Here is a 288,358-nt window from a genome sequence, read left to right as displayed (position 1 = left end):
TCTGTGTTTCTTTAATATTTCAGTGTTTTAACTTCTGGTCTTGGCCCAAAGCTGTAAGTACTAGATACACAAAAAATTTATTAGACTAGTCTTATAATGAACAACTTTTCTGAACATCCAGGAGATTCTGGATTCGTTTAGTGCCAAGCTCTAGACAGCATCTTTGGGGATATTCTCCTTATTTTTATATTTTAAAAATAGCTAAAGTGTCTACCCCAGGCAAAGGAAATTTCTGTGTCTCTTTAACATTAATTTTTCTGTCAGGTCTGGCAAATTTGAGATATTTCTTCTGACAAATTAAAACTTATTTCATAGCCATTTGCATTTACAAAAGAATGAATTTTACTGTTCTGTCACACCTAGGTATTTTATTTTAAAATATCCCTGAGAGATTTTTTTAAATAAAAATGTGTCATCTCGAAGAATATAGTTTTCTTTTTTTGTGAATGTTTTGAACTTCCTTCTTTAAGACTTTTTTTTCTAATCCTGAAAAACAGAAATATACTGTTTTCTTTGATTACTACTGTGTTGATTTTCATTTAAATACTTTTGCTTATGCATCTGCCTGTTTTATTTACTTCCTTATTTGATATTATTCTTCATAGTTGTTATTTTAGAATATGTTTACAAGTCTTTTACTTACGCTTCTATTCTCATTCTAATTTATTATGATAATACCCTCATTATGCCTAAAGATTTTGGCATTTCATTGCCTTCATAATTTTTTTTAGTCAATATTTTTCTTATCTTGTTCTATTTTATTCAATCTTATTCTTCAAAACCTCACTTTCATGTCTTACTGAATTCCACTGCAGCTTTTTTTCTTCTTCCCCTTGACTCTTGCAGACATTTTCTGGTTTGGGTACTTTTTAAATCTCCATATCTTGCATCACATCTATTCTTTTTTCTTAGTCCAAGTCTCATCTCCTAGCTAATGTAGGAAATGTATCACAGAGATTTATAAGGCTTCATGGTAGCTTTGGAATCATCTGTCAAAGATCCTTCTGCTATTTTTCATAACTTGTTGGCATCTGTCATGTCCCAAAGTTGAAGCGACTCAGGTTTGTGGAATTCCTTTGTCAGAATTAAGGTGAAACGACACCAGGGGAGTTCAAACAACAATCAACATTTATTCAACCTAGATAACCTTGCCGAAGTACAAATGAACTTATCAATATAAACCTTGCAACATGTCATTAAGCCACTGTTTGAAAAGAGAAGGGAGGTGTAGAAAAAGAAATGGAAAAAGGAACGTGAAACTGTGTCAGAAGGAGAGCCCTCCCGTTGAGTCACGAGGTTCAGAGTGGACCCCCTTGCTTTCTGGACTCCTTCTCAAAAAGGAGCCCAGGGGCAGCTAGATCCACTCCTAGTCTCAGACTTGGTCAACGGTTTACGTTTAAAAGGATGAGGTGTAGGGACTGTGGAAAAGAGAGAAGAAAAAGAGGGAGGGAGAGAAAGAGAGAAGAAAAGGGTTTCACCAGTCCTGGGTCCAGCGTTGGTCCAGCCAGCCTAGAGATCCAGTTCCAGAGGGTGCGCACTGAGAACTCATTCTCCCTTCTTTTATAATGTGTTAGTCGATGGTCTCAACATGCGCAGTTCACGTTCCCAGGGTTCTCTGGAATCGGTTGGTGAGCTTTGGGTGGGGGTTTATTGTGGAGTTGCCTCTCTTTCCCTGCTGGCATGACTGCTTAAAATAGAAGCACAGTGCCATCCTCCGTGGGGCCTCCTCCTCCAGGCACATATGCTGTGCTCCTTCTCCTGGTCACTTAAGATAAGGAATTGCGGCTTTGGAGAAGTGCCATCCCACCCTCCGTGGGGCCCTCTCCTCCGGCCACATTGTCCTGTTCACAAAACTCCAGCATTTTTACAGAGGCCATTTTCTCCACCAAAGTTTTTTAATGAATGTTTGGGACATTGAGTATAATTTGTCAGACTGCCACAATGTTGGAGTGTTGAGATTTTCTTCAGTTACAAACTATTGTTCATTCAAGTAAAGGATTGCAACAAGAGTTTTCTATTGCTTTTCCCTTCAAATTTCCATTACTACACCTAAGTGAGCAAATTAAATTTTACAGAGGTGATGTCTACTTTGCAATTAAAGTAAGATGAAATTTTTATTCAAATTACAAACTTGGAATAAAAGGTGACATTTTGGAATGTGAGGGATTAGTGTCCATCCCTGGCATCTAAATATTTTATTTTCTCTTGTGACCACTAAAGGTTTGTCAAAAATATTTTAGAAAACAACTTTTAGAATTTTTCCATATTCACTGTTTTCTCTTTAAATTCATCTTTGCATCACTCTGTTGATTCATGAGGAAATAATTTTTTTGTGAAATGAAAATATTCCAGTTTCTTAAAATGAAGACGATCTAAACAGACAACCATTGCAGTATAGCTTAACCCCCCACCACCAACTTATATGATATATTATGAACCAGAGCATAATGTGAAAGTCACCAGAGCCCCAGGCTTCTTTCTGGTTGCCAAGGTCCTGATTTCTTTCTTCTCCAAACCAGAAGAGCTGAAATGAGCAGAACCAATCAATTATGAAACATGTGGAACATCAAAGCAAGAAAATAAAAAGATATCACCCAAGAGCTTTTCAGCTTTACTTCACAGAAAAGAAAAATCTCTGAACAAAACAGTTGGCTGATTTTAAATCATGACATGAGATCTAAGCATCTGCCCACATTTCTAGTCTGTACACTGGGAAGCTCTACATTAGCTAGTACACTCTGTACTAGCATTACATTAGATCTAACACCTTACATATACTGAAGAATGTGAACAATAACAATAAAAAGGATATTTCCATCATCTCAAATTCTCAGAATGTGTTATTTTTGTAGACATTAAATGTCACTTCTCTAAAGCCTTCCCTAACTGTTACAACAAACTAAATACAAGTTAAGACTATATTTTGGATCTCTAGTTTAAGAGTGGAGGGAAACTAGTTACAGAAGCCTGGTAACCAGCATGGTGAATCACTGTGCTCTTCTTTTCTTATTTTCTGGAAGTGTTGCAGAAGGAAGGCACAACTGGGTATAGGCAGAAGACTCCACCTCAGGTAACCGCAAGAGGGATGAGAGAGTCTGAGGAGTGTAATAGCATCTCCTCGCTCACTGACATTGTGATATGGGATTCAAAAGGGTTGGTAGCTTGATTTCTAAATATCTATAGGGAGACTTCCTCTGAACTGGTTTGAATGTGATGGTATGGGAGTAAAGTGATAAGGTCCTGGAAACTTTAAAAATTTTATGTTATTTTGTAAAACTGGATTTGTGTGAGTGAATTGTTGACTTGGGAAAAGGGACTGAAAGAGTCTCACTGTGATCTTTGTGCTATAAGAACAGGTGTATAAAGGGACAAATGTACATAAGTTTGGATAAAACTCTATGATAACAAGTAGATAGAAACTGGCAACTGCACAGCATTCTTAGCCCTTTAAGCTTTTCCCAGATTTGTTTTTATGAACATGAGTTCTCATTTAGTCTGTAGGGTAATTTTACAAATACCTACATCAAGATATTCTTGCACGGATATTGTAGTGAAGAGGGAGTCTTCTATACACGCTTCTTGGCCTCAGGTGTTTGCCATTTCCTCAAATGTGAACTAATTGTGTTTTAGTAAATAAAACCAAATTCTCCTGTACACATATATTGTCAAATATACTGTACTATTAAAAAAAAAAAAAAGTCAGGAGTAAAACTTCCAAGAAGTATGCAGTCTTTGCAGCATTTCTGCCTCAGAGAACAGCAGCCTGCTCTGCTAAATACTCTTGTCCCTTGACTTCCCTTGTATTCTTTATGACTGACATTTTTTGAATAAAGCAGGCTTTTTGGTTCTGTCCTTTGAGGAGTTTTATGTCATGCTGGGTAAAATACAATAATAAAAAATGGCCAACAAGATGACAGTTATTATCAGGCTTTCTCTTTAATCTTTATTATAATCTCATTACAATCGTGGAAAATGATACCATTGAAGCACTGATTTCTACTTTTTATTTTGAATGTTCATATCTTTTGGTTAGTTTCCAGTCATCATGAAAATGAATTGTTGAAAAAATGCACAAACAATTCACTCTAAATCTTTACTTAGGACTGGTGGTGCCACTGCTGTTCCGCAAAAAATCTCATGGCCAAAAAATATCACCACACATGGAATTTGAGCTCAAATTTTTAAAGGAATGAACTTCACATTTCTTTATTTTCTTCAAGACAACTTTTATTTTATTTATTATTCTCTGCTTACAAAACTGTTGCTCTTCAAGGAAAAGAAACAAAGATGCTAGAATTGTCTGCTCCTTCATTTCTTTAACAAATGAAACATGCAAGCACAATAAAGTACTGTTCCTCCAAATTAAGTTTATATTTTCAAATTTGCGCAATTTATTTTCATTGGGAGCTGGGAATTCCTTTACAGGAGGATTGAGAAGAAAGGAAGGTAGAGTGTCTTTGTAAATGAGAAGAAAATTTTTCATATTTGCTGTTTTGTGCTTTTTTGAGGACTTTGAGGTTTCTTAGTAGTTGCATACTAGTGCTGACAGTTTCTTGGCTCAGAAAACTCACAAATATGCAATATTTGGTTTTATTCTGGAGTAGGATAGAAAGTTGATAATTTGAGTGTAAAATTTATTCTGAAATTGCATATTTAGAAGACTTTGAGACACTAAATTTTTTTCAATTAAAATTTAAAAAATGAAACATCTGGATTTAGGAATGCTGTTGCATTTTGGTTTCTCAAAACAAGCAAAATACTTTGCTTTATATAATTTCAACATTGTTTGCATTATTCAACATGAATTTCCTGTTACATGTTAATTTTCATAGTCTTTATATTGAGAGCGATTCTGTGTCATACTTCCCAGAATGTGTCTATGCAAATACTTTCCCCTGATGATTCCTGCTATCCAAAGAGAAAAAAAAAATCCATACCTCTTTTGTTCTGCATAGTTATGCAGATTGGCAAAAGGGAAAGAGATGGACAGAGCAAGGAGAGTAGTAAATGTAGTTTTTGCAATGTTTGCTCAGGAATTTTCGTTACTGAAAACAGTAAAAAATATCCTGTTACATGGGTTTGGGGATAAAGCATTAATAAATAAATGAAGGAGCCTTGGGGCAGGATCAATCTATTTCAGATGGACATGGGAAGAAAAATTAAAATAGAAAATAAGAAAGAAACATCCTCTCCTGGAAATTAGCTTGAAAACGTCTTTAAAGAGTTTGCAGTTGACAGAGTAGGTGAGAGACTGTTAAAAACAGGACAATCACGCAAAAATGTCTCCAGAACCTTTCACAAATAATTTTACGTGGCTTCTTGGAAGTCTGGTAGTGAAATTTTAAGGGAACCTCCACGATTTTTAGAATTTTGTTTAAAAAAGCTTTTATATAACCTTGTTTTAAATATTTTTTATCCAGAGAGATCCTGAGATAATCGAAATAGCTTCATGATTACTTTTTAATTGAATAATATCTTCTCACTAACAAACAAACAAAAATGTACAAATTGGAGTGGGATCTTTCATAATGGAATCTAGAGTTAAAAGGGAAAAATAACGTTCTACTTATTCAGCTAAAATGTTCTCAGGTAACGTTAACAGAGTATTAGGACTCTGACTAGAAAAAATGTGATAGCTTTTATTGTTTAAGCATACTTCATTGGAAATCCAGACTGGACTGTTTAGTTGTAAGTATCCTATAACACCTACAGCACTGAAAGAATTTTCCAGAGGGAGTTAGCCTTCATCTCAGTTGCTGTACTGATATTTTTAAATTGTAAACTTCTCTTAAATTATAGAGCTGTGACTTGGAAAACAATATGTATTTCATCTTTTACTTCTTGGTTCTGTGTGATAGACGAAAGCAGCACAAGCCAAAAAATAAAGATCTCTCTTCTTTTTGCTGCTAAGTGAAGAAAACTGACACCTTGAACTGTAGTAAGTGAGCCACTAGCTCATTAAATCAGAAGGCAAACATTTTTCTCACGCTAATATGATGCATTGTGGAAAGATCCTGTCATTTAAGACTTACCTACAATGGGAGCTAATTAAGTAGTCTTCATGATTTATGATGATTAGCATTCACTTTCTTAGAATTTCTAATTGCTCTGTGGAATTAGTTGTGAAAGTTACCAAAACATATGGTTATTTAGAGAATTATAAAGCTGGAACTTTAGATGTAGTCAATATTATTTAAACCCCGTGTTTGTCATGAAAGATGACCTAGCTGTATGTTTTGCTGAGGTAACATTCCCACAAAGTCAGTAAAGCTAAAGCTTGAAGAATTAGCCTAGCAATACTATAGTTTGGGGTGACTGCATAGAACAGCTGACATCATTAAGAAATCATTGTTTGTTTGAGCAAGAATTTTACCAGTGATCTGTTCTCAACCAATATAATCCTAGTATTTTTTTCTTTTCTATATTACATTACATGCCTCCTCACTAGTACACTATATTCTATTTGGTTTTGTTTTTTTTTTTTCTTTCCCCCCCCCCTTTTATTACTCCCTTCTCTGTTATCCTATCCTATCCTCTCTGTTAAGGGATGTTAGGAGTGGCCATCTCGACTGGCTGGTCTGGGCTAGGACCCCTCCTGCCTGGCTGCTGGAGCCCAGTCCAGTGCCCGGGGACCTGGGGTTTCTGCCAAGGATACGGGATGCAACTGCTACTTTCCTGTTTGCCAAGCACCTATCCCAGGGACACACACATGCAGGCGCACACAGGACACTGACACTTCTGGTCACAGAGACTGCCACAGAGGAGGCACTGCCTTCGAAAGCACAGACGTACAGGACTCACATAAAACATAAGCAAAGATAGCAAAATCCCCTCCTCTGTCTGGATCCTGGGACATCGTACCCATTTCATGGGTCTTCTATGGAGAGGTTGCTCCAGCTTGAAGCTTGTCAGTGAACGACACATGCAACAGTGTGCCCTGGCAGCCAAAAGGGCCAACTGTGTCTCAGAGTGCATCAAGCACAGCATAGCTAGCTGGTTGAGGGAGGTGATTGTCCTGCTCTACACTGCCCTGGTGTGGCCCCACCTGGAGTACCATGTGCAGTTTTGGGCACCTCAAAATAAGAAGGACATCAAACTATCAGAGTTGCCCAGAGGAGACCAACCAAGATGGTGAAAGATCTTGAGGGGAAGACTTAGGAGGAGTGGCTGAGGGCACTTGGTTTGTTCAGCTTGGAGAAGAGAAGGCTGAGGGGTGATCTCCTCGCAGTCTACAGGGGGCAGCAGAGGGGGAGGTACTGATCTCTCTCTGGTGACCAGTGATAGGACACGAGGAGATGGAATGAAGCTGCATCAAGGGAAGTTCAGATTGGTCATTAGGAAAAGGTTCTTCATTGAGAAGGTGGTCGGTCGCTGGAACGGGGTCTCCAGGGAAGCGGTCATGGCAGCAAGCCTGTCAGAGTTCAAGGAGCATCTGGACAACGTTCTTAGTCATATGGTTTAGTTTTAGGTAGTCCTGCAAGGAGCCGGGAGTTGGACTCAATGATCCTTATGGGGTCCCTTCCAACTCAAGATATTCTATGATTTTATGCACACCCCCATGCACACCTGGTTTCCCCAAGCAGGGACCAAGGTTCTATATTTGCTAACTTGTCCATTGGCATGTACCTCAGATGTTTCCAGGGCCAAAAAGGTAAGTTATTGGCACAAATGCAACATGAGATGCCTATGGGAGACCACCAAAATACAGTAAGCATCTTCTAACAGGAAAAGATTACTTCAGAAACATTTGGAGACATACTCTAAAAGTCTGTACATTTCATATGAAGGATTTCTTTACATGCCATAAGAAGGATTCCTCCAAATCACACACCCCAGATGTATGTATAATAAAAGAGAAAAAGAAAAAACATCACACTAATATATTTTAAAATACCATCATATCACATTTGTCTTATAATATGCATGAACATCACTGTGTTTTACAATTTCAAGTTCCAATTAACCAAGACCTCTCAGAACCAGAAGTAGGTATTTTTGACAGGTGATATTCCCACATTTCATCACATTACAGTTCTTGTGTGTTGCAAATTAATTAAATTTAAGAGCTGTATCTCGTCTAATGTGTTAATGTCCATTTTCCCCACAATGCCCATGTAATTTGGAAGGAAATTTCCATATGGATGTTTGTGGTATAAAGAAGCAACTGTTTTGGGGGGAAGATGAATTTTGGTTTTAACAGAGGTTGTCAAAACCCTGTGCAGGACCCTAGATCAGCTAAATTTGTTTGTAAATTAAGTGCATTGAGCATTTTAAACAGAATGTGTTTCCTGGTTTATGGGCAATTAATATTGCTTTCTCAAAGACAGAGTACTGAATGCAAGGGATGAAAACTGCACTTCCTGACTTAAAATATGTTTTCTCATTATAAAATTATCTTATGAAGGAAAATCCAATGATATCCAATCTTTAGGCTTTATAATTTCTGCACTAATATATGAATTGTAGACAGATACAGGTACATATAATAATGTTCATGAATATATGCTAAGTTGCATACAACTGCTTTTCATTATGACTGCACTTCTGTTTTCCTAATTAAACTCTTCATTGAGTTCCTATATGCATGATGATATAGGGGAAAACCTGGAAACCATGACCTTCTGACAAAGTACATTTAATTTAATGAGTCACTTACAGGTACACTTTTCAGACTAGCTTCTGGTCCATACAAGCACAGATCCTGTCATTTATTCACAAAAGCTGTTAGCTTCCCTCTTTTCCACTGCTTCTGTGTTTCCCTTAGTCTTCCAGCTGGCAAAAACAAAGGTGGTATGGTGTTTTTATCCAGTAAATAGTGAGCAAATCAGACACTTACTCATGAACCAGTCAAGCAAGGCAGCTTGGATGAGCAGGAACTGCATAGCAAAGCCAACAGTCAAGTAGAGCAGAGCCAGAGTAGCACAGGCAGGCAGTGGTGCCACTGTGGTAGTTACTGTTTCAGGCCAAACCCACAGTAGAGCAGCTCTAGTATAGAACTCATTAATTCATTTCTTTAATCCAGCAAAACCAAAAAGATGCAGTTCTAAAAGCCATTAGTTCATCAGTGAGCTCTGAGCAGAACAGATTTTTTCTAGTATAGTCTGAGACTGTGGCAGATAGATAGTGAACACAGGCTTTTTGCAGTGGCAGTGTCTGAAAGTCCAAGAGCCAAGCACTCTTTCAATACATAATTTATTTTCATTTCATGCCAAATAGAAAAAGTTTAAGAATCTTCAAGAGAAATAAATTAAAATGTGTACTGGGATCACTTCTAAATTTGGCAAGCTACAAGAAGAGAGTCATCCAATACAGAAAACTAGCCAGGGCTCCAGCAGTTCAGATCAGATGATCCTCTCCTGAGAATATTTCCAACACTGCATCATCTGCAATGAGTTTAAAATGAGATGGCTGGCCTCAAAGTGAATACAGAAACTCCAGTTCTTTGTTTAGCAAAGGCCAGATGCTCCCCTCTGCTTTGCAGCACAAAAGTGACTGTGCAGACCAAAACTGGAGCATGGGCTAGGATGTCCTCTCTGTTCAAGCTAGTGGCAGCTCTTGAATATAAAGGTGTCCCCATGGGATAACAGGCACAGGAGAGCCTGGTCCCCTGCCACAATGGACTAACGTGCAGCTGTTCCAGGCTCACCCAAAATTCATCCACAGAACAATGACATGAGATCCACAGGCTCCCAGGCCACCTAGGTTTAAACAAAAATGCTACAGCTTTTATTTTGGGGACCCTAACTCTGAATTCCATAACTAGACCTTGTCTGGGCTCTTTTCCTTGGAAACTGATATACGCTGGCCGTAGCAGATCATGAAGCTGATGTCAGGCTTTCTGTGCTGGGCCATAGCTCATCCATGATCTCCTCCTCATGCTTGCCCTCATCTTCACCCTAAACATCATGTAGGCTGTGGTCACTTTGGACCTGCAGATCGATTCTTGGAAAGTGAAGAAAACAAGGCATGTTAGATTAGCAGAGGACTTTTTCAGTAAATAATTTGTGTTGTAATTGATCTCAGTTATTGATAAAGTAACTGTGAGTTTCCAATCTTTAAAAACAGTCCCAAATCCTGACCCACTCTCCTGCTGTTTCCTGTCACTCTTGCTCACAGCCTAAGGGTCATCATCATTTTAGGCTGAAACAGGATTTTTCTGCCCACTCACCACTGTCAGAATATGTTATGCCAAAATTAGTTTTCCAGATGGGCCTGGTTTGGATGTGAACATAAGATCAAGATATAGCTATGCTGTATCTTGAACAGTCAGTATATGTTACAGCTGCATAATACCCTCAGCATGACCAAGGTAACCAGACCTGGTCATTCTACATGGAAATCTTTCTCTTCTTTTTCAGTAAAGAGATGGATACTAGCTAGAATTTAGCGTGAGTTTCTATGATACATACACATTTCTGCTCAAAACCAACACCACCTATAGGTTGACTGAACTATGTTTTGGATTTGTAATGAAAACGGTGTTGAAAACACATGGATGTTTTAACTATTGCTGAGCAGTGCTTACACAGTGCCAGGGCCTTTTCTGCTTCTCAAACCACCTCACCAGCGAGTAGGCTGGGGGTGCACAAGAAGTTGGGAGGTGATGCAGCTGACTGCAGCTGACCCCCACTAACCAGAGAGATATCCTGTATAATAAGACGTCATGCTCAGCAATAAAAGCTGGGGAAAAGAAAGAGGAAGTGGAGGACATTCAAAATTACTGTGTTTGTCTTCCCAAGTAACCATTATGCGGAATGGAGCCCTGCTTTCCTGGAGACGGCTGAACACCTGCCTGCCGATGGGAACTGGTGAATGAATTCCTTGTTAAGCTTTGCTTGCCTGCACAGCTTTTGCTTCACCTATTAAACTGTCTTCATCTCAACCCACAAGTTGTCTCAGTTTTCCCTTTCTGACTCTCTCCCCACACTGAGAGGGAGTGAGCAGGCAGCTCTCCAGTGCTTTGCTGCCTGCTAAGGTTGACCCATGACACTGTCCCACCATGAACTCATCTAAGCATGTAGCTGCAAAGTAGCTGAAATCTTGTGGTGGCTAATATTCTACAGCTGATTATTAATTTCCTGCACACAGAAGTAAAAGAGAGCAAGGTAAGCCAGATTTAGATATTCAGAAAGTTAATTCCCACAGAAAGGCAGTTATAATATACCAGGTCACTTACTTTCCCACTGAACAAATAGATGCTCTTTCATACATCTCATATCAGCTTTCTTCTCTCAGTTAACAGGAGTGACAACACTGTATGAAATGTTTTTTTATTAATAAAAGTCTCTTACTGAGAAATTGTCTATCATGAGACCTGGTAATATTTCTAAGTGATACACTTCAAAGTGAAAGGTAAATAGAAATTGCCCTCCTGCCACAAGAACATTCATAGAAAGACAAATATACACTGGAAAAAAAAAAGTATATCTTAAGGAAAATACCAGTGTTTTCAGCATTTTACCCTTAAGACAGTCATTGAGACATTTTTAAAATTCTCTTTTTAATGTGAGGAATAAACTAAAAGAAAATGTTTCAAACTAAATGAAATAGTTGGTTTTTTGGTTGGTTTTATTTTTACATGAATCTAGTATAGTAAAGTTTTGGGCATTATCAGAACTGAAAATATGTTCTTTTTTGTTTTTTTTTTTTTTTTTTTTTTTTTAGTTTTGGAATGAACTGTAATTGGAATTTCAATTGCTTGTATAGTCATTGAAGCAAAAACTAGCTCCGTAAATTTTGTTGACATTGTAAAGCTGCACATAAGTGATGGCTACCAGGCAATCCAGTCTTGTTGCTTCCTTCCTATTTTTCTCTGATGTCTTTAAAACAAAGTATTCTAAAAACTTTTTTTTTTCCCCAGGCAATTTTAGTGTTTTGGCTTTCCATTCTAGTTTCCTTCTAACCCTTGTGCAGGTGTCTATCTTGACTTCTTAGTGAATTTTGAGCTATTGGAGATTTTGCAGCGATGCTGCGTTTGTCTATAAAGTAGGAGTAGCCTGATTAGCCACCTTTTCTCGTATCAGAGGTAGTTTTCATCTTTTCTATGGGATTAATGCACTTTCTGTTCTTTGCTGTTCCATAGAGAACTACATTAATTTGCCACGTAACCTCCTAGCCCTTGCAAAATACAGCTTTATATTAATATTACTTTTCAATCACATTTTCTGCTTTACAAATGCTTGAATATTATTTCCACTTAAAATTCATAGAGCAAATTGAAGAATATTTGGGTGCTTCTTTTTGAGCCAGAAGAAAGCCAGAAGCAATATACAAATCTGAGTACACAAAATTCAAGTCAACAGAAGTTGGTAATATAAATATGGTAAAAGATCAGTAAGAGTTTGATTACATCTGATACAGTAAATTCTGCTGACAGCACAAAATTCTGAAAGTGCATTACAGTATTGTAGAAGGCCTAGTAGTGTTTCTACATTGTCTTAAGATTTTACAAATGTATGAAACTTGATATCTTGGGAAAGCAGTTTCTACACTGAGTCACTGACTAGGGTGGAATATTCATGGAAAATATCAGCCAAAACAGTTCAACTGGTTCTCTGAACAAGAGTAAGGAAAAAATAGTTTGTTTTACCATCAGGTTAAAACATGCTGGTGTCTTTTTGTTTTAAAGAGCTGCATGCCCAAAGTTAGAAGTGCAGAATCTGAAATGTCTCAGTGTCTGTGTGAGAAAGCCGTGCCTTCTGTTCTGTCCAGAAAGATCTGCTGGTGTTTGGCTGAATTACAAAGTTTTCTGTGTATGTGTTCACATTTGACCTGGGTCTGAGATCAAGAAGCTTCTTCTCTCATCATGTTACTGAATACCTCTTAGGAACCACATAGGATTAAAATATTTTTTTGAAGAACTGCCTGCTTCAGACTAAGCAGAAAAATAACTGGACCAGAAAAAGGAGGCTGTTACTGCTACAGTCCTACTTCAGTTGTTGCAGAACATGAAACATGCACAAGGAAGGAACTACAAGGAAAGAAAGGAGCTTATCTTGACAGAAACCAATGGATATTTTGCCAACAGATTGCCATTCGTTCTTCCATTCAGTTCCTGAGCTGGGAATATCATTTAAATCAAGTATGTCATACATGTTCACTCATGCAGTCCTGTTCTTTTTCTGGGAACATGTTATACCACTCCTTGGTATTTGAATTGCAAAAATACAGTACATTCACACCTCCAGCTTTAAATATACAATGGAAATTTCTTGGAGGGAGGAGGCAGAAAGGGGAACATGCAAAATCCTGAAAAATATCTTCACATGCCACCTGTTGGGTGCTCAGAACAGGACAGTGTGTCTCTAATCTGCACATCTGATCTTCATCCATAAAATGAAGCTTATAATTTCACAAAATGTTAAGGTTGTCAAATATTTTCACACTTGTAATCATAAGGTCACACCGATGATGAAAGTCACTAATAAGTTTATGAGGAAGCAAAGAACTCCATCTTCAGAGAACACTATGATGTAAGAAAAAACATACCACTCAGTAACTAGCAAGAACAAAACACACCTCCTCCTGCTTATCCTTCCTGTGCACCAGAGAAGAAATGGACCCTATAAGAAAAATAACAGTTTGTCGGGTAACTGTGACATAATGAAAATGCACAGGCGAATTGCTTCTGCGTTCCTCAGACAATTTTAATTCTGGAATTTCCTGACTGTATAATCACTTTTCAATCCTAATAGCATTCTTGGAAAGGAGTTATATGTATTATTTTTCAAAGACTATTAAACTTCTGGAAAACCCTATTTATTTAAGACATAGTTGCTTGAAAATATTTTTTTTAAGTAGCTAGGAAATGAGATATGTCGTGTAAGAATCATAAATCACAATTATTTCTTTCTAGTTTTCTCTAGCTTTCATTCTATGCTTTTTATATTCAAATAGATAGTAATCAACAAGACAACAAGATAAGTAGTTTAGAAAAATTTGAATATTTATCAAAACTTAATGTATTTCTTTATGAGTTCAATGAGGCTAAATGTTAATGAAATTCTTCCTTTCAAATTACATCCATAAAGCTAAGATTAGATAAGACCTTATTATCAAGGGTAAAACACGATTAAATTGCTGGTTTTACATTTACTAATCTGGAATGATGTTGTGGGTCAATGAAAAGGTAGTCAAGATGTTTCTGTTTTTTTAGGCAAAGAAACAACTCATTCAAAGCACAACTACCCTTGCCCACATTTGGATACATAATTTCTTTAAAACCAATTTTTTTTATTTATTGTTATAAATTTAACAGTAGTTTTATAAAAGAAAAAAAAAAGAAGCTTGTATCAAGTGATTTTATATTTCAGATAACCAATAGGAAATAAGAATAGTATGATAACTTATGTTTGATCCTAACTGACCTTTTTGTGAAAGATTAAGATCAGTTTCACATGTTGTTTCAACTATCATAGTTAGTACCATCTTGAGAAAAAAATAGAAGTTCCCCTAGTAATGAACAGAACAGGACTATCACTTCCCCATGAAATATAATATGATGGTATCCAATGGCTTCTTACAAATGTGCATGACCCTGAGAACTATGTGGGTTTAGACTCATGCATTTAACTGCATTCAGGAACTTGGACAGCCATTGTCTGGTAGTTAATTTTAGGGATTTATTTCAAGTCAAATGCAGGTGATGCTGACTGTCATTGGTAACTATAAATTTGGATTGCCATGGTGCCATAATATCTGTAGATATTCTGGCATACAAATGTGTAGAACCATTTGCCATCTGAGTTGCAATTTAAGTGCTGTTATTCTCATTACTTATTTGTGCATGTGTGTACCCCATTTTGCTGGTTTATAGGAAAACTCAGTACAAGCAGACTGCCGGTTAGAAAATTTGGTACTGGAAAGGTAACTTAAAAATATTAAAATATGTTTTCTGTTCTGGAATAAATTTAACAATTAAATTGATTCTTCCCCTATGTTATTTGGGTTATGAAGTCTCTGGGGAAAAAAAAAATTATAACTGTATTTGAACATTTGTTACTTAAAGTGAGTTCCATGTTTATGCTTTGGAACCAAAACCTGACCGTAATTGTAGTACTTGTAAGTTAGGCACCTGAGGCATAATAGCAAGAAAAATGCAATTGACTAGAGATTTGGCATGGACCAATGTTCCTAAGTACTCTGACTATTAGTCAAAGATCATTGCACTGTATCCTTACTTCTGTTAGTACTTGAATTAGCAAATTGATGAAGGTGCTGGTATGTGTAAAGCTCCCTCCAACATCTCACTTCCTGGATTGAAATTTTCTGCATACTAGCATCTATGTTGAGAAAGTAGACATCCAGCTATAGAAAGAATACCAGTTCCAGCTCACAAATTTTGAGTTTATATGAGAGCCTACCAGGCTATGTGTTACTCTAATGATATTGTTCCTCTAAAATCTGTGTTTCCCAAAATAGTGTGAGAAAGAGTTATCCTAATTACATTTCAGAAAGTGTCCAATAAACCACCAATAAAGCACCTAAGAAGAGGAGGGCTTGCACATTCTCTGATGGAAGCAGCCAGCCCCTCCCTCCCAAACTGCTGTAGTGAGAAGCTCACAGACACCCTGTCACTCTGAAACAGAGGACTTCTCCCCAGTACTCAGTTTCTGTCAGTGCAGTCCCAAAACCCCAGTCACTCCCAGCTCTGAGGCCTAACACCAAGTGGCACAGTCCAGGTGGCATTTGGGGACAGATCCGAGAACCCACACGGAGAAGTCTCACTTGGGAATCTTTGCCTTCTCTCTGAGGCCTACTGAGGCCAATATTCCATGCTGCTCAACTGTACTCTAGGATTCTTGTCTCTTTATGGTAGCATATTACCCCAATCCAGGCAACTGTGTAAAATTTCTGTGTGATTATGTGCCTCTTAATAATAATTTTTACAATGCATTCATTGGTTAGGTTAATCCACTCCATTACACACATGGCTTTTTGTCAGCCTTCATTAGTGCAATCTCAGTGAATAATCACATAACTAAGGATGGAATCAGAGTGGGCTAATAAATTACTCAAACTAAGATATTACAGGCTGTATCGAACCTGGGTGTAATGACACTGACATAAGTGGCCCTATGTCAGGGATGAACTTCACCCATCAGTTTGCAGGATGTAGCATAAATTATTATACCTTTGTTTTCGGTTTGTGTGGCAGAGTTTTGGTAGCAGGGGAGGGGCTGCAGGGGTGGCTCCTGTGAGAAGCTGCTAGAAGCTTCCCCAGCTCCAAGTCAAACTCGCCTCTGGCCAAGGCCGAGCCAATCAGTGACCGTGGTAGCACCTCTGGGAGAACAGATTTAAGAAGGGAAACCTGCAGCAGAGAGGGGAGTGGGATGTGAGAGGAACCCCTCTGCAGACACCGAGGTCAGTGAAGAAGGAGGGGGAGGAGGTGCGCCAGAGGAGGGGATGCCCCTGCAGCCCATGGTGAGATGGCAGGCTGTCCCCCTGCAGCCCATGGAGGTGAGCGGGGGAGCAGATGCCCACCTGAAGCCCATGGAGGACCCCATGCCGGAGCAGGTGGGTGCCCCTGAAGATGGCCATGACTCCATGGGAAAGTCCTTGGTGGAGCAGCCTGTGACTGAAGGACTGCAGCCCATGGAAAGAACCCACACTGGAGCAGTTCATGAAGGACTGCAGCCTGTGAGAAGGACTCATGCTGGAGAAGTTTGTGGAGAACTGTCTCCCATGGGATGGAGCGCATGCTGGAGCAGGGGAAGAGTGAGGAGTCCTGCCCCTGAGGAGGAAGGAGCGGCAGAGACAATGTGTGATGAACTGACCCCAACCCCCATTCCCCATCCCCCTGCACCGCTGGGGGGAGGAGGTGGAGAAAATCAGGAGTGGAGTTGAGCCTGGGAAGGAGGGAGAGGTGGGGGGAAGGTGTTTTAAGATTTGGTTTTATTTCTCATTATCCATGTTTTGATTTGATTGGTAGTAAGTCAAATTGACTTTGTTTTTTCCCCAAGTTGAGTCTGGTTTTTTGCTGGTGACCATAATTGGTGAGCTGTCCTCCCTGTCCTTGACTTGACTGTTGAGCTTTTCTTTATATTTTCTCCTCCCCATCGCACCGGGGCGGGGGAAGAGTAAGTGGGAGGCCTCATCGTGCTTCGTAGCCAGTTGGGCTTAAATCACGACATCCTTGCACAGTGCTCTAATGCCTATTAAATGTATAGAAGACTCATAATGGGTTATCTCTCTTGTGCACATCCTGATTGTCTGATCAGAAAAAATAAAATTTATTTCAATTTAATCAAAACATTGCATAAATAAAAATGCCAGTTTGAGACAGAATATATTCTAGCAATATGTAATCATAATTGTTGATACTTCAAATTATAAATGTTTCTTTTAAAACTAATTTTGCTCTACTAAATTAGAATATAGTGAAAGAAAGCATTTTAGATTGCTATTTTTTCTAAATCAGGGTAAAAAATACCTCATACTGCAAGCCGGAATGTATTCACAATTAACACCAGTGTAATTGCTCATGCACATGTGCAGATTCAGGATGTGAAAACAGGCTCTGCTATGAAACAATTGCCTGATTTTAAAATACATGTTTGTGCTTTAACCTTGGAGTTCTCACAATATTTTTTCAGAAACTGTAGTAATGGCAGAGAAGGTTATTGCACTTGATGGCTATTTTTATATTTTTCTTTCAGGCTGTTCAAAAAGATCTCCAGTGAGACCATATCCTGTCTGCACTGGTGGACATTCCAGTATCTCTAGATTGCCACCACTGCACCCCTGGTGCACTATGTGTAAGGCACAGCACTATTCTGCTGCCTCCCATCTACCTTATCTGTACTATTCTACATAGAGACCCTGTCTGGCTCTAGTAACTATTTCCTGTGCATAAAACCTAAATAGAAAAAAAGCCTTTCTGGCTACAGTCCTGTGAAGAACCCATGAGTCACTGTGCCATGTACCAAGCTGATCTTAAAATGTTTGAAATAGAAAGCAGTCATTTCTAGGTCTCTGTATACGGAGGGGTTAAAAGATGGAATTTTGGTCCATGGATGAACACTGGGGGAGAAGTAGATAGCCAAGAAAAATGCAGTCAGCACAGAAAATGGAAGTTTTTTTGCCTGTTGCTTGGAATTCTGACCACGGAGATAAGAAAGCTGAGTGATACTGGGGGAGGACATGCTGCCAGCTGTTGCACGGTACAGCTGTGAGCATGATCGGTGCGTGACTACTGGATTATGACAATATGCCGCGTGTACAAAGCCCATGAGCCAATAGACAGGATGGCTATGGTGCATGCAGCGCACCTGGCTAGCAAGTGCATGTGTCGTAGGCTCCCTATGTTGCAATCGAGGCGTGTTTTGGCACCTGTTGGCCATGTGTGCCAAAACCCCTTCCTCCACAAATGTATAAATACCGGGATTTCCTGAACAGCATTGGGCTGGTGTACGGCAACACCACCGTTGCCTCTGTGGGGATGCCCACGTAAAGCTGGCACCTACAGATTGCTGGGCTGAGCTCGAGGCACAAGACGGCACAAGTATGTAAGGATGGTCCATCTTCCTCATGGTCCTCGGGTCGGTATGTTAGTTTGCTTTACAAGATACCCTTAGCATAACGCACATCTGTAGTTAATAAATGCTTGCTTTTTCCCTTATAGTTAGTGTGTGTGTGTTCGCCTTCTCGGGAATCGTCAAAACCATCCTGAAACAGTCTCATACAAAAAGACACAGTAATGATGAGGACTCATTCAGCTATTTCCAATTTGCTTGTTTATGAAAATATTAGCAACTGAGATGTGCAATAGACAATTTTCTGGCTTGGAGGCCCGCTGGCAAACCATGGCTTGCATCCATAAACCTTCCAAAACAGGGTGGTCGCATCCAAATTGGGTGGCAGAAACATTTCTTAATCTTTACTAATTCCTGAGTTATTCCTGGGTGAGTGTTCATTGGCATGGACCAATATCATGCTGGGAACCATGTTAAAAATCCATCCGACTTGGGGAAGTGCCTAAGTCCCTGCCATGCCATGCACTGGCTTTGTTTACTTTAGCAGTATAGAGGTAGTCCCAACTGGCAATGAATCCAGGTAGAGGGAGTTAATAAAGTCAGTCATTAAATACAATGCCAAGCTGTTTGTTAAATGCTTATTATGGCAGTTGCAAAGTCCTTTGGGGAATTTTAGCAGAGATGGAAAAAAAAATTACACTTTACAATTGTTTTAGGAATTTTAGCTTAACCTCTCTGGTGGGAAACTTAAAGTGGTGCTTCACTTCTGTCCCGATCCAATATCGGGGGGAGTTCTTAAACGATCCCAGGAGCGAGATTAAGACACAAACGAGGTCAGATGCCGTACAACCTTACAAGTTTTATTTCCTATAACAACTGATAATAGCAACAGTACAGAGGGAAGAAAGGAAAAAGAGGCAGACCTAAGCAAGAAAACAGGAAAGATGCAGCAAGACTAGTTACCACCACCACAAAGCCAGCAACATCCCGTTGACTCGGTCTCGGTGCAGGTGATGGGGGTCCAAGTTCCAGGTTCCAGCAGACAGGTGACGATAACAAGTCCCAGTTTCAAGCGCTGATTATCAATCCCTTGCAGTTCCTTTCAGTTCCTTTTTCCAGTCCCTTGCAGTTCCTTTTTCGAGGGATGAGTACACAGTTTTTCCAAAGAGTTCAGCCATTCCCACAGAGACTGCTAGCTTCAGGCAGATAGGGTGATTTCTTCAGGGCCTTCAGCACGTACTCCCCACAGCAACAGGATGCTGAGGCTAGCAAATGGTCAGCAAAGTCGAGACAAATATAGTCCAACACAGTCTCTTAGTCTCTTACAACTTCTTTTAAATTTAGTGTCTCCCTCACAGAAAAAGTACAGTGGGCTGAAAGATGAATACCCTACTCTCCAATTGAATCAATATCTCATTCAGCGTCCTCATCAGTGAATAGCACTTCTGATGTACTGTGAGAGCAGAAAAAAATCATGGTTTTGTAAGTGGGCAATGAAGAAGGAAATTGAGACACTAGAAATGTGTGGAAGTATTTAAATTATTAAAAGCTATTATACATTAAAATCTCAATCATATCTCAGAAAATGCTTGTACATTTAGATATATCAATGGAGTGAATGAAATGAATATTTTCTTTCCTTGGCCTTGTCTCCAGGAGTTTATAATGATTAGTACAAAACTGCAAAATGTAAACATAAATGTTATTCTGCATACTCCTACTGCACTTCTGTTAGATGATTCAGACATAAGAGTAATTATGATAACTCCTTATTATTCAGGCTAAACCACTGTTCAAACTCAATCTTAAACTTGAAGAAAATGTGTAGTTTACACATATTGGGTTAAAAAGAAATCCTAATCACGGATAAAACAGCGGCACCTGCAGAGAAGCAACTGGGATTTACATCTGCTGTCTTAATGAAACCTTATCTTTAAAATATGATTTATTTTCAGAATATACAAATAAGCATGTTCTGGGTTTTAGTTTGTTTGTTTTGGTTTTTTGTTTTGTTGGGTTTTGCTTTTGTTTTGTTTTTGTGAGGATTAATTATGGAATTCTAGCGTGTTCTAAATCATTCTATATTGTGATGAAACACAAGAAACCATCATGAATGTCTGATATAGAATGCATAGATATAGATTCCTACAGAGTTGTAATTTATTCATGAAATGGCTGCAAAATGGTAATATAGGGAGACAAAATGTTCAAGGTCAAATCTCATCACCTCCAAAGACATAAGGTCAAATTTTGACAAGTACTCCATTCAGTTCTACAGAAGAGGATTAAATTTTATTTTGAATGTGATGGGAGCTAGAACCTCTGTTTCTTTTCAGTTCTTACCTTGAGTCACTTAAACATTATGCATGATATTTCTTAAGTGCGCAAGAGCCTCATTCCCTCTCAAAAAAAAAAGGAATTTAGACTTACAAAGATCACCTGAAAACATTACTGTTAAGTCTAAGTACGAAGTTATCTGACTGTGTCCCTATATTTTCTTTTGCAAGTGAATCTGTGCTCATCATACCGTGTTACGAATCAGTCTCACAGGAGACAGAACCAAGCCAGAAGCCATGTAATTGTGCAGTGGCAATAGCAATTGAATAGCAAGGTGCTTGGAACACGCAAAATACCCAAGCACACAGCACTGTGTTAAGTGCAGTTTCACAGGTTTTAGATCAGAGCTTAGTAAATGAACAAATGATGCCTGCAAAGGACCCCTGGAAAGTTCTCATGAAACAGATACAGCCACTGGCAAAAACTGATGCAATTTTAATAACTTTAAACTTACAGTGGGCTGTCCTAGTTTCAGCTGGGATAGAGTTAATTGTTTTCCTAGTAGCTGGTACGTTGCTATGTTTTGAGTTCAGTATGTGAAGAATGTTGATAACGCTGATGTTTTCAGTTGTTGCTAAGTAGTGTTTAGTCTAAAGTCAAGGATTTTTCAGCTTCTCATGCCCAGCCACCGAGAAAGCTGGAGGGGCACAAGAAGATGGCACAGGACACAGCCAGGACAGCTGACCCAAACTGGCCAACGGGGTATTCCATACCATGTGATGTCCCATCCAGTATAGGAACTGGGAAGTGGGGGCAGGGGATCGCCGCTCGGGGACTAGCTGGGTGTTGATAGGGTGGGTGGTGAGCAATTGCACTGCGCATCATTTGTACATTCCAATCCTTTCATTATTGCTGTTGTCATTTTATTAGTGTTATCATTATCATCATTAGTTTCTTCTTTTCTGTTCTATTAAACTGTTTTTATCTCAACCCACAAGTTTTACTTCTTTTCCCGATTTTCTCCCCCATCCCACTGGGTGGGGGGGGAGTGAGTGAGCGGCTGCATGGTGCTTAGTTGCTGGCTGGGGTTAAACCATGACAATACGAAAAATGAGATACTTATGAAATCAGAAGGCAGCAAAATATTACAGGAGATAAAAGGTATGGCTAACATATAATGCATAAAACTTTAACCATCAAAGGCTCTAAACCATTCGCAAATGTACAAAACATATAAAGAAAGCTGGAAGCTCTTCCATAGCTGCAATAATGTTCCATTCCATGACGTGCTAAAAAGAAACCTAGGGACATGAGGCAGACTTTACTGAAAATACAGTACTAGCACTAAGAAAAGATACAAAAATAAAAGTTGATGGAAAATAGAACACAAAAGAGAGACAATAACAATTATGTAGAAAAAAATTGTAGTTCATTGTATGCTTGTGACTAGGTATACTGATCATTTCAGTTGTCTCTGAATTAATTGATGCAATTCTATAAAATATAGAATGACAGCATAAGTGATTTTCACGTGCCTTATGCTAAGGAAGGGTTTCTGAAACAAGTGAGTATTATAGACTGTGATGGAAAACAGAGTTTTCAAAATTAAATTGCTGAGAAATGGTACTTTGGAGGGACTGAAAAAATGAGAACTCAAATTCAGTGAACAGTTCCAACTATAAGCAGAGTGAGAAAATGGATTTTGAAGGTGTCAAAAATATCTCTTCTTTCTTCAAGCTTCTGTTGTGAAACAAATCTAAACCAAAAGTCTATTGGTATTTTTTAAGAGAGTTTTACAAGTGTTAAAAGGTAATTAATTTGATAATAGCAAAATGTTTCAGGTTGAATGAAAATAAATTTTGACAAGGACGGAAGTTCATTGACATGAAAAATACGTTCTGCTGGGACAGAGTTAGTTTTCTTCTTAGTACCTGGTACAGCATATTTTGGATTTAGTGTGGGAATTATATTGATAACACACTGATGTTTTACTTGTTGCTAAGCAGTGCTTATCTTAAGTTGGGGATTTTTCAGTTTCCCGTGGTCTGCCAGCAAGCAGGTGTACAACAAACTGGGAGGCAGCATGGCCAGGACAGCTGACCCGAACTAGCCAAAGGGATATTCCATACCATAGGACATCATGCTCAGCATATAAACTGGGGGGAGTTGGCCAGGAGGGGGAGATCACTTCTCAGGCATCAGTCAGAGGGTGGTGAGCAATTACATTGTGCATCACTTGTTTTTTCTTGGGTCTAATTTCTCTTTTTTTCTTATATTCCTTTTCATTACAATTATTATTGTTGTTATTATATTTGTATTGTTATTGTTTTTTTTTTTTTTTATTTATTAAGCTCTTCTCATCTCAACCCATGAGTTTTACTTTTTTTCCTGGTTCTCCTCCCCATCCCACCGGAAGAGGGGAACAGGGAGCAAGCAGCTGTGTGGTGCCTAGTTGCTGGCTGGCGTTAAACCATGACAATCTGTAATACACTCTGTCTTTGCAAGATCAAACACTACATTCTAGGATTCTTCTTGTGTACAAGTAATGCCTATGACAATAAACTATGAAATGCTATATACCAACTTCCTAAAATAGAGATCAGTCTTCAAATTTACTGTATACCATATTCTCTGTATATTCCTTCCGTTATTGCCATCATATGATCATTAAACAGCATAGGCCAGAATACAAAACTACTTTAGGCACCCAGTCCCCATTTCAAACCAACACAAGTAAAAATCTGGTTCTCTATGTGTAATCCCCATTGAATATATCCTGAATGACTAATAGCATATTTTATTGTTATTGTTAGTGTAGCGCTTGGTTTTTGTCAGTTCTGTATGTTGTTATTTTCTTCTCTGACATTAGAAATTTATTTCATTTTGATTTGCTGTGTCCTTACAGTGCTCCTTGTCAGCAGATTCTCTAACAACTAATTTAAAAAATGTTAATACAGTTGAATGTAGTTGACATAATGCATAAATGTATATATTCATCAGCATTCTTGCCAAATGCAACCTTCCAAAATGTCTCCTCAAGATAGCAGATCTTAATTCCCCTGTTTTCTCCAGATTCTCTCAGGTCATCTATTTCAAAGTAACCCTGGCTTCAGCAAAAGCCTCTAAGTAATTCCTGCTACGTGACACAAGCTGCACATGTATCATAAATTGTCTTTCATGTCCCATATCTTTTTGCCTGTAATTATGAAACCAAGTAAATACATTTGTAGCTTGGACATTTTAACAATCTGCTGACTATTCTGCTATGACTTTTTTCTGTTTAGGGGAAAAATGCCAATTGGCATTTTTTAATTTACCTCCAGCTAAGAAAAATCTTGGAGCCTGAACTCTTTGCCTTTTTTCCCTACTCTTTATATACAGATCAATAAACAAATCCTGTTTTTCTCAGCTTGTTGTTCATGAAACTGAGATCTTTTTGTACACATCAGTGTCTCTGAGATCAGACTCAGTCCATTTCCATGCTGCAAGCTCTGGATACCAATCTTCTTACTTTCTTTCAAGAGCCACAAGTCCCTCAAGATCTCATCTTGTTCCCTGTAGAGATTTTCCAGAGCTTTACTGAGAAATTTTTTGTAAGCCAACATTCCTTTCATGGAGAAAAAAAAAAAAAGGAAAGAATTGTAGGAAGGCAGAATACCTTTTGTAAAACCATCTGATACAGTTGAAAGGGAATGCTTTCAAGAACACAAAGCATTTCTTTAGATCAGAAAGAGGAGCCCAAGCAAGCTTAGGGGGATTGGAGTAGAGGTCAAAACAGATGCATTAGACTTGAGGATTGATTTATGCAAAGTTAAGTGATCTAGTAACAGATACGGAAGAAAATAATTTTTTCAGGTATTCTTACTTTACGACAGAATTTCAATAGTCACTGAATGCCTTGATTACAATAATTTGGGGGGGTAAACTGGAGTAGTCCTCCACCCCACCCCGCCCCACCCCAGTTCTGAGCCACATCAAGAGCATTGGTGTCTTGCTATGATGTTTCAGTGACAGCAGTAGATGTTTTACTGCTTCAAATAAGGCCCCACAGGAAGTTCATAAAGCTGATGTCTGCAGCCTGGTTTGCATGGGATATGAAGGGTGGCATTGTGATCTTAAGATTGAAATGTAAAGCAAGATTAGGCATGGAAAAGATTATGAAAACTTATAGTTTGGAGCACACGCCCCAAGTACCTCTGTCAGGAAATTTTTCAGACAGCTTTTCTTAGCAATTAGTACAGTATTATTTTTCATTGTCTTTTACGTTACCAGTAACAGTCAGGATGTTGCTATTTTCTCTTTTCCTACTAACAATTAATTAGTCTTTGTGCCTGAGCAATCCTTTGACAAGAGAACCATAGTAAGATTGGGAAGTAAGTACTAGCCAAAGGGAAATGAGAAGTGAAGAAATCAGAAATTGGAAGTGGACAGCAGAGCAAATTCAAATTAAAACAGCCTAAAATGACTTTGGAATCAGGGTGTTCAGCACAGAGAAGTTGTAAATGGGCTTATTCTGAGTAAACATCGATGGCTTAGTAACAGCCTCAAGTAAGCAGGTGACACCCTCTAAGATGGAGAAGGGTACTGATATGAGATATCAAATCCTTAAGAAAACAAGAAAACTGAAGGAAGATGACTGACACTCAGTCTTTCCTGCACTTTCCCACCTGTCAGATGATTCAAATCCCACCTGTCAGCAACTGCAATGGGTATGGTGAGTTATCAATACCTAGTACCTGCCAGAGCACGTCTCAGACCATTGTAGTTTGCATTATGGAACAGGGCAATTGATGTGCACTCATCTGCTGTACCTATGATACTGCTTTAAGGTCACTAGCTTCGAGCTAGTGTTAGGACTAGAGTTAAGGTTAGGGGTTAGGGTTTAGGGTTATGGTTTGGGTTAGGAGTTCAGGTTAGCATTAGCACTAGAGTTAGGCTTCAGGTTCGGATTAGGGATTAGGTTGATTGTTAGGGTTAGGGTTATTGTTAACAGTTATTGTTAGCATTGGGTTTATGGGTTAGGGTTAGTGTTCTAGAAAGAATTCAATAAAAAAACTCTAAAAAATTTGAGGATTACATAATCCTAGGATTTTTAGTGGTATAAATATTAACTGGTTTTGTCCCTAAAATGTAGAAACTGACCCTAGCCTAATGCGCACTATGATTTTAACCCTAAACGGGTATGTATACTGGCTTATGAGAGAAAGGAAGAGAGAGACTGGGTCTTTAAATAGCCACAGTGGCAGATAAATATATATAATGCCAGATATGCATATTAATATTAGTAGTATATGGTGTCTATTTTTCTGGGGATGAAGACCTCTATGGACTAAGTATAGTGCAGATTGTGAAGAAATAATTCCTTCTCCTCAAGTAGGGAACAGAACTGCCCTGGCATCCTTTGGCACATATTTCAGCCTAGTTGCTGGAATAAGATTTAAAACAAAAGCTGGAGAGCACAGGCAGCATTTAGCTTTTCACACCAGGTCAAACCGCTTTGCATTACTTTCTGCCTCTCTCCTTGTTTAGAACTGCACTAAGGCTGCAGCTGTAAGCATTTAGTAAGAGGGAATTAAACTATGTTTACCTCATACTGTAAAGTAAAATGCATATGCAGGCCTGTGTTCAGCACCATACACTTGTGTCTATTTTCTGACCTTAAGCACATGTTTACAATTCCCATTGACATGAAGGGATAAACTGCCCTCAAATATCTCAGGAGACACTTTTGTCACCTGACTTTTTCACGCTGTAAATAAAGAAAATGTTGTCAGCTGTGGCTGACTTGGAGAGCTGAATAGCCTGAATAATTTTAGCTTGAGATGGTTAATCATGCAAAACAGTCTAAATAAATACAGAAAACTACAGTCCACATCTAGTCTGAATATAATTAAACTCTGAATCAATAGTCTGAATGATCATGCTCTGAGCACCAAAATTTGGAGCACATTATCTTATTAGGATGTATCTCGTTATGTGTTATTCTAGAACACTTTTGTCAATGAGATGTTTAGCTAAATGAGTTTATCCCTTCTAGTAAAATGAAAACAAATATGCCATATCTTTGGGATTAATTCAGGTCATTCAACATACTAAGGTGTGCTTAGAACTCTTCCCTCTAGTGCATGAAATAAAACTGGAGGTACTTCAGTACCTACCTGTGTGTAGGTATTGTAAAACAATTTTAATACAAACTAGCTAAATCAATTGTTTGCCTGAAAAAAATTTAAAAACCCCCTACATTGTGGTTAAAGTTTTAGCAAGCATACACAAATTAGGCCATGTTTCAAATACTGGTCAAGCAAAACAAAACACTAAGGTTCATTTAGTCTTAAGTTATGTAAAGCTTTGCTCTGGTTCAAATCATGTCTCAAGTGTATTTCCCATTTTTTACTCCCACCCAAATCCTTCTGGCTTTTCAATTTTTTTAGCTTTTTTACAGCAATGTAAAATAACAAATACTTAACTTCTCAAATAATTACATACAAACCATGAAATTTCTCATAGTCTGTTTGCCAGAGTTAAATGAATGAAGGTATAGTAACTTTTCTGCCAGCATACATAATGTAATATCTAAAATAGGATAGTCTCCTTCCTCTGGGCAACTCAGTGAATTTTGTTAAGCCGCCATGAACAGAAATTGTTTTTCAGAAATATGAAATTACAAAGTTAGGCTATCCTTTGCCAGTTCTTTGGCACTTCTTTTTACTTCTTGGTTGTTTTTCTATTACTAATATAGTCTAGATTTTTGAAATAAGCATGAAAGTTAAAAAAAAAAAACAAACAACCAAACAAGTCCATAATTTACTATTACTATCTTTTTGCACATCCTCAGCTATATGTGGAAATTTTCTTTATTATTTATTAAAGAGACTATACAAAACTGACACAGACAATTGTATACTTAGAATTCTTCTCTAGTTGAATTCTTCAAATAGTTTAATGTGGAAAATGAGAGAAGGAAATTGCTTTCTTTGTATCCACCTTTCAAAAATATTTCTCAAAGTGTTTTCAATTTTAAACTTTACCTGGATATGAGCTAAATACATAAACCAAAACTATACCACATATTTTTAATACAATTAGATCTGTAACTAATCTAACATGTGGGTCCCACATGGGGTCACAAGTCCTGCCAGCAAACCTCCTCCACCATGGGTTCCTTCTCCACGGGGTCACAGGTCCTGCCAGGAACCTGCTCCAGCATGGGCTTTTCCCACGGGTTGCAGGTTGGATATCTGCTCCACCGTGGACCTCCATGGGCTGCAGGAGGACAACGTCCATCACCATTGTCTTCACCATGGGCTGCAGGGGAATCTCTGCTCCTCCCCTTCCTTCTTCACTAACCTTGCTGTCTGCAGAGTTGTTCCAGTCACATGTTCTCACTCCTCTCCACCGGCTGCTATTGTGCAGCAGTTATTTCACCTTCTTAAATATGTTATTACAGAGGCACTAACATCGTTGCTGATGGGCTCAGCTTTGGCCAGCAGTGGGTCCATCTTGGAGCTGGCTGACATTGGCTCTATCAGACATAGTGGAAGCTTTTAGCGCTTCTCACAGAAGCCACACCTGTACCCTACCATGCTACCAAAACCTTGCCATGCAAATTCAATACAAAACACTAAACCAAAAGCATATTATTTGTACAGCTCTAATGTTTACCAGGCCTTACAGTTGGCTAAAGAAAGTGATTTCAACTTCATTTACTGACAAAATGTGCCTCTAAAGCATAGGAAATACAGGTTTCTTTTAAAAGCTGTTACATGAATTAAGTTTCACAGGCAAGGGCCTATTTCAGAAATTTAAGGCCACACTCAGCCCCATGATAACTTGCAGAACCCCTTTGAGGTCAACTTAAGCTAAAGCAGAATTAATTTGTTGCAGAATTTTGTCTCAAGAACTTATCAGCTGAAGTGCCTGTGGTAATCTTAGTGTTAGTGATACTGTTAAAGGAAAGAAGCAACTTTCTGACTGTTTGTAAAATGAACTTAAAAAGTTAAATGATCATGGAGAGTAAGGACCAGAGAAAAAGGATTGGTAGACCAGGTTGAACATTAATCACTTAGATCAGCATTTTTAATTCTTAGTTTGACCCTGGAATTGAATCCTAGAAAGTTAGAATGGCTTTATTCTGTTGATGGAGTTATGTTCTTTATTCTTACCCATTGTCCATGGTGCATTACCATATCTCTCAAATTCCCCTGCTTCTGTTTCATGATGTGCAGATTTTGAAAGGAAAAATATTAGCACCTAATTGCTGGCTTTCCAAACTCATGAGGTAAAATCATGTTATTTGCTGTTCTTAGACACATATAAACACATATAGCTGGAATTACATGGCTGTAATTCCTAGTCCTCTGCAGAAATGGAAAGATTAATGGAGTGACTTTGAGATTACCATATTCAAAGATTGCAGTGCAATGAAAGTCCAATGCTTCATAATTTTTCACTGAATGAGTGAACTTCTAGTTCAAGACCAGTAACTGGCTGACTGCAGTCATGAACTGTGGCCCATGAACTTTGTTAATGTGGTTTAGTAGACTATTCAAAACTGGCTCACAAATGGGTGGTGTACTGGTGGAAGCATGATAAGAAAGGGGTACTGCTCTAGGTGCCAGCCAGGAAATAGGGAGGAGGCACTGTATACATACAGAAATGCTCAAGCATTCCAGCTAGCAGAAAAAGCACCCAAAAGTATCGGAGTCACATACAAGGTGGTTAACTAGATCACTACACATAACTCAGTGATGAGACAGGTACCAAGAAGTTAGAAGCTAGACCTTTCGCAAGAAATCTATACCTTCACAGGCTTAGGGAATGTATTTATGCAGAACGACTGATTAAAATTAGGTAATGTGAGAAAATCTTTGTTCACATACCTTCATGAAAGACAAATCAGTGTAAGCTTAATGGAAGAACATTCTAGGAAATATTTCCTATTGAAATGCATGTCTGGTTTTGTACATACAGTTAATTTATTATTGACAGTAAAAACAAAATAAAATCACACCAAGCAGAGTAACAGCCATTTCAGTGTACTTAGGGCTATAATACTAAGTCCCTGAACAGTTCATATTCATGACAAGCAAAACAAAAAACTGAATCAGTTCTTGCCCTCAAATAGCACACCTATAAAATCCTGTCACCCTGAGTGACAAGACCCCAGCTTTGCCCCCTCAGTTGAAGGCAAGGATATGTTCCCATTTGGGTTATCAAAACTGGAATTGTGCATTTTATCAGAAACAAAACAAAACAAAACAAAACACAACCAAAAACCCAAACAAAAACCACCTTCTTTTGTCTCTAATTTGCAGAAGTGCTTCCTTCCAAGGAACTGGAGGTACAATGAAACTCCTTTTTTCTTTTTGGTATTGTATTCTAGATGTTTCTAACCCCTTTAAGAAGGATGAAAATAAAGTTCCTTGAACATCAAAGAAACATTCAGTGGCACAACTGGCTGTTGCTCTCCAAAGCAACTCTAAAAATAGGATTCATACGGATACAAATTAAAGCTGTGATTATTGACATTTTTGCATCAGCCTTTCTATTTTGTTATTACAAAAGGCTATAGATTTCTGTTTTTTTCCATTCCCACTTTACTTCCTCTTTCCTTAGCAAGATTCCCTCTCCAGTAAGTACACATACCTCCAGTCTTCACTTGCCCCAGTCTTTTATACAGCAACCTCCTCTGTACCTGTATGTACAAATGTGTGTTATTTTTATATTTTATATAATTATAAATTCTATAATAAACTTATGTATGTTTATATTCCTTGCATCTTCAGAACTGGACTCCAAGTTTTTCTCTATTTTCTGCTGACTACCAGATTTAACTTGTAGTACACATTGTACTCTCCTCATGGCTGCCACAGAGGCATGAAATCTCTTGAGGGGAGAGGAAGAAGGGGTAGAGGAAAGGGCAGAGTACAGAAGAAGAGATTCTGAGATAGATCTGGTGGGACTTCTGCTTCTCTTCACCGCTAAAGTATGTCCAGTGGTCCCTTTCCTCTCTTTGAAAGTCTACCATACTGTTTGAGAACCTCCTTTAGAAAGCTGGGGTTTAGTTATACTTTTTTTTGTCTCATCACAGTTGCTCATACCATATGAAACTTCCTGGACAAATGCAGCCATTTCATAAAAGCAAGAGCTGGCAAGCAGAAGAAGAAACAAAAGAAGAAACAAAAGAGAGGTCCAAAACTATGCAGAATCTATGAAATGTCTACATCTTTAATATTTTGCTGTACTGTCTTGCGGACTTACCATATTACAGTTTTAATTCAATAAGCTACGAAGCATAAGAAATGCGTTTATCCCCAGACCACGAGAAGTGTATGTATTGGTGACATTAAGAATGTTTTGATCAGTGGTCTTGAGGTCATATTCATTTGGCTCCACCTGTAATGCCTAAAATCAATAAAACTAAATACCACAGTAACATTGGAAGCAGGAGCATTTATTGACCAAAGCACCTCTTTGCTTTATAATCATCTAGAACCCTAGTGAAGGTGAAGAGTACTAAAGTGTCCTAGTTTCAGCTGGGATAGAGTTAATTGTTTTCCTAGTAGCTGGTACGGTGCTATGTTTTGAGTTCAGTATGTGAAGAATGTTGATAACGCTGATGTTTTCAGTTGCTGCTAGTAGCGTTTAGACTAATGTCAAGGATTTTTCAGCTTCTCATGCCCAGCCAGCGAGAAAGCTGGAGGGGCACAAGAAGTTGGCACAGGACACAGCCAGGGCAGGTGACCCAAACTGGCCAACAGGGTATTCCATACCATGTGACATCCCATCCAGTATAGGAACTGGGAAGTGGGGGCGGGGAATCACCTCTCGGGGGACTAGCTGGGTGCCGGTCGGTGGGTGGTGAGCAATTGCACTGCGCATCATTTGTACATTCCAATCCTTTCATTATTGCTGTTGTCATTTTATTAGCGTTATCATTATCATTATTCGTTTCTTCTTTTCTGTTCTATTAAACCGTTCTTATCTCAACCCGTGGGTTTTGCTTCTTTTTCCTGATTCTCTCCCCCATCCCACTGGGTGGGGGGGGAGTGAGTGAGCGGCTGCGTGGTGCTTAGTTGCTGGCTGGGGTTAAACCACGACATAAAGTGAGGAAATTTTTTTTATATAATTATGACAGACCAATGTAAAGGGGAAATGGGAGTAGAGATAAGGTACTTCACAATGTGCTATGGAAAATTATTTTGAAAAAAATTATTTTCAGTTTAAAATGAAAAATTATTTTGCAATAAGATGTACTGCACAAAACAGTTTGACAACGGATCTCTGCAGAAGTTAATTTGCAATGAAAGAATTTGAGGCAGAGCTATAAAAAAAAAAGATTGCACAATTGCTGAAAGAACAATGGAAAAATCACTAGGCAGAGAAAATTGTACAAGCACACAAGGATTTAATCTACTCAAAAGTTAGAGAAATTAGACTTTCATTCTGTAGCTAAAAAAAAAGGAACAGTAGACAGAGATAAGTCATAATATTTTGGAGAAAGTGCAAGAAAAATTTGTATTAACAGTATTTCAGTTAATGTTGATCATAAATTATTTTTAATAAAGAAGACATGTTATTAACCATGTACTCATGTGCATGTTTACTATGTATCTTTGTGAAAAATATGTCTCTTGATGTTTCCTTCTCCAAATATTGACATATATTTGTTATCCCTAATTAAACGATGCTATTTGTATTACTGTTTCATGCATGCTGCTGATACCAAAAGCACAGTTTGTTTCACTTAGAGAACCAGTAAAGAGTGAAAAAGAAGATTCCTTTGAAATTGTTTTCAAATGATGTGACAGTGCTACCTTTTTTTCCTTGTTTTCCAGCTGTATCTTCTTAGTGACTGTGCAGTAGTCCAGAAGAGAACCCTGCAATTCGATTCCTTATAACAACTCTGGAAACAAAGACTTTCTATTGACATGTTACATTTTGATTCAGCTATGAAGAAATCTAATTAAACTAATTCTGTCATATGTATTGTTTCTTTATTCTTTATGTTTTAATTACAAAAATTGCATTTAATTACATTTGTAATTAAAAAAAATGCAAATCTATTTGGTATTTTTTCTTTATGTTTTTACAACACTAATGTTTAAATGATGTAATTTTTATATCAAATAACTCACAAAACATTTGTTGTTGTTGTTGTTTTTAAGCCAATCCTAGACTGTCTTGCAATGTGTACACCTCAACATTAAGCCTATCTGAGTTTGCTGACACTGTACAAAATGTCAACAAAGCAAAGGGGCAAAGACTTTTCAGGCACAGGTCATATTCCTCTTAGGTTAAATAACTTCTCTATTTTGATTAATAAAACTCAGTTTTTCAAGGACAGAGACCTTTTTATGAGCTTAGAAATGTGTTGTATAATCCATACATTTTTGGTCATCTCTGTTTTCTATTCAGTCCTTCAACTGTGTACTACAGTCAGCTTACTTACTCATTAGGAAAAACTGCTTGTTTAAAACTAGGTTTTCTTCATTTGGAATATCAGCATATACTCCTTAATGTATAATTATACATGTTAATTTCCACAAACTCTAAAGACACCTATTTTTTATATTTCTTTTTATTATTAATTCTAAGGGCACGGTACTGTCTTAGAATACTTTTTCTTTTGCATGAAGACTCAGTGAAATCAGTGGAAAAAAGGAAAGGAAACTCTTTAGTATGAACAAGAATCACAAAGCCAAGGTGAAATTAAACAAGTAATTATTGACAGAAACAATGTAATATATACGTATCATTAGTTATTTATTTTAAATATTCTTCCTAGTATTGGAAATAACAAATTAAAAAGTAGGATTTTTTTTTTAAATAGGTATTTTGTTACCTGAAAATTTGGACTATGATTGCATCTTCCCCAAAGGATCTTTTTTTAAAGTATAAATGCAAGAAAATAGAACTGTAGCATAAAAATCCTGACAGAACCTTAAATACAGTGTTGCAACTGTGACAATATTACATGTGCAAAGAACTACCAAAGGCAATAAAAGAAGTCGCTAATATAAATTGTTTTAAAATTGAAGATAGGCAAGTATTTAGAAAAAAAAATATTATGGGGGTAGAAATGCTAAATCAATGTAAGGATGTGCAAGTTACAGAGCTGCTATGATATATACTGCAAAATCTCAATGCAGCTTTCTTTTTCCTTAGAGCAAAATGAAGTTATTACCAGATTCCATGCCAAATCTTACAGATTGTCATGAAAAAGTGATAACAAATTGACATGTAGTATGTCAAGTCGTTGAATGGAGCTTCCACTTTCCTATACAAAATAAAATGCCTTACATTTTATGTTAATATTTTCTGATCTTTTTACAAAGGTGGCTGTTCGATATTTACTTCCTACATCCCTGAACTGCAATACGAGAACTTCTGACGTGGCCAGCAGAAAATGTGTAAGCAATAAGCAATGCTACTTCACCAATCTTGCACATGTTTCTTTGAATATTTGCAAATCTTGAATTTCAATGTTCATATGTAGTGCCTACAGAAAGAAAAATACTCATGGGTAAATTTTGCAGTGCATTCCTTTTAAGAAAATGATGTAGAAATAAATATACCATTAGCTGAAAAAAAAGAAAAAGGAAGTTGTTCCATTATATCTCACAAGAGTGTTGTATATAATATTGAATAATGAACACAAATATGTAAATCATTTTTATTTAAAACAGAAAACTTGTTTGGAAGAGTGCATCAAAATGTAAGTAATTTTGATATTATCCTTTTTTCCCTATGCGATGGGTTGACCCTGGCTGGATGCCAGGTGCCCACCAAAGCCATTCTATCATTCCCCCTCCACAGCTGGACAGGGGAGAGAAAATATAACAAAGAGCTTGTGGGTCGAGATAAGGACAGGAGAGATCACTCACCAATTACCATCACGGGCAAAACAGACTCAGCTTGGGGAAAATTCACTCACTTTATTACAAATCAACCAGAGCAGGGTAATGAGAAATAAAACCAAATCTCAGAACACCTTCCCTCCACCCCTCCCATCTTCCCGGGCACAACTTCACTCCCGGATTCTCTACCAACCCCCGCAGCAGCACAGGGGGACGGGGAATGGGGTTTATGGTCAGTTCATCACACGTTATTTTCTGCCGCTTCATCCTCCTCAGGGGGAGGACTCATCACACTCTTCCTCTGCTCTAGCGTGGGATCCCACCCACAGGAGACAGTCCTCCACGAACTTCTCCAACGTGGGTCCTTCCCACGGGCTGCAGTTCTTCACGAACTGCTCCAGCATGGGTCCTTTCCATGGTGTGCAGTCCTTCAGGAGCACACTGCTCCAGCGTGGGTCCCCCACGGGGTCACAAGTCCTGCCAGAAAACCTGCTCCGTGGGCTCCTCTCTCCACAGATCCGCAGGTCCTGCCAGGAGCCTGCTCCAGCGCGGGGTTCCCATGGGGTCACAGCCTCCTTTGGGAACCCACCTGCTCCGGCGTGGGGTCCTCCACAGGCTGCAGGTGGATATCTGCTTCACCGTGGACCTCCATGGACTGCAGGGGAACAGCCTGCCTCACCATGGTCTTCACCACAGGCCGCAGGGGAATCTCTGCTCTGGCGCCTGGAGCACATCCTCCCCCTCCTTCTTCACTGACCTTGGTGTCCACAGGGTTGTTTCTCTTACATGTTCTCACTCCTTTCTCCAGCTACCATTTTCTGTCTGTCTCAACTTTTTTTTCCTTCTTAAAAATGTTATCACAGAGGCGTTACCGCTATCGCTGATTGGCTCGGCCTTGGCCAGCAGCGGGTCCGTCTTAGAGCCAGCTGGTATTGGCTCTCTCTCGAACACAGGAGAAGCTTCCAGCAGCTTCTTACAGAAGCCACCCCTGTAACCCCCCCGCTACCAAAACCTTGCCACACAAAGCCAATACACCCTAATTTTAACTGTGGGGTTTTTTAATATTGGAATTTTTTCAAATTAGGTTGTTACACAAAGAGAAAACCATGGCTATTAAGATGACAGAGGAATAGAATGTCCTTATACTAAGAACCAGCTACAAAGATTTGACTTGTTTAGTTAGCAAAATAACAACAAAAGATCAAATGCTTACTGTTCATAAACACTTTCAAGGGGAAAAATTCCAAGACTAAAATAAAATCCCATAAGCTAAATAAGAAACAAGTATACATTGCTAGCCAAAGAAAAATTTAAGTTGAAAGTGAAAAGATTTCTTACTATCCGACTAGTAAGGCACAGAACATCATTTTGATGTGAGGAGTGTGGTAGGAAAGGACAGGTGGAAAAGGAGTAGGAGGAAACTACTACTGACAATGTGAGCAATGTGACTGAGGACTGTAATAACCAGGCAGGAATTTCATGCCTTGTCCTGTCTTGTTATGACATGAATATGTTTCTTGAATCACCATTTGCTAGTATGTGTGGATTCAGTGAAGGAGAGCACTTGCCTCTAAAATGACTGATGAAGTGTACAGAAGCTATTTGTCTTGTGGAGGTTGAAGGGAGAGTATTTCCTACTACTGCTTCTTCCAACTTCTCTTCTGTGAATTACCCAGGTTTCTGAGCCAACCTTGAGTCCTTCTGCAGGCATGCAGCCAACCTAAAGGGTTTTCCAGAACAGCAATGCCTCAGAATATAGTACTGGTGGTAAGGAAAATTTTCTACAACCCTCAGTTCTGCAAATAGAAGAATAGTTCCTAGTTACATGCCCTGGCACACATCCATATACCATAAAGCCCTTTTCAGTACAAACCCACACTTGAATCCAGCAGGGTTTTGAAATGCAGAGAATTTTCACTGCATTTGATGGTGATCTGCTTCAGTTTCAAATAAATGAACCAAAACCTGAAACAGTAATCTGACAAGTTAGGCAACATGTCAGATCTGAAACACTATCAACAGGCTGAAAAGTACTTCTGGCTGATGGAGGGTTGGGATAAACCTTATAGGAAATGTTCTTCAAATTTCCTGAATATCTGGATTCTTTCTTACTGGGTCTCATCTGTTAGAATATAACATGAAAACATAGAATCTTGCTGGAGGCAGTTAACAATGATATGCAAAAATCAATGACACTGTGGAGAGCATACTCACATCAGAAAGAATGTATTTCTTCCCTGTTTCATTAAATGAACTCAATAAAAGAAGAAAGGAGGGGATGTAACTCTTCAGACATTTCAGGCATCTTCATTTAAAAAATATGAAGAAAGGGAAATTTCATTCACTAGATTTCTTAGTTGTCTTATACACAATATACCCTCTAGATGACTCTTCAAATCAGCTTCAGCTATTTTTGCAAAATTTGTTTTCATAAGAAATTGACAGGATGGGCTTTGGGTATAAGAAACCATTTTTCAGTGTCTCTGGAGTCACATTACTGGCTGACATGGCTTTATATGACATCAAGATTATCCTGAGACTGCTGAAACTTGCATTTCTTTCCCTGTGAGTTGAATTAAAAACGTCCAACAAATGAGAGAATTATTTCCATGCACCAGTTCCTATATTCACTTTGTAAAGATTATTCTAAGCTCCCCTAATTCAATGAATTCTGGCTAAAAGAATATTTATTATTTCAGGTCTTTTTTGAGGCTCATCTATTTTCTACTGTGATTGTTCATTGCCCTTATAATAAACCAAGTATTCTGTTTGCTACAGATTTACTCTGAATACATAATTTTAAAATGGTAAGGGTAGTATGAGCAAATAAGCAGACCCAAGAGTATATGCTAGTCAAGTAAGCAAATTTCATGGTAATGATTTTTAAAACACATTGAAGGTCTTTCTTCCCTAAAAGTTCTTATCAATATGCTTAGAAGTTCTGGTTATGGATGGGAGTCTCTGTCTTGCAGGTGATGAGTGTATAAAATAATTTCTATAGAAGTAATATGTAGCATATTTTGAAGAAATGACAACAAGCTCATGGTTAAGGTTTTCTGCGAAATATATCAACTGGTATTGCTTGCTTTGTTTTTAATCAGAGTTATGAATGTTTTTATTGACTTTGCTAGTTTTTAAATCTGTTTGTAGACACATCTGTTCCTTTGCAATCTGGTTCGTTGCCTATACTCATATTACCTCCAGACCTTATGTATTTTTCTATAGCATAATTGCAAACAAGACTCTGATGAACTTGGTACAAACAGAAAATGCTTTTCATAGATTTGTGAAAAATGCATTAAATAACATTTGCTAAGAAGAAACTGGAAAAAAGATCCCATGAGCTACTGTTCCACCCTTTATTCTCTCCACATCTATTATTGAGCTCTCAAAACATGCTTGGAAGGAATGGGGGAAAGGGCAATTCAGTTAACATTTCCAGTAGCAAAATTATACTATTGTGTTAACACTATGAGAGGTGATGGTAAGCTTATGTCATGTCCTTCCCTTTTGTCCTGGTTTCAGCTGGGATAGAGTTAATTGTCTTCCTAGTAGCTAGTATAGCACTATGTTTTGGGTTCAGTATGAGAAGAATGTTGATAACACACTGATGTTTCCAGTTGTTGCTAAGTAGTGCTTAGACTAAGTCGAGGATTTTTCAGCTTCTCATGCCCAGCCAGCAAGAAGGCTGAAGGGGCACAAGAAGTTGAGAGAGGACACAGCCGGGACAGCTGACCAAAACTGGCCAAAGGGATATTCCATACCATGTGACATCATACCCAGTATATAAACTGGGGGGAGGTTGGCAGGGGGATGCGGATTGCTGCTTGGGAACTAACTGAGCACCAGTCAGAGTGTGGTGAGCAATTGCATTGTGCATCACTTGTTTTTTATATTCCAATTCTTTGATTATTATTATTATCCTTATTATTTTCTTCCTTTCTGTCCTATTAAACTGTCTTTATCTCAACCCATAAGTTTTACTTTTTTTTTCCCGGCTCTCTCCCCAATCCCACTGGGTCGGGGGGAAGTAAGCCAGCGGCTGCATGGTGTCTGATTGCTGGCTGGGGTTAAATCACAACACCTTTCAGATTTTGTTTTCCTGAGATCAAGTTTTACTTTGATTTATTATTGTGATGGTTGCTGCCGACCCCTTAACCAAACTAGCAGTAGTTTGGTACAGCCTCCAAAGTAGGTAAAGGCCTGAGCTGTAGCCAGACCAAGAACTCATCTAGAAAACCCACAAAGGAGCAGAGTGACACAGTGAGCATCAATGCATATGAGCTTGGAACACAGATCATGTGGTTAACACATGAATAGCAGGTGTTTTTTCTAAGACTCATTTATCAAGGAACAAAGAAAGTTCTGGGTACAAGGAGTCTCACACATACCTCTCCCACTGTATGCAATTTCACTACAAGCCAACCGCTTTATCCCATAAATATGACAGCCTAAGTGAGCCTTCTTGGAGGTCTCCCTGCTAGGCAGTGTAGCTGCATGGCGCCAATGTCCCCTTGAGTTGGGATGCTTCTCAAGGTTGCTCCTTGAGTCAGAGAGACCTTTAACCAATGACCGATCATTGGATGAGCCCAACTTGAGTTCTCCCTGAATTGCAACTGGACTGCATGCCAGGCAAATCCCCCCTTGAGCAGGAATATCTCTCAAGGTTTGAGTTTCCTTACCTTACAGAGAGACCCCTTATTCACAACAGATCCTCGGTAAGTGACTGATAGCATGCCGAGTCAATACTAATGAAATGCATTTAGCTAATTCCATTAGACATAAACTGTTGATCAAGTCTGGGAGTAAGTCTGGATCCAGCCGCACCTAGACTCCTCTCTGAGAAGGAATTTAGAAAGAAAGGAGGTCCATTCTGAGCCTCATGACTCAATGGGAAGTTTTCCTTACCCTTTGTATTAATTACATTAGACATAAAGTGCTGACCAAGTCTGAGAGGAAGTTTGGGCCTAATCACACCTAAGCTCCATCAGTAGTTTAGAAAGCAAGGGGGTCCACTCTGAACCTTGTCACTCAATGGGAGGGTCTCCCTTACCCTTTTGCATCCCTGATCTCTGTGTAAATCATTCTAAATTGATTCTAACTTGATTTTCCTTTGTATCTTTCTTCCATGTAGTAAGTAATAGAGTGAACCTTGCCATATTTCTTTAAGTTGCACTTTTACGAATTTACATTAAAATCACTTTTGCTAATACCTTTGTGTGATCCTTTAAGTGATCTAAATCACTCATCTACAACAATTATATGGCAGACATTAGCTCATTGTTTCATACTTACATCTAACTACAGTCACTGCATCAGCTTTCATAGTATGTTTAAGGACATGTCTTATTTGGAAGATATAAGCACAACATACCTGTTAATGTGCTGCATGATAAGCTATACTCTAACTACCAGCCAGCAGTTCCACTCACAATTTATATATTTGGGGACCACAGTGTCAGTATGGAAATAGCCACTAAACTGGTGACCCAGATCGACATTTTTCACTTGAGCCATCCAGAAACACATTATCACAGTTGATCTTAATTGAGGGCTGGGGGCAGGCTTGTTTGTTTTCTGGAAAAAAAAAGTAGAGTGCATTTCAGTAAAGAATCAGAGAGCTGTTGACATGGTTTGGCCTTAGGGACAGTTTCTCCACCGGCTGCTAACTTCCCTTCAGCATTTCTTCCATCAAAGTCACTGAAGACCTAGGGCTTGTTTTCCCTGGCAACCACAGCATCTGGCAGAGATATGGCATATTTGTCCCTGTTTGGTATACCCTAACAGTTATGCCCAGGGATCTACTAAAGAGTCTTTTCAACTTCATTATCATTAATGTTTTCAGTAGTGGAAGCTCAGGAGGGAACAAGAATGTGGCTATGCTATATAAACAAATTCATGTTTGCCACATGAAAATTTCTCTGGTTTTCTTTCCTTAATGTTTGGCTCTGTTTAATTTCTTTTGTCTGTGCATTATAAATCTGATCTGGGAATAGTAATATGGAGAACATGCAGTTTTTCTTTCAGCTAGTTGAGCTGTTTCTCCTCTAGTTCTTGTAAAAACCCCTAAACTATTCTAAACACACACACAAATGCACTTAAATGCAGGTCTCCTAGAAATACTAGCTTTTTAAAAGATGACATTTCCAGTTACATTTTTGGTAGTAAATAAAATGAACAGGCAACCTTCCTTTGTGCCAAGGCCATCTGGTACAGTACAAATTTTAGCCATTCTAGTAAACTCTTTTACTGTCCCTTCTCTATTGGGAATGATTCTGAATCCATGTTACCTTATGAACTAAGCATTTTCTAATGCCAAGCAGATTGTTAGTTGGCAGGGTTCAAAACTATGCCATGGATGGTAGTAACAACTTAAAGACCATGGATGATTGTGTGACAGTGTTTGGGACCATATCCGGTCTTTATTTACTTTACTAGCGTAAGTATAACCTTCATATCAGGAGGTATATAACCCATATACATATCAGTAAATGTAGACAGGAGGGAAGGGCAAATATAACTCTTTTTATGAGTATGATATGAACAATCAAGACACACAGGTACCAGTTATAGTGAGAATCACAGTTATCACCAGCTTGATGACATGTGCTGTTTGAAAACACTCCCTTAGCTAGTGTTTCTAGTCAGCAGTCACTGTGGGGCTCCTGCTAGCAGGTAAAATTAACATAGCTATGATAAGAGTTGTTCTTAAGTAAGAAAAGTATTATCTCCCTGGTCCTGAAAAATGAGCAAGGGGGGCTGGAAACTATATTAAAGCCATTAACTTTCAGTCAGAATGTTCTGGCTTAGCACGCTACCCTGGTAAAAAATGCAGACAGGTCTTGTCCTTAATAACTACCTTCAATATTTACTCTCCTGTAGGCTGAAATGGAAATAAAGTTGGCTTGAAGTACAAGGTTCTGTAAGTATGTGTAAGCATTGATATATTTGAGTAAAAAGGCACGTATTTACAGCAGATGATCTTTAATCAAGGTTAGTAATTAAAGATCTCTTCCAGGGTTTGCCCACGCAAGTCATCAAAACAAGAAATTCAAATAAACTGTCAATTATATGAGTGCTCTTACATCTTTTTCATAGGGATGACAAAGCATTAATAATGCTGGCATTTTGAATTATAGTTAAATAATATCATTGTTGCAAGGTGTCTTAGAAAAATACTTATATTTTGTTCTTTTCAGAAAAAAACAAGGTGGGAGCAGACTTCATACTTCCATTAAATGTATCTGCCCTTTACTGTTTTGTTTATTTTGTTTTTAATTATAATAGCTGGAGACTAAAAAAAATGAAAACTGAAATTCTGGACACCCAATAAGACATTCAGAAACACATATATGCATGGACGCTTAGGCTAGGATTTGCCTGACTAAATATAGAGGTGTACTTTCCAGCAAGTAACTTTCAGCTCCCTTTATAGTCAAAGAAAAGACACAAACTTTTCTGGGGACTATTTCATCTCATCCCAATTAAATACTTCTAAATTAATTCTAAATCTTCTACTTCAGGGTAGAAAGAAGATGAGTCGTTTATTGATAAGTCTTAATAAAGATACCCCACACTGACTAGCTCACATATAAACATCTTTACTTTGAGCATGTGCATTTGGTCAGATGAATCCTACCCTTGTTATTTTTAAATCTTATCCTTACTGATGTTGAAAGAAACGCCTTGTGGAAAAGTGGAACTGGATTTCTTTTCTTTTTTTGCATACTTGTCTACTAAAATGAGCTTGATGATACAGAAGTCTGAGAGATTTGCCTGGCTATGACATAACTGTGGTGGGTGAAGCTCTTTTGCAAATCTTACAGATACATTAGAGGGAAAGCAAGAATCTGCTGAAATAAGCTAGAAAATATAACCTCTACTGTTGTTTGGGCATTTTTTTTTTTTTACAATAGCTTAAGCTTCATAGTGACTTCAGTGATTTGCATACTGAAAACAGAAAATGGTCAAGAGGAAGCAATTACTTGTTGCATGGGGGAGAGAAAGGGATGGAAAAGTTCCTAGTTTTATCACAGGGTTAATTCACCAATAAACACAGAAACACACAATTGATTCCATGTTTAGTGATGTGCTTCTATTGAACCAGGTAGAGTGCATAGTTAGATTTTATGGTAACATCTAAAGTAGGATGCAATCTGCTAGAAAGCAGCAGAAATGATCAGAAGGCTAAAAAAAATTACTTACAGTGAAAGATTATGAAAGTAGCACTGTTAAGAGAAAAGAAGACTGAGGACTAAACATGCTAATGGTTTTCAAATGCATGAAAGGACATGGCAAAGATATAGGGAAGAAAATTCTCTGCTTCCTGTTCGTTGTGAATCAAACAAGTAGGATTAAACAATAGGATTAAACTAAAAATGTAGTTTAGAGATTAGAATATAATTATATAACGATAGGGATGGTTCAGCACTGCTTTTGGGGGTAAAAGAAGTTCTAACATCAGTATTTAATCTTTTTTAAGTGTGTTTGAAATTTGTTTATTGAGAATGACATAGATAGAGTTGATGATACACTGCAACAGTTAAATGTTCTTTAAGAAACCTGTCCTGGCTTATTTTTCCATTATTTTAATGTACTTCTCTAGAAACTCTATGAAACTGTTGTTTTCTTTTTCTCTTGTGCTCCATTACAGTTTTCATCTGCCTTGTTTTGCCTCAAAATTCAAAGGTAACTCATTTTATTCTTGTTTTAAGGTTAACTTTCATTTTCTTACCCTCACAAAACTGATTGGTAGACTGACTTATTTACAGGTATAATAATATCAAGTAAGTGTTTTAATTGCTCTCCTGCAAAAGTTTCTCTTGGAAATCTGACATAGTTTATGTTCTCTAATACTGCATATCCTTTCCAACTTTCATAAATATTTATAGAGTATTTTAGTTATGAATGTCCTATTTGATTAGGTTTTATGTTTACTCTTCTTCACTTTCTTCATCTTTTTAATCCACCTTGTTATATTGATTGGTTTTACCTGGGCAATTGCAATTTTTTTTTCTCCATTATTAGTAAATCTAAATCAAAACAAACAGCAGTTCAGTATAAGACATTTCTTTCACAAATATAATATATTATTTCTACCAATCTGTAATTACATATAGGCCCTTGAATTTATCAGGAGACTCTTAAAATTCAAAGAAACATTACATTAGAGAAGCATGCCTGCATACAAGAAAAGAGATGCATAAACTAACCTTGGAAATTAAAAACACAAAGCTAACAAGCTCATTGGGTCCTTGCCACAATGAAATCAATAAAAGTTTTGCTCTTGGCTTTATAAAGTCAGAGTTGAATTTACTATATCTTTAGTATATGCTTGAATTTATCAGCTAAATTCACCCTTACATATCTGCACAGCACTTATTTTAAGGCAACAGAATTATATGCCTGCTCAGGCTAGTGATGAAGTCAACATTGCCAGTTTTTAGTTCTTTCATTAGCTCACCATTAACTAACTCTTGCCACTTGCTTACATGTTAATTACTAACCTTCTAGCCAATATTCAAGCATCTGTTAGAAAGATTTTCTCCCTCTGCACCAAAGACATAAAGTTTTCTTTCCCCAATAAATTAATTCTTTCTTAGGTCTAGGACACAATCTGTATAAGGGAGGAGTTGAGTTAAATGTATAAACAAGAATGTCTGTAATGGTAAAAATATCTGTTTAAAGTATGGAAAAAACAAAAAACAAAGATGAATCTAGAGCAGGCACATACGTTAAATCCTCAGATATGTAGAGGAACTTCAAGTGCAAATCATTAGGAAGCTGTGACCAATATGGAATCCTTTCCCCCGGCACCACTGACAAGCAGACGTTAGTTGAGTGCTCAAATTAGTAGCTGCTGCTACCAGGTTTACTGAGTTTTATACACAGAATAAATCAATTTTCCAGGAAGTAAAAGTCCAGCTCCAGGAGCTGGATCTATTTTATCCAAGGACATAATAATAAAAAAAAAAAAAATTATCACTGTAGCAATCAGCCCCTGAATCACCCAGAGATGTAATGACATCTTTAAATTTATATTTAATTAATTCTGAATAGGAAGCTATGTCTTACATAGAAGTTATGGATTTGCTTCAGAAATTATCAGATGGAGTTTCTCACCCTGAATTTTCTATGAAAGCAGAATACATTATCAATAAGGGCGCTTCTGGTTTAAAAACTTGTGATTCAAATCTTGTTTGTTTGCTTGCTTTTAAGAGAAAGGACAAAGCAACATTAGTTAGCAATGCTTAAAGTATTTGGAAAACTTAGCACAAAAAAAAAATTACATGTAAATGCTAATTTACAGTATTGAAATAAATGAATGGAAATAAATTCTTTTTTTTTTGGCAGGGTTTGGTGATTTCTCCCAATGATGAATTACTGTAATTAAAGTAATGTAGAGCTGATTCCCACACAACATCAGTGTAAGCATTAGACTTCAAGGAAGGACACTGGATATTTATGAAATCTAGGCTTAATGCAGCCAATTTACATACACTGTGGACTTCCCATCCTTTTGTTAGTCCTACTGACTATGTTCCCAGCTTCTTTACTAAGTAATTTTGCCTGGTTTTTTATTATAAGTTATTAATGGGGTTTTTTGTTCTTTACATGAAAAAGAAAAAAAAGGGAAAGAAAAAAAAGAACAGATCTGCTGGTCATCTTTGTTGCAACATATGCACGTTCCTGGGGAATAATGTTTGCTGCTTACTTGCTTAGAGAATGTCTGCCTCTGGGATGGACGCTATTCAGGAACAGACACTGTGGCAGAAGACTCCTAGTAGTGCTACCTTCAGTAAAAGTTCCTGAGGAGAAAGACGGGTGGGATCCTAATTTAGAAAGTTAAGAGTTATATTCTTGTCATCTGTTAATTAAAAATGTAGTAGGGATTTTCCTTCCCCTGTTCTTTGAACAAAGTGAATGAATTGGACTATGGGTGATTTTTCTCAGATAATACTTCATTTGTTTGAACCTGATACTGTCGTTTTGCTGTTGGTTTACTAGACAAGAGTTCTGAAGTACTAAAACTATAAACAGTCTGAGTAGAAGACAAAATATCAGGTTTCTCAGGAAAATATAATTTATTTTCTTATGTTATTGTTTGCATATGAGGGAGTCTTTGCAAGACAAGATATGGGGAACTTTAATTGCCTTGGAGTCCTTTGATCAGTATTTCACCACTTAATAAACATAGCCTACAACTCTGATTATGGGCTTAGTGAAAATTGTTATTAAACTGAATTTTTATAAAAAACATTAAGTTTTAAGGAAATTTGTGATGTAATCATAACCTGAAATGAAAACAGTTTCACAAACTAAACAGAAACTTATTCCCCATCAGTCTTGTAGAGCACTAACATCTGGTGAAACTAGAATGACAGTGAAGATCATGATTTCAGAGGAAACCAGCCACAATGAAACCACTGACCTGTAGATTTTCCAGCAGCCACTTTGCTATTTTATTAGTTCTACTGCCTATTAATCTTCCAAGCTTGCTTTTTTTTTTTTTTTTTTTTTAAATACAGTGACATAAGCATCATATGAGGCAGGAAAGATAACAAATTATCTTTATAGCTTTGAATTTTTTGTGCAGTTTCTAATCCTATGCAGTAAAACGTGTTCATGATCTTCAAACAAAACAGGAAGCAAAAAGAAGATATAGAAAGTCTGGGAAACTCTTGCAGCCAAAGAGGAACAAAGCTAATTTGTTTAATTGAGTCAGTGGAATGTGTGTGTCGGAGACAAACTTTTGAACACTTTTTTTTAAAAATCTGTATTCATCTCTTTTATCTCCGTTGTAGATACTGAGCCACAAAAGACATTTTTTTATTATTTCTGTTAAGCTTTTTATTTCAGTTGTCAGAGATTATATTAATTTAAAGACTCCAAAGTTATCAGCTTTTCTGTCAGGTATCTTCCAATGCTTATACCAGTTCTATTTTTTGTTTTTCTTTTCCCTCCAGCTCCACTTGGCTCCTTCAAGAATGCTGTCAGCAGCAGTGAAACTGTATTCAGACGAAATATCTCCAGACATGTCACCCGCAAATGGACCTTACAGTAATTTTTCTATAAATATTAGGCAGGGTCACATGGCTTAACCCCAGGGCCAAAACTGGTCACAATACAAGTGAAGAGCAAAATAATGTGGACATCCTCCTGAATTAGAAAGGAAACTAAAACAATAAGTCAAAACCCTCCAACCTGTCAATTCATTTAATTCAGAGGTAAGCCCAAAACAGTAACTACTTCATATCAAGAGCATTCACTGTTGCTAAAACTTGGTAGAACTTGCTAAAACTCTCCAGTTTGTGTGACAAGCTCTACAACCTTGACCTGGCTTAGTGCTTGGGCATTTGTCCATCGGTTCATCCTTGCCAAAACTGATGATCCTGGTTGGTGGTGACCACATTTCAAAGCCAAGCCTCGCAGTGCAGTTGGACTTGATTTGATTAGGAATGGATCCAGCCAAGTTTTGAACAGTGAAGAAGTACAGACATACAGACTGAGTCTTTGATGTTTTAGTACAATATGTGCACCATGACGGATACTGCTACCGTCCGTAGTCTTCTCTATTTTCCTGGCAAACCATTTCGCACTGAGTGATATCATTTTTCCATGAGGGTTCTCTTAGGTTTTCTTTTGCAGCTATGGTGGGACTAGATTTGTGGTGTACTGTGAGAGACCTTGCTTGTACTTCTCAGAATTTTGAGAAAAAATTTAGTACAGCATCCTTTTGAGCTGAATTTTTTTCTGGATCTGACTGCTTGCTTTTCTCTCCTCTAGTCCACTGCCACATCATAGATTCAGCATTTCTGCAAGTGTTTTCGAGCCTTTGGCTGCTCAGTTGTCAGAGGACGTTGGTCCAGAGTTTGTAAAAAAAAGGGATGGATAATCTAAGGGCAGCTCTTCTTCCATTTGACAAATGGCCTTCGGGGTTGGACTCAGGCATGGCAGCTAAGACATGGCTGAGGCACTTCGTACTCACAGTCAGAGCAGTTGGTTTTGTACTTACACACTAGTAATGCAGGACAGACAACACCAAAGGGTAGGAAGACAGGGCACCAACCTACCCTTGTACATCAAGCAATTTTTCCTACACTGCACTTATCTAAGAGTGACCTCACAGCACTTTTGCTAAAAAACACATCAGTGGGAGGATCCAAACTAAAATGAAGAAATTTGGACGCCTTGTGTAAACAACCTTCTCATCCCTGAGTAATGTGGATATGGTATGGTGTTTAACACACAAATTTTCAGTGCTGTTTCCAAACTCTTCAGAAGTGAAAGTAGTCTACACAGTGGTGCTTACATGTCAGTGTGCATTATTTTCTGTTTGTTAATGCTCACTCATGTAAAATTTAGATGTGTTTGGATTGACAGCCATTAATAAAACATCAATGTACAGCTTCATGGTCATGTCTATCATGCTAAAATGCCCACCTCAGGACACACAAAATGCATTGTGAATGTTTACTGACAAATAGAGAACTCGTGCATTAATTTTGATTTGATAAAGGAGGGCAACACCACATTAAAAATTAAAAAGTAAGGTCATTTGTTTTCTGTTTTAAAGTTTCTGGTATTAAAAGCAGAAGAACTTTATGTTAAAGAGCAAAACTGACCCTTCAGTTTAAGTGACAGGATCATGCAACTTCCACAATCTCAAGGTCTTGAGATGAGCAAGTTAGATGAGTAGCTCTTCTTCTTTCCTCTGGCAGCTGTATGGAGTTTGGTGAATCGTCCCTCCAACCCATGCCAGGTTCATTGCTCAGTGCTGTAATATCCACTGATAGTCTGCAGACCCAGGACAGGGAAGCACAGTGGAGATCGAGGCTGCAGCCAGCAGCTAAGAGCAGCCCCATTCCTTGACTCTGAAGTGCCCCAGATTGCCTTGCTTTACCATGCCCCTAAGCTAGTTACATAGGTGGGCCAGAACTGGAAGCCGTGTGGCTTCCTCAGAGTTTTGTTCTTTAGCTGTGCTCTAGCAAGTAAACAAACCATTTAGTTTGAAGACAGCTTGAAGAATAGTTGTATGTGGATTTTTAATTTGTACTAGGCCAGTGCCTAAACAACCAAAACATTTGGACAAAATATGAGAAAAATGGCATAACTTTTGTTTTCATTTAAGAACTTTTATTATTTTCTTATAAAAGACACAGTGATTTTTCCTTCAGATTTAATTACTGTTTTTCTGAGATAACCATAATAAAATATTTATCACTTAAAGGGATAAATATTGTGATAACGTCTTTATGATGCAGAATTAATTATTCACTTCTGTTGAGGATTCCAATATTAAGATGCACTTGAGCACACTGGTGAAGCTGAAAGAAATCAGTTGCTTTGAATGGAAAGTCCTGGAGCAAGCAAGCTTTCTCCTTTTTCAATAGCAAGAAGCTGAGAATTTGGAAGACAAAGAAGAATGGGAGCTAGAAATATGGTATGCCAGAGCACAGACAGCCTGAAAGTGAGAGTGTGTAAGCAAGGCTGGCAAGCAGCCTTCTGAGTTCGTTTCGTATTTCTGTGAAAATGTGACCTCTTAAATTCAGAGAGAAGAAACTACTTAAAACAGTCCTCAGTGAGAGTCAAGCACTGCTCTTTCCTAAGAGCAAAGGCATAATGACTTATTTTGCAATGTGGTGAATGAAAATTCACAAAAAGATCAGAGGCAAAGATAAGGAGTTTCTCATGCACTCTCACTGACTCTGGGTGATTTCTTCAGGGAGGTATGTGAAGTTGTGTACCTGGATTCTACTTTTGAAGTAAAATACAAGTAAAACTTACAGTCTTTACTGTTATGTATCTCAGGATTCACTGATATAATTAAATCTCTGCAAAACCCATGCAAGATATATGTAACCCACACCTCACCTTCTGTGCTCATTTTGTTATTGCATTCCTTTTCTTTCCAATTACATTGGTCAAAAAGCTCAAGAAAAAAAAAAAACGCTGGTATTTCTTCTGCATTGAAATCTCACTGCTTGAAACACAAAGCTCTATTAGTTCTAACCCACAGTTCGCCCTTTTTTTTTTTTTCTGAGACAACTTTGACATATCACTGCAATAGGTGTATCTACATATGCTTGAGACTATGACTCATTTAAAAGAAATTCCCTTCCAGGTATTGCTATTGGGTTTTTTTTCATTTTAAGAGCCTAAGAATAACTCACACTTCCCCATAGATGCCTGCCAGTGAGCGGCAATTAAGGTAGCCATTGAAAATAACCATAACACTTTTGCTTACAGAGAAGTGCCGTTCACCTATCAGTCTATTGCTTAGCAGTCTTTGACAAGAGGCCATATTTCACTGACATTGCCACAGAGCAGTCAAGAGGTGATTGTAACACATGGGGCATTGCCAAACTAACTACGCTAGGTATGCTAAGGATGCGTCCATGCTAGTCAATTAAATGTGCCTAGGAGTACACTCAGGCATGGGCTCTGACTGAAAAGGAATGTCCAATGACGTTCATTAATAAGCCCTCATTCTCCAGAGTAGGCTGGCTACATGCATTCGGATCGCTCAAGTGTTCTCTGAGTTCTAAAGCACGCCTGGTAATGCTTCACATGACATGGAACAAAATCACACCTAGCAATGTCCTTGTGAGAGACCAAGAGACTGGCAACAATTTTGTCTCAAACAACCAAGCAGGTAGCCGCAAGCAGTTGAAACAGGACGTGCCCTATAGAGGTGAGGTAGTGAACTGTTTTGGGAGGATTTCTAGTGGTTGTGCCTCAAAGAGGCTTTCTGGCGATTGTCTTTCTAGGAGGTTTTGTAGCGTTTGCACTTCGGATGTTTTGTCACAGGTTCGGCGTTTTGCCACAGGCCCTTACCACGGCACTTGTGTAAACAAGTTAAATGGGATAATGGGGCATCAGCAACACCCCCTCCACCCCCCCAAGAACTTTCCAGAAAACCCCACAACACATGCACGAAGGGCTCTCAGACAAGGGTATAAAACGGGGGGGGAGACCAACCCCAAGCTTGCGCCTGTAGCCTGAGGGATCCACCCAGGGTGGTGATACTTAACTCTCCTTTTTTCTCTTTCTTTTCTCTTTTATCTCTTCTCTTTCTCCTACCTTGTTGTTAGGAATATTTTGCTACAGCTGTTAGATGTCAACTTTTTTATTCAAAATATCTGCTCTGCCAAATTTAGCCACACTTGTGTTTTAAGTCAACATCAAATAAAACATATTTCGAGCACTTAGGAGTCATTGTCATGACTCCTGCCCTGAGATTCGCGGAGCAAAACAGGGTGTTGAAATTTTCCTTGTCCCTCCTGAGTCATTGTTGTGACTCCTGTGTGTGGCAACGAGCTATCTAAAAGATCACCTCTCCTGAGCCCACCGAGTAGGATGGGACGGTCCTCACAGACAACTGCATTTCAGTACAGGAAACAGGGCCAAGCATTATTTACTTTACTAGTATACATATAGCCATAAAGACCAGGGCATTAAAACAAGGTGCACAAGCCTAGCCTAAACCCTGTGTGCTTGCTCAGGTGACCAGATGCTTTCAGGTCTTCATAGTTCTGTTGTTCTTTACGCCAAACAGCAGTGAATGTAAAGTTTACAGTGATTTGAACTTTTCATATAGTAGTCCATATGAGGAAAAAAAAGGAGAAAACTCTTATTTTTCAACAAAATATATTTTTTTTATTTCTAGTTTATCTACAGAAACATAAAAATCCATTTGTTAGTGATGATTACTCAGCTTTCTATTCTAGAAAGAAATTGTTTTGTTGTAGTTCATCAACAAGATATATCTACCTTGGTTGGTACTATTGCTTTTGATTAAGATGTCACTGTTCTAGAATAATTATATTAAATGCAAACACTCAACTTCTCTTCACCTCTTACTAAACACATGTTTCAGTAATAACAGTAACGGAAATTGGTGATTGCTTGAAGACACCTCAGCCTCTTGAGAAAAAAGCATTAAAAAGAATCAAAACAAATGGACGAGGTTCTGGTTTATTCCAAATAAGGTACTCATGTCTCATGCGGTATAGTAGATATTGTAATTACATTTTAAATAATGTATTAATTAAATAAATATTACTAAAGTTTGCTTATTAAGCATTAATTGGATTTTTGTTAGTTTTCCCTTTTTGTGTATAGCCTGGAATGATCTTGATGGGCAGAGTTCATTCTCCAATAATTCTGTTTATTTTTCTTTTATAATACCAATTTAGATCACGTTTACCTACACAGAATCTGGATGAAATGACATTGAATAAGTCAAGAGATGGAAAGCCTAAATAGTACTGGAAGAGGATTTTAATTAGGCATTTAAGTCTTGATTGTTTGTTAGCACTTCTTTAGCTCCCATACATGATGAACATTTTGGGGGAAATTATGTAGTAGGGACAGGTACCTCCATCCTTCCATTCAGCACAAAAAATTATACAGGATATACAACCTGTGTTTCCCATCAAATAGGATGACATGGTGTAACATATCTCTAATAAAATATCTGAAGAAATGTCATTTATAAATAAACATTAAATATCTAAATGAAAGTGAACAACTCTTTTGTCCCCTCTTCCACATACCAAAATATCATGTGCAGATCTTTCACAGCCGTGCTCTTGTCCAGAAACTAAAAGTACAAAATTCATAGGCAGAGCTGAAAGTCAATTTTTTATTCACAATAATTTGAAGAACATAAATGATACTTCCACAGATGCTTTGATTTACTAACAGAATTAAATCTTCAAACTTCCATTTCCTGAGATTAAATCATGTAACCTTTTTTATTATCAGCAATTTTAGACAGCTGACACTGTGATTGATCTAGAATTACTCATTTAAGCAAATTTATGCATATATTTGAGTATTCCAGAGATATTTATCCAGACCACATTCTGAAGGTCTTGTAATAGTTTAAACTACACAATAGTTATCTATAGATTCTCCATCCATGCTTCAGAGGTGCCTTGGTTTGAAAGAACAAGAGGTCCATTCAATCATAGCAGGCTGTGAAAAACACAGCATAAGAAGCCAGAAATATACGAAGCTCTTACAATTTATTCATTGTTTACATCCGAACATTTAAATATAAAATTTTACTTTGTATTACAATTTTTTTCATTTTTTTACAACTGAACATTTAAATATAAAAGTTTACTTTGTCTTCCTTTAATTGTATTTTTGGATTATTTTACTCCAGCTGTTAATATGAGTTTCAAGCATGAACCTGGCATATTTAAATAAATATTTATACTTTCTAATAGTTCATATATATAGCTGAGTTAAAGTAAGTATAAAAAAATCCATCTGCTATTGATAAAACATGAAAACCACTAAACGTGGTCAGAGGAATGAGAACTAACTATATAAGTACAATGGGCAAGACTGGAAAAACAGATTTCTGTAGATCTGGCTGCTTTGTTGATGCCAGTGGCTCACAGGGGGTTGGAAAGAGCAGCCTACAGCCAAATGTCTAAACTGTTCTAGATGTGAAAGCCAGAACTCTTTCAGATGTGAGAGCTGGATTCAGACTAGGGTATTCTGTGGGCCAGCACTTCTAAGGAGGTTAGAGTACAGAAGTGCCATTTGCAAATGTCAACCTCTGTCTTCTCATAGGTCACCTCAGCACTTAACATGAGTTCGCTGAGTCCACCATCTAGGAAGGGCATGACTTTTTAGATATCAATATACATCAAATCGGAATGATACAACCTCCCTAACTAACAGGTGGAAATAAAAAACAGTCTTAAACATTAATGTTTGTCAAATCTTATTGTAGTGTAACTTACACAAGAGGATACATTAAAATCAAGGGTATGAATGAAATTGTTAAGAGGATCAGTCTGGGATATGATTTTTTTTATAGTAAAGGAACCAACAGCCATAAAATTTCTAAATTATGCCTTGCCCAGGTTAACCGGCAGGACATAACTTCATAACTTGTGAAATCATTCAAATGAGATTCAGCACATGAAACCAAAGTCTCCTTTGAACTTTCCTTGAAAAAAAGAAGAAACATGAAACTCATAGTTAAACTTCCATTCCTGTTTATTACTGCAAAATGCTAAATTCCTCCCAGTTACAGCTTCTGAGACAATCCTCATCAGAATATTAGAACATACCAGAATATATTAGAATATTTTCTGTTGGAAGTGACAACAATCATCTAGTACAACTGCCTGACCAATTCAGGGCTGACCAAAAGTTAAAACATGTTATTAAGGACATTGTCCAAATGCCTCTTAAACACTGACGAGCTTGGGGCATCGACCACCTTTCTAGGAAGCCTGTTCCAGGGTTTGACCACCCTCTCGGTAAAGAAATGCTTCCTAATGTCAAGTTTGAACCTCCTCTGGTGCAGCTTAGAGCCATTCCCAGGCATCCTGCCACGGGATCCCAGGGAGAAGAGCTCAGCATGTCCCTCTCCACTTCCCCTCCTCAGGAAGCTGTAGAGAGCAATGGGGTTGCCCCTCAGCCTCCTTTTCTCCAAACTAGACAAACCGGAAGTCCTCAGCTGCTCCTCACAGGACACGCCTTCCAGCTCTTCCACCAGCTTGGTTGCCCTCCTCTGGACACATTCAAGTACCTGAACATTGTTTTTAAATTGTGGCGCCCAGAACTGCACACAGTATTCATATTCAAGGTGGGGCTGCACCAATTCTAAATAAAGTGGGATAATCACCTCTTTTGACCGGCTGGTTATGCTGTGTTTGATGCACCCCACGATGCAGAGGTTTGCCCTTCTGGGCTGCCAGGGCACACTGCTGACTCATATTGAGCTTACCATCAACCAGCACCCCCAGATCCCTTTCTGCAGGGCTACTCTCCAGCCACTCCTCTCCCAATTTATACTTGTGCCCAGCATTACTCCATCACAGGTGCACAATCCAGCATTCAGACTTGTTAAATTTCATCCTATTAATCATTGCCCGATGCTCCAATCTGTCTTGATCCCTCTGCAAGGCTTCCTGTCACTCGTGATGGCCACCTGCACCTCCTGGTTTAGTATCATCAGCAAACTTACTAATGGTGCTTTCAACTCCTGCCTCTACATCAGTGATAAAAATATTGAACAGAACTGGCCCTAGAACTGAGCCCTGAGGAACACTGCTGGTGTCTGGCTGCCAGCCAGATGTAGCCCCATTCACTACAACCCTTTGAATTCTGCCCTTCAGCCAGTTCATCACCCAGCACACCATGTACCTGCTCATCTCACAGTTGGACAACTTGTGCAGAAGGATGCTGTGAGGGACAGTATCAAAAGCCTTACAAAAATCCAGAAAACCAACATCCACCACCTTCCCTTCATCCACTAGGTGGGTGACCTTATCCTAGAAGGATATCAAATTAGCTAAACAGGACTTTCCCTTTGTGAACCCATGTTGACTGTGCCTGATGATTGCATTATTCATTAAATGTCTTTCAATAGTACTCAGTATAATCTTCATAATTTTTCCAGGTACTGAGTTTAGACTAACAGGTCTGTAGTTTCTTGGGTCTTCCCTCATTCCCTCCTTGTAAATTGGAATAATGTTGGCTATCTTCCAGTCAGCAGGGACCTCCCCAGACTCCCAAGTCCTTTGGTAGATGATTACAGGGGTCCTGCTGTAACATCTGCTAGCTCAACACCTCATTGGCTAGAATATGTTCCTAAGTATAGCCAGAGTGTTCCAGAAAATAAAAATTTTTTACTAAGAACTGTTTATTAAAAAAAAAAAATCTGTTTCTTTTTTATCTGTTTTTACTCACCCAAAATTTCAGTAATTAATTAAATTAATTACTAACTGCCTTGGGTCCCGTTTAAGTCCTATCTTTTTCTGACCTGTCTCTGTTACAAGATTTTTTGTGTCTCATACCATCTCTGTTGGCCTTGCTTCTTGGGCTTGGATCCACAGAGAGAGAGTGAAAACCAGAATGTGGTTTAAGTAAGTAAGTTATAGATACCTAAGTCAAAAAATGTAATTCAAAATATCTATAATCCTGTAAATATACAAGCTCACTAGGAACCTTGGGGTTTGATATGCAGTTTTGTAAGGTGCTCCTGCTGAGCACTGAGATGCCTCCCCAGGGGAACTTTGGTCTCCCTGGACTTCTGACACACAGGCAGAGGGAGTAGCCAGTGCCCCCTCCCAAGCAGATCTGACAGGAATAGTCAAATATGAGCACTAATAGGTATGTGGCCATTTAGATATAGCTATTTAGAAAAAACAAAGATTTTCACCTTCGAAAATCCCCAAAGATTTTCACCTGAAGGTTTTCACCTTAAAAAACACTACCACAGTAAGTAATTTTGCCTTTTTATCGTAAGAGAGAAAAACACGACTGGGAAGTGGTTTTAATTCCCTCCTTAGACTGAAGTGATATTTATTCACAGCTTCCAGTTTTAGGAGAATGCTTTAAATATCAAGATGGTTTGCAGTGTACCTCTGTCTCTTTTCTTATTAAAGTCAGGCAACTTGTGGACAGACAGAGACCATTTAAATGAGGAATGACCATGAACCTAGTGACTCCTAGGGAATAATAATTTGATAAGCTATTCTTTCTCACACTTCAGGAAGACAAAGATATGTATTTAACTTTACATATGTTTTCAGAAGAAGAAAATCTTCGATAAATGAAGATGACTACTCTTAGATAAACTTAGATGACTATTTTAATAAATGAATGCAATACACAAATACAACTGACATTTTAAAGAATTCTGTGAATGACCTTGTCCATCTTTTTCTTTAGTATGAATTCTTTGAAGAAAAAATGGTAAAATTTACTATTTAAATGCTGTATCAGCAATTTAACTAAGGATCAGTAATATTTTAATTTCCTAATGAATTTTTGCTGTAGAGATAAAATACTGTGGAAAGTTTTCTTCTTCCTGTGCTGTGTGATAAAAGACTTTCATTTTCCTTGTCTAGGGCAAAAACATGCAACGAGGTTTTTTACTTGCAGAATAATTTATAATTGTGAAATCCTGCCACAGCAAGGTGCTTAAGCATCTCTATAATTTAAATTAATTATGGATTTGTAAGGCTATTTTTGTATTTTTCTTGTTCTGGTTGTTGTGGTTTTTTTTTTCCTTAGCAAAAAATGGCTTTTGTCTAACAGTCTGAATCCACTGGCACCTCAAATACAGCAAACAGATACAACATTTGTCATGGATCAAATCATCCTCACTATAATAGCAAAATTTCTCCACACCACACACAGAGTCATCATTCCTACCCATCCTTACTGGTAGTCCTACTTGAACGCCCATCTTCTTGCCAGCAAGAAAGAAAAATAAGCAATACATCACAGGAAATACAGGATGCTTTGGATCTGCAGAAACAATGGTTTCTAAGACACTGTAGAGTTAATGCAGCACATTCTGTCAGCTTTGCCCTCTTTTATATTCATGGGGCTTTACGTCAGAGTAATACTATTGATTGCAATAATATTAGTATATCATAAAGAGGGAGGTGCTTTTTTAGATTTCAGATGTAAGCCAAAATATAGGCACTTTTTAATACATAAAAAAGTTTTGCAGAAAATATTGCTATAAAGATGAAGAAAACAAAGTAGACAAAAGTTAATGATCCCATCACAAGATTAGCCGGTGACAGAATGAGGAAGATAATTTAGCTGTCTTCCCACCCACCAGATTATACATCCAGAGCAAACTGGAAGAGCTAAAAGGCTGAGGAGCAGCCAGGCTGGCTGTGGGTGAGACACGGGTATATTTTTTGCAGCTTTGGGCTGAACATACCTGAAACTGAATTTTAGTAGATAGTGCAGTTCTGATTTGAGCTAAAATCAATGTCATTTTTTCACTGACTATACCATTCTACTGACTATATCAAAATCTAAACGTATAACCCCATGTAACAGCTTTATTCAAGAAAGCCAGCTAGGTAAAAGAAAGAAAGAAAAAAAAAGAAAAAAAAAAAAACAACAGGGAAAAATAAAAGCTTTACATGTTGATTTTCTTCTGGCTAGCATACTCAAGCTAGGCCAGTGTAACTAGTGTTTGTTTTACTGTTGAATTATCTGGTTTCCAGGAAAAAACGTTATTTTTCTATAATATCATAAGGAGCCTATAACCAGAGTCAGCTGAGCTTTGCAGAGAGGGAAGGCAAGCAGGTGTGAAGTGCGGCTTGCTCTTCTAATATTTTTTCTTTAAAGCAGGTGACACTTAAAAATGTATTCTGCACACATCTAGTCCCTAAGAGCAAAGGATGTACTGAATTTCTGTAGAATTTACAAGTCTTGTCAGTGTGACAAAAAGTATGTACTCTAAGGCTTAGAGCTGATGTGCAAGCCTTCAGGAAGACAAATTCTTCACTATTGCTTATTGCTACATATATATCTGGCAGTGAAAAACTTAATCTGTAATTCAGCAAAATTCTTTGAACTGGATGTGTTTGGCATTATAAATATAGTTTTCTAACTAATTTTCTGACTTGTGGCAAAAGGTCTAGTATTTCTTCTTTTTGACTGTGATGCTGACATAAAAAGAGCTGTTTTCTTTACAGTCTTAGTAGAGGTCAACAGCTTCAGAGCAGTGGTCTGCCCTTTATCAAGTCTCAGACAAAAAATATTTTCATAATACATTATCAAGATTTGGGATTTTTTTTACAGACCACAATGTTAATTCCTATCAGCATATGTTTTTTTAGAAATTAGTTGATTATGTTCTCATTGATAGTTGGTATTTACATTTGGCTGTATGATGGCAATTATTGTTTTTTCATGCTTACATGCTAGAAATAATGCTCTAGACTTCGTTAGCTTGTCAAAGTAGTGAGTATCTACTTAAACTAGGAAAGAAGTAGAACCTTATCTATACTTTTAAGTGTATAAGAGTGGTTAGGGGGAAAAAAGGCATCTTTAAAAGTAAATATTTATTACAATCATAGTAACAAAACAGCTGTATAAACCAAACTCTGGTTCCTGGTTGTCACACTTCTGTTGAGGAAAAGAGGATTTTTATGCTCTTTCTGGTTTTCTCCACGTGGAATATTAAGTTTGGAACATTTAGAAGTGTGAATTTTCTTCTTTTTGTCTTAGACAAATTTAAGCAGCTGCTGATGTTACTGAATGCTGTATTTACACTCCTTGATAGAGTGTAAACAAGAGTCTATGATCAGGCAGCTAATTTGCAGCTGGGTCTTTGAAATTTGAGTATCAGAAGAAGAGCTAAAAGCAACTGGTCTATTGACCAGTTGAATAGATTCCATGGATCTCAGATATTTTTTCTTGGTGATTTAAACTAGGACACATACTGCCATGTTCTTGAAATAGAAGTTTTGCACAAAATTAAATCTCTGAAATTAAGCTAAGATTCCTGAAGTGAACTGTGTAAATATTTGGGAAGTAAATTATCATCTATGAATATGTATCAAAAGCATAGTATAGAGGCAATTTGCGTATCATACTGAAATCATGAAAACATTTACTGCAATAGGTTTCATTTGGGTGTGGTGCATTGACCTTGGCTGGCCACCAGGTGCCCACCAAACCTCTTTACCTCTCCTCCATCAACAGGACAGGGGGCAGAAAGTATGACGACAAACTCATGGACTGAGATAAGGACAGGGAGATCAATCACCAACTACTGTCATGGCAAAACAGACTCAACTTGGGGTAATTAATTTCATTTACTGCCAATTAATTGTAAGAAAGGACAGTGAGAAATAAGACCAAAACTAAAAAAACCTTCCCCCCACCCCTCCCTTCTTCCCAGGCTTAACTTCACTCCCAACTCTTTTTCCTCTTCCCCCCAAGTGGCACAGGGGGATCGGGAATAGGGGTTGGAGTCAGTCCATAACACTTTGCTTTTGCTGCTCCTTCCTCCCCACACTCTTCTGCTCCAGCATGGGATCCTTCCCATGGGTTGCAGTCTCACGAACTTCTCCAGCATGAGTCCTTTCCACCACATGCAGTCCTTCAGGAAAAGACTGTTCCAGCGTGGGCCCCCCATGGGCCACAGCTCCTGCCAGAAAACCTGCTCCTGTGTGGGCTCCTCTCCACTGGCTGCAGCTCCTGCCAGGAGCCTGCTCCTGCATGGGCTCTCCACAGGCTGCAGCTTCCTTCAGGGCACATCCACCTGCTCAGGCACGGGGTTCTCCATGAGTGACAGCGTGGATATCTGCTCCACTGTGGTCCTCCATGAGCTGCAGGGGAATTTCTCCTCTGGTGCCTGGAGCAGCTCCTCTCCCTCCTTCTTCATTGACCTTCATGTCTGCAGGGCTGTTCATGTCACATTTCCTCATTCCTCTCTCTCAGTTCTTGCACAGCATTTTTACTCTTTATGTTATCGCAGAGGCACCACCAGCATTGTTGATCAGCTCAGCTTTGGGCAGTGGTAGGTCCTTTTTGGAGCCAGCTGAAACTGATCCTGCCTGATATGGGGGAAGCTTCTGGTGTCTTTTTAGAGAAGCTACCCCTGCAGCCCCCCCACTACCCAAACCTTGCTACATAAATCCAATACAGTGGGAAACACAAGAACGATAACGGACCACCAGAGAGCTAAGTAAAAGGAACGCATTGGTATGCTGGCATCTAGAAGTAGATAAAAAATAAGTAATGCAACAGGAAAGGCAAAGTGTGGCCTAATAAATCATGGAGCATTCCCAGAGGCTGAGACATTCATACTGCCAGGCTGTTGGAAGAATGCATCCACTCTTAATGCAGAGTTTAAGTGGTAGGAAGGAAAAAAACTTAGAGACACACAGAGGCACAGAGGACAGAGGCAGAAACAGAGAAAGAGACAAGGATAGAGACAGGGTGGAGAAGACCTGGTATTTCTTAGGTGTCAAAGGAGAAAGAGATTGTGAGATGTCAATAGACAAGTGGTCTATATGTCATGGGAGAGGTACACTAAGTACAGAGATGTGTGCATTGGTGAGAAGCTATTTGAGTTACATTGCTTGTAAATCCAATAGGAGGATAATGCTCTGAAGCCGGAAAAAAATAGGTTCACTCTCACAGTCAGTGTGAACCTTTGTGGGAACAGTCTATGAGATGAAGTAATGAAAGTAGGAAAGAGTAAAGAGTAACTCTTAAGGGTGAATTACCACACTTCTTGAGAATGAAATGGAACATGACAGATATTCAGTACAGGTTGCCAATGTTGCATTAAAGGGTAAAGAAGTTTGGCAGAAAAAGCCAAATCCTTGCATTCCAGCTTGTACTCAGATATCAGAGGGGCTGGGGGTGGCTAGGTTTAGATTTTGAGTAATGCCCAATTCAACGCTGTAAGTCTGGTCGTATTCAATATATATTGAACTATCATGATTACGGATGACAGGAGTACAGGTTGTTTTGGATTGCCAGTGATAAATGCACTGTCTGCAAAGGACGTGTAAGTACCAACAATACGATAATACAGTCAACTACAAATACGTTAAATTATGGAAAAACTCTAGAGATTTCTAATTGTCTCAGGGAAACACTCAGTATAACAGCGGGTTTGAATCTTATCCAATAGGCGTCCCTGGGTGGGCAAGAGAGGTTCAGCCTGTTGACAGATCCCAGAAGTCAGCAATGTCCTCCTGACTTGTCTATAATGGTATCTTCCTTAACATTCCTCCTCTCTTAAGCCCTTTTATATTTTCTTTTTTTTAGGTGGAGCTTGAGTGACTCTAGTCATACATACCTTTACTTTGATTGGTGTAAAATCTTCATTTCACCCTGGAGGTTTACCTTCCCTTAAGAGGGGGGACACACATATCAATAAGTCACCTCCAGCAATTATTCCACACCCAAGAATAAACATGAAAGTTTAGGAAAAGAAAATTTAAAAACAGATTTCAAAATTATTTTATTTACTAATCATTTTAGTAATAGTGTGTCCAGCTGATGCCTTTGGCCTGTTCCTCTTATTATCAAAATCAATTTTTTTTTTTTTTCTGCAGTTTTTCATTTTCTGCTGGAGAAAAGAACTAGGATCTTCTCAACTGAGGTGCCACAGTTTCTGACACTTTAAACCAGATTCAGGCATCTAAGAAGTCTAAAGATTAAAGAAGTCTAAAGATTAAAGAAGTCTAAAGATTAAAAACTGTTCACAGTTATGGCATATTTGCATTAGTACTGCTGTAGTCTTACCAACAGAGGACTACATGTATTAGCAGATGTATTCCAACACTGCCCCATGCAATAGGTCGCTGCTATTTGTGAACTATTTGACATGCAAAAGAGAAAATGTGGATAATTCATGGCTTGACAGATATTATTTAATCTTCTCACATATCGAGTTCCCTTTGTATCACTGGGTCAGATCTATGCTATATGTGAATGTCCCAACTTACAAAGTAGAAATCTTAGAAGATTATTTATTTCACAAATGAAATGGTTCGCTGACTGAAATAAAAGACACTGACAATGGTCTGCCTATGTAGCTGTTTCACAACAATCACATGTTGCATTTTCCTGGTTCTTAAACTGGGTGTACTGTTCTGCATTTCAGTCTTCTTAAAAATCTGCAAAAAAAGTATTTTGTTTGATTCATATGTCAAAAAAAAAAAAAAAAAGACTAAGAGGACAAAATTACCCTGTAAAGAAACATTTGTTAATGAAAGTCGATACAAGCTGATGCAAAAATGAAAAAGCAGTAGCGTAGTCTTTTAATAAGTCTACAGGCTGCAGAGGCAGATAAGAAGATTCTACACAGATTCCAGAAGTACATCTGGGCACTAGAGCTTCCCAGTATTGAAAGACAGTTCACTTGGTTTTCACCATACTCTTCTATTTGTTTTTGCTAAGATTACTCTAATGAGCTGTCCTTCTTCAGGTTGTTGTATGATAAAGTGGATACATAGCCACTGTGTTTTGGAAATTTCCTTACTATTTATTAGCTGGAAAAATGCACTTCTATTTCTTTTGCAAACATTCACACTTGAAATTAGCTTTTCTTTAATTTTGTAGTTTTCTCTCTGAAAACTTTCCTACCACATCCTAAGGATGTTTGGCTTTGTGTCCTTCAACACTAAATTCCATCTTTGGACTATGTGGCTCTAAAATCAGAGCTTCCTGATTCCTGAAGATGTACCACAGATAATTTAATGGAGAAACATCATTATCTGTGTTACCACTCAGATGTACCATCTCAATCATTACAAGAGGGAGCACTGTTAAAAGAGCATAAATTTATGGTGCTACTGTGTAGCAGGTTGAGGTTTAAGAAATAAAGAAGGTTTTTATCAGTAAAATACAAATAATTACATTCGTTCTATTTTCATAACTGATTTAAAAAAAAAAAAAAACTTTCCTGAACCTTAATCTTTCAACAGTCAAAACAACCAAAATATCGACAGTAATAATGTATGCAATATCCAAATAACATTTTTCCCCTCTCTAAATGCATATCCATGTGCACAATCATTTTGAAGCCATGTTTCTCTTTGTTGTAACTCATTTAAAGACAAAGCAGTTGCATGAAAGACAGATTTTTCACAGTCTGCTCGTCTATTGGATATCACAGTGAACCACTTCTGAACAGCCCTGTTGTCTAATTCCACAGATAAACTTTGTATTTAAGATGGTGAAAACACCTGGAATGGCAATGAGCCTTAGACCTTATGCAGCATCAGATTCCCACAAAGATTATCCTCTGGCATAGCCTGATGAGGGTTTAGGTTTTATGTGAAAGGGAAAAAAAAATCATTTCTAGTCTTTTTTCCATTTATTTGAGATAAAGTTTAAGATTTGAGTGTGTGAAGGTCCTCAGAAGAAGCATTTCTTTAGCAAAGGACATTTAAAAACAAACAAAGAAGTGAAAGAAAACTCCCTGCTATTTTTCTGATGATGCAGCAAAAGAAATCACAATGATATCTTCTTCAGAATGTCAAATGATGCTCCATATCTAATTAAGCCCAAACTACCAGTAATTACACTGATAAATGAACCTGATCCTATCAACAAATACCCAGGAATTCTCATGCTTCTACAGCATTTATTTTTGCTAAAAGTGAAAAAAAAAATGTAAAAAACATAATGAAAATGTTAATTTAGTCATTTTGTCTATGTAAGTACAGGAGTTCTCCTGGAGCTGCAGTTGAGTATATTCTTATGAATGGTATAACAGTGTTACTCAAGAAACCATAAATTTACTATTTCCAAGAATAGATTAGAGAGTAATTATTATTTTGTTTTAAGACCTATTGGTTTTAACAGAAACTTGATCCATATTATGCTAATTATTGTACACATCCATACTGAAGAGACAGCTCCTGCCTTGAGGAACACACAGTCTGAGAAAATAAAAGGCACAAGGGATAAAAAATAGGAAAACATAATTGTTTTCATTTCAAAGATATGAGTAGGAGATACATTTAGGTATAAACTTCATTTTGTAGAAGCATTCTGGATCGCACAGTATAGCTGGTAATGGGCAAACTGCTGAGCAACAACTGTTTCTCTAGGGCTAGGCTGAAATTCGTGATTTACCTAGAGTGATCCACCTTTGCAATGAGTAAGCAAAACAATCTATTTTCTCTTTTGCTAGTGAACTTTTAAAATTTGTGGAGACTAGAGGTATTCTTTTCTCTGTGTTCAAAAAAGGTTTGGTTCTCTCCATGAGAAGTAAGAAATCAGTATACCGCTTTCAAAGTAAATTTTATGATAGGTGAGAACATAGTCCTTTTCCTACAGTCATACATGTTCCATCTGCTAATTTATCTTCCCTAGGCAGGATATATTTTACTGGATTTTTCTTTTTTTATATCTTCTACAGAATCCCAGAGGAGAGGTAAGTTCAATTAAGTAACTGCGAGGAAGGTAATCGCTAACAGAGAAACTGATAGCTTTCTGTATGTCCTCGAGTTGCAACACGAGCCAGAGAGAATTGACCCTTTTTTAGTGACTTGACCATCTTTGCATACCTTTCTTCAATTTTACTTTTCTGAATCTTCTGCCCTTTGAAATTTGCTTGTGCAATATTCCCAGATAGAACCTTTAAAACGCTTCATGAGTAAATATTCACCCATTAACACTCTTCAGAAATGCTCTGAAAAGCAGGAGAGCAGGAACAAGGAGAGAAGCTCTATTGATCTGTGCTGAAGATGAGACGCATGGAAAAAAACCAAAACTGGCATGGCTGAAATATGAGTGTTTTTCATCTATTGTTTTTTTAAGTTTGACCTTTATTTCTAAATGTGAAGCAGTATCAAAAAGTGAAGCATAGTTCCAACAGCGTACAGAAGTCCAGATCAACTAACTGTGTAAATGTGTCTTGGTAAGAGGTCACCCTAATTTAAGACAATACCTTGCAGGGTAGAACCCAAAGGAAAAAAACCTTATTTTCTTGTGATGTATGTAAGAGAGAAGAAATGCTTAAAAGCCTTCCTATGAGCTGAGGCACATGTTCTCAGCATGACCTATACTTTGCCAAGAGGCAAAATAAGGGAAAAACACAGAGCAGAGCTGAGACCATTAGCTAGAGGGGCTAGTGGATTAAGACCTTCAGGGGAACAGCTAACAAAAGCATGTCACACCTCTTGGTGCCCTCAGCCTAAATCAGACTTGTTACCCACTGAGATTTAATATCATGAAATTACAGAATACTGCAGGATGGGGAAAGCATCTGTTGGTCTCACAGCTGCATGCCTAGATGAACAGACTTCAGACTGGTTTAGCTATGCATCAGGAAGGAGTGATTGTAACCTCATTTGTCTATCTTACTAAGTTTTCTCTTCTGCCTTTAATATAAGTATTATTTGTTCACCATTTCATTCATGTTAGTGAGCAGGGGAAATTAGAATTTTGAGCACTAGAAAATTAGATTCTCCAGTGAGGAATGTTAAATCCATTTATGATAAGTGAAGTGGAGAGCCTTGATCTAGTATTTTTTGTAGACAGTCCCTTAAATTGGACATGACCTTTGTTGCTACCAGCCAACTCCTGGCAGACAAGTCACACAAGTTTAAAAACTAATAAAAAAATAAACCATTCTGCACCAATCAGGTCAGGACTGAACATGTGACATTTGAACACAGTATAAATTTGTCTTTTTTCATAATGCAAAGAGTTGTGCTAATTCTTAATGAATACAATGATAAATAACAATCTGGTGACAACGCTACACTGGCAAGAGGTAAAAGACATTTAATATTTGATTTAACAGCTATAAATCATTCCTTCTGCTCTCTCTGCTTGATGTTAGGAACTCAGATTTATTTTCAGCCATCTGTAAAGCAATTTCCAATGTTATGAAACAAGAAATAAAGCTTGTTATTATTTGCATTGATTGCCAGTGAAGGTCTTGGTGGCATCTTGATAGATATTACATATGGAAAAATACCTACCTGATGAACCTAGAATCTAATTAGAATAATGGCAATCATCTGGCATTTTCCTTTTCAAAGGACTCATTTTGATGACATAAAGGGCTCTGGAAAATACTACAGTACTTAAATTTGTACAGCAGGTTTCATCAATGATTAATGAGCATGCATTTACACCCGGGTAGGCAAAGAGGGCATCAGGGACACTTCATTGGAGCTGCTGCACAAAATGAACATAAATTCTAGTATATAAATTTCTAGTATAAACACAGAAAATTCCTCCATTGAGATGTAATTTGCAGGCAGAAGAAAAGACATGCCCAGAGAACATGACATGTGATATGCTTTGTCTTTGACTTCTAAACTGTCCATTTCATATTTCTTACCCTGAATGCAGCCTAGTATACAGAATCATTACATGAATTCCAAATAATTGTGGAGTTGTTTTTAAATTAAATGTGATATATCTGCTGTGTACTACAAGTTTTAGGTCTTCCACATCTAACTGCTTCATTATAGCTGTTTTCTACACTAGGGATGTAGACTAGTCAGTGTGTAGAAGATTTATGTAAAAAAAAAAAATTCTTCTGGGACCTAGTTTTTATTAAGCTTTTGTTAAGTATTCTCCTTTGTCCTTATGGGAGAAATGGTTGCCCTCAGATGAAAGATATACTTTCTTCAAAATAATAAGGTTTTTAGTTAAAAAGCTGGCAATTTAAATTTCTTCTGGTAATTGTTATTATTAAAATAATGATAATATAATAATAATAGAAGTAATAAAAATCCTACATCCAAAATTTAGCTGAGACATCATATTAGTTTTGACATGTACTACAGATTTGCTAATAAAGAGTAAATAAATGAGTATAAAGTAAAAGCAACAGTTTACCTCTTACTACCTGTCCAAATAAACCATAATATACTGTCACTTGCCTACTGACTGAACAGGGGGATAAACATTCCATTGTAAGGGGAATATTTTTATGGGAAACACGTATATAAAGTGTATACAATTTACTTTTCAGTTATGTTCTTGCATTATTAACAAACTATATTTTGTACTCTGCAGGGCCATTGTGTCTGGATAAAGACAACTTTCAACTTATGCCTTGACAATTTCTTGTCAAGATTACATTCTCTGAGAAGTATTTCAGAATGCCAGTCTGGTACAAAAGTACATTTCTAGTCTAGGCAGGCATTGTTCAACGTTAAGTTTGTAAATTATCTTGAGGACTAGATGGTTTGCAGAAAGATATGAAAGGTATCTACCTCTAGGTAAGACTAAACACAACAGACCTTGGTCTTGATACTGGCTTGTTAGGGATTGCAATGAAGAGACATTAATGTCCAATTTTTTTTTACCCAAAACATATGGGAAGATAATTTTGGGAGGCATTCTCCAGGAAAGGAGGTGAACACCTATTTTTCACTTTCAAGGAATTGCTTTCAAGGTAAACCGCAAATTCTACTAACACTTACATACAAAGTATAACTGGCTGTAAAAAAAGTCAGCTTAAGGTGAAGACTGGAATATTTTTCATAGAATGTTTTTATTTTAACCAATTTTCTTCAGCTTTTTAATAAAAAAGTTAAAGCTAAAACTATATCACTTAGATTTTCCCTTCCCTCCTTTTCTTCAGAATTCCTTTTGTAGTGTTTTTCCCTTGTACTGCTAGTATGGGTGGTAACTGGAAGAGAAGAACAAGTTAGGTGAGAAAGGAAACAGAAGAAATATAAAGGGAGGACAAGTCCCATGTTGTTGCAACAGTTGAGTTTTGGCGTAGTGGGTGAGGCCTCTATACAATGAAAATCTCAAGCATCTACCATGTATCCTCTGCAACAGCTCCCAGTGTAGTCAAGGGTCTATGTTTTTTCATATCATAATCTTGCTCCTAATCCTAATGCTGAGCTCATAGTTGGAAACAAATGCCCATGTATCTCATGACACAAACAACAAGAAACTTATTGAAGTAGTATTTGAAAGTTTATTAGAATAATTCTGATGGAAATAAACCAGCAGATTAGGGGAATATTTTCATTGGTCCAACAGAGAGAAACAGCAAGGAGCACCAGATCAACTGTAGCTGGGAGGAATGGGAATGCAGAAGTAGTAAGAAGACTCAAGTAGTAAAGAAGGCTCTTTTAGCATGCATTGTGCCTGATGAGATGTTCCTTCTGAGTATTACTCCTCATGTCATACTATGTTGAGCATTTATAGGGCCTAGATAAATTATTTGTGATCCCTGTTTGGTGTTATTGGTAAGTAGCACCTTGGGGAAATATGGAATAAGAAGTCTAAATGGTAAAAACTAATTTACTCAAAATGGTCATTCCCTTTTAATTAGAGGTCATCATAGAAATCAACAAAGAGGAAGTCTTGGAAATGGGAGTACATATTGTATTAAAGGAATGTATGTATCAAAATGGAATTTGGATTACAGTTATGTTTTCAGCATGGGGTATAGGTTTTTTTTAATACTAATAAAGATGTTACCAGTGAAAGCTCAGGCTGATTAAAGAAGGTGACTTGCTTCATCAGCTTCAGCCTATACCCTTTTCTGTAATGGGTGATGCTGTGAATGAGTGTTCATAGTGTTTGCTGTAAGACTCTGAATTCTTAAAGAAGCAACTTTTTGCAAATGGAACAGGACAAGTGGTTCTTTTTCTTAGGAAATATTTCTAGAACCTCTATGTGCCTTTTTATCGTGTGGTTAGGCATACAGGGAGGCAATAGAAAACCAGAAATTCACTGTCCCTGTGCAGTGTTTATTTGAAGTACTCTAAATAACTCATAATTTTGAGATGCTACAGTTCCTCTTGGGAATAATAAAGTCATCGTAACTCCCTGCACCCAGACATATTAAATATATGTCAGACAATTCCATGTTTAAAATGCCTGTGACCACATTTTTCCATCAATCTGAAAGACTGGGCTATTAGTCTGCATTTGTGACACTACCACATGGCTGAAATTAACCATCTGAGCCCACCCATGCTCAAGTATTTAGCCAATACAAGTTACTGATCTTCAGCTTTTAGCTGCTAATGAGGTGTCCTCCTTGCAAAGCAGGTTACCAAAAAAAGTTTTATCCCTAAGCCCGGCTGTCACAGACTGCATCAGCATAAGGAATGCACAAACCTGGAACTTACTTCCCTTGAGGCAGCACACATTGGAGGGAAAAGGAAAGTGGGCTGAGGAGGCTATATGGTGATACAACATGTATATTTTTTTTGCGTGACAAACCAGAGAACTGCTGAGAAGCAACTGGAATTGTACTATGATTTGGATTAGATGTTTTGAAAGCAACTGTATTTTTCAATTGAGGAAGAGTTGTTCCGCAATTTGAGTGGGGAAAACATGTTTTTTGTAGAGCGTGTCATTTGGGCGTCAGACCAAATTCATTGGATTTGTATGGCTCATCTCACAGGAAAATTCTGAAACATGTTAAAATATTTTATTTCTGTCTTTTAAAGGGCTACAAACTAGAAAGAAAATATTTTGTTTTCTAGGTTTTAACGTAGAAGTTACTACAGAACTGTATATAAACTTAAAATAAAAAAGGAAGAATGGGAAAATGAGTACATTTATGCAATTTACTCACTAAACTTGGAAAAGTGCCAAGGAGGTCCCTGAAGTATGCATTAGTACAAGGTTCAGAATTTTAACAATTTTAACATTAATATCATGAATTCTAATAGTGTTTTAGCTTACATAATGAAAGGTAGGGTGTGGATTACATGTGTTGAGCAGACATTGTTTACCCATTTTAGCAAATAATGGATCTAATTTTATTTGTCACAAAATAATTGCCATGAGAGGCCTTACTTTCATAGAAATGCTGGCTTTGGAAAGAAAGCCTTCTTGGGAGTTTCCATTCCTGGCTGGTTCCTGCTCTTGTGCTGAGGCTTGCTATTCCTGGCAGAATAAGAGCATCATCAAGACACTGATCTGGTTAAATACAAGTTATTTAGTTTTATTTAATTTTTTTGCAACCTCATTTCTAACATAGATCAATTCAGCAATCCCGTTCATATCAAGGTCCCAATAACAGTGATGTTATGTTGGCTGCAACTGTACAGCTATAAAGTTACTGTCTCATAAAAGTGCCTTAACCTATGGATGCTTATATTATATTAAAAAAAACCCAACAACAAAACACCACAAAACTTTGCATACTTTTTAAAAAGTATTAGTTTGCATCTTTTTTTAAGTCAACAATTCTTTTTAATCAGTAGGACTGTAATGTTTCTGCATAATAAGGCTGCCATTTCCCCTCCCCCACATATGATGATTACTTAGACTGAAGAGGCATTGATTGAAGAAATGACTGAAACCAGTCTATCATTTAGTGAACCAAATTATATCTTTGAGTTTTGTATTATAAATTGCAGGACTGTCATTAAATATATAGAGAGAGTATATAATTTAGCCTCCTGAACAAAAATACCTTGTAAAGTCAAGCATTTGAATGCTGAGGGCATAAAAACTTCTTGGATGGGGCACATTTTGAGACTGTCAAAAATAAAATGAAGAAGCTTCAAAACCAGTCAACTGTTTGGCAGCACAACAAGTCTGTGACATGAGTCTCAAATGTGGCACATTCATGGGGGAAATTCTGATACGGTATTGCTTAATGTTAACTGTGAGCAAATAAGAATTTTACCCAAGAAAATTGAAACAGCATAACTCACAAATGAATGGAGTAGTAAATTTTTCTGACCAGTTTGACAGTATAGATGAGATTCAGAAGTGAATCTAAACAAAACCAAGCAAGCAAGAACTTCTGTAAACTTATACTTCCCTCCAGATTTCTCAGGTCACAGTTTACATTGACCTAGTCCCTTCATTAAATTAATCTTCATCACAGATGTCACGTGCTAGTTATTTCAGGCAGTTCTTGACTGATGATATTTATATCCTAGCAGAAAGGAAAAGCATGAAGAATAAACACTACACAGAAAAAAACTTTTTTGTAAAAGTATCCCTGTAATTCATTTAGTTGCTAAGTTGGTGGCTTCCAGTAGTATTGTGCTTTAACCTACAATTGCTTTCTACTTATGTCTCCTGTTACACCCACCTTGCTTCTTGCTTCTGCTGGGGAAATAAAAGCTGCTTTCATGACTTTGTTTAAGCATTTGTACTTGCACCATTCTAAGCCAAGATAATACTAATAAAAATAATACCAATATAATACTAACAAACTAACTAACGAAACAAAACCTTGACTTTTGGAGAGTTCCTGTTTCGGTAGCTCTTGAAAAGTTACAGTAATAAAAAAGTCTCAAAGGAAGTGGGCCTTGAGTTGAATTGCCTCACTCCAGCAAGTTTCCTGTGTGTGAGTCAGTGGACCATAGAGGGGTGTGATTTGCAAGGAGCAGAGGGTACAGAAGATCCACCTGTTGAACATGAATATGGTTCTGCAATGGTGTTGCCTGTAGTTACCTCTAAAGAGATTGAACTTGTGTGTGACAGTTCTGTCCATCCTGAAAATGATTACTAGACTCTAAAAGAATGAGGTGTTTCCTCATTTATATGAACAACACTGATACTGCATTATACCTCTTTTTTTCTTTAAAATTTGAGTACTTTTTGCTTCTCCAAACTTTAGTTGTAATGAATTAATCAGAAATACATTACAGTAATTATATTGTAGAACAGCAGTCACACTGACAAAACTTTCTTTATTATATTTCTTTTTTCCTAGAAGGAGGAAGGCAAGTGAGAAATATTAAGTTTATAGTATTAATTTATATGCCATTCAGTAGCCCATTGGATGCATGAAACAGCCTTTTACTGCCCACATTGATATTTAGCTTACTTGTATTAATGAGTAGTGCTGCTGGCTACTTTTATGCAGTTATGTATACAAATAAATATAATTGGATGTCTGCTCAGTACCAATATGGTAAAATCAGGGCTAAGCGATAGTACGTAAATGGAGTTGTATTTTTTGCAGTCACCACTCAAGTGCATGAGTGCAGTCTCATGATAATCCTCTTTCAAAAACAAGATGCCTTCATAAATAAGGCGGGGAAAGCCTGTGTAAATGGGAATATTTTCTTTTTATTCTCTTCCATTAACAGGTTGAGAATGGCTGTGGATAGCTGCCAAACTGAGCTAAGTGACCATTTGCAGCTGTAATTTAAAACAGCAATAGGACCTTTTAATTTACATAGTCTTAATGATGCTTCACATCTGAATTTTTAGATTATTTTCTAAAAAAAGAGATCATTTTCAGTAGTTGATTAAAAAAATTCAAGGTTTAATTGGTTATTTACTGCTAAATGTAATTTCTGCAGTAGGTGTGAATGCCTCTCAAGAGCAGTGTTACAACTATATGTATTTATTTCAGTAATTATAGACTAGCTTGTTTCAATTCTAAGTTTAAATTTTCTTGTGTTAGATGATTATTTACTAGGCAATTAATGTTTCTTTCATCATTTGGCTAGAAACTGAAATTAATTTTAAAACACCGTTGCCAACAACTAAGAAATGTCACATACATTCTTGCATGTTCAGAATAAAAACCATAAGATGACCTGTTATTGTATCTTTATAAACTTTGACATCAGAAGTTAACTAGGAATAATTCCTTTGATCCTGTATAGAGAATAACAGTTTGTTTGTCAATACATATATTGACAATGATGCTACCGTTTTATAAAAACTTGGTTTTCACACATTTTCATTCCCTCATGGTTTAAGACGTTTAAAGTGGCAACTCCTTCTCTGTTGAAAAAAAGTTAGATAATATATTCTGTTCGTGGAAGTGGTTGTCTGGTCGGGAAACATTGAGATTTAATGACTGTAGGTATTCCCTCTCTGGAATACTGTCACACGGTTCTGAGAGCCTATACTATGTGGAGCTAATGCATGGCTGGGTACTATGAATCTCAGCACACTGAGTCACCAATCTAAGAAAGCTGTCTTACTCAGAGGCCACTCATTATGCTGTAATGCCACGTAATACTTTCAGTAGGAATACATGAATAAAAAAATGCTGCAATATTTACCTTTAATCATTATAATTGACTATATGTGCCTTTAAGTTGAATGTCTTCATCAAGCCTTTATGATACATTATTTTTATAGTTATAAACTAGTGAAGTAGATGGTGACTCTTTCATGCAGCATGATGTAATAACTGATGTTGCAGAATATTTTATTTAATTTTAATAAATTATTTTATTTAATATTTTATTTAATATCCCTTTATTTAGCCATGCATTTAGTTAACATCCCTTCTTTCTCTGGAAAATGCCATTTTGGGGCATGTGATCTTCTGCTTGTTAATCTTAAGCATATGTGCGTTGAAATGAATGTTTACGCATAGGTTTCACCTTAGTCTTTCTGTGGCTTTGTAAGTTCTTATTTTGAATTGTAACTTATCTTGTGCACAACTTACTTTTTAGTGGATAACAAAACCAAAGGAAGCCAGTGGCTGTAATGTTTCTTCAAACACATCTTGTAATTACACTTAAATGATCTCAGAGGTACTAAGGAGTTTGTCATATACTGTACTCGTTTGGAGGGCACCAGTTCTTCTCCCTAGTCTTTCTGGTGCTTAGCTCAGGCTCAGCAGGTGAAAGTAATCCAATTTATATATTAGCGAAAATTCTGCTGGCTTTTAAGAAACATCATATGTCTGAGATGAAGTTTCAAAGTACAGGTTGTTATCTACAATTTCAGAATTTTTATCCCAGGACCTTTGTTACCTCCTGCCACCCACTATAAGGCAGGAATGAAAGACGGATTCTCTCTTCCCCTGTTGACTTTAGCCACATGCTTGCCAAAATCTCAACATAATATGAGTGGGATGCCAGTAGCCTGAAACATCAGTTCTTCTCTCCGACATGGAAGAAAAGCATTAACATTTGTCTGCAGCCAGCTACCCAAATTCCCTGCATGTGTGTTATCTTTAGGCCACTCAGGAACTTCTTACATTACAAACACTGCCCAGCAGACACACCTTTGTTTTTCCTTTTTTATGCTATGGAGAAACATGAAGGAACTCCACACAATGGGAAAACAGTATCATAGCATTTTTAACAGGACTATGCATAGACAGTTGCAACTATGTTATCTCCTTCATTTAACTGCCTTTCAGGTTTATTGCTTTAATACTTCTGCCGTATGAAGGTAGTGCACTTCTGTGGCTTGTTATTGAAGAAAGAAACCTTTCACTAAAAAGTCAGTGGAAAAAAATCTTCATGATATTTAAGAAGAAAAAAAAATAGAAAACTTGGTTTTACTTCTATCTTTTCTTTCTGAAAGAGTCCAGCCACTGCTATTAAATGATGAGGTGAGTCTTAGTTCAGATCAAGATGTTCTTATCAGTTTGCTTAGCTGTATCTTCCATTCACTTTAAGTTTTAACTATATTTAAGTGGTTGTAGTAGTGGGTTGCCAAAGTAGAAACTCCAGTCCTTACCAGTACGGTAAAGACACTAAGACAAAACCTAAATATGCCTGCTCCAAGGACTTAAGGGCACAGATCCTGCAAACATTTACACTTTCATATAACTGTACTTGCAGTACTAGTCCAGTGGAAATAAACAATACTGCCTTTAACAGGAAGATTCCAAAAAGATTAGAGCTTTTGGAGAATGGAACTCCAGTTTCACATTATAACTATTTTTCTTCATAATCTGATATCACTTAGCAATTTAGACAGTCTTTAGTCTGTTAGGTATCTTTATGTTGTGTTTCAGCTCTGTCTTCCTTCCACTGAATCTTGCACTATTTGGTCTTCAAGTAATCTAGACTTTTCACTGAGGAAATGAATTACTGCTGTAACTATGTAATTTATGTTATCTGACTTCAGTAGAGGACAGTGCAGTCAGCAATAATTAGTTATACAATGATAGGGTTAATTAAAAACATACAGAATTGACTACTAGAGAATGGGCATTTCAGGAGAGACTTATTTTCAGTATTTGCCATTCAAAGAAAATTACTTTTTACTTGGAGAACCAAGAAAATTTTGTGATAAGGAAACAAGACAAAATGAGAATATATATTGTGGCAAAAATGTCCCCTGAAATGAGGGGACATTTGAAATAGATGGAAATTTCTGACTAAATGAATCACTAAGAAAAATGTAATTTAATTACTGGTCAACATACATATATTTTGTGCAAGTCTGAATTAATTGGTGGCTTTTGCTGAACTTCAGGTAGAGCAGCTCTTATGTAGGAGGTCTCTACCACACTAAGTGATGTAAGTAGAGGAGGTAGATGGTAAAGAAATCTCATGGTTAACTGCAGTTCCTTTGGTCAGACAAAGGAATTGTCTGGAGATTTGACATGCTTATTTCATGGCTATGTCTACATAGGTACCAATACTTTGTGCACTGTAATAAGACTTTTGTTGATCCTCAGGCTACTGGGAATTCTAGTACTAAGACATCTCCAGCACCAGGCTATGTTTTACCTAATGATGAAAAAGCCGAGGCCACAAAAGTTTCAGGGTTTTATGTTCAAAGGTCGCTTATGTTCTGCAGTCACTCAAGAAAAACTATTCCTGAATACTTGTGAGTATGGATGTTCTTAAGGTATAACACACACTAAAGTGTACTATAGAGACACCTGAGTAGACTGTTTGGCTGTGAAAGGCATTCACAGTGTGGCAGCATTCTCTGTGAATAATACCTGTTAAAATGATATACCTCACCATACTGGAATGAGCCTTTTCATCTTCGGAATAAACTTAATGTCCATTGTTTAAATTAATAGACATAAAATATTTTGTCCCAGGGATTTAATTAGCAATAGCTTTTTCTTTAAAACTTAAACTGTATCTTAATTTGCAAGTGTAGACAAGACTTTAAATACAATGGTGGTGGGAATACCAATTTATATTCTGTGTTCATAGGTATGAATAGGAGATGATGTCATAAGATGTCAGCTAATAAACTATTTTGAACTTTCAAACAGTAAGGAGTCTTAGCCACATGAAGTGAAATGGGAAATATGTGTTTTTCAATTCTAGCATCTACTCTTAAATTTTTTTTGTACATCCCAAATTAAACATAATGATAACCACATGACTGTAAAATAAGACTTCATTTGTATTCCTTTAATAGGCATACATGTTATCTGTGAGTATTATTTTAAGTAGATATTTCTTTTAGTGTGACAGAAATATAATTTCTGGGTATGCCTGCTTTTACATGACAAGTGAAAACAAGCTAAGAATATAATTATTTATCTGGAGACTGATTTCCTGAAATTGTTTTGGTTTGCTTTAGTTTTGTTAAAAAGTTGTTTAACTTGTCTAACTCAGCCCCACAGCTTGTCTAACTCAGCCCTAGGGAGGGTGGGGGGGTTTATTTGGTTTATTTGTTTGTGGGTTTTGTTTTTAAACAAATATAATTTTAAAATAGTTTAGATTTTTACCTTTATTCTTTCAGCAACTATGGAAAAGACAGTATCTGATATTCTGTATGTTTCTGGAGTAAAAGCTAAAGTGTGCACATCAATTTTTCTAAAAAAAAAAAAAAAAAGAAAAAAGAAGAAAAAGAAGGAAAAAAAACCAATTGGGATGTAAAACAGACGACAGGTTTCTTAAATGATTGGAAACCCTTAATATGTTATCTCTTGACAAAGACTTTTAAAATCATATTTGAAAATTCAGTTAAACACTATTTTAAATTAAACTTCTGGAGAGAGAAAATCTTAGTGCTTTTTGTATGTGCCCATTGCAATCTTAAAATCCTTAGTATCAGAGTAGTTAGGGAGTGGAAAAATTTAAGTGATTTTTGTTTTATTGCTAGCAGTGTACAATTCATATAATTGTTTTTTTTAATATAGAAATAAATCCTAGAGGAGGATACTAAAAGTGGAAACTTACAACAACATCTACATGCCAGTCTGTCTAGGCTATCATATGATTTAACAGGGCACAATTTAGCATGTGTTATCAGTAATACTAATGACCAAAGACATCTATAAATATTCTTAGACATTTACAATTATCGAGAGACTTGTTCTTGCAGACTTTCAGCTCTACAATGCTAATTACTGTCTGAATTTACAGTTAGTTAGGTTTGCTTGAATAGTTTTTAAATAAAAAGCCTACAGAGAAAATAAATTTCCAAGTTAGATTATTTATCTGACATGTCAGAAGAAGTGAGTGGCATTTACATGACGATAAGTGCAATAATTTAGATCCTTCCTGAATATAATAATTTCTAGTTTGTTTCAATGCCTCTCTGATTTTACTTTCAACATTATTTTAATATTAAAAAATGAAAAAAAAACAACCAAACAAAACAAAACCAACAAGCCCACACATAATTATACAACAAAAATGAATTAATTTGCACTGAAGGTAGTATTCAAAAGTTCTTTGAAAAAAGACTTTAAGTTTAACCATCTGTTCATACAAAGGTAATGTGCTTGTTGGTCATAACCCTGAAATGTTGAATAAGGAATTTTTATCAGATTCACTGTGTAACGATATGGAGATAATAAAGAAAACTAACACAATGTAATCTGTGGTGTGTAATTTAACAACTGTATTGAGTGCTAGTCTGATAGAAAAAAATTGGGAATTTAGTGTTTAATTAAATATTCCAAGATCTGTCATGCTTTTTTCTTTTTCTTTTTCTTTTTTTTTTTTTTCAGTTGGTCTGGGGGTTTTTGTTTTATTTTTAACCAAACACAATAAAAACCACTTCTCTGAACACAAAGAAACACATCTTTGTGGTAGGGGCATAAAAGTATACTTCTGCAGTTACACACGACTCAAATCAGAACCACGTCAAATAGTTTGCATTGTCTTAGCCATACCAGAGTAAGTCTCCTTACAGCTTTTTGTTCAAGACCCAGAAATGATGGATAATGTGACACAATGGACAGAAGGGGAAAAAACCCTATGTATTTGTCTGAGGAATGTTAAAATATTATTAAACAAATACTTTGTTCCCTTTATGCTACTTTCTAAAAAGCTTTTTGTCACTCAGAGCACTGAGACAGTATAAAACATATCAGTTCACCATGAAGGCAGCTGTGTGAGATCCAAAGCTCCTTTCACACTGACCAATGGCACAGTCAATAAAGATGATAAAATGAGAAAGGGATAAAATTTTTTTCTATTTGACTGTCAACAAATATAATGTCCTTGAAGTTATTTTTGAAAGACTCTGTTGCCACTACATACTGAGTAGCTTTATAATAACAAAGGACAAAAAGATGAAGTCTATAAAATAAAAAGTTAATTCTTTCTTAAAATAGGTTAAAGCATTTTTTATCACTTTCTATGTCAATTCTGAAGAAAAAACTCAATCTTTTGAATTATGTTAAGAAATGTAATTTGACAGGCAGTATATGAAATAGAAGAGTGGAAGAGAAAATCATTTATGTCAACTGATAATGGGGTACAAGGTTTTACACTTAACCTTTTGGACTCAAATCTGGGTGAGGCCAGGATTAATAACTAAGGTGCAAGTTCATCTTAATTTCCCACAGTAGAAGCCTGAAAAGAGCAGTATTGGTGTAGCAATCTCGACTAATACCTTTCCCCTTGTCTAACTATTCACAGAGGTCTCTTCACCTGGGAGAATAAAGTACAACCCAGACAAATATTTTAATGGTTACAAGCTCTGCCTGAGGAACAAAATCAAGATCAGTCCCTACTCTTCTCAAATACAGATGAGGGAATAGAGCCATTTGCAGGCTGGAATCTGGGGAAGCAAAACAGCTCAAGAGAAAGGGCTAATGAGTTAACTTCTGGAGTTAACCTGTCATCTTGCAGTGAAAAAATGTCTCTGGAGCCTTTCCTTTATCTGTGAGACATGTGGATTGGAGATAGTTCAACATCTTGCTTTACTGTCTGCTGCATCAATTGACCATTCCATTGGAAGCCTAAGAATAGATTTGCTGGCCCCAGGTCTCATGTCTGTGTTGCACATTTTGAAAGGACCTAATTTTGGAACTGAAAGAGGAGGTGTGAGAAGCGGAGTTTGAAGGCCCACTGTGAGGCCAAGAGATTCTTTCAATAGCACGTTGTCATAAGGTAAGAATGAAAGGCATAATGTTAAAAAGGACAAATGCTTTTGAAATTTGTTTAAGAAAATTCAAATGCATTTTCAAACTGTAATTTGCTTTTCTATATTTTGTGGATGCTTCCCCCACCAATCTGAGAGAAAATTTAATCTGTCACATTCTGGGAGCCTGCCGTTGCCTGGTCCAGTGTAGTCTGGAGGTGGTTGTTACGTTAAGAAAGAGATGCATAAAATTAATCTCAGCTGAGAAGTCACATGACTGCTGCTTTTAGGAAAACTTGTAAAAACACCCTTGAACACTTACACCAAAGAACTCTGTCACGTAACGTACATGTGTCTGGTGATGGCTAATGAAAAAATAACGTAGTCGATGACAAAATCATGGGATCATGCCTGCTTTTTTTTTTTTTTTCTCTCCTCTGTCAACAGAGCAACTACAGGGACTTCACTCAGCTTCCTGTGTATGTAAGAGCTTTGAAACATATTCTTAAAAAGATAATGTGCTAAACTAAAAGTGAGGTTTTGAAAAGCATGCCAAGATAACAAATAGTACTTTAAACATGAAAAGTATAATGAAGAAAATAAATTCCACTGAGGTCTGTAAAGTCTTTGAACAAAAAAGGGATAACAGATACATTTTTGCATTTGATCACAAGATTAAAGTTTCTTAGGAAAAAAAAAAGGTTTTTTTCCATTAAGAACTCCACTGAGATGCTCCTTTCAGAGAGATAACTAGCTCCTAAATGTTGTCAGTAAGCTGCTATAAATTGCTTCAGGAAAAATTATAATATGATACATAGAAGCTTTACTTCAAGGCACCATAATAATGGTGCTGATTTGTGAGCTCATTTTACCATCTGCTTCTGGATTAAACCTTGAATTCGTTTATCCTACATGAAATCCTCAGTCCTTCATGTATTTTCATTAAATCTATGTTAAATTTGTCTGAGCATCCCAGGCATATACAGTTTTCATTAAGTTCTTAATGGTTATTGGTAGAGTTAGTGAGATATTATGAAAAGCCACAACTCTCACAAATATTGAATGATATTATTACTCGATCATGACATCATGATTGAATCATTCAATTTAGAAATATGTTTGGTATCATCAGTCCACCCTATCCTGAGTTGTACTGTAGGCTGAAGAAATCTGGGAAAGGGGTAAGCAAATGAAGATTCAAGTAGGGCATGACAGTGAGTCCAGCGTGTTGAAAACAAGCTGCTGGACAAGACATGCAGGTATGTGGTCTCAGTGAATTTATGTTGCTTGTTGAAAAAGCTCTATACAAGCAACTGCAGATGTTTATACCTGGAAGGTAGTAGGCATAAAGTTATGACATGACTTTTTTTTTTTTTTTTTTTTTCCTTCATGGTAACTTACTTTGCAAAAAGTTTCCCATGTAGACAAGCCCTCAGTGAGAAAGATTCTCCTGTAGGTCTTCCTCAAATGAGACATGACCCAAGATGAAAGGATTATCTTGAGGAAGAGCAAGATGGATTTTTTCTTCATTCTGTGCAGAAATTTTGTGGAAAAGCTACTTTTAATGCTTCATGTTGTTGTTCAAAATGTGGGTCCTTACTCTTAGCTCTCTCCGTGTAGTTCCTTACAACAAGCTCCTCTAATGCATGTAATACAGGCTATCTGGAAATGGGTCAATAAGTGGGATTTTTGACTGATGAATACTGTGCTCTTCTGAATCTACAGTATGTAGGGATCCAATACTGTTGTACAAGTTTCCTATGTCTGATATGCTTGCCTTTATAATAAATTCAAAATACATGAAATTATTCTAAAGAGTGGTGAGGAAGGATTCAAAATTATTGGTTTATTAAGACTTTTGCTTTGTAAAAACATTATGGAGACAATCAAATACATTTTAGTTTCTCTAGTCAGTTTACAATTGCCTGTTTAATTTTCCCTAAACTGAAGAAATTTTGATATATTACTCAGGAGTGATCACCAGCTTTCCTACAACATGTGTCTTTATGAAAGTATTGAGGCCAATTGAACAATCAGCAGAGTCACTTAAACTGACAATAGTTAGTCGTTACTATTAACAGAAAAGGCAAAGAACACACTATTGACTTACAACAGTTAATCAAACTGCAGTCTGTTGGCTGAAAGTGCTTGCTTCATAATTTTACTTGTCATGCATATTGTACTCCAAACCTTTTGAGTCAAACTTAATTCTCAGTGATTTATGATAGTTATATTCAATTCTAGTATGTTATTTTCTAGCAGAAAACAAGACACAGTAAAGTAGTTCAGTTTTGTTTTGCCTTAAGATGGGACTGAATTTAAATAATAATTTTAATAGAATGTAGTATGTCCGGGGTTTTTTTTTTTTGAAAACTCAACTTCAAGGTATGAGTTGAAAATTCTGTCAGGCCTCTTATTCACTTCTAGAGTTAAAAAATAGAGTTGCACCTAACAACAAAGATATAAGATTCAATAGCATGTAAAATTTTTTAGGCTACTCTTACTCAGTCATTATTTCTCACTTTAATCAGCTTCTTGCTACAAAGACCACATGAATGAAAAGGTGAAACTTTCAAATTTTTAAGAAATAAAGCATGCTCATTCAGATATATCAGTTCCTAATATCTTTTGAAAACACCTATTGCCACTAAACATAAAATATACCTGTTCTTCTCACATAGCTCCATTAATGACTATTTATATGTCATTGGCATACTGCTTCATTTTAGTCTGTTATTAGTTTTCCCTGTAGCAAAACATCTCAGTTCCATTGAGTCAATTCTACAGAAGTCCATTGATAGCTGTATTGGCGTGAATTATATTAATTCTCTGTCATTACAAATTAGAAGATTATTTACTAGGTGTCCATGAAGTTAAGTATCGCCAAACACACTTGTTCTCTTTTTTTCTTTACTTTAGTCTTCATAGGTTGTAGCTACTCTGATTTTATTTTTCTTCATATTCGTATTAAAAAAATCCGAGGTTTAGGCTGCTCTCCAGGTTTCACTGGCAACACTTTACTTGTTCCTTCACAGTATCTATTTTCATAACAGTTCTTTGTTTGTTCTCAATCACATTTTTATTTTGTCTGTTTACTTATTCCTCTTCCCTCCTAGTGGCAGTCCCTCCATGTTTTAAACTCCTTACCAATGCCAGCTGTTCCTTCCGTGAGGACACTTCTTATCTGTATGGACCCTACCTATCCTAAAGCTATTTCTGATTCTTCACAAAACTAAAATCCCATCCCATTTATGCTGCATCTCCAGCTAAATTCTCAATCTTCTTGTGTTTCACCATGTCTAAGGCTAAAAATGTACAAATGGTATCCCTAGTCCTGACACATCTCAAGGTTTGTGTGTGTGAAAACACTGTTTGTGGTGATGTTACATTGGAGATTAGTCACTGCTCTTTCAGTCTCGCATAAAACAAACCGTAGGAGTGCTGGTGGCATAAAAGAAATGTAGCCAGCATACAGATAATGAATAAGTTGTCCTTGAGCTTAGATTTCCTCCACTCCCCTGAATCCCTTCCATCAAGAGAAGAAATCTGAAATACTCCAGAAAGGAAGTGCTGGGACACCACATTCCTTAATGATGATAAACTTGCCATTTGAAGACAACAGAATAAGAAGGCAAACCCTGTCTTGGATCTATGGCAACCAACTACTTTGCATGTACTTAATTGACCTGAGCTTCTGCAATCTCAGTAATAATGAGTGCCACTTTGTCATCAGGCAAGAGCAGAAGACAGATAGAAGTACATATGGGGGCCACTGAACTAGGAGCTCACTCAGCAATAATCAAGAAATGATGCTGGTAAGCAGTAGCAGTACTGAAAGAGGCTCATGGGAAACCTACTATGCTAAGTATTTAAGCTGCCAACATTTTCTCATGGTACTGTTTGGGTGGGTTCCCTCTCCCCGTCCCGTCACTGTACTTGAAGCAGTTAAGGGGAGACATGTATGTCAAACCACATTTTCATAACGCTGTCTCTGTTTGTCAGTGTGTCTCTCTGTCTTTCTCAGCCTGGCACAGCCAGGAAGATAGTGCAAGAAAAATATCTAACAGTATAGAAAAGTTAGGAACAGTAAGCTTTCTGTTATCCAAATTTCACACACCATGTCCCTCCTTGCTTTTACAATAGAAAAGAACCCAGAATATGTTGCAGGGCTTTTTATGATATTTTTTTGATAAGAATTCACTGAATTATGGCAACAGGTCACTGTTTATACAGTGAAATATGCAGTTGATTACTAGATTTAAGAAAAGTGAACTACCTTGTCAACCTTCACTTTTTTTTATGTATATTGTTTTATTGGCATTCATCTGTTTGTTGACATGCTCATGAAATAAGCTTTAAGAAATTTGTTTCACACTTTTCTGGAAACTTGCTGAAAAAATAGTTTTCGGTATCTTGAATTATGTGTTATTACATTTCTTACAAACAATTCTTATAATTTAATTTACTTCTTATATGAGGGGAGGAGGAAAAAAAAATCCCCTAGTAGTTCAAAATGATGCTGCATTTCAACAAAGATCAATCTGTAATCTTTAGATCAGCAGTTTCTAATTTATAGGTGAACTACCAGCATACTTTTTATTTGTTTGATTTCAGGTTCATAGTGGAACATATTACTATTACTGTTGCTGATATTGCTATATATTGGCTGGAATTCTTTAAGATAGCATTGGTCACTAAACCAGCTATACTTCAAAACAAGTTATGTAAGCTGACTACAGCTGCACAGACAACCTTACTATGATTTCATTGCTCCATTAGTTGTGCACTGAAATTAAAAACAACAAAGCAAAAACTAAGCAAGAAATCTAAGTTTTGAAATGCCTTGCAGAAGTAAACAGACTTCAGCTGTAGACAAATATCTGTGGATTTGAGTACAGGAAGTGAGAAAGACCACAGGGAGAGTTCAGCTGCTGCTCCTGGAAACCTAAAAGGCCAGTAGAGGAATGTCCCACGGCCACAGCAAATTAGAATAGAAAGATATTTGTGAGGAAGATTGAGGGATGCTTGACTAACTGGGAAGACTTGCATAAAAAAAGGTCTCTCTTGAGCAGATGTAGTCTACTAGCTGCTTGAAAGTAATAAATTTCTGAACTGAAGCTGACACGATTAATAAGATTGACTTTAAATGAAGAAACTAAGGAAGACGTTTGAAAAGAATCCTTTAGTAAGCAAGGGGTGAACACACAAAAACAATGGAGCTTGAACTGTTGATGAAAGATGTAACCAAATATCATGGAGGTAATGGGCATGTGAAGAAATGGCAGCTGCTGTTTAACACAGGTAGATATTGCCTAGAAAAAAATTACTTTAAAGTTGGCAAGGCAACATTGCAAAATACAGGTTTTAAGGAAAGATCAAGGCATGGTTTAAATGCATCTTCTTAGAAGTGTAAATGAGGTTCTGCTCACATGATACTAAGATACTACTCTAGACTTCTGAGATAAGAACTGGTTATGGATAGAGATGTCAATTTAGTTATTAGAATAATAAACTCTACAGATTATTGGGTCATTATAAAAAGATTTTGATTTATGAGGTACAGGCTGGAGAACAAACGCTACTAACAGGTGGGACCCTGGCATTCATAATACCCAATAAATGTTTCATCCCTCATTAATCAAATGGCAAACTATGATGGTATTTTGTGTCTGATTCTGGTAAGCAGTGATGAATGCTGGACCACAGAAAACAAGTCTTAAGCAATAATGAGATGATAGAGCTTATATGAAATGTAAGATAAACAAAAATTAATCTATAGGTTAAGATCTTAGTTTTTCAAGTGAGAGGTTTAAATAGAGGGGTTATATGATTAAGATAGATGGTGCTCTGCTGACTGTACATTGAGTCAATCAGATAGGAGATAACTCCAATGTGGAAACTCTGTAGTGTTAGAAAAGTACAGGGAGACTCTTTAGAAGACTATGCCTCGGCGATTAGTGCTACAATATGAAGAATGTTATGACCAGTGAAAGACAAAACAAAGGGTTTAGCAGAGCTTTCTTGAGAAACCATACTTTCATGGTTGTCATGTAGCTCAACATTTATACCATTTTCAGCACAATGAAGAATGTTAGAAGCTTAAAAAAGTAGTGAAGTGTTTTAATGAGAAGTGGGCAAACAGTCCCAAATAGAGGGCAAATACAGGGCTTCCAAAAACCCTGTCACTAAACTATTCAACATCCACAAAGTCCCTGTTAGTATAGAAAGGAAAGAAAAGAAAAACTTTCCTGAATTCTTCCAAGAAGTGAAGTTATTTCAGAAGTCAGATTCAGTGACATCCCTTCTGCAGTCCACTTTTGAATAACTGCTCTTTGTCACTCAGAATGCTTTCCTATTACCAAAATATTTTAGAAGTAGTGTTCACCTTCTCTTCCTCTTTTTTCAACTCACTGGAAGGACTAGCCTGCTAGTTCATTGCTGTGTCACTCTCCAGTTCCCCCCTGTGTGCAATAATTGAGATTCATGAGGAAGTCAAGGGGAGAAGCTAGAGTAATTTATTGAATACATTCTGAAAAGATGCCTGAAAGGAATGATATTCATTACTTGCATGTGAACTCTAAAGCATAATTATTTCTGTTTGCCTTTGTACTTTCAAAATCACGGTAGACTATACACTGAGATTACCAATCAATGTAGCTGAATACTTATGGCATTATCTTTTCATGATCTTATACAAGAAATAACAATGTGAGAAGCAGTGATATTTCAAGTAAAGTGTGGGCAGCTTATGCCCAGCTTAGGCAATTCAAATAACTTTAATAACATTTACATTTAATAAACATTAGACATACTAGAAAAAACCCCTCATCTTCATTTTAAATTAGTTTCATATCCTGGTGCAGCAATGAAAAAGGCACTCGGGATGACAATGAGATGGTTCCGAAGCAATGGCAAAAAGACCTCTTTATTGTCTCTTACAGCATACTTATATGTTACTAAAACAGGAGTGCATATCTGGCTCGTCTGGGATGTTTGCCAATCCTCAGAACACTTAAACACACTCCACACTCATACTCGCGACTGTCTTCAGCCACATCTTCCCAGGCACACACCAGGCAGTCCTCTGACCTGACCTTGTAAAACTAGTTCTTCAAAGGCTTTGCAAACATGCAGCACATCTAGTTCTAATGTTCACTCTTGATTCAAATGCCAGGTGTTCCGAGCTGCTCCCACAGCCTGGCACTAATAAAATTTCAGTAGTCTAAACATTAGTCCTTAAAATACATTACAAATTAAAATTTCATCAAGATCCTGCTTAAGTGCTTGAAGCTGGTAGAAGCAGGAATTTTAGTAATTAAATTTAACTTTAGAATCATAAGTCAAATATTAATATCAGTATTTCAGTTGGTCTATATTTGCCTGAGGGATTTTTTAATGGAATTCCACTGAAAATTCATAACTTAACAATCACTGAAATTAAAAAGTGACTGTAAAAGTTATATGTTTTTACTGAGTAGGTTTATTCCCTGAATAAAGTCAGTCCTTTGTTTGCCCCTTAGGGGAACTAACACCAAAGGTTACAAAAACTGTCTGCTTAATCTGAGACATGTAAATTAATCTGGGAATTATTTCAATGGACACTTATTTTTTACTTCAGCAAATGTAGTTTTGTAAAAATTGAACATTTTTGCTATAGTAGACTGGTCTTGATGAAGGCTTTGTCAGGCAAGTTTTTTGTAGGCCAGCATGCATTTTTTTTGCCAAGAGACTACCCAAACCCATGACTAGTCAAGCACTTGCTTGATTCAGAAGGTTGTGGTTCCAAGTCAGTCAAAGTATAGCTTAGAACCTCCATCCTTGCTGACCATCAGGATAATGGGATTTTCGGGAGCATGGCTAGCAAGATTTTCTCAGAAAACTCTAGTTTAAGTAAATGTGCATATAGCCAGAAGGAGAAAATTACTTACCACATATTATTGGAAGCCTCAGTTTTCATCAGCTGCATTTTCTTCTAAAGCCTGCAACCTTCCCACCTATCTTAACATGGCTTTTTATCAGTGTGTTGAATAATCAAGTATCTATTGCTTCTAATGTCTTCCATGGAGAAGAAAATGGCCTAGTGTTAGAGACCATACATCTTTGTTTCTCCTTTCCCCCACATTGTATCTGTAGTGGAGGATTTCTGACAGAGTAGGACTGTGTCCCCTTTCTTCATCAAAGATAAAGAAAGGACAAAGGGAAACCTAGTTTTGGAGGGGGGCGGGGGGGGGGGTGTTTAATTGGTTGTTTTTTCCTTTTTTTTCTCCTCCCCTCTACACTCCCACCCCATCAAGTTTGGCTGAAAGCAAGGAGAAGTTGTGTTAAAGCACAAGGGGAAAAGGAACAGGGGAAATGAGACTCTAATGTAGACTTCTACTTTAAACTTTGTAAATTAAAATAAATCACATTACTGAAAAAGTAAACTGCTGTCTTTTTTGACTTCTATTCTTATTTAAAGAGCATTGTGGATGTTTAACAACCAAGTGAAATATAAAAGGGTTCCACAGACAATATTGCCGCATGTAGAGCTAGAGACTTACCCTTTTGGAGAAAGACAGGACTGAGAAGACAGCACTTGGATGTGTCAGAGCATGTAGCAGAAGTATCAGGCTCCAGGCAGCTGTACATGTCCTTGCACAAAATCCCATGCCTTTGGCATCAAAGGACTGAAGAGAAACTGATGTTGAAAACATTTACAGACATCTTGTAGTCCGAAATCTTTGTGATACAGTAGCTGTACCCCACAGACGCAGCATACAGAGAGGTCAGAGCCTGAGGATAGGAGAGTGAAAGATTTCCAGGGTGTTTGAGTATGTGGGAGTGGCTGTCTCCAGGCAATATTGAAATTTTGGAGTGCAACTCTTCTTTTTAAAAGGAAGCTGCTATTTTTGATGTAACAGATGGGTGACTACATGACATTTACTTCTCCTCTTCAGCTCTCAGTGGTGTAAGTTAAGAATACTTGATACACTTAAGTTAGAAAAGAAGCAGTGAAGTATAGCAATAAAAATCTGAAGTATTTTATTAAAAATATGGTAACCATTCTAAATAAAGCTCAAGATAAATCATATATTATGCTGTCTGAACAGGGTTGTCCAAACCATTAAGCTCTTCACCACCACTTCTTTTGAGTTCTGTTCCCACCTGTAGAGTCTAGGCACTTCTAAACTATTCACTGAAGTGTTCCACAAAATGCTTTGTCAGTTATCAGGTTTGTTTTGACCTGCAGGCATTAATATGTGCTTTTCCTTAGTTAAATTTACTTCAACTGGGCTTCACATCTTTTGAAAACTCAGTGCCTCAATTTATGTGGAATTTACTACATGCTGGCAGTACTATCACATATCTGTCAGATTAGGGACAAAGTTGTTATACTTGAGTGATCAACTTTTCAGGTGGAATCAACTTGGGATAACAGATTGGATAAATCTAGGGGAACTAATTCTTCTAGTATCTGAACAAGGAAGTTTGGAGCAAGAGAAAATCCCCGGAGGTACAAAGAAAAAGGTGTCCTTGGGAGAAGCTCTTTTGAAGGATTAGCAGAACGGAACAGTCAACCTTCAACAGTAGGAAGGCTTAGAGGAGCTTGTTTTTATAGCTTGGAAATATGTTTAATTTTAGCAACAGCAAAGTTAAAAAAACCCCAATGAATCAACTAAAAAAACCCACCTGTCCTGGTTTCAGCTGGGATAGAGTTAATTGTCTTCCTAGTAGCTGGTACAGTGCTATGTTTTTGAGCTAGGTATGAGAAGATGTTGATAACACTGATATTTTCAGTTGCTGCTAAGTAATGTTTAGTCTTAAGTAGAGGATTACTCAGCTTCTCATGCCCAGCCAGCAAGAAAGCTGGAAGGACACAAGAAGCTGGGAGGGGACACAGCCAGGGCAGCTGACCCAAACTGGCCAACGGGGTATTCCATGCCATGTGATGTCACATCAAGTATATAAACTGGGGGGAGTGGGGCGGGGGGATCACGGCTCAGGGACTAGCTGGGTGTCGATCGGTGGGTGGTGAGCAATTGCACTGTGCATCATCTGTATATTCCAATCCTTTCATTATTGCTGTTGTCATTTTATTGGTTATCATTATTAGTTTCTTTTCTGTTTTGTTAAACCGTTCTTATCTCATCCCACAAGTTTACTTCTTTTCCCAATTTTCTCCCCCCATCCCACAGGGTCTGGGAGGGGGAGTGAGTGAGCGGCTGTGTGGTGCTTAGTTGCTGGCTGGGGTTAAACCATGACAGCCCATTTTGGCACCCAATGTGGGGCTTGAAGGGTTGAGATAATGACAAACCTAACCAGAGCTTGTGAAAACAAATTTGTTACAAGCATTCATTATATTGGTTTAATAGTCAGTGGTCACTATATTGATTTATATGTTCTTAGAGTTGTTGCTCTCGCTTTTAAAGTTCTGTTATGTATCACCTCATTTGCTGTATGTAATCCCTGTTCCTCTGCTTATCATCCATGGGAGGTGGATTAAGGTTTTTGCTTTGATGTACTGTGTAACACTGGTTTATGTTATGATAAAGTTACTGCTTGTGGGATTAATCCGGTATTTGCACTCAGCACTGTCACCTCTATACTTTGGGAGCCATATGTGGGAAACTATTAATAATTACACCATTTACATTTCCTCCTCGGAAAGCCAATCTATGGGTCGGGTCCCTTTCTTCCCCTTTCCCTTCTCCTTCACTCCAGTTACAATGGTATTTGGGAACTTTGAAAAATTTGAATATACTTGGGATGTTGAGACCAAAACGGTCCTAGCCCTACTGCTAGGAATTAGCATGCTCCTGAATGTCGATCAGCTCTTGTTTAAGGTTAAACAACTATTTCAGAAGATCACCCAGAGATGTGCCCCAAGGCTGGATAATTATGAGTGGCAGGGTGTGGGGGGTAGTATGGGCAAGTACCTAGAACAGTGAACACTTCCAATGTTTTGGAAATTCACCTCTGAACAAGTGCAGAATCCGGAAGAACTAGAAAAATATTTGGAAAAAGTGTGCTGTTGCCCTGGCAACTCCAGAGAGATACAAATTGCTGCAATTTGCTGGGGCCTGGCCTATGCCTATCGAGCCCTGTTCAACACTACTCAGTACCCTCAAGGGGAAGAGAAGGTCTCTGGATCTAACAACAAGACGACAGGCACTGCGGCTACCCAAACCTCGGTGATGGGCACTGTAGTCCCTCCAGCCCCAGCGACGATCACTGCAGCCACCCAAACCCCAGCAACAAGCACTGCAGCCTTTCTGGCCCTGGCAACAGACACTGTGGTTACCCAAAACCCAGTGAGAGTTACTGCAACTGAACCAGTGGACCAACCTGCACCAGTATCTGTTGCCCCCATACAGAAGAAGAAATATACAAAAAAATCAGTTCGCTTAGCAAAGGATGAAGATGAACCAGGGTCATCACGTGAACAGGAGAAAGAGGCAGAACCAAAGGTAATTACCCGATCCCTATCCTTGAGTGAGCTGCGGGATATGTGAAAAGATTTCAGCCACTGTATAGGTGAGCATATTATCACCTGGCTCCTCTGATGCTGGGACAATGGACCTAATAGCTTGGAATTAGAAAGTAGGGAAGCCAAGCAGCTGGGATTGCTTGCCAGGGAAGGTGGCATTCACAAGGCAACTGGAAAAGGGACACAAGCCATCAGCCTCTGGAGGCGACTCCTGTCAAGTGTGAAGGAAAGGTACCCCTTTAAGGAAGATGTTATATGTCAATCAAGCAAGTGGACCATTATGGAGAGAGGTATCCAATATCTGAGGGAATTAGCTGTGCTAGAGATGATTCATTATGACCCAGACAACCTACAATTACCCAAAGATCCAGACGAAGTCCCATGCACATGACCAATGTGGCAGAAGTTTGTACGGAGCACACCATCGTTCTATTGCCAACTCACTGGCAATAATGACCTGGAAAGACGAAGAGGCACCAGTGGTGAATGAAGTGACTCACCAACTCTGGTGATAAGAAGAAAATCTCTCCTCCTCCCTGCAAGCCTGCATTTTGGCTGTGGAGAATCTGTCCCAGGATTTCCAGCAAATCAAAGACGACTTGTCCTACTCCCCACCTGTAAGGACCAATGTCTCAGCTATTAGGAGTGAGCGTTCTTTTGCCCAAGAGAGAGAATATAGAAGGTACATACCACAAGGTGCCCTGTGGTTTTACCTATGTGATCACAGAGAAGACATGAGGAAATGGGATGGAAAACCTACCTCTGTCCTAAATGCACAGGTACGTGAGTTGTGAGGAAAAACCGCTACAAAAGGGGATTCTACCAGGAAAAATGCCGCTTCAGTTTCCAAACAGAGTAGAAGGGCTGATCTTATTTCTGATCCTCTTGAAGGGACTTCTGAGCCAATTTTATAAGAAGTGAGTACTGGATACTCTGACCAGAATTAGAGGGGCCCTGCCTCCAGCCAGGTGGAGGAAAGGGATAACCGGGCCTACTGGACAGTATGGATTTGATGGCCTGGCATGTTGGACCCACATGAGTACAAGACTCTAGCAGACACCAGTGCACAATGTACTCTAATGCCATCAAGTTATAAAGGGGCAGAGACCATTTCTATTTCTGGTGTGACAGGGGGATCCCAAGAGTTAACTCTATTGGAAGCTGAAGTAAGTCTAACTGGGAATGAATGGCAGAAACACCCATTGTGACTGGTCCAGAGGTCCCGTGCATCCTTGGCATAGACTATCTCAGGAGAGGGTATTTTAAGGACCCGAAGGGGTATCGATGGGCTTTTGGTATAGCTGCCTTGGAGATGGAGGGAACTGAACAGCTGTCTACCCTGCCTGGTCTCTCTCAAGATGCTTTGATTGGGGGATTGCTGAGGGTTGAAGAACAATGAGTGCCAATTGCTACCACAACGGTGCAGTAGCAGCAATATCACACCAACCGAGACTCTCTGATTCCCATCCACAAGTTGAGTCACCAACTGGAGAGCCAAGGAGTGATCAGGAAAACTCACTCACACTTTAATAGTCCCATATGGCCAGTGTGAAAGTCTAATGGGGAGTGGAGACTAACAGTTGACTATCATGGCCTGAATGAAGTTATGTCACCGCTGAGTGCTGCCGTTCCAGATATGCTAGAGCTTCAATACGAACTAGAGTCAAAGGCAACCAAGTGGTATGCCACAATTGACATTGCTAATGCGTTTTTCTCAATCCCTCTGGCAGCAGGGTGTCGTCCACAATTTGCTTTACTTGGAGGGGTGTCGAGTACACTTGGAATTGATTGCCCCAGAGGTGGAAACACAGCCCCACCGTTTGCCATGGACTAATCCAGACTGCACTGGAAAGAGGTGAAGCTCCAGAACACATGCAATACATTGATGACATTATCGTATGGGGCAACACAGCAGAAGAAGTCTTTGAGAAAGGGAAGAAGATAACTGAAATCCTTCTGAAAGCCGGTTTTGCCATAAAAGAAAGTAAGGTCAAGGGACCCGCACAGGAGATCCACTTTTTAGGAATAAAATGGCAAGATGGACGTCGTCAGATCCCAATGGATGTGATCAACAAAATAGCAGCTATGTTTCCACCGACCAATAAAAAGGAAACACAGGCCTTCTTAGGTGTCGTGGGGTTTTGGAGAATGCATATTCAAAATTACAGTCTGATTGTAAGCCCTCTCTATCAAGTGACCCGGAAGAAGAATGACTTTAAATGGGGCCCTGAGCAACAACAAGCCTTTGAACAAATTAAACGGGAGATTGTTCATGCAGTAGCCCTTGGACCAGTCCGGGCAGGACAAGACCTTAAAAATGTGCTCTATACTGCAGCCGGACAGAATGGCCCTACCTGGAGCCTCTGGCAGAAAGCACCTGGGGAGACCCAAGGATGACCCCTGGGGTTTTGGAGTTGAGGATATTGAGGATCCGAGGCTCGCTATACTCCAACTGAAAAAGAGATATTGGCAGCAAATGAAGGAGTTCAAGCTGCCTCAGAAGTGGTTGGTACTGAAACACAGCTCCTCTGAGCACCCCGACTGCTGGTGCTGGGCTGGATGTTCAAGGGGAGGATCTCCTCTACACATCATGCAACTGATGCCACGTAGAGTAAGTGGGTCACACTGATCACACAATGAGCTTGTGTAGGAAACCCCAGTTGCCCAGGAATTTTGGAATTGATCACAGACTGGCCAGAAAGCAAAGATTTTGGAATATCGCCAGAGGAGGAGGTGACAAGTGCTGAAGAGGCCCCACTGTATAAAAAACTGCCAGAAAATGAGAGGCAATATGCCCTGTTCACTGATGGGTCCTGTCACATTGTGGGAAAACATTGGAGGTGGAAGGCTGCTGTATGGAGTCCTACATGACAAGTCACAGAAAATGCTGAAGGAGAAGGTGAATCAAGTCAGTTTGCACACATGAAAGGATTCCAGCTGGCTTTAGATATTGCTGAAAGAGAGAAGTGGCCAGTGCTCTCTCTCTGTACTGACTCATGGATGGTGGCAAATACCCTGTGGGGGTGGTTACAGCAATGGAAGCAGAGCAACTGGCAGTGCAGAGGCAAACCCATCTGGGCGGCTGCACTGTGGCAAGATATTGCTGCCCAGCTATAGAAGCTAGTGGTGAAAGTATATCATGTAGATGCCCATGTACTCAAGAGTCGGGCCACTGAAGAACATCAAAATAACCAACAGGTGGATCAGGCTGCCAAGATTGAAGTGTCTCAGGTGGACCTGGACTGGCAGCATAAGGGTGAGCTATTTATTGCTCGGTGGGCCCATGACACCTCAGGCCATCAAGGAAGAGATGCAACACATAGATGGGCTCATTGTCAAGGAGGGGTGGACTTGACCATGGACACTATCACACAGATTATCCATGAATGTGAAACGTGCTGCAATCAAGCAAGCCAAGCAATTAAAGCCCCTGTGGTATGGAGGGCAATGGATGAAATATAAATATGGGGAAGCCTGGCAGATTGACTATATCACACTCCCACAAACACGCCAAGGCAAGTGCCATGTGCTTACAATGGTGGAAGCAACTACCAGATAGCTGGAAACGTCCTCTGTGCCCCATGCCACCGCCCAGAACGCTATCCTGGGCTTTGAAAAGCAGGTCTTGTGGCTACATGGCACCCCAGAAAGAATTGAGTCAGACAACAGGACTCATTTCCGAAACAACCTCATAGACACCTGGGCCAAAGAGCATGGCATTGAGTGGGTGTATCATATCCCCTATCATGCACCAGCCTCTGCAAAAATTGCACGATACAATGGACTGTTAAAGACTACATTGAGAGCAATAGGGGGTGGAACCTTCAAACATTGGGATACACATTTAGCAAAAGCCACCTGGTTAGTCAACACCAGAGGATCTGCCAGTCAGGGTGGCCCTGCCCAGTCAGAACTTTTACGTACTGTAGAAGGGGATAAAGTCCCTGTGGTACACATAAAAAATATGTTAGGGAAGACAGTCTGGGTTACTCCTGCCTCAGGCAAAGGTAAACCCATTCATGGGATTGCTTTTGCTCAAGGGCCTGGGTGCACTTGGTGGCTGATGTAAAAAGATGGGGAAGTCCGATGTGTGCCTCAAGGGGATTTGATTTTGGGTGAGAATAGCCAGAATTAAAATGTATTATATTAGTTGCTATATAACCCTGCTACTGTATGTTATCACTACTATAATTGTTATATGCTGTATCCATAGTACTATAGTAAGAATCACTTAGATCGAGCAAGAATGAATTGTGATAAAACTGAGCGAAGCACAGTAGTGATGGAACCAGAACTGACTCTAGCATGCAACAATCCAATGGTGCACACCATCCTCCTGCTGCGTCCAATGTCACCTGCTCCTCACACCACACTGAGGCCCAATCCTGCTCTACCGACTGAGAGGCCTTTGCACCATCCCTCCTGCCCAGAAAGACTGGTATGACAGATGGAGCCGAGAGTCGGGAACTAAACGAACTCATTGAACATGTTATGAACATAACCCACAAACTAAAGGAATGATATCTCTGTGTGTGTATACATATATACATATATATATATATATGTGTATCATTGTTTATATGTCTCAAAGGGACAGAAAAGGTGATGATGATTGACCGGGACGTAACTGAAGGTATGGGAACTGCGCATGACATCAATGGTATAGAATAAGGGGTGGATAGTGGTTTCAGCTGGGATAGAGTTAACTGTCTTCCCGGTAGCTGGTACAGTGCTATGTTTTGAGTTCAGTATGAGAAGAATGTTGATAACACTGGTGTTTTCAGTTGTTGCTAAGTAGTGTTTAGTCTGAAGTCAAGGGATCTCTCAGCTTCTCATGCCCAGCCAGCGAGAAAGCTGGAGGGACACAAGAAGCTGGGAGGGGACACAGCCAGGGCAGCTGACCCAAACTGGCCAATGGGGTATTCCATGCCATGTGACGTCACATCTAGTATATAAACTGGGGGGAGTGGGGGAGGGGGGATCGCCGCTTGGGGACTAACTGGGAGTCGATCGGGAGGTGGTGAGCAATTGCACTGTGCATCATTTGTACATTCCAATCCTTTTATTATTACTGTTGTCATTTTATTAGTGTTATCATTATCATTATTAGTTTCTTCTTTTCTGTTCTGTTAAACCATTCTTATCTCAACCCACAAGGTTTACTTCTTTTCCTGATTTTCTCCCCCTTCCCACTGGGGGGGCGGGGAGTGAGTGAGCAGCTGTGTGGTGCTTAGTTGCTGGCTGGGGTTAAACCACGACACCACCCCAAAACAAAAAAAACAAAAAACTTGAAAAGGAAAACTGGAGGAGAGTGATGGAGAAAAAATACTGTGGAGAGATGCAGTCTGGATTTAGCACGGATCAAATGAGCTCTCCAAAACACTAAAGAAACTAAAGCAGGACTGAAAGCTGTTGACACATGTGGCCCCTTTCCAGTGAAGATGTCACAGTCAGCATGAGCACAGGAAGATGTTAATACAGTAGAGAATTGTACCAAGTATTGTACTGTGATCAGCTTCTGCCACTAATCATTACCCTGCATGCACACTCAATAGGGGAAGACAAGCACTGTAGTCTGGTGACTCATTGACAGAAGGTGTTTGAACACTGTTTGGCATTAAAATTATTTGGAACATCTCCTTTAAAATAAATGTGTTTGGAACTTCATGTACAATTTTGACAATGAAAAACACAGACAAAATCTCCTCTCTTTCACATAATGCATCACATATTCTCAAGGAGAAGTTGAAAGGTTGAGACGCTATAAAAGTAATAGTGTTCCTGGAAAAAAGATGACCTAGCCAAGCCCCGAACTACAACGGTTCCCCTTCAGCTACCATACATGCTTCCATCAGAAAGTCAGTAGTGCCCATGATTGATGGTTTTGTCTTGATCTTACTGAATATGAATTGTCTGTTCTGTGCTACCGCCTATTGTGCTAAGTGCTGAACAGATAAAAGCAAGATCCAGACAGACAGTGACACCCAGAACATTCACAGTATTAAAAAAAAAGAAATCTTGACTAAGGGTTTTTCTGTGTGACAGACAAACAGAGCAGCATAACTTCACCAGTTGAGTTAAAAAGATTAAAAACTGATTGAAACAAATAAAATCTTAATGTTGTATACATCCTGAATTTTCATGTCTTCTTTCACTCAGGTTTTGGATAATGTCTGGTTTTGGCTGGGATAGAGTTAATTTTTCTTCACAGTGGCTTGTATGATGCCACGTTTTGGATTTGTGATGAAAATAGTGTTGATGATACCAGGATGTTTTAGTTATTGCTGAGTAGTTCTTATCTTACACAGGGCCCTTTCAGCTTCTCCTGCTGTCCCATCAGCAAGCAAGGTGGGGTGTACAAGAAGCTGGGAGTTGACACAGTTGGGACAGCTGACCCCAACTGACCAAAGGGATATTCCATGCCATGTGATGTCATGCTCAGTATATAAAGCTGGGAAAGAAGAAGGAAGCGGGGGGGATATTTGGAGTGATGGTGTTTGTCTTCCCAATTAACCATTAGGTGTGATGGAGCCCTGCTTTCCTGGAGATGGCTGAACACCTGCCTGCCGATGGGAAGTGGTGAATGAATTCCTCACTTTGCTTTGCTTGCGTGCGCGGCTTTACCTATTAGTGTCTTTATCTCAATCCATGAGTTGTCCCACTTTTCCCCTTCAATTTTCTACCCCGCACCACTGAGGAGGATTGAGGAAGCAGCTTTGTGTGGCTTAGCTGTCTACCAGGTTAAACCTCAACAGATATTAAAAAAATACACATATAGCTTTTAATTCTCGAGGGTTGGGTTGGTTTTTTTCATGTGGTGAAGTACTTTATAGTTAGAAAGAAAGTTTAAACCTCTGAAATCGAAAGGTCTAGTTTTTAATAGTAAAATTGAGGTTTTATATGCACACAGATAGACATTCATGTCACAGAAAGCTGATTCTTTTTTTTTGGTTGGTTCAGACTAAAGAATCACCTATTTCAATTTCAAATTATATGGGCCTTATTAATGCTAGAAGAGTTGTGCTAGGAATCATCCTATGAATCTTACATATCTTTAGGAGGCCCATGAAAAAGAAGTGGAATTTCTGTCATGCCCAGACAACGTCAAATGGGCAAAAGTTGATTTTTATTTAGAAAAGATAATCTGGGTAAGATATCAGTTCAAAGAAATATTATTAAAAATTATCCTGGCGGATAACCTGAGTAAAGAAGAGAAACATATTTTCACAGTTAGTTTTTGCTCTTTCAGCTTGAAACTGAGGTCTAGAAATCATGTCCTATAAGAAAAATACTGAGAATTGCTTAGTACCCAGGAAAGAAAACTAGAGAGGGAATTAATAACAGAGGTAAGTTCTCAGACATGAAAAAAGCCAGCGTGGGAAGAAGTAACAACTGCAGTTATCAATGTCCACTGTTGACAGGACAAGAAGTAACAAGCCTAAATTCTAGTAAAGTTCAGGTCAGGCTTTTGGAAGAGTGTTCTTACACTAATTAAATACTAAGTAAATTGCCTAAGAAGGTTGCAGGATTGATTATTAAAACTTAGATAAACTAAATGCAATTTTATCAAGGACAGCTTAGAAAAAGGCTAATCTGTCCTGAATGATTTGAAGCATAGACAGTGTCTGTTTTCTATGCTTTTATGAGCTTTGAGACAGTAATAACACAGTCCTTAGTGTGAAGACAATTTTTTTTCTCTACTTTAGCATCAATTTATCTACCAACAAGAACTACCTTGACAACAATTGTTTTCATAGGGTGAAAATGTAATTAATGCTTCCTCCAATATAGGAACTGACGTTTCAGAAAAAAGGTCATTTGATTCCATGTTGCTGACATAAAGTAGTATCCTCAGCACTCCTTCCAAAAGAGGAATTGGATAATATCAACATTTTGTAATATATACTAAGGCGTTTTATATGTCAATTGTGATTGGTCCTGCTCATATTACCTGCTAGGGTTTAATGGCAGCTAATGTCTGACAGCCGTCTCCAGCTGGGCAAGGTATTCACCTGAAAAGCTGAACAGCTGAACATGCAGTGAGACAGAAGCCAAAGTGATGAATACAAGAGTACAGCCCTTGCAGTAGTAGAACAAAAATACAGCTTTTATGTGGTACTGGAGACAAAAGCTCATTTGCTGACATTAACTATAGAAACTGTGTTCATATTTCTTGAGCTGGTGAAGATGATTTCTCTCTTTTTTTTTTTTTTTTCCAATAAAATACAGTGTCCCAGTGGTCCTGTGGCGTGTAACTTGGACCAAGAGTGTAATGTCCAGAATAAAGCCAGACCCTGTCTATTCATTTGCATTTAATGGTTTTAGGAAAAGCATTGACTTCTGGTAATCCTTTACCTTGTTCTTAGATTACCTTTATGTCGACGCGGAAGTCACGGACACTGCACACAATCAATGTGATTAAGCAGATGCCACTTTATTGCCCAAATAGCTTGGTTTAAGTATACATTCTAGTTCCTGCTCATGCGCAAGCCATCTGTTGATTAGTTAGCATGTGCTGTCCACGCGCCTAAAGCAATAGATTGATTGGATAAGGTCTTTTGATCATGCGAATGGTTCCCTCCGCCTGTGTCCTGTCTTGAATCCTGCTTTCAGTCACGTATACCCGACCTTGTTCTACTTTTTGTGCTTGTTTCATCAAACTTGTAGCAACAGTTGACCTTTGCTACATCCTTGAGGCCTGCTGCCTGCAGAGACCTCTGGCTCACAGATGAATCAGTTCCATTGTGTCTGGATTGTTCACTATGTGTCCGTTGCTTTCCAGATATCCCACACCTTTAATCTCAGTAACTAATTAATTACCAATAATTTTGTTAAACATTGATTTTTATTAGAGGCAAATTAATTTATATCATGCAAAGCTATTTGAAAGAATAGTAGGCTAAGTTCCTTGCGATTAAACATGATTTCACATCTTGAATATCAAAGATAATAAAGAAAGATGACATGTCTGTATACAGAAATGCATGCAGATTTCGTAACAGAAGGAATTTAAGACCATGTTCAGGCACAGATTTACAGCACCTCTGGGATTACAGAGAGCTGGCAGAATAGCTTGCATGTCTTAAATGTACTGCAATGTGTGGATGCAGAGCAGGCAGGGAAGGTGAGCAGGCAAGAAAGCAGGATCAGAAGGGAAGAGGATGTCACTGTGGGCATCTCCTGCAAAAGGCCTGATCAAGATGAGGAAGTGGACAGGGTCATCTTTGCCTTTTATGAAGGCATGACTAGCTCAGTGGAAGAGGGGAAAGCAGTCAAGAATTGAATTTGATAATGGCAAGGGCCTGTGGTGTGGTACTATACTACTGTGGTAGCCAAACCATGAAGGTGCAAACTGAATGGGTGGACTACAAGACAGATGAAAACTGTCTACATGTCTAGGCTCACACAGTTGCTGTTTAAAGCCCAACTAGTGACTGGGCCTATCTAGTGGCTGGTTACAAGTGGCATTTTTCAGTACTTGATCTGAGGTCCAACGTTGTCTTACCACCTTTAGAAGTGACTGGGGTGGGTGGTGGAATTGAAGGTACTATCATTTTGTCTATGGGTAACAGCAAAGAGAGGGAAGCGATCTGTGTGCACAGGACAAGGCTGTCATTCAAGGGGACTTACAAAGGCTGGAGGAACTGGCTAGCAGGAGCTACATTAAGGTCTATAATGGCAAATGCAAAATATTGTGCCTGAAATGGAATAACCCTGTACAACAGCTCTGCAGAAAAGGACCAGGGTCCTGATGGACAAAAAGGTGGACATGAGTTTGGCACTGCAGCCATGTGTCTAAAAAGGCATCTGCTTACTAAACTCCAACAACAAGTGCATAGCCAGAGGATCAAGAGATGTGATTACTCCCCATACTAACTACTTGGATTTTGCACCTTGAATATTGTGTCCACTCTGGGACTTCCCAAAGGAAGAAAGACCTTGATAAACTGTAGCAATTTCTGAAAAGTGCTCCCAGATGATCATGAGCCACAACGCTTGGGCTGTGAGGAGAGTATGAGGGAGAAGGGCTCTTCTAGCCTGGAGAAGACAGTATTAGAAAGAGATCTTACCACTGTCTTCATCTACCTGTTGGTGGATTATAAAGAAAATAAAGCTAGGGTTTTTTTTCCAGAGGTGCACAGTGAAAGTATGATGAGAGATGAGATAAAATTCAACAAGGCCCTGAGCAACCTGCTATAACTCTAAGGTTATCACTAAGTGCTGGAAGTGGGACCAGATGACCTTGACAGGGTTTTTCTGACCTGAATAATTCTGTGCGCCTAAAATATTGCAGTGGAGTCATATGTGTGCTAGTAGATGACTGAATTCACAAGTGTACACACACATTCAAATAAGGAGAAATAATTCAGTAAAGATGAAAAATTTAAAATGTTTTTACTCATTCCTTATTAGTTACGGTTAATTATGATGAGCTTTTTGGGTGTGAGAGAAGAATTAAATCAGTTTAAATTTTTAAGAGCAAACAATTTGCTAGAGATTTTTTTTTTTCCTTGAAGCGTTTTCAGAAATGCAAAAAAAGATTTAAAAAAGAGACCCACAGTCTATAATGTTGCAGCTGAATTCCTTGATTCATGGAATTGTGTTCTTTTTTTTAATTAAGCTAAGTGTATTTCTTTCCACATCTGCAGTGGCATCTCCCTCCTATAAAAATGTAATTTTCTTCAGGGATCCTTTACCTTCTTTCTGCCAAGTTTCTTGCCTTCACACTGTTTTCTTCTCCAAAGAATAATGAGCTTCAAGAACAGAACCCAACTAATCTAATTTCGTCAGTTCATTGAATCCCTACTAAGCCAAACTTATTTTCACATCCAATCTCTTGACAGTTGATAAATTTCAATGAGAAATCAATGGTCAGGTGTAATTCAGAAAAGCAACTGAAAAGACAGGCAAGTTTTTAAAATAATATTCATTAGTGAATAAAAAAGGCTTCATTTCTTTCCTTTTTAAATATGCATGCTCTTCCTAATGGCTGCTTGGGACTGATTTCATAAATGAAGGCAATATATACAATTTTTTTTTTTTTTCCATCAGTGGCAGTAATGTATTTCCAAATTGCTTTGCTGGCATTATTTTAAAAATTAATAATGTTTTGCTGCTTTAGTTTCCAGCTAACTTTCTTTGCTCACTATTTATTAAGCTGCTGGTCTCAAAATTACAATCTTGGTCAATGAATAGATTATTGCAAAAGGTGCCAAATTCATTGAATCATTTCTTTGAATTTAGGAAGTTCACAAATATTACAGATTTCTTTAATGTTTATTACCATTATTCACTGTTCTTTAAACACAGCAGATTCTGCAACTAAAGTCATACCCATAAAGCAATAAACTGAAGTGCACTGTTACATTATACTGCCTATTCTATGGGTAAAATAGAATAATCAGAGAAATATAGTTCATAATTTGTTTAGATACATTAAAATAAGCCGTAGTTCTGTACCATTTTTAAGCTTGAGGTGAAATACACTCTGTATTACTCCCCAAAGTGTCAGTACTGGTTGTTCCCATCAGAGAACAAAGGTGTTGATGTGTGTTTGGTATAAGCTAGAATGATATATTCGCAGTTATGGTGTTTAAGACTAATTATGCAAACAGTGTTTGCCAAACATACCCAATAGACATGTTACTGGTTCTGTCTTCTTGTGGTCTCAGTAGCCTGTTCCTAGACAATGTGAGTCCTATTAGAGCTGTCACACACACTTTGAACTTACTATTTCTGATGCAGGATTTGTGACCTTTCATGAGTCAAATGAGCAGAGATACATAACTGCACATGTGCATTTTTAGTCCATGTTAAGTAAAAGTGTTTACCCCCACTTTTGCCCTTTAATGAGAGTGCATAAGGAGTCTTTGAATTTCAGTTGATATGATCTAAATCAATTTTGTGTCTATGCTTTATGCTGATTATCAATACTGTTACCTTAGGGCCTTGGATTTTATGGGAGAGTGGGTGACCTGGGGGGGGGGGGGGGGGGGGGTTAGCTTTCACTATTAATTCTGTTAGATTGTCTATATTTGTGTCTAGAAAGACCTTACTGGAAAAACACAGATACTAGGTCCAATTAACAAGTAAAAGAATAGGATTTCTTACAGAAGGCTGCAAGTTTTCAGTGTTTTTACTTTTTTTGAAAGAAGTCCAGATTACTAGCAATCTAATTTTTATGCTTTTGAAACATAAAACCTTTTAAAAGAAATTTAGTCAGAGCAAAGTAAGAATTGGGTTTTAATTGCATTAATATATATTGGTTGGAGGTTTACCTGAGTCTCATATCCTTTTCCCTTCTTATGGGAACTATGAGAATTTTTTTTTTGAGGACTGTTCATTTAATTCCTTTCTCTCTGCATGAGATTTTCTCTCTAGCTCTTCAGTCCTGCAGCATTCCCTTCTCTGAATTCTTGTTGTCATGGCTTTACCCCAACCAGCAACTAAGCACCACACAGCCACTCACTCACTCCCCGCCCCCACCCAGTGGGATGGGGGGAGAAAATCAGGAAAAGAAGTAAACCTTGTGGGTTGAGATAAGAACGGTTTAACAGAACAGAAAAGAAGAAACTAATAATGATAATGATAACACTAATAAAATGACAACAGTAATAATAAAAGGATTGGAATGTACAAATGATGCACAGTGCAATTGCTCACCACCTCCCGATCGACTCCCAGTTAGTCCCCAAGCGGCGATCCCCCCTCCCCCACTCCCCCCAGTTTATATACTAGATGTGACGTCACATGGCATGGAATACCCCATTGGCCAGTTTGGGTCAGCTGCCCTGGCTGTGTCCCCTCCCAGCTTCTTGTGTCCCTCCAGCTTTCTCGCTGGCTGGGCATGAGAAGCTGAGAGATCCTTGACTTCAGAATAAACACTACTTAGCAACAACTGAAAACACCAGTGTTATCAACATTCTTCTCATACTGAACTCAAAACATAGCACTGTACCAGCTACTAGGAAGACAATTAACTCTATCCCAGCTGAAACCAGGACACTTGTTTATGCAGAATGTTTTTAGCAGTTAAAATACCATCATTACTCTGACAGAGTTGACTATAACTGCAGCTAACTGATAAACTCCCATCACACCTTCTCTGTCCTTCATTCCTTGCTCTGCTTTGTAATCTAAGTACCTTCCCCAGCTGCACATACAGGTGTGCCACCTGCAGACCTACAAATTCTACCTGTGGATCTAGACGACTTCTCTACTAGTTACTTTCTAGGCCACTACACTTCAGTGCAGATTAGTACACTGTGATCATATCAGCTGATAGCTTGTCTCATTTTTTGCATGTACCAAGGTAGGAGCAACAAGAATGATCTTTGCCCTATATGCTTGGCAATGTTCTATGAATGGTAATAATGCAAATCACAGGAGTTCTGTGTAGCCATAGTCTGCCTCCACCAGTGGTTAGAACTGAATTCACTTCAAGATTCAGTTCTGCAAAGGAGCTGTTGACTCAGCATTTAAGTGCCTCTGAAAAATTTACCTGTCGCACATTCAGAATATCTAGTTTAACAATTATTTCTGAAAGCAACTATTTCCAAAGATGTTTCAGTTACTTAATTCAACTGAGAGCAATTTTAGTTAAATGAGTCTTTCATTTGCATTTCTGAATTGTAGAAATGAGTTAAAAATCTAGTTGAAAGAAGAAATCCCATGTACCTTTCAAGAATTTACTTGTTTTTAAGCCTGTCATTTCTACAGTTTGTCTCCCATTCTGTCCAGTATTCAAAATTTAACAGGTTGACAGCCTCCCTGAATTTGTAATCCCTTTAATCAAGTCATCCTTTACTCATCTGCTCTTGGAAATAAACATTCTAACCCTTTCTTTACCTTTTAAGACTGCTTATATCAGAACAAGTATTTCTGTTGCTGTAGCACCTCCCATGAAACATTCATTTCAGGTTCATAGATTTTGTGAAATTCACAAGATAAAGTGTCAAGACAGGCTGAGATAAAAGTACACTCTAAGATATTTTCTGAATAAATGGAAAGAGCTTTTTTCAAGGACTTATTCCTACCTGGAGATCAACAGGAATAGGAACAGAATACACAGATAGAAAGGTTAAGACTGTCACCCTGCTGTTAGATTAACCTTGGAGCACTATCTGTTCGCAGGGATCCAGTTGCGTAGCTGGAATCTAACTCCAGCATATTCATGTCTACAATGAAGTAATGAATCACGTTTTAGGGACAAATTAAGCTTATAGGTTCCATCCCAAATAGCTGCTGGGAAGATTCAAAGGAAGAATGAGCAGTGGTCTCTCACCAAGGCTGTTGTCCAAAACTACTTACCACCTAGATAATGCTCCTTGCTGTTGACCATACATAAAGCTCTGATACCTCTCTGTTCCTTCAAAATCTCTCCTGTTTTCTACAGGATATTCAATAGTTCTGTTGGATCATCCACAAATGGTAATAACATTGTTCTCCTTCATCTTTGACGATGTTTAGATTAAAAAAACAAAGAAACACACAAACAAAAAACCCACAAAGGTCAATTTCAAAAAGTTTTACAATATCTATCTGATATATTTGAAGTTGACATAATGGTTTTGGCTGATGAAGATACAAATGTTCTTATGTCCTCCAATTCTAATTCTCTTTTATTATATAGGATATGACAGTTCAAGCATGAAGCTCAAAAGCAGCAGCCTGCTGTGATGCTGCTGGTATCACATTCACTCTACATCTTTTAGACAGATTAAAATGTCTGGACTTATAAATTATTCTCTCTTGCATTGTCAAATGACTCTTTAGCTCTCTAGATAACTGTATCTTCTTTTCCCTTCTTTGAAGTTGCTGGATCACTCTAATTCTCACTTCAGATTTTCCTTAAATTAAGATTCTGACAACTGCACTAAATCATGTTTTCACTGATAGTCTTAAAATGAAGACACAATTAAGACCAGTTGTTACAACTACTTTGCTTTATTCCTTTCTGTCTTGCTTACAACTTTTTAGTTAGTTGTTTAGATCACATTTGACTTCTGACATCTTTTTGGAACAGACAGCTCCATATACCAAACAGTAGGATGAACTCCCTGATACATGATATTTTGGTGGAGGCTGGTTGACCCGTAAATCTTAGTCCGAAAATAGCTGATTACTATATCATTTTGGATCTCAGAAGTTTTAAGAGTTTGTAGTGTATTTGACTGTAGTGGTAGCTTTCAGCGAGAGAAATAACAGCAAAAGGGTATGTGTTTTGGACCATAGCTCTAATTCTGCCTTAGTTCCTAAATTTACAGCTCCTAATGACATCTATAGCTAATAGCATCTCTTCTAGAGCTGAAGGAGGAAGTGAAAAGGTTGAGGAGTATCAGGGAGTGTGAGAGGGAGATAGATTGGTGGGCCCACACCCTGCCATCCCTGAGGCAGAGGCAACAGATAGAGACTCCGCAAGAAGCGGAGGATCCCCTGCCCTCCTGTCTCCAGGCAGGAGGGGACCTAAGAGATGGAGGGGAATGGATACAGGTCCCTGCTCGGGGAGGCAGGTGAATCCAATCCTGGTCTCCCTCTCCTTCCCAGTTGCTCCTACTCAACAGGTATGGGGCTCTGGAACTTGAGGACCAGGTCAGTGAAGATCAGGGTGTAGATGAAGTCCTATCTAGGGAGGTGCCTAGGCTCAGTCGGGTAGCCCCACGCATTCTCACATCCTCTGAAAAAAGAAAAAGGACGGTAATTGTCGTAGGTGACTCCCTTCTGAGGGCGACAGACGGCCCAATACGCAGTCCTGACCCATCCCCCAGGGAAGTCTGCTGCCTCCCTGAGGCCCAGCTAAAAGACTTTACCAGGGAACTCCCTGGTCTGGTTCGGACCTCTGATTATTACCCATTGCTGGTTGTGCAGGTTGGCAGTGATGAGATTGCAGAGAGAAATCCAAAGGCAATCAAAAGCGACTTCGGGCCACTGGGAAAATTAGTGGAAGGATCGGGAGCACAGGCAGTGTTTTCCTCAATCCCTTCAGTGGCAGGGAAATATACTGAAAGGAACAGGAAAACACACCTGGTTAATACGTGGCTCAGAGGCTGGTGCCACAGGTGGAATTTTGGGTTTTTTGATCATGGGGAGGTTTATACAGCACCGGGCTTGCTAGTGACAGATGGTGTCCAGCTATCTCAAAGGGGTAAGAGAATCCTTGCTCATGAGATGGTGGGGCTCATAAAGAGGGCTTTAAACTAGGTTTTAAGGGGGTAAGGGATAAAACTAGGTGCCCCAGAGATGAGCCTGGGGGCAGCATGCCGATGTTAGCGGTAGATTCGATAACCCAGCTGAAATGCATCTAGGCCAACACACACAGCATGGGCAATAAACAGGAGGAGCTGGAAGCCATTGTGCAGCAGGATAGATATGACTTAGTCACCATCACGGAAACATGGTGGGACGACTCCCATGACTGGAGTGCTGCAATGGATGGCTACAAGCTCTTCAGAAGGGATAGGCAGGGTAGAAGAGGTGGTGGGGTGGCTCTCTATGTTAGGGAATGTTTTGACTCTACAGAGCTACACGATTCTGATGACAAGGTGGAGTGCTTATGGGTGAAGATGAGAGGGGAAGCCAATAAGACAGATATTGTGCTGGGAGTCTGTTACAGACCACCCGACCAGGTTGAAGAGACGGATGAATCATTCTACAAGCGGCTGGCAGTAGTCTCAGAATCGTGTGCCCTTGTCCTTGTGGGGGACTTTAACTTTCCAGACGTCTGCTGGAAATACAACACAGCAGTGAGTAAACAATCTAGGAGGTTCCTGGACTGTGTGGAAGATAACTTCTTGACACAGCTGGTGGGTGAGCCAACCAGGGGAGGAGCCTTGCTAGACCTACTGTTTACGAACATAGAAGGACTGATGGGAGGTGTGATGGTCGGAGGCCGTCTTGGGCTTAGTGACCATGAAATGGTAGAATTCTCAATTCTTGGTGATGCAAGGAAGGTGGTCAGCAAAACCACCACTATGGACTTCCGGAGGGCAAACTTTGGCCTCTTCAAGGCACTGGTTGAGAGAGCCCCTTGGGAGACAGTCCTGAAGGTCAAAGGGGTCCAGGAGGGATGGACACTCTTTAAGAAGGAAATCTTAATGGCTCAGGACCAGGCTATTCCCATGTGCCACAAGTCAAACCGCTGAGGAAAACAACTGGTCTGGCTGAATGGGGAGCTTTTGCTAGGACTCAAGAAAAAAAGGAGAGTTTATCATCTCTGGAAGAAAGGGCGGGCAACTTAGGAGAAGTACAGAGATCTGGTTATATCATACAAAGAGAAAATTAGAAAAGCAAAAGCTCAGCTAGAACTAAACCTGGCCACTATTGTAAGGGACAACAAAAAATGTTTTTACAAATATGTTAACAGTAAAAAGAATCCCAAGGAGAATATCTTTCCTTTAACAGATACAGAAGGGAAAGTAGCAACCAGTGATGAGGAAAAGGCCGAGGTACTTAATACCTTCTTTGCCTCAGTCTTTAATAGGGAGACCAGTCATCCTCAGGGTACTCCACCCCTTGAGCTGGAAGGTAAGGATGAAGAGCAGAACATACCCCCCTTAATCCAGGAGGAATTAGTTAGGGACCTGCTTCGCCATCTGGACACTCAGAAATCTATGGGACCTGATGGGATCCATCCAAGAGTACTGAGGGAACTGGTGGAGGTCCTTGCCAAGGCACTCTCCATCATCTATCAGCGATCCTGGTCAACAGGGGAGGTCCCAGAGGACTGGAGGCTTGCCAATGTGACTCCCATTTACAAGAAAGGGCAGAGGGAAGATCCAGAGAACTACAGGCCTGTCAGCCTGACCTCGGTACTGGGGAAGATTACGGAACAGTTTGTCTTGAGTGCGCTCACATGGCAAGTCCAGGATAAGCAGGGGATCAGGCCCAGTCAGCAAGGGTTTATGAAAGGCAGGTCCTGCTTGACCAACCTGATCTCCTTCTATGACCAGGTGACCTGCCTAGTAGATGAGGAAAAGGCTGAGGATGTTACCTTCCTTGACTTCAGTAAGGCCTTTGACACTGTGTCTCATGGCATACTCCTTGAGAAGCTGGCATCTCATGGCTTGGACAAGTGTACTCTTCGCTGGGTGAAAAACTGGCTGACTGGACAAGCCCAGAGGGTTGTGGTGAATGGAGTGAAATCCCGTTGGCAGCGGGTCATAAGTGGTGTTCCCCAGGGCTCGGTGTTGGGCTCTGTTCAGTTTAATATCTATCAGTGATCTGGATGAGGGGATTGAGTGCACCCTCAGCAAGTTTGCAGACGACACCAAGTTGGGGGGAAGGGTCGATCTGCTTGAGGGTAGGGAGGCTCTACAAAGAGATCTGGACAGGCTGGATCAATGGGCTGAGGCCAATCGTATGAAGGTCAACAAGGCCAAGTGCTGGGTCCTGCACTTCGGTCACGGCAACCCCATGCAGCGCTACAGGCTTGGGGAAGAGTGGCTGGAAAGCTGCCTGGCAGAGAAAGACCTGGGTGTGCTGGTTGACAGCCAGCTGAACATGAGCCAGCAGTGTGCCCAGGTGGCCAAGAAGGCCAATCGCATCCTAGCCTGTATCAGAAATAGTGTGGCCAGCAGGAGCAGGGAGGTGATTTTTCCCCTGTATGTGGCACTGGTGAGGCCGCACCTCGAGTACTGTGTTCAGTTTTGGGCCCCTCACTACAAGAAGGACATTGAGTTGCTGGAGCGTATTCAGAGAAGGGCAACCAAGTTGGTGACGGCCTGGAGCACAAGTCTTATGAGGAGCAGCTGAGGGAACTGGGGCTGTTCAGCCTAGAAAAGAGGAGGCTGAGGGGAGGCCTTATCACTCTCTACAACTACCTGAAAGGGGTTGTAGTGAGGTGGGTAATGGTCTCTTCTGTCAGGTGGCTGGAGATAGGACGAGAGGAAATGGCCTCAAGTTGAGGCAAGGGAGATTTAGGTTGGATATTAGGAAAAATTTTTTTACTGAGAGGGTTGTTAAACATTGGAATGGGCTACCCAGGGAAGTGGTTGAGTCACCATCCCTGGAGGTATTCAAAAAGTGAGTGGACAGGGTACTTCAGGACATGGTTTAGTGGGCATGGTTGATGGTTGGACTCGATGATCTTGAAGGTCTTTTCCAACCTAAATTATTCTATGATTCTATGATTCTTTGTGACATTATCACCATGGTGTTGTTGAAGATATCAGGATTAAGAGTATATGCTGTGCACTTAATCCTTGATTTTTAAAAATCATATTTTGTAATTATGTGGCATTGTAGGACACATGTTATAAGCACAAATCATAATTTCTCCACTAAACCCATTGTCATTCAGATTTTCTTTATTAGATCAGATTTTCTTCTAAATCAGTCCCTGAGTAACGTTCCTACGCATTCTGAATAACCTCCACCAATTCTTTTCTTGTAAAGCACTCTTGCTACACATGAGAAAGAAATTAAGAAAGAAATTTAACCCGTTGGAATCACTTAAGAAACTATTCCCAAGTGGCAGGAACTTAGAATCTTGCTGCATTTACTAATTCCTCTTGCTTTATTCCTCTTATGCAAAAGATTTAACTTCTTTTAGAGGCATTAGAAAATATTTTGCACCTTGTGGTATGCAGGTGATTGGGGTGACATAAATACTTTGGGAACTCTTGGACAAGGTATCACATAGAGTTTGCACTTGATAGCCTCAGGCAGTCCCTTTTTATTCTTTTTTCTTCTTTGAGGCATTATTCTGAGTCCTGATGGACCTTGTTCCACTGTTGTTTTGAGCTTCATATCTATTCTAGCTTCCTGAATCAGTGCCTTCGTAACAGAGAGTTTTCAAGAGTTTGTGCATGGCCTTGTAGTTCAGAATTGTACTGACAGAGATTGCAAAATACAAATTAGTTACATGTACCTGCAAAGCCAGAGTTACTCTTTGGCTTCATTCCAGTCCTGTCTTACTGTAGAAGCCAAAAACCTCAAATCTGGGAACTTGCTGAGCAAGCCACCAAAAGACAGCACATGCCACAAATGGTGTGAAGGTCCCTGACATCCCAGCTAAGGGTTTATTGACACGGAGTATTGTATGCTCTCCATAGGCATTTGAGATTAAAAAAAGACTAGGGAGAGGCCACATGTTCTAAACATGACTTTAGATTTTTAAATTAAAACCAGACAGAAAAAGAAATATAGGAAATGATGTAGAGATATATTTCTTTTAGAAATAACACTCATGGAAATAAGTTCCCTGTTTTTACCCCCTAACTGTGAAGCTACAATCAAACAGAAGGTTTAAATAAATTCTAATAGAGATTTAGTGATCTCTACAGTTTTTATGATGGCAAGTGCCAGCAGCTTCTGTGAAAATACAGGGCCAAGTAGCAAAGAGTAGCTCTGTGAGTACCTTAAGGAAAGAAAGCAACTTTAAGATAATTTTTTTAATGAGAGCAGGAAATCCCCACAAGCAAGAGCACTCAAGCCTTAGGTCTGCAGGAAAGAAAAGGCTCATTCTTCTCCCTCTGCAGCTTCTGTTCATGGAAGATCTAAACATCTTTACACACGTGTCTTGTGTATGAACACCATAATTAATATCTGTTATGTAGCGTTATTTTCTATTTTTCTATCTTTAGACTTGATATACTTTGGAAAGCTTAGTGAGAGTCTTTCTGGTTGCACATAATTTGCCTTTTGGGCAAGACTTGGATTTACCTGAATTCAGGTGTCTCACTATTAAGGATAATTGTACATCACACTTATTTATGGAGAAAAATGCATTTCACAAAAGCTGGGAAAAGTGGAGGCATAAGGGGATTTTCCTGGTCATAGGTTTATTTAAAATAAGTTAAAAACTTGCACCATCCATATCTTTCAGGTATTGTTGGGTATAGAGATGTTGTCCATAAATTATTTTAAAATGTGCATATCTTACAAGCAAGATTATGGAAGGATGTTGCTTTTTAAAAGAGATTTCTAGAAGTCAGTGCTTTTGACATAAACCCAATGGATTTCACAAAAATATACGGAGGTGTAGTTCATTCCTAACTACATACCACAAATGTCCTTCTATAATGGGACTCAGTTTTGCTTTTAGTAATATACTGAGGAGCAGCCTGAGTATTTTCTGTTCATTGGTGTGATAGGAGAGCTTGAGTCTCCACAATTCAATTGCTCTCCCAAATTAATATTTCTGGTACAAAAAAAAAGGCTATAAGCAGTAAATGCAAATGTAGAACTGAAAAGCAAAAATGTGTGCTCATTAACATGTGAAAAATGTTTGTCATAATTGTATGCTGTAATTATTACATGTAACATAATTGCATACCGTTATGTCCATTGTAATCATTGTTACAAGATATGCAGTTACATGCACATTTGGGCAAAGAGTTGCATGAATTCTTTCTCAATGCATTTAAAATCTGAACTGATAAAATATTCCCACAGTCTCTAGCAGGTTCCAAGAAAGCTCTTAGGCAATAATTTCTGAAGTGCTGCTACAGATATGATCAAACTGCTTTATTTTTTAACCCTCAAAATAGATATTTTAAATCATCAGAAACTGAGCTATGAAAGTTTATTTTTCAGTAAAGAAACAGGTTTTTAATGTTTCTTAAAATGTGCATAGAATGTGAGTGAAGTCCTCCAAATTTAGACAAAAGTACCTCAATCATCTTCTTTCTTCACAGAGCACTCTAAAATGTAGGAGGGTTTTTTTTTTTTCCGTAATGAAATGCAGAAGCATATGAAAGTACTTTCATTTATAACTTTCTAAACATTCTTTGGAAAGGTCTTCTGGAGATAAGACATGAAGACTTGAGAGAGTAAATGGTGTATGAAATAGGCAAAGCAGTGTGAGTGTGAAACAGCAATAAACACAGTGGAGAAAAGACTTGGGCTGTATAGATGTATCTTTTACAGAATGTGAGGTAAAGCAGCAGCTTTCTGTGAGCTCTTTGCTGAAATCACGGTTAGGATTATAAAATAATAAAATGGAATTTAAATTACTAAATATTTATCCTTTCAGTTCAGCCCTACCTTTGCCAGTTTGATTAATTATTTAAGCATCATGAGACAGATATATCAGGGGAGATGGAGAGAGTTCTAAAATACTCAGTGGTCACCGAATGATGGGAAGACATTTGTTGCTGAGTCTTCTCTACCACAAATAAATGGCTCTTCCAAATGGTTCACATTGTGTATAAATTTCTTTGTTTCTTCACTACAGTTCAGAGAGTCGTGAAGACTAGGACAAGATTTTAATACAGACTTTAATTTTCAGTGACACAGAACAAGTTTCTATTCTGCTGAGGTAGGTTCCTCAGTCCATGCATACTTCTAAAACATAATTGGGTCTTCCCAAGTCATATGTTAGACTTTCCTCACTAGAGGAAAGAAAGTTTCACTAGGTATTATTCAATCTTTCATCTGTGGATGAGATCTCTAAAAAGGGACAGAAAATATAAATGTGGTTCTTAGATTGATACTTTATGGAAGAGCTCTGTTTGAATATACTTCGGAGATAAGTAATGCAACTCAAAATTGTTCTTTGTAGTCAAAGGTGACAACGTCAAAGTGCTTTTTCAACACTTAAATAATTTGAAAATAAGTTGCAGAATTAAGACCAAAAAACTAAAAATAATACACCTATGACAGTTAACTTATTCAAAAAATAAAGTTTTAATTATTGCGGGAAAGAGTGCTGCTCTCTTAAAAGCAGCACTAATTCTACTTAAACCTAGCTATTTCCCACTGTTGTAGGTTTTTGCACTGTGGAATAACACTAGCCAGGAGATTCTTAGTGTTCTGTGTCCCTGTTGCCACTGGCCAATGACTTGAATACTTGCCTGGAAACTGGAAACAAAAATCTAAATGCCTTTTTCAGGGCAATGGTTTGAACCAAAATCCTCATATTCAAGGAGATGATCCTTGGCATTCCTGGTCAGCATTCCTAAGAATTTCAATTTGCATGAGAAAGGGCTAGATATTTCTGTCTGTATCTCTGAGAAGCCAGGCTAGATCTCTGATAACATACAAGATCTGTCATGACCAAAGAGTGAACCCCAATTTTCTAACTATTCTAATGCTCCTATTTAACCAATATGACTCATTTCACAACTACAGATGGAAGATTAAATGAAGCACAGGAAATTTGGTCTGTCAGTGACTGACAGATTAGAAGGGAAATTTCTATTTCTCTCATGTGTTACTTATCAAACACGAATTTTGTCAAATTTATTTTAAAAAATAACAAGCTGCATAATATAGACTTTTAAAATGCTTGAGCTGTGTAATCACGTTTTGTATCAACCTTGTCATTCTAGGGCTGTACATTTATACTGCAAACTAAATGTCAAACATTAAAAGAATGTGTCCGTTACAGAAAAGGATGTGAAACTGCTGAAATGCATGAAAGGACAGTACAGATTCATATTAGCAAGATACTAAGAAGTGACAACATTACAAAAAAGCACATGCTGCACTAACAGAAGTAGGTGGCAGTATTCCTAATTTCATAAATCTCATGACTACTTCAGCTTTGACTATGGAAAATTGGTTCATGAAAAAATTTAATCATGATGGTTTTAATACAATATGATTTAGATAGATAGGGCAATCAAAAAACTGAGAATTATTTTTTCATAATGTACTTGTGTAAAGCTTCATGAGAGTCTGTTTCAAAGAGCTAAAATACATAAGCCATAGCTGGATGAATTATATCTCTCTAGGCAGTAACCACATAACTTCACTGCATGTGGATGACATAAAAAAAGATGTGATCTCCTTTCTGAACCATTTTACCAGGACAACCACAAAAATATAGAAGAGCTTCTTCTGGATTATTTAAATCTTACCCTTCTGGATTTTGATATCAGATTATTTTTGTCATTCTGTTGCAAGTTATTAATACATCTATTCTATAATGCAATGTGCATATTAATGAAGTTATGATGCATGTATTTAACACGCTAGATATTTTTCTTACTCATTAAACATTTAAGGATCACAATGTATGCATAGTTGCACCTGATATACAGCTCCTAGAACTGTTTTTTGTAGCCTGTTGGCTGTGTCTTCTTATGAATTCTCTCATCATACGCAAATGGCTCAGAAGTATCTTCTTGTAAGGCTATTATTCTCAGACTGATGGTGATACTGTCCCAGATTCTTTGGCTTGCTCTTTTTTAAAGGAAAATAAAGTATATATTAGAAATATGATTAGATTAGCTGATCCTGTCTAAGTCGTCCTTCCTTTTTCTTTCTTCTTTTAATAGTTGGTTTTCCCTTATTTTTTTTGTGTAGCCATCCTACACATCCATAGTTAAAAAATCAAGAATAGTGCTAGCAATGTTCAGATTTGAAAGTCAAATGAAAATCAACAGCAGACAGGGCCTTAGAACATATTTTACCACAGCAACAGACAATAATATGCTGACTTTAAAAATGTATTTTTAGAAAGGCATGGATCTTATTACCCCATGAAACCTTTCCCTATAAAAAGAAAAAGATTTTAACATTTACAAGTTTGCAAGGCAATTTTTCCAGTTCTTCCCTTCCATATAATTTCCTGCTTTCTCTGGTTCTGGTACCTTCTTGTATTAGAAAACCTACGAATGTTTTTAATCATTAGTTTCACTGTCTGGTGACCAGACTTAGCCAATTATCTAACCTACAGTACCTTACAAACTGGGATAACTCACAAAACAGTTATCAACAAATCTGCCACAATCAATGACTTATCATCTTATAAAACCTGAAATTATTATTGTAAATGTTAGTAATTTGTGATTTACTGAGATTAGTGTAACATAATTCAGTTTTATCATTAATCTGAAAACCCTGCATATTTAATAAAGGTGATGGAAATCAATTTAAGCAGTTTAAAAATGTGATGATTTTGCCTCATGCTAGTAACAACAACATAGCTCAAATGTAATTATAATGGTAACCTTAAAACTAAATGTATTATTGCTAACCAAAGCTGCCTCGGAATTTAACTTTTTTTTTTTGGGGGGGGGGGGGGGGCGGGACGACAGGACAGTGTTGTACAGTATTGTCTTAACATGTCATACTTAATACAGAAATAAAAAAATGAAAGGAGAGATTGGTAGGAATGCCACAGAAAGCACAGAGATGATACAATTGGGAAAGGACAGGATGCTAAAGGCGGCTGGGTTTCACTGTACTGACATCCTGTTCCTTCTGTCCCCTAGCTCCCATTTTTCAGGTGAACACTTCCCAATTTCCCATTTCTCACTTTTCCTCCCAGAAAAGTCCTCCCCATCAGAAATACCCTCCCCAGTTGTCACCCCACCCTTGTTCCCCTCCTAGAGGTACGTCTAAGTGCATCCTGCCACAAAACATGTGGCAAACTTAGCTCTGCTCCTCCAACATGCCAGTTTTATCCCACATTTGATTAAAAATAGTTGTGGAAGGAGTTGTGTGTTTCCACAGTCAGAGGTAATGCTTGCTGCTGCCCCCTCCTGACTGAAAGGTCTCTTCCCAGGCCCTGGTACCCATTGGACCTCCCAAGCTACTCCAGAGTCGGCACCCTGCCCTCAGCCCCTTGTAACCACCATTGCTCTCGTTGTCAACACTGCTGCACCTGTCCTACATTTTCCCTTGCTCTGCTGACAGGACTCGAGGCAAGGCTCCTCCTGGTAGGGCTTACAAAACCCAGACTCAGGAGTTACTTACCAAAGCTGGCATGGAGGGAACTATGATGGCAGAAAATGCAGGCATAGCTGGGGGAAAATGGACCCCAAATTATTTGTGATGTTCATGGGGAAAAATTCTGTACAGATTGTGCAGAATGTTCTGAATATCTCATCTGCAAAACAGCTGCAGATAAAGCCAGGAATGGGAATCTGAGTGTTGGAGCCCTTCAAGGAAGAAGACCAACATGAAGAAAGAAAAGATGCATTTACACAGATCCATCAAGTACTTGCTGTACCTTGGAGCAAAACTGGGGAATCTCTCCCAACACTAAGAATGTAGCAATAGCAACAAATACAGCTGGTTGCCCTGAATTAATGAAGTAAATCCTCCTAGAAGACCAGAAGAGGTCCTGCATGAACTATCATGTGTATTCATTGCTCTGTACTGATTCTCATCTGTATCCTCCACAATTAGAACTTGTCCTTCCTAATTTTTATTGTATTTTATACATTTATTTTCTCTTCTTATTGTCCCTCATGAATCTTCTGTTGTCAAGGGTTCCTTTTTCCTCACTTTTCATCTTTATTACATAGCAGATGTTTTTTAAATTTTTAACACAGTATTTATTTCAGTCTTGTGTTTGTTTTTTTCTGTGAAACTTATGAGCAACCAGACCTTAAAAAAGTTGTAAACCAGCACATCACAATTTGAATTTTTTCTAGGGATTCTCGGAGTGCTGCAAGTTCTTTTGTTATATCCCATTGATTGGGTTTTCAGTCACTTACACTTGTTTCTAATTAATTAAGTAGATATTTCAACTGCATATGCCACTTACTGTACTAATTAGTTACACTAAGTTACCCTAACCCCTTCCCCTTAATTTAGCTTAAAATATTTCAATCCAGACCTTCATAGTTGCAAAAGATAATTAAATATTTACATTGCATTATTAAAGTTTAACATAAATATTCAATTGATAACTTAATTAAGTTTTCATTATGAATATTTTAAGGTTCAATCTTTTCTTCACTGTTAAATGTTGCAAATCGACTTAGCTAATAAAGACTATTAAACCTACATAATGAAACCATATATAGAAAGCAATTTATTTAAATTCAGTTACAGAAAATATCCTATGATTCATTTATGATGACAAACAATGAATGTAAGAATGCTTGGATTCTGTATAATGACAACATTAATATACTATGTAGAAATTAGCCTACATAAAGTTGGTAACTTTTACATCTGAAGTTGAGGCCCTTTGTATATAGCTACTACAAAAAACACAAAGATTTAACTGGGTATCCGGGACATCACTTCACTCATGGATATGGGAAAGGAAGGAATAGAAGATGATTAAGAACTTTCGTTCCTGAATTTCATTCACCTTCCCAAGTTTCAACAGTTTTAGTAAAACAAAATAATATGGTCTTATCTTCCAGTTTCAATTTGGAAAATTAGTTGGAACATTTGAAACTAAAATATTAGCCTTCAAATGGACTTTTAAATAAATTTTTAATAAAAAAAAAATTAACAAGAACACACATAATGCAATAACTTGAAAGAAAGGAACAAAAAAGAAATGCCTACTTCAAACAATTCACAATAAAGTATAATAAAAGACTAAACTTAAATAATCTACAACAGAAAACCACTTTTTAGGAAGAAAATATTTTTTGTTAATTTTTAATTGGCTTCAGAATGTTATTCAAAGAAAAATGATGCATTATGGTATTGATCACAGATATGCAAAGCTGAATTGGCTTTATACATAATCCATGCTTGTTAAACATAAGAAAATATATTTTAGACTTTCTGGAAGCTTGGTAAGTATTTTTTTTATAATTCCAAAGTCCAAATCTGACAGTGTATGTGGACTAAAAGAGAAGTTGAAGTAACAACATAAACAGTGTGAAATTATATTTCTGAATAAAGCTATAGAATAGGCAGGTATTGAAGGGTTGCCTTTAACATATGTGTAGAAGTCTGGTATATGAAGACACTTGGTTAAGTGTTTAAAATCTCTACAGAGCTACACTCAGTATAAGTAGGGGAAAATATTAACACTCAGATATGTGCTGAAACTGTGATCCATACTTTCTTATCAGAAAAAAAAAGTATTAAATATATTTCTCTGGTGCAGCATTCTTCTTCCTGAACTGAAATGTGCTGTAAGGCACAATGCAATGAGGTTCAATAAGGTACTGAGATAAAGAAGATGATGTCTGGGAGCTTTTCTGATATGTGTTAGGAATGATTTTATGTACTAAATTGTAAAGGCAAGGCAAGATAAGTTATTGCAGATCATTGTTATATAGAGTTATTTTATTTTTATCTGTAAATTTCCACATAGCCCACATCCTTGCTCTTAGTCTTTTCTGATGTCTCCTTATGGTGACACCTTATGATGGTCCTGTCAGTGCTAAAATTCAGTATTAAATTACAGTAAGGAATGGTCCTTCAGCATATTTTACTGTCATGATATGTCTTCTAAGAAATACACTAAGCTAGTCGTAATCCTAGAAGAAACTTACCTCACAGAACAGATTTTTTCACATATACTCCAATTCTAACAAATACTAAGAATCACAACAGCAAAAGTTGAAATGAACAGGAGTTTTGTTTGGCAAATAGAACAACACATACTCTCAATATATATGTATTTACAGCCTTCAAATAAGAACCACTTTTTATATGAGATAGTCTGTATTTGTTTGAGGTCTACAAAAGATCAGCATATCTCATATGTTTAGATCATCACAGAAGAAAATATTTTCATCCCACTAAAGTTGGATGTTGTAAAAGTGTAAATTGTAAAATTTGAGGTATTTGCTATGGGTTTTTTTCTTCAGTTAGACATTACCTTTCAGGATGCATTTATGGAAACTAGTAATACGACAAACAGAATGAGAAAAATATTTGTCATGGTGTAGGATAAGAAAGCGTGCTGGTGCTAAATTGTATGTTCTTCATTTTACACTTCTAGATATAATTTTTATCCATCCTGCACTATATTGTGGGCTAAGAAATAAAGTTTAGGGTTAAGAAGATCTGGTCTGCCCAGGTCATTATGCCCTCAAAGTTCTTTAGTGGGATTTTATACTACAAAATCCAGAAGAGGGTCTACGTAACTTCATTTAAAAAAAAGAACTTTTAGAATTAAAGGCAAGTGTCAGAGAAGATAAGAGATAGAGAATTCTTATTTTCAAAAGCCTTTCCTATCTTGATTTTAATCTGTCTCTCCTTAGCAACAACTAAATCATTCTCAAAGTGTTTTCTGATAAAAGTTCTGTTTCTAGGAAAAATGCAGCAGAACAAGTACTTACAAATGAGTGACAAGATCTCAGTGAGACTGTCTTCCTAGAAATGGAAAAAATCTTCAAGTTACACAGCTACACAACAGCCACAGTATGAAGATAAAAGAAAACTAGTTTCTCTGTTTGCTGGAGCTTTGTTGCCATTTTGATGGGGATTACAAAGGTTTTCCATATACAGCTTTACAAGTCATTTCTGGCTCTTCAGATTTTTATTAGTGTATTTGAATGCAACTTGAAAAAACCTATACAAGCTGCAATCTAGCAGACATTGTAACTAAGGCAACAGTATATATCAGTAAATTTTTAGATATGCAGCGCATCACTATTAGTAAAGTGCAATTCTATATTATTAATTATTTTATTGTATGTTATTATTACTTATCTATTTCCACAAATTACAATATTTGTAATTCAGTACTGAGTTACATTTATATATGTAATTTCAGTAGTGAATCTATGTTGCAATTTAATCATAAATGGGCTTCAGAATGCCACTTTATTTAACATATTGCAAAAGTTTGGAATCATCAATAAACTCAGGACACAAATCTCAATTTTTTTTAAGGTTTCTGGGACATTTGATTCAGTTACAGAGTGCAGCCAGAGATATTAAGAAGTGACCTAAAAACTAGAATTAAGCCTTGAATTTAACATGGAAATGGTATTAAAAAAACATAATAAACTGTAATAAACTTATTTTTTCTTTCCACTCAGAGAATAATCAGTTCAAGTATTGAAACATACATAACATTGAAACACTTTTTCATCACATTCTCCATATAATCTCTCTGTACTCTTCTGACACTGAATCTTAGGTCATTCTTAGCTCAAAATCAGCTTGTATCACATCTGACTAAAAAAAAACAGCTTACTGCCAGTTTCTCCCACACACCTTGCCAGGCCTTGCTTATCATATCTTTTCCAGGCAGTCCAAATGGCCTTTATGTGCTCTGTTCTCCACTCACCGTCTGCAAATGTGAATTAAGGTCCAGCTCCCAACATTCTGCTTCTTGGCTCCAAGGAATAGGAGTAAAGTAATTTACTCCTATTATTTAAAGTAATTAAATACTTCTTGTAAGGAAATATTGGAAGGTCTAGCTAAACTAGTGGAGCTGTAAACAAGATGTTGATTACCTGACTGCTGTAAAATGGTACACTCAACAGTATAACTGACAGTCCTGTGGCATTTTTAAAACACCATATATACATCCTTTGACTTGCAAGGTCTACAGCGTTAAATGGAATAATTCACATCTCTCTTGCAGCTGGTTTTCATTTGTTTTGTAAACTCAGGTAGACAGTATTGCATCTGCTTTACATGAATCCATTTGGGGCAATATGGAAGGATCATTATTTGTGTGCAGGTGATTCTTCTTCTACTGATAGTCCACTAATGATGCTTACAATCTCTACTGTCCTATTCGTGCCAAAAATTTTAAATGTTTTTTAATTCCAATTCTTTTTTTGGAGGTAAGTTATTAGAATTACAGTAGCCATTGCATTTCTGTGTCCACAGTCATATTCCTTTTGTGAGTCTTAGTCACCCTGTTAAGTAATATTTCTTTTTTCAATACATTTTTTAGAGGGGCAATAATTATGTAAATTGGTTTTGGTCTGTGAATGAATAAATAATCTATTATCTATCCAGGTTTCACCTATCTGCTTCATAGACTTGTTCTGCCTGTCCACACTGCTGCATTGCATTTCCACTCATTCGTGATATAATGTAACCCTTTTATATTTTAGCTCTGTGTGACCATTTTAATTTGTATGCTTTAGACTTACTTTATAAAAATAGTCTAACAATTACTAGTAATGTATCTGGATCTTCCACAACGACGTAATTAAGAGGATAATCTGTGGAATATGAATACAAAACAAGACTGAAGCTAAGGAAAATCCTACCGAATAATTTCGCTTTCTCCCAGGGGGAGAAATATCGGTAGAAAAAAACCTGAGGTGTTCATTTTGCTGCTATGCTCACTATCAGCACTTTTATTCACAGAATGACAGAAATTCTGGCAGGAAGGGACCTCTTGGTCCCACCTCGCTCTCGAAGACTGACCATGATCAAGTCCTCAAACAGTACTTATGTTCCACGCCGTAAACATACACATCACTTTGTTAAAAGTATCTGGTGGTTATAATATGAAGTAGGCAAGAAAGCATAAAATTTAGTCAGTAGTCAGTGTATTTAAACAGTTGATAAATGTGTTGAACAGCAGAAAACTTGAGCTTTGACTCCACTATGAGAAAGTCTAACCTGTTGTTTTTAATGTATTTCATAAAATGATGATACAGTGTCTTTGGCCCTAATATAGACTGATAAACTATTTTAGTAGAAAGATAACATAAGGAAATAAAAAACCAAATGAATAATTTTGCACTAGATTTTAACAAATGTAGAACTTGATTCTTTAAAAAAAACCCTAAAATTACACTTAATATTTTCAATCTATGAAAAAATAAAGTTCAAGAACTTGTTTCTAACATTATGCAAATATTTCATTACCTCTAAAGCTCATGTTTTCTGTTAAATTTTATTATATAAAGTCAGATGGAAAACAGTTTTTGTTTTATTTGTCTATCAAAGTAGCATTTACATAGTACACTCAACCCAGTCAGTGATGAAATGGTATAAAGCTTTAGCTGTTACTGTCTTTAGTGGGTAACAGAAGAATTTCTTTTTTTTTTTTTTCCCCTCAGACACTGAATTTTAACTGTGTTTTATGACCCAGTAAGTGCAGGAAAATAGTTTTGCTATACTATATATCCATGAATACCATATAAGCTTCTACAGCATGTGAAAAATGACTAATTACAATGTGTCTTGCCATATTTGTGCTGGGTTTTGTCTTTTGACAAGAAAGTACCCATAGTATTTAAATTGCACATGCTAGCAGCTTATGGGTAGCAACTGTGCATTATTATATTATTTATTTTGGGTGTAAAGCATGAGTGAACTCTTCTGCTAAGACCTGAACACTTAGAAAATCTGTTCATTTTACCAAAGCAATACAAACAGCTGAAGCCAGTCACATGAATGAACAGCCATGATAGAAGCAACTGAGCATTTGTAAGAATGGACATTGCAATACTTTGTCTCACACGTGTTAGTGCAAGAATGAAAAGACACTTACAGTGGAATATCCCACATTTTCTTGGGGACTGTGTGATGTCAGAGGAGAATTTGGTGTCATCCAGGTGCCAAGACACCATGCTGGTCATCCAATAATTACTAAAACTGAGTGAAGAATGATCATGGTCAGAACATGTAAACGTTTGATTCAGCATATCATCTCTTTAATGCCTTTCAGACATTTACACTGAAATAGTGGGGGTTGAATTGCATGGTTTGCAAAATAGCCAGGTAAGAGTATCAGTGGAAACATCTCTCTTCATAAAAAATTATATCACCACTTGGAAACACATGGGAACATGCTGCTATTGAGAGATGCAAGTTAGCACAGTAAAGTTCGTCTGAGCCACCATACAGTTCATGGGTCATGATTTCACTAATGAGTTGTGAGGCAGTATATGAAGCTTTCTTTATATATAGGCATGGCTAGCCACTGAAAAAGCAGGTTTCACCATTTTTACATAGAATAATCTCTCTATCCTGATTGAAATCTGTGGAGGAGTTTTGACAGGCTAAGAGTAAAGAGCTTTTGTTACTGACAGCACCTTATATTAACTGCTAGTCAGACTAAAGTAAAATAAGATCCAATAACAATTCCAATAAAAATTTATAATTATTTTAACATGGAAGCATCTCTAAGTAAGCAACTTCCAAAACCTTTTTTATTAAGGTTTTTAGGTATATATAGTAATATTGTCATTAAAAGAAACTTTAAAAAAAACCATAAGGGAATATTTTAGAGGTATTCATTCAGAGACCCAGTTAACCAGCAAAGACTTTTGAGAGAGATACCTATCTGAAATCACAAAAGCTAATGCAGAACACCACAGATGATAGCAGTGCAACTGCACCTTCCATGATTACTACCTGGAAATAAATTCTTTTTAGACCAGAATGTATAAAAGCAATAATTTTAACAAAATGCCTTTTTTAAGAGAGTAATGGCATTCAGTACTTGCTTGGTATCAAACTGTCATTGTTCCAGATTTGAATGCTTTGATATTTACCTCAGAGTAATGAAATTATGGAGAAAATACTCTGTGATAATAGGCCATGATTTTTTACACTGATTTTTTGACAGTGCACACATGCAGTCAGAAGACTGCTGAAGCAACAAAACCACTATAGTTGCAGCAAACAGTCTATGATTAGTATGATTAATGGTAAGATTCAGTAGCTTAAAAAAGAGTATCTTACACATCATATCTAAAAGGACTAAGTAATATTCAATACTAGCATAAGACTACTTTGGCTTTCAAGGTAGGTTATATATAAAGAACCCACTGTAACACTCAATTTTCATAGAATCATAGAATCATTTAGGTTGGAAAAGACCTTCAAGATCATTGAGTCCAACCATCAACAATGCCCACTAAACCACATTCTGGAGTACCCAATCTACTCGCTTTTTGACTACCTCCAGGGATGGTGACTCAACAACTTCCCTGGGCAGCCTATTCCAATGTCTGACAACCCTCTCAGTAAAAAAATTTTTCCTAATATCCAACCTAAATCTCCCTTGTTGCAACTTGAGGTCATTTCCTCTCGTCCTATCTCCAGCCACCTGACAGAAGAGACCATTACCCACCTCACTACAACCCCCTTTCAGGTAGTTGTAGAGAGTGATAAGGCCTCCCCTCAGCCTCCTCTTTTCTAGACTGAACAGCCCCAGCTGCCTCAGCCGCTCCTCATAAGAGTTATGCTCCAGGCCCCTCACCAACTTGGTTGCCCTTCTCTGAACATGCTCCAGCAACTCAATGTCTTTCCTGTAATGAGGGGTGTAAGAGACTGTGTTGGACTATGTTTGTCTTGACATTGCTGACCATTTGCTAGCCTCAGCATCCTGTTGCTGTGGGGGAGTACGCGCTGAAGGCCCTGAAGAAACCACCATATCCGCCTGAAGCTAGCAGTCTCTGTGGAAATGGCTGCACTCTTCGGAAAAACTGCATACTCCTCCCTCGAAAAAGGAACTGAAAGGGACTGGAAAAAGGAACTGAAAGGAACTGCAAGGGATTGAAAATTAGCACTTGGAACTGGGACTTTGGTCATCGTCTGTCTGCTGGAACCTGGAACTTGGACCCCCATCACCTGCACCGAGACCGAGTCAACGGGACATTGCTGGCTTCGTGGTGGTGGTAACTAGTCTTGCTGCACTCTTCCATTCTCTTGCTTAGGTCTTCCTCTTTTTCCTTTCTTCTTCCCTCTGTCCTGTCGTTATTATCAGTTGTTATAGGAAATAAAACTTGTAAGGTTGCACAGCATCTGACCTCGTTTGTGTCTTAATCTTGCTCTTGGGATCGTTTAAGAACCCTCCCCGATATTGGATCAGGACAAGGGGCCCAAAACTGAACACAGTACTCGAGGTGTGGCCTCACCAGTGCCACATACAGGGGAACAATCACCTCCCTGCTCCTGCTGGCCACACTATTTCTGATGCAGGCCAGGATGCCATTGGCCTTCTTAACCACCTGGGCACACTGCTGGCTCATATCCAGCCAGCTGTCAACCAGCATGCCCAGGTCTTTCTCTGCCAGGCAGCTTTCCAGCCACTCTTCCCCAAGCCTGTAGCACTACATGGGGTTGTTGTGACCAAAGTGGAGCACCCGGCACTTGGCCTTGTTGAACCTCATACGATTGGCCTCAGCCTATCCAGACCTCTCTGTAGAGCCTCCCTACCCTCAAGCAGATCAACCCTGCCTCCCAACTTGGTGTTGTCCACAAACTTGCTGAGGGTGCACTCAATCCCCTCATCCAGATCACTGATAAAGATATTAAACAGAACGGGGCCCAACACCGAGCCCTGGGGAACACCACTTATGACCCGCTGCCAACGGGATTTCACTCCATTCACCACAACCCTCTGGGCTTGTCCAGTCAGCCAGTTTTTCACCCAGCGAAGAGTACACTTGTCCAAGCCATGAGATGCCAGCTTCTCAAGGAGTATGCCATGAGACACAGTGTCAAAGGCCTTACTGAAGTCAAGGAAGGTAACATCCTCAGCCTTTTCCTCATCTACTAGGCAGGTCACCTGGTCATAGAAGGAGATCAGGTTGGTCAAGCAGGACCTGCCTTTCATAAACCCTTGCTGACTGGGCCTGATCCCCTGCTTATCCTGGACTTGCCATGTGAGCGCACTCAAGACAAACTGTTCCGTAATCTTCCCCAGTACCGAGGTCAGGCTGACAGGCCTGTAGTTCTCTGGATCTTCCCTCTGCCCTTTCTTGTAAATGGGAGTCACATTGGCAAGCCTCCAGTCCTCTGGGACCTCCCCTGTTGACCAGGATCGCTGATAGATGATGGAGAGTGCCTTGGCAAGGACCTCCACCAGTTCCCTCAGTACTCTTGGATGGATCCCATCAGGTCCCATAGATTTCTGAGTGTCCAGATGGCGAAGCAGGTCCCTAACTAATTCCTCCTGGATTAAGGGGGGTATGTTCTGCTCTTCATCCTTACCTTCCAGCTCAAGGGGTGGAGTACCCTGAGGATGACTGGTCTCCCTGTTAAAGACTGAGGCAAAGAAGGTATTAAGTACCTCGGCCTTTTCCTCATCACTGGTTGCTACTTTCCCTTCTGTATCCGTTAAAGGAAAGATATTCTCCTTGGGATTCTTTTTACTGTTAACATATTTGTAAAAACATTTTTTGTTGTCCCTTACAATAGTGGCCAGGTTTAGTTCTAGCTGAGCTTTTGCTTTTCTAATTTTCTCTCTGTATGATCTAACAAGATCCCTGTACTTCTCCCAAGTTGCCCACCCTTTCTTCCAGAGATGACAAACTTTCCTTTTTTTCTTGAGTCCTAGCAAAAGCTCCCCATTCAGCCAGACCGGTTGTTTTCCTCAGCGGTTCGACTTGCGGCACATGGGAATAGCCTGGTCCTGAGCCATTAAGATTTCCTTCTTAAAGAATGTCCATCCCTCCTGGACCCCCTTTGACCTTCAGGACTGTCTCCCAAGGGACTCTCTCAACCAGTGCCTTGAAGAGGCCAAAGTTTGCCCTCCGGAAGTCCATAGTGGTGGTTTTGCTGACCACCTTCCTTGCATCACCAAGAATTGAGAATTCTACCATTTCATGGTCACTAAGCCCAAGACGGCCTCCGACCATCACACCTCCCATCAGTCCTTCTATGTTCGTAAACAGTAGGTCTAGCAAGGCTCCTCCCCTGGTTGGCTCACCCACCAGCTGTGTCAAGAAGTTATCTTCCACACAGTCCAGGAACCTCCTAGATTGTTTACTCACTGCTGTGTTGTATTTCCAGCAGACGTCTGGAAAGTTAAAGTCCCCCACAAGGACAAGGGCACACGATTCTGAGACTACTGCCAGCCGCTTGTAGAATGATTCATCCGTCTCTTCAACCTGGTCGGGTGGTCTGTAACAGACTCCCAGCACAATATCTGTCTTATTGGCTTCCCCTCTCATCTTCACCCATAAGCACTCCACCTTGTCATCAGAATCGTGTAGCTCTGTAGAGTCAAAACATTCCCTAACATAGAGAGCCACCCCACCACCTCTTCTACCCTGCCTATCCCTTCTGAAGAGCTCGTAGCCATCCATTGCAGCACTCCAGTCATGGGAGTCGTCCCACCATGTTTCCGTGATGGTGACTAAGTCATATCTATCCTGCTGCACAATGGCTTCCAGCTCCTCCTGTTTATTGCCCATGCTGTGTGTGTTGGCCTAGATGCATTTCAGCTGGGTTATCGAATCTACCGCTAACATCGGCATGCTGCCCCCAGGCTCATCTCTGGGGCACCTAGTTTTATCCCTTACCCCCTTAAAACCTAGTTTAAAGCCCTCTTTATGAGCCCCACCATCTCATGAGCAAGGATTCTCTTACCCCTTTGAGATAGCTGGACACCATCTGTCACTAGCAAGCCCGGTGCTGTATAAACCTCCCCATGATCAAAAAACCCAAAATTCCACCTGTGGCACCAGCCTCTGAGCCACGTATTAACCAGGTGTGTTTTCCTGTTCCTTTCAGTATATTTCCCTGCCACTGAAGGGATTGAGGAAAACACTGCCTGTGCTCCCGATCCTTCCACTAATTTTCCCAGTGGCCCGAAGTCGCTTTTGATTGCCTTTGGATTTCTCTCTGCAATCTCATCACTGCCAACCTGCACAACCAGCAATGGGTAATAATCAGAGGTCCGAACCAGACCAGGGAGTTCCCTGGTAAAGTCTTTTAGCTGGGCCTCAGGGAGGCAGCAGACTTCCCTGGGGGATGGGTCAGGACTGCGTATTGGGCCGTCTGTCGCCCTCAGAAGGGAGTCACCTACGACAATTACCGTCCTTTTTCTTTTTTTCAGAGGATGTGAGAATGCGTGGGGCTACCCGACTGAGCCTAGGCACCTCCCTAGATAGGACTTCATCTACACCCTGATCTTCACTGACCTGGTCCTCAAGTTCCAGAGCCCAATACCTGTTGTGCAGGGGCAACTGCGAAGGAGAGGGAGACCAGGAGGGGATTCACCTGCCTCCCCGAGCAGGGACCTGTATCCATTCCCCTCCATCTCTTAGGTCCCCTCCTGCCTGGTGGCAAGAGGGCAGGGGATCCTCCGCTTCTTGCGGAGCCTCCATCTGCTGCCTCTGCCTCAGGGATGGTAGGTGTGGGCCCACCAATCTATCTCCCTCTCACACTCCCTGATACTCCTCAACCTTTCCACCGCCTCCTTCAGCTCTGCCACCAGGCTGAGCAGATCATCAGCCTGGTCACACCTCACACAAGAGGTGTCCCTGCTGCCCTCCGGCATCAGTGACAGACTCAAGCGCTCCGCACATCCAGAGACCCGGACAGCTGCACGTTTACATGGGAGCTCTGTGTGCGTCACCATGTTTTTCCTAACAATGGTTTTCACTCGAGCGGCAACCACACCTGGGTCTCCCTCTAGGCCGACACCCACCGCTTGAGTAGCCTTCTCGGGAGAGGGAGGCTGCGCCCTACCTGCACTCCCTGCCTGCGAGAAGTGACGCGCCGCGCCCTAGTCACCGGCGCTCCTCAGGGCCGTTTAAAACTCCCGCGGTTGCCCCTGGCAACTCCCATGCTGCATCAGCCTCTCTCGCGAGAGCTCCGGCTCTGGGCGGTCCCTCCGCTCTTCCCCGGCGCTGCTGGGCCTGGGGAACCTCCCAGTCCGCGTCCATCTAGCGCTTAGCTGCCGAGTTACCCTTGCCTCTGCTGGCCTCGCCACTGACTGAATGCTGCTGACCGTTACACAGCGTTTAAATCTCCTGCGGTAAAATAGATTTTTGGCAGGTGGTTTGCTTTGCTTGTGGAAGTCTTTGCTTTTGCGTTCAAGGAATACAATGAAAATGGAAGAAGCTTTCTTCAGTTCATAAACATAGCCTTACATAGAAATACACTGAGTTATTTGTCGTGTTTTTTGCTTAGGACTGGTGGTTGATACACATATCATTAATATAATTTTTTTAACTGTATTTTCTCAGGAATAGAATTTGGGGTTTGTTAACAATTGAAAAGTTACCTGTAAAAAAACTGATTGAGAATAGCTATATTTACACGTATAAATCAAGTAGAATTGTTGTTTGAATGTACAGATTTTTCTCTCTTGGATCCACACAATTTAGGCATCCACTACACAGCATTAGATGATGATATCTTTACTCACATCTCACCATTTAGCCTGATGTCTTGGGCAAGCTGTCCTGGTTGTTTACCTCTAAAGCTAACTCAATATGGACTGTGTGCATTAGAAATTGCTTATTTCTAATTGTGTAATTTGGCTCAGAACCAGATTCAGCCTGCACAGTGTAACCTGCAAAACAACCTTCTTTATGCTGTAGAGATGAGGATGTGAAATATCCTCAAAATGCTGAGTAACATTATAATGCTACTTCTTTTGTTGTAAGATCAATAGAAACTTTTTCCTGGTTCTGTTCTTACTAATAACCTGCATCAGGAAGGAGTTTTATGTGTGCTTATGCTTAGCTGTGATTAGCTTTTACTCTTTGTTTTATAATTTACCTGTGAAATGTCACAATTCCTAATTAAAATTATGAATGAGATCACCATGTTCAGTCCTCAATAATACACTTCTGAAATATGCATAGCAAATGACTTAGACTGAGCAAATGTGACATGCTGTGGTCAATCGTAAGGTGTAACAAGATAACTCAGATAAATTGATCCTGTAACCTGATAAACAGAAGACAAAGGCTTCTACTTAATTATATAAAAGGAACTTTTTGATGATTTATGAGTACACAGGACAGAGGCTGCCAGTATAAAACCACAGTAGATAGGAACTCCATTCTTTATCTATGTTTCCAAATCTTCATGCTACCAAACCCAGAAATTGAGGCTTTCTGAATGACTTGCTGCCATCCTGAAAGAGAAGTTCTACCTCAGCCAGAGGTTACAGGCTTGATACAGAAGTCAGTGGGTGAGATCTTTGACATGTATGCAGTTATGAAGGAAAGTTGGGTGATCATAGTCATCCCTTTCTTGCCTAAAAGTGTATGAAATACCAACAGTTATAGCATAATGGGTGAAATATGTGTGTTTAACAGAAAAAATGGCTTCTTTTTTTTCTCCCCAAGAGTTATGCCTGCAGTGCATAAAAGGAGTTTGGAATTTGTACGGTTGTGTTTATACCAAATGTTATTAGCATGCTGGTTAAATTTTGCAGTTTTTCTAGTCTTGTTACTTACAGTGTCCTTTAAAAGAAATAATATTTATGTGTAAACATTTCCTTTCCATAATGTTTCACTGCCTTGTCTTACCCTACCACATTATTTTAAAATGAGAAGACCTAGGGTTTAAATTTGAAGGTGTGTGTTTGTATTGTATACAGTATTTAGAAAATAGTTCAGGAATTCTTTATATGTTTTTTAAACTTTGAGTAAACTCTTCTTCTCTTCTAACATTTGCTTTTATCTTTTCTGCCTTCCAATAGTTTTGACATAATGGAGTTTATTTTGCTTGATGGATTACAGATAACCTTTTCTCATTTATCAGAAATGTGGTACCTTAAATCACATTAGGCCAAATTCTGCTCTACTTGACATCCACACTTCTTTAAATGAAGTAAACAGACTGTCAGTGTTGTAAATGATACTAGGGTTTGGTTAATAACATGCATAGCTTCCTAAATGAGAGAAACCTCAAGCCAGATCGTATTTTATAGGATTCTGTCAGCCATTGCAAGTTTGCCTTGGCCAGAAAATGCAGTATCTAATGATAACAGCCATAAAGCTGAACCAGTCAAATTTCTGACTTCTATTCTGGTTCAGATCCAGCTGTAATTGACATTGGTTGATTCTGTTCTGGTACAAGTTTAGCAGAACAGGCTAGGTTGAGTTAGTTCTGTTCCAGGAGAACAGTAACAGCTCAAAACAGCTTCAGCTTCATGTTTGTTTCAGCCACCTGTGCTTATGATGCATGAATACATGAGAAGCAATACTATGCTCAGAAGGTCTGTTGCCAAAATTATTACAGGTATTAGTTCATAGTAGAAATAACTTTATTTCTGTAAAATTCCTCTGAATTGCTTTTATTGAAACGTTGGATTGCTCTGGACCCTGGAGAGGAACAGATCCCTTCCTCCGAATCTGCTTTTTCCTGTGCAAGTGTTGACTATTTTTGTGGCTTCTTGTTTTATCTGAACCCTTCGAGGTAATTTAATGTTGAGAAAGAATAACTCATAGTAATGTTATTGTCCTTTTATGAACAGATTTCTTAAGGCAAGGGTTTATTTGTTTTTATTTTCATTAGAAGCTTCTGGATAAAATAGAAATTGCTTGTGTATTCTTTCAATGAAAATTACATCTCCACCTACTCATTCTCAGCTTTTGAGCAGCACAGTGTGAGACAGGATGTGCTCTAACCTGCAGGTCATTCTGAAGTCCTTGATATGTGACTAAATAAAAGTACCAGAGAGAAGTAGACACTGGAGCTTATACTGGTTTTCCATATCCCAGCAGGGTTTGGTGCAAAGCAGGAAACGTAAAAACTGGGGCACATATTTTCAGACTTAAAAGGCTGCATGAAGAATTCTTCTATAATGTATTAAAGTATACAGGCAGCTCACGAGTAGAATTAAATTAATAAAAGTGCTATGAATATGACAGTGGCAGGATATAAGCTTGTAAAAAATATACAGAGCAGAGAATGACAAAATCCTGTTTCACATGCTGGGTCCAAACAAGGCAAAAACATTATGAGTTTAGAGAAATTGTCAACAAGTTGCAGAGTTACTAGCTTTCACCAAATTGTGGCCTGTATGACAGACAATTTGTTTAGTGGGGTCTACATGTTTAGAGTGATTCTGATGCTTAAACATAAATGTTATTCTTAGTGCTTGTCTAACTATCCTGCCTGACCTCTATGGAGGGCTGAGGCATGTTAGTCCTTTGTCATATCTGCCATAGCTGTGTGGATGTCTAAAACCTCTAAAATGACATAGAGCACATGTTTTACCAAATTAATCAGTCACATACTCCACAAGTACCAGTATGTGATCACCCAGAACAAAATCCTCTCTTTTAGATTGTTTTAGACACTGTTTCATATTTTGTACTTGCACTAGTGTGGTGGAATTCTGCTCTTCTTCAGTAAGAATTATACAAATGAAATAAGGAACAGAAACCTTTCTTCCACTGTCTTGTTTTATTTTAAAGCTTAAATAAAGTAAATAATTTGTAGTGGGTTGACCTTGGCTGGCTGCCAGGTGCCCATGAAGCTGCTCTATCACTCTTGCTCCATCAACAAGGCATGGGTAGAAAATACAACAAAAAGCTCATGGGTCAAGATAAGGACAGGAACATCACTCCCTATGTTCCTCATTGAGTGACACCACTATTTCTTGTTGACCCTCAATCTGCTACTTTATTCAGCAAACTGTAGAAAACCAACATGAGTTTCTCCACAAGGGATAACAGATTGTTTCAGAGAATAAGTAACTTTGTCTTGCCAGAGGAATGATGTTGCAGGGGACACAGTATCTTTGGTTCAAATCACAATCCAAAATCAAGTGATTTCTATCCCTCTAACTTTTGCCTAAAACTGTTCTGTTGTACTCTGATTACTACAATTTTTGTATTAGCTACTCAGATTTCTACCTTTCCTTTCCTTTCCTTTCCTTTCCTTTCCTTTCCTTTCCTTTCCTTTCCTTTCCTTTGCTTTTGCTTTTGCTTTTCTTTTTCCTTTTCCATTCTCTTTTCTTTTTTCTTTTCTTCACGTTTTCTTAACTTCTTGGTTCCAGTGGGAACATATTAATACAAAGAACATTTATTCTTGTGGCATGTTTTATCTCAACAGAACTTGGAATCACCAAATAACTCAAAGGAGACCTTATTCTTCCACAGCAGTTTCTATAGCAATTAGCATAGCTTGTCTAGATGGCATCTGCAGTTGTATGTTTTTTCCTATTAGTTTTTCTTTTACAGTGTCTTTCTCCCACTTGACATATGGAAAGCTGCATGCTCACTCATAATCTGCAAGCATATTATTTGGCATGTTGGTGTTTGGCTGTGTATCTGTTACCTGGCCAGGCAGCTCAAAGGTGTTTAGTCAGTTTTCCTTTCACAGGAAGCATTCAGTTGACCATAGGCATAAATTCCTCTTGGGTTTGAAGCAGCAAAAGAACACATTGTTTCTTTCTGCTGTAGCTGAATAGGTAATGACAATTCTTTGCTACTTGTCAGTTTTATTGAACCTTCAGATCAACCTCTCATCCAATCTTTAATGAAATAGGAAGAAGCAGAGGAAAGGACATTTGATCTTGGATATCATTATCAATGTCTAGTTTCAGACTTGCAAGAAAGAGCATAATAGTACAAGGTTCCAGTTGCCCATGGTGTGAAGTACTAAGATAGATTTTACTTTTTGACAGCTGTGTGTTTTTCTGCAGCAAGAGGAATTATTAACCACTTAATTTATTTTAATCAATTAGAAAGTTAACTCATAATTTCACAGATTTTCCTAGCTATATAGCTGTTTGAATTGTAGCAATAGACCAAAAATTCAAATAATAGAATCATAGAATGGTTTGGGTTGGAAGGGACCTTTAAAGGTCATCTAGTCCAACCCCCCTGCAGTGAGCAAGGACATCTTCCACTAGATCAAGTTGCTCATAGCCCCATCCAACCTGACTTTGAATGTTTCCAGGAATGGGGCATCTAACACCTCTCTGGGCAACCTGTTCCAGTGTTTCACTCATCCTAAAAAATTTCTTCCTTATATCTAGTCTAAATCTATCCTCCTTTAGTTTAAAATCATTATGCCTTGTCCTATCACAACAGGGCCTGCTAAAAAGTTTGTCCCCATCTTTCTTATAAGCCCCCTTTAATATTGAAAGGCCACAATAAGGTCTCCTGAGAGCCTTCTCTTCTCCAGGGTGAACAATCCCACCTCTCTCAACCTTTCTTCATAGAAGTGGTGCTCCAACCTTTTGATCATTTTTGTGGCCCTCCTCTGGACCCACTCCAACAGGTCCATGTCTTTCCTGTACTGAGGACTCCAGAGCTGGGTGCAGGACTCCCGGTGGGGTCTCACCAGAGTGGAGTAGAGGGGCAGAATCACCTCCCCCGACCTGCTGGCCACGCTTCTTTTTATGCAGCCCAAGATACAGTTGGTTTTCTGGGCTGCCAACACACCTTGCTGGCTCATGTCCAGCTTTTCATTCACCAGTATCCCCAAATCCTTCTCCACAGGGCTGTTCTTGATCCCTCCGTCCCCCCACCTGTATTGATACTGGGGGTTGCCTTGACCCAGGTGCAGAACCTTGGATTTGGCCTTGTTGAACCTCATGAAGTTCACATGGACCCACTTCTCAAGGATATCAGGATCCCACTGGATGGTAACCTTTCTCTCAACTGCACCACTCAGCTTGGTGTCATCTGCAAACTTGCTAGGCATGCACCCAATCCCATTATGTCATTGATGAAGGTATTTTATAGTACTGGTCCGATATGGAACCCTGAGGGACAGCACTTGTCACTGATCTCCATCTGGACTTTAAGCCATTGACCACTACTCTCTGGATGCAACCATCCAACCAATTCCTTATCCACCAAACAGTCTATCCATCAAATCCATATCTCTCCAATTTAGAGAGAATGACATTGTTGGGGACTGTGTCAAAGGCCTTACAGAAATCCAGATAGATGACATCAGTAGCTCTTCCCTTGTCCACTGATGTAGTCACTCCGTAATAGCAGGCCACTAGGTTGGTCACGCAAGATATGCTGGCTGTCTCGAATCACCTCCCTGTCCTCCATCTGCCTTAGCATAGCTTCTAGGAGGATCTGTTCTGTGATCTTCCCAGGCACAGAGGTGAGACTAACAGGTTGGTAGTTCCCAGGGTCCTCCTTTTTACGCTTTGTAAAAATGGATGCAATGTTTCGCTTTTTCCAGTCACCAGGGACTTCAGCTGACTGGCATGACTTTTCAGATATGGAGAGTGTCTGGGCAACTACATCAGCCAATTCCCTTAGGACTCTGGGACGCATCTTATCAGCATATCTAACACAGATTTTAACCAATCATACAAAACTTGAATGCAATATGGTCTATGTGCTACTAAAGATGAGACACAAGGAAAATGCATATGCATTTACGGGGGGGGGGGGGGGGGGGGCGGGACGGGGACAGAAAAAACCCTGAAATTTAGATATACTCCGGTTAAATAGTAGATGCAATATATCCGCATATGCATATCTGTATGCATACATATACCACCTATTTTATTCAGTGTAGATTCTGAGTCAGTGGAGGGGGTTGTTTGTTTTCTTTATCCAGGTATGTAATATTGGATTTTTCTCCAGATAAAAAAAGTATTTCTGAGACTGTTACTACTTTTACACTCAGGCTCCTGCAGGAAATAAAAACACAGCATATTGAAACTAGGTTTCAGCGGACTGCAACCCCAAAACAAACATTGAAGGACTTACAGAAACAGATGTACTTGTTTCAAGCTCCGTAGCTTTTTATTATCAACACTGAACCTTTTTTAGGGTTATGTTCATACAGTGGTAGAGAAAAACAATCAATTCTTTGTTGCCATCCACTGCTTATTAATGTCTATAACAAATCCTATGTTTGTATATAGCAAATGAAGGAAAAAAATAAGCATTATCTTCTACTTTGTCTTTGATCTACAAATCCAAACACATTACCAGTATTATGACAGTCATATGTTCCCATGGCAATTTATTTGTTTTCTGCATTCCCTTTGTGATCGGGCTGAATTACAAAATCCCTTTCCCAGTGGAAAAATCAACTTGTATGAAAAAAAGGCATGGAACATCACCACTAAAACCAGCCCATAGTCTCAGTTAAGAGACAAACGATTCTGAGGATTTAGAAAATAGAACAATCTACTTCTGGATGGCCACTTCTGGTCAGATTCAAAACCTGCTAACAATGACCTTATAAGGGAACCTGAGACTGCTTCCTCTTCTGTATTTCTGGGTACAATCTTTTGAGTGCAAACATTCTCCAACATGATGGCAAAAACTAAGACAATCTATGTAAGATGCATAGAACCTCTTTCAGTTGACATAGGCATAGTGTACGTTATTGTCTGCACATTCACTTCTAAATCTCTAGGTTATATAGATTTGCAGCATTTGCACATGTTTGGCTTGGTTCTGTTCTATGAAATAGGCAAGTGGAGGAAGCATTTGCAGAACTCCATTTGCAAGAATTTAATTTATCTGTTAGGGAAGTTTGAAACCTAGTTTGAAAATATGAACCCTTGTTCCACTGAAATGATCTCAAATTTAGTTGAATTAGCATAGCAGTTGTCTAGTTCCAGCACCGGGGTATGTGTGTCTAACCCAGCTGGAGGCAACCTCACGAGTCATGGAATTGGAGACATTTTCAACAATCATGTCTTTCCCATTTCTGAATCCATTAGAAAGGTGAATACTTACCTGGTTACTAAAAACAGCAGCATCACTGCAGTCTCTTCTATTAATGTAAAGGCTAGCTACTTTGGGCATTTTCCTTTGAAAGCAATAGAGTAGAATGGAATAGAATAGAACTATATTTTTCCTTAAGACAGATTTTAATTCTCTTAGTATTTTCAGTTGCAAATTTGTCAACAGTAATGAATTAATGCTGCCAGACCTCAATGAATAGAAAAATAAGTTATGGTGTCAATAAAAACAAACAAACAAAATCTTTAAAAATGTTTGCTGGACTTGATTAGGTGCAGCTATGTCTAATGTATGCTAGATGTTTTCCTGTGGGTCAGAAGCCACTACTCTTGACTGGAAAACCGGCAGTCTGAGAACTCTCTTAAAGTTGCTTTTTTGGGCCACCATAGCCTAGAACTCTGAAATAATGGATTCTAGATCTGAGCTGAAAACAAGTTTTGTCCAAATCCTAGTAAAATACCAGATCTGTGTGATACCTATGTGACTGAGGCAAAAGAACTTGTCACTTTTTTTTGAACTGCATCACTCGAGCTGTACTGATGGTACACCATTGTACTTTGTTTTTCAAATGACTTTAAGAAACAGGGAATGACATAGTTTGTTCCTTCACGTTTTCTGAGTACTGATATGACCCCAGAACGTAATTTCTAGCTTTGTACTTCCATTTTTCCATTTGGCCTTTAGGGACAGTGTTGGTGATCTACTTTTCGAAGGCTTCTGACACCTACACAAAACCTATAAAAGAGCTAGGCTTTAGTACAAATACAACATGCTATCTCACAGTCTCTTTGTGATCTTGCATTGCGTTCTCAGGACCAACCACATCTTTCAAATTCCAGGTCTTATTATTGGCCAGCAGGACTAGGGAAGTGATTGTCCCCCTCTAGCTGGCACTGGTGAGGCCACACCTCAAATACTGTGTTCAGTTTTGGGCACCTCACTACAAGAAAGACATCGAGGTGCTGGAGCATGTCTGAAGAGCAATGAAGCTGGTGAAGGGTCTAGAGAACAAGTGCTATGAGGAGTGGCTGAGGGAACTGGGGTTGTTCAGTCTGCAAAAAAGGAGGCTGAGGGGAGACCTTATCACTCTCTACAGCTACCTGAAAGGAGGTTGTAATGAAGTGGGCGTATGTCTCTTTTCCCAAGTTACAAGTGATAGGACAAAAGGAAATGCCCTCAAGTTGCGCCAGGGGAGGTTTAGATTGGATATTAGGAAAAATTTCTTCACTGAAATTGAAAGGATTGTCAAGCATTGGAACAGGCTGCCCAGGAAAGTGGTTGAGTCACCATCCCTGGAGGTATTTAAAAGATGTGTAGATGTGATACTTAGGGGCATGGTTTAGTGGTGGACTTGGTAGTGTTAGGTTAACGGTTGGACTCAATGAGCTTAAAGGTCCTTTCCAACCTAAATGATTCTTTGATTCTATGATTCTATGATTCTACAGTAGCAAAGATGCTTTCACCGTCTTTGAATTTTTGAAGGCACTAACAATGAAGGTATCCAAGAATCCAAGTATCCTTTTTTTATATATGAGATACCTACATTCATTGCTGCTGACTATCCTTCCGTGTTCTTTCAAATCGAATTCTCTTGAATTTCATTCTGAGATTGTTATAATTTACCTGCCACCTGTTTTTTTTCCCCTTGGGAAAAGGCTCCTTATAATAGGATGGGGACAGAGGGTCACCTTTATCTGTCTATAAATTATAAGGTGAATGTCAAATTTGTGTTCTCATGCCTATGTTTGACTCCTAGAGAGAGATAAAAAGAACATAGAGGTTTCATTAAAATAAGTAGGAACTTGATTATGTCTGTTCTGGTAGTCATGCTGTGTTAAAACTGTTGTCAGTTTATATTATAAATTAAACTTATGTTATAGGCTTTGCATTTCTCTGTATTTTCAGAGAGCTTCTAAACATTGTATTCTAAATACTGTGCATGAAGAGCTTAGTCTGCAAGGAGGGCTTCAGCTGGAAGTTTCAGCTGGACAAACTTGGAGGAATCAAGGGTAGCAATCTGAAAATCAAGTCATTGGTTTCCCTGCAGAATATCTGCTTTCACCTCTAACAATATCTTTGGTTCCTCATGGTTTTTTTTCACATTTCTTAATGCAGTCATTCTAAAACACGAACATTTTCTTTAGTCGTTTTTATTAGTAGAAAAAGCGTGACACTGTGTTTGAGTTGGAACTGAGTGAAGACTACAAGATCAGAGAGCATTATTAGCCTCCAAAAGTATAAGATGATTAAATTTTCATTCATTACATATAAAGTTAAATTGTTGAGTCAATTTCATTACAGTTATTAAATATGTTAATTTTAGTCACTGAATGGCCAATAACTTCTGCCTATATTTATCTTCATAGACTCATCCACTTACAAATGTCAACATTTTCTATCAAGAACAGACAAAATTCCACCATCTATATTCCTGACCTAATTAGAAAAATTATAGCATCGAAGTCTTTCTAGTCCTTTAAAGGGAATTCTAGGTTTTCAGGGCTTCTAAAGTTCAGGTATTGATACAGATACTTAAAATAGAGGTACAGAAAAACATTATATTCCAAAGTTTGAATACAACATTGCAAGCTCCTTGTGTGAAATTCACTAGGAGACTTCTATGCCAACAGACCATTCAACAAAAAGGGAAAGTTGATGAATTTTTTGACAAGAGCACTGACATTGGCTGAAATTAATATTAAACCTCTAATTCCATGTCTAGCCACTCTCTCCCATGGTCTTCTGTTATTCAGTCTCCAAATTTGTAAGTTAGCTCTCATTCTCATCACTAAGTATTCTCATTCACTTTTCAAGCAATGTGTATGGGAGGTGGAATTTACCAGGAAAAATAAATATCCTATTGCTAGTAAATCATTGGTTGGAACTTAAGTTTATTCATTATGATTGAAATATATGCATTACAAATTAAAACATCAAAAACAAGCTACAAAGGATTACTATTTAAAAATATGAAAACAAGCAATTATAGGCAGCTGTTGGATATTGTAAATGCCACCTGAATTTGTGGACTCTCTTAATGCTTCCAGTAAATTATATTTTATACCATTGATACTATTTAATGTATTGCTGAACAGAATCCCCCACAAAAAAGATAAAAGAGGAAGAGGGAAAAAGTAAGGGAGTAAAAGCCACAAGAAAATCTCTTCTAGCATCCCAAGGAAGTTTTGTAAAAAATAAGAAATATTATTTTTATAAAAGATAAGAAGTATCAATGACCTAGATGAGAAATGCCAAGAGTAAAAAAGTCTGAACCTAGTTACTGCACAATCCATAGAGTGTGTGAAACTTAAATTAGCATATGTAGGGTAGTGGGAAGAACGTGGTTATTTTGAGTTGTCATAGTCCATACAGTTGTAGAATATAGGTGTGAAGTTTCCTATAAGTTTCAAGAAATCCAGCTCTGTTCAGCAGAAGAATCATCTTCTATCAGTCTCTGTTTTACATAAATCAATGACTTCATAAAAATGGAAAATGAAACATGAAATAATGGTTGAGAAAGAAGATTGAAAAGACAGTACCACGTAGTTTTCTTGACAAACTAGGCAAACCATCAAAATTATGGCTGCAGAGGTCTGTCAGGATTAAATTCAATTAAAGACAAATATTACAGTTTTGCAGATCATTTGTTTTCATTATCCATTAGTTAAAAAGAAATGTTGTGGCACCTAACACTCACACAGGTTACTTAGTTATGACAGAAATCAGCTTAGCTACATTTGTGTTTCTACACAGAACATTGGAGGATTTTTGAAAAGAAAAGAAAAGAAGTAAAATTTAAACATTAAAGAAACAAAACAAGTATTATGATAAAGAAACAAAACAAGTATTATGATAAAGGACTCAGTCACATGTTAACAAAAAGCCATGGATATTTTCTATTGTCTACTTTTTGACTGTTACATGGTGTACCTTGAGAAATATTTACATTTGTATAATTAACCACGAAGATTCTCTGATCCTTGATCCATGTTTAGAAGGCAGAAGAGGGATGACTGGCTGACCAGGAAGGAGGGCTGAGAACCCCTTTCTGAAGTGGCACAGATGGCTTTTCCTTGCTGGGTACTGCCTTACATCCTATAAATCCAATACAGCATTTTCTCTACTATAAATCCTTGTAATCTCTTGTTTAGAGATGTGCCAGGGTAAGGAGGCGGGGGGGGTGTGGAATGAAGTGTCCTTGAGATGTCTTGGATATGACATATCCTTAGCTGCTGCTTAAATTCACAGTGGGGTGAGACAGGGACCAATGAAGTTACTGCCATGTGGAATGACTGTGAAAGCATTTAGGTTGCTGGATTGGGAAAGAAGGGAGAGAAAATTAAAGGCAACCATGATCTGATAAGCACAGTTCAGGCAATAAATCTACCTGCAAAATACAGTGGGAAATCTCACAAGAAAATCTTATCTAAGAAAATCTTATCTAACTGAAAGAAACTTTGAAAGGCAAAATTTTTACTCAAGCTACTTTAACTATTTAGTGTTCTTTCTTGGGCAACTATTTCAGCAGCAGCAAAATGTACCTATGTAAAATGAAGGGGAGGAAGTAGGTAGGAGATAAACTTTTTCAGACTTTGGAAGCATTTGTATCAGTTTTGCTGTAAATGTTAGAAAAGTGCTGATGCTTTAACATTCTACATCTTTTTGCTCACAATCGAGAGGATTTCTCATGCTCGTCTGCATAAATGGCATACCTGTTCCTCCCAGGGAGTTTCACTTTATATAGAAATTTTGTATCACTGTAACATTTTCATAGGAACTTGTTTCTTACAAAGAGTCAAAGAGGACTTGCAGAATGCTCCTCACATTCTGCATATTAATGTGTATCTTTTATATGTTTTGCCAGTATCTTGTACCCTAGAGAGCTCCCTGTGATTCTGCATATTATTCTTCTCCTATCAGCCTCACGACACAAATTTGTACCTCACTTTGAGCCATTATCAACCTTACAGTGCCAGTATGCCATTTGACAAAGGAATTCTTAATGGCCAACATTGATATGCCACATAGCATAATGTCACGTCTCTGTCATACATTTCAGGCTTCCAAAACCCATGGGTCCTCACTGAACAGCATAGGTCCACTTCCAGAACATCTCCCCATGTTCCTCAGGTTACCAGCTATTTCCATGCTTCCTAGTGCAATGCAATGCTTTCATATGTACAACACATCCACACCACTTCCAAGGACACCATGTCACAGGGAACTTGCCTAGCTCATGGCTCCTTGCCCCAATGAAGCAATTCCCCCTTGCCTTTCACAGTTTGTTCAGCAATAATTTTGTGTTCAGCCCTTCATATCCTGTAGTACAGGACTTTCCCGATGCAGAGCACATTGGACCCAATACCCCTTTGACAGAACTCATCAACACACAAACTTTATTAGTTTATGTGGGAGTAAGGAGGAGAAGGGCCAGAGTAAAATAACAGATGCAGAGAAGAGGGCAAACTAGGGTGACAAGGATTGATGGGGACTTGAAGAAGGAAAGGAAATGAAAAGATGTGCTTGGACAGAAAGGGAGCTTCTTTGGATCACAGAAAATTGATATGGAGATCTGTATGTTGGCTAGAGGCCAAATAGTCCCTGCTTTTCCTTCCTGTTGAGAATGTGAGTAAAATCCTCATACTTCAAAGTCTGACAACATTTAAGCACATGACTACTCTGTCTAGTTGTCTGGAATTCCACCTTTGTCTAGGAAGGAGTTTGAATGTATTCAAATGTCTTCCCAAATCAAAACTGCAGATTTCATGTTTGAGCTCAAAGAGAGTCTTTATGCCTGCAGTACATAGCCCTGAAAATCAAGAGTTGCAGGATGAAAAGTTGAATAATCATTTTGTTGCAATGGTCCTGCAGAGCACAACTATAATAAATGTTTCTGTTACACTTCAAGTCTGCACAGGCAACTGTTGACAGAAATCCACCAAATATGTATTTGTCAAGACTAGTTTTAATGTTATTACCCATTTTCATTTTAGGTACTTGTACAAATACACCATAAAATCTACTTATAATTAATGGTATCTTGTCATTCCCTGCCCCTCCTTCCCTGTTTTTATAGAAATGTATAAAATAGAAGTTATTTGTCATTAATAAACAATGATTTAATAACAATTAATAAACAATAAAACAATGTCAAACCATAAATAAGTTATCAAAACCACAGTATTGTAGATTCAGAAGTGATTCTGTTTGTTCCATGGATTTAGTGTACCCAGCTTTCGTGCTGTTTTCAGAATTATAAGGTAGGTCCTTACCACAGAGCTTTACTACTTACTTGATATTCTCCAGTGTTTTGTCCAGTCAATCTTTAAAATACTTGAACTTCTAGGATTTCCCAGTAACATTACCCGATGGCTTCATAGCTTCAGACGCCTCATCCATGTGAATCCAAGAATTTCTGTTGTCTTCTGTAGGAGTTGTATTGGCTGTCTAGACCACAGCTGGAAGACATGTTCTGACCATCATCATGAATTTTGGGGGTTTTATCATTCCATTATTTCTAGCTTGACATATATTCATGCCAACCAATGAAGGGAGCATGTTCATCCTTCTACTGAAGTAAAATAGAATGTTGCCTTGAGTAATTTTTCTTTCTCACTGTTGGGAAATCTTATTGTCAAGTTTCTCTCTGTGCTGCCTCTCCTCTTCTACACGTGCAATAATTGACTTTTTTCTTATTTATTATTGTTTTCTAAAAGTGCTCTATGTTTTAGGATTTTTGGGGTGTGGAAGAGAAAACAGGGGAAAAGAAAATTGCTATGAGCTCCTTGCTCTTGTGTTGTTACCTAGGAGCATGGGAAATACAATTCAGGTGTCAACCATTCTTCCATCTAAGCTACTTCCTTGCTCCAAGTGAGGCAATACAGGAAAGTGCAAAAAAAAGAAATTGGTTTAAAAATACCTTTAATATTTTTCCATAAAACCTGCTAGTAAGTAACTCTTACTCAACTAACCAACTCTCATTTTTTATATTTCACTTTCACTACATATATACTTTATGCTGCAATCTTAGAGGCAGCTATGGGTATGCATATTTTTTATGATAATTCTTCACTAAATACTAGGTTCTTCACTTTGTAAACATTTTCAGACTTTTATTTTAATGGAATCATTTTTGTTTGGGCAGGTTTTTAATACTTTTTAAACTATTTTATCTTTAAAAAGCTCTTTCTTTTCACACAGATCCAAATCATTGTTATAACTCTGAGATTCATGTCCAGTGAATCTGGATACCTGATTAAGATACCTCCTTCTATTATATTTCACATATTTTCTGCTCTACTTCCTTGAGTTTTAATTATTAGTGGGGCATTCTGAGAATTTGAAATTTTCACTAGATGAATTTAGACTTCCACTAGATGAATGTACATTAGAATCTTGATTTTATTTGAACATTCTCAGCTTTTAATACCTTCTTTATTACATGTTGAACCCTTAGCATTGCTAATCATATGAGTAACTGACATTTCATATTACAAGACCCTGTTTTCACTTGCTTGAAACTTTGCCAAACTTTATTCACTGGAGGTGAGATTTTTCATGCGGAGTATGTATGTAACCACAATGTAACAGGAGGGTAAATCCAATGTTAAGCTCTGAGAATCAGACAAAACCCACTATGATTTTATGTCAATTACAGGACAACAAATTCACTACTGATTCACTTTTTTTTTTTAATAACACCTTAAAAAAACTAATTCTGTACTAAATGAGGTGTCACCTGTCTACCTGGAACTGATTTAGAGCAGTTATAAACAGTGTAAAGTGAACATAAATGCCATTATTTCATGCTCTGATGGAACAAAAATATCATCATGTGCCCAAACCAAAACCAAATCATATCTGTACAATCAGTCTACTCAGTACGGTCTTGGAACTATAGACTAAATCTTACTAATGCAATCATTTCTGAAAATTAAATCAGAGTTAAAAAACTATGGGAAGTTCTACTTTGAAATAATATAGTACCTTCATTGATAAGTCTTAAAATTTGGCATGGCTGGCCTTTGTGTCATCCATGCTTTGCCATCTTTGTGAAATTTTTCATAAATTTGACCAATTTATAAGACTTTGAAATACTGTGAAGACAGAAACCCTCAGATGCCCCTTAGGCTTTGGCTGTTAAATCTCAGGATAATTACCAGTTGAACAAGAAGCTTAAAAAATCACATGGTACAGGAGAAAGGTAAAGGAGAACTGACAACTTAAGGTTACTGGAGGACAGTTGGTTAAGATGAATCACTAAAGTGGATTTGCTATATAAGGCTGATGGTGACTAGGACTACGACTGAGTAAAATATACAGGAAATAGAGAAGCAGATGCAAGATTGTCAAGTGAAGAGCTGAACTGGCCAAGCAGAGATGCTGAGATAAGATATTAATGGTGGTGAGAATGAATGAACAGAGAGCTAGCAGTGAGCAAGCCAACAAGCAGTCTTGAACTGTCCCCCTCCCACAGTCTTGAAAAAAGCTGAAAATATTTACATTTCATCGCTCTTTCATTTTCTATCACATACTGTACAACATGGAAATCAGTTTACCTCCTAAACCACCGTGCACAGGTGTGTGCATACATACGTATACATTAGATCAAGTATCTGAAATTAGGAAATGACAAATGGATGTTGCCTTGCAACTTAAATACACAAGAATTAAACAACCTTGAACTAAAGAATTTATTTTCCATAGGACCTTGTCTCAGTCATTACATAGACTGGATGCTCAGGTGATGAATCACTCATTTTCTTCATTTATTGAAAAACTTGAAAAGTGTCTAGCGAATGAGAAGACTTAAAATGGGTGATCTCACCTTTAGGGAATGTTAAGTTTTGATTGTGAATAAACCTACAAAAATATGAGTGTTTCAGAAGGTAAGAGAAATCCAAATATTTCACTGTGGCATTTTCATATGACATTTTTTAACATATTTACTTTGTAAGATACTACCGGTCTTTTTTTTTTTTTTTTTTTTTTTTTTTTAAGAATGTTAAAATACAAGGTGCTTTTATTACTTGGAACCAGTTCTTTTCCACAAAAAGCTGACAAGAACTTCATTTTGGTTTAATCTGTACAGCTATTTTTCAAATTTTTCTTCTTGAGCTCTGAAAAATAATCTATTATTCACAAATCTCAATAAAATGTATAACACCTTGGAGGATGATATTCTACATTTTCCTGTTGTACAAGCTGTGTGAAGATAGACAAGTCATTTACACCACATTTTTCTAAGGTGGTCTGTAGTTATATATTCCTCATTTTCTGAGTGTTCAACATGAGACCTGGAGTCTCATTTGAAAAACTGTTGAGCGGTAACTATTTTGAACTATTCTTTGAATTTTTAAGTTCTACAAAATGCTAACTGTTTTGTAAAATCAGGTCCTATTTCTCTGACACGGTATTCTGAATGACTTAGCACTTTTCACCCTGTGTCTCAGATTGCCATCAGAAAATAAACTTAATACAATACCTTCCTCTCACAGAAGTTTTGTGAAGATAAATGAATATATGTGAAGTACAAAAGTACCGCATAAATAACCTGTTAAAGAGTTAATGAAAATAGCTAAATATTTGATTCTACAATGTGAAGCTTCTAGTAGTTTGCCTTAACCAAGCCCTAGAACCGTTAAAAGACTAAAAAAAATATATCAAAACCCCTCTGAATAGCAAGCCAGTAACCATTTTATATGTCACATTGAATATTAAGGAATCCTGCAAGGAAGAGACACTGTGCTGAGCAGTAAATGAAGGCCAACTTACTGTGGCACAGAAAATTTTCTCTCTGACAATTCCTTGTGTTTGAGTTTTTGCTTGCAAAGTATTAATTATTACTATTGTGTGCATATATGAATATTGCTTCTTTTCTTGTTCAAGTCTACTTTCTCAACATGTCCTGGTCCAGTCCACTAGAAAATCTTCCAGCAACAACATTTCAGATGTATTCGAACACACATTGTGTGTATTGCTAATCAGCTAAATGCAAAGAATAACAATAATGGTCTAATTTGTTAAAAATGTTTTTTAGAATGCTATTGAACTGGAGCCACTCAAAATATGTGTCATCCTTAGGCGATGTTAAAACTTTTAAATGCTTTATATCTCTATTAAGCCACAATATAGCCGTGTGATTAAAAAAAAGACTATGTACTATCATTTTCACTTTTTCAGTTGTCTCAGTTTTAGGATTATAAGGTTGTGATACAGTGGAGCAATTAGAATCAGTATATGCAATAAAGCAGTGAAAATAATGGCTTGACTGCTTTGTACGCGGTGTTGGGGCAATGAAAAGACTATATATGTAATCCTTTCTATTCACTTGTACAAATTGACTGCAGGGGAATATACTTAAGTGGGAATTTCTGTCAGTAGTCTAGATCACACAAGCGTGACAAAAAATGATTATGGTATCAGCTGAAATTCTGAAGGCATACCTTCTCATACAGATTGAAACTCACCCACCAATTAAAGAAAATCTAAAATAGCTGTATGTTTAGGCTTTCCTATACTTGCAACAGGGAATTACCTGTTGTATAAGTAGATGCAAGAGGTGAAATTTCCTCCCATACAAAGACAAAAAGAAGGTTCAAGGTGAAACTGAAATTTTTATGAGTAGGTTTACCATATGTTTATCCATGATTTTCCAGATAGAAATATGCTTGCATGCAGTGTAGAGTCGAGGTATGCAGGCTTAGTAAATATGGCAGATGGATAAGATTTATGGGCAGTGGACTGTATGAACTGCCTATCTATGCAAGTGAAATTGTTATTTGTCTGGAAAATCATGAAACTCTGCTCATAGGAAACATCAAGCCAGAAAAACTTCTTTTTTTTTTTTTTTTTTTTTGAGGGCGGGGGGAAGAATTTGTCCAGAGCAAGCCTGATTTAGCATCTCCCTCTTTTGAAGAATTCCTATGAAACATGAAGGTTACACACTAGAGCTTCTCCATTCTACCACCAAGAGCTAGATTAAAAAATATCAAGGAATTATTAATGAAGTTATGGATCTAAATGATCAGAAATGAAGATGAAAATCATTGAGTAAATCTCTAGGATGGTGACAGTATTGTGACATGTGCAGATGAGGTTCTAATGTGGCTGTCAGGTGAGGGCCAGATGGTTTTCATTTTGAAAAATGTATGTTGAAAGGTAGACTTAAGATGGTGTGCAAAGTCAGTTAACCTTGTCATCAATATTCTGAAAGATCAAAATAACAGTAATCCCATTTGAATTCTATTAAATTCTGAACTGTTTCAGCTTTGGAATTTGAGATGTTATGACAGTGCAGCAAGCAATTAACCAAGAATTTAGGGACACTGCTGTGGGATTATGTACAACTGTAGTTAAGCCTGAGAAGTAATGTTGCAGTCAAATGGCAGCATAGTTGCCTGCGAGAAGTCAGTTCCAAAGTTCTTCAGTGCCAAAACACTGATGTTCTACATTGTTCAGTTCTCTTTTTAATCATAGAACGAGAACAATAAAATATATGCTTTATTTTTTACAGAAAAAAAATATGGCATTTATCCCTGTATTCTTGTACTTGATTTAGCATAGTTTTAAGGCAAGAGGTGGTGGCATTTTTTGTTTTTTTAAACCTATTTTGCACTTACTCCTTTAAGCATGTTAATAAGCATTTTTGCAAATGAACCATTGATACTACTAGAAGTATACCACTAGTAACATATTAATCACTGAGAATATTGTCTGCACTTCCAAACAAATTGACATTCTGTTATAGTTGGCATCATGTTAATATATTTTATTTAAATAATATGTGTATTGAGTTTTGAAGAACTCGTGTTTTGTGTAGAAGAGTAAATTTCAGGAAAATATTCAGAATTATGTGAAGGAAAAAATTTTAAAATGCAAGTATTTACATGAGTAATGGATTCTAGGAGCTACCCATTGAGATAAAGAATTGAAACAGCTCCAGTCTTGTTTCCAATTAAAAGTAACCAAAGCCACTTGAATTTTGAATATTAAATACTTCCAGTGAATTAATTCTATAATCCATCAACTATTAATTATTTCATAAATTATTCTGAAAAGAAATTAAGCAAATCAAGCAATAAATTACATTTGGTATAATCAGAAAATGTTTCATGGGTGATTTGCAAAATAAAGCCTATGTTGATTAGATAAACTATTGTTTATGAATTATTAGCCCAGATTTAATTTGTAACTCCTTTAAGGCTTAAACTTGTCTGTGTGGTGGTTTCCTTGTTTCATTCCAAGTTTTGAAGCTGCCTTCTCTCCAGCTCTTTGTCATTTATAAGATTTTGATGGGAAAAAAAAGTTATATATGTATATATCTGAGATAGATATATATATGTAAAAACAGATTCTGCTGATGCAGCATTTGAGACCTGTGTCCTGGAATTAGAGGTGGAATTCATTGATCTCTCCTGGAATCCCTGCAGAAAGATGCAGTGATAGAAAGTGGAGATTCACTGGAGATAGGAACTATCATCTCTAAGTGTTGCGATCTATACTATGAAGAATTACATCATGTGGCCAGAGGTAACTCACACATAACACTGATGGGGGTTATCATATGCTACAAGCTGTGCCCTATGACAGCTGGACCCATCAAGGACTATCAGGACGCATTAGGGAGAAATTGTTATAATGAGCGCTGTGTTAGATGTAGATGGTGTATTAAAAAATGCTGAAAGCCACAGCTACCTGTCTGCAACCACCAAAAAGCCACAGAAGCTCGTCTCCCCTGTCTGACCTAACCTTTCCAGATGGACTGCATTTATTTGCCTTCCGTAGCTCTTATATTTTATGTCAATTTAGTGTTGTTAGTACATCTCAATAACACAGTTGTTAAATCAACCAAAGCCTCTACAGTTAATCCGAGTGAGCCTAGGCCTGTGCTGTGCTGTACTGCATGTACATGGTGGCCTTCAGGCCTGTGTTGGGCTGCACAAATCATTTGGCAGCAGTATAAACTCAGCCACCTCACTGTAATGGAGCAGCCTGCAGACAGCTCTCACTGGGTACTAGTGATTACGCCTCCTGTATTGCTTGCCTTGATCAAACAGTGCAGCACGAAGTTCTGATGTGAACAATCTTTCTGTTTGACAGTACAAATGATGTATAGAGTTGTTTCTTTCTAAGAAAATCCCATAATACCTCAAACAACCAAAATGGGAGAATGTTTTCTATGGACAGGGTCTGCCCAGTGTGGATCAGAGGCCTATGTGAGGCTACACCACCCTGGGTATCCAGCATCTAAGGGACGTAGGTTACCTATACTGTTCTATCCTTACAGCATTAGCTCCAACAAATAGCATTTTAAATTATGTTACAGAGTCTGAGAACCTTTTTTACTGGGATTGTAATGGACTAGCACCTCCTGCTGCACTATACAGGACCCCTGCTATGTCTGCTTGTGCCGAGCACACCTGGCTAGCTCTCCATCTATGTGGACATGGAGTGTTCGTATGTGTATGTGTGTTTGTAGGCTACTCATTTCAACTTCAGCTATAACTCACCCTTATTCTAGAAAGGATCAACATTTCTTAAGTATGATTATTCATTTTATTTGATACACTGAGGTTCCTGAAGACAGAACTTGTAAGAATTTCTTCCTGGTTTTGTTTTTTTTTTTTTTTAAATATCAGATAGCACTTCATTGAAAAATAGTGTAGCAAAGTAGTAACAATAACCAGACTACATGTAATGTATGTTTCATTAAAGGCTCCCACACGTTGCTTCATCTCTAGTTAATCAGCTAGTCAGACAAAAACCTACAGCCTAAAACAAGCATAAATGAAAATTCATAGGAAATTCATGTTTGTTTGTGGATAGTTCCTGGTGCTAGTGACTCTTTTAATTTGAGCTTTTTAGACAGAAATAAGGCTTTGGAGCTCTGCAGGAAAGCTGACCTTACAGCATGCAACTGTGAAATAATTTGTTTCCTCCACTTCTCAGTATAAAACTTTTCTTGGCAGTGGGGTCTAAATAAAGGATTATAGAATAAATATCTCTTGATATGCATGATGTTGACAGATCAGGATCTTACTGTTGGAAAATATGCCATACAATTTATTTTCATCCAGCAGCACAGTCTTCTTTCAGCTGCAGTTTGGGGAATAAAAAAGCAAAATATCTACCTTTGGTATATTAAAGTCTGTTCCAGCACATTTTCACTTCTGCTTTGTGTTATTAAAATTAATCTCCAGTATGTAGTAAGAATGGTTTATGAAGAGATTTTTCACAAATTATTTTCTCTCCCTATTAATTTGCTACAGACAGCATAACATGGAATATGCAGAAGAATATTTTACAAGGGTTTCTGAAGGTATAAGGAGAGAGTTATCATCCATACAGCATTGCAATTGTAATGTCTTACCTCAGTGGGATTTCCTGTCCCCAGCACTGTATTTTTCAGATCAAGAATGAGTAACTGAATCAAGCCCTGCATCTTTATTCCAACAAAATGAAAGGGTCAGAATTTCAAAGACTGAACAGTTGCTCTGTGAAATTTTGAAGGTCTCTGCACCAATTAAGTGCCTCATTCTCCAGGTTTTGATGAGATTTTGATGCCTAAGCTTTTTGTCAAATCCCACAAGGCACCTACACAAACTTTACTTGGATGTCCCAAACTCTTCATATATGCAAATAAAGAAACACCAGATCACCCTGGCAGTAGAATGTGTAATGACACAGAACAGGAGGAATTAATTTACAAAATGTTACATACGATTTTAGCTTGCAGAAGAGGGGAATATTATTGCAGAACTGCCAGTAGAAAGAGATCACAGTAAACAAAGTTCTTGAAAACCAACACGGTATTGGCAGTGCTACAGCCTTTATCCTGCAAACATGTGGAGCTGTTGAGGTTTTAAAAATACTCTCATGGTGCACTTGAGTGAACGGCATACAGCCATATTTGTAGGATCTTCATTTTTTTAAGGTACAGGTGACTTACCTATTTTTCTATGTGCACAGGGACATATTCAGACAGCTTATAGGATGCCCAGAAAAATGATGTAGTTATCAACTGTGGATTTTCAGAGAGCGATTTTATGTGTTATGCTTTAATCACTTCGAAATTTGTTTTTGCAAGAAACATATTCATTATATTCTTTAAAAGAGCCAGACAGCATGTCAACTTTTCTTTTACTTTATTTAGTTACTAAATAACTACAGAAATATTATTTTGGTTCAGCATAATATTCATCTTAAGTAAAAATTGAGAAAATAAAAAATGTAAGAAAAAATCAATGCCTGAAGCATCCTCTAAATAAAAAAGCTTATGTAATACATTGTTGTCATTGGTCAGACCCTACATACTGTTTTGAAGCTTCAGTCATCATTGAAAAATGTAAAATTGAACCAATTCTGCTAATTATGGACTTTCTTTCTTTTATATCACTTCATGATGCAGATTTTTGACTAATAAATTTTCCAGAATAACTACATTCTAACTTCTTTTGAAGGAAATGAGAGTTACACATCCAGGAACTTTGGGAATATTTTACTGGGTTTCATTATTGATGAATACACTTAGGTGTCTGAATGCTTTAGAGTATCTACCTAAAACAGTCCTGACTTTTTTCCCATCACTTTTTGTTTGTCATTAACATGACAAAGAAAAGTACCAAAGATGCATTTCAGCAGTTGGGAAAGATGACATTTTTATCTTCCAAAGCTCTTGTGTCTTAATTTTTCTATATCGAAATACAGAACACAGAAGCCTGCTTTTGATAAGCATCTACATTGACTGTATATACTTATACCACTAAGAAAATGAAAATAATGTATAAGACACTGCCTAAGGAGAAGAAGAGGCCTTCCAAACTTCAAGTAATCCACCCTGGACAAAAACAGGGTGTCTCAATTCTTCTGAAGAGAGCTCTGGCAAAAGTCATGGCTTTTCATCCCTCAGCTCTCTAGAGAAGCGCTGGGATGTTGTTGAAAGTAACCAGTTTCAGTCAATTTGGTGGGACGAGCATGGAAAGTGCATTGTGATTTATGAAGAACTGTTCAAGAAGGAAGTGCTCAGCAGGAGAGAACCTCTGAGAATTTCTGAAACTGAGTACATGAAAAGTTTCACTTGTCACCTCCATGTCCACAGATTCACCAGAAAGCAATGGGATTTTCCAAGATCTGGCTTGCTCATTGACTCACTAGAAGAAGCAGCAGCCAAGGAGGTATGTCGGATTCTCCACGTGCAAACTAACTCTCAGAATATTCTAGTGGGATATATTTCTGTTCCAGTGAAATAAGCCTTTGCAATATGGGTAATGAGCATGGTAGTAAGTGTTCTGACTGTCATTTGTTTCTCAGGTCTTGTTCAGGAGTTTTTGAGGTACTTTTTTTTGAGTAGTAGCAATGCTAACAAAATATAGGTTGGTTATTTCCAATTACTTTCAGCCCATAAAACAGAAAGGTCACATCATGATTTATTTTGGCCTTTGCTATGTATCTTGCTACATATGTGCCATTTTCTTGTGGTATCTGCTGAACACTGAGAAGGTACATGTCAGCATCATATGATTACCTACAAATTTGTTCCACACTGAAAGTGCTAAAAATTAGTGGTGTTTGGGTTTTTAAATTAGTTTGTATGCTTTTGAAAATCCTACACTGAAAGTGCTCCCAAACAGTGAAATCACAAGGCTGGTTACTTCCTAACAGAAATGTATCATAAAATTTTATTCAGCTTAAACTTCAGGTTGAGAATACCCCAATAGTCTTTTTTTCATATCCACATTTGTCTATTGCAATTAAAATTCTTAGTTGTCATATCTTTGTGATTTTCAGTCTTGAGGTGATGGCAACTAACTCTTTTCCTTTGCATTTTTTAGTTGCTCTTCTACTGTAACCCAAATTTTAGGGGAGATTCTCCCCATCTGCTAATAAAGTGCAAAAGAAGCTTTGGGGTGAAAAAGAGAACATTGGCAGCCTTTTCACTGGACCTGGATTTGAATGAACACTGCCTGAGAAGAATCCCCGATGCCCAGCCTGCATGGGGAGCTGCTGCTGAGGAGGAAAATGATCTGTTTGTGGCAGCTCCAGGGGAGAACACACAGACATCTGCCCCCAGGAAGTTCCCACTTGCCAAGCAACATGCTAACAGGACCACCTGAGTCAGAAGTGCCTTTTCGTTTTCACACACAGCTGATCCAACATTTTGAGACCCCACTGTAGCAAGCAGTGGGGAGAAGTTAAATTCCCTGCTGGTGTTCCTCCTGCCCTGCCTTTTACCACAGCACAGCAGCCATGGCCCAGCTGGCATCCAGGGTGCTGCTCCTGCAGCATCTACTACTTCACCAAGTCATGCTATACCCACCATGCCAAATAGTCCCTTTTGCACCAGGGCTGGGATTTCCCACCTTTCCAGTCATGTACCCAGCTTCAACAGCTATGCAGCCTGCCTGGGCAAGCCTGCCTGCCTTAGGTAACCCATGGCTTGCAAGGCCTATGCTGGCAGCAGCCTCTGCTCTTTTCATGCCAGGGACACCTCACAGCCAAATGCCAACATACCATCACTGCCCTGCTTGCACTTGTGGTCCAAATAGTGGACCTGCAGGTGATGGCCTTGGACCCCAACCCAGGGTATGCTAGATACCTCCAATAGCTGTTTCAGAAGTTGCACAGACTGAGAAAAAAGAGTCTTGTAAGCATTCAAATAAAGTATCTTAATAAAAAGTCTTTGCCAGCTCTCCTGTCCTCCTTTAACAGTAGAATCCACTTAGGCCCTAAGAGGAGAGAACAGGAGCAGAACAAAATCAAGAGAGTGGGGTCATTCCTTTTCAATGACAAGAAGGTATGTGCTTGCTAAAAGGAAAACAGAAATGGAAAAGGATTTAGAATGCACTGTCTTGGATCAAGTGTCTGGAGAAGGTCCATCCAATTCCAGGGTCCTTGGCTGATGAGTGATCTTTGAAATCAAACACCAAGCACTGAAACATTTCCTTCTTTTTCCTAAGGAAATCAAGAGTGATACTATTGAGGTCAGTAATGGGATTAGGTTCCAACTGATTTGAGAGAGGAATCCAACTATCAGTTTTGGGGTTTTGACCTGTTTGGAAAAGATAGGTAGGATGCGAAGTAAGAGTTTCACCTAGAAATAAATAGCACTACAGTATTATTCCTCTGTTTCAGGTGGGAAACAGACTCAAGATCATTTTGTGAGTTGTATACACTGCAATCTCTAATTCTGCTTCACAGTGGTGGGCCAGTCAGCTCCCTAGTTTTCTTGTAGTAATCAATGTGTTTTTTTGACTATCCTCTAAAGCATGAAAAAATGGAAAAGGGAACAAAAACAAAAATAAGAAGAAATCTTTCTTGTTACCTAGTTCTGTGAGAACATATCTTCAGAACGAAGCCATTGTCCATGCCAGTTTTCTGTAGAAAAAAGTTTCAGGATACAGTTGTCAAATTTTTCTGGTCTCAGTCCTGAAGCCCATGCAGTGGGCTTCTGCACCAGATTCTCCCGTTGCTGGGGACATATATTTTGTTATCAGCCACAAAGCATCCAAGTTTGGGGTGTGCCCCCTGGACATGATAATTTTGCAGCTGATGACTACACCAGTGATTATACTGCATTAGGTCATGGGACAGAAAAGAGGGTGAGAGGTTACCCTAGAGTTGAGGTTCATGCCACGTGCTGGAACCCCTGAATTCAGACCCCATGTAATACAGTGACTGGTAGCCTCCAAAAGGAATAAAAAAAAATTAAAACGTAAGTTAAAAGAAATCACCAGTCTGTATATCTGGTTTTAAAATTAATTATTTCTTTTGGAAGAGGCAACAAATTTTTACTGATTTTAACAAGTACATCAAAAAGAAGTTTCAAAAAATTTCACATGCGTTACATGCTTTTCCTTTGCTGGATTTCCAGGTGCTGTGCCATAGTGTGAAAGAAAATGGACTGACCATCTGATACACCATATAAGGATTTTGGTTCTTTAAACTTTGAGCATAATGGTTGGATGAGTTTTTAATTTGTAATACCAGCTTACTGAAAAGCATGCCAATTTTTAAAACACCCGTCCCCTTTGTTATACTGAAAAGACCTTATAGTCATAAGTTGTGACTCATATTTTACACCAACAACCTTGAAAGACCACCACAATAAAGCAGACAGGTTCTGGTTTATTCTTGTCAGGTTTTTTTTTTCTGTCACAGTGCAGGTCATTGTTTCATTGCAGGACAACCAGGGGATCAGGCCCAGCCAGAAGGGGTTCATGAAAGGCAGGTCCTGCTTGACCAATCTAATCTCCTTCTATGACCAGGTGACCCACCTAGTGGATGAGGGAAAGGCTGTGGATGGTGTCTACCTGGACTTCAGTAAGGCCTTTGACACTGTCTCTCATGGCATACTCCTTGAGAAGCTGGCGGCTCATGGCTTAGACAAGTGTACTCTTCGCTGGGTGAAAAACTGACTGGATGGACGAGCCCAGAGGGTTGCGGTGAATGGAGTGAAATCCAGCTGGCGGTGGGTCACAAGTGGTGTTCTCCAGGGCTCAGTGTTGGGTCCCGTTCTGTTTAATATTTTTATCAATGATCTGGATGAGGGGATGGAGTGCACCCTCAGCAAGTTTGCGGATGACACCCAGTTGGGAGGGAGGGTTGATCTGCTTGAGGGTCAGAAGGCTCTACAGAGGGATCTGGACAGGCTGGATCAATGGGCTGAGGCCAATCGTATGAAGTTCAACAAGGCCAAGTGCCAGGTCCTGCACTTCGGTCACAACAACCCCATGTAGTGCTACAGGCTTGGGGAAGGGTGGCTGGAAAGCTGCCCGGCAGAGAAAGACCTGGGGGTGCTGGTTGACAGCTGGCTGAATATGAGCCAGCAGTGTGCCCAGGTGGCCAAGAAGGCCAATGGCATCCTAGCCTGTATCAGAAATAGTGTGGCCAGCAGGAGGAGGGAAGTGATTGTTCCCCTGTATTTGGCACTGGTGAGGCCGCACCTCGAGTACTGTGTTCAGTTTTGGGCCCCTCACTACAGCAAAGACACTGAGTTGCTGGAGCATGTCCAGAGAAGGGCAACCAAGTTGGTGAGGGGCCTGGAGCACAAGTCTTATGAGGAGTGGCTGAGGGAGCTGTGGCTGTTTAGTTTAGAGAAGAGGAGGCTGAGGGGAGACCTTATCGCTCTCTACCACTACCTGAAAGGAGGGTTGTAGTGAGGTGGGTACTGGTCTCTTCTATCAGGTGGCTGGAGATAAGACGAGAGGATATGGCCTCAAGTTGCACCAGGGGAAGCTTAGATTGGATATTGGGAAAAATTTCATTACTGAAAGGGCTGTCAGGCATTGGAACAGGCTGCCCAGGGAAGTGGTGGTGTCACAATCCCTGAAGGTATTCCAAAAACGCATAGACAAGGCACTTCAGGACATGGTTTAGTGGGCACGGTTGATGGTTGGACTTCATGTTCTTAAAGGTCTTTTCCAACCTAAATGATTCTATGATACATGGCAGCCAAAGGTAATATGTCATTTTTGGCCTCATGTCCTTGAAAGTACCAGTATGGCCCTTCACTGACATATTTTAGCACACAAATTCAACAGAAAAACTATTTGCTTTTTTTGGCAGGTTGGCTTTCTGATAGAGCACTGCTGAGTGAAAGGTTAGACAAGTGCTAGAGCCAGCACAGGGAAGGTGGCAAGAATCCAACATTGGGACTAAGGGCAGGACTACCTGTCGTGGTTTAAGCCCAGCCAGTAACAAAGCACCACACAGCTGCTTGCTCACTCCTCCCCCCTGGCCCCAGTGGGATGAGGAGAAAATACAAAGAAAAGCTCGTCGGTTGAGACAAGGAAAGGGAGGGATCACTCACCAATTGTGGTCACAGGCAAAAGACAGGCTCAACTTGCAGAACAAACAAAATCAATTTAATTTACTACAGATCAAAGCAAGGATAACAAGAAGTAAAACCAAACCTTAGAACACCTTCCCCCCACCCCTCCCTCCTTCCCAGCTCAACTCCACTCCCAATTTTCTCTACCTCCTCCTCCCCAGCAGTGCAGGGGTACAGGGAATGGGGGTTGCAGTCAGTTCATCACACATTGTCTCTGCCGCTCCTTCCTCCTCAGCAGGAGGACTCCTCACTCTTCCCCTCCTCCAGTGTGGGGTCCCTCCCATGGGAGACAGTCCTTCGTGAACTTCTCTGGCATGGGTCCTTTCCATGGACTTCAGTCCTTCAGGCACCGGCTGCTCCAACATAGGCTTTCCCATGGAGTCACAGACATCTTCAGGGGCATCCACCCGCCTCAGCATGGGGTCCTCCATGGGCTGCAGGGGGACAGCCTGCCATCTCACCACAGGCTGCAGGGGCATCCCCTCCTCTGGCACACCTCCTCCCCCTCCTTTTTCACTGACCTTGCTGTCTGCATAGGGTTTTCTCTTGCATTCCACTCCCCTCTCCGCTGCAGGTTTCCTTTCTTAAATATGTTATCCCAGAGGCACTACTGCCATCACTGATGGGCTCAGCCTTGGCCAGAGGCAGGTCTGACGTGGAGCCGGGGAAGCTTCTAGCAGCTTCTCACAGGAACCACTCCTGCGGCCCCCTCCCCCGCTACCAAAACCCCATCACACAAACCCAAAATACTACCACAGCCAGCTGCCACATTAGCTTGGATTATGAATGGTCTTCAGTATGTTTCTGATTGAAACCTGTTGCTTACTCCACCTTAGACCAGCCACACAGCAAGCAGAGTGCTATCTAAATCAGGAGAGGAAAGGGCAAATGCTCCAGTTGTCTACCTGGCAGCAGAAGTACCGATTGGTTTTTTTTTCCTTTTTAGTTTGCATATTGCTTAGTGTATTGGGTTTGTGTGGCAAGGTTTTGGTAGCGGGAGGGGTGACTGGGGTGGCTTCTGTGAGAAGCTGCCAGAAGCTTCCCCGATGTCTAACAGAGCCAATGCCAGCCGGCTCCAAGAGGGACCCACCGCTGGCTAAGGCCAAGCCCATCAGCGACAGTGGAAGTGCCTTTGGGATAACATATTTAAGAAGGGGGGAAATGTTGCTGTGCAACAGCAACTATAGCGGGAGAGAGAAGTGAGAATATGTGAGAGAAACAACTCTGCAGACACCCAGGTCAGTGAAGAAGGAGGGAGAGGAGGTGCTCCAGGTGCCGGAGCAGAGATTCCCCCGCAGCCCATGGTGAGACAGCAGGCTGTCCCCCTGCAGCCCATGGAGGTCCATGGTGGAGCAGATATCCACCTGCAGCCCATGGAGAACCCCATGCAGGAACAGGCAGATGCCCAAAGGAGGCTGTTACCCTGTGGGAAGCCCACACTGGAGCAGGTTCCTGACAGGACCTGTGGCCCATGGAAAGAGAGGAGCCCATGCTGAAGCAGGTTTTCTGGCAGGACTCATGACCCCATGAGGGACCCATGCTGCAGCAGTGTGCTCCTGAAGGACTGCACACCATGGAAGGGACCCGTGCTGGAGCAGGTCATGAAGAACTGCAGCCCATGGGAAGGGCTCACATTGGAGAAGTTCATGTAGAACTGTCTCCCATGGGAGGGACCCCACACTGGAGGAGGGGAAGAGTGAGCAGTCCTCCCCCTGAGGAGGAAGGAGCAGCAGAGACAATGTGTGATGAACTGACTGCAACCCCCATTCCCCATCCCCCTGTGCCACTGTGGGCTAGGAGGTAGAGAAAATTGGGAGTGGAGTTGAGCCTGGGAAGAAGGGATAGGTGAGGGGAAGGTGTTTTAAGATTTGGTTTTGTTTCTCATTACCCTACTCTGGTTTGAGTGGGAATAAATTAAGTTAATTTTCCCCAAGTCAAGTCTGTTTTGCCCTTGACGGTAATTGGTTGAGTGATCTCTCCCTGTCCTTATCTCAGCCCATGGGCTTTTTGTTATATTTTCTCTCCCCTGTCTAGTTGAGGGGCGGGGAGTCATAGAGTGTCTGCGTGGTGGTTTAGTTGCTGCCTGGGGTTAAACCACGACACCGACACTCAAAAAGACACAAAAACATTCAGATTCATTGCTCCTGTAATATTTGCACACATTTCCTCAGAGGATAATTTATGTGGTACATAATGGGTGAGCTCAACTTGTCATGTTACTTTGTTCTCAGACTGGGTGCTACAAGCACAATGCATCAGCACAGTATGAAGAGCAAACCTGTCAATTTTACAATCAAATATATAATATAAAATTCATTGCAATGGTATATTCAAGCAGCCAAGCTTAACAATTTCTTTTTATCGGTATTTATGTAGTTAGATCTCAAGCATTTCAGCATTTCATAGCTAGTGAACACAAAAGCATTATGAATACAGTCAAACTGAGCTTTACTTTTGAACTGGAGGAATGTTTACAGAAAAGGTACTGTGGTCAGTACACTATGGTATTAAATTGCTAGTGAAAGAAATAACCTGGAAAGTCAAAATATTAATTATTTAGTGTCAACCACTACCTTCTGAAGGAGTACGAAAAGAGTGTGGGATGGGAATGGAAATACATACCTGCTGCTTCTCCAAAGAAATGCCTGGAAAAGATTGAGTGGTTGTTTCTGCTAGGTAAATGTGTAATAATAAGAAAAATCATACATGAGCTAAGCACGAAGAGGCTAATTAGCCCCATTGGAACTAACACAGTAAGTCTCTAACAACCTGAAAAAGCAGGTTTCTCTTTTGCACAGAATCTATTCTCTACAGTGAATGCTCTTAACGTTTAGCTGATTTTTCAGACTTAGGAAGTGTCACATCAAGTTGGATCACCTGCAAGCAATCGAGTACCAGTTTGACAAATTTGAGTTTGACTCAATACTTCTGAGGGTTTATGAGCCTATATGCAAGCAAGAGTACAAACTGCCCTTTCCAGCCATAACTTTATCTACATTTATACCCTGCCTTTGAAAGTACATTTACAATTCATTTGTACCTCTCAGAAAACAAATTGTGTTTATAAAAATCAAAGAATCTCTTCAGCAGAAGCTTGAAAGTATTTTCCAAATCAGAAAGATAATTTGATTTCAGTGTTCTTTAGTGTATGTTTTTGTTAACTAAATGTGAGAATTTTTAAAAAGTAAACAAAATGTTTTAGCAGCTTAAGGAGTCATTGACAACACGTATTCCTTACTATGTCAAAATCATTCTCTAGAGCAAAATTCATATTTTCTTTAGTGCTTATTTCTCCTGTGGCATACTAATATATTCAATTGTTACTGTTGCAATAAAAACAAATGAGAAAAGATCAGCTGCTACAGATCACTTAAAAAAAGTATCTGTGTATCTCTTGTACCTGTTATCTTGAGCTAGATAAGAAGTTAGACAGGACCTCCTTTGGTTAGCCCAGTGTTTTAAAGATTGCAAAGGCAATATTCTTAGCAGAATATTTTCTTAGCTCTTTACAACTTAGTATTGCGAAATTTGGCACTGCAGCTTTAATGCCAATCAATCTCATGTGCAAGTATTGCAAACTTACTGCTATAACATGCCTTGATTCTGTTCACTTACATTGTTCTTGGAAGTTTTTCCCAGTCTGTTTATTTGAATGAGGTCACCAGACATAGACAGTCTATGTCCTCTCCTTGATGTTTATTTTGTGCTGGGTGTTGTAGATGTTCAGCCTTTTGTTCTTAGCAGACTACAAAAATCTCCCAAATTATCTGGATTATTGCTTGTGATGTAGTAGGCTGTATAGTATTTGTAACCTTAAACCATTTTGATATGTTGGAATGACTAATGACACTGATTCCGTTAAGAAATTCTAGTGATCATTTTAGGGGCAGAAACTCTGAAGATTCAAAATTTTAATATAAAATATATTTTTCACACCTCTGATTCACTAATGAACATGAAAAATGGTACTGTCGTCGATGAGGGATATGTTTAGAACTAACTAAGGCAGAATAAGAATTTTTTTTAAACTTTTTTTTTTTTAAAATTGGAAAATTTCATTTTGCCAAAACCAAATATAATGGGAAAATACCAGGATTAATAAACATGACACTGGGAAATACCAAGACTCTGAGATTTTTGTTGTATGAGCATGAGATCTTAGTGGCTAATAGTATGATGTTCTTGCTTGATCAGTCTCTTTTACCCTAGAGAACCTTGATGATCAAATTATTAGCTATTTTGCAATATATCTCTTTCTGAATTTGCTTTAAAAACTTTGAAAGGTCTCAGTTTTATCTTGGTATAAACAGGGAAATATATCTTTCAATCTCAGGATTTCAAAGCCAGTGGAATATATTTTATGACCATACCTAATAAGAGACATCAGGAACAGTGGATAACATTTCCATACATTTTTCTTTTTTTTATGGTACGTTGATTACTTGAGTTTTCCAATTGCACAAGCTCTTCTGCTTGTCCTCTGCAGGACTGATTGCCTAATTGGAATATCTTGGTTCTCTGTTGTTCAGCTATTGCATTTTTCCCCAAAAAATCTGTGTAATGTTTTTGCCAGGCTGCTCTTCTGAACCTGATGGGCCAGGACATGTCTCCCACTAGAGTAGAAGATGACCCCCTGAAATGGACTTTCCAGTTACTGCAGCCATCCGCAAAGCAAGATGCTGTCAAACACAATAAGAGTGTTTCCCATGGGTCCAACAGCTGCTCTCCCAAGGCCTGAGGGTTCATGTGAAAGCCCACCTTTACCGCTACCCTCAAATGTAGCAGTGTTGGTAGAGGAGGCAGCAGTGGGAATGTCTGGCAGTGGGAATGACCAATCCAAAGGTTCAGGGCTAGGCAATATGTAGAAGATTAAATTATTCTAACAAATGTATATATTTGTTAATTTAGATGAGATATCACTACATGAATCTTATGAAACACTTGTTTAGGGTGTAAAAGAATTTTTTGATCGTTTACACCAGATCTTTGAACTTTGTGATAATGCTCAGTTGCATCTTGAAGCTGTCTGAGTCCCCAACTCTTTATATTCTCTTGCTATTAATTAAAACAATATAAACCTGGGAATATTTTAGACCGGGTAAGTACTGTCCTGCAAAGGAAGAGAGCTGTGTTTTTATCAGACTTTCCACCTGGCTGTTGTTAAGGTAAAAGCTGTTGGGGGTGGGGGGATTCCTACAGTATATTCTTCATTCCAAAATTATAGACAAAAAGCAGTGCTATTTAATTGATTTAAGTAACAGTGATAACAATCTGTTTTGCTTTGAGTCTTGCAGCACTTACAACAGTGAGGATCTGAGAGATAAAAAATTACTAAGAAGAGCAAAAGAGCTACATGACAAACTGGACTGGCCTGTGCACGGGACGGTCATGCTGAATGACATCCCCTTGTCTGAGGATCTGATACATGTTGATGTACCATCTTTCTATATGAGGGGAAAAATGGTTGGAGGGGGTCAAGTCAAAGAGCAATCTTAGATCTCCCAAGACCTGCTTCCTCCTTTTACACAATGAACATTAATATGGTGCTGTGTAAAGAAGGGTTAAAAGATGGAATTTTAGTCAGTGGATGAACACTGAGTAAGAGGTAGATAACTAAAAAATGCAGTCAGCACAGGGAACAGACAGTTTATTGTCTATTGTTTGAAATGCTGACCATGGGGATAAGACAGTAGAGCAATGTTAGGGGAGGTAGTACGTGCAATACTGGAGGAATACAACGCACCACACATAATTTTGCTTACCTTGCAAAAGTCCTGCTATTGGTTAGAACATAGTGGACTTGACTGATGGATTTTGGTAATTTGCTGCGTGCACAGAGCCCATGAACCAACAGAAGGGATGGCTATGGCACGTGTAGCGCGCCTGGCCAGTGGGCGCAAGTGCCATAGGCTCCCTATGTTGCAATCGAGGTGTGTTTCAGCACTCACTGGCCGCGAGTGTTGACACCCATTCCTCCACAAATGTATAAAATACCAGGGTTTTCCAAAGAGCAGTGGGCTGGTGTACGGCAAGGTCACCGTTGCCTCCATGGGGATGCCCATGTAAAGCTGGCACCCACCGACTGCTGTACTGGGCTCGCAGCGCAAGACGGCACAAGAATGTATGGAACATATGGATGGTTAATCTTCTTCTTCACAGTCCTTGGGTCGGTATGTTAATAGTTTTTCTTTGCTTTGTAAAATACCCTTAGCGTAACATATGTGTAGTTAATAAAATGCTTGCTTTTTCCCTTATAGTCAGTGTGTGTGTGTTTACCTTCTCAGGAATCCTCGAAACTACCCTAAAACAGGTGCTGAGGATGTCAGGAAGGTATTTGGGATGAGAAATATTTGTGAGCTTTGCCATACATTGTATAACTACAGCCAAAGCTCTAAGTATTATTGATGTCTCTGCTTGTCTTGTGACTGTACAGTTAACTTGGGGATAAGGATAAGGTGCCCCAGCTGGAGGCTGCTGTGGAAGTGTGGGCAGTGTTTACAGAGGCACAAAATCCTGGCTATTATTTTCTATAAGAAGTGCAAGTCCTAAGTAGATTAACATGAATGTTAAGGATGGAAGTGTGCCACAGGAAAAGGAAGAGGCATGGTCAGATTCAACTCCTGGGAATAGACTGGACCCTACCTATAAACACTTGCACTAGTACAAGAGATGAGTAACAGTCAAGATGATTTGTTGAAAGTTATGACAGATGAATGTCATGTGCAGAGCAAGAAGTCTAATGAATATGTAATAACTAGTAGATGTCTTTACTTGATTTTATTAGACTCCTGGTACTATTTCACATGGAAAGAGAAAGCAATGTTAGATGAAAGTATCATAGCATGGATCCAAGACTGGCAGGAAAGTAACTGTGTAATTGTTTGTCAAATGGAAGAGAAACATAAGATGGCACCCAGGAAAGTCTGTACTATCCATTAAGAACTTTGACAACATAGTATGCTTACCTGAGTGACAGAAAAATGTCATGAAGCCAGAACACACAAACAGTACAGTGAAGAACCTAATTAAGAATTCCTACTGGAAAATGAGTCTGAGCAACTGAAGAAATAATCTGAAAAAAAATAAGATTAAATTTAACAGAGGCAAGCATAAGATACTACATCTATGCAAGAATAAGCTTCTAAGGGATTACTTAAGTCAGATGAGGGTAGTCTACAGGAAAGTAATGTAAATGATCAGAAGTCTAGAAAGCAAAATCAAAGTGGAAGGGTTGAATGAATTGTGGTAGTTTAGCTCTGAGAAAATAATACGACTCCATTACTTATCTACTAAAATGTTGCTGTATATAGAAAAGGAGTAATCCAGTTTCCATATCCATTTCTAATAACTTTAGAAATAGGTATGTCATGAAGATTAAAAAGGCAGACTACTTAGCTATGATAAGCTGAAACATACACATTAAGAATGTTTTTTTGATTCTAGGCATGATAAAACCACTGGCCTGGAAGTAAGAGGTCCCAGGTCAAGTTTCATGGTTCTTGGTGACATTAGCCAAGTCATTTTGGCCTAGCTTCACATGAATTGAAGACCTAATTGGGCAACTTTGGACCACTTAATCCAAAATCAAGTTGTTATACTTCACACAGGTCCTACCTAAATTCATAGGTGCCTGGACATCCCTTGAGAGTTTAATTTTCCCACCTCTAATTAATTTTCAGCTCCATTTCTCATGCTAGTGTTGATGGACTGTTCCACATCTGGGAAACTTGCTGTAAGTCTTCTTCCTCCTCTTCCTAAATGTGTTTTATGCAGGAGAAGACTGACATGGTCTTAGCAGGTCATTATATACTACCAAGATAGGTATCTTATTCAAGGCTGCACTATACTGCAGCAAAACTCCTTTGTGAATCTAGTCCTTTCTGCTGTGTTTCTTCTGTACAACAGTGTAAGACTGTTCCCCTCAATCACTGGGAAATAAATAAATAAAAAGGATTGTATGGTGTTCAGATATTATTAAAAAAAGTAGTAAAAGTTTTAATAGCAAGGGCTTCTACAAATAGCCCATGCAGGTAGACAATAAAGAGTTGACAGGGTCTATGGAATAACTAGTGCTTGGCATGACATGGAACTGCAAAATCTGAGAGGGTCCTGCAGTTCTTTGTGACTTCATGAGCAGCATTATACAAGCAGCTACTGACTCCCTGCAAGGCAAAATTTGCAGGTCCAGGTAATTTTCTGTGATGACTTTCCTTCCTACTTTTTTAGAGACCTGACTGATTTGACATTCTCACCGGGTGTTTGGAAGAAGTGGGTGTAATGAATAAATCGTGAGGGTGCTAGGAACAGTATAAGGTAGTAAGGAATGAAAGAGTTATTTTTCTGACCTGTGGAACCTGTAAGGCAACAGACAGCTCTCAATAACAGAAACAACTCTGAGTATGTGATTGAAATCACAAATTTAGTAGTATATTTAATAATGCCTGTTCCTTGGTTTTCCAAATGGAAACCCTCATTTTTCAGAACAGTTCCCTAAAAAAGAGCACGCACTAAATGCACTAAATGCACAATATCTCCTTGGAAAAAAAAAAGACACCTAAGTTATTTATTAACAATCAACTTTTAGAGTGTTAACAAACAATTAAAGAAACAATTGCTAAAAGCAAGTATGTTTAAATAACTTAATCCAAAATACAAGTATAAAATCTTCAAGCCTTAATCTTCTATTACAAGAAATGAAAGAAGTGACAAAAATAAAAATCTGTTTAGAGAAATATCAAATAACAGATTTAATCTTTAAAATTTATATTCCATTTTCCAAAGACAAATTGAATACATACTTGTGGCAAAGAACAATATACTTACATCATAATGAAATGGACTGTAAGGCTATATGACTTTATACAACTACGTGTTTGGTAGAAGAAATGCAAGTGAAATCTGTATTCATATATATATATTCATATATATTTATATACAATGTATTCTTTTGATGAGTTCTGTAGTGTAAATATTAAAATTTCTGAAGTCAGAGTATGTATAGTTATTTTATACAAAATAGGCACATTAACAGTCTGACTTCAATTATAAAAATGCATGACATCTTCAGTATTGCTGAGCATAGTCTTGTAACACTTTTTTATACTCTATAGTAATAATCTCCTGTTTTCTTCATTAAAAAATCTTTAAAGTCCATGCACTTCAGAAGACTGTTATATTAAAGTCTGAGCACAGAGCCATGTAATAGAAAACTCAAGAAAAAAATCAGGTGTTTCCTCAGTCTAAGCAATTAAACCCCTTTCAGCAAGGGGAAAGTGGTAGCTGTTAAATCTGGGGAAAGAATAGCCACATTTAAACGAGCCAGAATAGGATGTAGAGCTCCTTATCCTGTTAGTTTAAGCTTCCCTGCCAAGCCAGCTCCATTTCTTTGTATCTGTTGTGGTGGATGGTGGCAGACTCAGGTCTGTCGTGGTTTAACCCCAGCCAGCAACTAAGCACCATGCAGGCGCCCACTCACTTCCCGCCCACCAAGTGGGGTGGGGGAGTAAATTGGAAGGAAAAAAGTAAAACTCGTGGGTTGAGATAAGAACAGTTTAATAGAACAGAAAGGAAGAAACTAGTAATGATAATAATAACAATAATACAATGACAAAAATAATAAAAGGATTGGAATATACAAAACAAGTGATGGACAATGCAATTGCTCACCACTTGCCAACCGATGCCCAGTTAGTTCCCAAGCAGTGATCTGCACCCCTGTTGTGGTTTCAGCCCAGCTTGTAACAAATTACCATGCAGCCGCTCGCTCACTCCCCCCTGCCCAGGCCATGGTGGGTTGAGGAGAAATATAAAAGCAGGCTTGTGGGTCAAGACAAGGACAGGGAGGGATCGCTCACCACTTATGGTCACAGGCAAAAGACGGGCTGAACTTGGGGAAGAAACAAAATTAATTTACTACAAGTCAAATCAAAACAAGGATATTAGGAAGTAAAACCAAACCTTAGAACACCTTCCCCCCACACCTCCCTCCTTCCCAGGCTCAACTCTACTCGCGGTTCTCTTTACCTCCTCCCCCAGCGGCACAGGGGAACAGGGCACAGGGGTTGGGGTCAGTTCATCACTCATTGTCTCTGCCGCTCCTTCCTCCTCAGGGGCAGGACTCCTCACTCATCCCCTGCTCCACCGTGGGGTCCCTCCCACAGGAGACAGTCCTTCCCAACCTTCTCTGGTGTGGGTCCTTTCCACGGGCCGATCTTCAGTCACAGACTGCTCCAGCACGGGCTTTCCCATGGAGTCACGGCCATCGTTGGGGGCATCCCCCTGTTCCAGTGTGAGGTTCTCCATGGGCTGTAGGTGGGCATTTGCTCCCCTGCTCACCTCCATGGGCTGCAGGGGGACAGCCTGCCGTCTCACCACAGGCTGCAGGGGCATCAACCTCCTCAGGCGCACCTCCTCACCCTCATTCTTCACTGACCTCAGTATCTGCATAGGGGTTCCTCTCACATTCCAATCCGCCTACTCACTGCCGGTTCCCCTTCTTAAATCTGTTCTCCCAGAGTGCTACCACCGTCACTGATGGGCTCGGCCTTGGCCAGAGGCGGGTCCGACTTGGAGCTGGGGAAGCTTCTAGCAGCTTCCCACAGGAACCACCCCTGCAGTGCCCTCCCCTGCTACCACAAAAAACACGCCACACAAATCCATAACAACCCCCCAGGCCAACTCCCCCCCAGTTTATATGCTGGGCATGATGTCACATGGTATGGAATACCCCGTTGGCCAGTTTGGGCCAGCTGCCCTGGCTGTATCCCCTCCCAATTTCTTGTGCCCCTCCAGCTTTCTTGCTGGGTAGGCATGAGAACCTGAAAAATCCTTGACTTAGTCTAAACATTACTTAGCAACAACTGAAAACATCAGTGCATTATCAACATTCTTCTCATACTGAACCCAAAACATAACACTATACCAGCTACTAGGAAGAAAATTATCTCTGTTCCAGCCAAAACCAGGACAGGTCTTAACTCGAAATTAATCTGTTTTAAATACAGCTGTGCAAATAACAGAAAAAATATCCATGAATATTCATTCAAAAATGAATGTCTTTTTGATTGTTTTTAATGACTTTTCCTAGCCTGTTTCCATGTACCCTTGAGTGCTTTACATGTAGTGGCATGAAAAAAATATGAAATGTTAAACAGTCACATGTGCTGTTACAGCTGTGATGATAAGGATACCAGTAAGACATGGTTTGCATGAATATGTAATATCTTTCTTGCAGGCAAACTAATACACTTGGGAGAATCAGACATATTTTTAGATACACAGGACAAAAGAAAGCCTGTATTTTCCAAATATACTAACAGATTTAGTAAAAGATTTGGTGTTTTTCTAAAACCTTTTTTCTATAAGACTTTCCATTTGATGCCTGAACTTTAGGTGGTATGTTAATGATAACATTTTAAATTCATTATTTATATTTAGACTATGTGCAGTAAAGTGCTGGCTATCCAAAAGGTGCTAAATGCCCTCCTTGTAATCACACTGAGTTAGGATGTTTGTCAACTTCCCATAGATGAACAGCTTTCCTCACAAGTGGGACTTAGGTGTTCTCCCATCTGTTTCAGGGGATCAACAATTCACTAGACAGCTAGACACTCAAAATACATTCTATGTTAAGCAAAAGAAAAAAAAAAAAATTAAGCTAATGAGTAGGAAAGGCTGAAGATAAATATAGGCCTAACACCAACACTTCAGTGGCTGGTGTCTCAACCTGCATTTGCAGCTCCAAACTGCCTTCTGGAATTAAACAGAAATCAGATCAGTTCTTCCTTTTAGCCCCTCACAGAAATGAAGCAGGTACAGAATGCTGCCCAATTGCCCAATGGATAAAACATCTGTATTGACATATTGCTCTGGTTTGAAAACAGAAACATGGTCAGAAAAATTGTTCAACTATTGAGCATTTCAGATACTGTAATGGTAAAGATATTAAGTACCACCTTCATTTCATGTAGAGTAAGAAGTATCAAAACTTACTTTCCAAATAAAATCTTTCAGGAAAGACAGTGGGAGAAACACGTAATAAATAAAAACCTAAGGTACAAAGTAGTCATTGAAGTTTTCAAAATTTAGGCAGTTCTGTGCTTCCCTGCTAACAGAAATTAGATGTCTAGAGCTGATTTTCAGTGGACCTGAAAGCTACCAAGAACCAGCTTGTGAACACTAGTGCCACCAAGATGTTAGAAGCATCAAGTGTTTCTGTTCCACTTTTAAATAGAGGCTCTTCGACTGTGCAGACAAAACACAGAAACAGTAATGTATGATTTTACTAGTATTTAACCAATGAAAAAAGCACAAATACTTCATTGTAAAAGTTTGAGTACCCAGTGTTTTCTGTTGCTTAGTGACATAAATCACCCAATCAGACCATAGAAAAAATACCAAATGATTTCTATAATTTGTGTAGTGAAAAGGGCATTTGTAATGAACTTGAAGCTCAAATGTATTCACCAAATAACTGTATACCTTTTTAACAGAAGCACATTCAAATATTTTTCAGCTTATCTAATAATCCTTTAGAATAGTGAAGAATACATTTTTACAGATTACTGGACGAGGCGTGAAAGTGCTTTCCTGTTAGACAAGCTTGAAGTGTATGGAAAGATGTCAGTTTTGTACATAAAATATAGTAATAGCACACAAAAATAATAATGGGCATCGCAATTTATAACAATTTCAGACAAATCCTCACCTGAGACAAGAGTAGCGAAGCAGAAAACTTATGAAAGCAATAGGCACCGTGTCAGAAATAGAATTACTGTAGTATCAGCTATGTACCACAATGCATTAGGGATCAAGAAGCAATATAACTTGTGAGCTGCAACATGTCAACATTTACAGCAGTTTGTAGAGATAGAATATATCTCTTCCATGTAAAGCTGCATGTTTCTAAAATACGACTCCAGCTAAAATATATTTCTGGATGCTTGGCTTCCTTTACCTTCCTTGCTTCTCCTCCAGGGACTATGTAGAAACAAAGATGAGAAAAGAACAGTGTAAGCCATTTGGAATTGCAGGAAAACAGGTTGGGACACAGACTAAACCAAGAAAGGAAACTTTTTTCAGTTATGGTCCCTATTCAGTGCAAGATAGAAAAGCAGCTTGTGTAGATTCTCCTCCTTCTCACCAAGACCTACATCAGCATGTAATTAGAAGAAACTCACCCTGCTGCCAAATGCAGCAATTGGTTCAGCTGCTATGTTCCAATAACCACTACTACAGTGAAACAATCTCAATGAGTAATCCCAGTGCAAGTAGTCCCTAAACAGAATTCCTGCTTTTCTTCAAATTAATATTTTCAAACCATAAACAGATGCTCTGCAAGAGGAAAAAAAAAAGAAAAAAGTCTGTGAGCTAACCTAGTCATCTTTCTAGTGGCTTCTTCAAAGATTCTGCCAGGTTTTTATTTTAAGATATTTACTACCTACAGGGCATAAACCTTGAAGTGCATTCAGTATCTTCCTGTATTTAACCTAGACTGGTAAGTAACACCTAGATAGCCTTGCAGGCTCTATGCATACACGTGAGCAGGTACATACATATAAGTCTGTTCAGGGAAGAATTAATAATATGATTTAGTAGTGAATTCAGCTTTCAGTACCTATTAAGTAAACAGCTGATGCATTTCTCTTTCATCCTGGTTTTATGCTACTACAATCATCAGCTTCAATTAAGTTAGTTGTTTTGTGTACATATATGAGGAGTACAAGCACATGTGTGAGGAAGAGCTTCAAGAAGAGCCCTGAAGTTTACTGTCTTAATTGCATGTGCATTGTAAACAGTCAGTACTGCCCCCATACCTTCATTTCTCACTATTAGATCAATAGAGTGTCTGGGATAGAGTCAGAGCAGGTGAGGAAAAGCAAATTACAAAAGGAAATCAAATGAAAGACAAAGATAATTACATATAAATTCTTAAATCAATAAATTTCTTCAAAAACAACAAAAAAGTAATAATGATACAGCATGAAAACTGCATAATTTTTGAACAACAACAAAACAAGTAATAATGGTATAGTATGAGACCTGCATCACTGTTGAATAACAGTTCTGCTTTGCATGGTTGAGAGGGCCTGGGCTCTGTGAGGTGCATGTCATTCCCTCTGTTGGACTGGCTTCACATATGAGTCTGAGGTTTGGACTACTAGCCAAAATGCTCTCTCAGCTACTGGAATTCACAGTTCAGGAAAGGCTTAGCAGGAATAAGGAAAATAAAAGCCAGAAAGCTCAAAAGTGAGTTTCCTAAGCTTGCTATAGGAAATGCAAAGCAGAGGTTTGTGCCTCAAACTTCACTTTTCCAGTCCTACTCCAGCTTGGCAAAAAACGTTTTGTGTTCAAAACAGATCTGTCCTTTTCTAAAAAAGCTTTTAAACAACATAATTTGAGCTCCAGTCTTCTCAGTGTACTGCTCCTGTTTTCTGGAACATGGGTTGTTGGCCTGACTGAATCCTGCTAGCACCCACTCACGAAAGACATTGAGACATGCCTTTCTGACATTGCCAGTTCTGCATATGAGAAAAGCAGAAATACAAGGTACCTAGGAACTTTAAAGGTTTAAGTGTAATTTAGATATTCTCCAGGTTAGGCAGATAGGGGGATATACTAAAATTACCCTTGAAAACCTGCTGTGAACCCTATCTCTCTGTCTAGTATGGTGATGGGATCTTATTCTGTAATTTGAAGATTAGGTCATCTAACCACTCTTAAAACTGCCCTGTTTCTAGCCCTAGCATTCCCCCTACTATTTTTACTTTGCTACTCCTTCCTACTCTTCCTTGCATGCTTTCTCATGCTGATCTCTTGATCTTGGATGGGTCTTACTGTCCTGAATATGTTGTCCATTTTCACATCATACATCAAAGATTGACTTCCGTTAATCAGGTTCCAAATCTGGTGCTAGCTATTTCTCCAGATTTGGCTCCTTCTGAATCTTACTCATTTACTTAATTTCTATTAACCTTTTTTTTTTCTGCTTCACTTATACAAATCCATATTTACCTTTTCCTTCTGTCTTTTTATTTAGTGCTTGCTTCACACTGGGTGTCTTTGGGAAACAAAGAAGTATGTATTAAAACCATAACTAGAAGGAAAGATGAAAGTAAAAAGCATTAAATCAATGCTGCCCTGATTGTATTAACAGGCTATTGACAAAACCTTTCTGAAAAACAGATTTCAAATGCAAATATACAGCAGTGATACAGTTAACTGCAGTTTGACTTTTTTAAAAAACTGCAAATCTAGATGACCAGAATGAGGATGATTTTTCAACATCACTGTGCATGTATAGTGGCAAGAGCTGCTATTTATTAAAGTACCTCTCATTTTGAAAAATGGGTAAAGCAGAATGTAGGTGGAGAGAGTGGTTGATTTATGCTCCACCAAATGGCCTACCTTTTGCTATGTCTCTAAACATTGCTAAGAAAATAACCTATGCTTTTCCTCCATCAGGTTTTAACGGATGGAAAAATTCCAAGAAATGTGTAAATCACCATGAAAAATAAGTGAGACAACTGATTTAACCACACCTTCATTGATTTCCAGACTGAAAATACTAGCAGAACCATTTTTTTTTTATGTAGAGTATTATCACAATAAAGATCAATACTGAAATAATCCCTAAAATCAAGAAAGTATATTATCATGCATTTAGCTGAGAATGATCCACTGTCCAATGGCATGAATACAAATATTCTCCAGGACTATAAACTATCTTGGAATTACAGTTAGTTTTACTTACTAGTGGGCAATGTTTAAAATAAACAAATCTGTGTTTTGTTTGTTGTTGGTTTTATATACATAGATGGGCCTTGATGATGGTAATAAATTGGATATTTGTATGAAAACTGAAATGTTAGTCTCAAAGATATGCTCTGCGATGTCTTGAACAGCAGCATCTCTGATGACTTAGCTCTAGGAACCCAGCTGCAGCACATTTCAGAGAGGCTTCAGGATTGCTCTGAATTATACCTCACTGGCAAAGGTCTTTGTCTACAACCTGTATTTAGGGTACAGTGCACAGTATCCACAACATCTCTTATTTTGTGTTTGTCCCCATTGAGCAGACTAGCAGTACTGGTACAGTGCAAGCCAGTTTCTGAGAGTCTTTGGCACTCTATTGAATGACAAAGAGATTACAGTTGCAGTGTGTGGTTTACCCCTGAATATGGGGTGGTGCTGGGTAATATTTTGTCATCAGGAACTTTTGCAGGTACTGTGCAAAAGCCGAGGCTTTTGTTAAGGGAAGCAATAACCCTAGGGACTGAAAAATGTGTACAGAAAAGGAAGTCTTTTCTGTGTTCTCCATACAAATGGTGTTATGGAGAGCAGCACAGAGAATCTATAATCCGTTCAGTATTTCCTCCGTAAATCTAGGGACAGCCAGAAACAAGAGGTCTGAAGAGCATTTACACACCCTATCTTCTAAATGGAGTGTTAAGGGGAAAATAAAAATTACAACACAATGCCTGCCTTAATGATATAGTTGGTGAATATTCTAGACAAACCATCCAACTAAGATATTTATACTACAACTGAAAACCTCTCTGATATCATCTCTGTTATGTCCCAACTCTACCTTACATAGCCATTAAAGCCTGCAGATCTGTGGTCCTTATCAGTTCAGCTTTGTGTTACCAGTCCAGAAACCTCCAGCATACAAAAAAATGGAAGTGTAGTGATAGCTTAAGATAAACTGAATTTAATCTCCAAGAAAATAACATAGGAGACAGTCACTGATTAAGTAAGAAAATGAAAAATGCAATCTGTTTCTACGTTATTGTGTATTAAATTTATTATTATAAATTTATTTTACATATATATAGTGTATTAAATTTATTATATATAAATTTATTATTGTCCCAGTCTCTCCAGTCTGCCACAGCAAGCAGCAGAATTTAGTTCTGATGCTTTGCAGAATATAAGACATGAGTATGGTGTGGAGAACTTAACAAAATACTGAGGCTTTGTATTAATAATGATTTTCAAAAGCTAACACCAGAAGAGACAAGAAAAATTCTGGCATAGCAAATACAATGAGTCAATTAAGGCACTCTAGATCATACACTCATGTTTAATCCTGAGAGCTTATGGTTTCTTCCTGAAGTTAGGTAACAGTCTGCCCCCTTTTTTGGCAGAGATAAAAGTTTAATTGGTAAAGCCAGCCTTGCTTCCAAGATAGCTTGTCACTCATAGCCATGTATTAACCCTATTATTAAAATTAATCTAACTATTAAAATGCCTTTTCCTCATTATTTGGTATAAAGATACTATAGCAGATCACAATTTCAGTGACAGGTAGTATTTTGAATGTCCCCAAATTCCCTTCCTAAGATCAAATGTTCTTTTGTGATGGGTTTCTATCAATCTTCCAGTTGCCAACTTTTCCTGCTTAAGAGGACCATCACTCCTTCTCAAAGACCGACCTTTTGCATTAAAGAATGGAAGCATTTGCAGTGATAATATTATTAGCTAATGTTTTATATATCTTCCGTTCTTTGGGCCACCTTCAGCTTCTTTTATCTTTTTTCTTATGTTGAATTTCTATTTTTATTACCATACCTATCTCTAGCAGCTACTACCTTTAACTCTTAAAGTCTATAACTTCCACTGAGATTAATTTACATAAATTTATTTGACCTTTAAATGACTATGTATCTCCAGTGATCATTGCCAGCAGATTCTGATGCTGAACTGGGGCTGTACACTGTAATTAATCCTACTATACTATTCTTTCATTGGTATTTTTATTCTCTCATCTTTCTTAATAAAAAAATATATATACCTAATTCTTGTCTAACTTTTACAAATTATTTTAATTTCTCTGGGTTTAATTTTTATCCCTTACTAGTCTTGGGGGGGGGGGGGGCGGGTCTGTCCAGTAACATGGTTTAAATGAGCCTTGTGGAAGGACTCAATGAGGAGCAAATGTAGTAGCTATGTATAAAAAGTAAGTTTAGAGTCTGTATGGATAAATACAGAAAGCTTAATTTACCAGAAATGAACGAAAAAGGATGACAAGGCCCCATGTAGTGGAAAAGGACTGGCATAGTAAGAGGGAAAAATAAAAATGAGAAAAATAACAAGTACGGATTGGGCACAGGCGTCAAAAATTTTCAAGGCCATCAGAAGATTTAGTGTATTACAAGGAAGAAGGTGTTTCTAGCCAAGGGATTCAAAGAATACATAATAGATGGCCCCAGCTCGTGCTGTCCATTAGGACAGGGAAGTCATATAATTAGTAGCACTGTGCATCTATCTGTGACTGAAGTATGCAAGTCCACTTAGTCTCCACACTTCTAATTTGGCATTAAGTCGCAACACCGTCCACCCCCACCGATGAATTTAACTGCAAGCTCTCCTTACCAAGTTAGCAAGTATTCACATTGACATCATCCAGTAAGAAAAGCACATGTGACCTGTATGGCTCTAAGCCAAAAATCTTACGTCTGACCACCAGCCTCATTCACACCTTTAAATTTCCACAGCTACAACGAAGTACTGCTACACAAAGTAGCACATTCAGTTTATATAACAAAGAAAACCAGCAAGAAACAAGCAAACAATGAAGTATTTCAATTAAATGCCAGCAGTATGAAAAAATTGTCACAGAAAAGACTGTCATGAATACTTTGAGTCTAGCCACAAAGATCAACTACTGCAAGACTGGAAATGAGTGGAAAGCAAATGAAGAAAATACTGGATATGCAAGGATACACAACTGCTCTATTTAGTCCAGGGCACTTGCACAGTATGGAGCATTTATGTATTAAAAGTACAATGGGATTTTTTTAAAAGAAGAGGATTAACAGATCCCAGCTCAGTCCTAAACTGTTAGATCAGATTTTCTAAGGCGATAGGTCATCAAAAGTCTTATTGAATATAGAGGCTGATGACCGAGAAATTTATTTTCAATACTGGATTTCTGATTCAAGCTTAAAATTCTGGGAAATTGAAACTGTGCAGGAACTAGTAATTTGATTGGATTTAACTTTATGGCATAATAACCGCGTACTAGGAGCTAGAAACAGCATGTTTTCAATCTGAAGAAATTCCCTTGAAAATTGTGGCTCATGATAATTTGTACAAAAATCTTTTTCTAACTTTACAGAAAAAAAAGGTCACATGTTCAACACAGAAAATGACAATGACTGGACAGACTGCCAGAAAGGATGAGAACTGGTTGAAATGTATTAAGGGAACTGTTAAAGGTTTTGTCTTTTCTTGTATATTTATTGAATATTTCTGAAAAGCAGAAAATAGCAAAGAAGGAACTCTGATTACAAAATATTAACAACTTTAGAAAAACTAATCTGCAAGAAAACTACAGAGACTTTGCATTTAACTTACTACTAGGAATTGGATATTGCTCTAAATTTAAATGAAGAACAGCCCAACACAGAAGGTATCAAACTTTTGAGATCAGACATACACTTCAAAATTTCCTTCCTTTCCCATATACATACAAGTCATACAATGACCTACCGTAAATCAATACACTGCAGCCCTGAGTCTTTAGCTGCAGGAGTCCACACTACCTAACCTCCACCACCCTTGTACCATAAGATCTAGAAAAGCCATCCTCATCCCTCCCCTACTAAGCATTTTCCCTAAATACTGGACCTCCAGCCCTGTCCTACATTCCCTTAGTCACTTTAGCCATAGCACTCTCAAAAAAGCCCTTCCATTCTTTCATCTTGTGTTAATTGTCCTAAGTTTCTGTACTCCCCATCTGCAAGGACTCCCTCCAGAAGAGGATGCCTTTCCTGAACCCTCCATATCTGTGCCTTGCTCACATTGGCAGTCCTTAACCTTTGCTGTGAAGATGAAGATCTATCCTGACCATGGTTTCAGTGCAGTTACTACAGGACATACTGTGATCCCGCTTGGCTTGACTAAGAAAACCATCTCTGTGCTACCAGCAATTAAGCCACTGCCTGGAAACAGTTAACAGCTCCTGTAGCCTGTTCCATTGATAAAGTAAACTTGCATTCTGCTCCTCAGCAGAAGGGAGAGGTTTTAAGGGCAGGAGAGAGAGGGAAGACAGAGGAAGGGATGAACTGAAGGTCAGAAAAGAAGGAAGGTTTGATAGGATTTCTGTAGGGATTTAATTTTGACTGGATAGATTCGTTAGTGCCCATGGGTGCCCCCTATACACAAAAACTTCTGTGACTGCAGTTAGGAAAAAGGAGTCAGGCCAAAAGAAATGCAGGCTAATAGCTGTTATCTTTGCATACCTATTTTTCATTTTATCTTCCATTACAGTCATCGCCTCATGTTTTTATAGAAGATAAGCTTCATGATACTTTTGAGAGACATTAAATATTGAGGAACATTATGGACAGTCCTTTGCCAGAAAAGCAAGGAGAAATGTCTCACTGAGATAATGCTGAGCACTGAGATGAGCTATCCAGAAAGGGCCCTTTTTTCATCCAGCCTGAATTTCACTCACATGGAATTTCTTTCTTAATTTACACTAATCTGGTCCAGCAAAAAAACCTCATTTGGGGAAAAATCAGTGTTAATGATGTTAAAGCATCCCCAAAAGGCAAGTGCTACCTTTATAACTTAAAATAAAACATAAATTTAGATTTATCTAGAGCTGATTGTAGGCTAGTTTTAACAGCTTTTCCTCTAAGGCTTTGCTCCACTTTTCCAAATACGCTGAACCATGAAGGTGGCAGGCCATCACTGCACAACAGCAATTACCAGGCTTGTGACGAGGAAACACAACTAATACAGACTGTGTCATAACAGGCATTACAGCACCCAGGCAAGTCTGTACTCTCAACTTTCTTCTTTCTTACTCTTCTGCACGCCTTTGTACCTCAGTTGTGACTTGGCTCCACATACCCAGGACAGGCAGCTCAGATGAGGACATACAGGAGGTAGCTCTTCTCTTTGGAGGTCCCTTCTTTACCAATGCCACCTGTACTACCACCAGCATCTTCCTCCTCAGAGCCTCGCAGAGTTCATGAGCAGGTTGCATTTATTCACCTCCGTGGCTTCTCTGTCAGAGACAGGCACAAGGAACCTGCTCCCAGCCCTCTGCAGCAATCAGAGAAGGGAAAAGACGGAGCTGATAAATGAGGTATGCAATATGCATACCACGTTGAGGAAGGGAGAGTGAATGATGCATGGAGGTGAAGGAGAAGGAAGAAGGAGGACCAAAGACATAAGCCTCATCACCATCTACTCAGCTTTCCTGCAGGCAAAAGAGGCAACAGCAGTGGGGATTGCCTCTCATACCAACCCAAAAAAGACTTTTCAAGTCTATATGTTAGCATATATTGATGGTGCATTATATTAGATTCTAGTAAGTTCCTGCTTACTGCAGGACTAAATAATTTTTTAGGATGCTACTGTTTTCCTTTTTCTGTTAGTCAAAGCTTTCACTAAGAAATACAAACTTCTATGTTTTAAAACTATACTTTGAAATTTGTATCATGAATGATATACATACATATAAACGCTCACAAGTTTCTCAGAGGCAGACATTAATCTGAAAAAATAAGGATGTAAAATGGAAATTCTGACTGAGTGTGAAGTATGGTCTGAAAAACAATTCCACTACAGACATCACTTACAGTCAATATACTTTTGCATTGCCTCCAGCCATGTTGAAAATTTATGTAAGACGTTCTCTCATTTTCCTCCTAAATCTCTTCCAATAAAACATGATCTCTTACATAGTAAGAATTAGGCATTACAATATTCATTTAAATGTGGCAGACAATTGTTAAAAGGTTGCAAGCTTCATTTTCTGTCACAAAGTATCAGATTCAAATAAATGGACCAGTATTTTCCCCTGACATTAAAAGATTACAAAGACATTACAATTTTAAAGGTATTTTCAACCTTTCTGTGAGGCACTTTCTTGGAATAAAATTGTACTTAAGAGTACATTTTGAATGTGTTCTTTTTCGCCCCCTTTTTGTAAGTACTCTGCTAATCTACTTTAGGTGGAAAAGATGGGTGTTATGAGAACCTAATTTAGCAATGTCATCTGCCACCAGCCTCACTTTAAATTTATCTGTAAGGAACCTGTATATAAAAGAGGGTGAGAAAAACCCCCAAAGCCACTCTTGAAAATTTCCCATTGGAAAAGCTGTTAATGATAGAAAGGGCTGACATATAAAAGGAAACTCACTGTAACAAATTACTTCCCATAACAAATTAGTATAGTATTACAGCATTTAATCACACAATTTAAGACTGAATTTTTGTAGGTATTAGTTATGGCAATCATAGGTTCTGTATTCTGCTGTAATATCATCTAGTGAAAGAACACAATGTAAATGTGCAAGATATACTTGCTGGTTTATCTCCATAAACCCCCTGATTTACAGTACACCTGAGTCTTGCTGTACTGTCTAGACAGGCCCTATCATGAAATTTTCTGCTCTCTTTAGGGCTCTATTTTCTGGCTGCATCTTGCTTGGATATGACACACTTCATACTTTCTTTCACTAAACTTCCATTTCTCAACAAAAGGTTACTGATTAAAAATTCTTTTTCTGTCTGTATTGTATTCCATTGTTGACAGGTAACACCTCCAAATATTTAACAATAATAACAAATAACAAGTGTTATAAACAAACAAGTGTTCTCTATATTTTCTTTAAATAGAATTCAACTGTTACCCCAATATGGTCTGCTCTTCATTTCCCTCTTTCACTCAGCCTGTCTCTGAAAACACAGAGTAAGGAAAGATAAAACAATTTCTTAAAGTCCAATTTTAAAGCTGTGCTTTTTGACACCCTAATTCATGGGTGTAGGCTATATCTGAAAACATTCCTAACTCACTTTTATGTTGAAAACCAGTTAGGTATTAAACTGACTACTCTTTTAACACCACCATCTGTTCTAGTATTACAGTAAAATTTGATAATGAACTCTACTTTGTGCATCTTCAAAGTACAGTTGCATCTAATCTTACAAGTTTTAATGTAAATTACATGTGTGCGTAACACAGAGTCTAAGCCTTTGAGATTTAATTCACCCTTTGTGAACAGTCCAGGCAGCTCTAAGCAGAAAACTCTGGTATTGTTTCACACAGGAAATAAAATGGATTCCTGTAACTGATTTATTTACCTGTTCTATTTTTATTGTTCCTAAAACAAGGCTTTTTTGTCGATGTTTACAACACAAGAAAAATGGCAGAGTCTTTATTTTTGTTTTGCTTTTTTTTTAGCCCCCAAGTTTATGAAAATCGTCTTTTGGGAGTGCACTAAAGCCCTAAATGGTATACATCTCCACTGAGGCAACACACTGAATTTTTGATGCTTTTGCAAGGAAGAATGCAAGCAAGAACACCACAAAAGTTTCAGAAACAGGCGAACATATAAATTCAAAATGTAAATAATCATGCAAGCCAAGAGAGTACTCATGCTTGTGGAAATTATTGATAAATTTCTGGTGTCTAATGAGACAGTCATAAATATAAATCTGTAAAACAGATAGATACATTAGATTTTTAAGAAGTAATTAAAGTGGTAAGCAGTACTGTTTATTTTGAAGCCCCAGCCTCCAGCCCTTTTCAACAGCAGACATCTTACATTATTACCATAAGTCGGTGCTTCAGAAACTCTCTGTGACTCAATTTTGGAGTTTTGGAAAGCAGGCATTCTTTATTGCAGTGCTGGATGCACGGGGGATCGTTCTGCCTATTGTGCATACCAATTCTTTCAACAGTTGGGGTTAGATACAAAATGGATATACGTATTCATGATTTTTCCTGGAAGTAATTAACATATTCGTCTGAATTCCAGGAACTCATTAATATATGTGAATGCCCTCGGCGCAGGCGCACTCGAGATCTTTGGTGGTCTTCAGGGGTCCTCTGGTGGTCTTCGATAGTCTTCCTCGCTTGTCCACTAGTTCACCCTCTTCTAGTGATTCTGCACAGTGGGACACTTTACATGTTTTGATACAACTTATCCTGAAGAACGTTCGTTAGTAACTCTAATATCTATCTTTTCTTGATTTTCATTCTTTTAACACAAGCCACATATTGACGCTTTTAAGCTCAATTATCTAAAAGTGCCTAAGGTTCTCATCTTCCCAGGGAACTGCAAGGTCGACCAAAAGCAATTTCCTCTGGTATCTTAAACATTTTGCAACATACAGGTTTTCTTATTTTCTTATCCACCACTAGTTAGCATAACAAGGCCACTCTGCTCTTCTCACAACACAAGATGTAAAGCATCTTGTATCAACGTGCTTTCAGCATCAGGAAACAACCACAGGCCACTCATCCTTTTAGAGACTATTCAGTGTTTCCAGGAAGGGACAGGACTACCACCAGTGCATCAAGCATGTGTATCACACAGACAGATTTTGCCAAGAGTAGCACATCTGTGCAGGTGAGTCTATGTACAGTGGAGTAGCCCAGAAAAGAAATTAGCTGCTGTCATGAGAACAATTAATATATTGCACTCACTGTGGCTCTTTCTACCGAGGCCTTTTTATCCTTTTGCTCATTGCTTGGCCAGGACATAGCTGTGATTTATGGGGAAGAGAGCAGAAGATTTTCAGGAAGTACTGCAGCTGACAGTGTTTGGTGTCAACACTTTTGTACTTCAATCAAGACACAGTGTGCCTCTACGAAGTTTACATTGTCTCTGTGACAGAGGAAGAGGCTGCAATGGTCCATAGGCTCAAAACATGTAGGAACCAGAGATTTAGATCAATTCAGTTAAGAAAAAATAATCAAGGGACCGTGATAGAAGGTCACGTATAACAATGCATAATAGAAACCCCGTATGGCTTTCAAGTGTAGGTAAAGGCCTAGATTCTGCTGGAAACTGTTGGATCTAAAGATAAATGTGAGAGTAATGAAAGAAAAATACTGTTCACTGGAATACTAGAAGACACTGATGTATATGAAAACTTTCCAAAGAAACATTTCTTCAGACCAGTAATAAGAACTCATTTTAAAATCCTTAAGCCAATGTATTTCTGTTATAAACTACTCAATCTTTTATAGTTGTATATAAAACGATTTCTTCTTTGAAACAAATTAAAGTAGCTTGTCTACCTTCAGCAATTTGCCATAATAATAAAAGCAGACTGTATCTGGCAACACAATTTTACAAAAGCACTATAGAAAAGCAACATTTATTGTTAACTCTTACTATTCTCCTGCTTAAAATAAGAAAGCAAAATACAGAGTGCATAAAATGCTGTGATTTTATTAGCAAATATCATCCCAAACATTCTATTCCAAAAAGTATTTAAACTTATGTGATATATTCCTAAGTATATGTTCATGATTTACAATAAAAAGCTTAAGAGAGATTTTTTTTTTTCAGCATTCTTTTCTCCTCTTAATTACTTCATGTTCTTGAGCACAAGAAATTGATCCTGGGACTACCAGAGCCTTCTGGTACTACTAGGACAAAAGGTAATAAGCAAACATGAAAATATAACACTAAACATGATGAGATTCCTCAGTCCCTTCAAGGCATTTTGTCAAAAACTTACACACAAATACAATCAATTATTCTAATTACAATAAACATTTTATATAGGAGTACCATGACAAGAACACCATAGAATTGTTTTACTTCAGTGGTACCAGATACATTAGCCTCTGGTTCTGTAATTGCACATGTACAGGAAGAGCTATTCCACATCTCCTCTGGGGTAGTCTGTGTGCACCACCAGAATACCATTCAAAACCTGGTTTTAGACAGTATTTTCTCAAACTTTGGAAGTATTCCTTACCTTCAGATTCTAGATACCATTTTTACAGCCAGGAAATCATAGTGTCTTCTTCACAAAGTTTTCGTTAAATACAATATCTTAATTTGGTCCAGAGCTAATGAAGACATTCAAAATAACAATTATGTAGACATAAATAGCTGGATTTTAAAGGCACCTACCTAAAGGTGCATTCAGTGCATTGTAAAAAGCAGTCAGGGAGTAATCTCCAGGTAATCATACATAAATGTAAAATGCATCACTTTTTCTTTTTTTAGAAAAGTTATATACATGCTTGTTTACAAAATGTATTTGTAAATCCTTTGCAGAGTATATTCTTCTGCAATCCTTTCCCACAGTTTGTAGTTGCTTAGTTTACATATCATGGGGGAAGAGTCATTAAAAGAGAAGGGACAGATTAACCTCTGGGCTTTTTTTTTAATTGATTGCTCAAAAAGATTTCTGATTTATGCAAGGGTAAGTATAGATATATTTGCACAATGATCTCCTCAGACAGCATAAATAATAGTGATAAGAATGTGATTTGGAGACCTGCAGAATTGGATAGTGCTATTCAGGGTTTAAGAGCTTAATATGGCTTATAGGGGCAGAGGACAGCTTGCACCTGGGTAGTCTCCTATCAGAGCAGGAAAGCATTATCACTTCTGTTTTTTTCATTTCTCAAGATCACCTGGAAGTCGTTCCACAAGGTCTTCATAAAGGATGACATTGACAGACTGACAGGGTGAGGGAAAAAAGAAATAGATGTCTTCTGTACTGTGTCCTTTTTCACTATGAGTAACAGGAAACATACAATGACATTTTAGTTGAACTAGCAAACTCAGAAAAAGAAAGAATATACAAGCTCCTAAGTGTCTTTCTCTGAATTACCATTTCATTTCCTGATGAAAAGGCCCCTTCCCAGACATCCTTGACACTCACATAATCTTGCAAAGTAATTTCTCTGCTTTTTCAATTTATCTACAAGGCCTGTTTTAAGGAACTCAGAAAAATTGGCCCATTTTCTGTTTCTCAAGGGTAAAAGTCAAGTAAGCTCCATCAATTTTAACAGACAACTTAGCAGTCTCAAGGTCTTTCACTAGTACTCAAGTTCTTTCACCTTTTGGGTGTAAGATATGAAAGTTCTTCATTTCTTTCATAAGTGAGAAAAGTTCTACAATTTACACACAGAATGGGGGAATACACACCTATGTTTTGGGTTTGTGTGGTGGGGGTTTTGCTAGCAGGGGAGGGGCTACATGGGTGACTCCTGTGAGAAGCTGCTAGAAGCTTCCCTGACTCCAAGTCAGACCTACCTCTGGCCAAGGCCGAGCCCATCAGTGACGGTGGTAGTGCCTCTGGGATAACAAATTTAAGAAGGGGAAACTTGCAGTAGGAGAGGAGATTGGAATGTGAGAGAAACTCCTCTGCAAACAGCAAGGTCAGTGAGAAGGAGGGTGAGGAGGTGCGCCAGAGGAGGGGATGCCCCTGCAGCCCATAGTGAGATGGCAGGCTGTCCCCCTGCAGCCCATGGAGGTGAGTAGTGGAGCAGATGCCCACCTGTAGCCCGTGGAGGACCCCATGCCAGCAGGTGGATGACCCTGAAGATGGCCATGACTCCACGGGAAAGCCCGCGCTGAAGCGGCCTGTGCCTGAAGGACTGCAGCCCGCAGAAAGGACCTGTGCTGGAGCAGCTCATGAAGAACTGCAGCCTGTGGGAAGGACTCACGCTGGAGAAGTTTGTGAAGGACTGTCTCCTGTGGGAGGAACCCCTCACTGGAGGAGGGGAAGAGTGAGGAGTCCTCCCCCTGAGGAGGAAGGAGCAGCAGAGACAACATGTGATGAACTGACCCGAACCCCCTTCCCTGTCTCCCTGTGCTGCTGTGGGGAAGGAGGTAGAGAAAATTGGGAGTGGAGTTGAGCTGGGAAGGAGGGAGAGGTGGGGGAAGGTGTTTTAAGATTTGGTTTTACTTCTCATTATCCTTGTTTTGATTTGATTAGTAACAAACTAAATTGACTTTGTTTTTTCTCCAAGTTGAGCCTGTCATTTGCCCGTGATCATAACTGGTGAGTGATCTCTCCCTGTCCTTGTCTTGACCCATGAACTTTTCTTTGTATTTTCTCCTCATTCCACTGGGGCTGGTGGGGAGCAGTGAACGAGCAGCTGCATGGTGCTTTTGTTACTGGCTGGGCTTAAACCCCTACAACGCCTAAGATGCCTCTTTCAAATGCTGCTGTATACCAGGATGATCACAGAATGTCACCACTTGTTTTTCTCTTTCCTGTCTTTGGCTCCAAGCAATAAATTAGACAACGGTAACTAACAGGTAGGTACACTTAAAAAACTTAAATATGACTGTCAAATCAATTTCCACATGCAGGTTCAAAGTTATGTCACATTTCTTTGAAGAATTATCTTAAGAGCTCTCTCAAAGCAAACTTTTACATACAAACTTGAAGTTTGTTTACACCCGACTGGAATACTAAACAGCTTTATGCATTTCAATGATTAAAAAACCCACCAACAAGAAACAAATCTACAAAGACTTTGATAACATTTTCCAACCTCCCCCTCTGCTTATGCTTCCTTAAGGATTTTGCATAAAGGCTTAATACAGGAAATGCCGAGCAGATCACAAATCTGGCACCTCATCACCGGATCCTCGACGTCTGGCTGTCACAACTGAGAAAATGAACGTCCCATGCAAGCCTGACCCATGCCAGTTACCTCCAAGCTTTGAAAGCCGGGAGGCCGTCCAGCAGCCAGAGCCGCCGGCAGCTGGGGCCGCCACCGCCTGCGGCCACACCTCTGCGCCCGCCCCGCCCCTGCCCCGCCGGCGCCCGGGGGGCCCGCCAGCCGCCCGGCCCGACCACACGCGCAGCGGCTCAAGCGCTCCCGGCGGGCGCTCAGCGGGGGCGGCCTGGGGGCGTCGGGAGGAGAGCGGGCCAGCGGAGCAGACGACAGCAGGCCGCAGTGCCGGGGCGGCGAGATCCCTGGCGGGCGGGGGGAACCCGCGCCCCCTCCCACCTCCCCGCGCTCCGGCTCCGAGCGCGCCCCGCCCCCGGCTGCCGTGACGTCGCGCAGGGCGGGGCGGGCTGCCCGCCGGCGCTGCCATGGCAGCGGCGGGCGCCGTCCGTAGAGCGCTTCCGCTTCCGGCGGCCAGGCCCTGCCGTGGTTAGGCCGCGCCGGGCAGGAGGGGAGGGCGACATGTGGCGGCTGCTGTGGCCCCTGGCGGGGCTGCTGCTGGCTGCCCGTTGCGGGGAGGCTGCGGTGGCGGCCCTTCTCCCCCGGAGTGCCGCCACCGCCTCCCCGCGCCCCACGGAGGTGGCTGGTGGCGGCGCCACGCGAAGTGGCAGCCGCCTGGCCGAGGTGTCGGCGCCGCCAGAGCAGGGCCAGCCCATGACCCAGCGCGCCCTGTCCGTGCTGGTGCTGGCCAGCGCCGCCCTCATCGTCTACTTCGTGATCCGGACCGTGCGGTGAGGGCGGGGCCCGCGCCGGCTGGAGTGCTGCCGCGAGGAGCTAGCGGGCGGGCGGGCGGGCGGAGGTGCTGCTGCCCCCGAGGGGCCACCGAGGGGCCGGGGCCGGCGCCGGCCCCGCTCCTGCCAGCGCCGCGCCGGGCCCGCCCGGTTATGCTGGCTGTCGAGGTTCGCTCGGCTGCTGGCTAGGGGCCGGCGAGCAGGGCCTGCCTCCGCTGCATGCGGAGGGCGCCGCCGGCTGAGGCGTCTGGGAAGTGGGTGGTGCAGCCTGCCCGCCGCGTGTGGGCGGAAAGGTGCTCGGTCGGGCTCTGCTCACAGCAGTGTTGCCACTCATCGGCACCAGGCCTTTCCTGGCGCCCTCCTGTTCTCTTCAAGTGGGCTTGTTACTACCGACATCCGTCAGTCCACTGGAATTTAATTTTGTACGTTACGTGGGTTATTTTTGTCCCGTTTGCAAACTTCTGTCTTGCTGAGCTGCCGAATTTATCCATCTCCCCTTCTTTGTCAGTAAACATCTTTCTTTTGTGCTTTTTTTTCAGCAAAATTTTTTTTCAAATATTTTTTCAAAATAGGGGATATCTTGTGCTTTCTTAAGGAAAGGGCCCTTAAAAAGCTTGCGCTACCAGTCAGCTGCATTTATGACTCTCACGGAAACTATTCACTGCATAACTCCACGTGCTTTTACAGTTAATTACAGCGTTTGTCACTGTGTTTTGTTGTCCTTGCAATTTTACGTGCACTTTCTTATGCTTAAACTGTGAACTCTTCTAAGCAAGGCCCAAATGTGTGATTATGCATAAAGCACATTCATTATGCAGCAGGTTCTCTATGTACTTTTCACTGTAGTTGGATATACTGGTGGTTAGTGCATCCAGTACTCTCATCATTTATTCGAGGAAGGTAGTTGAAAGGCAGTGGTCTGTGTGGGGCAATTACTAAGACATGCAGTCCAAGTAAACTAGGATATGCTGATTGCTCCATAGCTCTTACAGATCATTCTTGAGCAGCCTTCAATCTTATTTTCATTAGAGTGCATGTCTTGATGATATTATATCTTAAAGGAAGAGGCATAAGTTTTTAAGGAGGAGCGTTTCTCAGTGTTCCTGTTCTTTCTAACAGGAGCCTGTTGGATTTGGAGTTCTGAGTAGTACTATGGAAAGGCCAAATAAATAAAGAAGGAAATTTTCATCTACTGCCATTATTTTCTGGATAAGTGGCAAGTATTTGATATTCTGGTTTTGGCAATAGGAAGGTTGCTGTTCTGCATTTGAAACTGGAGTGCTGTCTTCTAGGTGCTACTGTAAACAGGAAGGTTAAAACTCATGTTGTTATTCTGTAATTCTGCTGCATCTTTCTGTTGCCTCTTGCTTCTGAAATTGGGAATAGATGAAGCATATGCTTTTGAATTTGAACTTGTGGCTGAAATATTTTTGGTAATGGTTGTATAAGAAATTTTAGCTACAAACCTCCCAGTTTCCTTTTGAAAGATTTTCTAAGGACAAAAATCATATGAATTGTTATTAGACATAAAAGCTTCAGGGCTTTTTACAAACTTCCAACTGGGTCACCCACTAGTGGATGAAGGGAAGGTGGTGGATGTTGGTTTTCTGGATTTTTGTAAGGCTTTTGATACTGTCCCTCACAGCATCCTTCTGCACAAGTTGTCCAACTGTGAGATGAGCAGGTACATGGTGTGCTGGGTGATGAACTGGCTGAAGGGCAGAATTCAAAGGGTTGTAGTGAATGGGGCTACATCTGGCTGGCAGCCAGCCACCAGCAGTGTTCCTCAGGGCTCAGTTCTAGGGCCAGTTCTGTTCAATATTTTTATCACTGATGTAGAGGCAGGAGTTGAAAGCACCATTAGTAAGTTTGCTGATGATACTAAACCAGGAGGTGCAGGTGGCCATCACGAGTGACAGGAGGCCTTGCAGAGGGATCAAGACAGATTGGAGCATCGGGCAATGATTAATGGGATGAAATTTAACAAGTCTGAATGCTGGATTGTGCACCTGTGATGGAGTAATGCTGGGCACAAGTATAAATTGGGAGAGGAGTGGCTGGAGAGTAGCCCTGCAGAAAGGGATCTGGGGGTGCTGGTTGATGGTAAGCTCAATATGAGTCAGCAGTGTGCCCTGGCAGCCCAGAGGGGTAAACCTCTGCATCGTGGGGTGCGTCAAACACAGCATAACCAGCCGGTCAAAAGAGGTGATTATCCCACTTTATTTAGAATTGGTGCAGCCCCACCTTGAATATGAATACTGTGTGCAGTTCTGGGCGCCACAATTTAAAAACAATGTTCAGGTGCTTGAATGCGTCCAGAGGAGGGCAACCAAGCTGGTGGAAGAGCTGGAAGGCGTGTCCTGTGAGGAGCAGCTGAGGACTTCCGGTTTGTCTAGTTTGGAGAAAAGGAGGCTGAGGGGCAACCCCATTGCTCTCTACAGCTTCCTGAGGAGGGGAAGTGGAGAGGGACATGCTGATCTCTTCTCCTGGGATCCAGTGACAGGATGCCTGGGAATGGCTCTAAGCTGCACCAGAGGAGGTTCAAACTTGACATTAGGAAGCATTTCTTTACCGAGAGGGTGGTCAAACCCTGGAACAGGCTTCCTAGAAAGGTGGTCGATGCCCCAAGCTCGTCAGTGTTTAAGAGGCATTTGGACAATGTCCTTAATAACATGTTTTAACTTTTGGTCAGCCCTGAATTGGTCAGGCAGGTGGTCGGACTAGATGGTCATTTTAGGTCACTTCCAACTGAAATACACTATTGTTTTCTAACTTAATATATACACCCCCTTCAACTTCGTTTATTCAGAGGGAACTTCTGTAATTTTAAAATAAAAAAACAGTGATTTTCAAGTTCTGGTAATGACTTTACCTGGAAAATCTAGCTAATCTCTGTTGAGATACCTTTAGCCAAAGCTTTGCCTGATTCAGGAAGGTACCAATCTCTTCCTTTATCAATTTTATACATTCTGATAAAGTATGACTTTTCTTATTTTCAGAGCCATGTGACTTTCTTTGAAGATGGTGCCCTGAAAATATATTTTCAAGAAAATCTTGTGCAAGCTGATGCAACTTTGCTAATGTGGCTAACACATACTTGTCTCCATGTAGGAGATGAATTTTGGTTGGGAATGATTGCGTAAACTATAGCAATCTCCTGTTGACAGTCTCAAGTGATACTGCTGATGATGCAATTTCTCTGTCAGGAAAAAAAATTTCTTTATTTCATTTCTGGCTTTATATGGGGACTTGTTGTTTGAAGAACCTCATTATACAGGTAGGGCTGCTTGCACCTCTCCTTCTCCTGGTACACTAAGAAGCTTAGTTTGGGAGGTATTGTTGGTAGTTGTGACAACTGAAATGGACAATCGCAGAGTGGCAGAGGCTGGCAGGCAGCTCTGGAGATTGTCTAGTCCAATTCCCTGCTCATGGCAGGGTCACCTACAGCAGGTTGCTCAGCTCTTGTCCAGTTAGGTTTTGAATATCTCTTAATGATGTAGATTCTACAGTCTCTCTGGGCAACATGTTCCTGTGTTTTACCACTCTCACAGTAAGGAAGTATTTTTTTTCTCTTGATGTTGTTACTGTTTTTTGTTTTTCTCCGATCACATTGGTGAAAAAACTTTTTACTGTAGTGAAGCCTTAGTCTTTTCTAGAGTCCCTTGGACTGAAGGTCTTTATTGCACAGACTTGTTTTGCTGCACTAGCTAATTCTGCCAATTACAATAGAAGTTTTTGGCTTTTATGGTTTTTTATTCTGGTATATATCTAACTCCTTTTATAACAGAAGATTTGCAAAGAATAAAGTATGTAGCACCAAGATCATACGGCAGATCCATCAGAGCTAGCAATAAGAAAACGGAGACACAGTGATGCCTTATTCAGTCTACCTGTGTAATTTTACTGCCTTTTTTACTTCTTAGTTTTGATGCTTACATAAAATACCTTATGTGTGTGATTGCCCTTCATGATGCATGGAAAAGCTAAAGTTACAATTCATACATCCTTTTGGTTTTTCTCCCTATTACTCTGTCTGGAGACTTTCATTTTTTAACTTAAAGCCTATGCAGATAAAGGTCTTATTCCATGCTTGTGTAAGAAGAAGTGCATGCCCTTAAATCTTCAGTCTTTCTGAGGTGATGAGAAAACAGGTGTAGCAGTTCAGGTGAAATAGCTTTTCTTCTTTTTAGAGAAAAGTGTGCTACATAATTTGCCATGCTAAGTCATCCAAAATATGTTTCAGTATGAATTGTGTATTATGATTTTAATGTGAAACAAATTTCTAGAAAGTTATTTATAAGCCTTTTGGAGGATGATTACTGAATGTCTTTCATGGGTGTGAAATCTGTAGCTCATGCATGCCTTTTGCAGAAGAAAGGCTCAGTTAACTTCAAGTAATAACTTTATGAGAATACTTTTTGTAATGGACATAGCTCATAGTTCAGGAAAAATGAATTTAGTTTAAAAAAAAGCATTAAGGGAGAATGTGAATTAAGTATACCGTGTTTTGTAGCACAACGTGTGAGAAAACTTTAGGATGGAACTTTCCCAACCCTGGGTCAAGTGTTGGACAGATAAAACTTAGTGCTGTCACACAGACTGTTACTGGACTCTTCCATGACGTTTTTGCTGAGCTGTGAGTGTTTCCCATAACTTATCCACCTATTTGAAAGTAGTCTGCCTTTGCAGCTATTGAGCAAGAAAATATGAGTTTCATTTTTGAGAAGGCATATACTGTCCCGTAAGTAAGATTTGTTTGCAGGTTGAGGCGATAGGAGAGCTGCAATTTCCTTGGCACATACTTCTCAGAGTCCTCTAAAATATTGTGAAGCTGAAGAGTGATGAGTTGAGGAAGTTGGCTTATTGTAGAGTTTACTAACAGTAAAAAGCTTCTAGTAGAAACACTTTACCTGAAAAGACAGGGTGATTAGCAATTACCACTTTATTGAACTGATCTTGTTTAAAGTGTTTGTGGTTTGCTGCAAGTGTATTACCTTACACCTGGACAAATTAGGATAGTGTAATCCTCTTATATAGGTGGAAGTTCTCCTCTTATATAGGTGGAAGTGACTACAGGAAAATGTCATTTTGTGCTAAGATTTCTTTTTAGCATTTAGAGACATTTAGATGTTAAGCTTGCAGTTTGCAATGACTATACCATATATGATGTGTGTAATCATGATAGAAATTCTATATATGTATTGTGAGTCCTGGTCAATCTTTTATTAATCTAAGTAATTGTGTTAGGCCAGTGTTGCTGTATTTGTCAGTCTTAGTTTAAGAAAATGTGCTGATTATGCTCCTAGAGTAGGACTTCACTCATGGCACTAATACAGCATGGATTTATCCCAGCCTCTGAAATTTAAGTTTCTTGAATTTGCATGGAGTGGAATCATCTAACAGTAGAATGAGGAAGTCTTGAACTTTTTGGAAAGCATTTGCAGACTTGATGAATAGCACTAGCTTCTTCGTGTGATTATTAGCATTGAAAAGCCATCTTGTTTGAGAAAAAAACAAAAATCTATTTTCTTTTTGTTTTGCTAGGTTTTGCCAATGGAGTGTGGTTTTTTTTCACTCTGGTATGGTCTAAGGACAGAGTAGGTTGTTTCAGGCTACCTTTAAATCTCCTTTGTTCAGGACTTCCCTAAAAGGTGGTGAACATTATTTAGAGGCTGTTTAAGTTAGATCAGCTTATAAGCAGTCATTATCCTGCAAATCCTACAACACTATGTTCTACACAGAAAATACATGGAAAGATCCTTGGGAAAAATATCTTTACACAATTATTATGCTAAATTAATGTTCTGGATGGAGTTAAGGACAAGTATTGCTGTGACCCTTTTACTTGGTGTCAGATTCAGGTAAGAATTGTTTGAACCGCTTTATTGCTTGAAAGAAGTTTGCCTCTTCTAACTGAAGTAGCATTTGACAATGAAAATACCGCAGTTTCTCAAGATATACCCTATCAATGTGTTGATGCAATCAGTGAGTTTTCAAGACTTTGTAAAAATGAAAATTCTTGTAAAGGTACCTTTGCCTGTTACTTTTTGCTTTTTAATGATTCTTCTGCCACTGTTTGGTGCAGACATGTTCAGAAGAGGTTTGTATATGATAACACCAGATAAGCATTCAAAAAAACTTAGGGCTATGTAATAGAGAATACATTTTTGTACAAGGAAGTTCTGGGATCTAAGCTAACGTTTAACTGCCTGAGATGACTGAGATTTTGAAATTTTTGTCAGCAGTCAGTTTTAGAATTGTATCCCCCCTGCCCCCCAAACAGGAGGTCGTCACATATTATGTAGTAACAGGTTTTTACCTTACTCTGTGGGGTTTTTTAACCCTTCTCACCCTCCCAAGTCCATTGCACTGGATGTTCTTGGAACTTGACCTGTTGTTTTGCTTCAGTTCTCATTTATTAACATACTTTCTGCCTTTTTTTTTTTTACACCAACATTTCTTAGTTTCTCTTATTTTGCTCATCTCTTAGTTTAACAGTCATCTTATCTATGCTGTCTCTGACATTAGTTAGGTAATACCTGTTCCTATTTGTTTGTGGATTCTTCTACTGCTGTTAGCTGTATTTGAGGAAGGATTGGGACTGAGTATATAGAAGTTTAACATTAACTTTTTATGTACTTTTAAATCCATTTTCCTAACTTTATCTTATTAGACCCCAAGGTATCCGTAGTAACTACAAAGATAAAAATTATCGCTCTTAAGTTCATGAGAGGCATAGAGAGCGCTACTGACTTTAAGGAAATTGGGATTTTGTCCTAGGTTTTCTTCCTAACGGTCACAGAGTCAAAGGTTTTAAGTTAGGTTTTGTTAACACTCATGACACTGCTCTAGTGTCATAGTTATGAACATACATGCATGTTGCATAAGCATCTCCAGTATTCTTTTAGCTTTAGTCTTTTGACTAATCTGTATACAGAGAAAGTTTTTGTGTCACAAGTAATTCTTTTATCCCTACTTCAACAGTATTTCTTTGAATTTAGAAATTAGTGCCAGCCTTGTGATAAGATATTTTTGCATTATCTGCAATCTGGACATTTGCTGTTACTGTCTTAGGTTATTCTCGACTCACACTCACAGCTCACTTTCCTTTTTACCCCATTAAGCAAAGAAAGTAAAGTCTATAGTGAGATTGAGAGAAATATTGGCTATACAAATAGCATGAACTGCCTCGCCTTCATTTCCTATTTTATTTGTGTTCGGAATTCTTTCTAGTCTGCTAGAATATCTGGGAGTGCTTGTCCTAGAGCCAACTGCTTAGCTTCTACTGTAGTAAAAACAAAACAAAAGAAGTGGTATGTGTGAAACAACCATATTGTTCATCACACTTTCCTCTTAAAGTTTTAGAATTTTCTTATACTTGGTGCTTTGAAGTATACAACTTCTTTCTATGTTGAGGACTAAAGACCAGATGAAAAAATGGAAGAAAATGGAAGGAACTTTGTCTTGAACCAATAGGTGAAATTTGCTTCTTTATTATTAGCCTTAGCTTTAAACAATAAAGTTAGGTACTTTAAGTTGTGCTGAAGCACTTAAATGCCTGGCACAACAGTTGCTGCTGTTTCAAATCATAATTTAGGGCAGAGGAAATGATCATGCTCACTATTTCTTTTTATAATATTGAAGTTGGAGCACTTTGAAGAAAGGTATGTATTTTATACCCTTCCCATCCTAACAAGGTTATGTTGGCTTCTCAGTTCCAAAAGGAGGTCTATTTCACTGGACTATAGTCTAAACCAAGACTAGATGCTGCTGTGTGTTCTTTCAAAGCTTCCCTGGTGTGAAATGGTGAATGCTTTTCCAAGAAGCATATTAAAAAAAATTATTTAAGCACACCAGAGTTCAGGACAGAAACTGAAGCTGAGAGTCTCGATGTCATATTTGACATCTCTTATAAGGTGGTTAAAGTGGTGCCTCAGTGTGGGGCAGAGAGTTGATTATGCACAGTATGGTAATAGTATAATATATTATACATAGTATCATAGAACATGCTATAGTAGCATATGTTATACATAAGTAATCTTTTTTATTATTAGCTCTGAAACATCCAGTATTGAACTTCCTGAATGTTGTAGGTACCTTTCCTAGGCACACCTAGCTTGGATTTGTAAATTCTCAAGTTTCTGAAAGAAAGGGCTACTGCCACCTTTGAGTTTAGCACTGAATGCCTAGAAAGCATATTCTTTTTATTTTAAGTCCAATAGCTTTCGTGTAGCTGCTGTTTGCTAGTATACAGTAGCTGAAAGTGACTCTGTCAGCATTTTGTAAAGATGGCTTTGCATAATGTTTGCTGAGTGGCTAGTGGTCCAAGTTCCCGATCCTAAAAGACTTGAGCAAGGTATATTCGATGCATATAGGAATACTTCTGCAAAGCCAAATGGAACAGTTTAGTGTGTGTGGGGCTCACATGGGACCCAGGGCCACGCAGAGAAGCCACAGAAAGTAGGAAAAGCTGATGCAAACAGTCTGTTCATTTACGATAAGCACTGTGCTTAATTCTGAAATGTGAATTACTTCTGCTTCCTTCTGTGTTTTGTGAAGCATACAAGACATTGACTCTACAAGTTCTTTCTTATTCCAAAGTGTAATGATAAATATTTTTGACTTGGTAGCTATAAAAGACTTCACAAATGATAATAAAAAGTTTCAATGTCACCCATGACTGGTGTTACGTCTTTGCTATAGCTTTGTTGAGTTTCTCTTTGGTTTGATCTGCTGTTCTATAGAGATGCATAAAACACATAGAGAATATGTGGCAAGACAATTTTTTTTTCTCATTGTAGGATCTGCTAGAAGTATGCTTTTGCATGTATTTTTACGTGGCTCTTGCATTAGCTGCCAAGTGCCTGTATAGGCTTTTTGTATTCACTACAGTAATTCTGTACAAAACTACAGATGACATTCTTATTGGCCTTAATCATTTCGTTTAAACTCTTGACACTTAGAATTGTCTGACCTCTGAATTTCATAGAGCTAAGTGTGTACACTTTACATACACTAAGTTTTTTAAATTTATGATAAGTATCAATATAGCTGTATTTTAAGGGATAGTTTTCTTGTGTTGTTGGAATAGAAAACAAAGAATTTATAGAACTTAAATGTTTTAAAATACATTTCAGGCTCAGAAGGCGACACAGAAAAACTCGAAGATACGGAGTTTTGGATACAAACATAGAAAACATGGAGCTGACCCCATTAGAGCAAGATGATGATGATGATACAACACTATTTGATGCCAATCATCCTCGAAGGTTTGTATATAGAAGCCAAATGTACTTCTAGCAATAAAAGTGAAGGAGTATGGATGATAAGCATCTTCACTGAGAAGGCTCACTGCTGTGTTTCATATGCATGTAGTTGGAGAAGGGATGTCAAGATCACTTGAATTTTAAATGGGCAAGAATTTAGTGGGCAAGAAGATAAACACCATTTGTCTTCAGCATGTGAGTTCCAGAGAAATGGAGAGGAAGGTAGGATAATTTTGTTACAAATACAGTGTCATTATTGAAGCTTATGTTAAAGTTGACAACTACCTCTTACCTCTTTTCTTTTTATTTTTTATTTTGGAGGCTCCTCAATTTTTCCTGTTTATTCTGTCCTGTGAGTTTGTCTTCCAGCAGCTTCATTCTGCTTTCTCATTGCTAAAGTAGTCAGCAGTTAGTTGATGATGAGACTGTACCAAGTTTTAGATTTGGTACTGCTGCATAGAAAGGTTCATATTCTTAAGTCACTCTCTGAAACTATATATAGATACAGGAAAATTTTCTTGTATTTCCTTATTGTCCTTACACTTAAACATTATGATCAATTCAAACTTAAACTTATGTAATTCAAACTTAAAATAAGTTTTCTTACTGAGTAATGCCATCACACTGCACATGCAAAGACACAGTAAAAAATTTGATAGAATTGTCATAGTGAGGACTGCTGTCAAGTATCAGAAAAGATAAAATGATGAATTCTGCCAGTCACAGCTAGTAATTGATTCAACACTGTTTAATGTGAAACTGAATTAAGTCTCAAGCAAAACAATTCAACAAATGCAATACATGATGTCTCAAATACATGATGAATTAAAGTATTGGAGTAGTAAGTCAGATGTTCTGCTGTTTATCAGGAAACAACTTTGGATGCAGTTCTGGAACTTGAAGTGAAAGGTTCAGTCTTTTTTAACTTTGTCTCCTTAGGGGGAATCTTTCAGATTAAATGTTTTTCATAAGTCAAAGTCACTCTTTCCTTTTTTTTCTCCCCCATACATTAGAAGAAACTGGTTGGAATATCTCCACTTACCACTCTGCTGTATTAGAGAGTCATGTGGCACTTACAGTTACCCCATGTTACTAGTCTTGTTCCAGTATAAATTATGCCTGTTACGTAATAGGTAATTGTCACATTATATACTGGAATTCCTTGATGTCTTTCTTCGATCTTTTAACTTGTAACTCAGCATACTTATTAGACTGAGGTATTTGATAACCAGTTAACATGATACTCCTCATAAATGTTTGTTTACAGGAGTATCAAGTAACCTTTTTACTAGGAATGAACATTATAATATGGCTAGTCATCATTAACAAACAGTAGTATACAATTAACAACAGTATTGTTGTATTCAAGTGATAGAGGTTACTTCATACTTTTGTATGCTTATTTGGAGATTAAGCATGGTTGTATTTGTTGTTAAATTTCAAGGAGCTAATTATGTCTCAGAAGCCATATTTTATCTGAAGGGACTATATTCTTATGTTAAATAGGTATATGCACTGTGTCTTCTAGCACAGAGGAGGCTGTGTTAATAAGTGGTATTTAAATATGTGTCTTACACATGTAGATAAGTGTTCTGATTTTTTTCAACTGCTTATAATAACTTCCAATTTACCTATTTTGGAAATTTTGGGGAGATTATATTAAGTTTTCCAGACACTGAAATGGCAGCATGCATTTTTTAACCCTACTTTTTTGCCTTAGTAGGTTGCTGTCTGAATTTAATTCATTCTGGAGATAAATCTAAAATTCGTAGGTTGAAGCTTACGGTATATTAAGATAAACAACATTGTGTTTTTGAAGTCTGAAGCTACAAAACAGCCCCAAGGTGTCAGAGTAATTGTGTCTGTGTCTTTAACCTTCTTTGCGTACCTTAAATAGAAGCAATGAAAACCCTAGAGGGAAAGTTGACTAAAATAATATCAGAGGTTTTCAGAGGGCACATTTCTGATTCCCCCCCCCCCCCCCGTATATTTCTAAACACTTCAGTTTGAGGGAGAAAAAAATTTCATTCAAGTATTTTACTGTAGAAGTAGCTAATATTCACAGTATTTTTAGATGGTTACAAATCCATTTTGCAATCATAGTCTTGCAGCGGCTTATGGAGTAACCAAAGTATGTAAAGCAGATGGATACTGTTCTTACAAGGTTTACATACTTCAGTTACTTCATTCTTGGGTATTTCATTCTTGTCCCTGAAAGGATGTATAAGGGCAAAACAAAAGTCAAAACAGTAAGAAAAGGAAGTATGGTTTAGACTGAGGTCCTTATTTTTATTTTACTTTTCCCTTTTTGCCACACAAACATTCTTGGGTGATGCTTGTTGACTGCCTATCAATCTAAGAGACAAAGCTGAGAACTTGTAAAATCTAAATAGGGCTGTACCAAGGCTCCTATATATTTCTATCATGGTTATTCAATCAGGTAGAGCATACTCTATTCATTCCCCTTCACAATTTATCTCAGAAACTCAAACTCAATGAAGTGGTTGCCTTATGGATTGCCCTGCCTCTGGTCCCAATATGGATTTTGTCAAAGTATGTCCTAAATTAATGTTTTTTCCACTACACTTTCATGGTTCTGTAGTTGAAATTAATTCGGTTTATGATGAAGATGTTAACTTGCATTAAAGCAAACTCTTTATAACTATAGCCAGCAGCCTTTGAACCGCACTTGCCCTTAACTGTGATAACTACAAAAAAATTCACATTATTAGTGTTGTAGTTGCAAACAAAAGAACAAAAACAAAACACACACCAAAAAAACCCCTGTCCTAATTTGCAAATACTCAGCCCCTCTTTAAGTTGAAGTACTGCAGCAAATCATCATTTAGTTTATCTATACCAGGCAATTTGGAAGTATTTGAAAGTAAATGACTGATCCAGACTATTTTAAAAATAGTCCTTTGGGTGACATGTGATACAAAGAGTTTGAATACAGTAGTAGTGTTTCATGTAGCTGATGGCTTAGCTATTTTAAGATAAATCAAGTATTTATTTTAATAGATACAGTTCCTCACACAGTGTGGTATCTTGTTGATGAAAGAACTTCTGCTAGATAAGTAGTATTTGATTTTAAAAGCAGCAGCTACAGCTGAAAAAGTAATACCTGATGTTTTGATCTAAAGTCCAAAGAGCCCAGAAAAAGTGGAGAGAAGTGGCATGTAATGTTTGAACACATCATAGTCTGGAGTAAATAGATTGATGTAACCTGTGGTGTAGGCATACCTTTATTTCTGCCCTATGGGGCTGCAAAATGACCTAAAATTTGACGTTTGCTCACAGAAGAGATCGTAATGTCAACCTTTCGGTCAAATTGCAAGAAAAGTAATTGTATTGGAGTAATTGAGTGACCTAACCAAACTTAATTTCAACACATTTCTGTTAACTTGCTGAGGAAAACTGACAAAACGGATGAGAAGTAATGCCTTCAGAAGAGAATAACTATACATAATAAAGGAAGAAGATGTTACTTTCTGAGCTATCTTGAAACTGCAGTAAGTGCTTAAATTAACAAAGTCATTATCTTGATATTGGGAGCTTGTGAAAACAAGGACTTCAGTTATGTTTAGTCAATAATGTGAACATACTCTGTTTATGTATGTTGAGAGCTTGCTGTGTTTTGCTTTATGGGGAGAAGCTCTCAAAATTTTAAAAGTTACTTTTTGTCTTAACAGTGTTTGTATGTAGGAGGAAAACAGTGCTGAACAATGTGAATGCACTCCACAAATCTCTTTAGAACAGCTTGATAAAATACTGTCCAAACTTTGCAAAGCAACGACATTGCTGGGAGAGAAGTTTGAAAACTAGTGTAGAGTAATTTAAAAAAAAAAAAAAAAAATCCTTAATTGGGAATGTACTTTTTTCATGTAATTTCTTTCCCTGTGTTTCAACTAAGTCTTTTGCATCTCCTTTGAAGCTTATTAATCAGTCTTCATGTCACTGCTTAGCTGAGAATGACCAAAGGGAGTAAAAAATGCATAAGTAATCAGACTCGCAGAGGACAACTTGATGATAATGGTACTCAGATATTCTCAGGAGATGTCATTACACTTTGTCCTGACATTTGCAGAATTCAGAGGTATGGTTGGTTGGGTTTTTTTAAGGTGGTGTAAATAGCAGTCAGGCATGGAGCAACTAATTAGGAAACAAGGAAGAGGGGCCTTTAATGGTTTTTGGGTTTAGTCCTTTGTTAAGTAAATCACAGTTGCAGTCTTGCTTAACTACAGTCAACAGTGAGTTTATTCAGTTCATCAGTTTCTTAGCTCATAACAAACTGGAAGGCACTAAAAAACTAAATGCAGTTACAGGAAATTCTAATCTACGTGTTCTGGTGGGTTCATACACATTTGTTATGGACAACAAATTATAAAGTATTGTTTTATCTAGCAAATAGTTGTCTTTTTTCCTTCTTTCTTTGTGATCTGTTGACAGGCTGAAGTAGTATCCACTTTTCTTTCATTTTTCTTGGCTAAAACAGATGAGTTTGGTTTTTTTTTAAGGTGATACTCTACAGCACAGTATGCATATGTTATAAATCCTTATAGGCTTGTTTTGGGTTAGCTGGTAAGTCTATTTGACTCTTTCTAAGGCTAGGCAGAGAAACTGTCTTCTTTCCGAAAACCAGCACAACAGTGTTAGTATACTGGTGTCCTGAAATGGTTATTACTTCAAGTGTTACTGTTTTCTTTCAGAGCTATATCAAAAAAAGTCCACAGTGCCTTCTGTAACATAGATACAATTTAAGTGTACTCCCACTGTCATCATCACCCATGTCACTAATCTCTGTGCCTCTTCAGATTTGGGCAGCTTACCTGAATGGGATGTTTTAGCCATTTTGTTCAATATCATACTATTAAATGTCAAAATTTGAAATTCTAACCTTTAGTTTCTCACCTCGCAACTTTACCTACATGTCAACTGAAGTATAGTATCCTAATATCATGTCCTTGTTTTTCAAAGGTATATCACACTAATAGTTTACAATCCTCATTAAATCACTTTACACACAAACTACTTGCTGTACTGCAAGGCACAAGGAAAAGCAGTTACTCTATTTTTGATAGCATTCCAGTTATGGAATGCTACCAAGAGTTACCAAAGTTTGAATAGGAACTCAGGAGCCTTGGAAGCTCAAAAATATATCCAACATGGTAAAAACCCAGGGTTTTTTGTAAGTCTCTCTATTTGGGAGGTTTAAATGGATGGAGTTTTATGGCACTTTGCTTCACAGTAATATGGTAACTACAAGTTTTTACAGGCAAATTTAATAATAAAATGTTACATCTCTATGGGTTTTCTAGTAATGTTTTATCTTCAAAAATGTAGGCTAAAGTTCCTCTTGAAACAGGGTATTTCAGATTAATGCATCTGTTTCTTCTGTTGTAGAGAAGTACGTGCCTTTCAGTGAAAAGAACTTAATCTTAGAACCAGAGAAGGAGGCTGCTTCATGGGAGGAATAAGAAGCAAGAGGTTATGCAAGTTGGGGGGACTAATTTAATTTGTGTATATTATGGCATCCTTAATTTGTTGCAATGAATACTGTACCATTTTGTTGTACCTTTTTGTATATAGAGGATTCTAAATGTAAAGCCTACAGAAAGAGAGTGCATTAAAATGAAAACCTGTTTGGAAGGGAGATTACTTTTAAAACAGGGTATTTTTTGCTTGTTACAAATCTTGTATGCCATAAGTGTGGTATACAGTTTTTCTACAGTAATCTGGAATGTTAACAAATTTTTTTGCTGATATTAAATTGTAAGTAAGCATATTCTCTGTGGACTCCTCAGAATTGTTAGAATGTGATTTTAGTTGAGGAGATGCTTTATTCCTTACAAATAAAAAGCCAAACTACTGCCTTTTGTGTTGAGACTTTTTTTAAACTGAATTTGAAAGTTTTGTATAAACTTTAGTGAACAAATAAAAACTGTTTACAGTGTTCCTAGCATTTAGTGTGATACTTCAACACTAGATTTTAAGGATGTTAATATAATCTTGTAAAACACAGTACTACAACATCTTTTTGCTGTTAAGACTACTGATTACAACTATTGAGTCAATTTTTTGTGAGGTCCGTCTTCAACTTGTGTGAACAGTTGTTGCTTGCTGACTTCAGGGTGCTGCTGGTGTAGTCCACGTGGTGTCAATGTTCAGACCTGCAGTGAAGCAGAGGTAAGCCTTTGGGTAGCCTTGTTTAATTTTGTGCTCTTTATACAATCTAGGTCAAATACTAAATTTGCTGTAACTTTAAAATGAGAAAGTGACATCAGAAGTAGCTGTTACTGTGAAATGTGCAGTAATATTCACATGAATGTAGTTGGCTTCCAGCAATTACATTTATTTTTTAGTTAGTGCCATAAAAATTAAAAGAATAAGGTTTAAGACCTGGAAGACCTAAGTTTTTTTAAAATGTGTTGAAGTTTCCACAGGAATCTTGATAATGCAGACAAAATGTTCAAATTCCAGTTCATTAAAATTACTGTGTAAATGTATTGCTAATTCTCTAGGCATAAACTTGCTATAGCAATATTGGTGGGGCTGGCTATGTTTCCTGAAAGTTCCTGTCTTATGGACTATGGGGAAAGAGGGATTATTTTTCCTGATCCTTCAGTCGCCTCTCGCTGTTTGAACAAAACTGGAATACCTTATTTGTCTTTGAGGTTATCTCTACAGTGATGGGGTGTGGAGTTGTCTGTGGTAGACTTTTTTTAACTCTGTACCAGCCAGTTTGCTGTATTAAAACCTACTTACTTGCCCTAGTAACAACTCAGATGAGGTCTGAAGTAATGGATGCCAACTCAGCCTCCCAAGGTCATTTTCATCTACAGTTGCCCATGTGCCACACACAGCTAGGAAATATATTGTATTTACAATAGATGCAAGTCTTTATTTTGCTTCCTCTCCTCTTGTACCCAACTTTTTCTGCCCATACTTAAAGATAAAATTGAAATGAAAACACAGCACTGATTTTCGGAGGGTCTTAGTTGGGGAATTTAGAGACATAGTGAAGAATAGCAGAAGGCAAAGCATGTTGCTCCCATTTATAAAGGGAACCATCAGTGTTAAAACTAAATGTAATTGCAGTCTTTCTTTAGACTTTAGTTTTTCGAGTGGTGCCACATGTTAGCTGTAGAAGTAGAGACTGTTTTCCTGACGTCCTAGAACTAGTTGTTTTAATTCTGTAGAATCTTTGTAGGCTTTGAGCTGAATACATCCTGAGCAGCTGTTACGCTTGCTAAGCATAGATACTTGAACTGTTTAAGTATGGTAGAAACACTGAAAATGCAAACACAAAGAGTTTGTAAGCTCTTGCGTCTCCTGCAAGTAAATCTTTAGATTTTCCTGAAGGAAAACCAAAATGGAACAGGTTATTTACATTTCTAAGCAAATTTTCGGGGTCGAGGGGGGAACCAACAAATTTTCCAAACAATTATGTGGGCTTCTTGGATTCATGCCTTAAAAATTATGTGGATCTATTTTGTAAGATAAACATCTGTAAGGCAGTCATACAACTAGTAATAAGTTGTGACAGTTTTGTTTTCTAGTATGCCAGATACTACATGGTCCATGGTGTAAACTTCTTCAGCCTCGTTCAGACCATATCTAATTTCAATAGCTGAATTGGCTCTCATTGCTTTTGCAGACACAAAATTAGTCAAAAATAACCAGTGTTGTATGTGTCTTGGTCTTAACAGTTGGAAATCTGCTCTGCTGCAGCCCCTGTTGATATGTGCAACACCATCAGTAGTATTTCCAGCTGTGGCTGATAAGCTGTTCTTACGGTAGCCTAACATTTTTTTCAAAAATTCTGGGAAGAGTATGCCACCCCAGAGGCCAGTAACTGACGTGTGTGTAAATGGGACTAAAGTTTATATCAAGTGTACTTACCACTTTACAATTTGATGTAAAACACAAGGTTAAAAAGATGGAGACAATTAATTATGAAATGTATAACTGAGTAGCCATGCATGGAAAGTTTTATCCCCATTTGAGTCAAGATGTTAATAGGCCAGTAAAGAATGGGAGCTGATGTGTTGAAATAAAGCTCCTTAAGGATATGAGATAGCCCAAGTTTAATGGGAAATAAGCTGGGGGAGAGGCTAGATTTCTTCAATAACTTGAATTTCTGGAGACAGAAATGGAATGTGGAGAAAAAGCTTGGAATATTCAAAGAAAAAAGGTAGTTAAAAGGTACCTTTACAAATTTACAGTATTAAAGCTGTCATGGTATATCTATTATTGTTTGTTAGGGCTTTGTGACTTTTTTCTTCATTAGTGCAATTCAAGACATAGCATGTACAAGAATATGTAGTTCCTGATCAAGTCTGAAGGTATTAGTTCAGTGCCTTGACAGGATAATGGAGTATACACCCTCAGATACTATGAATGGGTATGGGAATGAGAAATTCATGAGTCAGAAGAGTCAGAAAGCATTTTTATTTTTGTTGTTGACTAGGAAGAGCCAGGAAAGGACTCCAATATATCAGCCAACTGAAAGACCCAGGTCTCTAAAGAACCAGCGTGAGTGGATTGCTTCATAGTTTTAGAATAGACTGCTGTTTGCTACAAACTTTTTGTGTCATGATACGACTGATGATGTTGTTCCAAGTTGTTAACTGCTAAACCCCTGCAGAATTGACCCAGATCTCTCCGGAGTGCTGTCCTCTGAGATTTTTTTGTGATTTTTCTGTGTCCACAGCTGCTCATCTATTTCAAGTGGCTTGCACTGTTTAGCTTACATCTTAAAGCATTCTTATTTTAAGACATAGTAAAATGAGAAGATTTCTTGAAGATATCAGGATGGATGGAGAAGTTCAAATGAGGTTCTTAAATCATGAAATCTTTTGCATGTGATTTCCTGCTTTCTTCCATCAGAAGAGTATAAACCAAAAGGCTTATGCTTTTGGCACAAACCTTTTGGATGCTTATGACAGTATGCTTTGTACAATATGCAATATATGTAAGGTTTTTATAAATGATCTGGATGCAGGAATTGAATGTACATGAAATAGGTTCGCCAGTGACACTAAACTAGGAAGAGCTGTGCGCTCCCTCAAGGGTCGAGAGGCCTTCCAGAGAACTCTGGATAGACTGCAGAGCTGAGCAATCACCAGCCTTATGAAATTTAACAAAAGCAAGTGCCATATTATCCACGTGGAATGGGGTAATCCTGACTGTATGTACAAATTGGGGGAGGGGAGGCTGGAGAGCAGCCCTGCAGAAAGAGATCTGGGAATTTGGGTTGATAGCAAGTTGAATGCAAGTCAACAGTGTGCCCTGGCAGCCAAAAGGGCCAACTGTCCCAGAGTGCATCAAGCACAGCATAACTAGCTGGTTGAGGGAAGTGATTGTCCCACTCTACACTGCCCTGGTGTGGCCCCACCTGGAGTAAGTATCATGTGCGATTTTAGGCACCTCAGTATAAGAATGACATCAAACTATTAAAGTGTGCCCAGAGGAGAGCAACCAAGATGGTGAAAGATCTTGAGGGCAGGACTTAGGAGGAGCGGCTGAAGTCATTTGGCTTGTTAAGCTTGGAGAAGAGAAGGCTGAGGGGTGACCTTCTCGCAGTCTACAACTTCCTCAAGGGGGGCAGCAGTGGCGGAGGTGCTGATCTTTCTCTGGTGACCAGCGATAGGACATGAGGAGATGGAATGAAGCTGCATCAGGAGAAGTTCAGATTGGACATTAGGAAAAGGTTCTTCACTGAGAGGGTGGTCAGTCACTGGAACAGGCTCCCCAGGGAAGTGGTCACGGCACCAAGCCTGTCAGAGTTCAAGGAGCACCTGGACAATGCTCTTAGTCTTACAGTTTAGTTTTAGGTAGTCCTGTGAGGAGCAGGGACTTGATGATCCTTATGGGTCCCTTCCAACTCGAGATACTCTATGATTCTGTATATGGCAAGGACATAGTCTGAGGTCAAAAAAATTATGCCAGAGATCTTTTTGAACTCTTATTCCAAAAGGGCACTTTGTTTATTGATCTTCTTCCCTAAGCCTCATTCTGTTTAATAGAAGCAAATATTCATGCAATGTAGCTTCAGAAAACCTGATCCAAAAAAGGTAGAGGATGAAAAAGTACACATTCTCACCCAAGCTTTTCGTTGTTCATGTTTTAAGGAAAAGCCAGTGTCAGTTCAACAGCTATCCAACTGGATCATGCGTTGTACAAAGAATTACTCATTTCTAACAAACAGACTCTTTATCTCTTCCACAGCGTTTTCTTTAAAAAAAAAAAAAAAAATCCAGCAAAAAAGCTTATAAGTAAGGTAAATAGTATTTATGAGGAATCTTTATGAAATTCCTAATTTTAGGCACTTTAGGCTAGCACAGACTTCTGTAAGAGATTACTTCATTCAAAAACCTGTATGCCACAAATGTTTTGAAACCTGGAGATTCTGCAGGAAAGTGCAATACAGTTGCATTGATCTTATTCTTGAACCTGCATTGGCCACTGACCAAAAAAAGATGCATGGCTAGGTGGATTGCTGTTCAGACCGAATACAGGTGTTCTTATTCTGTACTCTGATAGAGTCCAAAGGCCCCTCGTCTTTCTAAACACAGAAAACACAGTTTTGTGAAGATGTACGTTAAACCTACTGATCAAAGCAGGAACAAATATACTGACATTGTTGCAATGTTTCTGAAAGTTAGTCTTGTACTTCCAAGTATGAAGGTTGTTTAGGTAAGTTGAGAAATCTAGTTCAAAGCTTACTGTCCTTTCTAGTAAATTGGGTTTTAATTTTGTTTTTCCTGATGTGTAGTCTAAATCTTGTTTTTAGTAATTCTAAGCCTATTACACTTAGTGAATGGTAGGAGCTTTGTTCTATTGCAGATCTGCCATATATTTCAAGGTCATTATATTCCCCCTCAGTCTTGTCTAAACAAAGCACCCTCAAATTATTTTGTAGTACTCTTACAGTGTAGGTATGTAATACATTTCATTCTGGAAATGAACTGGCTTGTTCACAGGCTCCATGAATTGCAGTGTTCAAAAGAGAAGATGGTGCTGTTTATGAGATGGCAGCAATGGAAAGTATGTGTGTGATATCAGCATACATAGCCCACATATCCTTATCCTTGCAAAAGATCACTGCCTTTTTTTTTATTTATTTATTGACAGGACTAATGAGGAATCAACTATCTACACACTAATCTCTCTGTGTGGTTGCTAGCACAATGTAAAAGGCTTTCAACCTACCCCAGTAGTGTTGCGGTGAAAGCTTTTGATTAAAGTGTGCTTAAGCATGCTAAATGATATATAAACTTAAAACTTCTGTATGCATGTTGTATCTGGGTATATGGCAATGCTGGACCATGCAAAGAAACCAAGCCAGGAATAATCCAACTTAAATACTGAATGCAGCCTATCTGCATCAGCTCAGTACTCTATCTGGCCTATTTAACATGCCTATTTTTATCCAAGACAGCTTATTTGGATGCATAGATATTTGTGAAGTGCTGTTTTACACCGTATAGATTTAGTTCTCACACAGCAGTAGTTAACAACTTGTTTTTCCTGCTGAAGCAATACTTGGCCTTAATCACTTATGCATCTTATGAGTGCAGAATGCATGTTTGAATTTTTCTGCTGGTATTTGCAGCTGTTGAAATAATGGTTGGTGTTTCCCCTTACACACAGTTTTCCCCCAGAGGAGATGGAAGTGGATGGTCTGAAGTCTTAGCTGTTACCTCAGTGATTGGAGGCTTATGTGTAACTTCCATGGTTTGCATTCAATCCATTTTCTGAATTTTACAAACATAAGAAATTAAAACCTTTTTCCTTCCTCCCCTACCCATATAAAAGATAAGAAGTTGTCACATTTTCAACTGTGGTGCTCTAAATAACTTTTATTGATTTAGGGCCTTAGATTTTGTAGCAGCATCGGAACTGTTCAATGCTAGAAAGTAAACATGCAGAAAATGGGATTCTAAATTAAATATGAATAACTACACATCTGCTTTACATCTGCAAGCAGGGTGGAGGTTCTGGAGCTTTGTTTAGTCCAAGCTAGGACATGACCGCATTCATTTTCCCGGAGGTGCTATGAGAGCAGGGCTTGTTTGCCTGAGCAGCTGTGGTGATTCTGGCTGCAATGTTATATGGTCTCTACTAACATAATACAGAAATACCTGAGCTCCAGTGTGCAATATTGATGTAACTAAAGTGTTTATAGTCTTCTACATATAAATAGCAGAGAGTGATTATTATTTTAATTGATTACTGTGGCAACTCTAGCTGTTCTTAAGAAAAACTCTTAAATTCACTTGTGTTGATACAAGTTTCAAGAAAAAGAAAACTAAAGTAGGATATATGAAAAACTTGTTAATTATAAAATGTGTTGTTCTTTATTTTGCTATTCGAATATAAACTATGTTGTCCTTGGTGCAGATATATCTGTCTTCAGTACCTGTGAAATTGAAATATTTTTCTCAATTTATAACACTGCAGATAATGTTCTGCCCATTTGCATGGCTAGATACCGTAACTCAAATCACAAAAAAATTGTTCGTAACATTTCAAATTTTAAATGAACATAAAAATTCCCATGTTGGATTCAGTTTTGTCTTCTTTCTAAAATCATAAAAGGGCAAAATTCTGATTAAAATTTGCAAGTCACAAAGGTTTGGTTTTGACCTTTTTTTCCCCCTCTGATTCATAATCTAGGACTTTAACCTAACAGTTCTTCCAGAAAAAGGAAATTTTAGGATTGAAGATTCAGGCCATCTAGCTGGGTAATGTTGCAGTTGTCACTGTTCTGTCACCTCAGCTGTGCTTTTAAGTGCAAGGGGTGTTAACGGTCACTGTAGTAAAGTAACCGTGCCTTATGCCAAAGTGTGAGACTTGCCTTGAATATGAAATTTTAGACCAAAATCCTGTTGAAACATTTAGGGTTGTCATTTTGTTTCTTTTCTCACAGCAAACACAAGTTCAGTGTTGGGTAGCATACATACCATTCTCCAGTGGGCAAAAGCAAGAGAAGGGTACTGTGAATGTGTTTTATTTAGCAAAGTTAAATCTACAGCTTCTTAAAATCTGTTTCTAGTTAAATGGCAAGGTGGTAATAGTTGATATTTTCAGGGTTTGACTTGAATATTTGGTTTGGAGGATATTTTTCATTTAAAGTATCAGACTGACAGTGCACTACAGTCTTGTATGTAGAAGAAGCAATATAAACTTTATGCTTCAGAGTGAAGTTGCAACTCTAATAGCAGAAGGAAGAGAGTACATGCTTTGTACAAGCTTAGCCTTTCACCAACAAGACCATTTTGGATTGATAATAGACTATTTTGATCATTATTGCTTGTGCCAATAATGTCCTTTGCACCTTTCAAAATTGTATCTTGTTGACAAGTATCCTAGAAATCTGCATGGCAGACTTGTCAGGGACTCTGTGACCATGCACTGAAATAATAACATCCCCTTAAAAAAAATCTGCAGCAAAGCCTCCAAGGTATGCATGTCTCTCTTCTCCCTAGCTAGCAATCAGGAGTCTAGTACCTAAGGTGTTATTTGATCTCACTAAGAGATCATAGGGATGAAATATGTATGCTATAAGAACTTTATGGACATGGTGAAGTCATATTTTCTAGTTACTTGTACCAGCTTGAAGTTTACAAAATAAACTACTGACTACAGCAAGACTTTCACAAGAGCGTTGGTGTTTGTGGCAAGAAGATGGCACTTTCTCATGCCTAATGCAGAAAGTCCTGAAATACAGAAGGAAAGTCAATGTTCAGCCTATATGTTCTTAATGGGAGAAGCGGTATTTTGGTACCAACAATGATGAAAACAGGACTCACAAGCTTTTATCCCAAGGATACTTCTGGATAATGTTACGGATACATCTGGCACAGTTGTGTGGCTGCGGGTATACTATCAACACTGACAGAGCATCTGTCCACTGATGTTACCAGCCAGAGCTGGGAGCCCACCTTGTAGCGAAATGTTCCTTCCAGAATATACTCCCTAGCACTCTACTATTAGCTGCTTGGCTGAGCTGGCTGGTAGCCCAAGGTTTTGGTTTGCTTTTTTTTTTTTTTTTTAACCTGTCTGTTGTCAGCCAGCAGGGACTTCTCTTCAGCAGCAGCTCTCAAACTGATCTCTAATCAGCCAGGCTTCCTCTTCCTTATCAGCCAAGTATTCAAGAAACATGTTTAGTTTGGGATTCTTTGAGGGCTTTTTTTCCAAGTCATTTGGCCAGTGTAACCCGGAAGTGGACCCCTCCAGTCATGCAGTGAAACTGCTGTGAAGAAGGACTTGGTCTTCACAGCGGGCAAGCTCTGTGAGCTGATCCTAGTAACACAGAGGGAAGTACCCTTCACTGGATAAACAGCTATCCATGGAACACTGATGCAGTACTGCCAACATATTTCTTCACCTTTTATTGCAAATTTAGGTACACTTTGGCACTTGGAAGAGCAACAAAATAATTGCACATAACAACATACGGGTTTTCTGTCTTGGAAAGGCTATAATTTTCTCTCTTTTTTTGTGACATCTAAATGCCACCTTTTACGTGACTGGTTCTGCTGTTAGCTTTTCAAGGAAGAGAGGCTGTGTCCAGATCGCTTGGAGGAATACGAAGTGGAATGGAGGGTCCTGCCTTTGGGGAGCCATGAAAGGAAGGGAAAGGTGAACCTCCTTGCATAGGTATCATTCATAGGTGGCATTAGGATGTACTGGATATATGAAGCAAGTGATTGCATTTTGCTGGACTATGAACAATTCCATGTCTTGCCTTCCCCCTCCTTCCCTCCCTCCTCCTCTGTCTTCCTCCCTCTTTCCACAAATCCACCCCTTTCTATTGTGTAGTAAGTGCTGGCAAGGAGACATATCTGTCCTATGAGATGCCCTCCTGAGGAGGATCACTGTCCAGAAACAATGTATGAACCTGCAAGCCACCAGGTTGGATGGGTTTGCCGTTCCTCATGTGAATTACAAAGTGTGCAGCAGATCATGATAATCCTGCCAGTGCAGAAGGCAAAGCTGGTGTGTATGGAGATGCCTGAAGGCCTAGTTCATAATCACCTGGCAGAAGTTAAGGACCCACTATTTCCAATAGCTTTGATGATTGTACAGAACAACATTAGGCACCAGAGCAACAGAGGTAAGGCAGTGCTGCTGACAATGTTGTAGTTGTTGCCCCATGTTTCAAACAGGTGCTAGCTTATCACAGGAGACAGCTACTGGAGTTCTGATACTCATACACGAGTGTTGTTTACAGCCAGTAGGCTTAATGTAAGTATGCATTAATCACTTCTGCTGAGACAATGCTGTCATTTCACTCTATTCTTTTGATTGTGACAGGAGGCTCCCTGTTGTAGTCACTGGATTTCTTGTCTATGGGCTGGCACTGTTGGATATGTGTCCTGAATTCTGTGGCCCTTACACTAAATGTTTCAGGTGGTGCAACAGACCGTGATTATAATCATGTTAAGCGTGCAGTATCAAACTGCTGTGCTGCTCATCCCTTGAAGGTTAGTGTTGCCTGCTTCAGGATTGCAACAAAAGCCCAGAAAATGCAGATTGCTGAATTCAACATAACACCAGCTCCAACAACTGGCTCAGGAACGTAACCTTCTGCACCCAAAAATTTATGGGTACAGAAGTTGAGGGGATCAGCCTGTATACCTGTAATTTTTTAACAATGGTGGGTGTAGGCTCAAAAACTGCCAACAACTCAAAACTACTTGGACAACAACTTACTCTTTCTTTCTGACCAAGTTCTTGCAGATTCACTAGCTGTCTCTCTTGTGCTTTACTAGATGTCTCTTGAAGTTCTACTTGGTAAAAGCTTTGTCTTCTCTACCTCCACCTTGTAGATCATAGGTTGATGCACCATACTGGCTCAATGAGGTTTGTGTGGACATTGAAGGTAAATGGCAGGCAGAGCTTAAAAACCCTACACGATAGATGAGAAAGGTGCCGATGACTTGGTAGTGAGAAAAGGCCCAGAACAGACTTGCCAAACTTAGAGCAAATCTTGTGAGTTTTGCCTTAGATCCTGCCTTCCTCTGTCTTAAATCTTGATTTAGCAGTCCCTGTGTGTTTTATTAGCGTAGGCATGAGTGGAGATATACTGATATCTTGCCATGTGGGAATGTTATTTGCATACAGGTGAAGCTGTGTAGCCTAAATAAACGCTTGGGAATAATTTGGCCTAGCAGACTGACCTCGATGTAGTCACTCAGGCATGTGCAAACAGGACAGTTTTGTAAGTCTTTGTCTCATATTTGTGACATATTTTTCTAAGGTGAATGCAATCAGGGCAACCAAGCTCATTTCAGACAGACATAAGCTCAAACAAACAGCAGATAATAACATTTTCATTTCAAATCTAGATTTGATGTGAAGGAGTAATCTAGGCATGATGGGTTTATATCTCATTACAATGTATTTAATTCCCTCTTAAGGAGCTCTGGGACAGATTCTTCTACATTCTCAACACAGTGTACTAAGAGGAGAAACAGTTTATTTAAAAGCAGTGTACGCATTTAACTCCAGAATAACCACTACTCACAGCTCTGCCTTGCAATATTCTTACTGGGCATTAATATTTATGCTTATTTCAAACAAACAAACTTATCAGAGCACTTAATCATATGCTAAATTACCACATAGGTCAACTGGACTTAAACTATGTCTAACATCTCTGCTCATCTAAGATCTTGAAGCACTGTAAATTATAGTAATGGAATTCCAGTTTGTCTGGAAAAATCTGGTAACTGTACTAGGCTACTGGAAAGCCATTCCCTAGGGAAGTATGCAGGCAGAAACGATACCCTATTCATGTCAATAAATTATGTGTTACTTAGTAGTACTAAGCGAAATTTGACATACTATAGAGCTTTGGCTCATTCTGAAGTAGATGTATTTAAATGATAACTTACAACATACGAAGAATTTGCAAACCACTTTCACATGTGTGTTGAACAACAGATATTCAGCAGGTTAGACGCTTTAGTGTACCAAGAAGAGGAGCACTCGTTCAACTTAAAAACGACAATTGCATATTTAATGGCAGGGTACAATACTGAAAATTCAACTACATGTTTTATTAAACATTATTCTTTGTTTTGTATTAGAGTAAAAATCAGGTTTCCCTAGGCAATCAAATTCCTTGATATCTTCAAAAATAAATTCACTTGCTTGAAGGTTCTTGTTTGATATGAGTCTGTGTTTAAGACAGATGTAAATCTTTACATGCATTCAATAACATCTGTTCCAAGTAATATTTAATGTCACTAACTGTAAGGGGTTTTTTTGGCCTTCTTCATGATCAGAAGTTTGGTTTTCCCTTTTATGCTGTTCTGCATTTGCTGAGAGTAACTGGTTAGAGGTCTGGTTTTACACACCTCTTTTTTTTTTTAATCTTAAAACCTTTCAAGTTGATCTCTTAGTTGAGAATTAATTGTCAATATGTATAAAGGCATCATTTCAAATAGAAGTTCTCTGACTCTTGTTAGCTTCTCTCACGGCTTGTGCATGTGTGTGTCCACATTGCATGCAAAGAAGTCAAAAATAGTTGAAGTTACAATAAAAGATCAAGTGCTTAAATGTTGGAAAGTATCATACAGGTTTTCTGCGTAAGATTAATTTAATTCTCAGGTATAAACATAATGATAATATCATTATTACTGAATATATAACATTTTTTCCACAGGACTTTCCTTGCTTACTGCAGGGTGAAGAAACTCAATTAATAAATAAATTTTCAGTGTATTGTTTTCCTCACATGTTTGCATGATACAGGCCATATTCCTGAATTCAAATGTATTTCTACATAAGCAATTAATACTTTCCTCTTGGCTTTCCTCCAAGACACCCATGCCAACAGTGGCTTAGACCTTCAAATTAATAAAATCAAATTGTTTTTCACAGAAACACCAAAAGTTATTATTCCCATTTTACAGATAGGGTACTGAGACTGTGAGAGACTAAAGTGTTACTATTATAGTAAATCTGCTTCAGTTCAAACAGCTAGAAATGATTCTTCAGGGTGTTGAAGCATTTCACATGCTCTAAGTATGTGTTGTTTTATTCATCATTGTGTTGCAAGAACTTTTGCAGATCAGAGCCAGAATCTTCATTTGATCATTCAGAAAATGAGAAATGCATAGGGAGGGACAAAGTGGACAAATTTTGAGTTAAAAGATTGTTTAGTATCAACTGGAAACTCAGTGGCAGAGCCTGGAGTAGAATCTGTTTCTGTAGAGTGTTGTTCAATTTTGTTTCCCTTTTTTTTCCTTTTAACCTTGTCATAAAGTGCATAGATCTTTAATCACCATGTATCCTTAGTTCCTCGAGTGCACTCCATCTGGTATGCTGAATGAAGCAGGGTCCTTTGGGAAAAATACATTCTGATTATGTAATTAAGGACTGTATTGCAGTGTATATGCACAAGGGGGCAACTTTCTTTTGGTATGGTTAAAGAAAAGTTATTTATCTTTGGAGAACTCAGCTAGTAATCAGGAGAAAAAAAGGAGGATGAACTTGGGAACTGTTAAATTTGTGATTGTTTTGGAAGGGAATATTTTATTGAAGATTCTTCTGAAGGAAGAGGGATTTCTTTGAGGGTAAGGGATATGATATGGTGTGAAGAGAAGAAAGACCAGTCTTTGGAGTATGCTTTCTGCAGGTTTCAGCTTCATTCTCTAAGAGAAACTGAATTGATTTGCTTTCAATAAGCTGTTACAAAGCTGGATCTGTGAACTGCATGAATTATCTAGAATTCAATAGTTATTGCTCAAGGATGACTGGGTAGAAATTTAGTGCTTGGCAGGCTGAAATGTTGAAGGAACCATTTATCTGGCAGGAGTAAATTTTATATTCTGTCTGAGGATATGCTTTACTCCAGTTTGTAATAGATGCTTGTCAGCAGTCTGGCTTGCTGCGGTACAGCTATGTGCTCTGTTTTGTAGACACCTGGTTTGTTTTATTCCCAGCCACTTGTATTTGGTTTTATTCTTTACCTACAAAATGTTTCTAATAAGAAGGATAAAGGTGCCTCAGGTAGAATCAACGATTTGCTGTGTATGGTTCAACATAAATGGTTCAACATAGATATAATAACAGACCAAGAGCTTGGAAACTAAGCAGGCTAAGCAGACAAGGGATAATAGACAAGAAGCAGCAGTGTCTTCATTTTACAGCTACAAGATGTACTGTCCACTACCAACTGCCACAAACTGCATCTGGTAGGGCAAATCATAAACTCTGCTAGTCTAACCACTTCTGATCTTTCACTAAAGAAAAGTGAGAGCAGAAGCTTTCCTTTTATTTTTCTTATGAAAAGATGTTACATCCCCTTTATTTAGAGATGTGACAACTTTATTTTTAAAAGGATGTAACAACTTTAAGTTGTTAAGTTTTTAAGTAAGGTGTCTTTTCTGAACTAGGGAAAGATACATCCTGTCTTACTGTGTAACACAAATTAGATGGTTGGACTTGGTCTTCCTGTACTAAAGTAGATTCTATTGGATGGCTAATGAGTGTAGTTCTATGTAAATAAATAATGAAATATGAGAATAAGAAGGGTCATTTTTATTCTGAATGAGGAATTACCTTACCAGTAATGCCTGAACACCTAACTAACAGGAACTCTGGGGATGATGGATTCCAGAGGACACTGCAGAGTTTACCCACAATCTGTGCAATCCCTGGGCTGGACTAAAAGATGAGTTAGGGGACCTGCTGCTGGCCAGGGAGTGATTGCTCCAGCATGTCAGTCCTAAACATAATTATGGATGTTTAGGGCAAAGAGGAGGAGAAATTAACGCACCAGATTCCCATTTGCATGTCCAAGAGTAATACTGGTTGGTCATACTGCGTTGAATGTGGACAGACAGGACATTTTAGGGAGGCTGAGTCAGAGCAGCTGCAAGTGAAAAGTGCTTGCAGCAAACGGAGAGGCAGCATTTGACTTCCCACAGTCAGAGGTCTTGAAAAGAATTTGGATCCCTCAGCCACACAAGGGACAAACACACTTAATGAATTTCAGTGCTGCTGCTTGGCTCTTCTAGGCCACAGCAGCAGCAGGAAGTAGTGGATAGCCAGGAATTAATGTTACTGGTGACTTAATCCTTCTGAAAGGAAGTTGAATCCCTAAAAACAGATGTGTATATAGAGCTCCACTTTGCAGATCAACCTAAGTATGTGGGAAAATTAGAATGCATATTTGCTAATACTTAGTTGGAGTCGCTTCAATGTTAAGCAGTTTATGTTTGTTGTTTGGTATCCAAGGTTTCCATGCCTGATTCATTTCCTTCCTTTCCTTTGGTTTCATTCTCTATGGGAATAAACACTTTTCCATATTTTTTTTCTTTTTTCCTCGTTAAAGAAAAAATCCTTGACTTCCTGATGCGTAATAGCTTAGAAATTCTAGGGATCATCCTTAGTCATTTTCTTGGCCACAGGGTGGCAGCACCAAGGGTCAAGCCCCGGGGTCCCTATTTCAAGGGGATCACCAGGACCTGGAGGGAGGAATAAGGAGCACCAAACCCTCCGATGAGCCCCCATTCAACTGTAGGACTCTCAATACCTCCTTTTACTTTTTGTTTGGAGTCTCAATTCTTAAGCAGAGTGCAAATTCTGATTTCAGGTTTGTTAACAAATGGCATCTCTGACAGGTTGCTACAAGACCTCAGTGCCCCAAATCAATGATGATGTTAACTTTTGCTGAAAGTGGCAGGAAATAAGTATTCAAGTGAAAGATAGGACTTTTTTCAAGCTGTCAAGGAGGAAAGCAAATAGGATGCAGCAGCTAATCAACTAGGAGAATGAGTTTTCCAAATTTGCTCCAGAATTTGCTACAGAACAGTGAATAAGTGAATACCAGGAACAAGACTTTCAAATATATTTCAGGTATGAAGGATGAGGAGAAAAAAATAATTTTCATTACATTTAGATAAGATGATACATTTTACTTAAAAAATTATCTTATTGTTCTCAGTTGAGAACAGCTGAAGTTACCCTTCTCTAAGAGATAATGCTATTTTTAGAGTGATGTATTAGTATTAAAATGATTAGTATTAAAATAATGTATTTTAAGTATAGTGATTTTAGAATTATGATTAAAAATGTAACAGAACTACTGTATGTCTTATAAAATATACTATAAAATTTCCACTGTACCATATATCTGTATTTTGGAGAACTTTGGCTTACATGAGATGTTATTTAGACCAATGAAGTACAATTTTACTTTTGTTCCTCTGAAGAAATACTTTCATATTGTAAAGAAAGTATTTCTTCTAAAATATGGCCAATATTGTTCCATCAAATGACTCATGTGTTGTCTATTAAGGGAAAATATTAAGTGGTTCTTTGTTTCCTCAAAGAAGCCAGGGTTCTTTTTTTTTTAGGCTTGCCTTTGGACAACTAAAGGATGACAAACCCCATTTACTGAAAATTTAAATACTGCTGAAAATGTGTTTTGCTTGCATTTATTATGATTCTTCTGTTCTTTTTCCTAGCAAGAATTACATCCTGAGTTTTATTAGTGTCTAATGAGCGGGAATCCTGGTGAAAACAAGTTAAAGATCCCTTTAAATGCCCTACAAATATTCACTTGAATCCTATTTTATGTAGTGTGCCTGCTGGCAGGAGTGATTTATAACTGATTTATAAGGGAAAAGACTAATGCATTTAAATAGAAGCACCAAAAGCCACAACTCTGCCACAATGTGCAGAACGTGCAGAACTGTACCCTGTATGTTACGTTATCTCAGATACCTTCATTTAAGCAGACTGTCAAATTCTTTAAGCTATGAATTATGAAAGACATAATTCTTCAGAAATCAAGCTATTCTCACAGAATATTGATGGCTTTTCATCATTATGATTGTAAATGGCAGTTTCACAACTTAGAGAGCAACCATGTTTTCGCATAAACTATTTAAACACTATCATCCTGACTTTTACAGCAAAACAAGCTGCGTTGCTACTCATGTTCTCCTGAACTCATAATCTCCTGAACATAGAAGAAGCAGTTTTATCCTTTGTCCATCTATGAATGTAATCTTTTTAGTTTGACACATGAACTACATGTCTGTGTTAACATTATTTCTTTAAAGCAAGCACCCTACTCCACTCTAAGTGTTATACCAAGAAAAAATAGTTGAGCGTACTGTGGGAGAAAGTACAGTATGCAAAGGTGTCTCCCTCAAAACACTAAGGAATATCTCTAATCACACTAATAAATTGTCCACTGAAGAAAATAGATAAAGAAAGTGGAAAGGAAGTGTGTGAACTCCACTGGGACAGGTACAACACACTGATGTGTTGTTTGAGATTGGTTCAGGAGACAATTATCTCTGAAGAATCCTAATTTGGCATTTTTTCAGTGGGTGGACAATTTAATACTATTTTTGTGGCATATGAAAAATGCCAATAGGCAATATACCTGCATATCTCTCATGGTGGATTCTGAGATAGAAACTTAGGTCAAAGTAGAGTGTGGCATACATAAAACAACTTAATGGAGTGGGCATGTTCAAATACTTGTTTTTGTAGGGAAAAAATGCCCTGCACAATTCTTCCCTGAAGTGATTTGTACTAGTATGAAAATGCATTTATTTTCCATATTACTAATTTTTCAGTTTTATGGTCATTTCAGCATGGAAATTCCTGTAGCTCAGCTTACAGTTTTGAAATGGAAAATGGAGGGTGAAGAAAAACTATGAAGATATGGACTTAGATCTGTGAATTTGCACTAAATAATATAATATGGGGTTTGACCCAGAATAATTACAGAAATGAGTAGATAATCGTCAATAATGGGCTCAGTTGTAAAGGGTTTTGTGATGCCCTTTTTCCAACAAATGGGTAGACATGGCTGAATCTTGCTGTAATAGAGTTACAAGTGACTGTAAGTACTGCAGAGGTCTCGCTCTGGTTTAACCATTCTTTTTCAGGCTGTTAAACCTTTCTTCATGTTGCAACAGTGGATCTTGAATCAACCTATTTATTCATCCAGATTGCATCTGAAAAACGGGACATCCAACACAGTGATTATTGTGTTTGTGAAACAACTGAAAAAAACCATGTAAAATTCAACAGAGTATATGTGTCAGAAACATGGCCTTGAGGTTAAATATTTTTCACTGCCTGCTGCTTTATAAAACAGGTTTTATTCACATATGTTGTAATTCTTTATTGTGTGATAATGCTTTTTATTTATAAATATAATCTGGAGTATTGTACTGCTTCCTTTTGTGTCCACTGTGATAGTAAACTGAATTAATGGAAATAGTGTTGCAGGTGCTTTGTCATTCATTCATGTTAAAGTAGAGAAAAATGCATTTATATTCAAAACCGATGCGAAGAACTAAAATGAAATTAATCTTGCTGACATCCTAGATCAGGCTAGGAAAGCTAGAATCAAGTTTAAATTGGGCTTATAATGAGATTAGGCCTTCTGTAGCCTTACTGTTGTAAGTACATAAGGAAAGAAATTTACATGCAGTATTTTAGCATCTGTTGGCCTGCCACTCTTAAAAACAGGTTTTACAGTCAAAATTATGGAATACGTATTTTCAAAGTCCTTTTCTTGTCAGTAGTGTCCAAATCTGAATGACCATGTCATTGTATTTAGATTCTAACAATACACTCCTATTTAAAAATATCCACCCTTATCTTTTTAAATAATGTGCTACTGTTTTTAGTTTCCCGTTTCCTTTTGATCTAAGTTCATTGTTTAGAACTTGCTTCGTTTTATATTTACTCTGGTAAGGTAGATCTTTGAGAACTTTCTATTTCTTCACCAAAGTCTTTCTTTTACAACGGGAAGACCCCAAGTGACCAGTACCTTTCTTCAGTCAAGATGAATACCTTCCATTTCTTCTGCAGTTGCTGGCCATTTGTTTGTATAGTTAATCTCCAATTATTCATCTTCTGTGAACCACTTTTATAACAACAATACCATTGCTTTTGTAAAAGCGTACTTAGTGGAGTGTACTGGTGGCTGTGTAACCAAATGGTAGGAATTCACTGGACACAATAATATTTAATAAATGAAATCCTAACTTAAATACAGCTAGTGCTAGCATACTAGCATACACTAGCATTCTTGCATACTGTGTAAGTTAGTATATGCTATTGTTGTAATGCAGGAAGTTAGCAATTGTTTTAATGTGCTTGGTTATATTTCACACCAGAATATTATTTCTAAACATATCATTATGATATGCAGGTGATAACTACTTCTGTGTTACTCTGTAGTCTGCAAATCACCAAACTTTGATCTGTCTGCATCTTAAAAAGTTGGAAAGAGAAATACAACTAAACCATCAGAAAAAGGTAAGAATTAGAATCTGATGAATCATAGAATCAGAATATCTTGAGTTGAAAGAGACCCATAAGGATCATTGAGACCAACTCCCTGCTCCTCGCAGGACTACCTAAAGCTAAACTAACCTAAGAGCGTTGTCCAGACACTACTTGAACTCTGACAGGCTTGGTGCTGTGTCCACTTCCCTGGGGAGCCTGTTCCAGTGACCGACCACCCTCTCAGTGAAGAACCTTTTCCTAATGTCCAATCTGAACTTCCCCTGACACAGCTTCATTCCATCTCCTCGTGTCCTATCACTGGTCACCAGAAAGAGGAGATCAGCACCTCCCCTCCACTGCCCACCTTAAGGACGTTGTAGACTGCAATGAGCTCACCCCTCAGCCTTCTCTTCTCCAAGCTGGGAAGGGTCAAGACAACAAAAATGAAAGGACAAGAAAACAAAAATGAAATTAACTAGCAACATCATTGATTGCACATTGCATTTTCAGTCCAGCATTTTGAGTTTCATTACTGTTTTGAACTCAGAACTTACTGAAGACTAAATCTTTTTTTATAGACACTGACATTCATTGTTAATCCATTTCTAAACTGGGATTTCTGCTTCTCTCATCCCCTCGCTTCTCAACATTTAGCTGGTCTTCAGCTCGTTTTACTCCTTCATCACTGTTATCTTTTGGCCTATGGATTCTTGGCTGCCTTCTGTGATCCTAAGCTAACACCCCAATGGGATATACATGAGTAAATACTGGGAAACTTAGGTATTTTGCAGGCTGTAAAACTACTAGGTAGTACTCAGTGTTGCACGTGAGAAACAATGTCAGGGCAAGACTTTACATCTCTGTTAATTCCTTTGAGCTGATAGACTCTACAGTGTAATAAAAATGCAAACTAAAATGGTTATTATTTGTAAAGAGAATCTTCTTCTGTTTTGTACCCCACTGGACCACACTAATCACTTTGATCATATGATTCATGCCTCCTTTTGAACCTCGTTAATTTAGGCCTCTCTTTCCATAGGAAACGTGGTTAGACTGTTTCTTGAGTAAGTAGGAGAGTTCTGGATTTCTGCCTGAATCTAGATGGAAGCTTTTGAAATTATTTCTGTAAGACTATTACCCTTTTTTTTGGACTGGTACATGAAGCATAAGTGCAGCTGGCACTTTAATTTCCTCCTTTTGGCTACAAAGTAAAACCAGTATAAAATGATGAGGGCAGGAGACAAGGAAGTGTCAGCCTGGGTAGAGAAAAGCAAAGTTCTCAGATCCTTCACCACCCCTGAAGGTAGAATCCAGAGAGGAAGGGAGCTGGAGAAGTGCAAGGGTGGAAGATTTAGTGGAAGAGAGGCACCCTGTGGCAATAAAAATGGAAATAGAAAAAGAGAAGTATCAAAGAGAAGACTAAAAGAAAGATCAGCACTGCTGGTTAAATTTTCTTACATGAAATGCAATGTGTTCAGTGTCCAGGAGGAAAATGAAGCAGGTAAGGATTCCTGTAGACAATGTATGCAGTAAGTTCTGAGAACACGCATAGTGCAGTCATTTTCCATCTCATTAGTTCCCATAAGATCCCATACTTAATGTAAGCAGATTTTTATCATTGCTGACACCAAACTTTCCTAATAGATTTCAGACAGGACCCAGGTGCTGAAAATAGGAGGATGGTCATTTTATTCTTTTAGAGGAAGAAAAAGACAGAGAGTCTGCTAGAAAGAATGCAAGGATTTTGTTTCCTTAACACACATTTTGAAAGACTTCATAAAAAGGAAATTGAAAAAGTCAGAGGTTATTCATATTTATTTAAATGGTATTTAGTATTTCCTACTCTCTTTGACTATACCACTGCATAAATTATTTTCTTTTTCAAATCACACCATGGTCTTTGAAGACCATGTCTCACCTCACATATTTGCGTAACTTTTCAGGGCTAGATTTCTAAAAGGACTTAAAATAGGTCTTAAACACAACTGCTATTCTCCTCATCTTAGTGCAACATCTAGTTCCATAAAATTCTTCCTCAGTTGCTGCCCATTCCTGCAAAGACACAAAATTGGGCATCCCAGTTTTCAATCTTGATGTCATTAAAGTACCTGAAGGCTTAATGGTGCCATGCAGTACATCTCAGCACAGGCTAAGGTTCTGCACAAAACAGTATGAGGAGACGGTATGCCACCTGCCACCTCACCTAGCCAGTAGCTCCCAGGCAAGGTCAGATAAATGGCTCCTGATCATGGCAACACAATAGGCAGAAGAGTTTGAGAGCTGAGAGAGATTTTGACTAAGTTCAGGCAATGCTATGTTCTTTGTAAAGGATACTTTCCCTGTCTCATCTCCCATCTTACTTCAATTGGTTTTCCCAATTCTTGTTTTGTCATGGCAGTATAGTCTATGAATCTACTGTCATCTGCAATATACTTTGTCTCAACCCCTCAGCAGTTTGTCTAGCTCCTGTGCAAACAAAAGCTCTGTTCTCTCAGGTTTTGAGACAGGCTAGGACAAGGTTTTAAACTGAAAGAGGGTAGATTTAGATTAGCTATAGGGAGGAAATTTTTTACAGTGAGCGTGGTGAGACCCTGAAACAGGTTGCCCAGAGAAGTTGTGGATACCCCATCATTGGAAGTGTTCAAGGTCAGGCTGGATGGGGTTTTGAGCAACCTAATCTAGTGAAAGGTGTCCCTGCCCCATGGCAGGGGGGTTGGACAAGGTGATCTTTAAAGGTCCCTTCCAACCCAAACCAGTCTGTGATTCCATGATTCTAAGTTACAATAAAACCTAGTATTTAGGTTAGCTGCTTCTCCCAGGAGGAGAGCATCAGTTTTGTGACATATGTAGTCCTCTGAAAGAGAAGATTCTTCCCAGAGAAAAGTCTCTCATATCTCAGGCAGTTGGCAGCTGTCTAAAATGAGCTTATTGCTGTGTTTTAGATAAAAACTAATGCTGGCCATGAATAGGCCTCATATGCTTCTGTGCAATAAACATATCCTCAGTGATGAGGTATTTACAGAGTGGTGCATCATAGTTGCAATAGTGTATTGGTTTGATACACTTTTATGCAGGTGAACAGTTTTTTTAAAAAAGTGGCTGAATTCTTTGAATTTTCAATAGAATATTAAGGACGGATTTTAGCTGGGGTTTTTATTGCTGACTGTGTGACATGTCAGCAACATCACAAGCTGTCTATATGTTCTCGGTATAGATTTACAAATATGAGAACTCTGTCAGGTGTGAATATGTCATGCCAACATCACTGAATCTTCCCACGTTTAATGTATTTGTGCTATTACCAAGTCAAGATGGATGGAGTAGGGAATCTCTACTTGGAGACAGTTGAAAGTCCATACAAACATGGAAGGAAATGAATGAAGCTATTGGGCTATGAATACATTTTCAGAACATTTCATTTAGCAAATTTCAGAACAAACTGGATTCTCATCAGTCATGTTCTGTTGCTTTTAAATCAGCAAGGACTCAGAAGAACATTAGATTAAATATTCCCTACAAACATTTCTAGATGCTGGAACTTGACTGAATATATCATGCTCCTAATGGCCCTTGAGACAGTTCTGCTCAGTTAATACTCTCCAGACAATTTTAAGGCATAGTTCAGGAGTTAGTATGGGCCAGAACAGCAGGGTTGTGTTTCAAACAGATATTTTACATGTCTACAAGTTTTGTATGAGGAAAAAAAAAATTACCATAATTTGATAGAAAATAAATGTGGGATCACTGGAGACACTTGTTAGAATATTTCAATATGGGGATGACTATGGAGGATCCAACTGCCTGAAATCAGTACCCATCACTACAGACTAAAAATATTAGTTTGGAAATGTTGCTAGCCAAAAATATAATCTGTTGAAGGTAAAATGTTATATAGAAAAATGTTTATTTCTCCGAAAATATTTTCTGTTTTAAAAAAAGTTTTATAATTCTTATTTTCTTTCCAAGAAAAAAAAAAAAGTCACACTTTTTTCAATTCCTGATATGAAGCAAAATTTCAAGTCCCAAGTAGGCATTTGTCCTTCCATCTTATGTCTTAATTTAATTTGAAATTTCATTTGAAATACTGAGTCAAATATTGAAATGTTACTTTAAAGTAATGAAATGTTTAATTTCAGTGAATTCTGAAAAATCATTTCAGAGCATATTTGCATCTGCAAAATGTCTATATATTTCAATTTTGTCCTAATTTGAAAGAACAATTTTTGTGCTATTGAAAATTTCCAAAGGGCAAAAACGCCCTTGTATAACCTGGTCAACCTTTTGTTTATTTCCCCCTAGCCCCACAGGTCTGTTTCTTTTTCATGAAGTACAAGCCCAGAAGAGGTTTTCATGAAATTCAATTACTGAAGGCAAATCTGAGGTTTTGCTTGCACAAGCTTGATCTTGTAGTTCCAATAAACCTGATTTTTAGACTTCAAGGAAGACATTGTTGGGCTCAGCACAGCAGGAACTAGACTTTAAGAAAAACCTCATTCCCATTTAGGCACTTAAATAGCTGATGGATTTTCAGAAAAATTCAGCTCTTATTGTGATACTGATGGTCAAATTTTTGAGAGAAGTGAGAGAGTTTTAACAAGCATGTCTGGCTGTAACAAAAGAACTTTCTATTAAAACCAATAATAGTTGCTTTCGTTCCAAAAATGTAGCTTATAGGTAGCCTTGAAGGGGTTCAGACAAGCTCCCAGCAGAAAAATGAATCATTAAACATGACATACTAGAATAGAGCTGAATAAGCAACCAAAATATGTGCTTGGCAGCAGAGATGTCTGGAATTTTATTGGGTTTTTTTTTTTACTTCTCTTTCTCTCTGCTGCATCTGTTTGTGATGGGAGATGAGATGACAAATTGTTACAGAAACACACGGTCAGAGCAGGGTAACATGCAGGCAAAATCTCAGCTTCCTCCTCTCTCTACCCCAGTGCTGGCCACACAGCCACCTCAGCTGTGGTCACTGGGTGAGTAACTGAAAGATGGCAGAGGGTACAGGTGCTGGAAACCCCGCAAGAATGGGAGATATGAGGGCTAGCATTTCTTCCTCTGTGTGTGTATGTTTACATACAGAAAGGGCATACTCTTTCTTATAGTGATCTTTTTGTCTTCTATCACTGGCCCTATAATTAATTTTGTGGGCAACACATCACTTTATAACATATCATTTGCACTTCAACATTTAGTGGCATTTCCTAGCACTTTTTGCAGATCCTGCTTAACTCATATTTTTTTCATCCATTGTCTTTCTCTCCCTTCCTCCTTCCCTCAAAGGGTACAGCCCTCTTCTGTATTACCACAGCTCTTCACCCTTCTTGGACAAAGCCAATTGCATTATTCAAATATTCAAAATATTTGGGTCTGTGACTGTGCTTGTGTATTGCTTATTCAAGAAGATGCCCAAAGATTCCGCTACCACATTATGTCTGGTACACAAAGAATAAACCTGTTCAGCAATGACATGGAAAACTTGAGGAAATGTTGAGAATGGCTGTGCTATGGCTGGTTCAAGATGACAGGCAAAATAGGATGCAGCTTAGGGGCTGGGAAAAAACAGGAATTCCTTCTCTTCTGCCCCACAAAAAGCCAAAATATTTATCAGTTCCAGCCTTCCAAAAGTCCTTGTATCCTTTGATTTCTCCTGTTTACCTTTGTTAACCCCAGATTCTCCTATGGAGGCTTGCCAGTACTCTTCTTGCTCTTTGAATGTCACCTGAAAGTGAATACTGCTACCAAAGGATGTTTCCTGTATGAAAATTCAACCTGAGTGATGTTGCTGAGAAAGGTTGGTCAAACACTGGCTGCAACCGTGACTCATGTCTAAGAGCTACTAATTAAACACTCTAAAAATGGCAGATTAGTTTTGCTAGTTCATTGTGCTAATTTTTCAGACTGGCAGTGTCCTGACAAACTTGTCCCTTTCTTTCTCCTGTCATTTCAAGAGATGGAATAGTTCCACAATAGCAGATGAAGAGTGACACTGAATCTTATTATCTCATTTTAGTTGTTAGTCAGGTAGCAGAAATGAAGGTGCCAGGACACAAACTATTGGTAAGTAGACCAGAAAAATGTCAGACATCAGTAGACTACTTTCTGCCCCTATTGCAAAACCTTGGAGATTTTAGAAATTACTGTAGACTTACCTGTGTAATGTCCTGGAATGTGCTCTAATAAATGCTTGTTTCCTCTCTAGGATGAGCCCAACATACTCATAAAGAAAAAAAAACCAAAACAAAACACAAAGCTTTACATCAAAAGCAGCAACTCTGTATGCTGATTTAGTGAAAAATGGAACAGGAAGCTAAGAAATATATATAATTTCATAGTTTAAAAATCATTAGGGTTTTGCTGAAAAGGAGTAAACATTCATCAGTTTGAAAGGGTGGCTGATTGCCTAAATTGTAAGTGTAAGCTTTCCTCCAGCCTTCAGATGCTTAAAATTTCAATAGCATACATTGCTGCAAAGTTTTGTTAAATTAGCCATTCTGGATACCAGCTTCTCAACCAAGAGGAAAATCTGTGCTGTAAACTCATTTTGGAATAGGTCAGATACCTGAAGACCTGTTCAAACCTTTAGCAGACTGTATTTATGGAAGGGATGGACAAATACTCAATTTGCAAAAAGATGGGATTATTTCTGCTCACCTGTTTCTTACTTCCCTTAGACACAGAGTAGTTAGTCACTTCATATAAAGCAGTTGTGTTTGTTTTATAATTAAGTGGGGGGAATAGTAGGAGGGTAGTTAGTATGCATGTATGTACGTATGTACATACATACATACTACCCCAGACAGGAATGGAAGTGTTTACCTGACTGCTTTTCAGGAAGAAATGAGGGGACAGTGACAATCAGCTAGAACTGTGGTGAACACCTTGGAATGGGAACACTTCCAGCCAGCAGAGTTAGCCTCAGAAGATGTCAGGCGAGGGTTTCATATTCTTTTGCATGAGAAAATAAGTACACATCTGTGTAGCAGCCCACTTTCACCAGGTCAGTTCTACCTATCAACTTGCAGGCAGATTTTTGTGCTTGTGTGGAACACCAGTAAAAAAAAACCTGAGTCTGCAGCACAGCTCATAGGCTCAGATCCAAAATCTGTAAAATATGATCAAGTAATTTGGGATGGAGGTTAGACATGAAACACTCATATTATTCATGATATACTTTTACCTCACAAGAGTTTCAATTATTGTCAGTGCTCTTCATAAATCTGAAACATCTGATCGAAACAAACAGAAATATTTGCCCTTTGGACATTTTTCTTCAGCTTTTATTTTCTTTCTGATTAATGTGTTCAGACACCTGTACAACTTCACCTTCTGAAGTCTTTTTGTTCTCAGAAATAAACATTGCTGACTGCATAGGTGAGATGCTGATTATGAACTCTTTATGCAGTGCGTTGCATTTACACTTTGATCACCAAGTCTGTCATTTCCAAAGGCAGATATTTGTGATGTCAAAAGCAATGGCAAGGACTTATTGGCAATGCCTGCATCAAGCTTACAGTGTAAGACAAGTGGACAGATTTTTGTCAATTGCTGCAACCAGTTTGGCAAAGATAAATCACATGGTTTTGCTGAATTACCTTTGTTTCACTAAGCAATAGCCCTTTTACTGAATTTTTCATGATGAACAAAATAATGTGTCTTTAATTTTTTATTATTTTCCTGTTCTTTCTTTTTCGTTCTTAATTTTGTAAAGCAGCTGCTCAGATTATAAATTATCTATCCATACAATGGCCTTTCATGCTTGCCCAAGGTTTAAGCACTTTTTATATCTGCTCTTCATTGTCCTCTGCTTGGCCTGCCTTAAACTGGACCCCTAGGGAACAAGTGCTGCATAGTATTCCATGGCTTATCATATATCTCCTTTAGGACTTCATTTTGTATTTCTCTCCAGCATGGAACAGTAATAGATTCTGTAACTCTCCTTTTATAATGTATTCTATTTATTACACACATCTAATGGAGCTGCATGTCATACTTCAGTTACTTCACTGTGCATGTTTAATAACCTGCTATATATTAGAGAACAAACATTAGTCCAAGAGCCTTTGCTCTTCACCAGTGTGGTTAGTTACATTAGTAAGGCTGAAGATGCTTCTGTATGTGAGCACATGTTCAAAATTGGACATGTATGATAAATATTACTGTGTTAATAAAAACCCTGAGTGTCCCAGCATTCTTTTTTGTCTGTAGCTGTTTTTAACAATGGAACAAATCCTTTCTTAGATTGTGTTTCTTGGAAAAGGGCAGTTTTGTGAGCAGTTTGAGGTAAGAAGAACTGTAGTATTTCTCGAAAGTCCACATTCTCAGTTGCAATTTAATGAGAAAAGAAACCTTATATAAGGGAGTAAGTGAGAGGGCATGTAGAAATTCATAGTCTTCCAGATAATTAACTTAGCCAGACATAACCATTCCCCCTTTTCCCCTTCTTAGTTGTATTACACACACACACACACACACACACACACACACACACTCTATGGCTTTCTGTATGAATATGCAACAGGAATTAAGATTACATGAGCAACATACATATTTCAGTGAGCTATAATTTCCACTACATTTGTAATGTTTTCTATTCCTCTTCAAGCAAACATACTGGCACTTCATTTCATATATAGTAGGTCACAAAGAGCTCTCTCCTATCCCACCCAGTGTCCTTCTGGCACTATTTCTGTAGTATTATTCAGAAGACATGTTGCTCCTGTGCTCCAAATTCAGTAAAAGGTTTGTCTATTTGTTTGGCAGTTAATAAAACTTGAAAAATATCTATGAACTGCCAAATTCACACTCTTATTATCCGTTCCTGTCAGAGCTTATTTAATATGAGAAAGATTCAGCAGGACAGAATAAGAAACATTTGAGGAAAGAAAAGGACAAGACCCTCCATAAATTTCAGCCTTGCAGATAATAGCCATTCTTGCCTCCTTTGAAGAATATTTCATTTATTTTTATTGTTATTTTATGTATTTTAAACTTCATCAAACACTTGAAACTGGATTTTGGTTTATGAGTGTGAGCTTCTATTGGGTAACATTCAAAATAAGGGATGTAACAAAAATCTGAAGTACTGATGTCTCATCATGGTGGAGAGTATTATGCCTTTGGATCTACATTACCAAGAAACATAGTATTCCAAAATATGTTTTGGAGATAATACAATACATAAAAATGAATAAATACACATACACATTGCAAACATTTTGTGCCACTGAATGAACTTTAAAGATTGTTTTTATGCTTGATAGATATTAAATTAGATATTCCTAAGTGTTCTTAATTGTGTGTAAATTGCACCTTTTTCTTTCATCTTTCATTTTAATAACAATTACTGTAAAGCTGAATAATGTCTGTTGTGCAATTTCTTGATGCAAAAAATCATTCCCAGTAGAATGAAACATTATAAACTGTGCAAAAATAACATCTCTGTTTTTCTTTGGGTCTCAGTTTGATTACACTGCATTGCAAAGGAAATGCTATTGCAGGTAAGTTCCTGCTTTTAGCCCGGCTTTCTAAGGAAACAAGCTTCATGACCACATTATCTGCCTGCATGAGTATAAAAGTCTTTCTGCTAGCCTCTCATAATAGTGAAAGACACTGGCCCATTTCATCTAGATATAACACAGAGAGAGATTATCTTCCTATACACTAAAAAAAAAAAAAGGAGAGAGAAAAAAAGAGGTAGTCAAATAGAGAAGAGAGACCCCAGAGAAAACTACAAACTTAACCTATTAAACTGAATACAATGTGTGCAGGAGTGATACAGTGGAAACCAGAATGTATTAGTTCCATTGAATATGGAATTGTTTTTTTCCTTTAGCCAAACTAGCAGTTCACATTCCTATAAAACTGCCCAAGCTCTCATGATGTATAAAGCTTCTCCTGCAGAAATTGGAAAAACACTGTACACAGCAACCATATTGACTCCTGTGAACACAGCAGGTATGCAGATACTTGAAGAAAGTTTCATTCCTGTGAAATTGTTAGACCACCTAGTCCCAGCATTTTAGGTTTGGTGCATGATAAAAATCTCAACAGGTTTCCAGCTCCAAAATTCTTTCAAATTATAACTTTTTGTAAATGTGATATTTTTCTTTTCTTTTTTTTTTTTTTTTTTTAGATCCATAGGTCCAATGTAATTAATATTCAATAAAGAAGGTTCTTAAGAAGGAGAAACAAATTTTAGACATTTTAATAATTCACTGTTCTCTGCTGTGGTCTGAAAAAACATATCAGACTTTTTGGAAAGCCCTGTACCTAACAAGAACTCAGTGATTATTCCTCAAAAAGGAAAGACTTTTATTCAAAGTAAATTTATGAATGAGATAAAAGACTTTAGGCAATCTAGTATGGCAGAAGGATCATTTATTTCTGAAGTATTAGCAATAAAATTTAGCCAAGACCATAACACATATTGGGGGTACAGTAGTACATAGTGTTAGCAGCACTGCATAAGGCTCTAAAATAGACTAGAATAGAATATTTCAGTTGGAAGGGACCTACAATGACCATCTAGTCCAACACCTGACCAATTCAGGGCTGACCAAAAGTTAAAACATGTTATTAAGGACATTGTCCAAATGCCTCTTAAACACTGACGAGCTTGGGGCATCGACCACCTTTCTAGGAAGCCTGTTCCAGGGTTTGACCACCCTCTCGGTAAAGAAATGCTTCCTAATGTCAAGTTTGAACCTCCTCTGGTGCAGCTTAGAGCCATTCCCAGGCATCCTGTCACTGGATCCCAGGAGAAGAGATCAGCATGTCCCTCTCCACTTCCCCTCCTCAGGAAGCTGTAGAGAGCAATGGGGTTGCCCCTCAGCCTCCTTTTCTCCAAACTAGACAAACCGGAAGTCCTCAGCCGCTTCCTCACAGGAAATGCCTTCCAGCCCTTCCACCAGCTTGGTTGCCCTCCTCTGGACGCATTCAAGTACCTGAACATTGTTTTTAAATTGTGGCGCCCAGAACTGCACACAGTATTCATATTCAAGGTGGGGCTGCACCAATTCTAAATAAAGTGGGATAATCACCTCTTTTGACCGGCTGGTTATGCTGTGTTTGACGCACCCCACGATGCAGAGGTTTACCCCTCTGGGCTGCCAGGGCACACTGCTGACTCATATTGAGCTTACCATCAACCAGCACCCCCAGATCCCTTTCTGCAGGGCTACTCTCTAGCCACTCCTCTCCCAATTTATACTTGTGCCCAGTATTACTCCATCACAGGTGCACAATCCAGCATTCAGACTTGTTAAATTTCATCCCATTAATCATTGCCCAATGCTCCAATCTGTCTTGATCCCTCTGCAAGGCCTCCTGTCACTCGTGATGGCCACCTGCACCTCCTGGTTTAGTATCATCAGCAAACTTACTAATGGTGCATTCAACTCCTGCCTCTACATCAGTGATAAAAATATTGAACAGAACTGGCCCTAGAACTGAGCCCTGAGGAACACTGCTGGTGGCTGGCTGCCAGCCAGATGTAGCCCCATTCACTACAACCCTTTGAATTCTGCCCTTCAGCCAGTTCATCACCCAGCACACCATGTACCTGCTCATCTCACAGTTGGACAACTTGTGCAGAAGGATGCTGTGAGGGACAGTATCAAAAGCCTTACAAAAATCCAGAAAACCAACATCCACCACCTTCCCTTCATCCACTAGTGGGTGACCTTATCCTAGAAGAATACTAGATTAGCTAAACAGGACTTTCCCTTTGTGAACCCATGTTGACTGTGCCTGAGATTGCATTTGCCTTTAAAAGCCTTTCAGCAGCACCCAGTATGATGTTTCCCATAATTTTTCCAGGTACTGAGGTTAGACTAACAGGTCTGTAGTTTCTTGGGTCTTCCCTCACGTCCTCCTTGTGAATTGGAATAATGTTGGCTATCTTCCAGTCAGTGGACACCTCCCCAGACTCCCAAGACCTTTGGTAGATGATTGAGCGGGGTCCTGCTATAATATCTGCTAGCTCCTTCAGTACTCTGGGATGAATCCCACCAGGCCCCATGGACTTATGAACATTCAACTGATGCAACTGATCCCTTGCAATTTCTGTGTCCACAAATGGAAAGTCATTATTCCTGCAGTCACGGTCCTCCAACTCAGGACCAGGCAGCCCAAGGACTGTCAGAATTGTTAAAGACTGAGGCAAAAAAAAGCATTGAATGCCTCTGCTCTTTATCTTCATCCCTATTTGTCAGGTGACCGTCTTCAACAAGTATTGGTCCAATGTTTTATTTAGACCTCCTTTTGCTATTACAGTACTTAAAAAAGCTCTTGTTGTCTGACACAACACTAGCCAGTTTCAACTCTAGGTCAAGTTTGGCCTTTCAAGCCTTCCCCCTGCATACGTAAACCAGGGCTCTGTAATCTTCCTGTGAAGCCTGACCTGTCTTCCAGAGATTGCACAATTTCTTTTTCTGCCTGAGTTCCAAAAGGAGTTCCCTGTTCAGCCAAGTTGGTCTCCTGCCCCACTTGCCTGAATTTTGAGACAATGGAATTGCCTGCTTCTGTGCTTTTAAAAGGTGGTTCTTAAAAACCGACCAACACTCATGGACTCCTAAGCCCTCAAAAGCAGATTCCCAGGGGACTGTGCTGACTAGCTACCTCAATAGCTTCCCCCTCCCCAAGAAGCCAAGATAGGAAGTGGAACATCATACACAGAACATGGGTTATTACTTTGAAGTGATTCAGCTGTGATGGTACAACAGGAAATGGAGATCACTGCAACCAAAGGAATCAAGTCTCAGAGTGGCTGCCTTCAAATCCCAACACTCAGACTAGAGACCGTACCCAGCATCTAATGTTTATTCTATGGCTGGACTTGATTTTCTTCCCTTTTCCTTTTCAGTCATGCTTTTTTCCTGTGGTTCTAGCTTTTTATGTAGATACTTCATTTTTTTCTGAAGCAGTAAGTGATGGAGGTTCTGTCACTCTCCTGATGCATTTTTCCAGTGCCAGCTGGCACTTCTAGGAAATGGCAGCTGATTTCCTAGTTCATATTGCCTAATTTCACTTTCCAACCACTTCATCTTACTATGACTTTCTCTGAAAGACTAAAAAGCTCCAAGAATCGATGGTCTTTTCCATGTCTGACATACTCACCAAGTTACTTCTAAACCCTTTTTTACAGAAACTGAGTAGACTGAACTTTAATACACTATTTTTTTTTCCCCCAATTCTTGTATTATTTTTGCAGTTCTTTTTTTGAACTCTTTTTGGTGTTTCTACTTCATCTGGAAATGTAGATGCCAGAAGTGGAAACAATGTCCTAGCAGAAGTCTGTTCACACAGGCTAAAGCATGTTTCTCCATTTTGTTATTACAGAGAGTTCATGTTGAGTCCATTACCTCTGATGATCCACTGGTTTCCAAAGAAATCTCTCACCCTATTTATACAGTCTTTTATTTGTGCTCTAGATATATACTACCTTTAGCTGTATTAAATCCATTTAGTCTGTCTGGGACCATTTAACCAATGGTTAATGGTTTGAACATTCAGAACATTCTAACATTATTATTATTATTATTAACAGAATGCAGTCTCTATACTACAGTTGGTGATGACTGTTTCTTAAAATGCTTTAACTATCTCCTATTTCACCATCTGTGTATATGATTATGTGAAAAAAATCAGTGTTGAATGAATTGGTAGTAGAAGAAATTCTAGTTAAACAATTCTAGTTAAACATTTATAGTAGATTACTGGAAAATGATAATGATTTTCATCTTCATTTTCATGGGGACCAGCTTATCCAACATAAAGCAGAATGGACAAGGGAAGAAAAAGTAGTCAGATCTAGCAGGTCCATTAAAGGACAGAAGGGGAAAACCAAGTCCTGATAAAGGCACAAGCCTTCGCTTACACTTTGATTTTTCAGATTCATGGTGGTGACTCAGGAGACTAATTTTCCTTTGCAAACATTGCTGATGAACACAACTTGGGCTGCTTTCTGGCACTTAAGCACTGCACAGCCTGCATCCTTAAACCTAAACATATTTTACCTCCTAAACAGAATAGCAAGCTGTCTATTGGAATCGGGTTTGAGTCCTAACTCCTAAACTGGGTCTGAGAATTTTCTAAAAGACAGTTTCTGGTCCCCTAAAATTGCCTGTGATCATTTTAACATAGTGACAGAAGAGCTTGTTAAGTTTTAGTACTTGAATACTACCTGGCACTGCTTAATTTACAGCATAGACTAAGTACAGTTGAAAGTCCTAATACCATCTCAATAAGGCAATGGGTAGTGTGTAGGAGCCAACACCTGCTACTCTTTGGATATTACCTCCAAACATTGGCTATCAAAAGCTTGCTGCCATGAGCTTACATCCTCACAGAGCACAGTTTGAGAGAAATTGGCCCTCCTTCGAGGAAGCAACTATTTGTCATTACTCCTCTCATCCAACATTGCCCTCAGAGCTGACCCTGCTGTAGTCAAGGCCTGGGCTAGAGATGTCCTGAGGCCTCTTCCAGCCTGAATTATCTGTCCTGTGACGCTATGGCCCTTTGATCCTAAAGCTCAGTGTAGCTTATTTTCCAGAGACTCATAGCATAAGGCACCATGGGTACAGATGTGGAAGTATGATAAAGCCACCACAGCAGTGCTTAGGTCTAACAACACATCTTTTTTACCTCTTTACTTCCCAACTTGTTTTACAGCTATTCAATGTGTTGGTTCTTCTTCTGCTAATTGAGACTGTACTGACATTACTGTGTTCATTGTGTTTGCCTGCCTTATTTTATTAATGTGTTACTAAAAAAAACCCCACCAAAACCAAAAACCAAGGCTGAACTTCTAGGACATACACTGTTTCTACTGCCATGTAATGAATGTGAATAAACAGAAAGCAACATGGTTTTTTTCTGTAAGATAGTCTTCAAATGTTTTCCTTTAATAATTTGCTGGATAACTACTGCTAAGTTTATAGTTGCATAAATCTAATTAGTCATGGACATTTACCAGCCAATGATTTTCACTTCACTTCCTCTGCATACATAACTACCCTATATAACTTTTATGTTGTCTAATACAGTGTAAGTGATTTTTAGTGTTGACAATATTTAAGTTTTACTGCAAGGAAGTATAAATAAAGTGTAGCTCAATTTAAGTTGTCAAACAAAGCCTACACCACATTTGTCTAGCTTTGTATGACAGAAGGCCACTCCAAAGGTCAGTTTGCATGGATTAAATGGATGTGTCCTGAACTGGAGTTTAAATAGGAAATTAAATTACATTCCATTAAGTTACAGCACATCCACTGTACAAGAGACGGAAAATAATGAAGCTAATATGGCTAGGCAGACATTTCTTTAAGTAAAAATACGGTTGAAGTCTGTTCTTCAAGACTGCTATGAAAAATATTTGGTATGTTGTGTTTATATTTTCTCTAGGAATTTGGGGGAAAGAGGTTTGGTTTGTTTTGTCTTTGCAAAAAACAATAAAAAGAAGTTGATAAAATCTATCCATTACTGACAGTTGTTCAAGCTCCAAAACAGAGAAAAATAGGCAGTCACAGAAGCAGAATGGGTGGAGTTGGTCAGAATTTTTTTGCATAAACATGAGTTCTTTAGTAAATGCCAATATCAGAAGCAGAATAGCTTTGATAAATGCAAAACATAACACAGGTTGAGTTTCTTGTCTATTTGGATAATAGGCTGTTTCTAGGTGGAAACAAGGAATATGAACTTGACCAAAAAGCCAAGAGAAAGCCAGCACAGGGAATTTAAAAGGAGAGTGGCATAATTAGATGGGTTTTACAATTATTTTGCATTAAATGTTTAATTATTTTTTATAGCATTGACATTTTAGTTTATGAACAATTAACACAATATTTTCTTACTTAGACTTCTGATTATAAAGCAAAAAATGTCTATTTTTAATGGATGTAATCAGTTAGCAAAAGACATATGCTGTTTGCTGGTGCACAGTGTAATCTCTATAAATTGTTATTGATATAATCAATATAGTGAAGTAATAGGATAACAGAAAAAGGTTGTTTCCTAAGAGAATTAGAGCACAATTTGAATTATTCAATTTTCTCCTGCTAAGAGCAAGATTACACAGAGAAATTGAAGTTTCTAAAATAAACTGTTGGGGTCTGTTGCCATCCTCTCCTAGCCATTTGATATACTCAAAGGCAGCCCAAAAACCTGTCTAAATCCTCAGTTATTCCATATCTACAAGACATTACTGAGACATGTTACATGCTCTTTCCCATCCACTCTTGATTGATTTTGTGTGTTTTGTTTAGTTTTATGGTTTATGCTACTATATCAAGGAGTTCAAAATATTAAGCTGGCCATTTCATTTTAGTTAAAGAATTACTGGTTATTTTATAGATGTCTTAGGAAGCATCATTTACTCACATAAAAAAGAACTTACTGAAAATATGAAAAGACAGCACTGTGTCATACATGACCTTCCTATGACAACATTTTAGAATACAAATTTCATGATGCCTATGAATATCAGTAACATTATGAGTATCCAGTTGTTTTAAATGCCTTACAGAAGACATGTTCAAGTTGAAACTAATGTAATAAATACCAACATTTCTGCATTTCTGCAAGTGTAATTTTTTTAACTCTTCCATACAGGTAAATGTTTCAGCATAGAATGGACACTTTTAACTTTTTATGTTACTTAAAGCCATGGGGATACTGAGAATATAAAGTACTTTAAGATACCAGCCTTAGAAAAAGGTTATATTGAGGAAATATGGGAAATATATTGAATGTATTATGGGCTTGATTGCAAATAGTTAAACATATAGACTGGATGTACACAGAAGTGATTCCAGTGTACTTATTAAGTAACACCAAGTAAGGATAGCAGTAGTGATAAGGATAGTTGTATAATATTCCAAATATTTATGTGGCTATCTGGTTCTGCTGCTGTTTATCCAAGCCTTAAACAGTTTGTAAACTGGAGATCTCCAGCTGTGCAAGACTAAACATGTTTATTCTGCTCTAAAGCCATCTTTTCTGTAAGTATCTGGGCAATTAAAAGGAGCAATTATTCAGAGAAATAAAGCTACTAACAGCAAATATTAATGCTAATAGGAAGAAAGTTCTGCCAAGTTAATCAAGAGGATTATTCTAGGTATTTGACCCTGAGCATTACCTTGAACAGATATATTGCAAAGCACTCAACATTACTTTTATGAAAGTAAAAATAAGCTTAGATTAGGTACTTATCAAAATCCTAAACTACTGACTTCTTGAAGCATTTGACTGTGATGGTTTCCTAAAAAATTTTTATTCCAATAAAATCCCCATTTACCCAGGGTAAATGTCACACATATGGAACTACGAGACAGAAACCGTTTTCTTTTTGAACAATGAAAAAAGTGATACATGAAGAAAAAGTTGTATTCTGTTTGATCTAGCTTCATGCCTTATGGACAGAAAAAAATCTGGTAGGGACTGGACCACATCAACTTTTCAAGAAGGAATTAGTCAAAGAACTGCTTGTCAAAACTGAACAGAAGCAGCTCATTCAGATTTCAACAAAGCCCTTCTCACAAGCTGAAACCATGAGAGGCAAAGACTAAGCGTTGGATTTCTCATCTGGCCACTAAGAAATACTACATATTTGATACAACCAGAACTTATCAGAGATTAACATCTTACTAATCTCTCATGAATTTCTCTAGAAGACCATAATAGTATTGGAACAAAACTACAACTGAAATACTACTCTCAACTAACAGTGCACTGAAGTTTGCACCTGTTTCAAGAAAGTCTTTGTAAACTGTCAAACACTGGGAAATTTCTAGATGCAATTCTAGTCTAACCTCCTGCCTGCAGAACATTTAATATGTGTTTTTTCTTTTAGACAGGTTACAATTTCCACATTGTAAAAAAACCCAAGCCTCTCAAACATATGTATCTTTTAGATGTCCACAAAGGCTTTCATATGAATAAGAACCTGGAAGTGCTGAAGCTGTTTATTTGAGAAAGTGAGAGATATGGTTCATGTCTAAGTGATGGGTTTTTTTCTTTTTTAGGATATTTTTGCAGTTGCTGGACTATGTTTATGATAGTTCTAAAACTCCATGGGAACTCAGCTTTGGTTCTATTTTTGGTTACATTTTATAGATATAAACATCGCCATCTCTTGTTGAGCCTGCAATGTCAGATTTCATAGCTTTATAGAAGAAATGCACCCAATTCTTGTAGGAATTCTAAAGAGAATCAGAGGTGAGGTCTTCCACAGTGGTTCAACCTGCCTTCCTCTGACACTTTTTCTGCTGTATGGTCTCAGTCCAGTTTCACTCATTGTCCTTCATGCAGCCATGTCTTTGGAAGATCGGATGCTATTTAAGATAGCTGCATAGTATTGGAGCACATCATGGCTCAAGATTTTTTCTCCATGTGCCTCTCTACCATGTCATTGTTTTACTCCCCAGTAAGAGAAAGTGGTTTTGAACAGTCTTTTATCCATTTTATATGCAGGATATCCAGGTGTATATTGAGTACTCAGGTTTGTATAACTTCTCCTATAGGAACTTAGATTATTTAATTTTAAAATTTAATCATTTTCCTGGGATTTGTGAAGGGGCTTAAGCTGTGACTGCATCATCAGATCAATGGCATAGGGTGGCAAAATCAAAGACACACGTTTGTCTGAAGTGGGAACTTAAAAATTCCCAAGTCTCTGCCATACAACCAGAAAATCAGAAGTCCTGGGAGACTAGCAGAGCTGTTGGTTCCCAGAGCTCCTTCGAATGTTTTCAAACAAAATTTGTTTGGAATCTACTTTTTGGAAAATTTTAAAAAAATAGACAGGATGCAATATTATTTATTGTTATACTCAGAATAAAGTAGTCATTCTTCAGAGTTTCTTACAGAAACTTATCCTCCTATCACTGTCTATAAAGTCATAAATGTAATGGAAATTTACAGACAGCAGTTGTTCACTGCTTACCATAACGCCCCTAAATTAAGACATCAGACTTCAAAGGAAGTCATTTCCTAGCCAGCATAAAATTAAAATTGATTGCCAGGCATTTTGCCACAGGATGTTGTGCCTGAAAAACATATGGACTTAACAAATTTGGGAAGCAGAAATCCATTGTTATGTGTTAACCATGGGAACAGAAGAGCCACAGCAGAATTTCCAACTTTCTGAATTTTGCTTTTCGGGGCCAAAGAAAATTTTTCATGTACTTGCCTGTTTCTACCTTCTTTCTCTACAGATCCAGTAGTTACCAGTGTCTGAGATGGCATACCTGAGCAGAAGCAACTTTGGTCTTCTTTTCTCAAGGCTAGGCTGTCCCAGAAAGGATAAATTCACTGTGAATGGGAAGGAGAACATTTGCTGGAAGGAGACCATTTGCGGGAAATAGCAAGAAACTTGGAACTCAGATTTTGTTGCAAGAGCATCTACTTTTCATTGTAAAAGCATGAAGAAATCTTAGCATGCATTGAAATCTATTATAACTGCTCAGCTTTACAGAGCTGTCTAATGCAGCTATGCCTGTGCTTAAAGTACATCCTTAAATGTCTTGTTAACGGCCAGGAGCAAATATAACCAGAAACTCCAGTTTTCATGATCCATAAGCTTTAGTTCAGGTCAAAATAGATTTCTTTACCATCTAGTAAGAAACAAAATAATGGAATAGTTATTAAAATACAAAAAAGATGAAAATCATTGTGTTGAAAAGAATGAGGTGCATACCTTTTCCTGGGAATATAATATGTATATGTTTCTAATTACGGGCTAAACTTTCAAATACTTTAACCTATCTGGTGTTAGTCCAGTAATTCTACACCTGCACCCATATTTACTGCATTAGAATAAGAATATATGTTTAAATATAATGATGTGCTTCATTTGTATTAGGTAAGCATGAAAACTATTATAATATAAATTATCAGGTCTATCATCCTTCACATATACTGATACTGCATTTGCTAAAATATTGTTTCAATTTGGTTCTGGTTTTTAAATTTGTTTCAAATAAACAGCTTCAGTTTTGGTGTTTGAATTGAAACAGTTAAAACAATTTTCCGTCTGAAACAGGGTTTTCCATTTTTTCTATACAACAAGGAAAATAAAGAATAAATTACTTCACTAAATATATAAAAAAAACCCCAGAAAATATTTAAATAATTATCAGTGTTTTATTTGTAACCTTTCATAAAGGTTGTGAAGAAACATTAGTACAGAGGATATTACAGCAATTCTTCTTGCAATGATGGGCTTTCATTAAAATATAATTGACTTCAGCAACATTTACACTCCTCAGATCAAAAGCAATGGTATGTAACAGGTTAGGGTCCAGTACCTGTACATGTCCAAAAGAAAATGTTTTATTATTATTAAAAAAATACATTAAAATGACAAACTACTGTACATCCCCCCCCTCAAAAAACCCCGAACCCAAACCAAACAACAAAACCCAGTTAGCTTCTACACTTTGAATGGAACAAATTTTTCAAAAATTAGTCTGGCTGTTTTTTCAATATCTGAGGGCATTTCTAGCACATCTTGAAGATATACACACAAAATATACAATAGGAGCCTAAATTAGACATAGCAATAAGTGAACAGTAATCAAATGGAAAATGGTACTTTGGCAACAAACCTATCTTAATCATACAGCAACTTCCACAAATTATTCAGTTCATTGCACAAATGGAGTGTATTAAACTTTCTCATTTTATCTTGCTTGGGGTAATTATAAAGAATGTACAGTCTGAAAACTAATTAAAGGGAAAGTCTAAACAACAGCAAAGGCTAATGAATTTTAAGCAGCATTCACAGATAAGTGGTGGGGGAGTTTTTAAAATTTCTTATTTAATACATGTGGACACTGAATACTTGCTCAAATGATACCTTCTTGGTCCCAGACCAAAAATAGGATCTATATCCTGTGATACAGAAACACCTATAAATCACAGCAGTTCACTTGTTTTGATTTTTCCTTATCAGATCTACGATTAATATCAGCAGTGACAATACTGGCAAGCACCTGAGCAGTACCAGTGGGGCTTACTGTATTGATGGTACTGCAGCCACACACCACTCACATCTTCTCTTCCAATCCTGATCTTAGATCCAGCATTCCTGAACCAGTGGTCAGACACATCAGGTGTCCAAGCTGGTTCTCTGAGACACCCTCCTTGGATAAAGCCAAAGGGTCAGGGCTTGGGTTGTTTTGATTACAAAATATTGTCAGGGTAAAGCCTGGTGCTTTCTGACGTGGTCATGTTTTGGACCTTGTTCTACAGAGGGTTAAATGTTCATCACTCATGTAGAGAACACCACAGCAGCTGCAGCTAGAAACTGCCTGAGAGAGAGAAATCAGGGATCCGATCCTTATGACAGAAGTGAGAGCAAAGAAATATTGCCAGCTGGTTTTGTGCAGCATTTTACATACTGAATGCATACAATTTACATTATCACCTCCTCTAAGAACAACAACAATAAAAGAAATCAAAATGTTTCCATGCCTTTTACTGGTATGAAATATTCACCACAAAGATATTTTCTATGCAAGCTATTTTTATGTATTCCAATTATGTTGTATATATACAAATTTAAAAGATTTTAAAATTAAAACTTAAAACCCCAATAGTATTTCTTTGATGCTTTTATGATATGACCAAAATTATTTTCCTTTAAGGTGCAAAGATGGGGGTTTTTGTTTTAATTTTAATGTCTTTTAACTTGGACTAGGGAAGAGATTATATATATATATGACACGTCTCAGTCATGTCATGTAAATAAGGAATAACAGAGGGTTTAGACAAGTTTTTGGAGCTTCCTTTGAGCAAATCAAATGGCTAGGAGAGGATGACAACAAACTAGTAATGGTTTATTTTCATAACTTCTATGTCTCTGTGTCATCTTGCTGCTAGCAGGAGTGCACTTTTGAAACAAAACTCCTAACTGTCTCCATTTAGCATGCTTTAGTTCATATCACTGAATGGCAAGATTAAAACAAGACAGAAGATGCATTCTGGGAATACACCTATCAGGCTTCAGCCACTGATGGTCATTCAGTCCTTGGAACCAGAGTGGAGCTAGTCTGAGGTAAACCCCTGAAATACATGCGTTATGGACAGTGGGGCCTCCCTGTCAATTTTTTTCTCTACAAATGCACTCGTATTTGCTAAGGTGAGCATAACCTCAGAGGACTAAATTTAAAAACATGCAACAGTAACGTGCACTGCAAGCTGTGCATATGTATGATATAGTCTTACAGAAATGTTCAAAAGGTTGTATGTTTTAGGCTTTCCTGATGTATAGAAACACAGCATCAGCCTAATCTCATGGATTAAGCAGGTCATCTCCTTGAGGGAAAAATATTACAACACTAATAGAATACTTACACTATCTCAGTTAGATGCTGAATAGTTACTTCATTCTGAAGCAGAAGACAGTATCAGGAAGGCCCTTGGGGTTGGGAACAAAAACTTGGATAGCTCCAGAGAATGCAGCGCAACAGTGATTTGAAAGCTCTGTTAATTAACTAACTTAACACAAATGTGACCCATGTAAGCAGTCAATTAAGTGGAATTGATGTGCATAATCTTTAGTTATGCCAATCTTTGTTTTTATACGGAGCTCACAAGGTACATCAAATACATTTCCCTCAGCCTGGATACAGAAAAGCAGCTTTTATTTCTTTGGCTGCACTTTAAAAAATGATTTGGTTCTCATGCTTCCCCCAAGACTTTTCACAGCAATGCTCATTCTTAAAGAGTGCCTGCTTCTCTGAAAGAGAACCAGCTTTGGAAATGAAATGTGTAAGACAGACAGTCAGCTGCCTGAATATCGGAACAGAATTAGAGATTGAGTGATACATTGCAGACATGGTTGCAGATACACATGAAATGGTTTAAAATTTTTACCAACAGTTATTCAGAAACATCACCCACTGGAGGTGACAGTCCCTCCAGATAAGGCATGGCAAGACTTCTGATGTGAGCGTGCAGTCCCTCCACACCGCTCAGACTCACCCCTCTCAGCCAATTTGTTCAACCAGCTCAGCTGGGGGTTGGGAAAATGCAAGTAGGAGGCCCACAATAAACAGCTGAAGGAACAGGAGGGAGAGAGGTTCAGATATGCTATTTCAGCTGTTCCCAGTGTCAATGCATAACATCTGGAGGGAAGTTTCTTGATACCAAAAGAGGACCTAGAAATGTTTTAGTCTTCCTCATTCTCAAGAGTGACAGTGGTTTGTTTTCTTGCCCATTTGATGCTCAGTGACTAAATCCTTGTATCACGCAGTGAGACCCAGGTATCTCTTTCCTCATTCAGAAAATGCCTAAAAAAAGATCCAGAAGATCTCCTCCTCCCTGGCCTGCTCAATGCCCTATGCAAAATGGGAACTTGGCATGACTCCAGACTTCAATGCATGTCGCCAAGGTGGTTTTCATAGCCATCACACAGTAAGACCCTCTGTCATATTCAGGTGCAGAAAGCAAAGGGAGAGTGAGAGTGGGGGACAGAGAGGAAGCTGTGGGTTCAAATTTCCCTATTCAGAAGAAGAAATGGCAAAGATGAAAGGGTACAGCTGTTAACTATTGGTTAAAAAGTGTGCCTGCTGCTGCCAGAAGTGTTTTTGGAAAAAGGCTAGGCATAAACATCTGACTTCAGAAGAGAGTTCAGGACTTTGCCCTCTGAGGTAAAAGTGGTGTTGCCTGGAGATAGACAGGACTGCAGTCTGATCTTGCTCCCCAGAGTTTTTGTTGGCCAAATTAACTCCTCATTTTCTGCTGTTGGCTGTTGTGGACGACCTTCTGAGACATTTATGTTGCCTGACTAATCTAGTGGCCTTCTACAATTAAACGACTGCATCAGTGGACAAGGGAAGACTTACGGATGTCCTCTACCTAAAGTTCTGTAAGGCCTTTGATATGCTCCCCCACAACATTCTTACCTCTAAATTGGAAAGATATGGGTGTGATGGATGGACTGTTAGATGGATAAGGAACTGGCTGGATGGCCATGTCCAAAGAGTTACAGTCAATGGTTTAAAGTCCAAGTGGAAACCAGTAACAAGTGGTGGCTCTCAAGGGTCTGTACTGGGAACAATGCTATTTAATATCTTCATCAATGACATAGACAGTGGGATTCAGTGCATGCTCAGCAAGTTTGCAGATGACACCAAGCTGAGTGGTGCAGTTGAGCACCCGCATCCAGCGGGACCCTGACAGCCTTGAGATTGGGGCCCATGTGAACCTCATGAAGTTCAACAAGGCCAAGTACAAGGTCCTGCACCTGGGTTAGGGCAACCCCCAATATCAATACAAGCTGGGGGATGAATTGATTGAGAGCTGCCCTGCAGAGAAGAACTTGGGAATACCAGTGGATGAAAAACAGGACATCAGTGAGCAATGTGTGCTTGCAGCCCAGAAAGCCAATCGTATAGTGGGCTGCCTAAGAAGAAGTGTGGCCAGCAGGTCGAAGGAGGTGATTCTTCCTCTCTGCTCTGCTCTCAGGAGACCCCACCTGGAGTACTGCGTCCATCTCTGGGGTCCCCAGCACAAGAAGGACATGGACCTGTTAGAGCAGGTCCAGAGGAGGGCCACAAAAATGGTCAGAGGGCTGGAACAGCTCCTCTGTGAAGACAGGCTGGGAGAGTTGTGATTGTTCAACCTGGAGAAGAGAAGGCTCCGGCGCGATCTTATTGCAGCCTTTCAGTATGTAAACAGGTCTTATAAGAAAGATGGAGAGAGACTTTTTACAAAGGCCTGTAGTGAGAGTACAAGGGGCAATGGTTTTAAACTAAAAGAGGCTAGATTTAGATTGCATATAAGGAAGAAATTTTTTACTATCAGGATGGCGAGACACTGGAACAGGTTTCCCAGACAAGTTGTGGATGCCCTATCATTGGAAGTGTTCAAGGTCAGGTGTGGATGGAGCAACCTGATTAGTTGAAGATGTCCCTGCCCATGACAGGGGGAGTTGGAGAAGATGATCTTTAAAGGACCTTCCCAACCCAAACCATTCTGTGATTCTATATCTTCATATGCACATATAGGGCCTATATGCAGGATCCGGTGCAATTTCTCCTGAACAGCAGAGCATCCCAAACATGAAAGGTATCTGAAATGGACCACATAAGGGATTGATCTACTAACTAACTACAGAAAATATCTATGCAATAGAAAATTTTTTTCCTATTTCAGTTTTAATCTGGATTAAGTCCCCTGCCATGAGTCACTAACCCAGTAATTCTTGAGTATCCAAAGCCCATGTATTTTCATGTTTTGATGTCCCCAGAACTTTCCAGACAAATGAGGTAGTCAGTAATGCATCCTTTCCAGGGAGTCATATTTCCCTGAGTACTATTCACAACTTTATATGCATCAGCTTGATCTGCAGCACTGGAAGTCTAAAAGGACACAAAGAAAAAGCTATAATGAAATGCAAGACATCCTTCAAGCACTCTTCTGATCTTTTTTGTTATCTGAATTTCTGCTGAGAATTTAGACCCTATGACATTTTAATAACTTAGATGTTATTATGATCAGGATGTATTTCTAACTAATGCAGAAGAACAGAAATTACTTAATAGGTACCTGTTCATTATTATTTTCAACATGAATGTCAAAGTGACCGCTTTTTGCTGATACTAGTCACATTCACGATACCAATACTGTGCATTATTAATTTATAGGCTGGTGTAATCACTTTAATCCTTTGTACCAGCTATATTTTAAATGTCTGATTATAATTCTGATAGTGCCTGCTCAATTATTGAGTAACAATAGCATGATTAATTAAATTGTGTGGCTATTACCATTTATAACATCATCTGGAAGATATACTCCATTTAAAATGGAATTGTATCTTGTCAGTTTTGCATGATCTTGGATAACTTTCTGTTAGAGCTTCTCAATGATGCTTAATTATACTAGCTAAACCTGTTACTTTTAAAAGCTTCATTTAACACTGTGTTACGAATCGGCTTTATCCTATTAAATACAAGAATAAAACTCAAAAAGTCCAGCAGGTGGAGTGTTTCATATGACCATGTAGTTTGATGGCATGGGTGGTTTCACAGAAGCATATCACACCCTCTAATGTAAATAAGTCTAATGTATTTCAGCCCTGCATTAAAGCATCCTAGTCACACAGTAAAACAGGAGAATGGCTCTCTGGTAGAACAGACACCATGACAAGAGGTTTTAATTTCTTTGATCTTTACACATCTAGTAACTTGCTGAAGATTTTGAGGATGCTTTATTTTCTCTTCCTTCTCTCTTCCATCACCACCAGAAAACTTCACCTTTCTGGGTACTAAAAGTACAGTGTCCTTCCAGGTGGCCAAGTCATCAGTGGCTTTAGGTAGGTAACCAGATGATGTTAATAGTTCCTCAACTGTCTGCTAAAAAGATTTATAATATTTTGCTGAGTGAACTGAGGAGAAATGTGAAATGGCAACAAAAACATCTGTCAGGTTTCATCATGTGCCTTTCTCTAAAGCTTCATTCCGCAACAGTGTGAATCTTGGGCTAGCTATTCCAAATTCTAAGAGAAAACATTTGTCTGTCTGTCCTACTGTGGGTATCAATATCAAGACAACTAATTTTTTAAGTAAATCTTATCACTGATTTTTTTTTTTCAAATTAAGATTTCAAAATGTTTTCCTTGTAATTTGTGAAATTGTATATTCAGAGTGTTTGAATAACCATGATATATACACAATGTGATGCTTTTGTATTGTAAAAGCTTCACAAATTTTGTGGAAATGACAGCTATCCAAAATACACCTGTAAGAATTGATTTAAATAGAGATGATAAAGCAGTCAGGGGAAAAAAAAAAAAACTAAAAAAAAAACCCAACAAAAAAAACAACCAAAACACCTTAGGCTGTAAATGCCTTGGTTAGGTTGGAAGGCTAAAATATTATTGCTGATATTGGATATTACACATGGATATTGGAAACTGAAAAACTATACTGGGCAAATCAGCCCTGCAAAGATGTTGTACATAACACCCAGAGCCCTGGAACAGATTGAAAACTGGACCATTGGTTAACAGCATACTTACAGGTTGTTTTGCTCTGCAGTTTTAATACTCACTGTCAGGAAAAGCAAACAGAAATGTGTGTACTTAAATACAGAATTAGGATTAGACTACAGTCCATTCCTAGCATAGAGGGCAAAATTAAATGGTCTGTTCAGTTACTTATTTGTTTAATAAGGTTTCAGTGGGCAATAAGCTGAGGTCTGACTAAATAAAAATGTCACCTGTTTGCAGAGGATCTGCACAGGCCCTATACAACACTTAATTTCATGTCAAGGCTTTAAATGGGATTAATACAGATTTAGTTCTGTCACTGAGAAATTTTGCTTGTTTTTGTCACTTGCCTTGTATCTTCTCATTTGTGCTGCTGAAAAGCTCTAATACAGTGCCTGTTTTGATATGCATGCTGTTTTGTGTAATCGTAAAGGCTACAATTATCAAAGAGGCAACAACATTTAAATGGTTTTGAATATTACAGCACATTTTGGACTGCAGTCCATCATGGTTGTAAAGTCTATCCATGTACCACATTATTCCTTTTTAATTTCATTTTTAATTTAGGAATCACTTTTTGTTGGGTTTTGTTTGGGTTTGCCCAATATATAATTTAACTAAGGAAATGGATAATACAGCTAGGAAAAGTGTTTTCTAATCATTCATTAAATTTGAAGTAATTGTGTTTAAACATCTTTGTTTAGAAAACAAAAGAAAAATCTATGCACAATGATCTATGACAGATCAGTAATGCAGTGGTGATACGACGTTTTGTGAAGTTCATCATAATGATGAAAAAGACTCAGTGGGAGAACAGTGCTGTCTAAATAATGAAAGGTTGGATCTGAAGGCCACCATAAATTATTACATGAGATGCTTGTCCGATAAGCATTTGCAGATAGCAATAATACTGGGATTTGCTAAGAAAGTGATTGAAAGCAGTTTCAAAGAACACTCAGTGAAAACATTCCTGCAAAGGCTTTGCTAGTAAGTATGTAAGTGATCACACTGAGGTGATTACCTGGCCTAACAATTTCTTAGTTTCAGGTTCCATCCATTTCTTTGGCACTGCTCATGCAGTTAAAAGCAGCCAAAACATTTGCAGAAGGATTTGAAGATGACAAGCTTTGCATATATTTTCACTAAAACATTTTACTGTAATTTTTCCAAGCTCCCCAAAGCTGTATGGTCGAACACTCCCTGTGGAAGAAACAATTCAAGTAATGTGTTTCCACTGCTCTGTGTAACAGCGGTGAATTCGATATTTAAAAATCTTTCTATGTATTTAAAAATCAATCACCTTTTAACCATATGCACCTTCCTTGTTTGTCTACATGTGCACTAAAGTCAAAGGAATATGTCCAGGTGCAATTTGCACTTTAAAGCTCTGTTTGTATAAATTGGTACAGTCCCAGTATTTTACACAAAATGTCAAGCTCTTAATTTGCTCATTCTGTTTCAAAACACGAGAGCCTTTTTTTCTGAAAGGTCATCTTTCCTGGGAACAGCTGAAATGTGAATTATAAGCAGCCAATACCAGTTTGAAATTGGGATGGGAGGAGTGGGTGCTATAGTTTTACTCCATTTTTTATAGACAGAGAGACTAAGACATTCAAGTAGTATTTGGCTTCTCCGATTCTTTTGCATGCTAAATAAGGATAGAAGTTTTGATTACGATGCATTATACAGTGTCCTAACTAGATTTCTTTTTTCTTTTCACCTGGCTGTATCATGTATTGCTGAAATGTTGTGAAATAGCTTTGCTTCTGTATCATACTTACCTTGACACTGACCTTGATAATAGCTTGATGATTCACTGGCTGATGGCTGGGATACAAAACAACAGGCAAGAAGGGCATAGAAGAAGAAAGGCAGATGCCGTCATTAAAGATATTTAATCTAGGCTATAAATTTAATGTATAAATATGTGATAACATTAATTATCTTGACTTAAAATTATATTCATAAGGTATTTATGACTCCTCTCCTGCCAACTACTGCATAATCTACAACTTGAAACACATGCAGAAGGCAAGGGCATTTTCTGCCTCGTACAGAAACATATGCTTTTTGTTTGCAAATGCTGATAAAGGGACTAATGTATGTCACAAACAATAGAGATATAGATTGAGAATATGTGGTTATATGTTCTGTCAAAAAAAGAATAATCAGAAAGGCATCCAGTGCTTAGGGGTGTTTTTCTGATTTCTTAGCTGGGATTAAAGCTTATCCAGAACAAAATAATGGTGAGCTGCAGTCATAAAGAGACCGTGGGTATCTAAATGCCTCTCCAGGCCCTGTATACTGATTTGTGGTGTGTACATTAGTGTCCACCATGCCTTTCACTCCTTGTTGCCTGGCATAAGCAGCTCCCTGGGCTTCAGGGAGGGCTAAATGTGACAGCTTATGCTGTCTGAAGGGTACAAGTCTGGAGCCCCAGTAGAGCTGCATTGTCCATGCTGATTTACTGCCAGTATGGGGATCTTACACAGTGCTGCATTGTATCATATAGACTTGCCCGTTTTCCTGTGTTCATGTCAGGGATCCATACATGCAGCCAGGTGGCAGACCACCAACACAGTAGAAGCCCTGACTCTCATTCTCTGCTTTCAGCTCTGGTTGAGGTATGGCAAGTACTTTGTTCACCTCATTTCTTTCTGTCCAAATATTCAAGACTGAACAGGACCTGAAAACCCCTGCTCTGCTGACATGGAGCAGAGCCCAGAATAAATATTCACACTGAAATCAGCAGGTTTGGATCAGAACTTAAGGACATGCTTAAACCTTTTTAAGTTTGTGGCCAGCCATATGTCTTTCCTGAATAAGCATCACTGTAATCAGGTTTTGCAACCTCATGGTTTCACAGCAAATTGCCACCGCTAAGCTGTAAGAACTGTGCTAGCAAAAACCCTTTTGTGGATATTGCCAGGAAAAGTTCAGCTTTCTTCTCTTAACACTGAGATGTGGAAAAACAAAGCCAAGTGCTTACATTATAGAAATTCTGGGTCATGTGTACACACACTGGCAAAACTCTGAAGACAACCTCTAATTCCATGCTAACTACAAATAGATATAGAAATAGCATTTTCTGCTGGGAACTTAGAAGAGGCTTTTTAATTTATTTTTTTTATTTTTGTATGAAGGAATACAAAGAATTCAGGGAAGGAAAGGATTTGCAGTATCAAGTAAAATTATTTATTATTGAATCTCACAAGCCTCAGAATTGCATAGGATGAGGTGTTTCTTCCCACTTACCCCAACAGTTAATATTATAAAAAATAGAACTGTAAGTGCTCAGTAGTAAAGATACTTCTTTACTGTGTTGGTTTTCTTTTCTGTGGAATGCAGACATCACAATTTTGGATAATAATTTTTCATATTTATTTTTTAGCAGCAGCATCTGGCATCTTGGCAGACAACTCAAGCAGTTTTGTTGGCAGCCTCAGACTTGTCCCTTGGTTCAACTACTATTAACAGCCTGAGTTACTTCATCTTCTTGACCGACATTGTTCAATGATAAATACTTTTCTTTCAGGGAACTCACCATGTTTCCCTTTGTGTATCAGCTTTCACAGAATGGTCTGCAATACAGAAAATGAAAGGAATTGCTAGAACTTTATGACCATATGACCTCATATAAAGCCATTTAATCCCTACCAGTTTATTAGCATGTTTGTGAACTTCTCTTTCTCCCTCATTCTTTTCAAATCTTACATGAAAACAAATCCTTTTTGCCCTTCAAAGGATTTTAATTCTTTATTTACAATTTTGTTTATCAGTTCACAGAGAAAAGCAGGTTGTGAAGCATTTGGTACAGAACTTGCCTGAAAGAATTGCTGTGAAATGCTTCCATGTATTATCAAAACTGCGGGCTAATTTTTTTGCCCATTCCACCTCAGTAAATGCTTCCATTTTGCACCAGAGTTCATGTTATTTAAATTACATTACACCTGCTTGTTAATACATGAGGTACCATTTGTTGTCCGATATCAATCAGGGAAGAGTTCTTGGGCCTGATAACTTCTTTTGCTCTAAGTAGCTTGATTCTGCCATGATTAATGCATAATTCCTCTTGGAAAGTAAGTAATCTTTGGCCTTACTAATCTTTGGAAGTGAAATCAGTTAGAAATCCCACACAAGCCTGGGATCATGGTGAATATTTAGTGATCACTAGACCATGGAACCAAATAAGTTTAAATAATCTGTTAGCCTCCATTGCCACTACTTTGTTATTGGAAGGGAATAAAAGGGGAAGTGCAGGGTACTGGCAAATTCCCCGTGGCCCTGTAGAGGAAAATAAAAAATACATTTCTAAAACCTCGGATTAGTGGCAAGAATTTATTTATTTGTAGAGAGATTAAGTGGTGAATAGTGAATCAAACATGGATGGAGAGATTAAGAAATGAATAGTGAAGCAAACATGGATTGACTTTTTCCTGCTGAATAGATAAAATGTTTTTAAAGTAAGAGGTTGCTAGTTTTCTCTTTGAAGTGCTGTGAGTGAACCTGTCATAGGCACTTGGGACAGCTGTCAGCAGTAGTTGGTGCTCTGGAGATGCAGGAGGGGAAAAACACATCTGTGCATGTGTGTGAAAGATTAAGGAGATGGTAAGCCAGCTATGTCTAATAAATGTCAGAAAAAATCAAATCTGACGACTATTTGCATGGTTGCATTCTCAGAATCCAAAAAAAAATACTTTTTCCACAAGAAAAAAAAGAATCACCGTTCTCAGTGGAACCAGGAGTTCAGCAATTTTGTAGAAGAATGTACCCAGCTAGTATGACTAATATTGATCATGTAGTCACCAGTAAGTGCTGAGCTACTATGCAGAAAGTGGGGTTTTCCTCTTACATCTTTACTGGCTTTATAAAAGAGAAGTGACCCAACAGTGTGCATTTTAAAACATGACGTAGGTGCTTCATTCTGGAGGGAATTTTTGGCTGTGAATCCCCATACTAAATAGTCATCTCTCACAGTGTTTTAATTCAGGAAGGGAGAAGAGGGAAGATCTCACGCAAGTATGTAGGTGTTGTGGAAAACATATGGAATACATGATTTTGTAACCCACAATTAGATTGAATGCATGTTGCTTAAAATATGTTAACTGTCCCTTTCTATATGCACCTCTCACTGTCCCACATGCCTTTTGAGAAATTATTCTTTCTGAGAAGACATCTATTTCCCCTGTTTTTCTGCAAGCTAAGGAAATTTCCATACTGTTTCTACGAAAAAAGTGTTCATCTTTTCTTCCTCATCTGCAGCAATATCATCAGAACAGTAACTGAGGAGCACAGAGAGACTGAAACACTTCTCCAAGACTGTATTGCCACATATAACCATATATCACACCATGGCATAGAAAAATGGATTCTGCAAGCCTTTTTCCTTTCTTGGCCACATCTACAGGAAAATGAGACCCATAATTTGCACTCATTGCTGAAACCCAGCTATTATTAGCAATGCCCAGGGAGGGTAACATGACACCTTGGCAGAAAACCCCAGGCCCAGTCTGCTGGTTTGCTTCCACCACTGTCAAAAGACACCACCAATAAAAGTGCCACTTTATTGTCAGTGTGGATGACGACTTTGACATTGGCTTCATCTCAGCAATATTCCCAGCCTGGTCACAAAGGAAGAGCATGACTGTGCTCAGCAGTACATAGTTGCACAAGATCCCCAAGCTGCCTTCCAAGTGGGAGGGCGGGATTCACCTGCCTAAAGACAGGTTTCTTGTGCCATTGGAGAGTCCACGGGGAGTGAAAGACATCTGCATGGCCTGGCAGACATGGCATAGGCCTCGCAGGTCTTTAATGACAGGTCATGTCTGCAGTGACAGCTCAAGGCCAGGCAAAATATTTTATATTGGCTGTAACGACAATGGGTACATGTTTAGTTAATTGAATGCTGCGAAATACACCTAGAAAGCACAGTGCAGCATCATTCATAGATATGAACCAGAATCTGAAAACAATACACCTCTTTTGCTGTGGTATTGCATCTCTGATGCATCGCCAAGAAAGGAGATTACTTTGCCTGTGGTGATGTGGCTGTTTTGCTTATGTTACTGGCACTGAATAGACTAGAGCTGGCTTGGGCAATGACATAGCACTGCGCTGGGCAATGCTCCAGGGATGACACATCTGGAGTTACTACTCAATGAATACCCAGTATGGAAAAAGGTGGATTTGGTTATTGAAAAGTCCTTTGCTTAACATAGGCTGGGAAGCTATTGCTTAATGATTGCTATGCAGAAGACTAAACAGATCAAAGCACACATATAAACCACATGAAACTGATAAAATTACAGGAAAAAAGTTACAGAGTCTTCTTTCTGTAGGATGTCACAGCATCAGAACTTGAATGTTTATAACTTTGAGCCAGACACTGAGAGGTGCTGAGCAAAAGCATGTACTCCTAAAGCCAGAGTGAATCACATAGTCAAGAATGTGCCGTTTGGATCTTGATACCAAATATCAAAGCCTTTATATGTTCTTGGGTACTCTGGAACAGCTCTTTTCATTACTGAAGTCTGAATATTCAGAGTTGAAGGGCCTACATCATCTACTCCAATTACAACACTTTTAAAATGTCAGTCCAATCCCCTACTTTTTAAACAATTCTTTGCTCCCTAAGTACAAGGCCTCTGAAATCTCTAACTGACAATCAGGCTCCTTAGAACTGCCTAAAGCATTTCACATATAGACAAAACTTCTTTGGCAGCTTAAAAAATGGAATAAGAACACTTAATGGCAATGCAGGAGTTGAAAGAATCAACTCAACATTTGTAAATCCTCACATACTTACACATGAAGAGAGAAGTTGGACATTCATAAATACAAAAGCTTTAATTCATAATACCTACTCCAGCAAATGCAGATTCCTGAGATATAATGGCAATACAAACAATATGCAGTGAACCACTGCAGTCCACAAAACCAAGAAATAGTTCCTCAGTGCAATAAAATAAACAGCATGGGTGGAAGATTCAGTTTTGGTTTTTCCCAGCAGCCCAGCAGAGAAATGCATTTTTTAGAAGTAGAGCAGTGACACCTGGGACAAGTGAGACTTGGAGCCCTGGCTCCCAACTAAAGAAATCCTGGAGTAGGCAGGATGAAAGCTCCTTCTGGAAATACAAAGGGGTTCAGCCTGAAGCACAGTGTTTTGCGAAGAAAAGATAGGCCACGAAACCACCAGGTTTTCTCCTGATTTTTAAATGCCTGCCAGCAGCTAGCCAGTGTCCCATCACAGCTTACAATGCTGCTTTCTGAAGACCTACACAGATTTGCAGCCTCCGTCTGCATTTTTTTATCACACAACCAAACATCAAAAAAGGACACACCCCATATCTTTCACTTCTCATGTTTCCTACCTCTCTGCACCACGTAACTCCAACTTCTCCCTAAGGCAGGTGTTCCCTGCCTTCCAATCCTAGCCCAGAAGAGAATAGGATTTGTACACCACCAGTTTAACCACCAACAGTGCTTGCGATTCTGCCATGGAGTACATGGCTGCGGGTACTGGCAGCTCCCTCCCAGCAGCAGCATCCTGGCTTTGCCTGCTCTGAAGCCCACTCTGCTTCACACACTGCCCTGGAGCCAGCTGCAGACTATGCCATTGACTGCCTTGGTACCTACCACCAGTGGTGAGAACCATGCTAGCCACAGATGTGATTCTGTGACATTTTTCTAACCAGGCAATTCAGACTAGTCAATTAGTCCTAATGAACTTATCACCATTTTATTTACATATTTATAATTTATTTCTTTTAATTCTTTCCTTTCCTCAACCCAATGAATATTGATCATATAACATACTCCTACAAGAATTTCTGGCTTTAATGTTTTGCTTAAAACACCCCTGTCTTATTCTCTGTTTCTTTTTTACTTATATACTATATGTAAGAACTTTGAATATAATATATATATGAAAGAAAGTATTCAAAATTGAGGAAAGATGTACAGAATAATTCACCATTGTATGACTCATTTTTGAATCTGAGTTCTGGTATTTTTAGCAGATTTTTCTTGACTTCTTTTCCTTAGTTCTTTTTCATTGCTCCTAATTATACTTTCTGAAGCACATTTCATAAGTCTTCTCTTGCCTTTTGCATTTTAGTAGCAATAGTGTCCCAGTGGCTCATTTTTGAGCATAAGGTATCCATATATTTGTGGCAGAGTTAGACAGTATAATGAAAAGTTGTAACTTTACCTCAAAATATCCTGTGCTTTCCCTGTCACAAAGCAAATGCCAGCTCTGAGATCCTTCAGTGTAAATAACTTGTGCCTGTCTTGTACAAAACAAGGCCTTGCTAGAATAGAAAATCTGCATGCATGGTGTTTAAGGTATCCAAGACTATACCTTAACTGCATGGCTATCTCATAAGCCTTTCTTACTCAGGCCTCTGTTGCGTATCCCAGACGTACCACTTGTCTACCTCACATACATTACACTGAATTTAACATCTAAAGGGAGACCCTAAGTCTTTGGCACCTAAGGACTATGGCACTTGGCCACTTAATTTAGTCTTATTCTTCATGTTTTTTATTGAATAAGAGTTTAGTTATTGATCCCTTTGTAGAAGAGAGACAGGTGCACTGTCTGAATATATGCGTGGAAGAGCTGCCACAGCTATTGCTTTAGATTTAGCAGCATCACATGTATCAGTCACAAGCATGGATGACTTGTTGGCTCATGAAAACACAAGCATTCTTGCCAGGATCATGCAGGGGTTTTGGCTGACTGATGACCTGCTGACAAACGTGGAGGATCAATTAAAGGCGAGAATGACTATTACCATGGAGATCACATCAGCCTGTTGCAGTCTGGGTAAGGATGTTGCAGAGCCAGGCTAAAAAAACTCTGTATAATATGCCATGCCATGCTTTCCCAGTTTTCACACTCTCTGTAGGCACCTACTTTTCACCACTGTCATCCTGAGTATATAGCTGAAGGACATTAGACCAAATGGATCCTACATAGCTGTTCTTACATTCATACATATACACACTGTATCATCCCAAAAGGAAAAACAAACAAAACAAAACAAAATTATCTTTCCTTGTCATTCCTTTCTTTGTCTCACTACCATTCAAAACAAACTCAACCTGACTACCTTCATTGTTAGTCCTCTTCCAAAGCCTTCGAGAATAAGGAAAAAAAACGCCACCATTTTCCCTTCTTTCTGCCCCTGGCGTGCTTTTGCAGCCCTGAAAATACTTTGCTTTTCTCTATCCAAAACTATGGAAAAAATTTGGGTTTTTCCTCCCTTCCAATCCAAAAGACAGTAAGATTTACTTCACCCAACGTTCTCCTTTCCCAACCATCCTGCATGGTTTGTTACTGTTCTATGAATCATACCTGGATAACCTGCTAGTTAGTTATCTAGTCTTCATGCTCTTTTATCCAGTTACTATCCTTTTTCCCCAAAATAGCCATGTATTTATGGGTGCAACATTAAATAAATGATCATGGCCACTCACACCAACCCCCACCTTGGGATCTGAGCAGTCCTGAGCCATTCTTTCCTTGCTTAGCCATATTGCTATGTCCTAGGATAGGTTAATAAAAAAAATAAAGTTACGAAGGTGAAAGAGCAGAGCTCAGCCAAAGTCAAAATATATCTTTATTGGATAAAGAGAGCTAAACTAGAACATTCTAGTACTGAAGGAAAAAATAGAAGACTTTCTGCCCAACAGCTAAAAAGAATGGGTCAGGGAGGAAAATAATCACAGCAGTGAAAATCCTGGATAAATGAACAAGAAAGAAAAACTATTAATGGAAATATAACTAACTGTGAAATGACTGGTATTAAAAAGCCTGTGGAACAGGAAATACAAACCTCTGTGGGCTTCTGTAAAATATAATAAAAATGGGATTGTTTTGCTACATAGCCCAGGAAATTGATCTACTGTAACCAGAGCAGATCCATTCCCAGCAGACAGAGGCCCTCTGCCCAAAGGTTACCAGGGTAGCTCTTGGCTAAATAGGGGGATCAGAAGAGTTATCAGGGGGTTTGGCAATGTGGGAATGACACATTGCAATGCAGTGTTGAGATTTCTACCTATGCCTGAGCCTCCTTTGCTGAGAATCCCCAAGGTGGTCTTCACCATACATACTGGCAGGCCTGGTGACCGGTGTGCTCTACAGCACCTGTCAGCAAATTATTTCTTAGTTATCTTTTACCACCATCTTATTGGCACCAGGGATGATGCCTTGCCATTTGAAGAATCTGGGGCAGAGAGAGAAGGCATGTCTTTACTAGTACCTGGAAACTCACAGTATTCAGCACTGTCTTCCCAATGATGATTCACATGTCAACACCCCTTAAGGGTATGCCTGAAGATGCCAAAGCACTAGGCAGGTGCTTTACAGCATTTTTTTTTTTTTTTTTTGGCCTTGGCCCTAGAGAGGCAGCAGTGTACCTGAGACTGCAGATCCTTTGGGAATTTGGCCATAAACAAGGCTTAGAAGATCCACAGGAGACAGATAAATGTTGTGGTTGGGAATGACATTGTAAAAAGTTGGTAGGGTATTTTGAAAACCTTAGAAATTGGCCATCTATAAAATACAGTGTAATGTGAAGAAAAGGGGAAGGAAATAGAGGTAAATAAACTGTTACAACTTAACAGCACAAAGGGAGATGGAAAAAAGACTAAATACAAAAGTCTACCTCTAAACTTATCTATGTAAATAACATTTAGGCACAGAGAGTGCCTAGCTGAGACAAAAACTCATATTACCAGCCTATCCTTGCCTGACCTGTTGGAATAAGATGCTTCTGACTCCTGATGCTAGCACTTTTTAAATCTGGTAAGTTTCCAGGCTCATGTACAGGTTCCACCCTTCCTCAGTAACCCTGAGCAAATTGCCACTGAAATCCTGAACAGAGGGAAAAGGAACAGGTAAACACCCCCGGTGTGCTTGCCAGTGGCTTCAGCCCTTATTGCCCCATGGGGAGAGTGAGGCAGTGATGCAGTCAAGACTGGAATAGCCTGTTTTATACTAGTATCATGACTTTTGATAAAACTGTAGGAAATGGAACCCAGAAATACATTCATTTAGTTTAGGAGCAGATCATGGACTGCAATACTGGGGCAATATCCAAGTCCTTTATGGAGGATACAGCTTGTGACTGCCTATTGCCCTGACAGAAGATAGGCAGACCCTTTGGAACATAACTTTATTTTTGAAGCATGAGAATTTTACTAGAATGTCTCAGGCAGACACTTAGGGAGTGTGCAAAACAACAGGGAAAATCAGCACATGCCAAAGCTAATGTTATTTCATTTCCCTTAATGGAAAATGCAGCTTTCACTGACACAGCATGTCCTGATGCTATCAGAAAAAAACCAAAACAAACCAAAACAAAACAATTATCCTTTTTCTTTAGTGGAGTTCAGTAAGTGAAGGAATCATGCTTTCTCATTTCTACAAAGGACATTTGTATGTTAATTGTGGTAGAATGATGTGTTTCAACACAGAAGCAAAGAAAGTTAGGAAATACAACCGGCTGATGTCAAAATGAGATGGAATGTGTAAAATTGGCAGTGTCAGGGTACACATTACTGAGGCACCACAGGGAAATTTGAAGAGAGAGAAAACTATTTACAGAGAAATATACAAAATCTTAAAGAAAAAGTCTTCTCAGATCCAATGCTTATCTCCTACCTGTTGATTTCAGTTGCCTTTTTTTCTTTTATTTACTTTGTATATCACACTCTTTCTGATATGAGGAAATGTGCAAAACTTTCAGCATGTTATCCCTGCAAATCATAAAGAACATAGTCTTTTGCATTTTAATAAAATACATCGGTATTTAAGATTGGTAAAACAAGAATCTGCATTAAATTTAACACTCATAATTCAGCAGACTTCATACATATCATCAAGTAACTAATATAGAAGCAGGCTACAGCCTAATAGAAAAGGCAAATAGCACACAGATATCAGATGCAATTTAAGACCATTCTGCTGCTTAACAGTAGTACACAGCAGAAATGCTAGAGAAACAACACGCCTCTGTGACTACAAGTAGAAATGCTTGGATATGGCTGAACATATAAGGAAATCACTGACAAATAAGGAAATTCTGGATTGCTTTCTCAGATGGTATAAATCAGGATGCAGGCAACACTGTAAATCTGACCCATAAATTTAAAGAAGATTTTTTTTTTTTTTTTTAGCTTACAATTGTTGTTTTATTTTTGCAAGGATAAAAATACAGAATGCACAAAAAGGAAAATGCCCGTGTAGAAATATAACATTAATACTGTGTTTTATCAAGCATCATATCGTAGTCAAGCTTTTCACTAAAATTTAATCAGCACTGTTTTAACTGTACTTTTTAGAGCAGATTAATTGAAGCCTTGTGCAGAAATTGACTTCCTTTTGTTATTGCTCATTATTATTTCCATCTTTTACAGGATTTACTGTTTATATTTTTCCTCATCAACATGTTGCTACTTATTAGAACTACTTTCTTTGACTATTTAATCAAATACAATTGATATTCATGAAAAAAACCTGCACTGTAAGATAAATAAGACAAATTTCAAGAGCATCTTAATCCAAATTTTCAAAAGAGTTTCAAAACCCATTACTTCCAAAGGTATTAGGTGCATAAACTTCTACTTGCATTTGGCAGTAGTAATTTTCAGACATATGTAAGAATCTAAATGCAGAAATACAGAGAAAGGCTTTAGTGACAAATGGAGCATGCGTTGATGAGAAATTAGAAGCAGACCACATATTCAGAATTATACCAGGAAAGCTGCTCACCACCTGAACTGAAATTACATGTCTGAGCTCTGGCTTGTAGATCCTAAATATTAGTCCTGGTTCTGAAAAAAAACCAAGTTGGGGAGAAGCTGACCTGTCTATTTCCTTATTTCATATTATTTGAAACCAATGAGTTATGAAAACATCATAAGGAAGCATCTTACAATGCTTCTTTATATTTTATACATTTTATTGTCATAGTAAACAATATTTGATTTCTGTTCCTCTAAACCAAATTAGTCACACATATCAGTCTTCCTGGACCTTAAAGTAATTACAGATATGAAGATATTACATTAAAATATTTGATAAATTGCTGCCTTGTTCTCATTTGTTTTCAGGTAAGCATTCCTTATAAGCCCTTTACTGCACTTAGATTTACAAGGAAGCTAGATACTTCCATTTGAATTATGCTGTATGTAGTGCTAAAAGTACTGGTACTGTCAAAGATTAATATAAGGTTCCAAAGACTCCAAACAGATTTTTACACATTATCTTAATCTCAAAAACTGCCTTTTGTCCTTTCAAACAGTTCTTTCTTTTTTATAGCAACCACAAAAATCAATGGAAGTAACGTATACTACAATTTTAGACAACCACATTATCCCCTTACAGGCTCTTCCCTAAAAATGCACTTTTGCAATGATCTGTACAAAAGTGGGTTTGGTAGTAGCAAGGCATGTGTTAAATCAAATGTCACTATAAGACCCTCTATTCATGTTTCCTCAGAGGAGTTCTATATGGCGTCTTCCCATGTGGAAAGTTAGCAAACTCTTCTGTCCACACAGGTGTGTGAAAGTCTAGTACGCCTGATATGACAAGTTAATAAAATCTTCCAGTTTCTATGGCAGTATAAACATTAAACAACAAAAGTTGATTCTGCATTTTAGTACCAATCCTCAGTAAGAGGTAGAAGTCTCATCTTCAAACAGCATAGTCCTACAGAAAGTGACTGCACAGTACTTTCTAAGCAAAAGTGCTTTACAGACAGGTTTAAAAGAAATATTGTTGCTAGCCATACAGTGAGTTATCTGTAACTCATCTTAGAGATTTTTACCTTAGAAAGCAGGAAAGATGCTGAAAAATTTTCAGTATAAAACTGCTGGGAAAAGAGTTTGCCTAAGGAGGAATTGCAGCTTACCAAAGGCATGTTTGACAGGTATCACATATTAAACCTTTGTCGTTGTAAAGGAAAGAGCAGTTGTCTCGTAAGACTAACTCTACAAAACTTGGGAATCACTTAAGTTATGATTAAAAAACACATAAAAATAAGCAGAGCATGAGGTATGACAGCCATAAAGTCACAGCATTTAAAGCCAGAACAAACATCACTCTTCTCAACATTGCAACCAATTCAACTATACAGAAAGAAAACACTAACTTACATTTACTTGGAACATATTTCCCAGAAAATATGGCACATTTAGATCAGAAAACAGGAAAAGAGACAGAAGCTGTCACATTCATGTTGTAGTGGTTTCTTGGTTCTCACACCTCTTTTGCATCTCTCTTCCATACTGTATGCAGTTTTCCATTACCTTTTAAAAAAGTTGTATTTTAAAATGGGTCAGTCTTATCAATTCATCTTCAGGATTAATTTTGTCCTTGTTTTTATTTCCATGTCATGCTGATAGAAGAGCACTCTTATAATTTATTGTGTACTCTAGCTATTAAGGTATAACTCAAAACTAATCCATCAGTTAGGTTTTATTGAACATTTGCCATGTTGGTTTTATTCTATTAGTTTTGTAGCTTTTAGTCAGTGTGTTACATGGTCAAATAACTTATAACAACTGAATATATCTATTTGCCTTTCTTGATTAAATTTGTTATTTCAACAAAATAAAATTAGACTTGTTTGAGAAGATCCATTTTCCATATAAGAGTATCAGCTGAATCAAATTCATATCCTTCAAACTGTTTACGAAATTATTGTCACAAGAGCTTTTTCATTATTTGTGTGGATCTTCTCTAGCCCATAATTATTTAGATCATCCTCGTTCATGTTTTTTGTGTTTGGTTTTTGGTTTTTTTTTTAAGTCAGCATAATGTTAGTATACTTCTCCTTTTTCAGAGGTTTTACACTTCTCTTTTAGAACTCTTAGGTGACAATTACTCCAGCCCAATGATTTAAAAAATATTTTTATTCCTTTCACAACAAAGCACCTTCCCAATTATTACTGAACATATCACTCTGTGATACAATCAAATCATCCTCACTCATAAATACTTACTGGAGAAATATCTATTTTTAAAAAAAATATTACCAACCTACCCCATTCTGTCTAATAAATACCTATTTTCTTCTCCTTGAATACTATAAAATTCTAAACTCTATCTTCTCCCTATCTAGCTATAGAGGTTTAGCTGAAATCCTTACCTGCCTTAGCAACTTTCTTTATTTCAGAACTCATCTGTACCAGTTGCCATTTGGCAACTGATTTCCTATTCATTATATATTTCCCATTAATTATATATTAAATGATGATAAATTATACAAAATTTTAAATTTCCAGTTCAATTCACAGCTGACCAGAGATGGCTTATCACTAAAGTTTCTTGATTTTATATTGAGAGGAGGTGGACTTCAACACACCTTCCAGGTGTTTTCAGCAGGCACTTTTCCTTTACTTTGTTCTCTTAAGAATGCAGGAAAGGGGATTATGAATTCAGAATTAAGTTTATTTTTGAAGAAGACAATATGATGTGATGGAGCAATTAAACAGCTAAGATGCAAAAGAGTCATTCAAACAGCTGGAGGAAGCCACACCAGGAATGCACATGGCTGATATCCTCATTTCCCTTTATGCACAGGCTGACTTCACGAAGCTGCTCTTAGTAGCAGCTCTGGCTGAGAGAAAAACTGCAATTTGGCATTACACAGTATTTAAGTATTTAAAAGATGAATTAAAGACAGGGGAAAAATTAAATTACTAACCAAATTGATGACCTCTATACCTCAGTTGATGGAGTTAATAGGAGATGAAGAAAATGATATTACGGGTGAGTGAAGTTGAAATGAAAGTGAATAATGTAGAAGATCTACATTCTCCAGAATAAAGATTCTTCCAGAATAAACTGGAGTCTTAGATTAGCAAATGTCTAAATGAATGAAACAACAAAGATTAAAAGTAGATGGATTAGAAAATGAAAGCAGGAGAAACAATCTGTCATCTCAACTTGCCTGAAGGAGAGGGGAAAATAAGAACAGAAGAATTAACAGATACCTCTTTAAAGAAATGTTTACAGAAAATTTTATGGCTGCATCCTTTGTCATGCAAAGAACAGTGAGCAGAGCACCTGGTAGCCTCCACAAAGAAATGATAATAAAGTTCCTTAATTATAGTAATACAGATAAGCTGTTACAGCTGGCTAGACTGAATAAAAGTCTGATTTATAATTCAGATAAGTATTGCTATTCCTTGATTGCAGTACTAAAATACAAAGGAAGCAGAATCCATAGAAACTGAGAGGAAGCTTTGGGATTATAAAATTGAGAGCTTGTTTTACCCTGCTAAACTTGAAATTGATGTGGGTGAAACCAGACTCTTTCTTTTATAGTACAGAAAGATGATCAGTCTGGATTTACACCAGAGAAGAATAAACAAGATCACTGCAAAACGGAAGGAGTGACATCCTGAACATCCCAACATACCTGTTTAATAGTCCTCACAAGAGCAAAGACCCCACAAGACCCATTCTCAGGATTACTTCTGGATTTTATCCAGACAGTTTAAATGGCAGTTTAATGGATAATACCCATGCAGGACAGAACAGTCTCCTTCATTCTCTCACCCGATTTAATATTTAATATATAGATATTTATAATACTATGATTCTGCTTTCTCAAATGCCTCTCCCGTTTTGGGGTGGTGGGGAAGGATACATACCTGGCGTATATTTCAGTAGGCTCCTGGACTCTACAGAATATGTGACCACACACATATCCACACACACATATGCTTCCTATCACTACACGCACACTCAGCACATGTGCACACACACACGCAGTCTCTTTCATGCACATTGTCTAGTACTTGTTTGGGACAAAATCTGCAGTGAAGTGCTGTGGGCTCAGACTCCCACAAGCTCAGGCACTCACTGTCCAGCGTACTCACTGGAGAGCAGGAGATTAAACCACAAGACTACCATGTAAAAAGGGGATTTTATCTGCAGCCAGCTGTTGGCTCATTTTTAAAAAGCAAATAATTATGCAGTTGCCCATGCCCACCTAACTGCATGAAATGGACACCTACTATTGGAAGCAGTTTTTGCCACTGGGCTTCAACCTTACGGAGGAACTTTCCTTAGAGCTGTTATTAGGCATCTAGGAGGGAGAGAGAATTTCAGCATGTCCATCTCTTCAGCATTTCCTCTTAGGCTTATTAAGGATTTTGGTGCTCACTGTGCTGGTTTCTGTGAATGCATTTTTGAGTGTCTAAATCTGCCCAAATTGCTGTGGGGAATTTAGTCAGTTGAACTCAGCATTGTGAATTTTACTTCTAAGAAAGAAATTTAACTTGAAGGCATGACAGAAGAAAGTATCACAACATCTAATGACCTCTTGGCATTTGATCCAAGAGCTTCACAAAGTGATAGAATGGGAATTATCAAGCTGTTTTAAGAGTCTCTCAGCCCAGCCTCTTGTATGTTCACAATATATTATTGGGTGGTGTTAGCCGTTTTAGGTATAAGTATTTCCATTTGGAACTATATTTATATAAGATTTCTTTCTAAGAATGATGCAAGTTGAATAAAATATTTTTGCCTTAAAAGTAGCTATGGAATAAATATTTCATAAATATTCTGTATTGCTGTTTCTCCTGAGGAATCGTTTGGTAGGGGGTTAATGGAAAGAGCACCTTTCACTGCGGTAACTGTGGCAGTTCCAATGTGGATACAACAGCTGGAAATGTGATGAGATTCTCCCAAGCTAGCTCTTCAGAGAGATGTCTCTAAACAACTTACCTCGAGCTCTGTTGTGACATGCAACCAGGTATCTCAACTGCATTGCCAAGCTTTACACCTGTCCTGGTCTAACCAAGTGACTAAGCACAACACGGCCGCTCGCTCACTTACCCCCCGCACCCAATAGGGTGGGGGAGAGAATCAGGGAAAAAAAAGTAAAACTCATGGGTTGAGGTAAGAACAGTTTAATAGGACAGAAAGGAAGAAAATAATAATGATAATAATAACAATAATAAAATGACAATAATAATAATAAAAGACTTGGAATATACAAAACAAGTGATGAACAATGCAGTTGCTCACCACTCACCGACCAATGCCCAGTTAGTTCCCAAGCAGTGATCCACCCCCCTCCGCCCCCCCCCCCCCCAGCCAACTGCCCCCAGTTTATATAGCGGGCGTGACGTCACATGGTATGGAATATCCCTTTGGCCAGTTTAGGTCAGCTGCCCTGGCTGTGTCCCCTCCCAACTTCTTGTGCCCCTCCAGCCTTCTTGCTGGCTGGGCATGAGAACCTGAAAAATCCTTAGACTTAGTCTAAACACAACTTAGAAACAACTGAAAACATCAGTGTGTTATCAACACTCTTCTCATACTGAACCCAAAACATAGCACTATACCAGCTACTAGAAAGAAAATTAACTCTATCATCGCAGCTGAAACCAGGACAACACCTTATCATATGTTAAGCCTCTCCAGGTAGCAGATAATATAATAGTCATTAATAATCCCTTCTTCTACTTTCTATGTTCACAATAAATTGCTGGAAGTCTTCCTGATAACCTTAGAAAAATAGAAGAGATCAATTATATACAAAGTATCTTAAAATGACAACTCCATGCTGTGGTGGTAGAAGAATGGAATTGTTGCACCTCAAAGACTGGTGTAAAATCTGCAAGCGCTATGACTAATTGCCTAAGGTATTTTTTTGTTGTTTTTTTAAAGAAGAATAAGAAAGCAAGTGGACAGGCAAGCAAGTGAAAGCAAGTGAAAGTGTCTGCCAATAACAATCTCCCTTGCATTCCCATCACATGCTGGATGTTGCTAGAACCTCCCCTCTCCAAACAAATAAGCAGAATGAAAGGATCAAAGAGCTGAATAGCATTTGGAAGGGCATGTAGCAGCTTGTATCCCTTGATGGGCCAGAAGAAGATCATGAAGAAAAAGGAATCACCTCATTTACAAATATTTGTCACTTCTAGATGTACAAACTGGACTAAAATGCCTGTAGAGACATGATCATTACAGTAAGGATAGCGTGATCTGAAAGACCAACACAGCTAGATTCTTCCATTGTGTGGGAAACCAGCTCAAAAGCCTAAAGAAAACATTGGAAAACACACTTCTCCAGAATACATATTTCAGATTGGCATGTAATACACCCCAGACAGACTGCAAAATGCAGAGCATATTAGCAAGCATGCAGTCTGTTTTGGAAAGGAGAAAACCAAGAAGTTGAAGACTTTATGTGACAGTACAGGTTTAATTCAAAACAAATTTTAGAATTTGTGAATCAGATTACCATGCACACCCTGAAACAAATATCACTCTGCATTATTTGTCCAAATCATGTGTATTTTTGCAGGGTATAATTCCAATAATCTGAAGTCTATGAATTGTGTTTTCAGTCAGATACACCAAATGTTTTTTAGCAATTTTGGAGTTTAGCACCATACCAGTAAGGGTATAAGGCTCAACAGACCCCCAACCTTTAGTAACATCCCATCGTATAAATTACAAAATCTGGAAGCACAAAACTGTGATAGGCAGCATTCACTAGGAAGGACAAAAAGTCTTACAGATCACTAAATACCTCTGCTTCCTCTATAAGGTATTTATTATGCTGATCCTAAAACATACATGATATGCTACAGAGACAGTGTTTGTTTGTGTCAGTTCATGCTTTATGCATTGCCTTCTAATTAGGCAGAACACTAAAGCTGGTGGCTCAGTTAGTGTACATTCACACACTGAATTTTCAGTAGACAACATATTGCTGCTTTTGTGCTCCAAGTACAGCTATCGTATAACGATATTGACAGACTACTGAGATAGGAGGTTTAGCAGTAATATTTTCAATAAAATGGAAGAAAAAGTTAAACATACCTTATCATGGTCTGGTCCTAGAAGACACTGAGGAAATGCATTAGACACACATCAGCTATTTTAATTACCAATTTTAAAGCTTCACTAGTTCTTTTATGCTTTGTGCTTAATAAGCTTTTATAATAGTTTTGTATTATCTCCGAATTAAATTTTTCTTTTCTATTTTTTTTGTAGAAGCTATGAAGTAACTCAAATATTTTGTTTCCAAGACACAACTATTTTTAAAAAAGATTCTTACAGTGTCTCCTTACCATATAGTTTATCTGAATAGCTAATAAAAAGAAGAACCTCTTCCACAAGACCAGTATTTCTCACTTATTTATCTTCAGCGCTTGAATATGAATAAAAATGGGTTGATTCTCTAAATTCCTGAGCAATTCAGAGAGTTTATGAGCTCTTTGAGAATGCCTTGAGAAGAGGTCAGGATCCTGCAATATTTAAATATTCCTAATATTCATCTGAGATGACATGAATCCTTCTATTCTTGGTAAAATTCTTCACAGTGCTTATATTTTTCCAATACCTGCTCAACAACAAAGGCAGAGCCTTGCAGTGGAGATTTTCTTTCAGGTATGCTGCTTTTTAAGTGGGAAGGCATGCTTCAAAGAATTTTAAAATATTAAAATGTTAAGTGAGAATGCTAGTGGAGAATATATATTTTGAAGCAGACCTCTCTTTCACTGTTAGGTAATGAGAAATTGCTAGTTTCTGGTGGTACTGCTGTTACATTGCATGATAGGTCACAAGTAAATTTGTAAGCTCACAGTAACATCCTTCTTTCAGAGACATTACTTGAGATTATCCAGTGTCAGTGAGATCAAAAGTAAGATTTTAGAGCATTCCCAAAGGACTGCAGTGCTCTAAATGTGTTCAAGTAAAGCCCAGAAAGAAGTACTACCCATAATTAAATAGTTTAGAAAGCAGTTTCACTGAGGTGTAAGGTCATGGGTCTTCTGCCCAGCATAAAAAGGGAGAAATACCTAGCAGAACACACTTTAACAGAGTGGGGTTTATTATATTGTTTTCATCTCATAATATGGGTGGGGCTTTGTAAAAATATAGTCTCTCATTTTCTGATAATTTTCTTATTATTATTTTATATTTTATTAAAAGCATCTGGTAAAATTTAAAACAATCCCACTAACATATCATAAACACAGCCACAACGCATAGTATATATAGACTTAGATACTGACAACTCTGTTTTGAGCATTCCCAAAGACGGTAAGCATCTAGGACCTTTGTCCTATCTAAAATTGTTTGAGCCTCACAGGCAATATGTTCTTCCTATCTTGACATGCAGTGAAGATCCCATTCTATTGGACATACTATCTGATACTCAATATGTTTTGGTTTCACTGCATAGCAAAAGAGCATTGATACTTTGATTTAGAACACATCTACATGAGAAGGGCTTGCCTGTCTTCTGCCTATTAATGCAGAAGCAAGACAGTCACCCAAGAAATAAAGGACTTTTTAATAATTGGCCTGACAGGAGTCAGAATTCCCTATTTCCCAGTGATCCATGTGGAAGTTACAACCCAGAAATCACATCTGGAGCTGATTATAGACTATATTATGGCCCTATGAAAAAACTTGCAAGAACAAATTTTAAAGTGAATCCTACGGTAAAGGCAGCCAGGTAGCTCCTGTCCCTCCTTCCATGACCCTTTAGTACTACATTAGGAAGTTTTTGCATAAAACCCAGAAATAATCAGAACTAAAGCAGAACTGAAAACATACATTAGGCTTTCTTTAGGATAGCTTCACAACAGTGGTAGAAATGCAAGTGTCTGCCTCAATTTTCTTTGGCATTTTTTGCTTCCATCTTCATTGATCTAAGTGAAGACTGTGAGCTAGACAGGGAGGTTTCAGTAGCACTCACCCACATCACTAGAATAAAGGCACAATAGCCATAAATAAGAGAGCAGGATTAGATCTGGACTGATTTGTGGGTGCAAAAAAGCACTGATCAGGCTCTCCACAAAGTCCCACTGACTTCATTGTCCTCTTTTCTATTTTTAAAATGTGTATGATTTTCATTTTTCTAATTCAGAGGACATGTCAACAAAACCCCTGTCCCTGAGGTTGATGTTCAGAACTATTTCATGGTCTGCCTCAAAACAAAAATTATGTTCCACAAATGTAAAGTACAATGTTTAACCAAATATATTGGAGTCCATGCCAAGACAGATTTTGTGTCCACAAATTTTAGGACCTTGGCTACTGTGGCAACAGTGAAAAACTGACACATTTAAACAGTTATTTCTCCAACATGGTCAGAAAAAAATACAGAATAATCCATCCAAGGAGTACTTCTAGTCTTTATTATGTTTTCTTCCTAGATGCAAATAGAATAAATGGGGCCTAAGACTATTTTAGTCTTCCTTGATTATCACTAGCTGGTATCACTGCAGTCAGAAACACATAGCTTTAAAACCATAAGCCAGAGGAGGAACAGCAAAGGGAGGTTTGCTTTAAAAGGCCCTTAAAAAGAACTGTAATTATCTGGAGTCATTAAATCTTTTTTACTATCTTCCTCTTAGATGAAAGCTTTTAAAACACAGTTCTCTGGAAAATGAATATTCATATAATTGAAATAACAGCCAGAACTACGAGGAATGAATCCTGTATGTTATCTTTTTCTTTTTGATTTCTTAAACCTAAAATGTAACAGATTGTCAATGTCAAGGAACACGTATGCTAACTTTTTCATTTAATTGGATCTTTCTTGCAATGAATAGAGCTGTCTGCAAGGCCTTTTTTTTGTGCATTGAGAAATGCAAACAGACAGCAACAATAATGATGGCTTTTCAGTAAAAACAATAACTCAAATAACAAGATGAAGCATTTTGCTAATGTTGAAACTGCCATTGTTTCCAAATGGTACTTCTTATTCTGTTTTGAATGTTCTGCTCACTGTCACTTTGTTGACATTATCATATAAATTATAACACATAGAATGCAGAAATCAGAATAAATTATCAGAACAATCATAACACGATCTGGAATTGCTTGTGAGAAATGTCGTTTAGTTTCTTCCAGAGTTTCATTGTGTAAGAAACATTTTCTATTTTGGAAACAGAAGTGCCAACTATACTCTCAGTCCTCAGAATTCTTGTTTTTTCTCTGAGCTGAAAAATTCACTTCTCATATGTACATATATAACTGTAGATAGATAGGTGTATATATATATTGATGTGTGGACTTCTCAACTTCTTTCTTTCCTGGTATTTGAGATTCTACCTGCTGGGTCACCTCATAGAGGAAGAAAGGAGGGAGGCAGGCTTAGTGACAAGTGGAGAGGCTGCAGACTTTATGCTAAGGGCATATAGCTTTAAACCTGGCATACTGTTACCCTTGGCTGACATGCAGTGCCATAAAATCTTCCCAATTTCATGATTTTGTTGTCAAGACACAGCTGGTCAGCAACCCCAGCTGTGGGAAGTCTGGAATGCTGAGATGGGAATGGAGCCCAAAGGAACCTATAGTATGCACAAGTGGTACACTTTTCTCCAGCTGAGTACAGAGTTACCTTGAAACCTGCAGCAACTTTGATGCTGCAGTTCCCTTCCTGGGGAGTGGGACTGTAAAACTCAGCACACTGGAGCCACATAGACCTGCAAGCACCCTTAGAAGGCACCTGGTAGCAGCTCTAAGTCTTCTGCTCTGGGAGCAGAGCCTCCCAGGAGAGATGTCTTCAAGTGCTGTACAAGGAGACAGGATGGTGTGATCCCCTCTAGCTGCACCTTTAAGTGTGGGAATGTTAGGTTATGTGATAAAAGCTCATCTGCACAGCCACAGAGAAGCACGCAGAAACAACAGCAGGTCTAGAAGCCCAAGAATACCCTGCCTTGCTTGCTCCAGGCCCATCACAGGACTCATCAGCCCATCAGATGGCCATCTTCACAAGGCCAGAAGAGCCCAGAGGCACAAACACAAGTGGGAACCCAAGGTAAGGACTCAGAAGGGACACCTGTTTTGGCCCCTTCCAGAGCTGTCCCAGGAGACCCCCAGCTGCATTGTCCAGGCATGAAACACTTCAAGATGAGTCAACTCCAGAGCACCTTTCAGGCTGAATAGTCACTGCCTAAGGGAACTGGGACACATTATGGCATGCAGAGGAAGAGCATTTGGGGACAAGACTACTTATGGGATGTGTAGGCAGGAACCACAGGCAGGGAAGGGGATGGATTTAAGTGATTTGGGAGGAACAAGAGTGAGAAAATAGAGGAATAAGGTGATAAAAAGGGTCGGTTGTGTGTAAATAGTTTGCTGGTCAGTACACTTGTCTAGCCATGCTGTGCACCTGAATAATGCAGTCAGCCCTATCTTCCCTGTGTGTAAAATTAAAACATGGAGTTGCAGCAACTTCAACTCTCTTAGGCTGTCAGATCTGGGGGCTATCAGATCTGGCATGACATATTTTCCTCTTAACAGTACTAACTACATTGACGTACATGAAATGGAAGGCATATATGTGAGGATCACTTTCCTAGGGATGGAACATAGTATCTTGTGGACAGCTTACACAATAGCTGAGACTTGGGATCATGAGGACAGGAGTTGTTTCTGCTTTCACCCATGCTGAGGAACAACGGGATGCATATTTTCTGGCAGAAAAAGGATAACTGCACTAAGAAACCTACTCTATCTTAAACATTCACATGCTGAAAAGTCAAAGGTTCAAACAAAGGTTCAAAACAAGATAAAAGAATTTACAATATTCGACAAACCTAGGAAATTATAGAGGATAACCTAGATGTATACTTTCCTCTAAAATGGAGGAAGGAGGACTGTACTGGTCTTGTGAGTTACCCTGTGTCTTAGACAGCAAATGCTGTTTCTGTAATCCATCTCCTCCATTCACCACCTTGTGTAAACAGATGTCTCTTCTTTGCAGAGTTAACCAAGATGGTTAACTGGTTGCCCCTCTCAGTCACATACCTTTTTGTAAACTGTACTTTATGGATTGAACTGCATATTTTGCAAATAAAATGCAAGACCAAACCAATAATTTCTAGTGCTTTCCCTAAACTCCTGCTGTGTTTCCAGGAGAGACAGTTGTTCTTCCACAGTCTACCAGCAAGAGATCAGAACAGCTCTGTCTGCAGCATAAAGAAACAAGGAATATACCCCAGAAGATTACATACAGCAAGAGGAAATTACAATATCTGAGCTCATCTAACAGATCACTGCTGCTGGAAAGGGTGTTAGACTGGTTTAATCCATGTAGAGTAATTTTATCCCTGAAAGAATACATGTGCAGCAGCAATAAAGCTCACTAAATGTCCTCAGTAAAATCAGTAAAAAAATAATATCCAAATTTATAACAGAAATGTGAGTCAGAGTGAATGGTGTTTCTTATAATCAATACCTTCGATTTGTTTAACTTTGTTCTAATACTTAAAAGGAACTGGCTCTGTCAGATTCAGCAGAGGTTTCAGACACAGGAAAGACTGATACTTTTTTTTTCTTTTCCTGTTAAGATTTTATCCAGTTTACTTTCATGAGGAAAAATAGTTTACCGACTGGATCTTAATGCAGTACCTTTATGGTACATTTCAGGAGTTTTCATCATTTTGCTCATTACTAAACACACAGGGATATATACAAAAGCAACAACAAAATGCTCAGAGCACTTAGTATTACTGCCTACTACTATTTAATTTTATGCAGCACAAAGCTCTTCATATTAGGGACACTTATTGTGGATTTTGCAAGCTCCATAGCCAACAATGCTGTTTCAGAACTGAGCTTTATGGTAATATAAATGTTAACGAATAAGGTAATTGTTATATTCTTGGGGATATTCTACTTCTTGTTGTTCTTCCCTAGTTATCACTACTTCATTGAGCTCAACATGATGACGCAAAGACAGATTACAGATTACTTTTGCACTTGCACATCTGGTAAACTTTTAAGTATACACAGTTATTACATCATACTGATTTGGAGGATACCACAAATATCACTAATAGCCCAATCACTTTCATCGTTCCTTGTCCTTTTGTAAAACCTTACATTCATGACAAGAATGGTCTAGATGCAGGTGACTAAAATTCTCTGGTTTTAGCATTTTATGTTGGTAGAAGCCCCTGAAGGCCACAGGCCACCAAATAGGAAACACTAGACTGGGGGATTTAAAAGGAATTTAGGCTACGTAAGTCTGAGACAATTTTATTTGGTCTTGTGTCTGTTGTTATTTAAATCTTTTGGTTGGCATTTGGGGGGACTTTGAGGGTTTGTTTCATTTTGGATTTTTGATAATGTGTGTCCTCTTCACCTTTTGCCTCTTGCAAATCAATTACAGTGGTTTTCCAGCCTCCAAGGATATCTTTATACTTCTGCTATCTACCTGACATGCACTACTTGACCAGGTACTTCTCAGCACCTTCCTCCGGCCTTCCTAGTTCCTGCTGTAGATCCTCTCTTCAAACAATGCCAGTTTTCCTTGTCTGGAGACTTGCTCCATTTACATTACAGTAGAACACATCAGTCTATGTATGTACTACATCCTTCCAAAGCCAGTGACCTGGTGTCTCCCCTAAACATCATCTTAAGCTTTGAGATCCTAAAGGTTTCAACTCAGAAACCTTCGTTCAGACAATGGAGGGACTACAAATAAGCAACATCTTTTTATTTATCTAAATTTATCATTGTGGATCTTACACTTGTTTTATTGACAATAGTATACACTAAACCCACATTTACTAGAAGTTCGTTTTTTTCATAAGATCCACTATCTTTATGCTTTTTAGAGGCTATAAAACTCCATGTTTCTAACAGCTACAAATGAGTCTGTTTAAGCTCAAAAAAAAAAGAATTGTTTAGTTTTGGAACCAAAGACTCCAAGCTTAATTCCACAGTTATATGAACTGTCAACAGTACATATGGCACAGGTTAGATAACTTTCAAATCTTCATCTTCTTATAAACCTTTCAGATGACAAGCAAATGACTCTGGAAGTTATTTAAAACCTCAGATAAAAACATAAAGCACACTTTATAACTAACTTGTTCAGTCAAGGTGTAAAGTAATGAAGAAAGGGATCTAAATATATTAGAGTATGTGGTAAAAGTAATAGTAAATTGAGAATGACAACAACATGAATTTGGAAGCCAGATCAAAGGTCTTACAAATGGAAGAAATCACCAAATAGTTGTAAATATTTGTTGTACCCTGTAAATAAAGATAGCTATGTATTTTTTGCTTGCTCTACTGAAAATCGACTATATATTTCTGTGCATACAGCTTGAAATCCTAGTGAATTAACTAATATAAGTAAAATGGAACAATACCATCTCTTAATCTTGAAATCAAATCAATAGATCAATATATGAATAAGAACGTGGAATGAATCAACTAATTCAATTCCTGGAAATCCACAGGTATGATGTTATCTAACTTAGTACGAGCCCTCTGAAACAGTAACCCCAGATATCGGAAGGACAGAGCTTGACATCAACATAAGGCTGCAACTGCACAATTTTAGGGTACCATTTTTCAAGCAACAGATTCAGCTAACTCTTACCCTGCCTACATGTTCTCTTGGGATATGGAATGTCTTGCAACTATGACTCTCTTTTCATGGTGAACTAGGTTTATGTATATGCTCAAAACTTATGGTGAACAGTGACTAAGTAATTTCTAGCAATATATCAATAGACACAGTAATAATTTAAAAGCATTTCAATCATACTATAGGATTATGGACAGTAGTAATAAATAAACAAAAAGTTATAAAGAACAAAGAAAGAATCATTCTTTAGTTTGCATGGTATCTTAGCATACATTTAGGAACAAGCATAGATTGTGGATACAGTAGTCTTTGTCAAAGCTAGTATGACATCCAAAGCAGAACAAAAAATAGACCATGTGTCACTGAAAGACTCTGCCCCAAAGCAATAAGCAGGGATCAAAAGCTGCTATTTCAGATACCACATGGCATCACTTTTATTTGGTATCTCCAACCATGGTTTTCCTTTGGACCCTTGGCTCTGGGGTTGGTACAATAAGAGAATTTCTCACTTTTTTCTCCCTTTCAGACTGACAAGACAGCAAAAGCTTCCATTATGATGTGGATGCTGAAGGAAGACACATATTTTTGGTATTTATGAATACCTAGCTTCACAGCTGAGACATCAGGGTTTTTCCTCCACAGAATTCTTCAAAACAAAATAGATGTACAATTGTTTTACTCTGATACCATGAATAGGGTACCAGTTTGATCTTAAATCATATAGGCATAGCCCAAAGATCACTTCTTTCCACTATTTGTTCTGATTATCTCTTGTGTTTCAAAGATGTTATGAACAACATCTGGAAAGGAGATGTCCTCACAGGCACAGCATTAATGTTATCATCCCTTTCCTCTTCCTGATGCTTAACCTGCCTATATTTCCTTTCTTGTTCTTTGTATGTTTAGTGACAAAATGACTGGTATTTTATTCCACCCTCCTTAAACTTCTCATATTTTCACTGACATTTCCATTACCCAAACAAATTTAAAAGTAATCATGACACTTCTTGGTTACTTTGAGGAAGCAGAAGTAATTTTCTTTATCTGATCAGATAAAAGTAATTCTTGGCAATACATCTGTCACTCATATTAATATATATTTCCTAGGTATCAGTTAAGCTATAACTTAAGAAACAGTTTGCATCGTGTAACTTTACACACAGAAAGCCCTGCTCATGTAAGCCAGCATAGCTATAGTAACACAGCTTGTAAAGTAAGATCCAAAATACCTTCTTTAGAGGAGGTGTATTTGATTTTGCAACACTGAGTATATGTGAAAATAATAATAGAGGCTATTTTTAGGAGATTTTTCTTTAACTAGTTGTTATAGTGCTTCTATACCACTTTTTGCCCAAATAACAGTTTTATTTCATAGTTTTAATCAATATTTCACAGTGTAAAACATATGTATTCTACTGCTGCCAAGACTAGATCATAAATTGTAGGAAATTTTCTTCATTCTCATTATTCTTTAGTCAACACAAAATATATATTTTTATTTCATGAGGAGAGACAGAGTTTTCTTTGCTGGACCTACAGCTACTGAACTGCTTAAGTTTTTACTCTGAAAGATATACGGTTTTAAAATAATATTTCATCTTCTTTTCAAATTAACGCCACCTGTCCTTTATTTTTACCTTCTAAATTTAGGAAGCAATGTCAAGCTGTATGGGAAAAACATCCAAAATGATTGAATTTTTTTTTAAAAATACACTGAAGAATTCTCAATTAGCCAAATATTTTTAACCAATTTTACAGTTAGACCTAAGATCACTCCTACTGAGAAGCCAAATTTACAGGACCTTTGGGCATCTTTACACACGCCAATATTAACCTTGCAGTTCTACTGCCACTACAGCACAGCACATTTCGAAAGTTTTCTGAAGCCCCACAGACTTAAATAAGAACAATTTTTGTAAGCTCAGGACAAAAAAAAAGTGATCTCATTCTAAGATAAGATGTGTTTTCAATATCAGATGAAATTTCCAACTGCAAACTCTTGCATCGTATGAAACCACTCTTCCCTCACACTGGTATTTCCACATCATTCAGATAAGCACTGGTCCAGGAAGTGAAAGAAGGAGTGATACTTTCATTTCTCCTATATATCAGTGTGGAAAGTCTTTTGTAGTTCAATCTGAAACTGTTGACTTCTCCCTTTCATTATGTGTTTTTCTTCTGTTGGAGGAGAGTCAAACAGGACAGAAATGAAATGAGGTGAAGTATGTCAGTGGGAGAGTACACCTGGAGGCATCAACCTCAGCTGGGGTAAATCATCCTTTTTTTCAGCAAAGCTCACAGAGCTCTGGGAATGTACCCAGGCTTAAGGAGTGCTCTGTGTTGAGTAAAAATGCCAGAGAGAAGTGGCCACTTAACTAACAAGAGATGTGCTTGCTAAAATTAGAATAATTGCCCTAGTAATGCTTAACTGGTGCTGTAGACAATGCACATCTAATGAAGTATCTGCTGTCTAACAGCCAATATCAGAAAAGGCTTTCTTTTTCATCTCAGTCTACACATCAGGGGTTCTACACCCTTGAGGAAGAAAGGAAGATAAAACTTACAGGGAAAAAAATGAGATTGATTAACTGAGTACACATAACACATAAAACAAAGTAATGAATTGACACCACTTTGTAAGTAACTAAAAACCCTGTAGAAATTATCATATGCAATTCAGTTAGGTTTTATATATATAGGTTTATTTAATATATACATAATTTGATTCAAAAGTTTAGTGTTATATATATATACGTATCTATTATATCTATGTATGTATGTGTTCTAAACCTGTAAAACAAAATAGGTGCAAGTGCACATTCACAATTAGTAAAGCAAGAAACTAATTCCATGTCAGTTGGGAATTAGCAAAATGAAGAACTTCTGGGCTCAAAATATAAAACTATTCAAAGACTCTTCTGTGTTGTAGAGAAAACAGACAGATCTGATCTAAAACAGACTAACAGCAGGAAAACAACAGTTTCCTAGTATGTCAGTTTCCTAAGTTAAAGAACATCATTAAATATCTTCTTAGTTATCGTGTATGTCCTGTGACTCCCTAGCAAATGGGTAGGAGAAAAAGCAGACCTCAGAAACCCAGTCAAGGAATCATGGATAAAAAGAATGAAGAAACAGTAGGCCGTCAAAGCACACAGACTCCACTTGGTCCCATCATCATTTGCCATTGTAAGGGTAGAGAAATAAAGCTCTGCACTTAACAGGGAGTGGACATCTTCCAGTTCCCCAGACTTCCCTTTTCCCTTGGGATATCAACGCTTTAGAGGCCTGTCAAGTAAGGTTTTAGCCTATTCCAGCTTAACTCTTTTTGGGGAGGTATCTATACCCTCCATATCCAAAGTTAAGCTGTGAAGCAACCATACCAGGGGATTGTAGAATAACTTACTTCCCGTATAGACAGCCATTTGTCCTTATCACATTCAATATTTAAAAGGGTGTTATTTCTAGATTTTGAGGGTCTGCAAATTTGGAGAAACAGAACAGTCTCATTTTAAAAGTTAACATCTTTGGTTACAGGTCCTTGTACAAGCCTCTGTTACAGTACTAAATTCATGCATATACAACCAAAAGCTGAGCTGACAAAGTATAAATAGGAAATCTTGTCACTGAAAACAGAAGGATCCTTGGAGTGAAAAGTAAATGCTATGATTTTTAAGTTTTTGTTTGTACTGGCTGCTTTTGAACATATTTGCTGCCTATCCATGTGTCAATAAAATGCAACAACTTGTGAACAAATAAGGAATATATGCAATTTGTTAAAGGTTTCTGAAGCTTTGTTTCATTCTTTTTTGATACAAGGTGAGGTCAAGGTGATTATGCCCTCTTTCTGTTTTGCTGCAGATATGTTAAAAGGCTTTGGAGACTTCAGAGAGTGTCTGTAGAAAGCTTTTTAGCACCGTGAAAGTGAACATATTTCCTTTCCCACATAAGCAGTTTGCAGTGCTGCCAGTCATCTGAAGAAAGGCCCTTTCTTTCCCCTCCATCTTTTTCGGCTTATGCACACACAAAATTCACAGTAAATCTGAAGAAAAGGGAAGAGCTTCCATTATATATTGCTACTTCATTCTGGTTTTGTGCGATATAGCCCCTGCTGTATTTTTTTACCTCCCCTTGGCCTCTTAGATACTCCATTTCTTCTGACATTATAATCAACCGTGTTCAGTCTTAGTCAAGAAATACACATTTCCCACAAGCAAAGATTTTTAAAATATCTGGAACTGCATATTACCAATCTCCAGACAAGTCATGGTAGGAGCCTGTGATTAAACAGAGATCATTTAAAGTATTTTCTTAGATGTGTGACATAGCTGCTGTGTTCCTGGTTACATATGTAAAGTGTCCAACAGCATCCCAGTTACACCCAGTTCTAGATTATAGCAGTGCAATATGGATCAATATACACTAGTTATTGAGGTGTCCAGTCTCATGGCATTTAGGCATGCTTGCTACCTGCTTTATTCTTTGCAGTGGTGAGTGAGTTGGATGACATAAATAATTTGTGCTGAAGAAGACTGTTTCTCAAGCCAGTTCTTAAGGGCCCCTTTCCACTTCTGTTATCAGTGTTCTGATAGCCACTTGCTAATGTTTTGATTGATGACCACTTTCCCTTTGAACTGCCTAGCAGTGAGATGCAGGATCCCTCTTCTTCCCAAATAGTTTGTTCCCTTTAATCATACTTCAGCTTGTTCCTCAGATTCCAATTTTGATTACAGCTCCTCAGTAGAAGTTAAATGATCCCAAGTCAAATCTGTGTAAACCAGCTGAAATCAGATCATCAGTAGGAGCAAACATCAAGATTAGCTCGTACTCCAACAGAGCAACCTCAGCTGAATACTCATCTGAGAAAGCAACATGCTTGGTTGCAAAGCTAAACTAGTCATAAACAAGTAAAGGAGAATAATATCTTTACATTTCAGACACAACTTTAATATATCATCATCTGCTAGAAATGACTGTTCAAGACTTACATTTTTATGTTACTATTAATTCTCTATCATTGTAGCCAGTGTGTAAAATTGGGCTCAAGAATGATTTGTTCTTTTTCATATACTCTTTAGTAAAGAGAGAAAAGATAGAACCTGAACACTTTCATTTTCCCCTCTGAAACATAACTTATTGCCAGGAAGATTTATTTAAAGAAAAATCAAACATCTAAAAATTAAAATAGGGTAACAGAGAAAGAAGAAAGGAAGGAGAGAGATTTGTAAGGGAAAGATTTTTACATAAACAATCAGGAAATAAAAAAAATAAATACATAATCACAGACTCTCCTTGCATGACATCACCTACATGTCTAATGAAAAAAGAGTGCATTACAGCTTCTTTAAATAGGTCATCAGTTAAACAAAGAGCTTGTAGATGAGAAAATAATTTTCTAGGTATATGGGCAGAATACATTTTTTCAATTTGTAGCATTCACTGGGTAACAATAATTGCAAGACAAAGAGTTGTCATTTTTAGAAGAATCTGGAGTTTTGCTTTGTTTCTTAGAGCTCACACTATCATTTAAATACAGTCTTGTTTGCCATTATCCCGCAGAAAGAGATTAATTTGTTCAAACAAAGAGGAAGGCTAAGTCCAAACTGTTTACTTAGTAAATACCATTTACTTTAAACTAACGGTAAAAAAGCAGCTTAATTAGGTGAATTTTCCATTTCATTACTTTTTCATGAGCTATTCAAAATACCTTCCATTGACAAGGGATTGATCTGAAGATACAAGACATGCAAATGTCATTTTTAAAATAAAAGAGACTTTTACAGGTATTGTAAGTAAATATTAGGATATTGTTCTTAAATCTCATGTATATACACTTAAAAGCTTCTTATCAAAATAAGATTTTACCAATGATGTCATGAGCTCAGGGACACAGCAAGGACATCCATGAGAGGGTTTTCTACATTCTTAATTGACTAAACTTCAAGAAGCAGAAATCAAATCATCAGATGTCAAGGACTGAATATCCAAATTAGCTGCTATTCATATAGCCCAGTCTCAGCTGAGACACTCAGCTGCAAAGCAGCATACTTGTCTGCAAATACAAACTTGTTGTAGGCAAGTAAAAGAATGATGAATAGTGGAGTTGAAAATCAGAGACCAGAGTGTCATACTTTTAAAAATTGCAATGCATGCCTTTTCAATATCACAGGATTTTCATTTTGCTTCTTTTACCATGGCTAAGTCTGTATGTTTACTATGTTTATGATTTCCCTAGTAAAATCCATACATCAAGTTTTTGAGGGTCTGGGAGACAGGAAGAATTTTTGAAAAATAAGCTTTCTTATTGTAAGTTTGCAGGGTGGAGGGAAGGGAGAGATGAATCCCTATGATCAAGAATTTGGAACTGGGGGGAGAAAAACATCCAGAGAAAAACTGTTTCCAAGGCAGGAAGGGAGAATGAGAAGGAAGTGAGTCCAGGGCTGGGGAGAGAGGCAGAGCATGAGGGAGACGGGGTCAGAGACAGAGGGCATGTAAGAGAGAAAGGGAGTGAGAAACAGAGAGAGAGGCAGCATGAAAGAGAGATAAAGCAAAAGAAAGGGAGAGAGAAAAGGAAGACTGGAGGTGAGTAGAGAGAAAGTCTGTGTGAGGAAGAAAGAGCAGGACAAGAGACAACTAATTTTCACTTCTTCTTAATATGACTGAGAATGATTTCTGACATCTAATGAAAAGTAAACATAACTTCTGAAGAAAAATAAACTTTACTTTCCTGCCATAACTTTTCCTATTTTGCCAAATTGGATTTCATCTTCATTTTTAAAAACTCTCTCAAAACCAAAACTTTTCCCCTTTTTGCCATCAGTGCCAACCAGCTGTAATCACAACCCTTATACCAACTGCAAGGTCCTGTCAAGGGAACTGGTCTGTCCTGTCAGAAACCAATTTGGACTAGAGCACTGCAAAACTGTGATATCAGATTACTTCCAAAACTGCATTTCTATCAGCAAGCAGGTCAGTGAGTCCAAGTGTGACAGACATGGAGCTTTATTTCTCTGCCACACCTTCTGCTATGAAATGGTGAGTGGCTATTTGGGTTCTGCTCCCTTGGGCACTGTGATCTACTAAGCACAAAAGCAGTATTTCTGTAAAAAAAAAAAAGTACCTGAGGGTCATTCAGTATTAAGCTGAGATGAGAAGCATCAGCAGTTTTATTATAATTTGAGTACAGAATCTCTGTATAATCTGTACAGAAGCAAGGAACAAGCAAGCAAGCAAGCAAAAAAAAAAAAAAAACCCAACCCACAAACTTGCAGCCCACCCCCCATTTGACACTTCCTGAAGATTCAGTCTGCAAGATGCAGTTCATTATATACGCTGTGTGCACTAAATAAAATAATGTCTTCTAGCCACTGATTAAAATGAAAACAGTATTTTAATAGGGTGACATCAGCTGCAGCACTTCAGCTGGGCTATGGCTGCTGTCATTGAAAGACTTTGATTTGGCTAATCACAACCGTGTTTCTGGGATGCTAACTACAGATTCCAAGCAGAACAGATTCATTCCTGATGGTGCGTTGCAGCACACAATGTGGCATAATATGAATGAAGGCCTGAAAAATGTGATCAACGTGGAATTAAAAGCTTCTCCCAGAACTACTGGACAACCTGCAGGTGAGCAACAGAGATGTGAAGGGTTATTGAGCACTTCCTGGTGAGCTGTCACTAGCTCTGAGCAAGTGACCCTAAAGTAAATGCTCATTCAATAATTTTCATTAATGTGATTTGTATACTCTTTTCTAAAGGATTTCTTATCTCATCTTACAATATTTACTAGGCTGCAAGCAAAAAGTCATGCAAAACACCCTGAAAATGATAAAGGAATCATATTCTGCTTTGATCCATTCCCATGCCAGAACATGGTTTGTAAACAATGAAAATGGGACAGTTTCTCTACCAATATTCATGATCACCTTCCCTTATCCTTGTGAGCTGGTGCACAGGCTATTCTGGGAAGAAGTCTTCCCAAATACAACTGTGCTACTGCTCTCCATGTCAAGCCATCACAAGAGCCTCTGAAGTGGCCAGGGTGCAAGAGACCCATGATGCTCAGGCCGTAAAGCTCAGTTTGCTGGCTGTAGCTTATCAGGTCATCATTGCTTTAACTTTCTCTTCTCTGTGTTACTGGCAGGGGAGAGGAAAAGGGTGTGGTGGTACAATAGAGGCTATGACAGCATTCTATCACTCGGATCTTGCATCATGCTGACCAGAACAACTTAAAGCACAAAATAAACCCCACATGGGACTAACCTTTTATCTTTTTTTCTGTATTTCAGGCAAATTTCCAGTCAGGAGGATTGTAATTTTTTAAAAACTATTGCTAAGAATTAAGTATTTTCATTCAAGCACTAAGAAGCATCAAGTTGTGATGCATTCCTGCGATTCTTACTAGAAAATACAGTTATTTTAAAAACTACATGAATGCCTGTGGTGTATATCTGCCAAGTACCATGTAAGCCTGAGGGTATTTAATGCCATCAATGTTTAGTCCTGCAGTCCTCATCCAGGCATTTTTCAGAAGATATAGCCCTCTCGGGTTATTAGTGCCAAGCCTTGTCCCTCTAAGTGCACCCATGTCTAAAGTACACTGTGCGTAGAGAGAACAAGGATTTTGCTAGGATTTGCTTAGGTCTCTGCATGCAGCTACCTCTACAAAAGGTTTAGTTACATCTCTCTATTATGTCTGGCTGGTATCAGAAAAAAAATTCAGGTGTTGGCTTTGTTACAGTGGTTCCGAGGTGGTTTCCTGCAGACAGAGTGACCACAGATCACAGGATTTCTCTTCTATTAACAGTTCAGTGACTGACAGGTCTCTCAAGGCCACTTCAGCTCAGCTCAACTGAGCTCAAAGGCTAGTCGAATATTGCTGAGGGGCTGTCCATGGATCAGGGAACAACAGAGGTGGACAAATCCAACTTTGCAGTTTGTCTCTTATCAAGCAAACTAAAGATGCCAGAGCTGCAGCCATCCCATTAAATTATATATATTTGAAAGTTATTGCCTTCTGAAAATTTGCATAAACAACCCATGCATATTTTATAGAAAAACTGACAAAACATTTATGGAAAAGTGGTATTAAATAGCTGAATACTTTGGGGAAAAAAAAAGTATACACAGGCCAATTATGATCACATTCACTTAGTGATACAAGACAATGAGTTAGAAAAATGACAATATGAGTGTTATCTGCTTTTCAAGGACAAAGCTTGTGGAACTACAAACACAAAATATCATTTTAGATGAGAGACCCATTAAGTAGCTTTTTCTTCTTTTTAAGATCTTCAGAATAAAAGGAGAAGTTACAATTTCCTCAATGACAAGTGTTGAAAAATATATGTAACATATAAGGACTATATATTTGCCTTTTGCTTGTGTGTTTGCATTGTTTCTTGGAAAACAATCAAACGTGTACCTCTTCCCCCCCCATCTTCCCTTACTTACCCATGTATAAAGTGAGGTTTTACAATCATATTTTTAATAAGACACACAAACACACACCTCTTTTTGGTATTGTTAAGTACTGGTTTGTTACTTTTTTCTTTAAACACTCAGACAAATGAGAACATGCCAGAGAAGTTGATACTTTACAGTTCCTTAAAACCAAGGTTTATTTTTAGTAGCAGTTCACTGAGAAGCTCCCTTTCCATTGGATTTGAAACATTTATATATATTAGTCAATTGGTTTTTTACATAGGTTGTAATAAAACTCTGTTGTGTCCTAAAATCTGAAAAAAAATCATATACATTAAAAAGTACATAGATTTAACTTTAATTATGCGTAAATGGCTAGAATGTATGTTTACAGTCCTGAAGCAGGGTAGCTGTACTGCCCCAGGAATGAACTACTACAACAGGAGGAAGACTGTTGCATTTAACTGCCTGAAGATACTTTAAATATTGCTACCATGAGCACTTGTCTATCAGCAAGATGATACATATCTCTATTGACAAGGTCTCTGTTACGCCCCTCCCAGAAGGTGGACAGGAATGCAGGATGAATTTAATTGTCTAAAGCTAAGAATCAAAACACTCGCCAGCCAAAACTCAACTAATTGCATCTTACCTTCCTACTGGGTACAGACTCATACTGCTTAACAAATGGAATACATACTGCTTAGACAGCTCTGGAGATGTTTTCTTCTGCTGCTGAGCACACACTGGGAAAACATCTTAATGATAACTTAAATAAATCTGCTTGGACATTTTTGTCCACTGGGAGTAGGACTTGGGTCAAAGAAAGATATCCAAACACTGCAAAAGAGGAGGGGTAAAGGACTAGGGAAAATGAGGTCTTACAGAGAGTCTCATTCAGTGTAGTAACTTGAGTTTCTACAAGTTACTTACTCAGTTACTACTTGAGTAACTAAGTGGCTTGCCCCTCAGATGCATCATAGGCACTCTTGTTGGCATCATAGAGAGGTAGGCAGTTAACTTTCATGCTTTGGATCATGCTCTCAGGATGAAGCATGTCATTTTTAGGCATTTCAGTACATAAACTACAGAGTACATACATGCTCAAGATTTTGCCTACAATTGTGTCACATTCTTACTATAAAAGGTCTCCCTTCAGCTAAGTGGAGTTTGACTGCTGAAGAACTAAATGATTTGGTGCTGCATTCTGGGTCTTACACTATGACAATATTGTTTCTTCCTACTATCATTGTTAAGAATAATGCCACCATCCTTTGAATAGATGGTTTCCAAATATCAACTACCTTTATATAGAAGTTTGTTTATTTTTTGCACAGAAGCAGTACAAAATATACTCTTATGTCTCTACATAGATCTTTGCATTTTCACAGGGTAAAGCAATTCCCTGTTAGTAATGGGATCCTACTCAGTAGATGTTAATTTCATCTGATTACAGACATAGATAGAAACAAATGAGTATACAGACTTTTCTGAGATCCTTTTAGTCATCTACAGTCCCTTTGAACTAAAACTTTCATGAGCTTTCTTATGTGAAATATCATCTGAGGACATGATCATATGAAAGATTGTTTTGCCCATATTTTGAGCTAAAAAGAAGCCTGCAGAAAATCAAAATATGTGTAGTTCTGTTAGCATATCTTGAGACTAAGTTAATGAATTCTGATAAGAGGCAGAAGACATTAGTGCAGCAATGGATTTAAGCTAATGCAATAAAATAGGTTTAGGCTCAAAGGTGACTTACATTCAGTGTGCTTTGAAAGTGGGCTGCAATCTCCAATGAAGACATTCCTTGAGTCTCTCTCATATTCGCTACTGCAAAATTGTATTACTGCATTTCAATCTCTTTGAGAAGCTTTTCCACCTTACAAATTTAATTCTCTTGGTACTGAAAGCTTTTACCCACTGTAAAAGATCTTGTAAGATGTCAATGCTCAGCACATCACAAGAGTGAGACTGCAACACGTCGTGTTTCTCACAGAGCTTTCAAGATGCAAGAACTCAGCAAAGCTATTTGGAAAAAATATAATCTCATTTTTAAAAGCATATAATGGTAAAAATTTTTTGGATAATGGTGATGATTTTTCTAAGCAACTAAAGATTATGGTTGTCTCTACTCCAGGATGTTCAGCACAAGGGATTTTTCATCCAGAAATGCCTCACCTATCAAATCCTGAAAAGCACCGCCTTTGAAACTGTTTCATCTTGACTATTAAACTTCTGTGACTGGTCAGTTTGAGAACATTTTACTTTGAATATCTGGAGTATAGATATTCCACATGTCTGCCTGAATATGAAGTTTTCTTACTATTAGTTTAGCAGACTTTCACTTCATACTGCATAAGGCCTATGGGATTCTTCTAAACCTCATGGAAGTTTTGCTATGATTACATATTTTTCTGGGGAAAACAAACAAGACCATTCACTGTTCTAGGCAAGTATACATGTGAAGTGATAATACTTGAAAGAAAAGAAGAAAGAAAAGAAAATATAGAACCCTAGGGATTAATGTAAAAGTGACTGCAACTTTACACCTGAATGAAGATAAAGAGGTTTTATGTTATGGATACTTATCTCGTTGTCAGCAAGTGAGGAACAACTTTGCTGTTTTACTCTGCTAACTGTTTACCTCTGATAACTACATGATACAATTTGTTTTAAAAGCTTGAGGTACCCAAAAAAGCGGGACTGAACCATACATTTGGAGAATGCCAAAAAGGTTACGCTGATTTCTTACTTCATATAATTATGAAATGAGCCTGCCATCATCTATCATTTCTTATTTCACATATATTTGCCAGCTAAATGGATGGCTTAATATATTGCTTTCACTGAACAAATCTTTTGTGTAGGCTCACATTATTTTGAACATAAGGAGCCTGAAAATTGAAAATCATTGAGCAGATAATCCTTGCCTAATATCTGGGGAAGTCAAAAGGATTGATGAAGATTTTGTTGACTTTTGAGCATTAAATATTACCTTTGAAGAGATGTTCTGTCATTTCTCAGGCAACATGATCAATTTCATAATAGTACTTTGTTAACTAGACCTAATAGCTGAGACAACTTACAGAGCTTCTGCTGTCCCAGGTTGACAGAGCTCTTCTTTCGGGGATAGAGCCACCTACATATTCTCTGATTTACCTCTCTGGCTGAAGCACTATTGGGTACATACATCTGGAATTGCATCGCAGACCAGGTCAGGCACCCATCCAAGCAGTGTTCTGTTAGGCAATGCAAATTACTCCAAAGCAGTAACCAGATGCTTTAAAACATCAGTCCCTAACTTCTGCACAATAATAATGCTCAAGTAATATCCTGTGCTATTTAGTAAATCTAGCTTACACCTGTGTAAACTCACAAGGACAGACTATCGCTTGAGGACTTGGGGCAATTGCTTTAAAAGAAAGGGCAAGAACTTGGCCACTGAAAATTATCAAAATTGCCTACCCATTTCTTCTTCATGTCAGACAAAGTTGAAAAAAAACCCAACAGCAAAACCACTTTGTACTTTTATGTTTACATATGCAAATTAAGACATATTGAATAAGCATGCTTCCTGAGCACTCCATCATGATGCTGAAGCCTTGTTTGTGTGTGGAACAGCTTTAAAAACTAGTGTGTGGCCCTAGCAGCTGTGATATCCCTAATTAAGAAATGCTACATCTGCTCATTTGTGGTTCCATTTTCTTTTACCCCTTTATATTCAGCCTGCCTTTTAGCTTCAATAGTCATCTTAAAGTGGTTGTTCAATCAAAAATGGCATATTTCATTATTACATGTGTTTTACAAAGTCGAGAGCATTTATTCTGTGGTCTCTTAACCAAAGATTAATGCAACATGAGAAATGTTGTATTACATGTAAAAAATAATCAACATCATAACATCTTTGGTCCAGAAACTTTTCCTAATACAAATTTATTGAAAATTTGCCACTAAATTAAAATGCTATACTTCCTTCCCCTACCTACCCCACATAGATTTCAGTAAATACAGCTTTGAAAGGCATTCAGATGACTTGTTTTTGCAGTTTTAAGATGAAATTTCTGGGAAAAAAGGAGGAAGAGAAACCAGTCCACAAATGTTAGGTCAGCAGTACTTCAGAGGTGGGATACCATAGGCTGCTGTTAAGCTCATGGCCATGCTCACTCCCAGTCCTGTGCGTAACCAAGTAGCACTCTAAAACCTTATTGCCATTGCTAGTAACAGGCCATATGTTTTATACTGAGTCTGCAAGGCCTCAGCACTGAGGCTTGGCACAGGCTTGCTCTGAGTTTTCTTGACCTGCCTGCAGCTTTGTTTTGTCTGGTTTAGCTGTGGCAGCAATTCCTCTAACTGACAAGCTGTCTATGGGTAATTTGTTCTATTATCTTTCTTTGTATGGCACAGCAACATTTTTCATATTGATAGTAACACGCAGTCATCCTATGTAGCATGAGATACTACTCTGACACATCATGTAGAGAAGCACAGGTCTGGTACAACAGCAGAAGCTTTGAAAAGTGGAGTCATAGGATGTGGCATAGGGCAGTGGGTCGAGAGATGAGGCACAGGCTTGGCCCTAGAGACCCCACAGCAATAAACATCTCACCAGTAGTCAGTGAAAAAATGCAGACTTGTAGTTGGAAATAAAATCTGATTTTAGGTAACAAAGAAATGGGGTACAACATACACAAAGGCATCTAAAATATGTATATAGTAAATTTGGACATAACATGGAGC

General features: G+C 38.4%; 1 protein-coding gene and 4 long non-coding RNA genes across 11 annotated transcripts; 3 read left to right on the top strand and 2 right to left on the bottom strand.

Annotated features, from left to right (window-relative positions):
- Positions 1 to 19,700: 19,700 nt before the first annotated feature.
- On the top strand, positions 19,701 to 34,541 carry LOC121232699. Its single transcript, XR_005931626.1, has 3 exons — positions 19,701 to 19,790; positions 25,496 to 25,498; positions 34,531 to 34,541. It is a non-coding gene; the product is annotated as an uncharacterized LOC121232699 (long non-coding RNA).
- A 34,171-nt stretch (positions 34,542 to 68,712) lies between these two features.
- On the top strand, positions 68,713 to 92,194 carry LOC121232700. Its single transcript, XR_005931627.1, has 3 exons — positions 68,713 to 68,726; positions 70,650 to 70,658; positions 92,030 to 92,194. It is a non-coding gene; the product is annotated as an uncharacterized LOC121232700 (long non-coding RNA).
- A 31,791-nt stretch (positions 92,195 to 123,985) lies between these two features.
- Positions 123,986 to 133,839, bottom strand: LOC115336551. Its single transcript, XR_003921820.1, has 3 exons — positions 133,722 to 133,839; positions 131,261 to 131,265; positions 123,986 to 123,997 (listed from the first exon to the last, which is right to left on the bottom strand). It is a non-coding gene; the product is annotated as an uncharacterized LOC115336551 (long non-coding RNA).
- Positions 133,840 to 157,387: 23,548 nt separating this feature from the next.
- LOC115336550 lies at positions 157,388 to 167,583 on the bottom strand. The gene is made up of 3 exons (XR_003921819.1): positions 167,304 to 167,583; positions 159,849 to 159,851; positions 157,388 to 157,422 (listed from the first exon to the last, which is right to left on the bottom strand). It is a non-coding gene; the product is annotated as an uncharacterized LOC115336550 (long non-coding RNA).
- Positions 167,584 to 185,901: 18,318 nt separating this feature from the next.
- Positions 185,902 to 239,865, top strand: FAM174A (family with sequence similarity 174 member A). 7 transcript variants are annotated; one of them, XR_003921892.2, is made up of 4 exons: positions 185,903 to 186,272; positions 195,410 to 195,541; positions 195,648 to 195,760; positions 216,184 to 216,266. XR_003921892.2 is itself a non-coding variant. In XM_030004225.2 (3 exons), exons 1-3 carry the CDS (start codon positions 186,004 to 186,006, stop codon positions 239,072 to 239,074), a joined length of 438 nt encoding a protein of 145 aa, XP_029860085.1. In that variant the 5' UTR covers positions 185,902 to 186,003; the 3' UTR covers positions 239,075 to 239,865. The 7 variants fall into 7 exon arrangements, 4 of the variants coding, with proteins under 4 accessions (XP_029860085.1, XP_029860086.1, XP_029860087.1 ...); XR_005931552.1 differs by lacking the exon at positions 216,184 to 216,266 and adding an exon at positions 199,473 to 200,960; XR_003921891.2 differs by lacking the exon at positions 216,184 to 216,266 and adding an exon at positions 200,942 to 201,407 and having other exon boundaries at positions 185,905 to 186,272.
- The last annotated feature ends 48,493 nt before the right edge of the window (positions 239,866 to 288,358 follow it).

The sequence above is a fragment of the Aquila chrysaetos genome, chromosome Z, assembly GCF_900496995.4.
Source record: "Aquila chrysaetos chrysaetos chromosome Z, bAquChr1.4, whole genome shotgun sequence".
NCBI classification, from domain to species: Eukaryota; Metazoa; Chordata; class Aves; order Accipitriformes; family Accipitridae; genus Aquila; species Aquila chrysaetos.
This window is presented reverse-complemented; position numbering and strand designations above follow the sequence as displayed.

Bases quoted from the DNA above. Each gene is read 5' to 3' on its own strand.
- FAM174A (XM_030004225.2), top strand. From the start codon at position 186,004: ATGTGGCGGCTGCTGTGGCCCCTGGCGGGGCTGCTGCTGGCTGCCCGT. The intron at 186,273-195,409 runs GTGAGGGCGGGG...AATACATTTCAG, and splicing joins TTCGTGATCCGGACCGTGCG to GCTCAGAAGGCGACACAGAA. The intron at 195,542-239,037 runs GTTTGTATATAG...CTTTCTCTACAG, and splicing joins GATGCCAATCATCCTCGAAG to ATCCAGTAGTTACCAGTGTC.